Source organism: Talpa occidentalis, unplaced genomic scaffold (assembly GCF_014898055.3).
Source record: "Talpa occidentalis isolate TD23 unplaced genomic scaffold, MPIMG_talOcc4v2.1 talOcc4.4, whole genome shotgun sequence".
Lineage (NCBI taxonomy): Eukaryota > Metazoa > Chordata > Mammalia > Eulipotyphla > Talpidae > Talpa > Talpa occidentalis.
The window spans coordinates 11,360,235-11,648,592 of NW_023604295.1; the positions used below are offsets into that span (position 1 = coordinate 11,360,235).

The 288,358-nt window shown below is 37.3% G+C and overlaps 1 long non-coding RNA gene across 1 annotated transcript; it reads right to left on the reverse strand.

Annotated features, from left to right (window-relative positions):
- Positions 1 to 19,495: 19,495 nt before the first annotated feature.
- LOC119256755 (uncharacterized) lies at positions 19,496 to 188,471 on the reverse strand. The gene is made up of 6 exons (XR_005127878.2): positions 188,405 to 188,471; positions 180,071 to 180,263; positions 62,518 to 62,637; positions 60,762 to 60,832; positions 44,451 to 44,552; positions 19,496 to 19,525 (listed from the first exon to the last, which is right to left on the reverse strand). It is a non-coding gene; the product is annotated as an uncharacterized LOC119256755 (long non-coding RNA).
- Positions 188,472 to 288,358: the final 99,887 nt, after the last annotated feature.

Consider the following 288,358-nt stretch of genomic DNA (forward strand, 5'->3'; position numbering starts at 1 on the left):
TGTTAATAATATCTGAACCATTTATCTATCTATACTTCTTTCCCTTGAAACTACCGTGTATGAACATTTAGCTCATAAAAGGAAGAGGTCCTTGATAATATTAGGGGGCAAAAAGAAGCACATCTTATAAAGATCATATAAAAACTCAACTAAATAATGCTCTAATGGAGATAAAGTCAACTTGTGGGATATAAAATGGATATGATAATTAGAACACAGAGAGGTAAAAATAGACTATCCAGGAAAAGATGCAAAAATTTACAAAATTAAGCTAGGTGTTGAAGAAAAGACACATAAAAAAAGATAATCTTACTAACATATATCAAACTCTTGAAATTCTACTTTTCAAAGTCATTAGCCCACAGTCTTTTCTAGATTTTGCTTAATCTCTTATAATCTGAACTTCTGATATTTGGTCTTCCCTTTTTCTTTACACTTATTTAAGCACCCTTGCTCTGAAGTCAGAATTAACACGATTACCTTATCTGGATACTATAATATCCCAACTGACTTTTTATAAATATTGCTACAATTATGATTATCCCACTGCACTTTTGATTCCCTCAGGGTACTGCAGAGTTATTTGATCATCTACTTTCTTTCTTTTGGATTGTGAGCAACTCAGAGGTACACAGAATTCCTATATCTCCACAGAAAATAAAGATGTACTGCTCAAATGACAAAAATTAAGTAAGATTTCTCATACACATGAATTATGGAAACTTTTAATACAGTATTCACCTAGAATAATGATTTTATCAATAGATAGCATATGATAGTGTAAACTACCTTTTGTACTTTTTTTAAGATTGATTGATTTTAATTTATACAGTAGCTGGGGTACAGGCCAGAGACACGGGAGGGTGAGAGGATTCACCAGAGACAGAGTGGGGAGCAGAACAGGCAGACAGACCAAAAGCACTGCTGAGGGGAGCAGCGGGTACAACAGGAGAGGTCTGCCACACCATATGGGACTCTCCCCGGCCAACCAGGAATCGAACCCATGCTGCAGAGGCTGCAGACAGCTTCACAGCACCGCACCCAACCTGCTGCACTACCAGGGAGTCTCCACCTTTTGTATTTTTATAATATAATCTCTTTATAAGTTTTAAGTGCCTAGCACTGTGAATTAAGAGCATAATGATGAAGCACAAACTTCTTCCTATTGAAGAGCATAATGTACAGTAGAGAGGGCCTCCGTGGTGGCGCAGCAGGTTGAGTGCAGTGCTGTAAAGCTGTCTGCAGCCTCTGCAGCCAGTTCGATTCCCCGCCAACCAGGAAGATACACACATGCGAGGCAGACCTATCCTGTCTTGCCCGCTGCTGCTCTCAGCAGTGTACTTTGGTCCGTCTGCCTTTTCTGTTCCCTACTCTGTCTCTGGTGAATCCTCTCACTCTCGCACCTCTGGCTTATATCCCAGTTCTTGTATAAAAATGAATCTTAAAAAAAAATAAGTACAGTAGAGACAGAATACTGCAAATACCACATGATAATCTTGACATACAAAAGAAGACATACAAAGAAAAGAAAAGAGGCAGAGCAAAGGAAGAAGTAGGTATAATCATGTTTTAAATATCTTTAAAAAATGACATCTTCCACTACTATGATCTATTAACTAAGGAAGATCCAAGAATTATTTTTTTAAATTTCCCAAATATTAATTTTGTACTTTCTTTTATGAATACTGATTTATCTTCTATGTTTATATACTTGCTTTCCCATGCCCATTTTGAAGATCAAACATCAAGACTCTCATTTCAATGAAATTCACTTCTTTTGAACACACAAGAAGCTTCACTGTAGTATTTCTCCGCATAGTTCTTCCCTCAGCTTCTGGAATTGAAAGCATCCATAATCACAAGCTTGCTTTGTGGCTATGGTGGCAAGGATGGGCATCTTTCAAGTGAAAAAATAATCATCTATCTGGATAACTGTCAAACCTAGAATCCAATCTCTAAATTATAGGCTGCCTCCAAATCCCTGTATGTTTGTTTGTTCCCTTCTGTCCAACTCACTCACACCTTTCATGGCTGGCCTTTTTCTTTGAACATGAATAAACAGAGTCGATGTGTGAACTCACTGAGGGAACTAAGGCTCTAAAAGTTGTGTATTTTGTGCATCAGGATGAGCAAGTTACTCCAGATGGTCATGTGAGATCCTAGTTACCTTGTCAAGTGGCTAAATAGGCAGCAGAGTAGAGTTTTTAGATACAGGCTTATAACCACACTCCTAAAATGAAAGAGTGGAAAATCTCATTTATGTTTCTGAAACAAATCAACCAGTGACACATAAGTATTTTAATTTGCAAATCACTTGAATTTGTATGGAGGCTTTCCTTCTTGCTGACTGTGATTCCACGTAAAACATTTAACCTCTCTGAGCCAATGTATGTTATGCCTATCTAATGCTTTTTGAAAGCAGCAGGGGGGCCTCCCTGGTGGTGCAGTGGTTGAGCGCTGAGTTGTGAAGCTGCCCGCAGCCTCTGCAGCACCGGTTCCATCCCTGGCCACTGGGCGAGGGCCCCACATGGCATGCAGACCTCTCCTGCCGCCCGCTGCTCCCCTCAGCAGTGAATTTCATCAGTCTGCCTGTTCTGCTCCCTGCTCTGGCTCTGGTGAATTCTCTCACCCTCCTGGCTTCTGACTGTACCCAGTGCTTATATAAGTAATAAATAAATATTAAAAAAAAAAAGAAAGAAACAGGGTATTGACACTTATACTCTGGCTCATGATAATCATTTCATACACTTAAAATGCTTGTGTTCAAATTTCAGGTTCCTGTTCATTAGATTTATTATCCAGGATTTTTTGTGTATCAGTGTGTAGATAGCTGAAGCTCTAATTTTCCTTTTTTCGTCCTCTGAATTATCTGACATATTTAGAACAATCATTAAGTAAAACATCTACATTTCTCTCAGTAAAAATAAGTTATTTTTATACCTAAAGACCATCTGATCACCTATTTCTTTTCATTCTGTAAATAAAATGTTAATATTTGCTGAAAGTAGATTAATTTATTTATATTAGTCCTTTTTTATCACTATGTATTATTATTTTTTATAAATATACTCTATGTGGTTTTGTTCATCCCTCTTGCTGAATTGGATGAATTGACTGAATGGGTGTAGATGCTCTTTTCTGCATAGTTCATGTAGATCATAACAAACTTGGACTGAATAAATTTAGAAGCAGAAAGAGACTCATACTTAGTCTTGCACAGCAAAGAACAACTCGTGGTTCTGCAAGATAGAAATGCTTTGGCATAAATCAGATAATTTAGCAAAGGAAAAAAATAAAGTCTCATGCCTTCCTGGGATGGCTCAGGAAAAAAAAAATACATTTCAAAGTACTAATTTATGCTGTCATATAAACTTAGACATACATGAAAAATTTGTATTTCATTTGGAACAATTTAATTTGTGACCATATAACAGGATATTTAACAATTTTCTTCCATGTTATTGCAATTCATTAAAAAAATCATCTATCTTGTTTCTCCAAGAAAAATATTTTCATCAAGAAAGGTTTCACAAAAATGCTGTAGGATGGCAGCATTTTCATGTAATGTGCCAATTCCACATGTTTTGTAAGCTTAGTTGTTTACAGTGTGGTAAGAATGTTAAACCACAACTCGTAAAATGAAAGAGCTAACGGAAAATCTCACTTGTATTTCTGAAACAAGCCAGCTGTTTACACATACATACTTTAATTCATAAGTCATAACCTAGCATCACATAATTCTGTGCATTGCACAAAGTTTCAACGGAAAATATGCAAAATATCTTCCCTCCTTGACCTCACCAGACTTGAAAGGAAAGCATAACTGCAATTTTTCTACTACAAGTCTATTCCAGTCATCACATACTTGAACTTTATTTCCACAATAATGATATACTTACTATTCTTAGAAGAGATGACAAAAGATATTTAAGATATCTATTCCTAGTATAATATTAAATAAAAGAAAGATCATTAAAGGTCCAGAAAATAAAAACTAAAGATTATACACCAATGTGTTGATGGTAATTTGCACTAAGAACAAGACCACATTATGTTTATGTTATCAATATAACTAATATTTCAGTATTTTTTAAAATGTTGTTAACTTGAACATGTTACTTTAGAAATTGGGTGGAAGAGGGCGCTTCCACAATTTCACCTGCTTTGTTCTCTTGTATCATCTTGGGCTGTGTGCAGGAGGGTCATAACATTTGAAAGTATTTAGTATCAATTTAAACTAGGGAAAATAATAGTTACTAGAAAAGAACTTTCAAGCTGGAAGTACTCAGAGACAAAGTCTCTGCTAAAGACTGAAAAAAAAAATGTTTAAGTATAAAGAACAAAAGTATATTTTTATAAGCTTCTTTTGAAAACATACACTATTCAAAGCCTTAATAGGAAACTGTCATTTATTTTTAATAAAAGTTTCCTAAAATATGAATAAATGCCTAATATTTTTTAAATATTTATTTATTTATGCATGTAAGAGCTTGGGTGTAGGCCAGAGGTGCAGGGGATGAGAGGATTCACCAGAGACAGAGTGGGGAGCAGAACAGACAGATCTACTGAAATACACTGCTGAGGGCAGCAGTGGATGAGACAGGAGAGGTCTGCTGTGCCATGTGGGTCAGTTCCCTGGCCAGGGATCAAACTTGTGCTGCAGTGGCTATGGATAGCTTCACAGTACTAACACTTAACCCTTTGCACCACCAGGGAGGCCCTAAATTCCTAATCTTAAGATTCTACATGAATTTTATTTTGAGACGAGAAAAACAGAAGTTTAGTGGTGTATACAAATCCTGTGTCCATGGGGAAGACACAGCACGGCCCCATAACTCACTCATGTGGCCTTAGACACCCTCTTAAAGAACCACATTCAGGGCCTCCCTAGTGGCAGAAGGGGTTAAGCAGAGCACTATGAAGCTATCCGCAGCTACTGCAGCATAAGTTCGATCCCTGGCCGGCCAGGAAGCTACCCACATGGCGCAGCAGACCTTTCCTGTCTCACCCACTGTTCCCCTTAGCAGTGTATTTCAGTCAGTCTGCCTGTTCTGTACCCCTCTGTCTCTGGTGAATCCCCTCACCCCCTGCACCTCTGGCCTATACCCCAGCTCTTGTATGCATAAATAAATAAATCTTTAAAAAAAAAAACCAACACATTCATCAATAGCCCAGTTAACTATTGCAATATTACTATGAAAGAAAAATGCTTGCCTTCATTTCTTGCCCACAAGTTATCAGGTAAGCTTGATCAGCTCTCAATCATAATTTGCTTCCTTAGTTCTGCAACTAGAGTACCACTTGATTTTCTGAATTAACCAAGTAAAGGTGATTGGAAGCTTCCAAAAGAGTGAGTAGAAGTACTATCCTTTTTATGACCTAGGTCAGAACTGACAACTGGTCCTGGCTGCAAGTGCAGAGGAATATTTCTCCCTTGCAGGTCGGTTGAAGAGTAAGTAGAAAATTTTGGAAAATAATTGAATCTCCTGCAGTTGTTCTACCACTATCCCAGGTATGAGAAAGATAAATAATGTAAAGAAAGGGATGGGATAAATATTGTGGATGAGAGATCTATGAGAAACATGAAGACAGAGTTGTAGACTTCACTTTGGGATAGGAAGTGTGAAAAATCCTTACGATGCTAATTATTCTAGTGTCAGGTCTGGAGAATAAGGATGAATTCACGAGGAGAACAAACAGATGAGCATATACAAAAAATGGAAATACAGAATCACCAAAAACATTGCTTAAGAAAACAGGTGTAGTAAATTAAGAGAATAGATTGCAAGGGGGGAATGTAGCAGAATGGGACCAGAAATGCAGTTCTAAAGAGAAATAAAGGTCTTGAATATAGTTCTTAGACATTCGAAATTTCTTTTGTGTGGATTAGAAGAGTTGCATGAGTTACCGTAATACACATACCAAACTATTCCAAAATATCCTGTCCTAAAACAAACAAGCAAAAATTTGGCAACAAAACAAACTAATAAAAAAGTGGCCTAAGACAATGTCATTTATTTAGTTAATGGCTCTGAGGGTCAGCAATAGGGTTTGGGTTCAGTGAGGTGCCTCTTCTGATCGCAGCTGGGTTGACTAATGTGGCTGCAGTATGACTGGGTAAACAGGAAACTGGTCTGGTTATGGCCACCTCAAAGTCATCCTCCAATAGACAAGCCCAGGCTTGTTGACCTGGGGTCAACAGAGAGGTGTCAGGTGAGCAGCTAGAATTTGCGGGAACTGTACAGGCTACGGTTGGAACTTATGCACAAACATTTATTTGTTCCATTCTACCTGCCAGAGCAAATCACGAGACCAAATTAGGGACAATAGACTTGACTTCTGCACAGTAAGCACTTCCAAGTACTTTGCACAAAGAAAGGAAACCAAAAGCAGTGAAAGAATATGTCCAATTTTTCCATTTTACTAAAAGGGACTTTTGAATTTTATTCCTAGAGTGGGTACAAAATGCAGACTGGAATTAGGTGACATAGTTTGTGACCTTATCACCTGGCTTCTAGGTAGCTAAATCCTGAAAAAAGAAAAACCAAAGACTATAAGAAACTAAAATATTAGAGGTCTTTTCATGGTAGTTTTGAGAGGTAATAAAATTGTTTTCTTCCTCCACGACTCTGCAACCCTGGCATGCCAAGGCAGTCTATTTTTCTTGCTTCCACCATTGACCAAGAAAACACTCCAGGTATTAAAAACAATCACCTTCATTAAGTTCTACCTGCCAATAATACCACAGCTTAGATATTAATTTCAAGTCAAAGTTATTTCCTTTAAAAAAGGAATATGATCATTTACATAATCACATTTGGTTGTCATGTAAATATGAAAAAAAATCAACCTGTTCAGAGAAAAAACACTTGGTGGTAGAATAAGTAGAAGGAAGAGATGCTGAATTTGAATTGTGTGGCCCCTGCACTTTGAGAAAGATGTAGAAGCTGTCTGAGGATGAGATTACTAAAAAAGTGTAAGAAAAGCCATATATGCCACATACTGGGGTTTGTCTGGGGTTAGCCTAGTGTCCAATTATCACTAAAATTTACCCCTGATCTGGGGCCATCCATTTTATAGATGGTATCAGATCTTAGTCTTCCATTGATGAAGAGTGAGTACGAGAAGAATCTGAAAACCTGCCTGATTCTCTTTCTTGCTTTAGAATGTATGAGGAGCAAAATGGGACAAAGAAATGAAAACAGATGAGCAACTGCATGTTTTGCACTTGCAGGCACACCCTGGAGCAGAGCGAAGCTTCCTGCTTAACCTGGTCCCCTCCACTATCTCCAGATGGTGGAGCGCTGTTTTTGGAAATTTTCTCTGCTTTTGGAAGGTGGCCCTATCCACCTTCTCCTTCCCCCTCCCTTGCCTAAGGCCTGGATTTATGTTGATTTCACCACTCATCTTTGATAGTAACGAACACATGCATTTCGATGATCACAATAAATAAGCTAAGCAGACAATCATTTCACAGGTCTGAGCTATTAGGTGTCTAATTGTGTGCTGCACACAATTAGAAAGATACAATTCATTCAGAATATGTGAATCAGCAAGAGAATCTGGTGAGATGTGTTTTCTCACATGAGTAAGTTGGTAAATTCACCTGGTACATCCGATGTCACATAAAAACCTTACCATCCCCTTCCCACGAGCTGTGTCAGGGATTTCAGTTCATCCTCTTGCTGTTTTATTGTTCCAAGACCTGCTTCTCACTTTTAAGCAAACATTTCCACATCCTGCTTAATGAAGACACGCCTTTGGAGATAATGACTGGAAATCGGAAATCGTGGTCTTTTGTGTAATCAGTCTCAGTGTTTGATATATTAGCTTATTAAATTTTTAGCTATGATAACAAAAAAAATGGTAAATGCAATGAACTTTAGTATTTGTGTGCAAGTTTTTAAACAAACTATGAATTGTTTAGATAATTCTGTTCTGTTAAGTGTTTTCACAGTTGTATTATATAATTGATGAATTAGGCCACATAATAATGAAATTACAAAGACATCATATTAAATGACATTACAACCAAACAAGGCAGAGAACAAATGGAGACTGCATGTGTCCAACATAGCCTGGCTTCCATGCTCCACTCTTCAAGAGGAACAAGTTCAATTTTCCCCTTTTTCCAAGGTCAGAAAAATTACCTCTGAGCTCCTGGCATCAGAAAATGAACTTGAACTCAGAGGCCTGTGGTCCCCCAAAGTGATCTTTTCCCCCTTTACTTGTCTCTCTTTTACTGTCAAGAGCTATTGTAGTTTTAACAAAATGCAGCAGTAGTTTTAAAATGCAGCAGCTGCAACTATCATAAGAGTGAACCATTTATAAGTAAATTTAATATCCATCAGATGTCAAGTTGTGTCTAGGGGACAGGTGGGATATTCCTCCTCTAAATCTCTCTAAATACTCTATTGTACTAAATACACTGAGCAGGAGTCCGGTCTGTGGAGGTTGGCTCCTGGGTTTGAATCCCAGGTTTGCCACCTACTTTCCAAATCTACATAACTCTCTAATCTAAGATACCAGGAAAAGAAAATCAGAATTTTGCTCCCTTTTAACTTACACTGTTGAGTACATTGTTTATTCACTCAAGACCACTTCTTTATTGCCAAAAGAGAGGAAAAAACTAACTTTCATTTTAAAGCTAAAAAAAATCTATTTTTGTAATATGCAATATGGAAATTTTTTGTTTCACATTTTAAGCCTCAAAGTAGTAGAGAAAATATTTTTACATTTCTGAGAAACATATTGTTTTTCATTTTTATAATGTGCTGCACACACACAGAGTTCTATTTTTACTAACATCTCTAAATAGATTTCTCCTCAAGAAGTCCAGAGGACACATTAAAAAAGACACATTTGATTATTTAGAAAAATAAGATTACATCTCCTATTTTCTAAAATTTGCCTTCATTAGCAGCAACATATTGTGGATATGACTTCAATTTAGCTGCTATAATTTTAATTGTTTTTAAATAGTTACACACTATACACATAGTGGATGCACTGTAACTTATTCCACTTTTCTCTTACAAATGAGTGAGCATTTATTTTACTTTATTCATTCATTTTACACAGCTATCCCTTGGAAGCTGACTATAGAACTGAGGAGTCCAGAGTGGGGGAAGGCAGGGAAAGAACAAACATGGGAAGGCACTGGCTATGGACTATGGTATTGGACTGTGGGGTTTTGCTGATAGGTGCAATATGATGATAACATATGATGAGGGAGATCTTATACGCCCCAAGTCTTTATGACTTATTCTGTTTAGCGTGACTGCCTCCAGTTCCATCCATGTTGTCACCAATGTAAAGAGTTGATCTTTTTTATGACTGAATAATATCCCATCCCATATCATATCATCCTAGTCCACTCATCTATTGTTGGGCACTTAGGTTGTTTCTGTGGCTTGGCTATTATAGTGTTGCAATGTATATGAACTGCATATTAACAGCTAAATTTTATAAATCCTCTATTAACTTGTATGTTCTTAGAGCTCTGTGATACATTGTCATCAACATTTCCCAGAAAGTAAAGCACAGGCTTCACCATTATTTTACCTTTTCAAAATAATATTAAAATATTGGGCCTCCCCTAGTGGAACAGGCAGTTGAGCGCAGTGCTGTGAAGCTGTCCACAGCCTCTGCAGAGCTGGTTCTATCCCTGCCAGCTGGCGAGGGTCCCACATGGCACAGCAGACCTCTATCACGCCTGCTGCTCCCCTCAGCCGTGTATTTCCTCAGTCTGCCTGTTCTGTTCCGTGCTCTATCTCTGGTGAATCCTCTCACCCTCCCGAGAATGTGGCCTGTACCCTGGTTCTTGTATAAATAAATTAATAAATCTTTTAAAAATAATATTAAAATCTTAATCATAAAATAGGGTAAAATAATAAAATAAGAAAGACAATGGGGATAAACATAAATGTTAATTTCAGACTAAAACAAATTTATGTGAGATTGCCCCTATCAGGATGCTACCTGTCAAAATGAGATTTCTCATGGAAGTTTGAAAATAATTATCCTTTTTCCTTTTATTTACTATCTTAGATGTGTGTATGTGTACATATATATATATATGTATGTGTGTGTGTGTATATATATATATATATATATATATATATATGAGACAAGCTATATATTTCCCCCAATTGTTTAATGACAAGATTGCTATAGTTAGTTGTTTTTTTCCTGTATTTTTTCACTCTCAGTTGGTGAAATGAAAGGGGGGATAGGAACATTACTTATTTAGAGAACAAGTCAGAAGAAAAAGTGGTTGCAGAAAAGTACAAAAATCAGGCCAACCATGAGGAGGATGGCAGAGCATGGACCAAGTCACCCCACTGGCCAAGGGGTTTTAGATTAAGTGTGACTCACATTTTGAGTATAATGAAAAGGCTGTGCTTGTGAAGTCAGCACAGCTGGTGGAATTCGGAGTGAATGGTGCTTCACCTGGAAGTTTGAATGTCACCAGACAATGCCTTCCATTCCTCAATCTATAACCATACCCTGTGGTTCTTTAGTTCTATAATCTCTTATACCCTGTGGTTCTTTAGTTCTATAATCTCTGAGAGTCTTCCTAACTTATACTAAGATATTCCTACCTTATACTAATTATGTTTTCACACCAAGTTCATCCACAGTAAGAAACACTACAAGAAAGATTATTAATTAATGTTGACTTTGCTTTGTGTGAGAGAAAATTAAATGTATACCAGTATACTAAAACTAAAATCAATCATGCAGTCAAATCACTGGGTGTTTGGTCAATCATAAACATCTCTTTATTCACCATCCTTATCAACACGCACAGAACACTGTGTTTAGAACTGACACATCTTCCAAAAGTCAATCACTCAAGTCCTGCAAAAATTTGCTCATTAATTTAATCTAAATCTGTGACTGATGCAATACCAGGTCAGAGATAAGTTTTATTACTTAGAATGATGCTTGCAAGGAATTAATAGCACCTACTTTCAGGGAACTAGGGAGAGGGGGGAGGTGGAGAGGGGTGAACAAATATTAAAAATGAGGGAAGTTTATCTTTGCCTTCTCTCATTTTTAATATTTGTTCACCCCTGGCAAAGATAAACAGCTGGGACTACATCAAATTAAAGAGCTTCTGCACAGCAAAAGAGACAATAACAAAAACAAAGAGAAACCCCACCAACTGGGAGAACATTTTTGCACACAACACTAATGATAAAGGACTGATCACAAAAATCTGCAAAGAGCTGATGAGACTCAACAACAACAAAGAAAACAATCCAGTCAAAAAATGGGCAGAAGAGCTAAAAAGAAACTTCTCTGAAGAGGAAATGCAAATGGCCAACAGGCATATGAAAAAATGTTCAATATCACTTGCAATCAGGGAAATGCAAATCAAAACTACCATGAGATACCATCTTACACCAGTGAGAATGGCACATATTAAAAAAAACTAGCAACAACAAATGTTGGTGAGGATGTGGAGAAAAAGGAACTCTTCTGCACTACTGGTGGGAGTGCAAACTGGTCCAACCACTATGGAGAGCTGTGTGGCGATTTCTGGACCTACTAAACATAGAGCTTCCATAGGATCCAGCAATTCCACTCCTAGGTATTTACCCAAAGGACACAGAAACATCAACTCCAAAGAGCACCTGCACCCCTATGTTTATAGCAGCACTGTTTACAATAGCTAAGCTTTGGAAACAACCCAAATGCCCAAAAATGGATGACTGGATCAAGAAGATGTGGTACATATACACCATGGAATATTACTTGGCATTCAAAAAAGATAAACACATGCAATTTGCAGCAACATGGATGGCGCTGGAAGGGATCATGCTCAGCAAAATAACCCAGAAAGAAAAAGAAAAATACCAGATGGTCTCACTCATAGCAGGAATCTAGAAAACTTAAATAAGGGACCAGGAAAATGAATAACTCTAAGAAAGTGAAAATCAAAATCAACAAAAAACTATGAACCAGAGACACTCTTTGGTGGGTGGGGGGCGGGGAGGGGAGGAATTGGGGTCAAAATAAAGGTGTTGCAATTGTATGGGGAATATAAAAATAAAATTTATTTAAAAAATAAAAATAAGAGAAGTTGACTTTATTTCTCTAAGTTTTGAATTTTTTATCTTCCAAGTGTCATTCCATTGGTGTAAGTTTAGACAACCTAATGTATGTGGAATATACTTTGGATAATTATCTGGGATGCTTATCTAGGGTGGTTCTCCAATAGAGGACACTGTTACATAATCACTGCCTCTCAAAGAGGGTCTATGCACTTCAGGTAACCCAGCTGAGTGTATAACGTCATTGAAGTCTTCTGGAGGCTGAGTGTTAAATCAACACAATCTCTTCCTTCCTTGGGAGTAGAGTACAGGAATGATATAGAAGATCACTATTGTATTTAGTTGTTTATATTTTCCCCCTTTGCATTTATTTAATTGCATCACCTTAGTAATGTCTGTTTCCTAACTACAATCATGTTAGAGGTGTAGAAAAACCCCATGCATTTTCTCATTTATCTATATAAAACATTATAATAGATTGGAGGTTTCAACTCATTTCAGTTATCAAATGTAACTGATAAACATATGAATCATGATTCACTACATTATAAGGAAGTTTGCAGGGAAAATATCTGAGAAGTAATTACCCAACACTTGGGGTGCTCGCCCTATAGACTTTTACTCAAATTGGAGTGAATAAAGGAGATTAAGAATGGAGATAATTTAAGGGACAAGAGAGTGATTTTGTGAGGAGGCTTGCAGTGGTGGCTCTCTCAATTTTCTTCTTGCAGAAGCATTGGAAAGAGGTGGAGTGATTGAGACATCATTCCCATCCAGTGAGAGGGGTTTTAATAGGCACAATAAGTGAGCTTGACACGTATTCCACCCAACGGGAGATGCAGCGTTGACTGGTGTCTGCAGAAGACAAAGCATTCTTGGCAGCAACACAGGCAGCTGCAGCTGGAAAGTCACGCTTGTCCAACCAGGAACAGATAAGTCAAATTGTAGGAATCCCAGGGACTGGGTGGAACACGTGAAGAGGGAACATTAGTCTACAAGGGGTGGGGGTGGGGGGTACGCAGAGGGAGAGGTGTCATGCAATATGACCTCTTCCCATGAAGTCAATCTACTAAAGCCAGAGGATTACAAGTAAACTTCTCTTGGACATGAAAACTAAAGTGAATCTGTGGTGGCCTGACAACAGAAAGGTGTCATCACTCACCTGGTGGAATCTCTAATCCAAGGACACCACAAGAGTTCAAGGAACACCCAAAAGACTGCATGAGAAACCACCACTTTAAATATATTGCCAGGCCCAGGTTGTGCGCAGCCTGAAAGTCGCTGTACTAGTCAAGGAACATTTTTCATAGTCTCTTTATTCCTCTTCCTTCCTTCATACCAACCCCAAAGGGGTTAGAAATAGCAGCTAGCAGTGGGGCTAGAATTGAGTGACAAGGAGTGTAAAGTTCACCACAATTTCTTTATCTGATTGCTAGAAACCCTCCTGAGGCTAGCTCCTGGTGACAGAGGAAGAGGAAGACAACTAATTAATATGCATGACCAGAAATTTTTACTGAAATAAAATTGTATTTGCAACTTAAAGTAATAAGAATTTTTTGGAAGATTTATTTATTTATGCATACAAGAGTTGGGGTGTAGGCAAGAGGTGTGGGGGTGGGGGGTGAGAAGATTCACCAGAGACAGAGTGGGGAGCAGAACAGGCAGACTGGCAGAAATACACTGCTGATGGGAGCAGTGGGCGAGACAGGAGAGGTCTACTGCACCATGTGGATTGCTCCCTGGCAGGGGATCAAACTCGTGCTGCAGTAGCTGCTGATAGCTTCATAGTCCTGACATTTAACCCATTGTGCCACCAGGGAGGCCTTGAAAGGATATATTTTTCTACCTTTTAAAAGAGGCTACAAATCCATGGGATCCTAATCAAGCTTGCATAGAGTGGCAGGGAGAAAATTCCCTCTCTGTGTAGGTTTAAGGAGACAATGGGACACAAACATGAATTGGCTCTTCATTACATCTGATGAGTCTCACTTATTCACATATAGATTTCAAATGTGCACTTGCTTTGCTTCATGCTATACGAGAAATCAATGATTTTTCAAAATAAAACCCAAACTCTCAAATATTAGGTAAATTATGTAGATACAATATGTAATATATGTAACAGCATATATAGTTAAAGCATATACATATAAGCATATAAAACCAGCATACATATATAACATATATTTATAATAATAGCAGTCAGGTGGCTGGTGCATAAATATTCAAGGCAGTATGTATGTATGTATGTATGGATGGATGGATGGATGTATCTGTTGTGAACACAGCCTGTCTGTATTTCTAAATTAGTAATTTCTTCCTCCATGAATATACATCATCCCAATCTTTCTTTAAATAAGTTTTTATAGTTTAGGATCCATTGGTTACATGAAACATATTTTTGGAATTTATAACAGCCTTCAATTGTTTAATACTCCATTTCTTTCTCTTGGTTTTTCCACTCTCGTTAATTCTCTTCTTGATACTCATGACTGAACTTATCATTTTACCTACACAATAGCCTGGGATCTGATTTTTGTCCATCTTATTCCATAGTCACACCTGTCCCTTTAAATCCTCAAACATTGATCAGTCTCACAGATTTTTTTTTTTTTTACTGATTTCTTTGAAGCAGAACATTTTTTGGAAATGGTTCATCAGTTCGTTGATTGGCATCATTTCAGTTTATTATTCAACCTCAGCTGTTTCTTCAATATTTCTTGGCAAGTTATTTTTGCAAAACTTAAATCATACCCTTTAGCAAGCTTATAAAGCCCTCTAATATAAAGCCATCATCTCTCACTTTTAATAGCTGGTTTGACTTAATCAGGAAAAAAAAAGGCAGAGATCTCGAATAAGAAATATCCCCAACATGGGCCTCTCTGGATGTGCAAGAAGTTAAGACACAGCACTATGAAGTTATCTGCAGTCACCGCAGCACGAGTTCAATCCCCGGCCAAGTAGTTGACCCACATGGCGCAGCAGACCTCTCTTGTCTGCCTGCTGCTCCCCTCAACAGTGTATTTCAGTTGCTCCGCCTGTTCTGCTCCTCATTCTATCTCAGGTGAATCCTCTCACCCCCAATGTATCTTGGGCCTGCACCCCACCTCTTGTATGTGTGAATAAATAAATCTTTAAGAAAATTAATACTAGCAGTGAAAACAAACTGGCAAAACTTTATTTTTAGTTACTATGGTATCTTTCACAAATATATTTATACATGGAAAAGTCTCTTCTGGTTATATATATATATATATGTTTATTTCATAGTCTCAACATGATCATTGTTCTAAAAACCTGCTTCTGATTTTCAGTGTCTTCAGATATTTGTAACATCTTACTTGTTCACTTGCCTTTTAAATGATTCATTAAAATTATCACTTAAGTTTTAATTACAAATAAATAAACTTTAAATATTTCTATAGAAAAAGATACAAATCAAACAAAAATCTTAATAAGAAAGTCACTTGTGACACTCCAAGAATACTTCTAAAATTTTAAAAATGATTTAAGAAATAAGATTTTTCTCCATTTTGCTGCTGTTTCTTACTCTGCTTTCCTGGTCTTTTGACCAAATTGCATTATGATTTGGCACTGTTCTAGCAGAATCTGTTGAGAAAAACAAGAACACGGTTTCTATCTCAAGTTTGAGTTTTCCAGGATCTGCTGTTGCCACATCCCTTCTTGTTTGAGTTAATCAGAAGGGTGGGACACAGACCATTCCCGACTTCAACAATTACTCCCTCCGCCTCACACCCATGGGACAAGTCTTTATAGATAAAGTAATAATCTGCAGCATGTTGAATGTGCCTCTCTAACACCCTTGGGAGAAAGAAATGGCAGGGGACAGAGCATTTGGAATCAGTTGTTCTTTATAATGCTCTCAAAAATTAAATATGCACTGGATTTTCATTTTCATGCATTGTAAAAAAAATAAAGACATTATGGTTTAACTTTCAATTTGGAGACTGAGTAAGAAATAAGGAAACTCTTTGGATCTAAGATGTTGTTTATTATTGTTGTTGTAGAAGAAAAGTCTCCCCAAATACGTAATGTATCATGGTAATTATGTAAAAAGATTTTTTTCAGTTTGGTCTTTTTAGCTTAAAAAATATTTGTTTTGATGTTGCTGCTATTGTTTATTTAAAAGCATGAGTTGTCAAATCAATTCAGTTATCAAATTAATTATCCACTAGATTGGGTGACATTTGAGGATATTATTCTGCCTTGCAGGTTCTCTAAATCATCTTGAATAATCTCTCTCCTAGCATCTAAAACTGTAAAAGCAGGGTGGATTTAATCAGCATCTAACTCTGAGCAGATTTGCAAAATTAAATGGAGTTGTGTCTTGTTCTAGGGCACTGCCCAGCTTGTTAAATCTGTCCTTTGCTTTGGTTGTATTCTCATTAATACTTCTCTGCATTGTCTACTCTAGAAATTGTTCTGTTATAGAGAGTAGTCATAAAACTGTTTTTGTTTTTCTTTTGGCATTCCAGATTCCTATATTGTTGATTTTTCCAAATATATACTTCAGCAATTTTTGTTATAGGTTCCCATGAAGTTTCCTGTGCTTGAACATTGAAGGAATAAAAATGAAGTTGTGGCTTATTTTACATAAAGTTTAGACGAAGCAAATGTTTTGCCAATAAATTGTTGTCTCAATTTTCATTTTGTTCTTAGACTAAATACATATGACTGTTTAGGCTTTCTTCATAAACATTTATCATGTTTATATCATTGAAGTAAATAACCATGCATCAACCGAAATTTTATACTTATATAACAGTTATCTCAAAACAAGAGAAAATCATGTATTAAAATTTTAAGCAAGAACAAATAAGATAAAATTACTCAAATTGGCATAAATCTCAAAAGTTATTTAGAACCTCAAAGAAAACAATGATGCCATTCTTCATTGCATTGAGTAGATTGAAATTAAGAAACAATCTGTCCTCAGAAAATGCAATGTTTGTTTAATATATAAAAAAATAATCCTATTTGATAAGTAATCATCCCATCTATATAAAAATGCAAACTTTGAGTACCCTCTGCATTTGGTCTTTATTGAGCAGTAATTCAGTCAAAAACCCATGTTTCCCATCTAAGGGTTCAACCCACCCACACAAATAAAAATAATCAAACTCTAGTGTGCCTAAAGATTTTTGATCCATGCTCAAAGATTTTTAATCAGTGAGAGCTTCAAAGGGAATACAGAGAGGGGGAAAAAAAAAGGATGGAGGGAGAAGGATTTCCAAATGCAGACTCCATATCAAACTGTGAAATAACCCAAACCCTCATGGGCCAAAGTTCACCCAAATAGTCAGGGCCCAAAGAGGGATGGCCAAGGCCCAATGGCAAAGCCACCAGAAAATAAATCCAAGGCACCTCTTGGTAGGAAACTTAAGCAAGAGTGAGGGAAAGGCCCAGAGGGCTGGGAGAGAAGGAGCAACCAAATGTGCCACCAAAGCTGAATTCACCATGGGGTCAAGACAGTGGCTGCCAGGATCCAGCCTGCCAAAGCGCTCTAGCTAGAAAAGAGACGGAACATCCATGTCATCATTTAAATACATTTAAATACATCACAGGGGCCTCCCTGGTGGTGCAAGGGGTTAAGACACAGCACCATGAAGCAATCCACAGCCTCTGAGGCACGAGTGCAATCCCCAGCTCGCCAGGAAGCTACCCACATGGCGCAGCAGACCTCTCCTGCCTCGCCCGCTGCTCCCCTCAACAGTGTATGTCAGTCAGACTGCCTGTTCTGTTTCCTACTCTATCTCTGGTGAATCCTCTCACCACCCCCATCCCCACACCTCTGGCCTGTACCCCAATTCTTGTATGCATAAATAAATAAATCTTAAAAAAAATAAATCTATCGTAGCTAACAGAGGAAAAGAATAGAAAACTTAAAGGAGGAACGACAAGACTAGAACCTGACTCACACAAAGAGGAGGGGGTGGAAACCAAGATCCTTAGGCACCAATGCCTAGATCACAAAGCATAAGATCCAAGCAGGTATCAAACAGCTAGAAGGGGTGTCAGGAGGGCAGACCCGAATTTAAAGATACACAGATTGAGCCCATTGTAGAATCTCCTGGTGCTTTTCAAATTCTACAACAAACCAACCACCAAGATAAGCCCCTCCCTGACAAAACAAGATGATAAAATCTAATGCTGCCCCCACAAAGGGGCAGCTCTTTCTGCCTGCTTGTGTCTATCCAAGTGTCCTTTATTCTTCTGTCCCTTACCCTAATACGCCCGGTCTTTTAAATACAACTAATGTCTCTGTCTCATGGAGAAACTCACCTGGGAAACTTGCCACATGCCACTGAAAGGGGAGCTCTGGTGAAACCTTTCCCAGAGTGAACCCAAGGACCCTGTTCTCCAAGCCCATCAACTCCAAAAATGACATCAACAGCCACTCAGCATCACTCCTGGTTCCCAGTAGTCCCCTTGTTCAGGGAATCCAGTTCAAAGCTTGCTGGGAGGTGTAATGCAAGGCACAGGAGATGGCTGTGAGCAAGATGATGCTCATTCTGCTGGTCTTAGCACCTCAGCCAGGGATCCAGTTATTGCACTATCTCCTGGAACAGCTGTATGACATATATTGTTTTTGATAATAGATTGCATGTAACTGGAAGTAATTTATATTTAGTTTATAATGACAATTATTCTTCATTCAAAAAACAGTGATTGAGTATTAAGTTGCGTAATAGAACGCAGAATTAGTATGAGACATAGTCCTTAGAATGAAGGAATTTAGGAAATCTGAGGTAAAAAGAAGTGGAAAGAAGGGCTAGAAAAAATCATAAAAGTTTTGGTTTTTAGCTACAGTACATTTTTTTATACGCTGGTCTGTTTCAGCTTCCTCTTCATTTAAACTTAGTTCTCATGAATCTTCACCTTTCCTGCCATGAACTACAAAGTATTTAGTTTAACAATCCTCCATCTGGATGTCACAATGTTTTGAAGAGAACTTTCTCATAAGCATTCTTTTAAAGATAACAACTTTATGCATGACAAAATTCATTTCCCCCTTCATCCATTTAATTTCATAAGATGTTTACCCACTTACGCATCATATAAATCCAGTTTCAAAACAGGATTTGAGGAAGGATTACTTCAAAGAATGTTTTCTGAGACGTTTAAAAATTGTAATTGGTGACATGAGTATTTGCTTAGCTAGGTTGGTTTTCAGCTATGGAGAACATTCTGTTCCTAGGAGGTAGTTTCACTGTATAGCAAGTGCTTAAGAAAATAGGAAAATAAATAAACATTCAGAAAATTACTAACCTTGTCTGACTTCAAGTCAACCTCAGAGGTTTGTGATGAGATACAAATAAACTGGATTTTGTTTGCATCCTTCACAACTTGAAGGGTTTATTGGGTTTGTTGGAAGTTCACATAGAAGCGCTAGAGGCCATGGCTGGAACTCCCAGCTGGTCTTTCCATAATAAACTGAGGACCTAAAATACAGCAATTAGTGGCATCAACAGAGTGTATAGAACTTCCCAATGGCTCTCAATGAAGAGACTTCGGCTATGGAATTCCACTCCAAAATTATACCATATCATTCCTACCCATGGCTGGACTTACTGAGTCATTATGTCAGAAGATGAACAAAATTTAAGAATTAGTTGCCTGGTTAACAAAGGATGAAGAAAGACTTTGTTGAGATGACAGACCTATAAACCATCATTTAATTGAACTATACTATTCACCACTTTAATAACTGTGGATTCCCCAATCCCCCTTGTTGTTAGGATATTGTCCGGGTACCCAGAGTTCCTGCTGGTAAAGCTAAATCATAGAGTCAGGCAAGGGGGCCTCTCTCTAGAACAAAAGTCTGGTATGAGGAGCATACTGGAAAACCAGTATCTGCTGAATACAACAGGCAGACATTATGGTCAGATTAGCATAACCAGCTAGACTACCATGACAGAAAGTTAAGTGTAAACAGGAACTAAAGATAGGATGTTTTGATCAGTGGGAACAATGAAGTCCCCCAGGCAACAGTCCCTATTCACTACCCCCAGCTTATGCCAGACATTTATGCATCCCCAATACACATCCCCACCACACATTTTCTTTCCTACCTTCCCTGAACCTGTGAGACTGCCCTGGGAAAAGGTGCTGTGCTCCCTGAGGTGTGAGCCCCTCCATGTCTCCCTCTCTCTATTTAGACTATGAGTTGTCTTTCCTGCACAGCCCCCAACAATGCCTCCCTGAGAGGCAACAAATAACAAGTATTCTCCTTCATATGAATTCTAAAGACACTGAACTCGGATCCTAAACTATTGTTAGAAAATTACATTGCCTAATACAAGAGAAAGACATACAAGAAATCCAGATAGGGAAAGAAGAAGTAAAACTATCACTATTTGCAGATGATATGATAATATACATAGAGAACCCTAAAAACTCCACAGAAAAACTACTCAAAATAATCAACCAGTTCAGTAAAGTAGCAGGATACAAAATAAATAAAAAATTAGTAGCCTTCCTATACACAAACAATCAATCTGAAGAAGAAATCAAGAAAACCATCCCTTTTATAGTTGAAACCAAAAAAAATCAAATACTTGGGAATAAACCTAACAAAAGAGGTGAAAGACCTATAAAAGATAATTATAAAACACTGTTAAAAGAAACTGAAGAAGACACAAAGAAATGGAAAGACATCCCCCGCTCATGGATTGGAAGGATTAACATTATTAAAATGTCCATCCTACCAAAAGCAATATGCAAATTCAATGCTATTCCAATAAAAATCTCAATGACATTCTTCAAAGAAATAGAACAAATACTGATGAAATTCATAGGGAATCACAAAAAAACACAAATAGCCAAAGCCCTACTGATGAAAACAAAGGAGAAAGGAGGTATCATACTTCTAAGTTTCAAGCTATACTACAAAGCCATAATAATTAAAACAGTTTGGTATTGGAACAAAAACAGACACACAAATATGGGCCCAGAAATAAAACCACACTTACATGGACAACGGATCTTTGACAAAAGAGCAAAGAATATGCAATGGAACACAAACAGTTTGTTCAATAAATGGTGCTGGGAAAACTGGATCTCCATATGCAAATTAATGAAACTAGACCACAACCTCTCACCATGCACAAAAATCAACTCAAAATGGATAAAAGAACTGGACATAAGACCTGAAACCATAAAATATATAGAAGAAAATATAGGTAAAACACTATAAGACATGCATCACATAACATCTTTAAAGACTCATCACCCAAAGTAAAGAAAGGCAAGGAAAGGATAAACACCTGGGATTACATCAAACAGAAAAGCTTCTGCACAGCAAAACAGCCATTAACCAAAACAGAGAGACACCCCACTGCTTAGGGAAAAGTCTTTGCACTCTAGTTAACTGATAAGGGACTGATCACAAAGATATACAAAGAACTCACAGGACTAGAAATGGGCAGAATAACATAAAAGACATTTCTCCAAAGAGGAAATGCAAATGGTCAACAGGCATATGAAAAAATGTTCAACATGCCTTATAATCAGGGAAATGCAAATTACAACTACATTGAGATACCACCTTACACCAGTAAAAATGGCACATATCAAAAAAACAAGCAACAACAAATGCTGACAAGGATTTGGTGAAAAAGGAACACCCCTACATTGCTGGTGGGAGTGCAAACTGGTCCAAACACTATGGAAAGCTGTCTGGAGTTTCCTCAGTCTACTAAAAATGGAGCTACCATATGACCTGGCAATTCCACTACTATGAGTACTAGGGAATCTACTCAAAGGACACAAAAACATGTATTCAAAAGAACACCTGTATACCTATGTTTATTGCAGCACTATTTACAATTGGTAAAACCTGGAAACAACCCAAATGCCCAAAAATAGATGACTGGATCGAGAAGATGTGGCACATATACACAACGGAATATTATTCATCAATCAAAAAAGATAAACTCATGCCATTCACAGCAACGTGGATGGAGCTAGAAGGAATGATGCTCAGGAAATGAGCCAGTAGGAAAAGGAAAACTATTGGATGGTTTCACTTATAGCAGGAATATAGGGGAACCAAATAAGACATCAGTGTAAAAAAGTAATAACAGTACTAAACACAACAAAGAAAAAATGGACAATTATAAACCAGAGACATACTGCAGGGGAGGAGGAGGGAGAGGGATGAGGGAGGAAGGGAGGAACATAGAGGACGGAGGTGATGGTGCATGGGTGCATTGGTGAAACTCTGTGGGGACCACACCTGATGGGGTGGGGAGAAGCAAATATTGTTTAAAAATGAACAATGATGTAAAAAATATATAAAAAATAAATTAAAATGGAGAGACTTAGCTAAAAAAAAAATGCATTGCACCAGTGTTGATAATTTTTGTTACATATTTGCCCTTTCTTTTGTCATCTTACATGCCACTCGATCTTCACAAGGAAGCTTAATGGATTCCCTTCAATACAAATATGCCTCACATGCAGTTAGAAATGATTCTTTGTTTGGAAATAAATTCCCATAAGAGTTTGTCTCTCTATAAGAGAACTACATTTCCCACTCTATGAAATGTTTGAGGTCTAGCCAAATTCACTGATTGATGGTTTTCCCCTAATTAACAAACATAATTTCTTGCATTGTAGCCCGTGAATGCTTTGGTCATCAATTCAGTTCTCTCTCCTTTGTTTTTATGAAAAATTTGTGTTGTGTGCGTAAGTTTTATGGTTGTTGTCATTGTTCTCTGCACATCTGAGAGAATTTTTTATTTTTTTTTGCTTTGAGATTACAGTCTCCTAAGTTTATAAAAATAAAAAGGTATTTTAGTTATTGTATACCATGCAGGAACTTGAAATTAGATATGAGCCTACCCACTCTGTGAATAATAATTATTTCTCTGGTTTCATATGGAAGTTATTCCATTTTATCTAGAAATTATTTCCCATTAGAATATCAGAGAAAGACTATTTTAACATATTTTGAAACCATATCTGGATTTTTATTTCCTTTGGAAAAAAATGTAGAGTCAGTGAATATGATCATGGAAAAAATTAAAATGTGGTTCCAAGCATCATCTTACTACAAATTGCTCTAGTGTTGCCATTTATGAAGACAAAATGTCTTTGCCATGAAAAGGTAATAAATAGAGGTGAAAACTTAGTTAAGAACAGAGCACCTAATTATATATATTTTAAAAATCTATTAACTTTGGGTTATATACAGAGAGAGGATGGAATAACTACAATAAATCACTAGGGTTACAGCCATTAACAAATAATGAAAGAGTTTCAACAGTAATAATTTTATTTCCAAATTTATTTCTGCTAAAACTCCAAATGCTGCAGTGACCTGATCTCCTTCTCTACCATGCCTTTTCTCTCTGGGTCTCATCTAGCTTCTTGCCTTTAATGAAATCTAGCAATGACATCTACATTAATAATAACAATTCCCTGCTCAGACCTTCAGAAGTGTAGTTCACCTACCCATGTGTCATGTTCTAAGAAGTACATCAATTTTACCTGATCAACTTCTCATCCATTTACCTCTGCCATGATCAATGGGATCATCATTTGCTCCATTTTTTATCCAAAACCTTAGGAATAATACTTTATTCTAACATTTAATCCACAGAAAATTTTGCAGGCACTTTTACTAAATCTATCTGCCCTCTGACTACTGCCCTCTGTCATTACCCCAATCTAAACCTCCAAAATGTACACACGGATGGCCATACACACTGGGTTTTCTGATCTAAAATCCCTTTTTCTGGAAGCAAAAAACATGATTTTCCAAAACTTCAAATTGGGTCATTGAGGTTCCTTTGTCTAAAACTGCCCCATAGCTTTCGATTTCACTTGTAATAAAATGTATACGTTTTTAGAACTCTCCTACATTGCTGGTGGAGTGCAATCTGGTCCAAACACTATGGAAAGCTGTCTGGAGGTTCCTCAGTCTACTAAAAATGGAGCTACCATATGACCCAGCAATTCCGCTCCTAGGTATCTACTCAAGGGACACAAAAGCATGGATTCAAAAGAATACCTGCACCCCTATGTTAATTGCAGCACTATTTACAATAGGTAAAACCTGGAAACAACCCAAATGCCCAAAAATAGATGACCGGATCAAGAAGATGTGGTATATATACACGATGGAATATTATTCAGCAATCAAGAAAGATAAAATCATGCCATTCACAGGAACATGGATGGAACTAGAAGGAATTATGCTCAGTGAAATAAGTCAGAAGGAAAAAGAAAACTATTGGATGGTTTCACTTATAGCAGGAATATAGGGGAACCAAATAAGGCATCAGTGTAAAAAAATAGTAACAGTACAACGCACAACAAAGCAAAAACAGACAATTATAAATCAGAGACATCCTGCAGGGGAGGAGGCAGGAGAGGGATCAGAGGGAGGAAGGGAGAAGCACAGGGGACTGAGGTGATGGTGCACAGGTGCATTCGTGACGGAAATTCTGTGGGGACTACACCTGAGGGGGTGAGGGGAAAGAAAATATAGTTTAAAAATGAACAATGATGTAAAAAAATTAAAAAAAAAATAAAATGTATACCTTTATAAATGGCCAAAGTCTTACAGGATCTGGGCTGACTAACTCTCTGATTAGTCACCATACCATTACAACTCACTCGCTATAGCCAAATTGGCTTCCTTTCTTAGTTTGCAAGCACAACAGGTTGGTTCTACCTAAAGTTTTATGCACTGAATGTTTCCTATTGTAATCTCCATGTAGTTTCAAGCTGATTTTAACGTTTCCTTTTAAATGTCAGTCTCCTACTATAACTTGACTTAAGCACACTGTTTAAAGGGACTCCACTGATTGTTTTTAAATTATATTACAATCTTTTATTTTATCATATTGCCTGACTACTTCAAAAATATCTTTTTTGGTCATATTTTTGTTTTATTAAATAACAGTTTTTCTAATAGTGGTAACATTGGATTATCTCTTAAATACATTTTGCGAATGTACTTAGTTCATTTTCTATCTCCTTATAAAAAATAATCTTAATTATGCTGTTCCTTGTATCCATACCCCTTGCAAGGTGACTTCAAAATTCCTCCCTTAAGTGACTGAGTCTACTTATCTAACCCCTGAAAACCTCACTCCTTTGAAAGGGATGACATCTGCTTTTTCTGCAATGTAATTGTGGTAGATTTTAGCACTCCACAATATCAGATATGGAATGTATTTAAAGAAATCATGTCTTAGTTTCCTCATCTATGAAAGAAGAGAAAACTGTCTTTAACAAGATCTTCATATTATCATATGAATCAAGTCACGTAATGGAAATAATAACAGTATTGAGTAGAAAAATGTCTATACAACGAAAAATTGTATTATTCTCACTAAGCATGATCCTGGGTAGCATCAGAGCCATGGAAGTATTTTCCCATTAGAATATTTTATGGTAAATTCTGAAATGCAGAAGTCTGTGATATGCCCATCTTATTTAACACTTAATTTGAACTGCTATACATTGCTGTATGAATTATATTTTATTCCTTCTATAGTCAGTTGATTCCAGGTCAATGGTTAATATCACCACTCAAATGACAACCCTTAAAGACATGAAATTGATTAAAGAGATCCCATAGCACATAATAACTTTGAAAAACAAGACTTTGAAGAGCTGTTCCCCCCACCTCTTCCCCCACATTGCCCTCCCACATCCCTTGATTTCTTCCTCAAACATGTTTTCACAATCATCCCTCACACTGGATAAAAATATTATTCAAATTCTATAACAGACATGGAGACATAATTGTCTTTAAACTTCACTAACTTTACCTACATGCATGTACTTTTAAAAAAAAAGCACAATAAGAATAATAAAACTATTATGCCTTCAGCAGACGCCTCTACCATACTGAAGTCTAAGATGAAATCTAGTCAATTGATCTGTGAACTTGCTTCAGATGCCTTCTGTTATAGCACAGATTAAATAACTTTAGGACATTTGGGGTTGGCCCTTAATATTGATCTCCATAAGTTGGCGTTCCAAGAATGTTTAACAGCTGCCATTTACACAGATAAATCTATAGCCTGTAAAACTGAAAGATGTCAATTTCCAAAAGTGAGCCACTAATAATAATAATAGGAGTACTGAAAGTTATTAAATAAGTTTAAGAATAAGACACAAATGGAAAATAGAAATAGTCACTAAACACACTTCCCAGACCAATGGCCATAGATGACATTATGTACAAGGAAAATGATAAATGTATGCATCCATGATACACACATTATTTGATAGGGTCTACTTTTATTTAGATAATCTTGTTTTTTAAAGATCTATTTATTTATTTATGAAAGCACTGGGTACAGTCAGAATCATGGGAGGGTGAGAGAACTCACCAGAGCGGGGAACAAAATAGGCAGATTGACAAAATACACTGCTGAGGGGAGTAGCGGGAGCTGCAGGAGGGGTCTGTGCGCCATGTGAGACCCTCACCGGGGGCCAGGAATCGAACTGGTACTGCAGAGGCTGCGGGCAGCTTCACAGCCCAGCACTGCTCAACCGCTGTGCCACCAGGGGAGGCACTATTTAGATAATTTTATCTAACATACTTATAAGTGAATTGCCAAAATGTTTCCTGCTGTGTTCTTAATTTTAGTTTCCAAAATTACACAAAGATTACTCTGAATTTTTAACTTCCTGTGATTCATTTTTTCCCACCACACAAATCACTTTAATGTAAAGCTAATAATGAAAGAAAGTTGGTGCCCTGGTACAGCTGAGTTGAGCCCTTACTATGTGACAAGTATAAATCAGAAGGAACACTAAGCAGAGTAGCATTATAAGCACGTGGCACATGCTGACCTTGCTTCCCCTCAATTCTATTTCTGCTTCCTTCAGTTCCCATTTAAAGGGACTGAAAATCCAGCAGTTGTGCAGTGTTTATTTTGGTGATCAGCAATCAAATGGAATTCACAAGGAATATGAACAGTGTGTTTTATATTATTGACTAGATTATTCCACTTCATTGTATTTTTTGAACCACCTTGGATATCTTCATTTTGGTTTGGCTTGGATAAGTGGGAAGTAGGGTGGGCTGGACTGGTAGTTGGATACTTGTAAGTGGGTGCTTCATGTCTAATGAATGTCTTCAAGTCTCATTTCAACTTTTTCCCAGCAGAGTGACTGAGAGCAAGAAGCCTAAGAGAGCAAGGTGAAAGTACACAGCATTTTTATAATCAGACCTTAAGGAATCTGTGGCATCATTGGAGTTATACTATATTGATGGAAGCAATCAGCAAGGTCTACTAAGCTGCAACGTGGAGGTCAGGAAAGTCATACATCCACCACATCACCACATGCAATGAAAAGAATATCAACGTCATATTAAGAAGAGTGTAGAGGAGCAGCCATCTTTGAAAATGCAGTCCACTATAAAAGTTGAAAGTGTGTGTCATAAATTATATGAATGTTGATCGAATTGGTAATTGGAGAGTGCACATTTGAAAATATGATATCAGGGTAACTGATATCAGAGTTAAGTGTCATCACACATTTGACCTTGAATATTCAGATTCTCTGTGCAAACAGGCATCTCACAAATTATTTGCATTCTATAGGAAATTTTCTATTAAAATCCAGGTCATAGAAGCAAAACTTTTTGTTTATAACTTGCCAGAAATGCAGATATTTATTCATAACATTAATTGAACACTTATGTACAAAGCTGGTAATTCAGGGAATTACCAGAGACTTTGAATCACTGAGTAACAGTGAAAGGTACTAGATAGAAAGACCATCCACTCTTGAATCATCACTGGGCATAGCCCAAGTGAGGATTGAATACCTGCATTAGGCTTGCAGGAGCAAGGGTAAATTTTTGTCTCTGCTAAGATCTAAAGGTATATTTTATGACAATTACCCTCCCACTGAATAATACAGCTGGGTGTTGTGGGACAAAAGGTAAAATTTGGGAAGGATTTTTATCAATGCATGTTGTTGAAGAACAAAATCAATGATTACATGTTAAAAAGGGTATCAAAATTAATATACACATACAATATAAAAACATATGGGGCACCTATACAACAGTGGATCCTTAGTCCCATCAGTTCAGCTACCCACCCATTTCTCAGGCCCACCAAATGGGTCCATGTCCATTTCCTACAGCCAGGCATAATGGCATACTGTTTAGTTATGGAATCCCCAAGTCCAATCTGTACCCCTTGAACTAGCACCATAAATTGGAGACACCCTCAAGTGCTGCACTTGTTGATGGGGAAAGACCATCCCACCTTTATTTTGGCTAGAATGGTCCTAGGGAATACATAGTTCTACTACTGGTTACCCAGAGAGACCAAGTTACACAGTATGGAAGTGTGACTATGGCACACATGTGGACCAATGGAAAACTAGATATTGGATTTTCTTCTTCAACAAGATCTCAAGAATTCAAATATGAAGATCTGTTCACCTAAATCAGGCAAATGTTTCCCTATAAAACCCTACATCTTCTTGCACACAGGCAGAGTTCTTTGGAGAAATGGCACATTTAAAATCATTGAATAAAGATCAATTTTTTTGTGAATAAACATAGGAGAGCTAGAAATAATGTGAATAGTTTCAAATTCAGTTGGGCAGGTGCAGACTTTTACTTCTGGTAAATATTTGGCTTCTGTGCTTTTAAATAACCATTGTAAATTTGAAGCCTCATTTTGACTTAACCCTGAAAGGTTTAAAAAAACAAACCATGGCTTAAGAAAGTCATAATTATAGAGAAGCTGTTGTGTGCTAGGTAAATACATGGAACATTAAAAAATTCTGTACTGTACAAAAGTAAAGAATTCCAGCTTATTCAAATAAAACACATTTGAATTATGATTAGTGCAGTCTTGTATTTGTTCATCTTTAACCCACCAGACCATTGACAGATAAATATTCACCAAAAATAACATTAATATATATTATATATATACAAGTATATATATATATATTGCATATATATAATGTGTTATATCATATATACTTAATCTAGTTATACAAAGTATCTCCAGTAAAAATTTGGGGATCAGTAAATACTAATCCATAAATATTAATCAGTAAATATTAGTGAAACTAATATAAGAAGGAAGATAAATATTTGAGACTGAAAATAAATTACTTCAAAAGGAAACACTGTGATAGGTGTCTTAAGGACTTGATATTTTATTTATTAATTCTTCAACATTTCTTTTTATTTTGCACACTCAGAAATCTTTCAGAAAATTTGGACAAGATCATCACATATAAAACTGCATATTTGGAAACATCATATGGTGATTCCAAAATATGATTTTTACTTATGAAAGTGTTTTTCATCAGTAACATAAACTTTCATGGGAAAAGGAGCATTTGAGGATAAAGAATATTGGATTGCTGCAGAATCATAAATTATAAATTCAAACTAGTTGACAGATTCAGCATAAAAAGAGGAAAAGCAAACTCAAAAGCTTAAAATGTAAATGTTACCCAAAACCATTAAAACATTAGTTTTCTTGGTACTTTCAAAGCTAGTTTTCAAAAACACTCTTTGACACCCTTAGCTAACCATTTGAAGCTAGTTCCCCAAGAAAAGGTGTGGGCTGTTGTCCTATTCAATATGAAAACAAAAATAAGTTTTATTTCACTTAATAGTTTGGAGGTGTCCCAGATTACCAGTGTTATCTACTGCATAATTCTAACTTTTATATATAAAGCTTAAGTTTTAGGAGAACCCTTTTTTTATGACTCCTTAAACTGAAAGGAACTTGGAGGAAAAAAACAAAAAAAACCAAAAGTTACTACAAGTAAGAAAATTATACAAATTAAAATGAAATAGAAAACAAAACAAAAAAAATTAGTGAAACCAAGAACATTTTCTCCAAAAGATAAACAAAATTGGTAAATCTCTAGTTAGGTTTAGAAAGAAAAGATTAGAGAAAATCTTAGTAAGTATAATTAAAAATGAAAGCGGAGAAATTTCAACAGATACCATAGAAATATAAAGGTACATAAGAGACTTCTAGGAACAACTATATACTAATAAACAATAATCTTATAGAAGTGTGTAATTCTTAGAACAATGCAGTTTACAACAAGAGTGTACCAAAAAGTGATAAAATTTTGAATTACTGATTGCAGTTAGGAAATTGGAAGAGTAAATAAAAATCTCCTAGTAAACAACTAAATGACTTTGCAAATGAATTCCAGCAAATCTTCAAAGAAAAACTTACACCCAATTTACACAAACACTTTCAAAAAATGGAGAAAATAGTTCATGAGGCTGGCATTACCCTAATTCAAAACCAGAAAAGAAAGAGATAAAGAAAACAATAGACCAATATTTCTGATAGATGTAATAATTCTCAACAAAATATCACAAAACTGAATTCAATCTTAAAAAACAAAATACACAATCCCACAAAGTGGGATTAGTCCATGGGTACAAAGATGGTTAAAATATGCAAATACAAATCCAATACTCTACATTAAAAAAAAAAAAGGACAAAAATGACATGACTATATCTATAGGTGCAAAGAAAGTATCTCACAAGATACTTCATCCATTTGTGACAAAAACTCAAAAAAATGTGTACAAAAGGAATATACTTCAATAAAATAAAGGATATATAGTACAAACCCACAGTCAAGATCATATTCAACAGTGAAAAATTGAAAATTCTTTCCCTTAAGATCAAGAGCAAGGCAAAGAAGTTCACTTTCACCACTTTAATTTAGCATTAGAGATCTTAGCCAGAGCAATTAAGCATTAGGAATCCAGATTGAAAATGCAATACACTCTTCAAAGTGTCATCTTAGAAATATGTGTGTATAAGTCTAGTTGTAACTAAAAACACCCTTCTAGGTTTAAATATTTTCTGAGTTGGTCTACAATAATCAGTACTCACTGATTGCAGTATTTTGAAAGTGGGATTTGATTGAATTCATACCACAGATTCTTCCACTCAAGTATCTTTTTTCCCCAGCAAATATCTTTGATATTATGTTTCACCAATGTGTTAGCAATTGTAAGTTTGATTTAGTTTCAGCAACTCAAAGTGCTATCTTACAAGAAAATCACACAGCACCAATGTTTATGTGTGAAATGTTCAACAAATGTTTCTGCAGTTTTTCAGTTAAATAGTCATCTTTACAAATAACTGTTTTGGTTTTGCCATGTTTGTATGTTTTATGGGCATACCACTAAAGTTTTGATAGTTCCATCCCTTAACTATCCAACATATCTCCACAAATAATGCACAGTGGTTTTAGCACATTAACTTCAATTACGGTTAAAAAAGCTGACCTCAATGTACTAGGGATTATTCTTCTGAGTAAATTGAGAATGAACTCTTGGTTTTCAGCTCTTTCTAACAATTTCCATCAACATCACTTGGCCTGTTACCACTGTAGCATTTACAGAAAGTATATCTCCTCCTAACAACGCCAAAGTAACTCATTTCTAAGAGTACCCAAATTGCTTACTACCATCAGAAAAGACCCCACCTTTACAAACCTGGTTGGTCTGGCAATATCAAATTGCTACAGATGATTTAGAACACTTATTATCAAGCTTATGCTTATCTTGTTCCAAACTTGTAACAAAGAGCTAACATTTCAAGGAGGAAGTTAGGAAAGAGATCCAGGCAGTCAGTTAGAAACCGGGTGCCCCAAACCCCTAAGTCCACTGATCAGCCTGATTAAGAAGCAGTCAATTGGAACCCGGAGGGGGCCCCCACCCCAACACAGGAAAGACTGGAATGTCCAGCGCACCAATACGTAACAGAATGCCAAAGCAACCGACCAAAGCTTGTTTCAGGAAGGTGGGCCAGGTAATGTGGGCAAACTCAGTGGTCCTCGGGAACCTTCGAGACCCCGCAGACCCTGCCAGTCAGCAAGAGACACAACACAGAGGCACCCAGCCACCAAATCCCAACTCCTTACCACTATTCCCACATTAGCCCCTATTTCTTGGCCCCTCAGCGGCTACCCACATGGGACCTCTCTCTGCTTGGAGAGCTTTCCTGTCCTTTTTCCTAGCTATCAGTAAATCTCTTGCTTTTCTCTTACTTTGATTTCAACATTGAATTCTTTCAAAGACAAAAACCAAGAAAGGGAGTGAGGTCCTTAGAATCAGGGCCTGCTCCCCAAACCCCAAGTCATATAGGCTGCGGTTCACAGGATCACACTCTGAGAACCCAAGTCAAGAAGGCAGAAGAGGCACTATGTTAAGTGAAAGTAGTCAGGAGACAATACATGAGGGATGATTTCATTTATGTGCACAATACAGAGAAACCACACAAAGGGTCAGATAAAGCGAAACCTTTGAAGCTGACCAGGAATCTATGGCATCCAGGAGAATGAGGAGGAGGGAGAGGGGCAGGGGTGAAAACAGGAGGGGAAGAGCACAATGGACTAAGGCTACCTGAAGGGGGATGTGATATGGTGGGATCAGAGGGGAAAGGGGGGTCCAATGGAGGGTGGTCCAATGGGGCTTTAGTGGCGGGTGTGGTTGTCGCGACAGGAACTTTGTTGCAGGGAGCAGATTTGCAAGGCAAGACTCTGCTACTTGAGCAGAAGTTCGTGGGCTGTTTACTGAAGTCATGCAGGCTAATAAAACCTGATGATGCAACAATGGTATGAGGAATGATGCCAGAGGGTGGGATTGGAATGGGGGACAAAGTTTTACGAGGAACAGAGAAGGGGACACTGTGGCCATACATCAAGAGACATTTTTGTCAGCAAAGTATTTGTTGTAACCACAAGCAGAGTTATCCTGAGACCACCATGGAGATAGCCTAGGCTTCCCCCGGGCTGCCTGATGATATGGGCTTTATTCCGTGGTAGTCAAAGAATGCTCTGCTGTGATTTGCAGATAGCAAATAGCTCACAGTTGCCCATGAGGGGCCAGCTAGTAGCCAGCTCACAGGAACCCACAGAAAATATAGAATAATCTTCAGAGGTTAGACAGAAATAAGTGTGAAAATACTTTGAAATTTTAAGTAATGATCACATACTGTGGAGGCAAAAACAATAAATTGAGAGATGAAATAGGTGGAGTCTACTTCTTTAGATGTCTAATTTTATTTTTCTATGGAAAAAAAAACTTAGGAAAATTGAACTCCACTTTTGAGCTTTGAAATCCATTTTTGAGCTTTCAGTGTATTGATTTCTGCTTTGAGTCTGAAGCAGAAATCTGTGGTTGTGTTTTCCTATGAAAATATTCATAGAGTCATAAAAAATTGATAGTCACTCAGGTATCTGAGCTGCCTAGTGGCTATTATTACATATATGAATTATCCAAATGAATATTTTTTTCTCTTTTCATATACACATTTTCCTTACATGTAAGTGCAAATAGGTCATAGTTGCCCATGAGTGACCAGCTCATAGGAACCCACACATTATGAAATAACAATTGTAAAGGTATATAAATCTATATCTCTAAGATACATACCCTGATGTAAACCAACATTACCTCAATAAATATAACTTTAAATGCTGCAAATACATACAAATTGGGAATTTGATTGTGATGTTGATATAAAGAAGAACTAGAGGGTGATATAAAAAAATTGGACTCCTGTTTATATCAAAGGATAAGATAATCCTTATGAAGTAAGACTGAATAGATGAGGGGAATCTTCTAGGCAGAAAATGAGGAGACATCAAAGATAATACAATAGAGGGATTAAAAAGCAAATAAACATGGTGACTCTAGATTGTAAGGCAACAGAAAGTTCTGGAAATGAACAAGGTGTGGGAGGAGAGCCCAGAGTCTGCTGAGCACTCTACACCCTAACAATCAGAATGAATTTTTACTACAGCCTTTGAAATGCCTAGACAAAAAAGAACTAGACAATTTGCAGTGATGGGCTAGACTGAATCAGATTCACAGCACTTGGGTCAGATGGTAAGCAATGCTCTTGGAAGAAACTTGGGATCCAATGTTAGTCTTGGTGAAAAAGATGCCAAAGATGGGCCTCCCCAGTGGCGCAGCGGTTGAGCGCTGGGTTGCAAAGCTGTCCTCAGCCTCTGCAGCGCTGGTTCAATCCCCAGCCTCAGACGAGGGTCCCACATGGCGTGCAGACCTTTCCTGCCGCCCCTGCTCCCCTCAGCAGTGTATTTCATCACTCTGCCTGCTCTGCTTTCTGCTCTGGCTCTGGTGAATTCTCTCACCCTCCCGCGCTTCTGACTGTACTCCAGTGCTTGAATAAATAAATAAATCTTTAAAAAAATGCCAAAGATGAGGCACTTTTGACAATTTGTTCGCTGTGTGTTTGTTTTTCCAATTGTGATTGAAGCACATTGTAGGAAGCCAATAAATATCTTTGAGGAAATTAATCAATGAGTCAATTTTGTATGCCATATAAAATATATTTTTTTGCATAACAAGCCTCCCTAAGAATGTGAAGTATATCAATAATTTTTAGTACTCTTGAGACAGGATAAAAAGTAAGCATGTTAAATAAAATTATGAAACAAAGTCCTGACTTGTGATGTTCATTGTCAGGTCACTTTTAAGAATCAAGGGTGTGTGCTATTATTGCTGAGACTTCAAAGCTAAGTCAGTTTTTCTTAGGTAGGACAACTCTATAGATAAAATATCAGCATTAATAACTGGACTAAACTGTTTCATTTCAGACAGATCTTCATGCTTTGTTTCCTATAAAAGAATATTACATTCTACTCATTCTACTTAGAGTTCAAGAGGCTCTCTATATATTTACATATTTCCTGTTGTGTTGAAGTTATAACTGGCCATAGGCAATGCTTGGGCCAGTGAGACATGAATGGGCACTGTCTTAACTGTTTGGAGAACAATTTTTAAGGGTTACTAATAAATTTTGCCAGCACACTAGTTGCTGCTTTCTGCATGGGTCTTGGATTGGAAGTACATGGAAAAGGATTGTAGCAGACAACTGACATGTAACCTGGACAAGAAATGAAAGTTGTTTTACTGTTGTAAATCACTGAGGCTTTATGGTTGCTTTTTTCCTCAAGAAATATGTTAAAACCATCTTTACTGTTACAGTTTGACTAAAGGAATATATTATGTAAGGGAGAGACTTCAGAAGTATTCTTCATAGCTAAGTTTTTTTGTGTTGTGTGATAGAACATAATGTTAGATCTTAATAAATAGAATTGTGAATTGTGTGAAATAAATAAGCAAATAAGTATTTTCATTCTGCGCACATTTTGAAAGTCAAGTAAGAAGAAATCAAAAATAAGTTGAGATAAAGCATGGGATCTCACTGAGAAAAAACACAAATAGTAAATCAAGTCATCTTTTATGGAGTAGAAAAGAATTAAAATTGTAGAATTTAAGTATTCCTCAACTCACCCTAATTTGTCCTCTCCCTTAACTAGACCCCCAAATGTCCTCTCCATGTAAATAACTAAGATTCCATCTTTCTTGACATTTCATCATTCCAAAAATGTTGGCCAACCACATTTTTGAAACACCTTTTCCCTTCTGAAAAGGCCACAATGCTGGTTTTCTGTTTACTTTCCTGTCCTTTTCAGATAAAGTGCTGACTTAACTCTGAGCTTTGACCTAAATCCTCTGTCTTCACATTCTATGCTGAATTCTTGGGTGAGCTACTTCCAAGTTACAGTTTCAGTAATTACTTATTAAGAATAATGGATGCAACGACATCTCTAAGGTTGAAGAGTGACTAATAAATTTTGCCAGCACAGTAGCAGTGATTTCATGTAGATTTTGTATATAATTAATAAGTTTATTTTCCTACATATTTGTTAATTTTTGTATAATATTTGATTTCTCCTCTCCAGTACAGGTTGAGTTTTAGACTGTTCAACTCTAGCACCTGAAACTAGATCTTTCCAAGAAAGAGCAAATTAAAGATAATGAAGGCTTCCGAGAGGTTTCATTAAATGAAGACTAAAACATACCTATTGAATAGAACGACACAGTTCCTAGTTTTTGCCAGAAGTATATAGCACCCAATTTTCATCAGAATTATTTGGTGAAATGACAATAGTAAAACCCAAATAGAAACAAGATGAGGAATTACCCAGTGATGAGAAAGTAAAAAATAGAATGAACATGGACAAATTTAGTGACGTTTGTGCATAAGAGACAGGCTTGCAGTTTCAGGACAAAGTACTTTTAGATTCAGGTTACATCTTGCTCTTGAGTGATTGGGAGCAGGGAATAAAAGCTGCAATATAGCTCTTGTACAGAGGTAAGTGATGTTAGAAGAATAGTAACAATATTGGCATGCATTTTAGATATGTTCTTCATCAAAATGATACTGAAAACAAGATAATGTCAATTTTAAAACTAAATATCCTTTGTACCGTCAATTGCTATTTATGGTTTTAATATACTGATGCCATTCTATAAACCAGTTGTGTATAAAAGTAAGGTCTCCACAAATTCAAAAAACATAGCTAAAATATGAGGTATAGTCTAGCAAAGTATATTCCATATTTATCTGTTCACCTGTACATAAGCATCTGAATTAATATAGTAAGGTTTTTACATATGTCAGCTTAGTCAGACTGCGATACTCAGTTGTTTGGTCACAAATAAATCCTATATCCTATATCCTTTTGGTCCTGTTTCTCTTGTGAGCCTTGCCTAGTGTACTGGTATTCTCAGAAGTGGCAAATACTTGGAAAGGACTTAAAGGACTTTTAAGTGACAGGCAATGTTCAATTCTTTAACCTAGACAGCAGTTATAGAGACATTTACTTTGCTAATTTTCTTTAAGATACACACACGCACACAACCACACACACACACATTCTCTGCATTATTAACATATTTCCAAATGAACAATAAAATTTGTTTGAACTTTCAGATGTGTTTATAATATATAGTATATGACCCAACATATACCCAACATATACTTCTTTATCTCACTTTTAAAATAATTTTTTAATTGAGTTGACATTGTTTCACATCATTGTTTGCATTTTAGATGGGTAGGTCGCCCCCTTTAGGTGTTGTTGCCCTAGCGCACCCACCAGCAAAGCACCCTTATCTACCACCATATTGCCTTTTAGTTCTAGCTCCTTCTCTTTCCCTTCCCCCTGCCGCTCTGGTTGCCTCCATACCCTCATCAGCTTTTGAGGACTAGATTTTCAGTTTGGCTTCACTGACCCTTTGCTTTCTTCCTTTACATTCCACATGTGACAACAGGCTCTACTTGTCTTTCTCCTGACTAATTCTGCTTAGCATCATCCCTTCCAGCACCATCCATGCTGCTGGTGTGGCCACAGCTCTTCCTTTTTCTTTTTTTTTTTTTTAATGGCTGTCTATCTTTCCTTCTGTATAAAGTAAGGTCTTAAAGAATATCAGAAATAATAATTTGATCCTTTGTATCTCCTTTCTTTTTCTTTCTAATTTATTTTTTAAATCCAGTAGAGCTGGGCAAGAAACTACGTACCCAGTAAACTACGTATACTGCTTCCTGGTGGCACAAGGGATTAAGTCTCTGCACTATGAAGCTAAGGCAGATAGAACTGCAGCACTATTTCGACCCCCAGCCAGGGAGAAAACCCACGTGGCCCAGCAAACCTCTTCTGTCTCGCTTGCCGCTCCCCTCAGCGGTGTATTTCAGTAGATCTGCCTGTTCTGCTCCCTACTCTGTCTCTGGTGAGTCTTCTCACCCTCCACCCTGCACCTCTGGCTTACTCCCCAGTTCTTGTATCCTTAAATGTATAAAATAAATACTTGAAGAATAATATCCAGTAGAGCTTTATAATATCTAGGACATTATAATGCATGGAATAAAAACAACTTGATGAAGTGTCAGTTAAGTTTTGAATGAAAAGCTTTTTTTATTTTCTTAATTCCTCACCATGTTCCCTTTCTCCTTTCTCCATATGCTTGGAACTAGATACTGCAATAAGGTGTCTTAGTTGAAAAAAACAAACTCTGAAACCAGCCGATATTTATAAAGAAACCAAAGGGACAGGAAAAAGAGGAAACTCACAAGCTGACCATGGATCTGAAGCACACAGCAGGGGAGGGGGAAGGGAGCGGGGTCAAAACAGGGGAGGGAGGAGCACAAGGGATGAAGGGCCGGTGGTGATGAGTCCCAGGTGCTGTGGTGGTGGGAGAACTATGGGAACTACACCTGAGGGGAGAAATCAAATACTGCCCAAAAAGGAAGAACAATGTAAGAAAATAAATAATTTAATTGGGAAAAAAAAAAAAGAAAGAAAAACTAAACTGTGAACCAAACTTTGTTTTTTAGCTCTCAGACGCCAGTCCCTTGAGCCGACTCCAGTGGGGCCATATTGCATGTCTAACTCAGAAAAGTTCAAAGTGCTGTTAATTGAGAAAGGTCTCTGGCATGCCTGCCATTCCTCTCATCATGCCATGTGGGCAGGTCTCCCACATGGGGCTGGCAAAGGATGTATTGCATAACAGGCTGGGCCTGTATCCTGGTATAAATCTCTTCATCCTTAGCCTGGGATTATTTTTAAAAAGGCAAAAAGTTTTATCAGGGGGATGGATTCCATCCTTTGTTAACCTTTAATCCAGATGAACGAAAAAGCCAACTAACGAAAGCTCCACTCATTGTATTTCCAACCAGCAGGCAAGTTTTGAGAATTTTTTTCATCTTCTATGTGTATTTGATTTAGATTTCTCCATTTGTGGGTCAGGGAATGTTTAAATCACACCTTTTTACCTGTAAACATGGTGACTTGGCTCAGTTTTATTTTTTAACTATCAGTAACTTTCATTTGCAATAGGAAGTTTGTGATGTCCAAATTTGATTTTTAAAATGTCAAGAACTGATTTAAACTGAAATACCTTACTATTATAAATATATGTGTACATATGTTTATGTTCTTTAATAGGCAAATTCTTTTCATTTTATGAAAACTATACCTCCACTAAACAGCCACTTGTTTTGTAAATTTTCTGTATAAACATATGCAAGCCAAGTGGTTCAAACATAAAAATGCTGAAATAACAGGTTCTTTCTTTTTGCAACACTGAATGAGGTTTTATGGTGATCAAATATACCATTTGGGGTTTTAATTACTTTAAACAGTACTAATGCATATGGCTTTAGATTAGTTAAAATAGATTTCCTATAGACACTTCCAGTTTGCCTTCTGTGAGATCTACTTATGAGTCAGGCAGTTTGGTCAATGATTAGACATCAAGGAATTAATGACACAACTGTTTTCATTTGCTTCAGTGAAAATTCAGCCACATTCTTCGTATGGGGTTGAGTTGTTTGTTTGCTTGTTTTAATTTCTAATTCCTGCTTAGTAAGAAATCCCTATCTTAGTAATTCCTATCTAATTCCTGTCTTAGTAAGAAAGATATTAGTGTGACAACATATTAGTATTTTATTTAAAAGTAACAAACATGTCCATCCCAAATTCTCACTAGTGACTGAAGTTTAATTTATAAAATTTTGGATCTGTTTTACTTTTTCCCCAAATGTCTATAATGTAGAAAATAGATGGGTATATGCACAAAATCAGTTCAACTGGAGCAATGAAGTAATTTTCTAACTCAAGTATACAATGTTTAACAGCTGTCTCACCAGTTTAAGTGACATTCCCATATTTATGGTCTTAACCAAATAAAGAAGTGTACATGGAACAAGCCTATTGTCCTGTAACATTAATGTGAAATCAAAGAAAATCAAAGGGAATCTTCATTCTATTGCAATTTTCATATTAGTTAAAAATGTAGCAGAATGGAATAATGTCCAAAGTATAATTCCAGGTACAATTATTTAAAACACCTGCAAGAACTAAATAATATTTTTGGCTCTTTGCAATAATTCATTTCAATTCCAAATACTTTAGTAAAAGGCAAAAGATTTATATGATCTGAAGAGAAACCAGAGTATACTGCTTGTACTACAGTTATTATAATCTGTGATATCATGTAAAGGAAAAGCAAAATAATCAGCCTCTCAATGTTTCTGATTTCATTGACTTAGAACTATTGCTAATTATCTAAAAATGATCATTTTCTGTAAATACCATGTTGAATATTAAAATAGATGATTTAATATTATAAATATAATCCCTGACTATGTAATTGATTAACCACTTAATACATTATATTATTTCTAAATAATGGTATTTATTAAATATTATGAAAGTAATTATGTGGAAATTTTCAGTTAGTTTAGATTGCCATTTCTCTAAATTACTTGTTTTGATAAATACAGTTATAAAGTATCATGAGAACTGAGATCCTTCAACTGTTACCTAGTTGCATTTTTTGAATAAAATGTTGACAGCCTCTATTACAGATAAAATATTCTTGTATAGTTGAAGTGATAAGCAAATTGCCAGACTCAAGGCTGGACAATATGTGCTAAACCTGTACAGCTGCACCCAGCTGCTCAGCTGACTTTTTAGAAGTTTTTAAAAAGCTAACAATAAAAAAGAAACTACTAAATTTGAAATTCCTAATTAGAACGCCAAATGCTGGCCTTAATACTAAAAGAAATAAACCCAAAATATAACAATATAATTAAACATCAGTTGTCTGTAGAGATGGCCACATCATTTCTTTAATAAAACCTAGCCAACTCTAAAATTATTCATTCTGCATTTTTCCTTTAGGTTATTTTTTTGTTGATGTTGTTAAAGGATAGTGTCCTCACATCACCTACAAATTGCCTGATTTTCTCACTATTCACTTGAATTTATGAATTATGTATTCTATTCCCTGTTTTACAAATTACATTTATTAGATAATGAGGATAATACAGTTCCAGGCAAAGCAAAAGAAAGTTTGAAGATCCTGATTGAAGATAAGTCTGGAATGTTCACAAAATAGCAAGGCAGCCAGTGTGTCTGAAGAAGAGTGAGCAAAAGGGAAACAAGTAACAGAATACATGAAAGACAAAATCATGGGGAATTATGTAAGAGACTATTAGGGTTTCTGCTCTTATGCTTAATGAGATGAGGAATCTCTGAGCAGAAAGGTCACTTGTTATAAATTAGGTTCTCCCAGGTCTTTCTGGGTACTGAGGTAAGAATCACCAAAAAGGCAGTGTTTCAGTCAAGAGGCAAGTTCTTATATTAAGGGATTTCTTACAAAGAACTTGCTTACATCATGTGGGTAAGAGAGTGGGAAGTTTCTAAGACAGACAGTCAAGAAGTGAAAACCATGAGTAGTTAATATCCTGCGGGCAAAGACACAGCTTCTTGTCTCTGATGTCTACTGCTGGTTAAGGAGGGAAGACCACAAAAGGTCTAGATACCCACAAATATGAGCCAGAGCTTGTTCTCTACAGAGTGGAGTCTTTTTCTCTCCCATGGAAGACCTGAGACCTCTTTTAAAGGCTTTCCAACTGAGTAAGTAAGCTCCTCCCATTCCCCCAAGCATAATCTCCCTAATTTAAATCAGTCTGATATGGAGTTTAATTCATTTTCAGAATTACTTCACAGCAGCACCAAAGTGAATGAATAAAATGGAGGAAGCATGCCACAAAATGGCTGCTGCTTACCTTCTATCTTCCACCTCCCGTAGGAGAGAATTTGGTAGCTCACCCTGTCCAAAAGCTTAGGAAAGAAATTCTGGAGAATGTTGTTTAGACTAGTCAAGTGGCTATGTCATAAAGATATCGTAGCAGTAAGCAAGAGATGGGAAGACGCCAGGGGGCAGGCTGAAATAGGAAATGGCATACTGATGGTCTCAAGGTCTACATGGTGTTGAGATAGGAGTATTAGAGGGTAAGGAAAGGGAGGGATCTCTCCAGGAGCCAGTGACTTCTGAGACCTCCTTTTATGGGATGGGACACGTGCACAAGGACAGTCCTGATAATTTTCTAGTTTCTCATAGTTGGAAGCTTCTTGGGACCTCTCAAGTTCTCTCCCACAAGACTTTCAGCTTTAGTTAATTCCTAGCTCCCAATTATTCCTAGTCCCCAATGCATTTAATGTGATTAGCTTAATTCCATGTACACAGTAAATATTTAATAAATACCACATATTATTATCTTCAAGTCATCATATGGTTATACTCAGGATTTCCTTCCTAGATGAGTTATTTTTCACTCAGCTTCCATAGAAGTCATATCTACATTTATGTTTAAAATAAAACAATAAGACCTTAAATTGTTGAGGAACTAGAATGTGGTATGGTCATAGTTTTGTAGCCAATAAAATGCAGTTTGAGTATTAATACTGCAGTCTCGTGACTGGACAATCTTGCATGATTTATTATTCCTTTGCATGCTTTGCCATCTATCACAGTTCCTTTGAGGTAAAAGGAAATATTGTTTGTAAGTCTTTAGTTAATTATAGGTTCCCTCTGCTATTACTTTCATTTTTTCCTCTGACTTCAGATGAAGAGAACCCCTGGAGGCTCATTTTCTCCATTCCATTGGGAGTACTGAAGGTTGGTTTCAGCAGAAAAAAAATAAATAGAAGACTGGTTCCAGTGCATGAAATTCCTCTTTCTAAGAAAGTACCTTCTTCACCTAGGAAATAACACTCGGATACACATTATGCTGATGTTGTGCATCCTGCAATCCTTCAAGGGATAAAGAGCTTTATAGGGACTTCCTTTGACAATTTTTTTTTTTTTTGGCATAGAAGAACTAGGGTGTAGGCAAGAGGCACGGGAGGTGAGAGACTTCACCAGAGACAGAGTGGGGAGCAGAACAGGTGGATCTATTGAAATACACTGCTGAGGGGAGCAGTGGGAGAGACAAGAGAGGTCTGCTGAGCCATATGTGGGTTAGCTCCCTGGCCAGGGATTAACTCAGGTCAGGAAAGTCATAGAGCAGAGACTTAAGCCCTAGGCCACCAGGGAGATCCCACCTCTGACAGTCTTTTTCCTGTTGTGTTTTATCCAGCTGTACCCTTCTAAAAAGACATAGGGTATGGTCAATCAACAGATTATGTGCTTCTTGGTACATCTTTGCTCATATATTTTTACTAGATAAACTCATTTTGTTTTTTGTTTTTTTAAAGATTTATATATTTATTTTTTATTTATTTATACAAGCACTGGGTACAGTCAGAAGCGCGGGAGGGTGAGAGAATTCACCAGAGCCAGAGCGGGTAGCAGAGCAGGCAGAAGGACCAAAGTACACTGCTGAGGGGAGCAGCGGGCGGCAGGAGAGGTCTGCGCGCCATGTGGGGACCCTCCGGTGGCCAGGGAGTAGCCGGGGATCGAACCGGCGCTGCAGAGGCTGTGGGCATCTTTGCAACCCAGCGCTCAACTGCTGCACCACCGGGGAGGCCTAATAAACTCATTTTGATAGTGAACTACCTGGTTCTAGTATTGCTGTGTGTCTTCCTTTGCATAATAAATCATTTCTTCTATAATTGTGAGGACTGTTGCTTCTCTGCATTTTAAGCTAATTAGTTAATACATAGGACATCTGTTTTTGTAAACTTTATGCTAATTTTATTGAAACAAGAGATAAAAGTATGTTCTCCCTGTAAAATTAAATTTTGAAATAATAGCTACTATCTACCTTGCAATAAATTTTATTTTACAGCAGTTTTAGGTTTTTTACAAATTCGGATGGGAAGACCAGATAATTGCCCTAGCTTCCAGCCCCCATAATGCACATCTCTTCTCACAATTGACATCACTCATCATAGTGGTACCTTTATTATCACTGATGAATCTTCGTTGGCACATCATTTTTACCCAGAGTCCATTCATAGTTCAAACTAGGACCCATTCACAGTATTGTACAGCTTACAGTTTTAATAAATATATGATGACATGTATCCACCGCTGTTGCATCATTCAGATTGTTTTTACTGCCCTGATAGTAATATGCATTTAATTTCCTCCATGTCTTTTCACGACTTAATAGTTCCTTTCTTTTTTTAGCACAGAATGCTATTCCAGTACCACAGTTTATCTAGTTTATTTATGGATGTACCACAGTTTATCTATTCGCCTAGTGAAAAGTTTGGTTGCTTCCAAGTTTTGGTAAATTATGAGTAAAGTTGCTATGAACAACCATATGCAGGCTGTTTTATGGACATGTTAACTCATTTGGGTGTATACCAAGGGCCATGATTGCTGAATCACCATTATTTAATTATCAATTCACTAAAGACTTAGTGTTCTCTTAGTTTTCTATCATATAGAACTTTAGTTCTGAAGCACTCATTTGGCAATTACCTAAGTATTCTAAAACTTGTGGTGACTTCTTATCAAATTAGCAAGTGAAGAATGGAACATGTTACAGAATATTTCAAAAACATTTCTTTGATTTGATGTAATTAATCTTTTCTAAATATAAAGGTTAATGAATTAAAATGGTATTTTCTATATGGTAATAGGATTAGATGGGAAATAAAAACTTGCACAGTTACTGCAAACCTATTATTTTCCAACAGTTTCATCCAAGTGTATAGAAAAGCTATGAAGTCTGATTTCTCTTTTGGAAATAAACTTACAGTCAGAAAGATGAAGTCAGTCATTTCTCCAGGTGGAAATCTTGCAATTCCATCTGTCTGACTCCAGTTCTTTGTTCTTCTTCTAGGACATGCAATTCACCTCTGTGAGGAGGGAAGAAGAATTCTGCTTTATGAGTTTATCTCAACTTGTATTCCACAGAGAGATTTCAACTACAATGCCCTTGGGTCTATCTATCTATGTGACTTTTCTCTGTGGAAATTCAGGGTAGGGCTATAAAGGATTTTATAATCTGCAATTCCAGGATCTAAACCATATGGCTTCATTCTGTGTGTGTACAATAGATCAAGCTCTCTCCACACAGACAGTAGCAACATGTGTGTAATCACAACACTTTTAGTAGTTGTGACAGTGAGTGCCATTACTCTCCATACAGGAAACCAGAAGAGTGTAGTTATTTAGAAATAGTGTATGACACCCTTTCACATTTTTACTTACAATATAAAGAAACAGGTATGTAAAAATGTAATTTCTTGGAAATTAAAGACTGTTTCAAATGCAAAATATAAACCATAATAATTAATACTATGATTTTGTACAAATGAAAAAACAAACTGTTAAGAAAAATGTTTCCATAGCAATATCTTGTAATTTATATTTTCTTAAAAGATTAGCCAAAGTTTCTTATCTTCTGCAATATCTAAATACACTTCTTCAGGAAAAATAAATGCTGGTGTGACATTTCAATATGTAAATAATTGCAGCATTTAAACATAGAATTGCTTAAATAATTGCTAATGTCAGAAATGTTTGTTAACATTCTTTTGGTCTTATCAAAGTAAAGGAAATACTCTCCTAAGAAAAAGTGAAGGAACGTTTCAATGCCCACAGGTGTAGTTAAAGGAAGGAGCTCTCTAGGAAGACACCACACATATTATGACTCACTCAATGAATGCAGCTTAACTGACCTCACCTACAAAAGGAGACACCATAACTCATATCCAGCAGCACCCCGATAAACACAAATTTCGAAGTAGGAAATTCTTCCAATAATATGAGTTGTTTTGTTTTGTTTCTACATACTGTGTTTAATGCCAAGTCATAGATATGGGAATAGATAGTCTTACTCAATGAAGAAGAAAAATTAACTCTTCCTCAAAATGTTTTTGTGTGAGTATGTTAAGGAGAGCAATCCAAAAAGGATGACCTCCTGTTGACCCAAGAATTGGTCCTGGACAGTTGGAGTCTCCTTGCCCCCTCCCCTGTTCTTGGAATGTGTGCTCAGCTTGCCTTTCTGGCTCCCAGAAACTGTCCAAGGACACGTTCCAAAAAGGAGATGTCTGGTTGAGACCATCTGGACAGTGTGTATCGTTAAAACCAGTAAAGGTCTCTCTATAACTTTTTCATTGACTTTTTTTATTTAGGTAACATTAGTTTACAACAGTGTACATGATTCAGAGATGTAGCTGATACTTCTTTAGATGAATGTTACCACATCACACCCACCACCAACACACCCATTATCCACCCACAATGTCCACTGGGATGAGATTCCCCTCTTTGCCCTCTACTTCCAGCCTCCCCTTCTGGTAAATTAAATTATACAGTCAGATGCCTAGGATTTGTTTTGATTTAGCTTTGTCTGTTTCATCTTTTTGTTCCTTTATATTCCACATATGAATGTAATTATTCAACATTTGTCTTTCTACTTCCGACTTATTTTGCTTAACATAATTCCTTCCATGTTGTTGTGAATGCAAGATTCCATCTATTTTTTTATAGCACAGTGATATTCCATTGTGATATTCCATTGTGTGCATCCACCACATTGTCTAAATCCACTCATCTGTCATTGGACACTTAAGCTATTTCCCTAACTTGGTTATTACAAATAGTGCTGTACTCAAGTTAGGACAGCATCTATTTCTTTAAATGTGTGTTTTTGCATTCTTCTTTTCCATTCTAGGAGTGGAGTCACTGGGTCATATGGTAGTTCATTTTTAATATTTTGAGAAACTCCATACAGTCTTCTATATAAAATTTTAAAATTAGAATGGTGGATGTGGAAAACTTGTTTCAAGGTAGTCCAAGGCAATAAATTTTGTTGTGGTGAAGAAATCAAATATCAAAAATTCCTTTTATTCACTTAAAAAGATTTTTCCTTCCAAGGATTTTAGCAAAAAAGTAACAGATTTGAGGGCACTTGAAAGTTTTTTGTTCCCACTTAGATTTATTTTTAGGAATATTTCCATGTTTAGATATTGATGATAGATATATGAACACTGAACAAAAAGGTTTTGCCTCTATCATAGTAGGCCACACTTATTAATTTTAATTAACATATTACTACTAATAACAAATAATAATAATGTTATTTCAATAGATTACCATTTAATATAAAAGTGGAAATAATTATTTAGAGGTTAAATATGTAACCAAAAGAATTTCTATGAATTTTATTTTCATGTATGGATACATATACATTTATAAAATGACCTCTTATTTTAAATGGTCAGAATATTTTCAACAGTAATTTGATGATTTAATTGTAAAAGGTTCCAAAACATATGGATTATATTTCTGAGTTCCATTACAATTCCATTGGGTTTTTAAATAATGGGAAAAACCTTTAAAAGAATCCAGACCCAAAACATATAAAAAATAGCATAAGCATTTCAACAAACTCCAAATTCAACAGAATTTGCCCCTCCCAAGAGTGTAATTGACCTAAATCAGAGAATTTCTGTACACTTACATGTCTTCGTTTTGTCTCCATGTTGAACATAGTCAATTGGACATAATAACACCCAATAATTTTTCTTTTACATAATTAAATGGTAAGCTGAAGAAAAGCAGTCAAGAAATGGAGGAAGCTAACACCCCAAACTCAATAAACTCAGCAAAAAAACTTACTGCTTTTTTTTTTTTCAATCTACTAAAGGAAGGAACAAACTAGATAAGAATTAACTTGATTTTTACCTTCAATCTTTGCTCTGATTTGAATCACTTGAACAGGAATTATTTCCATGACATACCATTATACTGAATTTAAATCTTAGACTCAAACTATCTGAAAATATCATATTCAAAAACTTACTTTTGGGCCTCCCTGGTGGCGCAAGGTGTTAAGACGCAACCTATAAAGCTATTTGTAGCCACTGCAGCATGAGTTCAATCCCAAGCCAGGGAGCTATCCACATGGTGCAGCAGACCTCTCCTGACTCGCCTGCTGCTCCCCTCAGCAGTGTATTTCCTTCAATCTGCCTGTTCTGTTCCCCACTCTGTCTCTGGTGAATCCTCTCACCCTCCACACCGCTGGCCTGTACCCCAGTTCCTGTATGCATAAATAAATAAATCTTAAAAAAATCTTACTTTTACTCATTTACAAGAATAATTATTAAACTTAAGCAAATTCACATATAACATTCTCTTCAATTAAGAAGAGTGAAAGAGCCACTCAAGTTGCAAACATTTTCCAAACTCCTCCAATAATGTCAGAAATTGTGCTGTTTATTACAACGGTGAAGAAAATGTGTTTATTTTGCTTTCAACTTGAGAGATTCGCAATCCCCTTTTATCACCACATCATTTTGTCAGACAACTGTAAGCTAGACACAAACTATTCAGCTTGTTTGGTTTGCTTTCTTAAAGCTTAAACAAGTATATCCTTACAACCTTTGAACTCTTTGAGACATTCTTATTTTTCAATTTCTGAATCTTTGATTCATCGTGCTTCTTCATGTTCCCTCTAACATATCTCAAGCCCTGTCAGTGTTCCAGATTTGAAGGGTTATTATTTCCTTTGCAATCCCTCTCTTGTCATTCTACTCTTGAGTCTTATCATTTTATGTTGAGATTATCTCCTTAGAGCACATCTCAAATACCAAGATTTATTTCCATTTTAGCTTTCTTCCAAGATACTTTTCATCATATAATCTCCAGTCTTGTCTCTCAGATGATTTAAATCTAATCATATTTTAAGGCAGAGTTTATATTACTTATGAAAACCCTACTAATTAAGAGAAACATAAGGTCATTTCAATTATTTTGGAAAATGTGAAATTATTTGATTTGGTTTATGATACTTCTTTATATGTTAATATCTGACTCCTTGTAATAAATATGCATTTAGGATTTGACATTCAACATTAATTTAATATTTTTAACTTGTGCTGTACAATTTGACATAGAATTCTGCCATTTAGAATTTTTGGTGGTTTTTTTTTTTTGTTTTTTTTTAAGATTTATTTATTTATTTATACAAGCTCTGGGTACAGTCAGAAGCACGGGAGGGTGAGAGGATTCACCAGAGCCAGAGCAAGGAACAGAACAGGCAGACTGATGAAATACACTGCTGAGGGGAGCAGCGGGCACAGCAGGGAAGGTCTGTCGCACCATGTGGGACCCTCACCAGCGGCTGGGGATCGAACTGGCGCTGCAGAGGCTGCAGGCAACTTCTCAGCCCAGCGCCCAACTGCTGCGCCACCAGGGGAGGCTCTAGAATTTTTGTTTTTAACACACAAATTTGTATATATAAAATAGACTCTATCAAAAGGATTTCAAAGTAAATTCAATCAACCACAGAATTTGTTGTCAAAACTCTGCAACTGTGGAGCTTTGGCTAGTTCAAATCAATGTAGAGTCATTATTACCACCTAAAAAACACTTTACATTTTATATTATGCTTGCCTTTATTATGATACCATAAACCAGGAGTCTGTCAATAGCTATTAGTGGAAAAAAAATAACAAGTTTATTGAATATTTTGTGTATTGCATTGATTATTTATACATATAGTCTATATACATTCTATATTCTATATATATTCTATATATATTCTATATATTCTATTATATATATTGTATTTATATATTTATATATATTCTATGATTATTTATATATAATCTATATATATATTCTACATATATTTTTATATATATGTTCTATATATATATATATATTCTCCACCATCTCTAATGCCCTTTAGATCATTTGTTCCTTGCCCCTCCCTCTTAACCTCAGAAATGTCATTTCACTTATTAGTGTCCATTAGTATTTTGTTCTGTTAAATCACCTGCTAGGTAATTGTCCAATATGTGTCTTTGTTGGTCTATCTTGCTTTACTATGCATAATTCCTTTGGACTCCTTAAATTTTGCTGTGAGTGGTTATATTTCATCTTTTTTATAGCTGAATAGTATTCCTCTGTGTGGAGACACCACATCTTAATTTACTAGTGTTGTTTACGTGTTTCAGCTATTATAAGTAACGCTGTAATAAACATCTGAGAGCTTATAACTTTATGAGTTGATGGCTTCCTTTTCTCAGAATAGATGCTCAAGTGTTGGGTAACTTTTTAATATGTGCCATTCTCAAGGATGTAAGCTATCCCATTGTGATTTTGACTTATATTTCTTTTATTAAAAGCAATGGTGAACATCTTCCCCAGTACTGTTGGCCTTCTGGATATCGTCTTAGATGAATTGGTTGTTTAAATATTTGACACATTTATTAATTGAGGTGTTTTAATTAAACTGCACATGTTTTTATATGCATATATATCTTAGATATTAACCCTTTATGGGATGTGTAATGTATAAATATTTCTCCCATACAGTAGGACATTTAATCAACTTATATTTTCTTTCACTGGACAAAAACACTTTTGAGTTATTTATATTTTGTTATTTTTGCCTTTATCTCTCTTGTCATACAAGCTGAGTCTCCAAAAACATGTTTATCAATGATGTAATGATGTATCAGCAATGTTTATTTTTATATGTTTTATTGTTTCATGTCTTATATCCGTATTTTAAATCCATTATGAATTTATTTTTGTGCATGGAGTTAGAGAAAAGTCAGCTTCATTACTTTACAAATCACTGCCCTGTTTTTCCAGCACCATTTTTTTAAAGAGACTCTACTTTCCTTATTATATGGTTGTGGCTCATTTGTCATGAATTAAGCATTGATATGCAAGGATATATTTCAGGCTTTTGATTCTGTTCCATTGATCCAAATATTTATTTTTATTCCAATACCATATTGTTTTAACTACTGTTGCTTTATAGTAGTGTTTATATTCAGGAAAAGTGATGCCTTCACTTCTCTGCTTTTTTTCTCAAGGTAACTTTTGCTATTCTATTATCTCATTTTAAATAAAATTAAAAAGAAAAAGATAGATGTATATTATGTAAATTTATATGTAAATTTTAGCTATATATGTAATTTTTTTATAAAAACTGAAATGTTTTTAAAAATACTAATAATTTTGCACACTATCATGGTTGGCTAGGGGTGACTCAGTGGTGAATGCACTAAAGTGATGAACCTAATTTTGGGAGGTTGTTTATTCTAATATCATCACAATTAAAATAAAAAAAATAAATGTATTAAAAAACAATTTCAGGGCCTCCCCGGTGGTGCAGCAGTTGAGCGCTGGGTTGCAAAGCTGCCTGCGGCCTCTGCGACACCGGTTCTATCTCCGGCTGCTCCCCGGCCACAAGAGGAGGGTCCCACATGGCGCACAGACCTCTCCTGCCGCCCGCTGCTCCCCTCAGCAGTGTACTTCGGTCCTTCTGGCTGCTCTGCTCCCCGCTCTGGCTCTGGTGAATTCTCTCACCCTCCCGCGCTTCTGACTGTACCCAGTGCATGTATAAACAAAACAAACAAACAAATAAATAAATAAATAAATAAATAAAACATGCCTTTAGAAAATTAAAAAAAAAAATTTCATAAGGTTTTATAGGTTGTAAATGAATTCTCTAACAACCCTCCAAAGCAAAGAGTAAACCCAAAATTCCATGATCTGGTACGTATTATCAGGAACACTACCATTTTATATGTATGTCCTCAAGGAATACTCTTCACTTGGGTACATCAACTTGTATTCTGCCAACACACCTTCAAATAATTATCATTTTATTTCCAATTTGGAAATCCACACTATGCCATATTGTTCCTAACAAATCTGGTAGGTTTTAAAAATTATCATTTTAGAGCAGAAGCATTAGTCTATATGACAATAATCAGAATTATTTTTATTTAAACAATATCAGCAATGACACATTAGCCATATTCTTTTTCACTCACCATTTTCTTTTCACACCATCATACAAGAACAACAAAGAATCTATTTGTTTGACCAGCAATATTCTATGGTTTTGTGATCACACCAAAATTATCTTTAAAGCTGTAGCAACACAAAAGGCCCAAACACACACACATCATACATATATAAACTCATATAACTATTCATCTATATTTTACATCAACTACAGTAAAAATAAGGTTTTTCCTAGAAAGCAAAGCAAAAAAAAATATTTCTTTATTAAATCAATAATAAAGTAAAATACTAAAACCAAGAGTGACTATTAATAAATCAGGTTAATTCTAGTGAATGCATACATTCACAACTGCTGTCTTGCCAAAGACCACACATTGCAATCTCTGTGTGTGGTCTTTACTGTATTGAAGTTCCATTAATTCCAAATATGGTCTGTAATAAAATGAAGACCATAATTAACAACAACAACAACAAAAAGGCAATTGTTTGGATAATTGATGAAGCCAAATATTGGACATATCAAACTAATGCATCATTAGGCATCTGATACAGAAAGATGACTTGTTAGCTAACAGAAGGGAAAGTCATGCATTTCCTTTCCTTTTGGATCCAAATGGCAAATCTAAGATGTATAGTAATTTCATAGGATTTATTATGAGTTAATTATAAATGTTCAGCAGGAATTAATAATGAATAACTTAAATGGACTTAAAATTCACAGCTCTGATACTGTGGATACTAACATCAACAACAGTAATCCCCAAAGAAATAGTAGCAGAAGTGTTATAAGTTGTCACCCTGATGAAATAAAATAATTGCAATTGCCAAAGTTTTATTAACTAATATAGACTCTTGCTCTGAAAACTGTCAGAGCTTTGCTATGTAGCCTGGAAACAGCTGGGAATGTTCTGTCAGGAAGCCACTGGGAAAAACATTTTTGTTGGGTTGAAATACAAAAGCTAGATATTTGCTAAGAACATAAGATCCATATGTTTGCTCATGGGTCAAACAAACTATACATGATATTTTTCAAATGTATACTAAAATGTTTGCTTTTTCACTCATCAAATATCTATTAAGTACTTACATATGGACAGATTCTCAGCAATTAACAAATCTCATTGTTACATAAATTGTAATTTCACTGTTCTATAAATTATAAACTAGAAAGCAACAATGATTTAAAGTTTACTTTAAGAAGGACTAAAAATGTAGTCTAATTAGTTAGGTTATGTTAACTGCTGTCAACATAAAACCAAAGAAGCAGAGGCTCAACTTAACGAAAATTTATATCCTGTTCAGATTTCAATCTTGGAAAAGGTAGTTGGGTAGGAGGATTTGCTTTTATGCATACTGTCAATTGTGTACATAAGCTCCTTTAATTTTGTTGTTCCACTCTCTGACAGAATCTAACTGTCATCAACAATCAACAAACAGATAGCAGGCAGGTCATTAGCAAGGCAAATACAATTCTTGCAAACCTTGACCCCAAAGTAGTACCCACCATTTCTACTTGCATTTAGTTGGGTGATGACTTTCATAATGGCTTCTTCATATGTAGATCTATTGCTTTCTGAGGGGGACAGGAGAGTTGAGAAATGGGTGGGTGGTGGGGTGAGTGTAATGGACTATGGTTGAGGACTATGGGTGCTTTGGTGTGGAAGTATTATGGTGACTACACCTGAAGGGAAAAATCCTACTGGGAAAACACTAGCAAGGATGCAAAATAATGGTACTTCAGTAACAACTGAATAACAACTGAAGGGAGGGAGGAAGGAAGGAAGAAGATTTTTTTTTTTATGGGAGACTGTAGAGGTAGAAAATATAACAAGTGGTTTGGTAGCTACCTGTCAGCTACAACTTAATAGTATGGATGAGACCAGAATTTGATGAACAGCTTGACTACTCTAGAATAGAGCAAAATAGTAAACATCATTTATCAGCACATGTAGCATGTCACCTTTTAGTTACTCATAAAGCATTAATAGTAAAGAATGTCAACTTAAAAAATTTAAAAATATTACCTAGTGTTTCATATTGCATATTTATTTTCTTGGCATGTTTAGATTTATCATTTTTTCAATATAATGAATATATTCTTTGGTGAATATGTAATTTGGAAAATAGAGTAATATATTAGAGTAATATAGATAGTCTTCTCACAAGAGTAATCCCAGACTAGAGTGATGGTTATTCAAGAAATGAATTTTTAAGGGATAAAACATAACTATATTAACAGGAGCCGATCAAAACTATGAATCAAAAACTATAAAATTTTAAAATAGAAAACATCCTTATGGCTGTTTTAGAATTTTCTATGTTATGTGAAGAATATGCTAAAATCAAAATACTTGGTCTATATTAGATGTCTTTAACTTATCAATGTTACCAGAATCCCTTTACCTAATTCAGAATAACAGTTTCTTTTAAATGTATCTACAAAATTAAAATATGTACCCCAAATTGTTACTCTACCTATGGAAGGGTAGCAGTGAGAGACTACATTCACAACGAGCTGTTTCCACTGAAGCCATGATCTGATGTAATGTAAACAGACACATAATAAAACTAGGGTGTTTGATATAAGATCTGGCGTGGGACTCCCTGGAGGCCTAGGGGTTAGTGTCAGCACTATCACTGCAAGGGCCTGAGTTCAATCCCTGGCCAGAGAGCTAACCCAAATACAGTGCAGCAGAACTGTCCTGTCTCCCCCTGCTGCCCTCAGCAGTGTATTTCAGTAAATCCACCTGTTCAGCTCTCTACTCTGTCTCTGGTGAATCTTTTCATTCCCTTCACCCCTGGCCTATGCTCCAGCTCTTTTATGCATGCACATGCACGTGCTTGCACACAAACACATATACACACTATTAAAAATAGAACTACCATATGATCCAGCAATTCCACTGCAGGGAATGTGTCTGAAGAAAACAGAAACTAAAGGTCAAAAAGATTTATGTGCCCTTATTTTTCACTGTAGCCTTATTTACAATAGCCAAGATATGGAAACAATCTAAGTATTGATCAATGAATGGAGAAAATTAAATATATATGTATATATATATATAGATATAGATATAGATACATATACTTTTATATATAATTTAATATTATATTATTATATTAGTGAACCTTTAAAAAGAAGGATATCTTGCCATTAGCAACAACATTAATGGAACTTGTGGGCATTATGCTAAGTGCAATAATTCAGACAAAGACAATTATTGCATGATCTCACTTATATATGAAATATAACAAAAAGAAAGCTCACAGATAAGGATTGGTGACTATCAGAGGCAATAGTGGAGGTGGACAAAATGGGTGAAGGGGTCAAAAGGGACAAATTTCCAGTTCCAAAATAAGTAAGTATTGGGGAAGTCATCGGCGGCATGTTAACTATAGCTATAACCCTGGATTGCATATTGAAAGTTGCTAAGAGATCCAACACTTAGACCCAGGTCTAGAACATTGCTAGTGTTCCCTGAATGTGAGCTTGTCACAAGAAAAAAACCTTTGTGATTATGTGTGATGACAAATGTTAACTAGTTTTATCATGGTGATCATTTAGACATATACACAAATATTGAATCATTCTGTGGAATAAGTGAAACCAGCATAATGCTATATGTTCATTATACTTCAATATAAAACACTATAAGGAAGAAAAAAACAAAAGAGGACAACGCTTTCTAATTCCTCTCATTCATTTGGCTAAACTTGGGACTGGTATGACAATAATAAGACATTTGTTTGGAGAAGGAGAAAGTCAAGTGGATGAAGGTGAAAGTGCATGAGATATAACAAAATGTTTTATCAGTTTTCTATTAAGTCATGATCTTCATTCTGATTACATGTTCAAGTGAAAATGTCTTGGATATACTGAGCAAATTTAAACATGTTAAAATTGATTTTACTTATTTCTTTTTGCCTTTAGACATTTAGAAAAGATAAAAGTGCATAATACATTTGTATTAGATTATGTTACTCTGGAAAAATTATTGACAACACTTTGCAAGGGGAAATGGTGTTGATTTGCATCCATTATTCTTCTTGGCTTTACGAAAAGACAGTATCACTGGAGGCGATTATGCTGGATTAAATAAGTCAGAAGGAAAAAGACAAAAACCTATGTTTATTTTTTTTTATAGAGAATATAGAGAAATAAATCAAAGACACAATGAAACCAATAACAAGCTGTAGGAGTCTGGCATGCATATGAGGAGCTCTGATACTTTACCTCTAAATCATACACAATGCTGTAAAACAATTTTACCTCAATAAAATAATCATAATAAAATATCAATGTTTTCCATTATATGTTAACTCAAAGGATGTCTTTACTCTGATAATCTAAATTTATTTAGCATTGTTGCCAAGATGCATTTTAATCATTTTTGTTGAAAACTTTCAATTTCCTCACTGATTTTAAGTAGTATTCTGTAAAAGATACAGCTAGGAAAGCTTTGCCAAAATGATTTTCCTTCTGTTGCAATCAGTCTTTGCATCAATCACATGTTAATCTTGTCAATTTGGTTTTCTAAGTGATATTCAGGGTTGTGTTATCTGATAACATTTGCTCTTGTAAAATACATTATCACATGCCTTAATTTTATCATGTGAGTATAGTAAGTATAATTTATTAGGGCATGGCTATTATTAGGAAACAAGCAATGCACATCCTTCCTGTTTTAATACTTGATATTTCAAGAACTATGTTTAAAGTAAATGTTAAATCTGTGACTAAAGGGGACAATGTGCAGGTGAGGGCATCCTGATTTCCTAACATTTCATCAGGATTCTATTAAATGGAAATTCAAGTGACCTCACTGTGTCAAACCACTTCCAAAAATCAGCAGAAATGTTTAAATGACTGTAATATTGAATTTAGAAGAATTATAACCTTAGTTCCAAATTTCTGGCTCCCAAGTAAAGTAAGAGTTATAAATTGCTGCTGCCAAACTGAATTCTTTTAGAGATTCTACAATAGAAGAAGAATTTTCTGTTAAGATGTCATGATCTTCACCAATAAGCATTGCTCCAAGACATTACCGGGTTATGCAGTCACTTCCTGGAGCAGAAATTATAGTTTTGGCCAATCATAAAATTCTTTCTAACTCAACGTAAATTTCAGAAATAAAGGAAAGCAAAATTCTTTGTGAATATGTATCCAGGTTACATTTCTTCCAAAAGATAGCTAGAATGGATGTTGACATTGCCCCCTTGGGCAATTTGAAAATAAGCCCTTGGTAAACTCAGATCAAGGAAAAAGACTTCTTATGATCCAGTTTAGCATATATAGTCAATCAGCTTGTAATATTAGAAGAAGAGACATATCAGATGCCTGAAGCAAAGGTTGTTTATAGCTAGTGTTAACAGAGTATCCCATTAAATAAGATTTTCTCTCCTTACTCTTACTAGTTTGAATATAAGTTTTTGTTTTAACCATTATGTGTCATGTTTATTTCTCATTCCCATTGCCATTTTTAATATGTATTTTCAAAAGAATTAACTTTCAATAAGTCAAAATTACTTATGATTTCCTCCACCCTTACTTTACATATTGGTGTTCACCACATACACACACTTATATCTAGAGTTTTATTCCTAGAAATCACTATATAATTTCCTATAACTTGGCTTAAGCAAATATTGCTACTTTACTCTAAAATGTAGCAACTGAAAAAAAATGAGTTCTACAAATGCTGCCAGAAACCACATAATAAAAATGTGGTTATACATTTATGCACACACACACAGCCACCCTGTTCACTTGTGACTTCTTTCCCACCGAGTGTGAGCAAGTGTGAGATGCACAGATCTTGAGGTGTATAAAATTATGATGATACAGAGTGAATTTTATGAGTAGATGAATTTTTAAACTTGAAAAGCATAGCAATAGTGGAACATTATACTAATATTCCTAGCGAATTTCAACTTGAACTCTATCATGCTCATGTGATGGTATCAGCTCCAGTACAAGAATAAGCTCCTTAAAATAACACTATGTGGGTCTCCCCTGGTAGCACAGGCAGTTGAGCTTGATGCTGTGAAGCTGTCCACAGTCTCTGCAGCGCCAGTTCCATCCCAGCTGGCCAACGAGCGTCCCACATGGCATGGCAGACCTCTCCTATCCTGCCCGCTGCTCCCCTCAGCAGTGTATTTCATCAGTCTGCCTGTTCTGCTCCCCGCTCTGTCTCTGGTGAATCCTTTCACCCTCCTGCGAATCTGGCCTATACCCCAGTTCTTGTGAAAATAAATAAATAAATAAATAGATAAATAAATAAATAAATAAATCTTTAATAATAATAATAATAATAACACTATGTATATTTCCTTCAAGAAAACCACTTCTCATGGGTTCCATGTTCTGTCTTGGGCCTTCCTCCATGTCTTCATCAAACTTTCTGACATTATGTATGAAAACTAACATTTGTATTTTTTCATTTCCAGTCAGTTTTTGCATTATTCTGATTTTTTTTATGTTTAGATCATTAAAATATTTTGTTTACTTTTCACTACAATCAGAATTTTGCTTTTATTATAAGACAGAAGATATATCTCAAAAGTCATCAATAATTATCTCTAAAGAGTGGGAATGAAGATGACATTTCTACATTTTGGTTTTCAGTACTTTTTTTTAATTCTGAAAAGAACTATGCATTTTCTCCTAGTAAATCAAAGAGGAATACATTAAGAAGATGTTAAATACCATGTTTTACAAATTAAAAAAAATTGGTAGAATTTTCTGCTAGGGAACTTTTATATACTATCTGTGAAATGCAAATTAGTGTAGACATTATGAAAGGCAGTATGGAGATTTCTCAAAAAGTTAAAAACAGAAGTTCCTCACAATTAATTTATCCCAGTTCTGTATATTTACCCGGGGAATAAAAAGTCATTAATTAAAAAAGATGCATGCATACTCATGTTTATCACAGCTATACTAGTCTTAGTTCTCACTGACAGATGATTAGATAAAGATGTCACACACACACACACACACACATACACACACACTCACAGCCCAAATGGAATACTACTCAGCTATACAAACAGATGAAATCCTGCCATTCGCAACAATATGGATGAACCTTGAGGAAATTACGCTTAGTGAAGTAAGTCAGCAGGAAAGACAAATATTGTGTGATTTCAGTTATATGTGGTAAATAAGGAAACAAATTGAATGAACTGAGTAAAACAAAAATAAACTTTTAGACTAAGACCAAATTGGAGGTTATCAGAAGGGAAGGGAAAAAAGGGTAAGTAATTCATGTAAAAGAGGGTAATAGTGGAAGATAGATTTGACTTTAACTGGTGAAGTTAATGTAGTTTATGCACAGGCTGATTTGAAAGGAAGCACACCTGAGCCCTATAATGTTATAATGCAGTGTTACTTCAATAAAAAATTATCTAAAATGTTTTGTTATAATTACATAGTTAAAATATAACAAAACATTTCTAAAATTTCCCAAAAAATGTGATGTTTGACTTTCTATCACACCATTATTTTATAAATGCAGATGAGCAAAAAGAAAACAATCCACTGATCTGTAATTTCTGTTTAACTACAAACGGAAAACAGAAGTGATTGTTTTTTGTTCCTGAAATCCAAAGGACAAGCAAGCATTTGGGAAAAATGAATCCATGTCCTAAGGAAAGTAGGTCAGTTGCTTGTAGGAATATTACTGGTACTGATGATTTGACATCACTTTTTTGATGCTTCTCTCAATAAAGGGAATTTAGTTACATGTAATATTGCTTTTTAAATTTTATTTTATGGGACTTGGTCATGAATTAATAAATAATTATGTAAGTATTATTGGATATATTTAATCAAAGATGGTTCTATAATAGAAAACACTTTGGTTTATATTTCTGAATAAATATATTTCTGAGAAGCTGAGTTTCAGCTTCTCTAAGGCCTTTTAAATTTTTATTTTTTGGTAGACAATTCCTTTTTCTAATATGGAATGTATGCAAGTGACTGGAGATGACTTTTTTTTTTTTTTGCCAACCTTTGTATTAAATGTGGTTTCCAGTAGTTACTATAGTTAATGAAGTTTATCCCACTTCAATTAATCTACTAAGAAGTAGAAAGATCATCCAGTATGTCTTCTTAGTAAGAATGCCTTCTCTCCAGAAACAAGAAAATGCCACTGTATAGCAATTTGGGGATTATCATCAGGGTATATATATGATAGATAGATAGATAGATAGATAGATAGATAGATAGATAGATAGATGAATACTCTATTTGTAAAATATGTGCAGAACATATAAGACATTTTCATTTTTAAGGATCTCTCAGATACAAAACCACAATAAAGGTGAAGAGCAATCAAATAAAATTAGAATTCACATATTTAATAAAACATGGAATTTAGATGTGTGACTAGAGAAAAATCGTTCAATTTTGTTAGCACATTTCACACCAAGCTCACAGCCAATCCTCAATAAGTATTTTCTAAATTTAATAGGAAGTGAAAGTTTATCATGTGAAGTCTTTCCTTTGTGAAATGTCTTATTTCCACTACCTCATACTCTCTTTCTTTCTTCTTCTTCATCTAAAAGAGAACATCAGAATTCTGTTTCAATGAGAAACACACACATACACAGAGCTTAACACTACACAGTGTTATCTATACATTAGATGTGTTCCCAAAGTTTCAAATATTGAACATTTCCCTATGCGATGGTCCTTGGAGGTGAGAACTTTGGGTGGTGATAAGCTCATGAGGTAAAAGTCCTTTATGTGCTTGCCCTTATAACAAAGGCTTCAGCGAGCTCCCTCATCCCTTCTGCCATGAGAGGACACAGCAAAAAGAGTACTGTTTATAAACTAGGAAGTGGAACTTCACCGGATTTGCCAGGCCCTTATCTTGAACTTCCCAGCCCCCAGAAGTAAGAGAAATAAATTTCTGCTGTTCATAAATCACCCAGATTATAATAGTTTGTTATATCAGTTGAATGGACAAAGAAACACAAGGTCAGCATAATACTTTGGCATGAACCCCAGGATCTAATTATTAATAGAAAGTAAACTTCAAAACAAAGTTAATTGTGTTGGTGTCTTCACTGAAATTGGACTATAGGAGAAATTTTTAGCAACACAGATATTTTACCATTGTTTTTATCCCTTATATTACTTCCCTATTTCAGTTCTATTCAGTTTTATAAATGAATTTTTTATTAAAACATAACAAACATATTTATTTAAAAAAATTTAAGCTAGGTTAAGGGGTTGATTTTATTTAATCTTAAGCATTATAAAGGGACTATAATAGACTTACCAAGAGTCATGGTTTCTCTTCAGGTGGCAGGAACAGAGACAATTGGAGTGGAAATACAATTATTTCATCCCCTATGAGAAATATTAAGGATAAATTAATGGTATCTTAGAGCTGTAACTATTTCTAAAGCACTTCCTTTAACATGTTGAAATGATAAAGCTTAAAAACTGTTTTATTTGCTATATTGAGAATCTCTATTACTAAACTTTACTATAAATTGATCCTATATTTTCCCAATTGCATTTTTTTACTTAAATTTATGGTTTGTTGTTTGCATTGTGCTTATATATGTTTACTTGGTTAACTCTCTTTTACTATCTTATGTCTCTAACCTACCATCCAACCAATCATTCCTTTATTCCTTTATGTGTTTGGTTCTTCATGGAACTATTTATTGAGAGCACTTAACTTGTGGCCTAATGTGTGAGCTATTCTATTATAGCTACTTGAGACAAGACTTCTTATCGTTGTATAATTTCCTAAATTCAAGCTTCATTTTTTATTCCAGAAATCTTGATTGATCATAATGTACTACACATGGCAGATGCACAAAAATAAGAAAACAATTAAATGATGTGTCTGTCTTTCTTTAAATATATTTTGAAACAATATGACATAGGTGAATAACAATGGTAAAGTCAAATATATATAGATCATTAGAATTTCCACTATAATTTTACACATTAAAGATAGTTATCTTTGTGGAACTCATAATAGTTTTGCTAATATATCAATGGCTGAAGATCAATAAATTAAACTCATTAGTAAACAGAACAATACCTCCTCTGCTTTTATTAGAACAAATGATAGTGCCTTTGGTAGACTTTTACAGCACTGTTAATAAGCTCAATCAAACAAGGTGGTGGTTTTGGTAATAAGAACAAACATATACAAATGATCATAGAATGAATCTATAAGTGATTAAAGATTATGTGGTATTTTTCAACTTTAAAATTTAATGTTGTAAATACAGTTGACAATTCTATAAAATTTTACAACAAAATTAATAAGAAATTAATATTTTCAAAGTAATAATATGTGCATGCTAAATTTAGGGGCAAAGTAAACTGATGACTCCAATTGCTTTGAATATATAAAAAAATTAAGATATTCTGATGGATATAAAGAGGAATGGATGTATAAGTAATTAGGTGATATAGCAAGTACAATAAAAATGTTTTGTAGACTCTAGCCTGTATATTGTTACACAAGTTCACTTTAAAGTTCTACATTTTTTTCCTTTTGTGAACATTTTCATAAAAATGATAAAGCAGTAATTTTATCTACAGTCTTGATTATAATTCAGTTGTTTCAAAGAGAAACTCCATAAACACAAGAATCCATGAGGCAAAATAATACTAAAAAAAAGTTGGGTTTATATGAATTTATTGGAATGTGGCTGTAACTAAAATCTTCATCATCAAGAAAAAAAATAAGGAGGGACCTCCCTGGTGGCGAAAGGGGTTAAGCACAGCACTGTTATCCACAGCCTCTGCAGCAAGAGTTTGATCCCTGGCCAGAGAGAAACCCACATGGCACAGCAGACCTCTCCTGACTCATCTCAGCAGTGTACTTCAATCAGTCTGCCTGTTGTTCCCCACTCTGTTTCTGGTGAATCCTCTCACCCCCCACACCTTTGGCCTGTACCCCAGTTCTTATATGCATAAATAAATATTTTTTAAAAAGAAAAAGGAGAGTTCATTCCATAAGCACTTGGACCAGGGCTCAGAGTCTACCTCGAGAGCAGTTAACTCACATGTCAATCAGGAATTCAGACTGTGGATGGAAGAAAAGTAGCGGTGAGTCTCTCTCTGGTGATCCTCAATGGAAACCACAGCAACACAGCAGAAGAGAATGGATTGATTTAGGGGTAGATCTGAGATAAAGAAAAAGTTAAGACAGTTCATGGAAATGAATAGCTCATAGTTTCAGCTTGGGAGGCGTAATCACTAAAAAATGGTACAAATGATCACTATTTTTACAAGTATAATATTGTATTATCACCAATTTAAGTAATAAACAATTAAAGTAATATACTAGATTGGAGTAGTGTTTACTGAGCTTCGGGACAATTGCAAATTTTATGAGAAAGTAAAATAGGGAACCCCTGTAAGATTGTGTGTCAAGAGATGTATGAATGTAAATAATTTGCCCTTGAATTCTACTAGGGTTTAATTCTCAACCCAATTCAGGTCACTGAATTTCTCCTGCCAGCTCATCTTTCAAAAAGTAGCAGACAATTCCAATCTGTTCTGCGTGCAACCCCAACTCATCAGCACCTTGTATTTTTCTCAGGACAACACCCCAATTTTTCAATGACAGTTCCAAATCTCGAAGTTACATAAATACATACAATAGGTCCAAGAAGCAGGTTTGATTGCTATCAAACTTATTTTTCTAATGGAGTCTAGAGTTTTCAATCCTTTCTGCATACAAGTATCACTTAACCTCTTATACTCTATAAATTCAAAAGAACTTTGAGAAAGCGGTGCTAATTAAAGCGGGGGAATGGACCTGAAGGATCTTTCTATTGACATTCCCAACTATGTAATGACCTAAATGAGGCAATGGTGAGAGTTTGAAATGTTTTCTTTTGAGAAATGGACCTTCATGACAAATACTAAGATTGAGACACTTGCATGTGTATAATGTGCTTAAAAACACTCTTGAAACCACATTCACCAGAACATAATGTAATACATGCTTTATAAACGACTCTTTTACAGACACATTTAGTTTTTGTTACACCCTTTGGGGAGTTAACTGAGAAAGTGTTCCTGTAACACTCTAACATGTTTGGGATGCATTTTTTAGACATTAATATCCTATTGGCATAGGTGTTATATTACCTCATGTGCTTCTTTGCCTAAAACTTGATGATATTTTAAGTGAAAAAAAGAATAGAAAAGAGTAGCTTATCAGCTACGTAATATTAAACTGTTCAGTGTTAGGAATCCAGGCAAGCAGATATTTCCATCAAATCTTAATAGTGAATTACAACCCAAAAGAACTAAATTCTCGGAGGATTCAAACAAACTTGGTGAGAAGGAGGGAGATGATGGATAAAAACCAATATTTTGTCATATTGCAAGCACTAAATAAAAAATCAGAACTCTTAAAGTCAAAGAGGCGAAGTGTTTCTTGGGCTCTCTGTCTGAAATCTCTGCATTCCAACTTCTTTTTTTCTGACAGCAAATATTTTTGTACTACACATTGCAGAGCCAGAGGAGAAGATAACTAACTCTTTATATCTGCAAATTCCTAAAACATGGACTAAGTCCAGTGCTTCTTTGTGAGGCTTTTGTTATCATGAAAAGATTTCAACTTTGCTTATATTCCTCTTATAGCAGTCATTTTTTATAGGTTCTCTTTTGTCTCCTCATTAGAAATGTGCAGTTTGAGATATCTTGTAAAATTGCATTTGTGTATCAATAAATATATTTCACTTTAAATTTGACATAGGCTGATAGCTTGCTCCCTTGGCATCAAATAAAAAACAAAAACAGATTTCAAACTCAACTGCAGTATAGCTGGCTAAAAAAAAATTGAAAAACAACTGAATTTAATTAAGCACAAAGCAATGAGTGAAAGACATTTTAGACACGGAGTTTGAATAAATCCAACTATTTTGTAATTCTCAGTTCATGTGAACAACAGCTATTACAGTTACCATTCAATAGCTGGAAACTCAGGGATACGAATGATTTAAATTATTTTCCCCTAAATAGTCTATGTACCAAGTGAAACTGAAATGCTGTACTGATTTGGATTTGAGCAATCTCTGATGGGCAATTGATGGTGAGGACAAAAAAAACAATGGAGAGAATCAGGTGGAGAAACAAGACTATGGAAAACAATAAAAACTGATGGTGGTCTTCCCCTTTACAGTTTACAAAATATTTCGAACATTTCTCAATTTAATAGTAGGAATAAGGATTAGTAGTGTTCATTAATCTGAATGCTAAATAGGACAGTTTTTAAATATCTCAAGAGAAAAGCAGTAAGTTCATCCCAAGATTCTGTACTTTACTAAGTCTAAGTGACTAGATCTGGTCATAATTCCTATAGCAGGATGGAGAAAGGGTCCATCGACAAACACCAGCATATAAAGTTTACTAATGATGTCCAACTGCACAAAGAAAGTGGAGCTATTAGTTAGGATGTCCAAGTTTTTATGTACAAAAGCAACTTTATGTGGGTTCTGTTCCCAAAAAATAGTCGGGGGTGGGGAGGGAAACAGGAACAGAGGAAAGTGGTAGTGGTTTTTGGTGGTATTCAGTAACTAAAGACTTTCTGACATGGAACAAGGGACAACTTTTATTCTGCACAATGTCCTGGGACCATTCTCTTGACCCCTGACCAGTAGTGTGTCTTAACAGTCTCATATAGCCTGTGAGAGTTGATTATTAAATATGAAAAGATTTTTCCAACTAGGCTATAGCAGAAGTATTTACACCACAGAAATTGGCAAATACTACAAATCAGCCCATTTTTTTCAGACATCCAATTTATCAGCACACCACTGCCTATACCTGAGGGGTACTCTAGGTATCTGCTCACATAATTTAGCATCAAACTATTATAGTATCATTTTGGGGGTGAACTTAAGGTTTTCCAGCAATTACTAGTGAACACCCCAACTTGAGTTGTCAGTCATGCTTTAAGAAATCTGTGTAATTAGCAATGAGGTTGGTTGGAAAGAAAATATTTCATATGATCCTAGAACATTCAGTTAAAATTAAGTTCTCAAAAATGGAGAAAGGGAAAACAACATAGGCAAGCAGTTACTGAGTAGTCATCCTGGGGATTAAGAATGGTTTGCTTATGGTTACTTGGGAAGTTTTTTATCTACAGCTTTAGTTGCTTGCTGCCCAATTAAAAAAAAAAAAAAGGGAAAACTAATCTTGTCAAAATATAAAAATATGCAATCTTTTTATCTCTCATGATTCCTATACAAAAAAAAATCCTAAGATATTTGAACAAAGAAAAATATACACAGACATTCATTGCAAGGAAAGTAAAACTGGAATCTATTTAAATAAATTATGATACATTTTCAAGTGGAATATTATAATATTTTGAATGTTAATGTCAATTTATGTTCTATTGTCAAAGATAATTGCTCATAATATAATGCTAGATGAGAAAAAGAAAGTAGAGGTTATATTTACAATGATACCCTTTTGAAATATATATATATATATGATTAATAAAACTCCTAGAAAATAAATTCAAAGTGGTTATTTTAGACTTTAGAATTTGAGAATTTTATTTGTTTATATTTTTATGTTTTTCTCAACTCTTCTGCAATAAAAATAACAATTTCATTACACATATTCCCTATAATAGGATAATATTTTGAAAATATTAAATGAATCCATGTTTTATTTCTCCTGCTCAAACTTGTTGGCCAACCATCCCTTCTCTCACTATGGTCACAAGGAAAAGAGACTGATTGTGACCTCCAGAAGGGGAAAGACGTAACAAAAGCATTTTCTGCCAGACAAGAAAGACCTTATAGAAGATTCAAGGAGGGAGAGAAAAGTAAAAAAAAAAAAAAAAAAGAGAGAGAGACCAGAGTTCCCTTCATTCATAAATACCCATTCTAAGTTCAAATTCCAGTTCTCCTAGGGAATGCATTAAATAGGGAAAACAGAGCAGGGGGCAACCATCCCATTTCCTGCTTTGGCCCAGGTCTATACCATTGCAAAACATAATGGCAAGTGATATCTGCCTAATGTCAACTCCAGGCACACGTGCTGGTCCACACAATGAAGATGAAGTCATCTCTCCTTCAATCTTTTTGTTTTACAATGGGTATTCTTCACTTCCTTTGTTTCAAATTTTTCTTATCTAGTTGTAAGTATAATTTTAAGATATTTACATTTTATGAAGTATTGAAGCAGAAATAATCATGAACATTACCAAGCTTGTTTTTTTTTAATTAAGGATAAACATCTACTATATGCCACTCTAGATATTAAATTTCAGCTTTAGAAGGTCAGAAGCTGTCCCATACCAAGAAAGATAGCATGGCACAATTAATTATTTATTCAATTTCTTAAATGAAAGTTTAATATGTAGTCTGAGAGCTTTTAAAAACTTAATTGCTTTAGCCTGATTTCCATTTCTTCATAGAGTGCAATTGTTTCTGTTGGGAATAAAGCAATATATGTCATGCTTTTGTCACCCAGTTAAAAATCCTTAGGATTGAGAAAAATATGGTTTAGTCATTAGAAAAATATCTACAAGCAATGGATTTTTCAAACCAATCTCCTTCCCAGAATTTTGGAATTATTTGGTGATTACTATGGAGAACCTGTAGAGAAGGGAATTTTTTACAAATTAAATAAATGTGTCTTGGGAACAATGGGAAGAAGTTTAAAAATGTATGTTTTACAACTGCTGAATCAAACAAAAGTCTCAATATTTGGAGGACAAGTAAATTGTCCAAGTGAGATAAGCTGTTTTACTGTAACTATATTCACATGGTACTAAGTGTATCAATCAGGATTATTTGGGTTCCAGGAACTAATTTATACGTAAAAATGATAGTGAACACAAGAAATCCTCCTTGCCATATTTTGGGTTGCCTTGCTCCTATGCTGTCTTCATTCATCATCACAGTTCTAGAAGCCTTCTAGAAACTTAGCCAAGTCTATCAAAACACAGGAAACATTTCTTCCCCAGCCCCTCATTATGAGCATCCTTCCTAGTCATCTCCAGGTACATCCATCCTGCGAGCCTGCAGAAAGCCACTAAGCAATGCAGTAATGGGGTGAATGTGGCCCCATATTTGGCCCCCACAGGAAAGGCTTTACCACTAAATCACAGGATAAGACAGTGGACAAAATCAGTTCATTGCCCATAGGCATGTGAAAGTATGTGACATAAATAGCATTAGCATGATTCTCTTTGTTTTGCCATTAAATTCAATAAGTGATCTCAGAATGTGAGCTTAATTTATTTTATTTTGTCAGCTGACTGACACACCAGAGATGTTATTTAGACTTGTAAGTGTAGACCTACAAAATCATCTACTTATTTTCCATATTAATCAGAATGTATCAGATTAAGCTACAACCCCAACATCTCAGTGGCTGACCACAGTGCATTTTTATTTCTCATGCCTACAAACTCCTCTGTGGGTTTGGTTGACTCAGGATGCTGCATCATGGTGGCATTATCTCCTTAGCAAAATCTCCATAGTCAACATCTTGCAAGATGGGGTAGACAGGAGAATTTCCCATGGAATTAACATTGCTGAACATCAGGGGTGATACATATTCTTTTTTTCATTTTTGTTTGGTCATAACAGTATCAGCTTGCTAGGAGTTGTGTTTTTTCATATTCTCATGGGAAAAAAAGGTAACCTGACATTTAGAGTACTATTATTTTCTATCACTCCATTCAGTACATGTTTCTTTCCTCCCTATGTCCACATATGCTCATTCCACTTTAGATTTTAAATTTAATATTCACAAGAAATTTGAAATAGAATATTACCAGTAAATTTGGCATTTGTGTAGTCAAGTCCCTAGATAAATGTGACATCTATGGTCAACTAACTGCTCGACTCCTTAAACTTTCTTAAGATGGATTCCAGCTAAATTTTCCAAGCAAATGGAATGAGAAAGTGAGCTAAACCTGATGAGTTATGTCTCTTGGCATAATAACCCCATTTTAGGTAAAAGGAGAACATTATCAAGAAACTGAGTAACGTGACTATGACATTTCTAATAAGTGGCATTTCTAAGACTCTAATTCAGAGCTACCTGAGTGTAAAGTTTGAATCATTTCCAGAAAAGATCATTATCCATCCTGCTGGTGGCTATTGACTCATCCATATCAAAAGTACCTTCCTGTACACTTAGATTTTATATGTGAAACACTGTCTTTTAAAATATTCGACAGTGGGCCTCCCCTGGTGGCGCAGCAGTTGAGCGCTGGGCTGCAAATCTGCCTGCAGCCTCTGCAGCACCGGTTCCATCCCCGGCCCCCAGATAGGGTCCCACATGGCGCGACAGAACTCTCCTGCAGCCCGCTGCTCCCCTCAGCAGTGTATTTTGTCAGTCTGCCTGTTCTGTTCCCCATTCTGTCTCTGGTGGATCCTCTCACCCCCCTACCCCCACATCTCTGGCCTGTACCACAGAGATGCATAAATAAATAAATCTTTAAAAAAAAAAGAAGATAAAATATTCGACAGAAGACAAGATGGCCTATATAGGCACAATAGACCACTATGCAAAACAGACAAACTCGGGCCACTTGCAGCCACATGGGTGGAGCTGAAAGGGATTAAACTAAGTGAAATAAGCCAGAAGGAGAAAGAGAAATACCAGATGGTGTCATTATATGCGGAATACAGAGAAACCAAACAAAGGGTTAGTCAAAGACAAACTTTTAAAACAAATCCTTGAAAGCTGACTGTAAAACTGAGTTACCCAGAGTGGGAGTGGAAGGGGGGGAAATAACAAAAGGGTGGAAGGGAGCAAAATGGACTATGTGGAGAAAGGTGGGTGCTTTGGGGGTGGGTGTGCTGCAGTGACTGCACCGAAGGGGGAGAATCTATCCTTCCAAAATACTAACAATGCCATAAAACAATGGTACTTCAATAAAAAGCTTAAAAAATATATTTAATCTTGATAAACATCCCCCATGGACCTCGATAATCATTCAGGTTTATGATTACGTTGCTACAATATTAATCTCAATAAAAATTACTCGGTGAAATGAGTTTGATATGACAGATATGTTGTGAGATATGTTATTTCTAAACCTCACCTTTCTACTTGACCTCATCATCCCCAAGCCAGTGATACAACTTTCCATGGAGCTCTCTTTTATGATCTTGAAATTTAGCCTCTAGTTTAAAAAGTTACATGGGAAAATACTTAGTTATTGGAGTATGACTCATTTGAGAAATCTTGGTTTTCCATTTTAAAATCTACTGAGAAAAAATTGATTGCTTCCTACAACTTCTGGACGAAGAGTGTATTGAGTTTCTCACGCTGCTGAAAATCTTGGCATAGTCAGTTTTTTGTTCTCCACACTGTTTGATGCATGGAAGCCAGTACTTGAAGCCAAACTGCTTCTAAGACAAAGTTTGGCATTTTTAATAGACTATGAGGTTGAATCTTGAATCATTGTAATAGACTGTTCCATTCAGCGTTTACCAGAGCTTGATTTTGATATATTTCTCTTTTTACTTCCATTTACATTTCCTGGAGTTATAGGTAGGTTTTAAGGGAAAACTTGGGGGAAATTGAGGTACTTAAAGAACTTTATTATTCCCAAATTAGAAAGGAGCTTGAGGATTTGAGTACCATGTGCCTTACTTAACTGGATGTACACTCTATAGTTATCAAAGTTGTATCTTTCTTTCAGATCATTGTGTCAACTGCAAAGGAGCTAGTGCCTTAGAAACATTTATTGGTACAAATAAATTTGGTATAAACTTCTATTACAGAAATATTTTGTCTAGAAAATGCAGATGGCACCGTGAACCTGCATAAATGAATCAAAAAGTATTAAATCTACACCAATAGAAACCCCACATGATACAACCAAATGCACACATTTTAGATGCCTGTGGGTGAAAGAGACAGGAGGCAGGAGGCACATCCAAGAGTATGGATCAGGGGAAGGAAAGAATAAGGTAGAAGTAAGAGAGCAGTTCATGGTGAAATGAGACTTAGAAGCTTAGAAAAAACCTATTGTCCACTTCTTATCTGAGAAATACAAAATCCTTTATCTCAAGAGAAAAGGTTAATTTATGCATCCAATAGTCAAAGATGCTGGATAGTGATTTCCTTTTCTCACTGCCTTTCACTTTTTTGCTATTTGTACATTCCACATGCAGATTAAAGCCACATGTAAAATCTAACCTTCCTGAACTTCATAGACAGTAGAAACTATAGAAATTAATGTTTACCTGTAGTCATAATTGTAAAGAAATCTTTAGTTTCAAAATGATATATGGTTCTCAGATTATTCTTTGCCAAAGCAGTGGTGATTCGATTAGCATTATCTTTAGCTAATTTACAGGCAAAGCTCTTTGTAGTCATTCCAGCCACTGGGTACATGAGCATATGGAAATGCTGTGGTTGAAGTAAATGATGCCACGTTGAAAAACAAAACAAGCCCACAGCCAGGTCTTAAATGAAGGAATAGAAAACATAAGATGCAGAGATGCAAGGAAAAAATCCAATACAAATAGAGGTTGTCCACTGCAGAATCAAAGACTGCAGACTGAAGGCAGGGGAGTGTGTTATACCCACTCAGCCCTTCCAAAGTTTACAAGTCCAGAATCCTGCTGAGTCACTTAGCAAAAGACGATGTCACATATCTTCCACTGGTCATGCAGTTCCACTGGACATAGGTGGAACTAAGCCCCTAGAACTGATAAACTCTGGACTGAAAAGAATTCCTTGCAGTAGATTGACAGGAAAGTCTGTTTCAACAAGATTTACTTAGGCGAATAATACTAAATTGTTTCAAATTTTCTGCAAATATTTTAAATGTCAGATACTGAGATTCCTAGAAATTTGGGGGGGAAGTCAAACAAACAGAAGTAATAAAATCAGGAAGTAGGTAAAGATCGAGAATGAGGATATGACAGTATCTTCAGAAATATTGGTGCTGAGACAGGAAAGATATTCCTCCATGTTTGTGAAGTACAGATCATATGACCAGCTCTTCATGCTGAGATGCTACATCTGTTTCTTCAGGTGCTCATATACGGACACAGAGATGTGCCTGGAGATAGTGTCCAATGGAATGTTCTTGGGAAGAGTTCCTTAGGAGGAGGCAAGGATACAGGAAACGGGAAGAATGGAAATTGGATAGGTCATAACCATCTCAATGAGATTTCTAGATCTCCATGAATTTTTCAGTGTTGTATCTCCTGAGGCAAGAAGCCAATCTTTTGGTTTCAGCCAAGACAACATATCACCAATACATTCAAATATGTATCATAAATACATATTATAACTTAAAAAACTTTAGAAATAGCACATGAAATAATCATAAGAAGAGTCCAAAAGGCTACAAGAAATAGGTGGACTGCCTAGGGGCCTTGGACTTGTGGAACACCATGGCAACCAGTCCACTGAGTTTTATTTTCACCTCCTATCTACCCCAGAAAAGGTGCTGCAAAAGCCTGTGACCTGGAACAGCCAAAAGACCAGCCAAAATAATAATAACTACTTTCCCCAGACAAAAGAAAAGAGTAACCAAACAGGTAAAAGCCGTGTTGACAATTGATGCCCAGCTTCAGCCAAAGGTCAACTGAAAAACCGCAATATACCTTCTCCCTCTTACATTTTTGGTGGGGCTACATGGGAAACCACCTTCCCATCTTGGAGAAGCAGGTAACAGGGCTCTGGTGACATCACCCAGTGGTGTCAGCTGGACTGAGGAGAAAGCTAAGTGTCTACTCTTTGTCTTGCAGAAATAGGTGGGGCTTCCTTTATCCATTTGGAGGATGACAATGGGGCACAGCATATCTTCTAACCCTCACCTGGTGGAAACAGATGAACAGCAATTTTTTTTTAAGATTTATTTATTTATGCATACAAGAACTGGGATACAGACCAGAGGTATGGGGTGGGGAGTAGTGAGAGGATTTACCAGAGACAGAGTGGGGAGCTGATGCAGGCAGACTGACTGAAATACACTGCTGAGGGGAGCAGCGGATGAGTCTGGAGAGGTCTGCTGCACCATGTAGGTGGCTCCCTGGCCAGGGATTGAATTCATGCTGCAGTGGCTACGGATTGCTTCATTGCCCAGATGACAGCAATTTAAGTCCCCTCTGGATGGTATAGGAAGGACCAAACAGGGCATCCATCTCAATCCTATTTGCAGAATCAGGGCATAATATTAATTTCTGCCAATGCTGTAACATCAGCACAAACAGCCTCCACTGTTACCCCGAAGCAAGAAAATTGAGATTATGTGAAGGCAGGCTGTTCACTACCAGCCACCTTCCTCTCAATCCCTTCGATTCTATCTCCTTCACTCAGAGATCCCCATGGGAAGCTGAATCTCCATCTCCGCATGGCAGCAAAGAGGCTGAAGGAGACCATGTGGAGCAGGACTACAGAGCACTCTGCTCCCATCTCTGCTGTCAGCAGGATCCGGGGGAGAAGGAGCCCCACCAGTCCCTCTCAGGATGAGGTGACAGAAGAGGGAAGACAAGACTAGTTTAGATCTACTGCCTCCTCCTCCTCCTCCCGTGGTGTCCACAGGCTCAGCAACTTGCTGAACTTCAACCTGGAAGCAGAAAGCAGTGTGATTCAGCCCTGTCCTGCCCCACTCACTGAGGTCAGTGGGACTGGGAGTGGAGCTGAGCTCACTGTCTGTCTGTATGTCTGTCTCTGTCTGTGACAAGGTGATGTAAGTTGACTCCTAATATTTCTTGTATGGCACTGGTGGGCAGAGCATGAAGCTGAACATAAAAACCCACTCAGTCCCCACACTATAACTTAACAGAATAAAAAAGATATATAGTTTCTTAGTATCCAAAATGTCCACAGTGCTATATAAAACCTCTCATCATACCAAAAATCTGATCTTGGAAAATCCGATCTTGAATGGGGGAAAATAAACCAATAAATTGATATCAACACTGAGATGAATCAAATGCTGAAATTTCCTGATATGGGCTTTAAAGCAGTCATCATAAAAATGCTTCAACACACAATTTAAAGATTCAAGGAAAAAATAGAAAATCTCAAGCAATGAGAGAAAAGAGCCAAATGGAAATTATAAAACTGGAATTTGTATTAACCAGAAAAAAATAACAAAAAATAACCCACATTTACTGAATGGAATCCATATAGAGATAGAGATGACAGAGGATGGAGTCAGTGACCTTAGAACATGACGATAGCATTTATTCATGTCAGAGACCTGAGATACAATGACAAAGGACTAACATTTGTGTCATGAAAGTTCCAGAAGTAAAAAAGTACTCAAAAATTAACAACTAAATTGGTGAAAGACATAAACCTAAGTTTTATGAAATGGAACAAGCTCTAAGTGGATAACCCCCACAAAAATTCATGCCAAGACATAATAATTAAGTTTCTATAAAGACAATGGAAAAGTCTTCAAAGTAGAGAGAAGTGAGCATTGCCTATCAGGAACAAGAATTGATTGATAAGTGATATTCTCCAGCCATGGATTTCCTAAGTGAGCAACAAAACATTTTTTCAAGCACTGAAAGAAAATCACTGACAACAGTAATCTCTATATCAAATAAAATTATCTTTCAAGAGTGAAAGGGAAATGGAGATATTCTCAAATAAAGGAAAATAAAGATATTTTGCTAGAAAACCTACCATTAATTAACAGCTTAGAGAAGTTCTCTAAAAAGAGAAGTGATAATTAAAGCCTTAAAATTTAGAGCAAAAAGAAACATGCTCTTGGGTAGATACTGACATGCAAAAATATTTCCGTAACCCTTCCGCACTTGTATAAATCCATTTATATGGCACTTTCTTAGATATCCCTGTCTCTAATCGTGTAATCTTTCTCCTTCCCAGACCATGTCCAACAAGTCAACCCATCCTCTATATTATATCCCATGACACAGTCTCTGGCCTTCACAATATTCTTTAATTGGTGATTAATTGCTCTCAGACTCCTGTTGTGTTCTTTTTATGCATCAATTTATGCAGCAATAGCCATCAGATTCTGTAGTGTTTTTTTTTTTTTTTTTTAATCCCATTCCTTGCATTTCTCAATACCCCTTCCTGTGCACTTTCTCCATCCTTCTTCATATTCACGACATTTGAACAAATGTACCATTACAGCTTGGAGGGTCTATCTGTGCTCTACAAACCACCCAGGACAAGGTGGGAGAAAAGTGAGCCAACTTCAAAATCCCATTTTTAAAAACTTCTAAGAACCTTCCTGATACTAATTGTCTCAGGAGCACCAGAGCATTGCTGAATGCACAGCAGTTCGATGCATCCCTCGTTGTTCCCAATAGAATTTGTCTGATAATTTTCTGCTATAACTGCATGGATCCTATACCTCATGTAATGTCACTCTTCTGCATCTAACTTCTTCCAGGTCAACATTATGCTTGTGAGATCCTAACATATCAATCTGTATATTTCATTCAACACACTTTAATTAATCACTTACTATGTGCTTAGCTCTGCTATATGCATGCTCAACTTTCATCTGCAGCCTATATAATACCATTCCTAGTGACTTTATAGCTTATTCATAATCCCTGGCAACTGACTAATTGAAACCAGTTCACAATATGGATGAAATCCCTTAAAAGATACAATTTATTTAACGGGATTATATTTTGGCTGAACAAATTTGTTGGAGCTCATTTTCTGCTTGGCTGTATTTGAGTTTGTAGTTACCACAAAATGGAGAACAATGCATATAGAATCTGCCAAGTTGAAAACAGCAGATGCACACTTATAGTAAAGAAAATATTCTTTCCAGAAAACAGCTACTGGAAAGATTTATTGTTAAAGTCAACAGAGTTTGGAAACTCATTTGGAAATTCTAACACGATGTCTGCTGTGTCTAGAAGACAGTCCCGAGATCCAACACGAAGGGCATTGTGTGCTGGGGCACATGCACAATCATTTCTAAATCCATTTCCTGCATCTGTAGCCATTTGAAACAGAGAGCCAGTCAAAGTGCTGTCATAGAGTGGAAAGTGTTTGGTGAGATAGCATAACGTCTGGTGCTTACTGAAGAAAGAATATTAAATCTTTCAGTACTTTTAAAATACTTATTCTGTGCGGCCTCCCTGGTGGCACAGTGGGTTGAGCACAGCACTGTGAAGCTGTCCACAGCCTTGGCAGCACCGATTTGATTCCGGGCCAACCAGGAAGATACCCACATGGCACGGCAGACCTCTCCTGTCTCTCCTGCTGTTCCCCTCAGCAGTGCTTTTGGTCAATCTGCCTGTTCTGCTCTCCGCTCTGTCTATGGTGAATCCTCTCACCCTCCTGCACCTCTAGTCTATACCCCAGTTCTTGTATAAATAAATAAATCTTTAAAAAAAAATATTTATTCTGGGGACTCCCCGGTGGCGCAGCAATTGAGCGCTGGATTGCAAAGCTGCCCACAGCCTCTGCAGCGCCGGTTCGATCCCCGGCCGCTGGGTGAGGGTCCCACATGGCGCGCAGACCTCTCCTGCCGCCTGCTGCTCCCCTCAGCAGTGTATTTTATCACTCTGCCTGTTTTGCTCTCCGCTCTGGTTCTGGTGAATTCTCTCACCCTCCCGCACTTCTGACTGTACCCAGTGCTTGTATAAATAAACAAACAAATAAATAAATAAATAAATAAATATTTAAAAAAGGGAAAGAAAAAAATATTTATTCTGTAAGTTACTAGGGAGAATCCATCTGCTTAATAAAAGGAAAGAGCTAATAGAGAAGTGGGGTTGCAACAGGGTGGTCCCCAGGAAAGGGGGAGTTTCCCTGCCCCACCCAAGGGAGGGGGGAGCTGAGCAGGAAGAGGAGAAGCTGCAGAAGAGACTGAGAAAGGAAGCAGGATGGAGCAAGGACACCTGGAGGAGGCGCATGGAGCCTAGAGACACGTGAAGAAACTGCGCTTGTCTTTTGGTCGTGGACTGGGTGACACAGATGTGGGTGAGACCTGTGGGGAGGTGACCATGGCAGCTTTTATCTTGATGTTGATTTTGCTCTTTTCCTTCCGGGCTTGTCCGGTTGTTTGTGACCCTTTTCTGTGGGTCCCCACTGGAAGATGCTTTAGACTTGTGGCAGGCTTTGGGGCCTTGCTCTGCGCCATTCCCATATGGATGGACTTTTACCCACGAGGGGACGGGTAACTTTGGGTGCTTAATTTAGAAACTAGATTCTTTGCCTTTCCTGTATTGTTTCCTAGTTTTATTAAAGTTCCTTCCCATTAAAGTCTCATATGTTTTGTGTTGATGCGGCGGATGGCAGAACCCATTTAGAATAGGCAGGTTTGCGGGGTTTGGGCTGCCCCTCTCCCTGTCCTATAACAGGGTGACTTGTTTGCCTACTAAACACATAGAGAAGATGTATAGGAGGCTGGAAGGCACATGAAAAGATCTGTCTCCTCTTTTATTATTAAGGAAATGCAAATCAAAACAACTTTGAGATAGCAACTCACACCTGTGAGAATGGCTACTGTCCAAACTAAGAAACGGGTGTTGGAAAGGCTGTGTTCAGGGATAGTTAGATCATGAGTATAAAATATTTTTATAATTACTCAAATAGAATCAACTAAAGTTATTTTAAAACTAAAAAATGTCTGTAGCACATTAATTTGTAACATATGACAAGAATTTCACACTGATAACAATACACTTGTGCACACTCATACACATGTTGCAGGTGTTAGAAGAGTTTAGGTTTTTGTTTCCAATTAAATTACCAATTTCCAGAATACTTTACATTTCTTGGAGCATAGCATAGATAATGAATAGCATGTAATTTGCCACATTGACTAGATTCTTTAAGCATCAAGTCAAAAAAAAAAATACACAAATTCCATTAGGTTCAAGTGATGACAACATCTCATTTCAGTTATTTTCTTTGGATACAAAAATCTCTCAAGCGTAAGTGTTGACATTCCATGTAGTAAAATAGGTTATTTGAACAGAATCTTAAGAAAAGTATTTTCTTCATCGGATGGAATGGTGATTAACCAGTGAGCATTGAAGAGAGAGACAAAATAGTGAAAACTGTTACTCAATAGTTTTATTTTGGATGACTTGGGCATTATTGACCAAGCAGAACAAGTTTATTTATTTTTTTTCCTTTCAGAAAAGGAAAATTTTCCTATTGTCAATCAGCAGAAGATTTTTGGGTATTAAGTACAAGCAATATTTTTGGTTGTTGTCAGAGAGGTATAGGTATATTTCAAGAGCAAATAGAAAATGACCTTTACATAAAAGGATATTTTTATTAACTCCATATATTTTTGATTTTGATATTTTAAAAATTTATTTGATTTACATATGCATAGAAGAACTGGGGTGTACAACAGAGGTGTGGGGCGGGATGGGAAGATTCATTAGACAGAGTGGGGGGGCAGAACAGGCAGATCTACTGAAACAGGCAGATCTGCTGAGGGGAGCAGTGGGCATGACAGGAGAGGTCTGCTGCACCATGTGGGTCAGCTCCCTGCCCAGGGATCAAACTCATCTAGCAGTGGCTGGTGATAGCTTGATAGCACTGAGACTTTAACCTTTGCACCACCAGGGAGCCCCAATATTTAGAATTTTCAAATGACTAACAATGAGAGCAGAAGAGGAGGGAAAGAAAAAGTAAAGAAAGAAGAAAGGAGCATGTAAAGAAAGAAAAAGGGAGTGATGGACAGAGAGAAAGATTAAGGAGGGAGGGAGAAAGAAAAAAAAAAAACAGAAAAGGAAGGGCATTAAAAGGTCAAATTTCACAACTCTAGGCCTCAGTTTATAAGTCCCAAAGATAACCTAGGTTTCCTGCTTTTATTCCAATAAATGCACACATAAGAAATGCATACTAAAAATAATCATTATTTACTTACAATATTGTCCACTACAGTTTGTTTGCCTAGGGGTAACCTAAGTAAAATTCAAAAATCTAAATGTAGTAATAAACCTTTTAAAGCAGAGTTATGCTTTTTTTGCTGTTTTGTTTTGTTTTTTTTCATTTGAAGGGAATATGTAAAGATTCATTGAACATTTAATTTTTCTTTACAATAGATATTTGTGGTTTATGCTGTGTTTGTGTGTATATACAACATTGATAAAATATTGAAATGCTATATATGTTAAAAAACATCCACTTCAGAAATCTAGATACCAATACTATCTTAACCTCACCTCTCTTACATGTTGAGGCATAATTGGCATACGATATTATAATAGATTTCATTGTTCAACATAATCATTTGATATTTGTATATTTTATGAAATGATCACCACAATAAGTCTAGTGGACATCTATCACCTTATATACTTATAATGTTTTTAAACCTCTTATTCTTTATAGATATCATCAAACTTATCCTAATTTTTGTACAAAAACGAAAAACCCATATTTCAGGCATGTAAGGCAATTTCTCGTATAATTAGAATTTATAAGAAGAATTTATAAGAACATTTCAATATGTCTCTTTAAGTTTACTGTGTTAGCCATGGAGATAACAAGAATACATATTTCTTAATAAAACATTGCAGAATCTTAACGGCAAACAAGGAAATTCCTGAAATACTTTTACTGTAACATGACTTAGGGTATATATAACAGCTAATATATAAAGTATTTGGGTTCTGGCCAAACAAATATAAGAAAAGAAGCACCGAATGTTTTGTTTCAAAATTGGCTTTAGATGTACTTTTAGAACATGCTAGTACTTTGTAAAGTTGACTACTAGTTTCTTTTGTAGAATTTTGCAAGATTGATAGTATTTCTTATAAAGATTAATTCAGACGGATCAGGAAGATTCCAGGATCTGATGTGTCCTCCAGCTAAATACAGTCATGTCATGTGAGATTACCATCAATTGCAAATAAATGGAAAATAAAATGAGAATGAAAATTGTGACTCTTTTGTTATCTTACAAATGCTATGAAAGGCAATTACATTTCCAAATGTATTAGTGTGAAATGTTGAACTGAGCAATTATGAAGCTGGAAATTTTTTTTATGAAGTTGCAAATATATAAAACCAATCAAGGAGAACACATAGTCTTAGTCAGATAGGACCACATAAACTTCTTGCTATTAGTCATATCAGCAGGGAAATACTACACTGAATTACATTTCTCTACAAGAATTTCCATCCTAGTGATTTTCATCTCTTATGTAACTGGACTTTCCCCCACCCCTCAAAACCTGGAGTTATCTACATGTATCCCCTAACTTTCTTTAATTTTTGGATTACATCACTATTCAAAGCAATTCCAAAACCAAAATTAAACCTCACAATTAAATCATTGCTACATTTTTAGGTATATTAAATTTCTTAGATGTGGTCTGATATTGTGGATAATATCCTGAAATAAAATGGACAATCACTCTACTTTTTATGGGAGTATTGAAGAGGTAATGTCACAAGATACATATGTGTTAGGATCCTTTCACTACTTTAACCAAAAAAGTGCCCTCTGGTTGTGATATTCTCCTAGTTACATACCCACACATTTGTCCCTATGAAATCTGAAACAAACTGAAACTAAGTTAGCCACTCTGAGTGTATGCACTCTCCAACATGGCAACCTGGAGAATAAAATAAAGGAGGTGTCTTCATTCCAGGGGTGGTAGAGAAAGAACAGACATAGGAACATTGGATGAGACTCTTCTACACCATGCCAAGGCATATGTCAAAGGACTGTGGAACTCAATTGAAATTTTGCACTACATTGCAAAAAGTAACTGCTGGTTGGTACAAAACTTCACCCTACTTCTGGCCTTCTGAAAGGAACTCCAGGCTGGCTGCCTTTGTAGAACAGATGCCTCCTCTGGGGTTCTCTCCAAGATGGACATTATCTTGGGCATTTTGATAGAACTCTCCATTATTGTCCTAAGTCTACTCTCTGGCCCCAAGTTGGAAGAAAAAGACACTTTCCCAACTAAGACAATTGAAGAACAAGGTAGAAATTTGTAGGAAAACAGAATGTCAAAGGCAAAGAGAAAGTGTATACGAACCCCACCCTCTTTGAACCAACAGGGCCAAGATAAACCTTATTAGAGAAAGATGGGCAGCCAGCGAAAGGGAGGCACAGAGCGAGCAGTGTAAACATGCGACTCTGCCAGGAATGATTTATTAGTTCAGGCTGCAGAAGAGAAGATTCAAATGGAATGATGGTAGGAACATTGACTCAGGCATTGTCCAGTGGACTAGAACTATGTGCTCAAAGAAGTGTATGTTGATTTTTTTCTTCTCATATTTTACATTGTAAGCACTTTAATGCAAGCATGGCTTACCCTCCACACAGTGCTCTGTGTTGTAAAAATAGCATTATTCATTTCTCTTGTATGTGTCTGAGTCTTACTATTACTTTTTTTTAGTCCCTACCAATTATTTCAGTTACAGTTAATTTCCATACAATGAGGTTTATTCTTGCAACTTATAAACGCATTTCATTATTAAGAGTAACATGGTAATCTTTCAAAAAGAAAACTGAGCACTGCACATGATTTTTCATGGTTGGGATATTACAGTGAACATCAATTATTATTTTCTTCTAGGCTCTAGTTATGACATTGGAGGCATTAAATTACTCAGGATGGGTTGTTTCCAAAATAACTATACAGCATTTTCTAGTTGTTAGATCTCATTTTTGTTGTTTTTCTTTGTTCCTCTCTTCCTTCCAAGCTATATTTTACATGTTCAATAGGCTTGCTTTTATAAAAAAAAAATATATATTATACTGAAGCATTGGTTTATAACAATGTGTATGATTTAGGGATAGAAGATGACACCTCTTCAGACATACGTGGAAGTTACCTGTGCATTTGATAATCTCAATTCTTCAGTCAAATTTCTGGTGTTTGTTTTGGTTTATTTTTGTCTGTTTCTTTTTTAAAACTTCTTGCTATCTGATTTCATACTATAAGAAATACTATCATCAAGAGAGTGTATAGGAGGAGAGTTAAGAGACATTGGGGTAGTTCTAGTAACTCTCAAATAATAACAAGATCAAATTACCAATGAAAGAAGACCCTAGACACTCAGGACATTTAACAACAGTCTTTGGGGCAAGAAAGCTAGCTCCAAGTTCAAGTTCCAGCTCCATCATTTTTAAAACATGTGACCTTAGTAGGTTATTAAACTTCCTAAGACTTTATTACTTGCATATCTAAAACAAGAATAATACAGTCTTTGACTCACAGAATTGATGGGAGGCTAGAATAAACAAAGCATGTAAAATCCTTAGCACAGTATCCAGTGGGGTACAACAAAGGAAATCATTCTAGTCAAGGAAATGGTGTTCTGTAGTGAGAGCCTGTGATTTTTTAAAATCCTCTTGAAGACTTTATCTAATTGCAAGTACCCTGTGTCTAATTTTCTTACTAACCATGGAAACCCACTCAAGGGAAACTGCTTCATAATAATTTTCCTTTTAGCATATAATAAATGTAAATGTGTTCATGGAAAGTTTACCTGATGTTGGCTTTTAGTATATCCTAGTAGTTACAGAGTAATCCATAGTATATTTGTTTTATTTTATTTTTATTTGTTGTTTTACTTGCCTCCTATGCCTAGATTTATTTATTAACATAATTCAGTCCTCTACAGGTTTCTTACAAACTCAGGGAATGTAACTATCACCCTGAAGTTCTTCAATGATTTACAGTGAGAAAAATTAAAATGTGATATTTGATGAAGATCTTATACCTCAATCTAAGTTGAGTGATTTGGGAGAATATTTTCTCTGAAAATATAGCTCACAGACAGTCAAAATTCTAAAACTGTCCTGATAGCCAAAACTAATGCTAAGTTTTCCCAGGGCCAAGATTTAGTCCCATTCATTTTTATGAAAGAGAAATAAAATATACCTATGAGAACTGGTACAGAAATAAAAATGTATTATGACTCCCTCATGTCACCCTAGAGTTATCACAAAGTAAGAATTCTAGCCAAACCTGAGGCTCTTAGCCAACGATTCTCCAAGAAAAATGTAACTACTACAAAAGTCTTCCTTTGTTGAAATTTCTGTACTCGTTTAAATGTACATATATATATGTACATTATAGATATAGATATCTCCACTTTTTATATGTATTTCTATTGAGATAACATTGGTTAAAAATTGTATGTGATTTAGAGGTACAAGATCACACCTCTTCAGATATATGTTAGCACCCAAATCCACCTCCAAGGACCCTTCATCCTCAGCCATAGCCCATGAATAAAACACTTACCAAAAAACTGTTAAATTAATTTAACTTTGTTTATTAAATTTTTGAAAGGAGTTAGAATTTTTTCTTTAGATTGGCTAAGAAAACTTGCTAAGTTTTGGTAGCGACATGAAAACAAGAGGAAAATATGTTTCACTACTAAAGAGAAATAAAAATGGACAATACAGCAGGGCAATGAAATGGAAGCTGTAATCACAAAGTATGCCTATATGTGTATTTCTATCTCCCAGTCTGCAGGTGTTCTGAACAAGTCTCTTCTTCATACTCAATGAGAAAGCATCAGACAAAATTAGAAAAGTGCATACTCTATGAAATTTGACTCTATATATTCCTGATTCAAAATATAAGGACAAAAATGCTTACTGCAGCATTGCTTAAAAAAAAAAGCCAAATATCAGCTAAAAATGAGTCAATAAATAAAAAAAAAAGTAGAAGAAAATGTTGAGCCCATCCACTGTTGCGTCTATGTTCTCTTTTTTGAGCTGGATACTGAATGTCTGTTTTTTTACTATATGCTCTTTATTCCTTTCATAATATTGAAATATTTATAATCATTTTAAAAATAAAACCAAAGTATTAAAGTATGGTAGAATTGAACAGACAATTTGAATTTAAATCCCTTTCTCCTATTTATAGCTTATGTGAACTTTAGAAAAGTCACCTGACTTTTGTAGTCACACCTGTTCTATCTAGCCACAGAATTTTCAGGGTCAGTGAAATAATGTATGCAAAAGCAGTGCAAGTTAGAAATATTCAAACATATTCATTATTTTAAATAATCATAATAATATTGAAATAAAAATAATTATTATCATAACATGAGCAAGTAATGCATACGTTTTGGTATGTTTGAAAATGAGAGCTTGGACCAAAGGAGTTTTAAGGAGTCTCCACACCTACACATCTAAAACTGATTTATGGTCAGAGTTAAATGTTGAGAAGAGATGAATGATGTGTATTGGTTTGAGCAATGCAATGATAAGTAATGATTATAACAGTTATGAGTTATGATGACCGTCTGAACAAATAAAAGAAACAAATGTAATTCTGTGATGGGCTGAAATGCTTATTTCAATAGTTATTGCCTGAGTTTAAATCACTTCATGCTAAAAATGAATCAAGAAAGTTTGGAATGAATTGGCCAAGAGCCCATAAGTGAATATGAGAGAAGGCATTTAAAGATAATACTGACAGGCACATAAGATCAACACATTTTAACAGAACTGCATATTTAGTAATGTCAGAACTTCTGGGAATATGGAGACCTTTTGGTGATACAATATTTTGTATACAAGTGTTAATAACCAAAAACTTAACTAGATTTTCCACCAGAAATAAAAACATCAACACAGAGAGTAACCCTTTTGACTGACTCAGGAGAAACTATGGATTTTGGAGCCTAAGTAGAAAACCCAATGTAAAGGTGATTTCTCTGAACAGTCCATCCCTGCTTTGCAAAATTTTCTCAGTTGACCAAGTTGGATTCTATCCAATAATATGTGATTAAATACAAATAAACAAACAAGGCATCATAAACAAAGAGCTTAAAATAAGGGTGGACTCAGATAAGCCCGTCTGGGTCTAATTCCTGTCTCCACCACATCTGGACTATACAACTCAATTTGCTTATCTGCAAAATGTCAATAATAATAATAATAATAATAATAATAGTAATAATGGCAAAAAATCCTCATATAGATTTCTTTATAATTATTTTTTTAACATCATTCACATTATAGGATTTTTCTCTTCAGGTTCAGTCAACAGTTTTCCCACCACCCATGGTCCTCCACCACATTCCACCATCTTCTCCTCTCCCACTGTTTCTCACTTCCCCACCACTCCTAAATCTCTCAGATGTGTGGTCTGATTTTAAGGGTCATTCTAACACTTTGTCTCCGTCAATCCTTTTTTTGGTTTCTCTAGGTTTCATATATAAATGAAACTTCCATTATTTACCTTTATCTTTCTGGCTCACTTCACTTGGAATAATCCCTTCTAGTTCCATCCATGTTGCCTCAGATGGCATGAGTTTATGTTTTTTGATTGCTAGGTAGTATTCCACTGTGTGTATATATATATGCCACATCTTCTTGATCCGCTCATCTGTTCCATATCTAATATATGATACTATTAAGCTATTAAGGTATGTTGTTTCCATATTTTAGCTATTATAAATAGGGCTGCTACAAACATAGGTGGGCAGGCTTCCTTTTAAATTAGTGTTTTTTGTCCTCTTTGGATAGGTGCCTAGAGGTAGAATTACTGGGCCATAGGGTAGATTCATTTTAGTCTTCTGAGGAATCTCCACATTTCTTGCTATAGGAGCTGGACCAGTCTACATTCTCACCAACAGTGTAAGAGGGTTTCTTGACCTCCACACTCACATGTGTTTGTGTTGTTTTTGCTTGTTTGCTTATTTTTAATTATGGGTCATTCTCACTGGTGTGAGGTAGTATCTCACTGTGGTTTTCATTTGTGTTTTTCCCCGTAATTAAAAAAAAAATTACATGCTTACAATAATTCTTATTCACCTCTTCAGTCTTCAACTCTCAGTGGTGATAAGCTGCTACAAACCTGTTGAGGGGAACTGTACGTAGCTATTGAGAATTTTACTATGGATAATTCTAAAAGGTCAGAATTCTTTATTATCTTTTAACATACCTTCCTGGGGTTAACAGAGGTTACTGAGTATAAAATTTGGCAGGTTTATTAATGTCTGTCTCTATGGCCTAAAATTATGACAACCTGGTCTTATACTAGAATCCATAAGTGACCTATTCTTTCCTTTAACTTTTATGTTCTTATATCAAATAATGTTTTCCAGAATGTTCTCTATGAGCTTAGATGCACAGGTTTTATTTATCTCTACCAAGTAGTCTACTTTTATTTCTTCTCCTAGTTTCAAAGTCCTTTAACTAATTTCTCACTACTTATACCTTTTTTAAAGTACATTTATTAGCTAAAGTTTCTATTCACAAATAAACTGTGTTTTCCCTATTAAAGTTATTAATGAAAATAACACATTTGGATAAACTGCAGGGAGATGTCAGAATTAACGTTATCCAACCACACCCAGACAAATTCCCTGAATTTTTGTTTATCATCATCATACCATTTCAAAATCGAGACTTTAACACTCGGAGGGACCACAACAATCATCTACGACAACCTCCTCATTTTTTCATAAGAATTTCAAGTCCTGTAGTGGTTACTTAGATTTATCAAGACAACTAGTATTTCACAACAAATCCATTGACTGAATTTTCAGTCATTTCTGCTAAAACATACCAATAATTTAACCACATGAGTAAAATGCTTTAAAAGATGCCAAATGATTTACTAAATGGGAAGCAGTTTATTTATTGTATTATTGTATGATATTATATATTTAATATTTTAAATGCTTTGGTAATGTGTTAGAATACAAATTCTAGGTTTTAGAATACAAATTCTAGAATACAAATTCAGGTTAAATTTTGGACTGGCAAACATGTAGAAAGATAAACAGCTTGAATTGTTCATTAAATGCAAATGGAATTGGTGTTTTGGAGGAACATTTCCTAGAAGAGGAAAATAAGGAGCAGAAATTCCAAAGGGAAGAATATGTTCTGTAATTCTTATGAGGAAGCATCTTACTGTTGGTATGAATTTTCCTATAGGTTCTAAGAATTTAATCTTGCATTGTGATCACTCTTTTCATTATTAATAATTCATTGATATATCATTGAAATATCTTTCCATCCATTTTTCAAATTCCCCAGATATCAGTGTTTGAACATCTATGCATACTAACAGGTAATGTAGCGAATGAAAGTTCCTAGCTGTTTATCATGTCATTACCCATCATATTCCTAAAAATTACACATCAATTTATTAAAGACTCAAAAGCTTAAATATTTTTTGCTCTGTATATTCAAGAATTGTTGACTATGTAGTATGGTTTTTATACTCAATATTTTAAAAATGATTTCAAAAATTTACTTTAAAGCAAATTTAGATCTACCTTAAACCAAAACTTTTTTATGCAACAAACCAAATTACTGTGGAACTCTTATCTGAAAACCACACACAGCTCATCTGTTAGATTTCACACATAGGTAAGTCACACCCTGGAAAATGATAAATATCCCTATCACAAGTCTTTGCCTACAGGTTCTGTGGCCTTGATAGAATGTTTGTGTCCATGTTTTAGGAGTTCTCAAGCACTATATTAAAACCTACTATATGTGGTTTTCACCTCTTGTTACACTCATCCTACACACACTAAGCAATCAGGTATCTGGGCTATAAATGAAAGACTGATATTTCATTCATGTTTTGCTGGGTGTTGTGGGAGTAGGTTGGTACAGACAAAGACAATGTTGATGATGGTGTAAAGGAAATTTTTCTTTTTTTTTAATTTACCATTAAAATCACCAGAATGTGCTCTCAAAACTCTGAAAATTGCAATAACGCATCAATACCTATACATGAGAATTTTCTCTTTATTCTGCCTTGGTCCCCTTCCCTGGCATGCTCTAGACACTCTCATTTTCAAGTCTTAGGTAAATGACATTTCTTTAGAAAAGATTGCTTTGGAAAAAAATATATAGCAACCACCTGTCCTCTTTGACGCATTATTCCAATTTATTTCATTGCTAGCCCTCATCGCCACCTAAAATCACTTTGTTTATGATACATTTATCTATTTTCAGCTTAATCCCCCAGAAGAAATGAGATCAGACCCTTTTGTGATTTGTTTGCCATTGTACTCAATCAACTCTCTGGTTATAATTTAACTTTTCATTTTCATTTGCACAGAAAGAAAGTGTTGGCCATGGTAATGTGCTCTCACACAAATATTCCTATCAAATCTTGGAAGGTTGGTATGTGTGAGTCTGTCATTCTCTCTGAGCTGAAAACAAAAATCTATGCTTGGGAAAATAAAGGTCTATGAAATTGGAACCTAGATTGATTTTTTTTTAATTTATATGACCTTCCATATTCCTCCTATTTCTCACATTTATTTCATGATGAAGCTAATTTTCTTTTTTTTTTTTTAAAGATTATTCATTCATTTGTGCATATAAGAGCTGGAGTATAGGCCAGAGGTGAGGGGGTGAGAGGATTCACTAGAGACAGAGTGGGGAGCAGAATAGGCTGATCAACTGAAATACACTGCTGAGGGGAGCAGCAGGCGAGACAGGAGGGGTCTTCTGTACCATGTGGGTCAGCTCCTTGGCCAGGAATTGAATTTGTGCTGCAGTGGCTGGTGATAGCTTGATGGTGTTGAGACTTAATCCTTGGGTCCCAGGGAGACCCCAAAGCCAATTTTCTTCATAAGGAATTTATAGAACTTCAAGTGAACCTTAGATTTTTCATTTACTCAATTCCTATTCATGGTCCCCTCTGGTTAAAGATCATTGATTGATTTAATTTTATTCCAAGATTTCTTTGGTTACTGTAGATTCTATAACACTTTGTTTGGCTTGGCAATTTGTTGTCTATTTTCATTTCTTTCATTCTTATATTTTCTCCTGGTTTCAATAACTCAAAAATGATCACCACAGCACCTTTGTATATTATAGTGATGAGGATGACAACCAATTTAGTTCTTTATAATTTTAAGTACAGAGTTTACATCTTGGCAGACATGGAGCCAAGAAGCACCTTCCACTTGCAAATAAATTAAGTGAACTGGACGCTTGTATCATAAGCTAATATGAGGATGATCTACTCAAACTACTACACGTCAATATTACAGTTATAACCTTCACTCCACCCACTATTACTGAGAATTCTGTTGCCCAACAGGAAAAAGTTAACAAATGTGGTTTTTGTTTCTGTAATAACAAACCTGTGTCTGGAGCTAATGGAAAACAAAATCATAGTAGATCTTCTCTACAAAATAGACCTGTATAACAGGTCAATGGGAATACTTTGTTTTAGAGACAAGATTTAGGAGGTAGATTATGGGGAAAAATACCATTTTCTATGTTTAGTAGGACACTTTGAAAAACTTAAAACAGACGTCTTTTTCAAATTCCTATGAAGTTTGCGTAAGTTCTAATCTCCCATTCTACCTATAAACTGTACTGAAACTGTATAGCTAAGCACAAAGAGATGCCTCTTTGACACTAAGAGACCTATTTTCTGATTTTTTAAAATTGAAATAAGTCTTGTTTACAACACTATGTATGAGTCAGAGGTACAGGATCATACATCCTCAGATGTGTGTGACCACACCATGCCCACCACCAAAGGACCCATAATCCTCCACCACAGTCCAGTTCCATCCATATTGCAAACAGCAAGCATTCATCCTTTTACAGCTGCATAGTACTCCATTGTGCATACACACCACATCTTCTTTATCCACTCATCTGCCTTGGGCACTTAGATTTGTTTTTGTAACTCGGCAATTGTAAATTGTGCTGCAATGAACACAGACGTGCATAAAGGGACATATTTTCTATGACAATCTGTGTGGTATAACAAAAAGTGCCAAGTTTATGTTTTGGAAATTAGATTTTCCTCAGTTCCCAATCCATGTCTATTACTTGTAACCATGTATTCTTAGGTATATTCCATAACATTTCTAAGTCTTGACTTTCATAACTACAAAATAAAGTCAATAATTCCTATTGCTTAGATTTGGTGTAAAATCACGAGATGAATCAAAAGGGTCAGATACACAACAGAACTCAAGAGAGAGTATTATGTTTATGATAGCACCCTCTATAGATGAAAATCACAATAAGGTTGAAATATTCTGACACTCATTGATGGGCTGACTTGACCCCAACAGCGTCACATGTATTTTTGGATTTGAACTTCTTTTTTTTTTAAGATGTATTTGTTTATGCATACAAGAACTGGGGTATAGGCCAGAAGTGTGAGGGGGTGAGAGAATCACCAGAGATAGAGTGGGGAGCAGAACAGGCAGATTGACTGAAATACACTGCTGAGGGGAGCAGCAGGCAAGACAGAGGAGGTCTGTTGCACCATGTGGGTCACCTCCCTGGGCGGGGATCCAACTCGTGCTCAGAGCTACGGATAGCTTGACAGTGTTGTGCTTAACTCCTTGCGACACAGGGAGGACCTGGATTTGAACTTTTATTCAGTGGTGTAACTGACAGAAGGACATGTCAACATTGTGGTCTTACTTGTGCCAGTTCTGTCTTGGAGGGGGGCATCTCCATGTATTACTTGGTAAGGTCCTTGATCAATATCAATAAACCAAATTGAGACCACTATTCACTTTGATCATGACCATAAGCCTGTTTGTTCTAAAACTCTGAGGGAATTTGATACAAGTAGAATGGTATAAATGACTCACAGTCTTATTTGAGTATAAATTTCCCAGGTTGCCACCTCTCCTTTATCTCCCTAGCAAAGGGAAGCACTCCACCTAGGGGGAAAAATACTATGAGCCAATTGCCCCCATTTTTTTTAAGATTTATTTATTTATGAATATAAGAACTGGGGTACAGGCCAGAAGTACAGGGTGTGAAATGATTCACCAGAGACAGAGTGGGGAACAGAACAAGCAGACTGACTGAAATATACTGCCAAGGGGAGCAGCAGGTGAGTCAGGAGAGGTCTGCTGAGCCATGTGGGTAGCTCCCTGGCTGGCCGGGAATCGAACTCATGCTGCAGAGGCTGCGGATAGCTTCACAATGCTGTGTTCAACCCCTTGAGCCACCGGGAGACCCTGCCCCCATTTTTTATTTGTTGTTTTATTAGTATTCACATAATAAGATTTGTGTAAATAAACACGGAAAGATGTTTCACTCCAGAAAAAATATCATATAAACAAATGAGATTTTGGTTGACATTTCCAAGAAACCAAATGAGTGCCAATTGAAGTAGTAAATTTTTAAAACCAATTGTTTTCTCAAACAATAAAAGAAGTATCTTTTCATGCTCCTGAGGGAATTATGCTGATAATTTTACATAGTTTCAAATATTAACTGCACTTATTTTTTAAGAATAAATCTAAAATACAGAGATGTACTAATCAAAACAGTAAGGTAAAGACAGGCTTATAGGGTGAGTCATAAGTTAAAAAATATCATAAGGATTTGAGGGTATTACAAATATATAACAACTGTTTTGCATCACTGTTTTATTTAGCTATCATCTATAAAATATTATTAAAATATTTGCAAAGCAAGGAGAAACACACTTTACCATTTTTTTTTTTTAATTTTCTTTTGTCCATACTGTACTTGCTATTCGATAAAAGACATCTTGATGTAGCAAGTCTCTAGCTGGATTTCCAAGCATATGATTTGTCACAAATGGCAATTTTCCCCCAATTTAAAGAGAAAAACTTTACAATATATTCTGCCAATTTTTTCTATGGTAAAAACCATGATTTCTTGTTTTCATTGCTACTTGCCATAAATCAGCTACTTTTCTAAGTAGTTGTGATAAAACTCTTTTTGGAATGCAGACATTGTAAATTGTGATGTATCATGCTGACGGTAGAGATTTGATTTAAATAAAATCCAGTTACTGTACACACACGAACAATACTAGGGCATGAGAGAGATTTGTGTGCTCAAAGACTTATTCATTTCTATGGAAGCTGTATCATATTTATGCTAATTAAAAATTCTTCCCATTTAGCAAGGAAAAAAAAAACCCTCAAGTAATGTGCTTTCTGAACAAAGAATAAAAATAACCACTACCACAGTTTATCAATTTCTTTTCACTGTTAATAAATGAATCACTGTCTGTCACTTTTAGCAGTCTTAGCAGTTATTTAAAAGTGAAATAAGGCTGGAGTTATCTCAAACGGGAAATTCCATGAGCTGAGACACAGCTGAGTAATAAAAATAAGACATAGTGAACTTGCTTTCCAAATGGACATACTGAAGCAAAAGCAAGATAGTAACAGGTCGTCTTCTATAGCATTCATTTTAAGCGGAGTTTCATTATCTAGTTAAAGTGAGTTTTTAATAAAGAAAAAAATTCCTCAGTATACTCAAGAGTCAACACTGAAAAATCAAAAAGGACTATGTACAGATAGGAAGCAGAATATTACAGAGGTTTTCAAAAGTTGTTTTTTGTTGCTTTCAATGCTTTGTTTAAGAGAGCATTTCAGTGACAGTTTTCGTGAAGCACAAAAAAAAAAGTTCTCTTCAAAAAGTAGCACTTTAGAGTTCTTTGTACATGGATGATGAATTTTGACATGATGCCACAAGAATGATCTTATTAAACTTAAGACAAATCAAAGTTGGTGCTTAGCAGTAGGTATAGTAACATACATCTGAAGAGGTGTAAACCTAAACCATTCAGGATTGCAAGCTAATAATAATTAAAACAATGTTTTAAAAGTCAATAGAGGGCCTCTCTGGAGGTGCAGGGGTTAAAGTCTCAGCACTATGAAGCTATCACCAGACAGTGCAGCATGAGTTGGATTACTGACCAGGGAGCGACCCACATGGTGCAGCAGACCTCTCCAGTCTTCCTGTTGCTCCCCCCAGCAGTGTTTTTCAGTAGATCTGCCCATTCTGCTCCCAAGTCTGTCTGTGGTGAATCCTCTCACTCCCCACACCTTTGGTCTACACCCCAGTTTTTGTATGCATAAATAAATTTAAATAAATATTTAAAAAATAAAGTCAGTAGACTTTTTCATTTGGTACTCAAAATTTGAAAAGATAGAGCTAACCAAGACAGGAAAGAGTTAATTGAGAATCAGAAAATATGACAAAGGTCATGGATTGGGAAGAGAACATAGTTTTTGTAGCCCAACTGTTTACTCAAGGCAGGGATGTTCTCTGAGCAAATGACTACCTAGAGAATTGTGAATACCACACATACCACACATAAGACTCCATACTTTAAGAAAAAGCAATTCCCATGGGTGGGAAGAACAAAGTATTTTGCCTGCCATGAAGTCAAAAGTTGTCTTTCAAATAACTTTCATTTATTGATTCAAGTTTCAGCCTCCAGAATCACAATGACTAAATTGAGCTTTTCAAGATTAATCCAGTAATGGATCTCTGGTGAATTTTCCTTCTTAAAGAATTACACTTCCAAATAGGAATGATTGTGTCATCTCTGCCATCTTGGTTCTCCCATACTAGAGATGTTTCAAGGCATACTGTCCATAAAATTGAAAGCAAACTACATGAACACAAGCATCTCGTGTTTGAACAGATTGAATTGGTCTCCATTAAACTTCATAAATATAGGCTATTTATGATCCTAATATCCACAAAAAAAAATCATTAGGACACATAGAATATGTCCCAGTTTGTGTAGAACTCATGGGCTTAACTAAGCATTGACACTGCATGTTATTAATAATTCCCCAGCAAGCAGCCTCCACTAAGATGAAAATAATTAAATAGCTAAATTAATAATTAACTAGCTAACCTCCTCTTTCTTTTTCCTCTTCTGGCATAAAGAACTCTCATGGCAACTTTCTCACAGACTTCATCACCTCATCCTCTCCCTTTCACTGTCATCACTCTCATCCTGTGGCCTCACACATCTCAAAGTCATCGAACCCCAGTGACCTCCAGCCCCAGCCCAACTCAACCATTTATTGGCATGTCCACACCCTAGTTATGTCATCCCTTGAAACTGCTTCTCTTCTGTTTCTCAGATTCTGACCAGAGCTTCAACATGAATCCCACACGCTCCTCCATGACACACACACAACCTAATTTGTGTCTCGATTTTGATATTGTGCCTCTGAACTCCACAGGCTCTCATCCATCACACCCATCTGACTTCACTTTTTCTTTAACCCAGTTTACAGCTTCTTACTAAAACACACTGAGAAGGTTCTGGCAATGTGTTTTTGATAATACTTCCTGCAGGATCCATGCTTGTTTTCTCCAATTCTATCCTTGGGAAGGCCTCATTATCTATTTGTACAAAAGTGCATGACTTTGGGGATTTTTTTTTCAGTTTATTGATTTCATGAGAAACGTAAGGGATGCAAACTTCACTTTAGACTATATTTTCACTCTCTATAGCAACGGATCCAAAGCTTCTTGAACATCTTGAAATCCCCAACCCTCCCTGGAATCATAAATGTTAACAGATGAACAGATGATCTCACTACCAGTTCATTGATGAAGGCCACCTGGCAGCGATCTCTCAACCTGCCTTCGCTCCTCAGAGTGTCTTTGCATCTTCACATGCCTTTTCTTCCTTCACTTTAAGCTCCTCAGTGGCACACTCTCCCCTTAACAAATGCCAAGGTTGAACTCTCCACATATTTCTATTTAACACCTTCCTGCCTAGAAAAATCTATTGTTTACTGGATTATACATCCTGGTTTGATTTTCAGTCTCCCTGCAGGATTTATATTCTACCCATAAGCATGCTCAGATTGTCGTATCTTTCTTCCAACCAGCTTTCTTTTAAGCCTTACTTCTATTTCATTTTTACCTACAAACTTGGGGAAGCAAGCCAAAGTGTCTGCACGTGAACCAAACAGCCTTTTTATAAGTTCTTGCAATTTAATTCTGCCTTATCATCTTCCTCTTCATATACATGATGAAATAAATGCATTGGAAATCACCTTCAATAAAGTTTAGTAGCATGTCCTCAATACACGCTCTTTCTTGCCCTCTCCATAGCATTCAATGCTTTTCTGCTTTTAAAGCTTTTTTTTCTCAATTTTATTATGATATATAATTCTGACTCTTCCTCTATACAATTTAAAAATTTGCTAAAATGGAGGATTATAGTTATTCAGTAGTGGGCATGGTGTGGTAACGTACAGATGAAAAGTTATAAACTTGTTCAACTAAATCATAGTGTTCTAAACCAATATTAATGCAGTAAAAAAAGATACACATTAAATAAAATTTTTAAAAAACTACCACATAATAGGTGATGGTGCACAGGTGCCTTGGGGAAGGAAATTCTATGGGGACTCAACCTGAGAGGGTGGGGGAAAGCAAATATTGTTTAAAAATTAAAAAAAAAAAATAGGAAAAAAAAAACTACCATGGGCCTCCCTGGTGGTGCAGCAGTTGAGCACTGGGCTGCGAAGCTGCCCGCAGCCTCTGCAGCACCGGTTTGATCCTGGCCACTGGCGAGGGTCCCACATGGTGCAACAGACCTCTCCTGCCATGCCTACTGCTCCCCTCAGCAGTGTATTTCATCACTCTGCCTGTTCTGTTCCCAGCTCTGGATCTGGTGAATTCCCTCACCCTCCCATGCTTCTGACAGTACCCAGTGCTTGTATAAATAAATAAATAAATCTTAAAAAAAAAACCTATCACATAGTAGATTACTCATTACTTCAGGTTATGTTCTCAGTCATCTCCCTCTGACTCTGTACACTCCTGATTCACCACCCAGGTGGGGCAAATATTACTGACACATCTGTGCTTTTAACCCACATTCCTCTGTAATTTCAGAGACTAAATGAGTCAATCCACTATAATAATTCCATGTAAAAATTCTATATGTAATTCAGCACTTCCCAAATTTTTCTAATCAAATTTCCACTTAGAGTTGTCCTTCCACCAATATTTTCCATCTTAATTTCTCCACCAATCTACCACCCTAGGTCATCTTAGATATAGCTCATTGCTTCTCTCTCTCTCTCTCTTTCACACTTTCACACACACATACACACACACACACACATTCAGTTATTTCTATCATCCTATTTATTCATTTTCTCAAATCTATTTTATCACTCACCACTTCTCTTTTTACTTTGTTAGTCTAGATTTATATTAATTCTTAGGGAGTATATCACAAGAGCCTTTTCATATCTCTGACTCCCTATCATCTAACCCGTCCTTCATGTTGCTTCCACACTTATCATCCTGAAAGCCACCTCATTCCCAGATCAGTTCTATGCCCCTGCATGGGGCATAATTGATCTTTTGTGGACTGACACTTAGGGTGTCTGTGGACTCTTATCTACTATTGACTGACCTTCTAAACCCTGCCTGAGCACATTCAATTAACACTCATCTCTCTGATCAAAAGGCCCCTTTTTGATATGGTTGGGCTATAAATGCTCTTTACTTAATGCCCATTTCAAATTATAGTCCAAATCAGATGAGTCATTTTCTGATTTCCACAGATAGAGATACCAATTGTCTGTACTCTCCAGTCCCTGTTTTAGTTGCTCAAATGTAGTATTTATTGTTGTCTGTGCCTTTGCTTTTAGTCTCCAATGACATTGTAATCACCCTGAGAATGAGACTTCATCTTTCCATCCTGAGCAATGCCTGCTTCCTGGAAGTCTGTGCTTGTTAGGTGAGTTAGATTGTCTTGTAGTGACATGTCTTGTCTGGTGTGTAAAACCCTTAATTTGAAAAACACACAGACATATAAGGTATGATTAAAATTCTGCTAAAATGGGCCTAGTTTGAGTAGAGCTGTGACGTTAAATTATGCATTAAATTTTAAAAGACTGTAAAAAGGAGTAAAAATATCTCTACTAGATGTTTTACAGTTTTTCAAGGATGAATTTCCATATTTTATTGTATTTCATCTTAAAAAGTCACAAATGGCAAGTTATTATGAAAATACATTAATTCTATATGAAATGATAGTTTGGGTTAGTTGAGTTAAATGAAAAATTATTAATTTTTTTGTTTTTTAAATCCAAAAGGAAGTAAAAAAAAAGAAAGAAAGTAGACAGGAGAGAAGGTCCAAAGGATGAATTTTACCTGTGGACTTTTCTTTGAATTATTCATTGAAAAATTTCAATCTGGATAGCGTTCTGATAAATTTCATGCATATGGAATTAGGAAATCATAGAATACAGAATTACTTCAGATAAAATATAAACAGAGATCAAAAGTTGATTTATTTAACTTCCCTTATATCATTTAAATCAGCCTGCTGTGACTCACCAAAGAAAGAAGGTTAATAACTCAAATGTGATGGTTTTCTCCAATATAACAGCATGAGAAATGAGCAAGATTTTCAGCTATCTATATTTACTTTTCATCTTGAAACATAATATTTTATGTCAGTAAGGTCAATTTTCATACTTGTTCTTCCAGTGCTATTAACAGAAAAAGAATGACCCTAATTTCTTATTTTCTTGCTTACATCACCTCCTATGGAGAACATTGGAGGCATAACAAGTCACATCTGATGCTGCCTTATATAATGGAGGTGGTAACTGTCTACCTGTACCTACTTCCTCCTAGAATACATAATGGTGGGCAGGAGATTCATTGTGTATTCTGGGAATTTCCATCTTTCATTACCACAAGTAGTGTATGTTTATCTGTGTGCGTCTTTTTGTGTGCACACGTATGTACACATAGCTGAAAGCATTTTTCTAGGGAAATTACAAGTATGATCTACCCAGTTCTGTGTTCACTAAAGTAGAGAAACAGACCTTTCCTATGTGCTGAAGAATGTTGACCCTCTTGCTGAACTAATTTACCTCCAACTGGAGAATCCTGATAAACACATATGAATGCATCATTGGCCCCAATCTGACCTCAGAAGTGACATCTCATCACTTCTGCTATATCCTCATACTACAAATGAGCTTCTGGGCATAGTCTGCCCTCAAGGGGCATGGACACCAGAAGGCAGGGATCATTACAGTTATCCCAGAAGCTACCTGTCATCACATATGCCAGCTATTTTCCCATACTGTGAAATCTGTGTGCATCTTTCCTTTGTAAACTGACTCTGTAAGCCCAATTCAAAGCTATATCTCTGCAAGATCTAACTTAACTGATGGAATTAATGCATCCTGAGTCCTATTCTAGCAAACTCTTTTAAGTTTGTGTGTGTACATTTAATGTTTATTAAGGAAAGCTTAGACACAGCATAAATTGCACCTCTTCTGCCTGCCTGTGACTAAAAAGGTGCCTCTCTTTTTCTTTGTCCTTTCCTTAATAATTCTATCCTTTCAAAATGTTAAAAAAAAAAAAAAAAAAAAACAGTTGCAAATGTTCTACTATGTCTATCCTTAGCCTACCCAGACAGAGATCCAGGGATAAGGATGTAGGCACTGGCCTGCTCAGTACTGAAATAAGAAGCTGTAAGTGTCTAGGCAGCCTTCTGAAAACTTATTGTGGTGGTATTAGCAATAACTCAACATCCTAGAGATTTAAGGAAATCATTTAAGCACTGATGTCCTCATTTAGAATATTATTCTCCATTTCATAAACCGTTATAGGAATATCTAGTGTATCATGAATTAAAAATGTATATCATCCAAACTCATGTTGAAGCCCAGTGGGGTGGTATTTGGATATGAGCTCTTTGGAAAGAAATATGGTTTAGATTAGGCCTGAGGGTGGCAACCTCATGAAGGGATTAGTGCCCTTATAAGAAGATTCACCAAAGAGCTTGCTCCCTCTCTGCCTACCCTTCCCACCCCCACAATGTGCACAAAGAAAAGGTGTGAGTTTGACAGTGGCCTGGAGCCATCTATAAGCCAAGAAAATAGATCTTGAAAGAATTATGACTTGCTGGCAGCTTGATGTTGAAATTTCCAGCCACCAGGACTTTGAGAAATAAAATTCTGTTGTTTAAGCCACCTACTTAGTTACAGCATTTTTTTTGTGCTAGCCCAAGCTGACTAATACATAGTGTGAAAAGTAAAATTAGAAATACCGACAGAGTTAGGTGGGATAGCTACACTAAACCCATTATCTTGACCAAATCATTATAGTTGCTCAAAGATTAATGCTTATTTTTCATAGAAAACCAATTATGTACATTTTCAATGTCACTCATTCAACTTCAGAGCTGTTTATATTACAAAATATTTCAAATGAATACACTTTAATATTAAATGGTTTTTTATAAATTCAAATTACAAGCTACTAAAAATATATATTATGTGCTTGATATGTTCTACATATATTTTAATAAAATAAACCAAAGAGAATTGATTCAAAAGAGTAATGATGACTAATTATATTTCCACCTAATGATATGTGTATTATATAAATTTGATCATGAAAGCTGAGCATGTAAACCAGACAGCCATTCATTGTCTCAAAATATCAGCAGTATCATTATTCTGTCCATACCTGCCCATACTCACTGCCCTTTTGAGTACCTGGACCAAGGTGAGTGGCAGCTAGCTTCCATTTTAGTGACAGCTGCAGGCAAAATGATAAAAACAGGAAAACACTAAAAACCTAGCAACTCCAGGAATTAAAATAAGCTCTAGATGGCAGTGATTTCAGTCCATTTGTTCAATGCCTGGAAAAACGTTTGGCTTACAGTCAGTGCTCAGTAATATCATTAAGCTGAATTGAAAGTATCCCTTGTCCCTAACACCCAATAGGATAGGGGCCAAGTCTAAAAGGGAAGCTAAGAATAGACCTGGTCTTATCTTTTTTTTTTTTTTTTTCATTTTCAATCAAATCATCTGAACATAAAGAGAGTTCATCTCTCCTTTATGCTTTTCATTTCTTTTTCATCTTGTCTAATTCAAAGAAAAACTTATGCAAAAGTGGAAATCTTGTATGCATAATTTTGCTTCTGAGATTTATGAAAGTTGCAGCATTATATACCATTTGAATTAATTTTCTGAATTTTCTTGTTCATACTTTACACTTGCCATAAAATGTTCCTTGAATCAAATCTTGAATTGTTGAAGTACAATGTACAAAATGGATTGTCTACAGCATGAAGAACCTTGTTTCCTCTGAACAGGCGGTCAATATCAGGACTGTTCTATTTTCTATATGGCCATTCCTTGCACTTTGATACCCCAGCATATTTTACTGTCCATTTTAATACCCCAAGTCTCTGTCTCTTCTGAAACAGGCACATTTCTAAGACAATCCTTTTGCCAAAACTCCTTTTCCAACAAGACTACACAAAGAAAATGATTTTGGACAATGGTCTTTGGAATAAAAAATGGCTACCAATGTTGTTCGAGGGCACAGTAAAATAGTTCTTTAAAGCCTAAGTGTGACTTCTGAATCAAGAATCATCTTCTGCCTCAACCATAGCACACTACCCCAGCATGGGGAAAAGCCAAGTCTCTGCTCAGTTTCTCTACTGTTAACAAGAATGACTAAGCCCTGTCTTCTCAAAGGTTCTGTGGCACTTGCAATTTATCATGCAGTTATTGTTTGTCTTAGGAAGACCCTTAACGACTATGATTCCATAATGACCGAACAGCAAATCCGTTTGCAGTCACTTCTCACATGTTGAAGACTTCTTGAACACTTTTGAAAATTTTCAGTTGCTTTGTTTGTTCTGCAGTTAACATATTTTTGAAAATTGGGACAAAGGGAAAAAGTAACTCATGATAATGGCAGAGTTCACAACTGTGATGAGGCCTCCCAGAGGAGCCCGCTAAAATCCGGCCAGAGCTTTATTTCACAGAGCATCCTTATGCATGGTAATGAGAGGGGAAAAACAGCTCACTCATTACCCTCGGCAGGGAAGTGATGCAAACACCACTGCAGGCAATGATAATAAAAAGGAGGATATAAATGTGTAAAGCCCCGAAGAAAAATCCAAGTGAAATGATCCTAAATTATGAGCTAATAGATCTGGAGGAAAAAAAATTCAAGCTTAGATACATGTGAAGAAATCATGTTTTGGAACATGAAAACAAAAAAACAAGAACAACCTCTGATCTTAATATTAAGCGATTTTTATAAATTTTTGAGACTACTTAAAAGGAAAAAAAAAAAAGTGTGCAGAAAGTTTTAAATCAGAAGTAAAAGTAATGGGATAAAATTGTGGAAGGAAAATTTGGTCAGACTATCAGGAAAACATTTCCTAGCAAAATCTATTAAGGCACAGAATAATTTCCTGAGAGAATGAAAGTTCCTTCATTTGATTATTTTTAAATTAGACGAGACAAACCACTGGGAACGACTGGTCTGGGGTTAAATCCATCCTGTGTTGGCAGTGAAAGTCTTGCAGGATGATCTAATAAGTTGATCTACCATGTATTCCTAAACTTGTATTAAACATGACTAACCATTTGTTTTGTTCATATCCCCATTTGCCTCCAAGAAACTGAAACTGGCAAATATAACTTTATACAACGATGGAACACATGGAATGCATTAAATATACCAAAGCACAGACATCCCCATCCTTCATGACAAGAACAACTAAATAATAAAAGATGTAATAAAGAAAAGCTCGAATTCCCTTTACCAGAGCTACCATAGCTCTTTGTGGCAAATGCAACCCCCGTCACACAATCAGTGAGGTGTTGCTTCAGCAAAAGCTCACACACTTCAAAAAGCCTCCCCTCTTTCTTTTCCTTGTCTATTCACCACAGCTATTCTCATATTCTTCTCATCAGGCAAGCATAGAGTGCCCTCTAATCTAAGAATTCGGCTTCAAGTACATGTCACTCACTACTTCATATGTTCTTGCAAAAGAAACTTCCATTTCTATTGTTTGTAAAATCAACACTTCCAACAGAGAGTTTATACCAAATACACAGGTATAAGTGATACAGTAGTTCCTATAAGCTACCACTGCACCATGCTCTGATCAAAAACCTGACCACATTATATTGCAATTATCCAATTGTCTCCATTATGCTCTGAACGACCATTAATGGTATCATGTATCTCTATTCTCTTCTATTTTATCACCTTCTCACTCCGCATTTGACATTTTAAGAGTTTCAAGAGCATTTTCTTAATGGGTAAGCCAGTTCTTGCCATAATAATGCCATGTCATAAACTATCCGAAAACAGTGACTTGTAGGAATCACTGACTCAAGCTCTTGTGCCTGCTGGTCAGCTGGAAGCTGGCTGATTAAGCAGCTGGACTTGGTTAATCTTGGAACCAGTGTGCAGACTGGAACTCTTTCCCATGTGTTTCTAATCTTTCTTGGGTCAACAGGTTCAGCCAGGGTATCTTTTAATGGTAATGGCAGAAATGCAAGAGGGGTAACCTTAAATGAGTCACATTGACCTAAGCCTAGAATTTAAGCTGCTGTAACCATTTGTACTCATATTCCAGTGACCAAAGCAATCACATGTCCTTAAAAGAAGTTTACTCCACAACTGGTTAGAAAGATTATGAAGGCAAACAGAATGAAGATGGGATGAAAGTGAAATGATTTTCAGAAATGAAAATCAAATCTTCCATGACCTGAATAAATCTTCATGGCACAATTACAATGCTAGTTACAGATTGGTTCAATAGCAGGTTCTTCTTAATTTCAATAAACTAAGAATTGTTCATAAGAAAATATTGTCTCATCTAATTTTACAAACACTCAATAGATTTTTTGTATGTATATATATTACATAGTCAAAATAATATATAGTATATATTATATAGTCAAAATTATATATTATATAGTCAAAAGCAGAGAATTATCTATAGTGCAATATGGGCTTAAAACTGATAAAACTTATTGATAATTATTCTAAGACACAACACTTAACCTCTCATTTGAATTACACTTTTGTGTGGGCCAAAGGTCATTGCAGGGATAATGGGATGTACAGTCATCCAGAGGAATAGCAAATGGAGAAAGAAATATGACTATTTGGGTTCACTTGAACCACTAGTCACCAAGTTAATTGTCTTTAATGTGACTGTGGTGCTTTAAAAGAGAACACTAAACACATCTGGAGATTGTTTTCAATATTGTTCTATAGAAGAAACTCAAAGAGACTATGAGTCAGTGAAAAGACCTCTGGTCCTCACACGTTCATTCTAAACTAACCTTTTGAAATGGAATTGCCATAGAAGTGAATTGCATGGTTATTACAGACACAAGCTTAAGATCATCTTTTGTTTACTAACTGTGTGGCCTAGGTCAAGTTATCCAAGTTTGCTATGTTTCAGAGGATATAGGTAAAACCTGCTTCTTTTTTTAATTTAATTTAATTTAATATATTTTTACATCATTTTTCATTTTTGCACAATAGATGCATTTTCATGTTGGTTATATTCCCCATACAATTCTCACCCCCCTTATTTTGACCCTTCTTCTGTTTCTTATCATTGTGAAGCTTCAGTGATAATCATTTAAGAATAGAGAGAAAGAACCATGTGCTCCGCATCATTCATTTTCCAGCACTTAACAGACTGCCTGAATAATAGTATACATACCCATAGCTAGTATTAACTGAATATATGTTTGGATGGCTATAAAGTTAGCAGTTTTCCAGATGAATGTATAGTGAGGGCTTGACTATTTCTTAGATTTATGTTTAAGATTTATTGAAGGTTCCAATTAGATTGGCTTTATAATTTATCTTCTAAATAGAGATATTTTGGAGAGTGAAGCAAGACACCATTAATAATTATAATGCACCAATAGTCAAAAATCAGATAATTCTAAGGAATTAACACATTTTGGAAATCCAAGTTCTAGGAAATATAAACTATCATCCATACCCATAGTTATTTCATGACCAGTTTTGACCCAAATTCAATGCGTCTTAAATTTTTTGCTAGCCTTGCCATCTTTAAATGTTTTCTAATGAATTTATATATATATATATGTTGTTCAATTTTATTACATTTAATTTTGTTCTTTATGTGTACTTGTAGGGTAAGGTAAAAAGTATCAGGCTTTTCTGCCCTCCTGCCATTAGGATAGATGACAGAACCCTGTGGTCCTGAATGCATGCCTGATGGCGGGCACCTGGAATAGATGGTATTCACCTAGGCTAAGACTGGGCTTTTAAGGGCAGCATCACAGGGACCCCTGCTGCTGTCCTCCAGCACCCCTGCTGCTATGTACCTGGTAAATCCCAATAAAAGCCTGAAAACCACTGAGGACTCTCTCTCTTCCTTTACCCCATCTGCTTGGGTCATAGCAAACCTGCTCAATGTCCCTTCCTCCCCTTACAGTCCTAAACTCCAGAAATTTCGACAGTGACATTTGAATTTTCTGTACAACATGATTTTTATGGGTAGAGTTGTGTCCTCTCAAAATCCATCAATTGAAGTCTTAGCCTCAAATTCCTCAGAAGGTGACTGCATTTATCTAAAATTGGGATAAATTGAGATGTATGTGTGGACCTTAATCCAACATGACCCCTTAAAGGTAACACCTATGGTTTCCTTACAAAAGGAGATCAGGATGCAGTGGGAAGACTGTAAAGGAAGAGGGAGAAGACAGCTATCTACAAGTCAAGGAGAGAAACTTTAATGAACCAGTTTTGTATACACCTTGATTTTAGATGTGCCCTCCAGAAATGTAACAAAAGCTATTCTATTGTTTAAGCCTCTGAGTATATACTTGGTTATGACAGCCTTAACAAACTAATACAATGATACACAATTTTATTTTGGCTCAGTATTTCTTTGCCAGATACAAATACCCTTGGCCTCAACAGGTAATTCTTCAGCCATTACAAAATTTTTTCAATAGTCATACTTTATCTTGTTTTTCTTTCCTATGATATATGCTTTACAGTACCACCATAATATTTTTCCTTAAAGAACTCATCAGATCCTAAAATAAGTTCACCTGGAACAATTTAAACTCTTCAGAGAAAAAGGTTAAAATATCTCAGCAGCCCATCCAATTTTACCTACTCAATGACATTTTTTATTACACTTCTTATAATATATTGTCAACTACCTCAAACTTGGGAAACCAAAAGTAATTTGGATTGTATGCAAAAGAATGTGAAATTCATTATGTAATCAGAGCAATATTGAAATAAATTTATTTTAGCTCATAGTTTTTCTAGTCTAATATAAGCAGTAGTACTGCAAGATGTTATAAAGTTTTATTTTTAAAAAGGAAAAATTTAAAACCATATTACCTCAAGTTATTTTTTTTTCTTTTTTAATACATGGTAGCACTATAAGTCTAAAATGCAATTAAAGATTTAAATACAATTCTCAGATTGATAATCTCTATGAGGAAATTTAATAAATTTCTATTACCATGGCTAAAATTACTTGTTAAAATTAGAGCATAGGAAAATGTTAACAAAAATAAACCCAGTATAGTTATATTAATATTAGAAGAAAATGATTTTAAAGTAGAAAAGGATATTTAAAAATAGGTTACTGCCTAACAAAATATTTAACTAGGATGAAGCAGCAATTTTAAGTTTTTATGCTCCTAGTGACATAGCAGAAAAACATGTTCAGTACAAACTGAAGAACTAAGGAAAAACATTGACAAATTTGCCATCTTGGCCAAAAAATGTAGCCCAACTCTGATAACTGTAAAGTAAAACAGAGTGAAAACTGTCAAGCATAGAGAAGTCTTTAAAAATATCAATGAAATGCCTAACTAATGGGGCTTATATACAACTCTGTACCAATTCAGAGCACATGTTCTGCTCAAACGTACATAGAACATGTATGTACATAGCACTGCATGTATGTCATAAAGAAATAAAAGATATACAAATGGTAAAGAAAATGAAAATCTGTACTCTTTTTATATGATGATATTGTGTATATATATATATAAAACATCTTAAGTTACCACTAATAAATTTATCAAATGGTGTAAATATAAAGTTAGTATACCAAAGTCTAGTACATGCATACACAGCAGTAATAATGTGATAATGCTATCAGTAGAATTTAACCTTCCATTCATAATATGAATGTAAAATGCTTAGGAATGATGCGGATAAAAGATGTGTAGTATATTTACAAAATAATTGAGTGAATGATGAAAAAGAAACCTCAAAAATGGAGAGTTAAAATATCTTCACAAAAGCAAAATCACTATTGTAATCAATAGATTCAATATCCCAAATAAAATGCAAGAGTTTACAGGGCAGCTCTTAGAAACTGATTTGATGTGTGTATTGAAGAACAAAGTGCCTAGAATAATCAAGGTTTTTGAAGGAGTGTAAATTGAGGGAGTTTAATGTACCAGGTAGGTGGATGGGATAGAAATATGGAGTTTGGGAAGGTGCTCTTAACTAATATTGAAGAAGCCTATATTTTGACAAAGGCCTTGGTATTCACCAAATATCCAACTGTTCCTCCAAATATTCACGTTTATTCCAGTGAGTGGCAAAAGAAACTGAAATCACAAAATATACAGTCTATATTAGCTTTTTCTTCTTTTAAGAGGAGTCTTGCTAAGTTAGGGTTTCTGCCACATGATCCTGAACATGATTAAAATCCTACGTATATAAATTACAAGTCTTACCTATATAAAATATTTGTGAAAGTAAATTACAGCTTATAGGAACTTAATATCTATCATAAATGCAAAAGCAAAGGGAAAGGAATGATAAATACAGTATTTAGGACTAGTTTATCTCTGAATTTCTCTGGAAAAAGAAAATAAGATAAGGCAGGACCCCACAGAAGATTTCATGAAATAAACTGTATAACACTCATTTTTCCTCTGTAATCACTCAATGTCTAATAACTACAATTTTTAAAAGTATACACATAGTGAAAAATCAGTTTCAAAGCTTAATCGGTACCTAGCCATGAGAAATTCTATTCTCTTTGCCTTACTTTCTTCGACTGTATGTTGGGAGTAATTTTATCAATAGTAGAGTAAATTTTCTAAAATAATTAGTCTTGTAGCATCTTTTTCATAAATATAAAACAGGTTATAATCATTATTTGAGAGTTGAAATTGACCCACATTTTATTCAAAAATTTTAAAGGTGTTAGTCTCTTCCCATCAGTTAAGCAGGTTGGCAATGCTGACATAGTATCATATCAGCTGTCTGTTGGATTCTGGTCAAGTGATCAGAAGTAAATAAGAGGGAAAGGCAAATCCTCAAGTCTCAACATCACTTTAAGGGTAAGGATACAATGACAGATTTTATAGTGTTATCAGTGAGGTCTTCTGGTTCATAAAAAAAAGATAAATTAAAGAGCAAGTACAAAAATACTATTCAAATTCACCATCATTTAAAAATCTAAATGGAAAAGAAAAAGGACAATACTACACCGTAAAAGTCAAGATTTTTCCACAGGGATTTTTCTAACAATTTTCAAAACTCAAGTTTTGTGTCCACCACATAGGATTTCTTTCCTTCAGCAAATAAAGTTTCTGTTCTATAACCCTGTTATCACATTGGCTTGGACAGACGAGAACACTATTTGAACCATAAAATTTAACTATCTGCATCCACTTTATGACACAAGACTACCTGTTCATAGTGTGGGTCATGCAGAACATTGTAACTTCATATCCTTGTTTTGTCCATGTTCTTTGTGCACCATATGAAATGAAAACCACAACATGAGCACTAGATTTTGGCATATTATTAAAATGGTGCCTATCTACTCAGGAATACATATTTTGTTGCCAACTTTTTAAAAGTGGTTCCATACTCAGTCTTCATCTAGATTGCAATAGGAGCAAATGAGCTGCCCAGATGTCATAATCATTGCTCATTTGTATTCCAATAATGTTTTTCCATTATTGAAAATTGGTTTTTGCAACACTGTTCTGTAAATTGGAATGTGCAAAGATTTCCCCAAAGCACAATGTTTCCAAATATTCATGCTGAATTTCATTCTACACATGATAGATACTTAGGCTTGGGAGTATTGCCCCCATTGAAAGAGTATGTAGACAGCTCCATATTATTATTGTTTAGAGTAGTTTAAGCAGTTTCACGCAGCTGAAAGTTCACAGCCCACATGAGTAGCCTCCCCCATTATCAACTTTCCTCACCAGAAAGGCACACTTATTATGAATAATGAACTAACAGTGATAAATCATAGTGACCCAAAATCTATAACATTAAGATTTGTTCTGGGCATTGAACATTCTGTTTGGACAAATATATAATAATTTCCCCTACAATTAAGTATCATACAGTTTATTTTCATTACCGTAAAAACCCTCTGGAATATGATTATCCATTTCCTCACCCTGTCCAATGCCATATTTTTGCATTTGAAGACATAAACATCAGGAATCTCTCTTATTTTCTACATCTAGAGGTTAAATGAAGAGCAGTCACAGGTAACTGAATGTATTTGCTTAATAAGTCTGTATGATAACAATAAGTCTATATGATAACAAAAAAGACTTACATAGACAAAGACAATTCTAGCAGAAATGGATTTTCCCTCCTTTTTTAGAGGGTGATTATTCAGTACAATATTTTGCAGGGTATTTGAATTATGTGTTTGGAAACAAAGAAAATGTTAGTCAAATGATTTTTCTGAGAAATATTGCAAATTGAATTTGGGGAAAATTTGAAAAGCTATTTGCGGAAGTAGAGGTTGGATGAGATTTAGCATTACTTTATCAATGTGCATTTCCTGTTTCCCTAAAAATCTTTCATCTTCTGGTTCCACACTTATATTTGATATTTTACAAGAAGGCCAAGAATTGTGGTCAATAAGTTCTTCTGACTACCAGGCATTTCTAACTTCAACAGTCCTCAGCTAGCAGTAGGTTTAACACTGCAACTCTTATCCTAGAAAGAATAGAATTTGAATTTGCTTTACTTTTCAAGGTAGGATATTAGACATTAATGAAGGAAGAGTCATGTTACCTCTTTTAAATTAAAAATAGAAATAAAAATAACTCATTTTTTAGTCTTGGAATGAAACCATCCTTTCTGAATTTTAGACCTGTATAAATATAAATATATCCTACCTACCTAAGAGCAGTCTTGGGATATTACTGTACATGCAGTTTCTCAAGTATAAAAAACTAACTCAGGGATGAGTGAAGAGGAATCCACTCAGGAGAACAAAAACAATATATTTTTCTGACAGGAAAAAGTAGGAACTTGTAGGAAAAGGAAACAGTAATGCGAGTTTGGATAAAGACATCAAGTAATAAGGAAATTATGTGAGTGTCCCCATCACTTTGGGGTGCATGTTTTCATATGACATGATTCCTACCTCCAAAATATCAGTTCTCCTCAGGGCCTGGCCTCCCTCTTTTTGCTTGCTGTTTCCTAAGTCTGTGTAATTAAAATCACTTTCAGGTGTCTCAAAACTATATGAGTTTTATTCTAGAGACTCAAGTATCTTCCAGTGCTCATTAAACACAAATTTGTTTTCTCCATCTTTCTGTTAGATTTGCCTCTTTGAAATTCTGCTAAGTGTGTCTCAACAAATTCTCTCCTACTCATCTGGCCTTTCTTTTGAAGATTTTGATTTTGACAATCTATGATGAGGCCCAAAGAGCTGTTTATTTTTAAAAAACTCTCCATTTTTGCACTGTCTCTAATGTAATCTGTTAACCACATTACTATATATGAATGTTCATCCACCATCTTTGTCCTGTTATATTTCTATTGTTCATAAATATTTAATAGTCTGTTTCTGCAGGATAAGGCAGAACCAAGATTCTACCAAAAGCAGTCTGGCCTTTTCCCTCCCTTTTTATCTTGTTTTATTACCCTGTAAAACAAATCTTTTCAGTCATCTTGATCACAAGCATGCCTTTTACAGTCTAACATTCACATCTTTATTCACATTTATCACTAGCCCTAAAATGTCCTCCTCCCTCTTCTCCAATTACTTAAATTTTATCCAGCCTTTGGCTTCCAAATAAAATCTATCCTTTCTGGTAAATCATTTTCAGACAGTCATGAACTGCAGCAATTCCTCCCTCCCTTTACTGAACTCTCCATGCTCCTATATAGTCTACTTCTGATTTGTTACTTCTCATTATGAATGATCCATATACATTGAGATGAATGATTTTTATTTTTTCCCAAAAGAATACCTCTGATCTACCAAAACTACTTGAAAGAAAATGCCTTTTATTTCTCAAGTGCCTCATGTACATATTATCTTTCTAATAAGGGGATGGCCATCTGTTTATCTGAACATAGATAATTATAAATAAGGAATCACTCAAATGGCCTTGATGACAAAGTCACTATTACATTGTCCCTACCAACTTTTCCTGTGGAGCATCCGTGAGGAATATATCTGCCTTCAGAAAACTGCAGTATTGCCCACCAAGGCATAGACTGTTGGTGTTCTTAATTTAATTCTCTTGTTCACTTCTCATAGTCATAGACTACTATTTCTTGATTATCTATTAGGTTTCTAGTTCTTTCTTACTTCTTTGGTACTGTGAGCTTCTAATCCCCAGATTTGGAAGGCAAAGGGGTAGTACTTAGGGTGGAGAGAGATTCTGTGTTCAAGCAAATTTAAAAAATGTTGGGATTGGGCCTTCCTGGTGGCGCAGCGGTTGAGCGCTGGGTTGCAAAGCTGCCCACGGCCTCTACGGCGCCGGTTCAATCCCCGGCTGCTCCCCGGCCACCAGAGGAGGGTCCCACATGGCGCGCAGACCTCTCCTGCCGCCCGCTGCTCCCCTCAGCAGTGTACTTCGGTCCTTCTGCCTCTTCTGCTCCCCGCTCTGGCTCTGGTGAATTCTCTCACCCTCCTGCGTTTCTGACTGTACCCAGTGCATGTATAAACAAAACAAAAACAAACAAATAAATAAATAAAACATGCCTCTATAAAAAAAAAAAAATGTTGGGATATACAAATTAAAAGAGTATCCTTTAACTCAATGCCTTTGATATATGCATTGCATATCCTGAGGAAGAGAATAAAGTTGGTAACATTCCTAAGAATTCTGCAAACGCTTGCTAATTGTTATGTTAGAAAAGACCCAAACCTGGACACTGTCTGCCTTCCCATTAGAATGACTCTAATGATAAGGTGAAAATTCCTGTCTGGGCTAAACTACATCAAATATGATTTGACAAATCAATCAGAAGCTTCCCTACCTTCATATAATTGACTCCTTAAATCACATGGAAGTTCTTTTCCATCTAAACAGTTCATTGAGTGTTATAATTGAGTCAATGACTCAACCATGGAAAATTAGGTCAACATCACATTTTGAGGATCTACTGTGTGAGAAACACTGTGCTACGTGCCAGGAGTACAAGAAAAAATAAGATTTAATCCTTAGATTTGAGGAGTTCACAGATTGCCTGGAGTGGCAGTCTCAAAAATGTAAAGCATGCTAGGCTATAGTTAGTGTTAAGACCAAAGTGGAAAGAATAATACATCACTATGGGACCCACCAGCCAGGACCTGATCTATTGAACATCTCAGTGATGGTCAGTGGATGGAATAAATGATATATGGTAGATATCTTTTAGGATCCTTACTCAACTTATGTCCCACCTCTAAATATTGCCCTGAAAGCACAGGTACCATGGGATCTACCCTAGTAATGACAAATGGAACTAAGTGGGCATGCGATCTGAGGTCAGCTTTGAATAGAATCTCTAGTGATTTATTTGAGAGCAGTTGCTCTTAAAGTTTATATAGATTCAGGGGACAGCAGCCTCCAAGAGTTAGAAATAGATAGGCTGTTGCTATGGATTAATATTGGTATTCCCCCCAAATTCATGTTGACACCCTAATACCCATTGGGATGGTATTCGGACATGTTTGGATGGTATTTTTTTCTTGGCAATTAAATAGGTCATGAGGGTGGAGTTCCTCAGGAATGAGATTAGCCCTCTTATAAGAAGAGACAGGAGATTGGATCTATCACTCCTCCATGTGAGGATAAAAATCAAAGACAGACTGTGTAAATCAGGAAGAGAGACCTCACCAGAGACCAAGTCTATTGGTATCTTCATCTTAGACTTGCCAGACTCCAGAACAGTGAGAAAGAAATGTTTGTTGTTTAATCCTCTGGTCTATGGTAATTTGTATGGCATTGTTAAGATGTCTCATAAAGCTGCCTTGGATTGTAATGGCTTTTAAATTCTTAGCAACATCTTCCATGAGACCTGAACATACTGTACCACTTAGATTCTATGAAATACCCCAGAATGCACATCCTTTCCTTGACTATCACTTTTATTTTCCACTTGACAATCACTAAGACAGAGTATGTGGAGTGAAATGATACAGAAGAAAAGTTGACATGACCTTGGGCTACAGTGGGAAATTCTCCATGCGGTGATATACTTTTATTGTTACGGAGATTTGTTTGCCAAAATGCTATTTCTGCTTCTGTCTTATTTTTTTTTTTAATGCCACATGAAGTGATTCAATTAGATATACTGTCATAGTAACAGCAGCAGTTGGAGTTCAGGAAACAAATTGAGTACTAATCTGAGGATAATGTAAGTGTGCAGGTAGGGGAGAGGGACAGGAAGGATAGCTCAGGCAAGGTGATAACTATTGGGTGGAATCTTGATCTTGTCATCCTTTCTTAAATTCCTCAAATGTCTCCTCTGAAAGGTCTGCAATATAGTAATTCCATCTTGAAATAATAGGCTTCAATATATCATTTAATTACAAATAATGTATAGAACTAGACGATATTATCTCTTCTGAAGCCCCTTTTAATACTTTCCATTTGTAAACTCAATCATAGCTATATTTGCAGGGTTGTAAACCTCCCTAAGTTTCTTTGCTTGGGCTTAATCACTTGGCTAGTTCCTATTTGCAATATATTGGTTGAAAATTTGCTTTACTTTCTCGTCTTCTTTCCAACAACTAGAAATTATTTGCCCATCATTCTGTACCCTCTTTCATGTAGCAGAGCATTGAGATACAGCCTCAAACTTCAAAGTAGACCTCATCTCAACCCCTTATTGTATTGTTTCATGTTTTTATTCATCGATATATTAAAACTCAAGCAGTCGTTATATCGATATTAGACTTCTTTGCTAAAAATGAGGTTATCAGTTTTGGAAGTAAATAGATACTTAATAATGTAAAATTGGATATCTTGTTCCAAAGAAAATCATTGAATTGTAGAGTCCTGAGTGGGCAGAGGAAAACTCTGGGAAGTTACAGAAATAGAAAATGGAAACTCAATTGTGATCCAATTGCAAGTGTGTTATGTTTGTGTGTGTGTATGTGTGTGTGCATGACAGAAAGAGAACTTTTCATCAGTTTGTTATCTTGATGTATTCACATATATGAATATATCAAAATAGTAAATATGATAAATAGAAAATCTATTGTGTTATTTTCCCTAAAGTTCTAATCTTATATGTTTATCTACCACAACTAAATAGAAGTGGGATGTCATTTCCTTCTCCAACCTGGCAAGTAGAGAATATTTTTGTAAACAAGACATCTAGTCACTCAAGCTCTACAAGCTGTCTGCATGATGAATTTGGAAACTGCATCATCTCCTGGTTAGTACAACCATATATTTCTGCCTCTATTTTACTTTTCTCTATATTTGCATAAAAAACAGTTTTTATAATGTAATACAAAAGAATCTTTAACTCTAAAAGGTTTTATTTTTTGTTTGTTTTGAACAGTATCAAACCTATATGTGTGTGTGTGTGTGTGTATGCACATACTTAGTAAATATTGGATTATATTGTTGGTTTAAACATTTGTGTGTAAATTTCAGAAATTAAATTCAGAAGGGATTTTAAAAATGAGCTAATGATTAAAGCTGCTTTTCAATGCCTATAAAGTTTCAGTTGTGCAAGGTGAAAAAGTTCTAGAGATCTGCTTGTGGTTATACTTACAATTAACACTGTATATCGTGCTTATAGTTAGCCATACTTAAAAAAAATTGTGTTAGGAGGTGAGTTATCAGTTTACTTTTTTAACACAATTAAAAAAAAATATTGAACTGTAATGCCCTTGCATTTTGTAGATTTGTGGACTCAGAAAAGTTCAGTTTCATCCCCAGCATGTAAGACCTAATGGATCACAAAGCAAAGACAACAGCACACAGGATGTGGCCAGCCTCACATCATGTGGAGCCTGAGGCACAGTAGGAAAGGAATTCATTATAAGTATATTATTATTTCCTATCCAGTACATTTCTGTCTGCACATTTTTCTTAACTACACACTAATTCAAGATTTCAAAACAGACTCAGAAAGTGGCTTCTGCCTACAGAGAAGCTGCCTAAAATCATGTCAGTACCAGATGTGCAGAAAGCGATAAGAGTGTAGATTTGATATACTTGACAGATGATATCTTTATTGCACTAAACAGCTGGATAATAACTAGATCAAGGAAAAAAAAACAATTGACTCAAACATCCAGATGCTTGATACAGATGTGCGGGTGATTAAATGAAAATGTAATTTCCATCTGTTTACATAACTGAAGCCATTGGAAAACAATTTTTTCAAGTTGTAATCACTTTAGACAAAGAAAACACAAACAATATTTTGTTTACATTCTGTGACTTTCTGATTACAAAGAACTTTATATATCCTTATATAGAAATATGATGATATGTGAGTCCATGAATTGGCTACTTTATTTACTGGGGAGAAAAGTGTGATTTAGAAGAACCAAATGTCCCAACATCCCAATTTTGAAATATGTTATTTCATTCAGCAGGAGGAAAAGTCATGGAGAATTCACAATCCACATAATTGTGATTACTAATCACCAGGAGAAAATTAGTCATTACCCAAGAGATGTGACCTCTGAAAACAAAATTATTTGAGAGTAGAGTCATTTTAAGAAGCCTTAAATTTATACTTTGTGCCAAATACATGTAGATCATTCCATAAATTATATTGATGGAAAAAAAATTCTCTAATAAATTAATAAGCAATTTCTTTAGATTTTGGGACACCAATCTATATGAAACTCAAAATATTTTGACAAAATTTTATTGTGAACATCCAGCAGTTGTAAATCTTCTCTTCTTAATCAACTAGAGCTGATTTTATGATTCCTTTTCTTCTATAGAAAGGCCTGCTCTTCAGTAATGAAGTAGCTTGTACTCTTTTAACTTTTTCCAATTATATTCAAAATACTGTAGCATGTATATAACATGTCTTTTCAACGCATAATTTAAAAATTTTAATATGGTATTTGCTTGACTTCCCAAAATAAGAAGCATCATATAGTTTTATTAAACTTCACTGAAAGAATTCTATTTTTAAAATTTATTTTAAAATTGTTCTACATTGTTAATACATTGACAGCATAGGATTTCTCTCTTCAGGTATATTCACTAGAACTCTCCCAACTCCCAATCACCCATAGTTCTCCACCATAGTCCATTATACTCTTCCTTCCCACCTGCCCTCACCCTATTCCCAAACTTTTTCCTCTCCTTCTCCTCCTGGATGCCTCAGATCTATAATCAGCTTTCAAGGGTTGGATCTAAAGTTTGTCATTATTTGACCCTTTGCTTGTATTCTACATATTCCACATATGAGTGACACCATCCAGTATTTGTCTTTCCCTTTCTGGCTTATTTCATTTAGAATAATCCCTTCTAGCTCCATCCATGTTACTGTAAATGACATAAGTTTATCTTTTTTGATCACTGAGTAATACTCCATTGTGTATATATACATTTTCTTGATTGAATCATCTGTTTGGGGGCATTTACATTGTTTCTTTGTGGTTATTATAAATAATGCTTATTCTTGATAATAAATATGGAGGAATACTTCATGCAGTCAGTTCAGGCGGATGTTTGGGTGACTCCTGTTGAATGAACTTTAAGTCGGATAGCAGTCGTTTGAGAACCCTATCAATTAAATTACTAGATTCTCTAAGCTGCAGCCTGAGCTTGCTGTCATTGTTTTATCCTCCATAAAGAACTAGATGTTTATATTGTACAGGTTACTTGGGATGCTTAAATAAATTTTACATAGCTGAATCAAGAAGCACTTATGCTAAAATAACTCTTTGAAACCATGTTTTCTTTACTTGCTCTTTTTGTTTGTTTTTAAAAATGAAATAAATGCAATAGCTCTTAGAGTCCACTCTCTTTGGTCTTTGTTATTATTAATAATAAGATCTGGGGAAAACCACTGCCTTTTTCTTAGGAAACAATATAAAGGTATAAATACTCTTAAATAAAAATTTCCAAGTTAATATGATTAAAAGTGAGTTCATAAAAATACCCAACCTAACAAATTCAGCATTCCTAAATGCACATAGGAACATGTGTGAACATTCGAAAAGCTCTTGAAATAAACAATAACAAAAAATAAATAAAATAAAAGTATACTGGAAACAAATAAATGCAGTCATTTATGATAGTTGCTTCAATGAGCTGGGTTAGTAAATATATACAGTTAATTAGACAGGATGATGAGTTTTCAACTACATTTAATGATAGCTCATATCTTCTTTTTTTTTAAATTTTATTTTTATATTCCCCATACAATTGCAACCCCCTTATTTTGACCCCAATCCCTCCCCTCCCTGCCCCCCACCTTCCATAGAGTATCTCTGGTTCATAGTTGTTTGTTGATTTTGATTTTCACTTTCTTATAGTTATTAATTTTCCTGGTCCCTTATTTAAGTTTTCTAGATTCCTGCTATGAGTGAGATCATCTGGTAAAAATAGCAAATACCTTGATAGCAGCGACAGACTTATTAATTTATCTGGTTGCTTTTCTTCACTCAGGACTCATATATTTTAGAATCAAATCTATTCTACTAAAATACAATCAAGAGAAAAATTCACATATGAATCTATAGAGATATTACATTTAGTTCCTTTGAGCTAAACACTTTACTAAGCATTAAAGTTGTGTTTTCATCAGATTTATTTCTTCAGAGAGCCCCCAAATACTTAAAATATATGGCCATATCACCAAATTCTTCAATGGATGCTGATTGGGAGAATGAAGGCCTCTAGCATCACAGAGATTGAAAAACCAAATTATTACATCAACCGGGTATTTTTATCCAAAAATACATTATTATTGGATTATTTCTCATCCACATGTGAAGCAGTCCTTGAGTGTATTGAAATAAATTAACTCTCTTAATATTGACCAGACTTTCTGGGAATAATATTGTTTTCTTAAGTCTAAAGATATATTTTCCAGGAATTGAAGCTTGTCCAACTTTCCCATCCCAGTTTTGAGATTTAGAATCACATTTGAAAAATGGTAACAAGGGCAAGTTGGACCCTGGCCCTGTTTCTAGAACTTTTAAACATATTAAAAGTTGTCCTTATCTCTGTAGACATTTATGTATTTATGCCTTCAGCAAATTTTTCTTAAAGAACAACTAGACCACAGGGTTGGAAAGTAGACTTCAAATAAAAGTAGGAGTGATTTGAATCACATTGGCCTAAATAATTTCCTTTGCATGCCAAAAACAATGTCTGAAGTATACATCTTATAGTCCCATTTTCTTTTCTTTTTTTCCTTTTGTTAAGATTTTGGTGTTTTTGGACACCATCTGTTAAAGATAGTATCACTTCAGATCAGCATTTAAAATACTTCATTATTTTATCAAATTGTTTTACAGCGCAGAATAGAAGGACTTGAATGAAAAATGCTTCCAGACAGGTGATGTCTATCAGGAAGAAAGACTAGGAAATCTCTAGTCCTGGTCAGGAAGCACCTGACTAGTATACTGGAAGTAGATTATGTGGCACTCAAATTTGAAATTTTTTTTTTTTTATTTCAGAAGGATGGAATGAAGACAGAGTGTTTTGGCATTTGCAAAGAGAATTCTACCCAATAAGTATTTATTTACTATGTATGTACTCATAAACACAAATATACACACGCAATATACACACATTTATTAAATTTTATAGCACTTCAATAAGATAAATAAAATTCCCATAGACCCTGTTTTCCAAAAATTCACACTTCTGAATGGGGGAAGGAATCTGTGAACAATTTACAGGAGAATGCATATCAGAAATTCAAATGTGAAAACACACACAAGGAGGGGCCCTCCCTGGTGACACAGGGGTTAAAGCCACAGCTCTATCAAGATATTTCAGGCCACGGCAGCACAAGTTCAATCCCTGGCCTGCCAGGAAGCTGACCCACATAGCTGAAGCGGACCTCTCCTGGCTCGCCCACTGCTCCCTTCAGCAGTTTATTTCAGTAGATCTGCCTGTTCTGTTCCCCACTCTGTCTCTGGTGAATCCTCTCACCGCCCCCCCTCCACCCCACAACTCTGTCCTACACTCTCATTCTTGTGTGCATAAATAAATCTTTAAAAAGAAAGAAAGGGCCTCCCCAGTGGCATAGCGGGTTGAGCGTGGTGCAGTGAAGCTGTCCGCAGCCTCTGCAGCACCAGTTTGATTCCCAGCTGGCCAGGGAGATTCCCACATGGCATGGCAGATCTCTCCTGTTCTGCCCACTGCTCCCCTCAGCAGTGTATTTCAGTCATTCTGCCTGTTCTGCTCCCTGTTCTGTCTCTGGTGAATTCTCTCACCCTCCTGCACCTCTGGCCTGCACCTCAGTGCTTGTATAAATAAATAAATCTTAAAGAAAAAAACACACACACACACACAAGTAATAATTCATTTAGATAATTGTCAAATGAAAATATTAGATAGAAAAAGTAGTATTTCAACTGGATCTTGTAGCAAGAATATAACCATGGAGATGAAGAAGAAGGAAAAAAACAGAAGTATCTAAACAAAATTGCAAAGTACCGATCTGCAACTGATTCAGATGCTGAGATTTATGTGCCATGTACACAGCATTATCTGTAAAAGCCGAGTCATGGAACCAGCCTAACTTCTCCATGATAGAAGGCTGGATAAAGAAATTGTGGAAAATATATTCAGTTATTAAATTGATGAATTAGGGCCTTGGGGACAAAATTGATAGATCTTGAGGTGAATATGCTGAGTTAAGTAAGTCAGAAACGGAAACACAAATATCCAGTGTTTTCATTTATTTGTGGAATATAAACAATCAAGGAAAACAAATTAGCAAAGCACAGCAAAAATTATTCCTAGACTAAGTAAAAAATATAATGATTAACAGAGTGAATAAATGGAAAAGAAAGAGGTAATAAAGAAAAGAAAGGGTAGAACATTGACACAGGAGTTTTGAAGGATGGTGAGTGAAGTACATAGACATATAGAGGGGTGAAATATACCCCAAAATGATATATTTATGTAAAGAACTGACACATCAATAAAATTTGAAAAAAATAAAATATTATTTTATGGACTCTGTTGTCAAATATTTTCTTATGGACTTTGGGAGTGAACATTTACAAATTATGTTTTGTTTTGTTCTTGATTTTTTAGCAAGACTCTGAAATGATTTCTTAGGTATTAATATTTCTTTGGTAACCTAAACTGCCAAAACCTAAAGAGTATCAAAATACAGGAACATAAGATAAATGAAGTAACTTTAGAACATAATTGACTTTTTGTAATGAATGGATTTATTTTTATAATGATACAGAATGAATATTATTATTAATTTGAGGTTTAAATATTCACCTGGTAAAACAGAAAGCATTATTTTTATAAAAAGTTGCATAAAGAAGAAAATATTTGACTGAACAGTAATTAAATCTATTTGATTTCATTTTAAAGTTTCAGTGGAATCCTAAAAAGGCCATCTTTTGAAATTTTAATTATAAATTATGTGATTATAACCAATCTTTATGAATTCCTTCTCTTGGTGGGTGTCTGGACCAAATTAAAGGCACTGACAAGATGGCGTTCACAAAGGACAGTATTTATTTTCTTGTGACAAGAAAAGGAGGCAGCAAAACTACAGTTTCCACTGAAAGTGTCTTCAGAAAGTTCTATAGTATCGCTTAGTATGTGAGGGCCCATGAGCAATGTCTTTGTCCCCTGTGATCATATTGCAAGGTTCTCACCTTCAGCTTGGAAGTCTGCAAAAAATATACCTTCTGGGAAACATGAAAGTTGGCCATGTATTTGATTCTTATTTCATCTATAGTCATCCAATTTTGGTCAAGATGCTAGTATAAAGTGAGCGTCCTGGTAACCTGGTCAAAAGGGGAATTTCTCAACTCTTACTACCAGATGCACACAGGATGAATATTTGGAAAAAAAACTTGTTTCTTTTTAGCAAAATAAAAAATAATTGTAAGATGAGACATTTAAAAGGATTAATGGGAAATTATAATGCTAAAGCAAAAATATTTGGATATTTTGCATAGATAGGGTGGAGTTCAAGAGCCTGAGAGACATGCAGAGCAAAAGAAATTAACATGCAGATGGCCACTGCAGGCCCTGACAATAATGACATTGTCCTCTGGTATTTTTCTTCTGTGGGAGGTATTGTAACATAACCTTCTTCTTCTGAAACTCTGCTGCCGGGGAGATGCTTTGGTGTGACAACAACTAAAGGGGTTGGGGGTGGCCAGTGGGTTGTATATTTCCAACTTAAGGGCAACGTGACAAAGACTTTGAACAAGTTATTTAAGTTCCCTACTTTTTAAGAAAGGGGTAAACAATAAGTACCAGGATGTCTGTGAAGATTTTAAAAAATAGTGAAAAAGTAGTTACTAAATTCTCATCACATAAAAAGAGAGTCAGTACATGTGAATCTTTGATCTTGGTGTCAGTTTCCCCCAAAAGATTAGATAGGCTTTTACCTCAGTATGACCAGGCTTAAGACTCTTCCAGAAAGTGTCACCTTGTTACAGAGAACCCAGGGTTAATCAAGACCCAGTGGACCTCAAGAAGTTTAATACTATTACTTTAAAAATGCAAATTATTCTAAGTTAAGTGTAGTGAAGTTTTTTCCTTTGCTGTTTTTCCTAATGGAAGAAGCAATCATTGCTCCCCTGCTTAGGGCCTAGAAGAATGTAGTTTGGAGTTTATCATCAGGGTGTACGTTTATCAGAAAACCTGTCCTCTCTAGTAGTCTCATCTTTATTCTCAGAGTAGAGGTGAGGTCACTCCCTTCTTGCCTGCTGTGTGTCCGCTCTTTCTCCTTGACACTGTCCCTAAATGCATCCAGAGTGCAGAATAAGTTTCCCCATTTTCCTTCAGAATTTATAACCATGTAAGCTATGCACACATTATTAAATCTTTTTCTCTATTAATCTGTCTGATTTTGACCCAGTATAGAAGACCCCAGATGGTATGTGGGAATTTACCCAGAACCTCAACACATTCCTTACAGACAAACCTCTCAAGTATTTAAATTGTTATACAACATTCACTGTGTTCAGCGAGCAATATAATTAGCATGATAGAAATAAAATGACTTGAGTGTTGTGTTTTATTGCTTCTTCTCCACAGAGCAGGCTGTATTAAACACCTCAGGTGTTCTGCCCATGTCTGTGACAGGGTGGTCCACAGTGAAAGGGGAGATTCCAGGCTCCCTGCCCCACCCAAGGAAGGGTAGAGCTGAGCAGGGAGGAGAAGCTAGAGAGGAGGCTGAGTGAAGAAAAAAGGATGGAGAGCAAGGAGAGCTGGAAGAGGCACATGGAGCAGAGAGACAATGTGAAGGGGCTGTGCTTGCTTCTTGATCTTGGACTTGTACCAGGGACTTGGGAGACAAGGAAGGAAACACTTGAAACTGACATGGGTGAGAGACCCATTGGGAGGTTAACAATGGCAGCTTTTATCTTGATATTGACTTTGCTCCTTCCATCCCAGACATGCTCATCCCTTCCACCACTTTCTTATGGGTCCACACCAGAAGGTGCTTTAGGCTTCCGGGCCTCAGTGGCTCTGCTCTAGGCCAATCCTGTTTGGCTGGGCAGCCAAAGTTACAAGGGGACGGGTAACTTTGGGTGCTTGATTTAGAAACTATATTCTTTGTCCTTTCTATATTCTTCACTAATTGTATTAAAGTTCCTTTCCATTTAAGGTCTTAGGCACTAGAGTATGATTTATGTTTATATGGCAGATGGCAAAAACTATTTAGAGCAAGCAGGTTTGGGGGTCCTGGGGTACCCCCCACCCTGCTTTGTAACATGTCCATGTGGATCACCTTTTCCTCCAGGCCTTTCTGCAGACACCATTGTTGCCCTAGTGGAATCCAGCAGTCTTCATCTCAGCACATGACCTGTTACCTTTGCCCTTGTTGCAACCTAAACTCTAAGAGAGCTAATAACCTGTGGGTCAACTTTTGATCAATGAAAGCAAATGGCCATGGGTCAAGGCTCCCTTATTTCAGCAGGCAACTGAGTGGACACTTCCTTGAGTGAAACATACCAAGGCACATTGTAAATGGCAGCACAGAATTACCTGGCAGCTTCCAAGCCCAGTTACTCAAAGTGGTATCAAATCAACTCGAGAATGTCTCCCAGCTTGGCTTCCATTCCTCTCCTTTTACTTTCCCAGGTCACAAGCCAAAACAAACTACCTACATTGCAGCCTATATTTCAGGCTCTTCTTAGTGGCCAGTACTATAGAGGAAATCTAGGTTAAAGAGAAGCCACTAAGGAATTAATTAAAGCATGTTAATAGGATGGTAACTCCTAGTATCCAGAGCAGACATATGACTACTTTGCAAACATTATAATAATAACAGTAAAAAAAAATAAACTTAAATTTATAAGTTTATAAAATTTAAGTGAAAACCCAAAGGAACACATAAATTCACTAAACCAGTGCTATTCTAAATTATTAAGGCAACCCATGTTTGTGTGGTCATCTTCTAAGAGTGAAAGCTGTCTGTTATTTTTCCAATACATCCAAGTAGAATGAAGCCAGAACATTGAAGAGCTTTAAAATTTCCTTGCTGCTTTGCTTGGCAGAAATTCCTAGTGCAATTTGAGTCCACTTAACTCCAGTTTATGCTTTATCTTTTATATAAATCGTGTACGGAGTGTCAGAACAGCATGAGCTATTGAAAAACACCGATGCTCTTTCCCACAGAAGTTCCAACATCACACACAGCTACTCTGAGTTTTCTTCTTTTTCTTTAAAGAGGTTTTTACAACTAACAATATGGATTATATTTATTTGCATACAGCCTTTTATGTTTTTCCACAATGGAAGTGTTCTCTTTCAACATTTTTGTCATAGCTAATATTAAATTTTTCCCTTCTTGTACCCATGAGCATATGTAAATAATGACCCAAACCGCTTTTCAAAGCCTCTTCTGAGTTCCAGTCAGAACAGGTTGGAACCAGATAGAGCTAGTAGAACAGGTTTTCTCTGGCAGAACCGGTATTAGCTGGTCAGAACTGGTTGGAATGATTTTTAACCAGCCAGAACTGGTTTGATCCTGTTATATTGGGCAAGAAGTGGTTTGAAATACTTTTATCTGGTCAGAACCAGTTTGTACAAGTCTGAACCAGTTTTGGCTGGTCAGAAATGCTTTGATCTGATTAGGACCAGATAGAACAGGTTTGAGCCTGTATGATCTGGTTTGAACCAGTTTTATTTTAAGCTGGTTATACCTGGTTTGAGCTGTTTTGAACCAGTTTGATCTGGTCTGAACTTATTTGACCTGTTTTGAGCCAGTTTGATCTTGTTTAATGTGGTTAGATCTGGTTTAAGCCGGTTTGAACCAGTTTGACCCAGTAAGAGACATTTTGAACTGATTTAATCCAGTCTGAACCATTTTTATCCTGTCAGAGACAGTTTTAAGCAGTTTTCTCTGGTCAGAACTGGTTTGAAACTTTTTAACTGCTGATAATGGATTTGAGCTTATTAGAATTGATTTAAGCCAGTCAGAACATATTTGAACCGGTTTTATCCAATCAGATCTGGTTTAAATGTGATTGGGTCAGGCTAAACTGGAGAAAACCAGTAAAAACAGCCAGAAAAGGTTTGAACCAGATTTATCCACTCAGAAATGGCTTGGAACCAGCTTGAACTAAATTTATGAAGTCAGAACTGGCTTTAACCAGTTTGACTCATTTCTGGTTAGAATTGGTTTTGGTTACTACTGGTCAGAACTGGCATGAACCAGTCTTATTAGGTTAGAACCAATTTGAACCATTCTAATCTGGTCAGAATCAGCTTAATCTGATAAGAACAGGTTTAATCCAGCCTGAACTGGTTTTAGTGAGAAGGGGGTTTTATCTGATCAGAACCGCTTTGAACAGATTTTATTTGGTCAAAACCAGGTCAGAACTGGTTTAATCCAGTAAGAATGGGCTTTATCAGGTCTGAACCAGTCTGAAGCTCTTTTGAACATGTTTGGACCAGTCTGAACTGGACAGAACCAGTGGAAAAGCCAGAAAAGTTTAGAACTGATTTCATCCATTCAGAACCAGTTTGGAACCAGTTTGAACTGTTTTTATGCAGTCAGACTCATTTTATCCAGTTTGAATCATTTCTGGTTAAAATCTGTTTTGGTTAGAACTGGCCAAAACAGACTTGAACTAGTTTTATCCAGTAGAACTGTTTTTTCTGGTCATAGCTGGTTAAAACCAGTTTTCTGCAGTCAGAACAAGTTTGAATAATTTTAACTGCTGAGCTTATCAGACTGGTTTGAGCCAGTTAGGACATATTTGAACTGGTTTTATGCAATCATATCTGGTTTGAACGTGTTTGGACTGCTCTGAACTGGACAGACCCAGGAAAACCAGCCAGAAAAGGGTTGAACTGGCTCTATCCATTCAGAACCAGTTTGAAACTGGCTTAACTGGCTTTAACCAGTTTGAATTGTTTCTGGTTAGAAATGGCTTTGGTTAGAATTAGTCAGAATCTGCTCGAACTGGTCTTATCCAGTCAGTACAGGCTTGCTCTAATGAGAGAAAACAGTTCACAACCGGTTTCGGCTGGTTTTATCTGGTCAGTACTGGTTTAATCTGGTCAGAGCTGCTTTTTTATATGGTCAGAACTGTGTAACTTCTCTACTTGTTTTTTGTAAGTAAAACCGAGAATAGAGACCTAAATTAAGAAACATAAATATGTGCCTAAGTGTGCGTGCGCGCGCGCGCACACGCGCACACACACACAGGCTATATAAAATTCATTTGTGGTGAATTATATTTTCCATTTTTTTTCACTTCCTTATATGCTCTTAAATTATATTTATGTTTACTTTAAGGTATATTTTATATTTTAAGTTAGCAAAATGTTTAGCAAAAGTAATGGAGATACTGAGAATTGACTGGATTCTATTGTAGTTATTGTAATTACGATAGTCTGGATTCTATTGTAGTTTTGAAGATGGAGCCAGAAAAATAGTTTATGGATTCCATGGATGTAGGAGAGAAAGAGGAGCCAGGAATGACTTCTAGCCCAAACAATTGGACATACAGATAGAGAGCTAGATTCAAGGACAGAGAAGATACAGACATATTTATGAAGCAGATTAACTTTACTTCTCTTTGGTAAATTTTAGTGTGGCTCCTCAATTTGGCATATTTCCCTAAAGTTTTTATTCAACATTTAGCCACTTCTTCCTCTTTTTTCCTTGGATATTTGAGTATGCCATATGAGAAAATAACACCAATCACTACTTGAAAACCCTTATAGAGCACCGACTATGCTCTTTCATAGGAACTTGGGGCCATAGATCACTTTAAAAAGTGAACAGCAATCATCTATCTTCAATGAGCTCATATATTTAGTGAGGAAAAATAGAAAACAACACATATGATGACACTGAGCAAGAGGTGTTTTAAAGAAAAATGTAGATAACATAGGGCAAGATGTGGAAAAAAATGTAAGGAATAAGAAATTCTGTGGATGAGGAGTTATTGTTTCATGTATTATTTCATGTCATTTTAAAGAATATTAAAGTGACATTTGAGTAGAAACTAAAGAAAGTAAGGGAGCTAACATTTCTATTTAAAATTCATCATTCAAATAATTGAATGGAGAAGTTCTAAGAGATGACAAAATATAGCTCTAAGTTATGCCCTAAGGGGAATGCCAATGATGACAGGAGGTGAGGAAGTTTTGAAATAAGAAAAATAATGCATTCTGAAGTCTCTCAAATTGATAACAGAACAAATGACAGAGCAGAGAATGAAAAATTGATGCTAATGTCATCACTCAACTTGGAAAAGTCTCTGGAAATCCATGTATGATTTTTATTTTTCACATAATGTAATTCTTTGTCATTTAAACATATATTTTGGATAACGGTAGGAATTTGCCATCAGTGTAATTCACTTGCATGAACCTAAAACAACTGGACCATCAACTAGTGTTTTTATTTCAAAAAACATGATCAGTTTTTTAAGGAAATAATGAGACTCTGGTCAACAATAACATAGACAGGTACTTGGATTGTCTTCTACACAACAGTGTCACATCCAAGGGATTTCTATTCAAACTAAAGATATATTCTTTCTCTGAAAGTATGAGCTCAGAGGTAGAGATTCTAAGCCATTGGCTAAGAGCCCACCTTCATAAATTCCCAGTGGCACAAATTCCTCCATGCACACAATAGAGGGAGCCCCCAAGCACAAAGGGTATGCAAGGCAGTTTGCTGAACTTGCCTCCAGCACCCACTGAAATCCCTTCCCTAGCATACTTGCTGACTTAGCCTGACTGTAAATCTTTTTTTTTAATATTTATTTATTTATGCAGACAAGAATTAGGGTACAGTCCCTAGATATGGGGGGTGAGAGGATTCACCAGAGACTGAGTGGGGAAGAGAACAGGCAGATCGACCAAAGTACACCGCTGAGGGAGCAGTGGGCAAGTCAGGAGAGGTCTGCTGCACCATGTGGGTAGCTCCCTGGTGGGCCAGGGATCAAACTCATGCTGCAGAGGCTGCAGATAGCTTCACAGTGTGGTGCTTAACCCCTTGCGCCACCAGGGAGGCCCCTGACTGTAAATCTTAAAATGGTCACTCCATCTGGAGGGCAGGAGTGTGGAGGTGGCAAGGTGTATGCCCACTGCTTGTTATGTGTACATGTCAAGAGCACATACAGATATGTGCTTGAGTGTATGAGGTCAACTGCTCTTTAGTAAAGCTACATTGAGTGGAAGCAGCATGCTAAAGAGTTAGTTCTTATCTAACTTAAAATTTAATATATATTTTATATTACATATCTAGTTGTCATTTGTGACAATCTATATATTAGCAAAATTTTTCATTTTTTCCCAGCCTTGGAATCCATTAACAGAATGGATTTCCTTTTTTTGAGAGAGTTTGCACTAACATCATTCATGATTCATCCCATTTGATTCTCATATCAATCTCATGATTTAGATACACATATAATTCTCATTTTACAGGGGTAAAAATGAAGCTGAAGGTTTAGTGATGAACCCTAAATCATGATGTTCACACTTGATTGAGTCAGGATTTGAGGCCAGATAATGGATCTGCAGAGCCTCTTTGTTTAGTCACAAAAGCTAAACTGATCTTCTCCATCCCCAATCCTGACCCCACCCCACAACTTCCCAAGGCCCTCACAGTTTATGTGTCCATGGCAATTAAAGTTGCATTAATTTACTTTAAAATATCAAATCTACATCAAAATGGCTGACACCGGGAGATGATTAATGATACCTTTACCTCAATGCACACAAAATCAAATGTAATTCACTACTTGCATTGAAAACCACAATATTTTAATTACTCCTACTGGATCTAAATTCAAAAGCTTCTTAACCTTGCAAAAAGTAATTTCTAGAAATATTTCCCTCCCCTCATAAACACATAGTTGACTTTCAAGACAGAATGACATACTTAATTCTGCTGCCAAAGTCTTGAACAGAATATTGTGATACACATACACAGCATTCACTGGTTTTATTTCAGTAGACATGTGGGAATCCACCAAATATTTCCTTGAAGAAAGATGCTTTTGAATGCATTTTTTTTTTCGTCACTCAACATATTCAATTCTTGATTTAATGCCTGAAGTAGTAAACCATAAGGGTTATAAAAAGTAGAGAGAAAGTAAGTTCATTGTTATATAGAATTAAACATATATGTAATGCTATTTTTACAAGGCAGAAAAAAATGTTCATAAAATGCATTCTGTCACCCACACTTCTCAGTCCTAAAATGCACAACTCAGCAATATTTTTATATTTCTCAAATATAGTCTTATGAAATTTTAGTATCAAACAGAAGAAATTACATCACCTAATCCTTCCTCTCAGATTTTTATTTCTTTACCTAGTAAAATAGAAGATATTTCCAACTTTAAAACCTGAATTATTTTCAAGCCCAGCTGTTAAAGATTATATGTAAACTCCTGTAAAAACAGCTTATATTGGCTTTATGTTGGCAACCTGAGTTGACAGAAATAATATAACACATTTTGGGATTTACAGTGCAAAACACAAACTGCATTGTTGTAGTACACATAGGTATAATAAAATGAAAACGTAACCTCTCACTTGTAAGAGTTTGGCTTTTCAACATTCCTATCTACCTGCTTATAATTATTTTTTGAAAGTCACATACACAACAGAAGGTGTACAAAAGTAATTCTATTGAATTTTTCAGAACTTAGTGGTAAATAAAAAGTCACCTAATTATTTTTAAGTAGATATAAGTAACACAGTGGGTTAGATGCCTACAAATCACTGGAAGGGCAAGAATTCTGGACCTTTTCCAGAACTTCCAGGAAAGAAGCTCAGAGCTCAGAGAATTATTCTCCATGGGACCATGTCTGGTACCCACCAAAGAGCATTTTCAGTACAGTCAATAACCCTCTCATAGCGAGGTCTTGTAGTGAGGTCTCATAGAGACCTGAAACCTGGAATAAGGGATGCACCAAATCCAGATGGAGAATGTCATTTATTTCTAGAACCCTAGCACCAAAGGTGACAGGAAAAAATGTAAATGTTAACTTTCTAGGCTGGAAAAGATGCTAAGTAGGAATTCAATAAACAAGCACACCAGAAATGCTGACTTTTGAACTGAGTTTTGCATACAAATATTGCTTTAGCATATTAATATGAACAAACCAAGATCAGAGCTGTGTGATTTCCATCAATAAACACATTAACTCAAAACTCCTGAAACTTAGGCCTTAATATGAAGGAGAACTGTAACTGGCTGGTCCCCAGGAAAAAGAGAGGTTCCAAGTTCCCTGTCCCACCCAAGGGACAGTGGAGTTGAGCATGGAGGAGAAGCTGGAGAGAACACTGGGAGAAGGTAGAAGGATGGTGAGAAGACGACATGGAGGAAGCACAAGTACCAGGGCAATATCTGCCTTAGAATCTGTACAAGAAGCGCCTCCCTGGTGGCGCAAGGGATTAAGACACAACCTATGAAACTATGGGCAGCCTCTGCAGCATGAGTTTGATCCCCAGTCAGGGAGCTACCCACATGGTGCAGCAGACCTCTCCTGGTTCACCCGCTGCTTCCCTAAGCAGTGTATTTCAGTAGATCTGCCTGTTCAGTTCCCTACTCTGTCTCTGGTGAATCCTCTCAGACCCCCACATGTCTGGCCTGTACCCCAGTTCTTGTATGCATAAATAAATAAATAAATCTAAAAAAAAGAATCTGTACAAGAAGTCACGTTTAACACAGACTGATACTGGGGATTCATAAAGGGAATAACAACCAAAAAACAACAAAGAATTATTTAAAATATTTCCACTCTGAAAAACTACATTCAACCTATTAGTGAGTAATTGTTGAAACTGCACTAAAATCACAAATATAGAACATTCTAGATGGGTTGTCAGAAAAGCAAAGTAAAGAACAGTTGGCTGGTGCTGAAGGAGTGTAATGCATAATGACATTCAGAGAGTTACACATTTCTGAGAAAAGATACAAAATAATGTTCCATTATAAAAATGACCTGACTTACTCTTTTTCTTATGGGAGTAAATGAAGTATTTTAAACTCAGTTATGTCCAGTAAAAAACAATAAAATTACATGAGTTATGTGAGCTATTGTGGGACCATTTTTGTGATTGTTCACAAAGTTGCGTGTAGAAAGGAGGTAAATGACCTAGTTCTATGTTTTGTTTTCATTTATCATCCTTAGAGATTCTCATAGAACAATTAAAATATCCATGTATGCTCTCATGGAGGATTTTTTTAATTTATCCCCTGTTCTAGTAGATAAGAAAACTCACCATATATTTGGATTAGAACTTTTACTTCATGTTTTTAATCTACAACAACAAACTGATCAATAGTTTCAAATGCTGAGAGAAGTTTTTCTACCATGTTATTCAGCTAAAATGTGTGCTCAAATGATCCCAAATGCCTTAATGTCCACAAAGGTCTCCCCAGAAAATGTATTTGATATCTTAAATGAAAACACATTGTTTCCCTCCAGTTCCACAACCTTGTATATACACAGTATATCTGAGAGCAGTGAAAATTGAAGAGTAGCACTGTTTAATATGGGAGTTTGGTTAGAAATCTGCAACTTGATCTGCCATTTATTTTAATTTCAGCAACAAAAATAATAGTCGAACTTTAAATTACATAACTTAATGTGTTTTTTCATTGGCAAGCGAAAGAAAATAAACAAAAAGCATACATGGTATTTTTAAAGTGAAAACCACAATAAGCATATTTGTATAACAAAAGTATTATGGTCCAGGTACTACAGAGTTTTCGTCTGAATATAGCTGAGTGTTTCCATTACTGATCCTACAGCAGGGAAAAACACTGTCAAAAAAGTTCATTTTGCTATCTCTGAAGAAAATAGAAAAATTAATGGACTTCATTTCTAAGTCTCATGCTTTTGGTCAACAAACTATTTTTTTTAATGGACCTAATAAAAATAACTCCCATGTTTCAAGTGTCCAACATCTATTCTTTGTTAAACTGTTGTCTAGCAAGCCTTACAATGGCATTGCCTGATTGGCCTTAACACACTCTCTTTGTAAATGAAGAACCTGGAGCAGAATCAAGCAAAGCAGCTGAATCCAGAGCACACACAGGACATGATGGCCAGGACTTGACCTACATCTCCGTAGCCCAAAGCTTGTTTAACAGGCACGTGGAGGAAAAAAAAAAAAAGCTCCTCATCACGTATCATTAGGGAAATGCAAATCAAAACCAAAATAAGATACCATCTCACACCACTGACTGATCTATATATTAAAAAAAAAAAGAACAAAGTAAGTTATTGGCAAAAATATGAAAGGAAAAAAAAGAATCCTCACTCACTGTTGATGGGAATATAGAATATAGATTGGTCCAACCCCTATGGAAAAGAGTACATGGAAGTTTCTCAAAATAATAAAAATATATCTACCAGGTGATCCAACAATTTCATGTCCTAGCTAATAAAAGAATGCAAAAGCACTGATTTGAAGGGATATATACACTCCTATGCTCTTTGCAGCATTTTTTACAATAGTGAAGCTATTGAAATAACTTAAATGCCCAGGGATTGAGGATGGATAAAAAAGATGTGGCATATATATACGTTAGAATATTACTGAGTTATGAAAAAGAAGAAGTCATATCATTTGCATAACATAGATGGAACTGGAGGGGGTAATGCTAAGTGACATAACTCAGAAGGGGAGAAGACTATACATGATGATTTCACTTATATTTGTAATATAAAGAAATAAAACAAAGGAACAGACAAAAGTAAGCTAAAACAAACCCTCTAAATCAGACTTTAGAACTGAGACTATCAGAAGGGTAGAGTCAGAGGGTGGGGAGCAAGGATGGTGGGGTTCCAATGAACTGTGGGTGGATTGTGGGTGCCTGAGTGGTGGATGTAATATGTTAACACACATCTGAGGATGTGGGAACCTGTATCCCTAACACATGCAGTGCTGTACACCAATGTTACCTCAATAAAAAATAACACAATGAAAAAAACAAATAGCTTGTTGACCAGATCCAGATGTTGTTATTAGCTTGTACTCCAGTGATACCCGCTCCATAATGATGACCTTTTCATTTACCTTTCCAGATGTTGGTAAGTCATCCTCATAAATAACACTAGTCAAAGTTACACCAGGACTTCCAATTAACTTCAAATAAGAAAATGTCACCTCAAGCATAAACATAAAATAAAATATGAATTTAATCAGAAAGGCTATTAAAATAACGGTTTAGAAAAATAAGGGAGTAGGGAGTTTCCTAAGAGTTGTAAGCTACATGGTGAAAAAAAAAATTGCTCAAATTTTTCAGCATTGCTTTGATACACGTACTGATCAATCAGAATGATTAATGATGTTAAGCCATTAGTAGTAGTAGAATAGAATAAAATAGTAAGAAAGAGGATGCCTGTGTTGTAACATAGTTCTTCCCCTTATTAGCTGTGTGACTGTGAACATTTTACTGAACCATTACATCAAGACTCTCAGGCTCTGTGTTGTCAGTGAGTGTCCTGAGTGGTGTGGAGGGGCATGTCCTTCAGGGCACTATTCTTGTTCCTTCCCCTGGGGATCAGTCCACTGGGAGCCCACAGCACCTCCACACATATTTCACCTCCATCAACCATGTGAGTCTCCAGAGCCCTGAGCTTCTCCCCGCCTCAGGGCCCTGACCAGGCAGCAGAGCAGCGGTTTGTAAAGCAGCCTCCTGACTAGTATCACAACCTCCAGACATTTGTCTCCATCCAACACCTTTTGATTAATGAAGCATGAATCTCTCCAGGTTTCCTTCTGGTGTGGTCTGTGATGGTCTCTGATATCCAACAGGTATTCCCGTTTCACCTCAAGCCATGAGACCCCCCCCTGTGTGTAATGTTATTGTGGCTTAACTTACAAATTATTCTCCTGGCAGTAAAGCAAGGACCCTCTTCTGATGCCATCTTTGAACCCACAGTTTTTAGTTTACTTACATTTGCAACAGGGAAAATAAAATCATACAGAATATACCCCCAGGGAGATATTTTAAGAGTTTAAGGTCAAATGCTTATATAATATCTCTCACATAATGTTAACTTTTATTATTATTACAGGGGATTAAAAAAGACTTAGGACACAAAATAAGTAATTTTGGAAGTCCTAATAAATACATAAAATAATGACTATAGCACAGTAAAGAGAAGTAATAGCAATGTTAATATTCACATCTAAAAGTAGTAACATTAGATCTACTAGTGTAAGTTCTTTAAGTGCCTTCTCCTCACTAAATTTATATATGCATATCATTTACATGCAAATATATAAATATATTTGATATGTAAATACATTTCATATATAAATATATATATGAATAAATGTATTTCAGGATCTCCATCTCTATAAATTTGCAAGCAAGACTTGAATATGTATTTTTGCTTGGTTATGAATAATAAACTAATATAAGGAAGTATTTCTCACTTTCTTTTAACAGATGACTCAGTACCTTTCTATATAAACATTTTAAAATAATATCTTGGGCTTCTCTGTTTCTTAACCCCCAAACCCTCAATCTGAACCTTGTCATGATGCCAGAAAGTCAAAAAATGTAGAAGTTTAACAAAGAAAATAAATGTTTGTATTAAGTGCCTATTGACACTGTGCTAAAAATATGTTTGAATAAGGCTGTATAACAACATGGTCTCATTATGCTTTTGTGACAGATGAAGAACGTTGCAGATGAACAACTGTCTGGTGCATGGCGATGATCTCCTAGTGGGTGAGATTTCCCTAATGAAGGTGGGGGGTGGATAGTCATTGGGGACAAACTGACAATGGTCACCAATAATAGTTTTAGCTGTACCACTTGTTAGTTTGGGCAACTTCCTCCTTCTCTGTCTCTTATACAAATTCAAGCAGAATTTTTATCCCACCCACAGGAACTGATGTTCTTCATTTTGTAGTTAATACAATTAGAGTTGTAATCTAAGTTACAAGTACACTTTCCAAAAAGTCATTAATACTTTGCTTTTTTTTCCTTATCATCTGTCTTATGTCCTTTCTAGGATTATCAGAATTAATGAATATACATATAGAAAGCTCGTTTATGAAATCGGAACTTTATAAACGATAATTTTTTTTTTCCAGTATGTCTCAGATATGGCATGGAATATATTTATACTAAAAATGCTGTTTATTTTAATTTAATATTTAACTGAGCATGTTGTATTTTATTTGGCACACTTTCTCCTTTTTCTAATCACTCCAGTGAAGAATGATTTGAAATTTGGTACATATTATTTTTAAAAATTAGGGTTGAAAAAATATATAGAAAATTCTATTACTATAAAGTCAAATATGACCTATGAAAAAATAAATTGAATTGGAATGACTCTAAATTATATACACTGAAAATTTATTTGTTTACTTAAGTCTAGAAAGTATGGCATTCTTTCTTCCTTCTCCCTGACTAAAAGGAAATAGTTTGAAATGTTAATGAAAATGAAACATTTTTTTAAGTGCCCTTTCAAATAATTGATTGCGGAAACTGATTTAATTCACAGGATATATTAGTTGAGTTTGCCAAATTACTTTATTTGATGTTTGAGTGATTTTTTAGCATGGGAGAATGATAGGGTTTGATAGCATAATAACACACGTGGCAAACATTCAACACAGGCAGGCCATCTTGCCAAAGAAGTAACATTTCTCACAGTACTTCAATGCCTGAACTGTTTTTCTAAAAAACAGCTCCATTTGGAAGCTTGTGCATTTTAAGCAACAACACACAAGAATTATCTCCATAGATATAAAGGCACACAATGAAATGATTAGAAGAATTTCATTAGTACTCAATGGTGTAAACACAAAATATGTTTGTCACCAAATAACTACCTTGGAAGGCAGATGTGGGAGTTAATAAGTCTTAGAGGATATTACCCTCCTCAAGAAAGGGGGAAATCACATAAATGCTATAATTCTTGGGTGTGTCCTCACTGCAGCACTCAATTAAATGCTTTTGCTCAGGCTTTTTTTGGCTACATCCACACAAGAGGAAAACACATTTCTAGGCCCAAATGAATGGTTCAGTTTGCAATAAAAGTTTCGTGATTTTTACATTCCAAAACCATACCACAAGGGGATCATGGGAATGGAAAGGGCACAGTAGAGGTATTAAGGAATAAATTTAAGTCTTGTACTTACAGAGTATAAATTCAGCTTTGTAAGAGCAAGCCTCATGGGTTTTACACAGTATTTGGTATCAGTTAGCTCTATTGGAGCAGCCAGGATCATTGCACCCTTGAGTCCTCAGCATGGCCTATACAAGGAAGGCCCAAACTCTGCCCCCCGACTTACAGAAACTCCCAAGCTGGACAGACAACATCTCTCTGCACAGCACCATAGCCTGAACTCTGCCTCAGAGGTCCTGAGCAAGGGGACGCTGGGAAAGGGGTGGAGCTGAGCAGCCATGTTTGTGAGTCTTTAAAAAGGAATGATGCACTTGGACTTTCCCTGTTTGTTTCAGAACTGCTGTGAAAATACTGCACTGCCAAGTATTGCGCCTTCTTGTCCTACCAGGGAGACTCCCTGACCTCAGCAGCAGCAGACCTTTCTGTACCATCTAGATTTTCTAGCCACTCTACCTAAACCCAATTAGTGTGTAAATGGACCTTCTGTGTCACCGCCTTTTCCTCTGTTAGTCCTCCCTCATTCTCTCATGGCAGTGGTTAGAATAAATGAAAAGAGAGAGGGGTGATAAGGAGGGGCCGGGAGAGGGGGAGGCCAGAGAAGTTAGGAAGGAAGGAGAAAGTATGAAATTTTACTAACCAGACTGTGTCACTCAGTCAGCTGAATTTTTGGACCTCAGTCTTTCCTTGTATGCCCTTGGCCAAAGGGGAAGACAGTTGAACTCTTAAGGAGTGTCCAGCATGCAAACAAGCTATTATGTGTGTTGCTGCCATTTTTCTTTTCATCCTGTTCCTCTATATAAAATGTCACCTAAAGTTATATCTGAATTTTTTAAGAAATCTCACAACGAAACCAGAAGAAATATTTAAATCTGAAAAATATACTTTACTAACCTATAAAATACCTACTGGTGCTTTCTAAAATACATCATTATTTGTGATTTCTGAAATATCATGAATACCACTTCTCATGCAAACTAAAAATAGCCTGTATTAATGTTTTTTAAATGTGGAGAGTCTTAAATTGATATGAATTAATTATTGAGCCTAAATTATAAATGAAAAAAAAAAAGATAAATGGATTTTAACAGAACCTAAGTATAGTTACATAAATTCAAAGGTACATGTAGTGCTTTAAATGGGAAGGGAGGATTTTAGCCAAGTTATTCTTTAAGCATAATGGACAGTTTAACGCTTCACTACTCCTTTTCCAGCTGTTAAGTGCATGTTATTTTAGAAAGAGTGTTTCCTTTATCTAAAACACATAGTCCTCACCACTCAAGTACATTCAGCTGCTTAAAGGAGAATAATGCTTTAAATGCCCCATTTTTAAAGAATCTTAACTCAAATTGCCACCCAAAAAAGGAATTTTTGTAGGGTTCATCACAAATAATCTAGTCTATAATTCTCTTTTATCTTCAATTTCTAAGCATAAAATGAAGATACAAAAATTAAAATGGGAACTGTCATAGAAAACTGCAACAGCTAGATAGTAATATAGGTTACAGGAAATTCAGTGATTCTTTGATGGAAAACCTACTCATTGCTTTCACAACATCACTTTCAAACGGTTATTATTAAAACTCAACAATATGCTGAATGCTAGTAATGTTAGGAAGTCTATCATCTGGTTATCTACAGTCTTTGTTAGAATGAATTAGCATTTTAACATTTTAACATTACCAAATAAAAGTTAGGATTTTAACACTCATTAACTATGGATAATGTTTTAAGTGGGCCTGCTAATCCTAAACAGCCTGTTTGGCCACGATTTTGTTATCTACAGTTCTAAATCTTAAACCAGCAGAATGGCCTGGTCAGTTAGGTACAGGAGCCCAACCCTGCAAGGTATGCCTTTCAAGTCAGCAAGAGAACAAAGCTGGATCACTCTGGGAGGTCTATGCATTCGAGGTAAGACCAGGACCGCAAGGGATTGAGGGGTGGGGGTTAGAGAAAAGATGTATTACAAGGGACCTCAGAAGATGATCAGTGGAAGGCCTTGTTGATAAGATTGAAACCTTGGCTGGGGAACTAGGGCTTGATCTCAATTACAATACCAAGTCATCAAGTGGATGAGAAGTGCCTGGAGAGCTGACTCACAAGCCCTGATAATATAGATGTCAGAACATTTTCTAGTTACTTTCTTCCCCTTTTCCTTTTTTTCCACCTTTCTTTCACAGCTGATGCTGTATAATTTGTCTATCAATAAAAAGGCCAGGATCTTGCACTTCTGCAGCATCTTCATTATGTAGCCTGCTCCACAACTCCCATTTCTTTATCAGTGTGGTGTTGTTTGATGCAACAGTTTTACTGGAGCAAACTAACCATTATTATGAGATAGAGAGTTCTGAAATCAACAAGATGCTTTACCCTGAGACCTGGAGACGCAATTTGACCAACAATAGAAGCAAGAGAAGTTACTATCTCTTCTTGTGGAAAAAATCTGCATTGAACCAATTCCTGCACTGAAGCTCTGGGCTGGGCTATCCCAAGATGAGCAAATTGTCCCTGCCTCCTAGAGCTGACAATTGAGAGAGGGCCAAAAGACGCATGCATGCATGAATAATCATAATAAAAGTAAGCCTACACATGGAAACTTGTAAGCACTATTTATTTTCATGGATTGGGGAAATTGAGAAAATTTAGAAAGCTTTGTCGGATGATGTAAAGTTTGAGCTAGGACTTACATAAAGCTCATCAAAATCTTGTGTGATGATTCCCTGTGGATTGTGTTAATAAGCAGATTCTAGTTCACTAGATCTAGGTGGGATTTAATATTCTGCATTTCTAATACGCTCCTAACTGGAGCCATTAATCTTGGGTCCAAAATCACACTTTGAGAAGCAAGGTTTTAAAGGACAAATCAAGTTCTATCCATTATTCTTCATGGGTGAGAGAAATACAGTCCAGGGTCAGAGAGTAAAATCCACACAGGCAACAAATCTCAGTATTTATTTAGAAGCAGCAAATAGAATTGTTGATTCCATTTATGTTTTTCTTTGAAATACTCTACTTACCCTGCTTTTTCAATTTATACCTTTGTCACCTTCTACCTGAGTTACTGTAATTGTTCCTTAACTGGAGTTTCTTCTCCCAGATGCTTTTTTTATTTTTTTAAGACTTTTTTATTTATTTATGAATACAAAAACTGGAGTACAGGCCAGAGATGTGGAGGGTGAGAGGATTCACCAGAGACAGAGTGGGAAGCAGAACAGGCAGATTGAGTGAAATACACTGCTGAGGGGAGGAGAGGGTGAGACAGGAGAGGTCTGCTGTGCCATGTGGGTAGCTCCCTGGCCGGGGATCGAACTCATGCTTCAGTGGCTGCCAACAACTTCATAGCTGAGGCTTAACCCCTTGTGCCACCAGGGAGGCCCTTCTCCCAGCTGCTTTCTCCTAGAATTCATTCTTCAGAGTATGTTGCTAGAATTATTTTCTCTGAAATACAAATCCTTAACTCTCTAACATGTCACATGAAACACTAATTCTGGAACATAGTATATTCCATGATCTCATTCTTCACTTGATCACATTGGGGGCTCACTGTTGTCATATGTGTCTATCTCTCCAGACCCTACCACAGTGGTACCACATGGCTTAACAGTCTCTTGATGCACATAATTTCAAACAACTGTACATTTGTTTGCATATGCTCTTCTTCCATAAATACATATCCTGACAATGTACACATGGGTTAATCTAATTCATTCCTTAAGTTATTTAATATTCTCTCTCTGTCACACACACACACACTTTTCCTGTGCCCTTCATAGAAAGGATTCACTTTCTCCTTGTTCTTCTAGTTTTCATTTGTGTATTTATTTATTTTTTTAATAAATTTTCAAACTACCTGCTATATGCTAGGTAGCAATGATAGCTGACAGTCCAGCCTTCATGATACCCAGATTCCCTGGGGAATGCAGACATTAAATAAATTATTACCCAGTAAAAAAGGGCAAATAAGTACAACCACAATTAAAAAGCAAGAATGGCTAAGAAATACTGTCCTCGATTCTCCAATAAACAATCCACCAAAGCTCACATCGAAAGGCTTCCTATTTAGAGAGGGTGCCACATGTTTTCTGATTCCACTGTCCTCAACACATCATGTGTCAGTCTGGGTCTTCTCACACTTGTGTCCATGACTCTTTTCAAAGAAAAAGAATGATAGATATATTTCATATTTGTAAGCTCAGTGGTCAGAAGTATAGATAATAAGTTGAGAAGTATATGGATTGACATAAGGTAATCAGTTATGGAAATAGTTTTGAAATAGTCCTGGAAACAAATGAAGTTGGTGCAGATCAGGATGGACTGAGTGAGGATCAAGATAAATGGGAAATTTAAAATATATGATAGGACCTCCCTGTGGTGCAGGGATTAAAGTCTCAGCACTATCAAGATATTGCCAGCCACTGCCATCCCCGGCCAGGGAGCTGACCCACATGGCACAGCAGACCTCCCCTGTCTGGCCCACTGCTCCCCTCAGCAGTGTATTTCAGTAGATTCGCCTGTTCTGTCTCTGGTGAGTCCTCTCACTCCCCACACCTCTGGCTGAGATGGCAGTTCTGGTATGCATACATAAAAATAAATCTTTAATTAAAAAAATATATATAATAGGTTAATGGTATCTATTAATTGTATATAGAATGCAATATTACTAGAGAAGAATGAATTCCAGAATTCTGGCCTGATCAACAAGCACCTGTACATCTTACAATGAGGAACAAAATATTAAATACTAATAGTTATGAAGCAAAAATAAAATAAAGAATCTAGCTTTATACATATTGTTTTGAGTGTCTATGAGATATTTTTGTTAGGATGGCAAGCAGGCATTTAGACATAAAGGACCAAAGCTAAGGAAAAAAGTCATATGGAAGGATGGACATTTGGGATTCCTTGGCATCAACCTGATAGTGTATTATACAAGAGGATGAGACAACATGGAAATAGGATTTAAAACAGGAAAAGAATAAAAGCTTAAAAGGACCCAACATTGAATAATTGTGTGGCAGGGAGGCAATTTGGCCTAAGAATCTCAGAAAGAATGACTTTCCTTGGAAAATATAGACGCAAAAACATTTTTGTTAAATGTAAGGAGGCCAATGAAGTGTTACAAGAAAAGGGAAGAGATAAATAAGAGATCCAATAAGCGGGATATAAAAATTTTCCAGTGAAGTGCTGAACTAACACATCCCATTAGTGAGAGACATTTCAAAGGAGATATTGGCATAAGTCCAATAGAAAGGGATGAGGAATGGATGGCAAAGAGAAAAAATAAAAATCACAGACAAATATCTTTTTTTAAAGGACAAATGGAAAGACAGGTAAGGGGAGAGTGAGGTAAAGCGTGGAAGGAAAATAAAGGAGTGAAATTTTAAGATGGAGGGTGATGGATGTTTAAAGACTGATGGAAAACTGGTAGATGTTAGAGAAAAATGAAGTAGACATAAATAATGGCTTAATGACTTTGCAAATATGAGAAGAGATTTGAAAAAGAAGAGAGCGTGCGCCTTGGACAAGCCAGAGTACAGAGTGCCCCCATTAAAACCAAAACTCAGGAAGAATGGAGACAGTGAATGTATCATTTTTATAGAGCAAGAAGCTCCAACAACTTTACTCTGACACTTAGAATCAGTGGTGGTGTAAGTATTAGGATTCTGCATGACTTAATGATATGTGAAGTCTACTTCAAATGATAAACACATTCACGTTTGATGATCACCAATAGAGAAAGAAATGAGTCGTGCCATTCAGAGCTGCCCAATTTTCTTCAGAAAACAGTCCAAAGATATTGCTTTGAACTTTATAAGCCCCAGGTCACTCAACTCTCTTTGTTTCCATATAGTGGGTACCTTTGTGTCCTTTCCAGATGGTGACATATGCTTTGTTAAAAGTGGTAAGTCCTCACTTGTTCCTCTGCCAATTCATGATGGGGGTAAGTCCCACTGTGAGCTGGTAATTGACCAAGATCTTTTTCTCCACCCAGGGAGGATCCCTTCTTTTGCTTCATCATGATTGGTTACTGAAAGAGAGCCTGAAGGCTCTTTCCTTTCTTTGTGTTAGTTTCTTTATGGATTATCATGATGATTTTGAATAGGAGTCTAGGAGGGATATCCTGTAATTTAATTGGACACCTTCAAGTAGGGATGTTTTTTCTCTACAGAGGGTCCAGCAATGAAATGCTCCCTGTCCTTTTCCCAGTCCAGTTGACCGTATATTGTTGGGTTTATGTCTAGACCTTATTATTTTTCCACTGAGCTCTATGTCTGCTTTTGTCAGTCTTATACTGCTTTATATACTGTGGCTTTGTAATATATTTTGAAATCAAGGAGCGTGACTTCTTTAGTTCTTTATGTGTGTTTGTGTGTGTGTGTGTGTGTTTCTAAGTCTTTTGGGGGTCATTATGAATTTTAAAATTGTTTTTTCTGTTTCTGTACAGAAAACACCATTGGAATTTTGAGAGGTGTGGCATTGAAACTGTAGATAGCTCGGTATAGTAGGAACATTTAAACAATATTGTCTTGGGCCTCCCTGGTAGTACAAGGAGTTAAGACACAACTTATGAAGCTATCTGCACCCTGCAGACTCTGCAGCACTAGTTGGATCCCCAGCCAGCCAGTTAGCTACCTACATGGCGCAGCAGACCTCTCCTGACTTGCCCACTGCTCCCCTCAGCAGTGTATTTCAGTCAGTCTGCCTGTTCTGTTCCCCACTCTGTCTCTGGTGAATCCTCTTAACCCCCACACCTCTGGCTTATACCCCAGTTCTTGCATGCATAAATAAATAAATTTTAAAAAAAGTTTATCTCTATAAAAAGGTATTGCTTTTCTTGACAAAACAGCTGATAAATGCTTTTAACAATGAATACACCATTATTAAAATTATTTTAATAATAACATTTTAAAACTATAATTTTAATCATCAAGTTTCCATAAAGGTAGAACTACAGCTTTCTTTCTTTAAATAGCCTAAAAAGAAAAAAAAAATCAACCAATAGAATGTTCTAACTATAGAGGAATAAATGGATCCAAATACATTTGACAGGTGGAAGTTACTCTTAGATAGGACTGAATTAGCCACAGCTGCTTTCCATAGAATAACGCCCATGTGCTCAGTAAAAGGGGAGATTAGTTTTTATCATATGATGATGTGGAGCAATAATATTTAAGGAGCCATGTTAATGCAAGCTAACTCCATTTGTATCTGGTGCACTAAAAATTCAACACAGAAAAAATGCACCACATGTGAATGGAATTATGTTTCTGACCTCCCAGCATTATTAAAGGGAGTGTCATTTTATGGCACAAGGATACTTTCTATAAATCCTGATATTTCTCCTAATTGCTGTTGATCATTGTATGTGGTGACCTGGTCATTAATGAATAATTGATTCAAATAAAGCTCAGTTTCACTAGTAAAGCAGGAAATCTACCTTTTCTTTTTGGAACTAAAAAATTTCATTGCAAACCCATGGCACTCACAGAGACTTATGGATATATTTGTGTAAGGCATGTGGGTTAACTTTTTCACCATTTTCAGCTAAATATTCATAATTATTTCAACTGTTAGTTGTGGTTAATCGCTAGGTGTTTCAGGGCATTATCATGTTCAGACTTGTTATTCTTTAATGAAAGCATTAGCTAAAACATAAGAAAAAACAACAAATACAGACAATAAAAACAATGTTTGCATACACTTACATAATATAACCATGGACTTAAAAATAGCAAAGCAGAGTGAACATTATATGATATCAAGCACCATGAAATGCTCTTGCAAAACAAGTGGTGTTAAAAGAGTTTTTCTTTTATTCCAGCAGATCCCAATATTACAAAATCCTGGAAAGAGCAGAAGATGGAAAAATTTCTTCAACTAATGAATTCAAATGTGCTTTTTTTTTAATCAAATAATGGCTTGTTGTTAAGCAGACAAATAATTGTGAAGGGGAAGAGTAAACTAAAGATATTCATGGGAGGGGAATAACTATTTTCCCCTCCGTTTTAGAAGCATGTAGCCAGGTGATGGTGATTTATGCTTTTTCTGGAATCCAGAGCTCTAACATATCTAGTGGCTCATGAGAGGGAGTAAGTGCTAATGGCCTGAAGTAACAAAAAACTGAAGCAACAGCCTAGTTCCAATGCTTTCTTGCAGACTTGGGATACTAGAGTTGATGTTTCTCATTATTATGGCATGAATCTTGCAATAACAAACAACAGATAGTTTGGCGTCATATTCTTTTTATTGACTCACAAGGAGAAATTAAATATGACTTTATCTTTGGTGGATCTAACTCATTCTGAACTTTCTCACACAAACATGCTTATTATGTTAGTAATGCAGGAAATGTTATGTAAATTCTAATGATAATGTCTAAGCTTATAGACTAACTTTGATATTATTTATTTATTTAAAGATAATGAAGAAAATTTGCTATTCCAATGAACAAAACTTGAATCAAGATCAAAATATTTTAAAGCATGTTTTCGGGAGTCATATAGATCCATTAAAATATAAAGAAACATAATATAAACAAAAATAAAAAATATAGAGAAATGAATATTTGCAAACTCAGTCTATGTGATTGGTGTTATCTTCGAGGGGATTTTTTAAACCTTTTTAGGAAAAAAATCATTTAGGACTATTTCAGGAATAAAACATCTGGTAAGACTTCTATGTCACAAAGAATTTTGTATCAGTTCCCATCCTTATTAGGTCATTAAAATTTCTTTAGTCATAAGATAAACTTCTACTAAAACACATAACTTCACACACATATACATTCATGCCCCACATAATTTGCTAATAAACACATTTATCCATTATCAAGAAAATTTTAAGGACAAAAATGAATCTAAACTTTGGCTTCTAAATGCTCTTCCAAACAACAACAACAACAACAAAAAATGGAGTCAATGGCACAGATAGGAAATCTACCAGCAGTTTTTGCTCCAAGATTGTATCAGTGTTCTCTACCACACCCAGGGAAATGCTATTTCTTTCGAGCTTGACATAAAGAGGCCCATTCATAGTTCCGGATTTAATGGAACTGGTAGAGATCTTATTTATAGATCTGATAGAAGTTCCCTAATGCATGAAACAGATGACTGCTCTTTACCATCTACATTCACTGCGAAAATGGCTGTACAAGGTCTCTATTCTTCAGGGAGAAAGAGGTGGAGAATCAGAATATTCGCTACATACACCACGTCTGCTTTGTGTTACAATAATAAAAGCACAGCATGAGTGTGTTAGGAGGTTTTGTTACAAAAGCCCTTAACCTATTTTTCAAACTATATACTTTAAAGAGTAGACTCAAAGCTACAAAAAGTTTTAACCATCCTACTCTTTGCTACCCTAAAAGTATTAAAATATCCTTAGTAAACTTTCACTAAGGTTTGTCTAAAAGTGCAGTAGTACAAAGGAAGTAGAATGCAAAGATGCTCTATATAACCCAGGGAGAACAGCTGAAAATCTGGAGGGGCAGTTAGCCCCTCCAAATGTCTACTGTCTATTTCATCTGCTTAACAAATGCATTGGTTTGTAAGAAAACCACTCTAGCTATTTTGCATGCTGCTATATCTGAGCAAAAAAAGTGTTATCATTTGAAGGTAAGTATGGGGAAGAGAGTCTGCTTTCTCTGACTTAATAACGAAAGCTGTGGCATTGTGGGAGGCCTGCTCTCCACACTGACAGGGTGGTCTTGTAGGGTGGATACATCTAGAATCTATTCACTCTAAGGCACAGTTGGTTTTCTATCTGGCTTCACCAGCCATTGTCTTCAGTCTTTGGGCATATTATTGAAACACTCTTAGTCATATTTTTCTCAACTTAAAAAAGGATCAATCACATATGTAAACTGAAAGTGAAAGTCTCAAGAATAAAGAATTTATTAGATAATCAAACTGAGAATTTGAACTGGGGAAGCAGACCAACAGATTGTACTCCGTAAGAACTGTTCTGATAAACCTAAGTATGAATTTAGTTCAGACAGCCAGGAGCAGGAGTCATGGACACCAAAAATGTAACTATTCTTGATAAGGGGGACTTCTTGCCCTAAACTGTCAAGATCCAAAGACACACTGATACAAGAGAAAGGCAGGGCAGGATCCAGCCACTGTGAGGATCCATTGCAAAACACAGCCATGTGTCACTTAAAGAGGAGTCAGGCAATGGTGGGCGCATAAATGACAATGGTCCCAATTGGTTCTACCATAGATCCAAAGGATGTAACAGGTGACAACATTTAAGTTTGTGTAATTGCACTTGTGATGTTTACTCAGTGATAATCCCCTAATGACACATTTCTCAGACTTCTGCCCTAAGGGCATATGACTTTGTGCTGGATACAGATGGGGATAAAGACATTTTGCAATAAGTCTACCAGAAAAGGCACTTATCCTTAGATACTTCAAGGTGACTTTGAGTGTGAGGCCGTCTTTTTAATGAAAACCTTATTTTTCAATAGCTTCAGAGTTAAAAGAAAAATTACAAAGATAGTACAGAGAGTTCCCAGATACTTCATACCCAGTTTCTATCATTATTAGTATCTTATATTAGGATGGCATTTGGAGCAATCAATAAGCCATTACTCATACATTATTATGAACTAAAAGCCCATGCTCTTCAGACTTACTGAGTTTTTAATCTAATGTTTTTTTTCTGTTTTAGAGTTCCATCAAGGAAACCCCATTATGACTAGCTGTTCTGTGTTTTTAGGCCATTCTTGTTTATAACGGATTGCTGTTAAGCACTTTAAAAACCTGCTCATATATTCCTGTAGAGGTAGAATTTTTATAATTTAAAGGATTCCCCAGAAGTGAACACATTCAAGTCAAATCTATACTAAATTGCAGCTGTGGATTGCTCAGATGAACAAAGAAAGGCATACAGTTAAAAAATAAAATCTGACTTTATTAATGCACTTCATTTTTTTAAATACTCCCAAATGTCCCCAAAACACAGACACTGACATGGGAGAAATTTATGTCATACATGCCATTTAGACAGAATAAGTAGAAGCTGAATCAAATGCCTTGACAGGCTAATTTAAAGCAAAGATGATAATCCAGGGAGCTTTTAAAACCATCCAGAAAGCTTTACAAAGCCTGGTCTAATCAGCTGCATTAATGGAACTCCTGAGTGTGTGTTTGAGACTAATCTTGGACTATTCTAGACAAATTTTAACTCATCCACAAAATCCACTACTGAATTCAGCTAAAAAATGCAACAAGCAGAAACAACTGTATGTAGCCTAGCTAAGTCATCATGCTGGTTTAATTATATGTGTATCAAGATTAATATATATGTATTAAGATTAATAATGGTCTGAATCATTACAAACTAATCCAAAGTATTATTTTCACTTTAAATGACAATAGAAATCAATTTTTCTCAAACAGGATTGAATTTCGTCCCTCACACTCTGCCCACATCCAAATGGCCCCTACTCAACAGGAAAAAAATAAAAGGTCATTTCAGGAACTTGAAGTCAGTTCTCTCAGCCATACCAAGTGTCTCTTTGGGGTGGAACATTCCAGGACTTTTGCTTAGGTCTGAGAGATAAGTCTCCACAGAGCCCCTACTCAGTGCCCAATAATGCAGTAATTTTTGGAAAATGCTAAAGAAATGATTCTTGGGCCTCCCCAGTGATGCAGCAATTGAGCGCTGGACTGCGAAGCTGCCTGCTCTGCAGCACCAGTTCGATCCCCGGCCACAGGTGAGGGTCCCACATGGCGCACAGACCTCTCCTGCTGCCTGCTGCTCTCCTCAGCAGTGTATTTCGTCAGTCTGCCTGTTCTGCTCCCTGCTTTGGCTCTGGTGAATTCTCTCACCCTCCTGTGCTTCTGACTGTACCCAGTGCTTGTATAAATAAATAAATAAATAAATAAATAAATATAAATAAATAAATAAATAAATATATCTTTTAAAAAGAAATGATTCTAGACAAAAGATAGTCCTAAAAAAATATATTCTTATTGCATAGTGTTGGTCAAAATGAAATCTCCTACTCTAAAAGCAATAGTTTTGAAACTATCAGGAGAACTTTGGCATACCTAGAAGTAGTCATTTCTCCTTTGATTTCCATAAAAAATGTCTCTGATCACAGGGTATTATGACAGATTCCCCTGATATTTGGAAAGAGACAAACTCATAGTCCAATAAGGATTCATTTGTTAATTTTTGTTACCAAGTCGATCTGTGCAGAGAGCTAACTCTACCCAGAGAGAATGTGAGAGTTGAATGAGTTAAGGATGACAGGGGAACACAGAAACGGCATCAGAGAGCTGTGACTGCTCACGTCACTTCCAAGTTATGCAGAACAAGTCCAGGTAAATGACATGGTTCAGCATAAGAAGGTGGGACAGGAAGATGATATGGAAGTGGTACTAGGAGGCAGAAGTTGCTGGCATTGGTCCAGAGCAGTGGCCAGGAGCAATTCAGGTACATTAGCCCAGAATTTTAAAAGAAAAACAGCTCAAATTAACAAATGAAGGCATAATTTTTGAATTATATAGTCATTTTGAGAATTATGGACCCTTGGTTAAAAAATAACTATTATTGCCTAATTTATGGTACTAATTTATAAAACAGAAGATTTTAGATAATGCTTGCTATTGTACATACAATATCAAAAGGAACTTCAAACAGAATTAAGGGTGAAGGGCTTTTCTTTAATTGAAGAATGCTAATATATATTCCTAACAAAATAACTATTAGGTAATAATGTCAATATAACTAGACAGGGTAGAATGAAAGTTATTTGAGATGAGACTAACAGGTCAGCATTCCACTATCTTTTAAATGCATCAATTCATTTACTAGGACAATGCACAATTAAGTCCCTATTCAGTTTTCCCTGTTTTTGTTTTTGTTTTTCTTTTTTTAACAACTGTTGCTCAGTATAAAAAGTGCACCATTAGCTGCAAACCTCTGAAAACAATATTAGATCATAAAATGGAGATCATATTTACATTTGGTCACACTTGCTTAGATTTTAATAAATGTCTTCCTCCTGCTAATTTTAGAGACCTTAAAATGCTTGTGCTAAATTAGTGTAATTCCTTAAAGACATCTCAGAAATTCCATGCAGCCTCTTGCATCTGTGTCAAAATATTTGAGCTAATAATGAACAAACCAAAAAAAAAAAAAAGAACTCTGAGGCCATTAGTGTTATCTTTAAATTTCCTCTCCCATGTTTGTAAATTCCTGAAACTCTATTAACATTAAATTTGTTGGTGGAGGAAATACAGCTTTGCTAAGAACAGAGAGAACTCACTTAATCTTAGGAATTCACTTCAGAAAAAGGACACAAGTTCTTTAGTGATCAAATTTACTTGCCCTGGAACGGTGGATTGAGAAGCAGGCTTTAGACTGGCCAAATCTGAAAATACATGTAGTGTTCTCATCCAGGATTTATTCTTGCATTAGACACTATATTCTTAGATCCTCTAGGATCCTTATTCCAGTCTTTGTTTGCTTTGTCTCTAACTACTGTCTCCCTAGACAATCTGCAGAGGATCTACAGGCATCTCCTGGGCTACTCCTAGGACCAGAAGTACCTGCAAGTTCACCTCCCCTGAGTTCCCACCAGGCAGACCCTTAGCCAATAGCTGAGTAGACATGGAAGGAAAGCAGCTCCCTTCCCCTGAAACAGTGCAAGCACTACCTCATGATTTGCATTAGCAACTCCTGGTAGACTTTTGAGACTAGGACTTTGACAAAACAACAACAACAACAACAAAAAAAAAAAAAAACACCTTCCCTTTGCTCAATTTCTTTTCTTCTCACTTTTTTTTTTTTGGTAAAGATTTATTTATACAAGAACCGGGATACAGACCAGATGTGCAGGAGGGTGAGAGGATTCACCAGAGGCAGAGAGGGGAACAGAACAGGAAGACTGATGAAATACACTGCTGAGGGGATCAGTGGGAGAGACAATAGAGGTCTGCCTTGCCATGTGGGCATCTCCAGGGCAGGCCGGGATCGAACAGGCACTGCAGAGGCTGCAGACAGCTTCACAGCTCTGCGCTTAACCGCCTGCACCACCAGGGAGGCTCCTTTACTTCTCACTTCTTACTGGATTCTCTTAAGAGTACTTGCATATGCATGTACATCTCCTAGCTGACTTCTGGAAATGTCCTCCTTTGGATTGGCCTCTTATTCTAAGCTATGGTATATCTTGATCACTTTGTAAATTGGAGTCCTATGTTCAGTCTGTCCCGGGTAGCAGAATGGTGTGGTGCCATTGGTGTATCAAGTCACCAATACAAAGCAAGTGACAGAAGGAATTATCTGTGGCTGCTTTTGTCTGAAACACAAGGTAAAAGTGAATGTGTTCCTAACCAGGATGGCCGAGGCCATCCTAACGGAGAGATATGGGCTCCAGAGCAGGAGGAATGCTAGCCAGCTTTTTCTCCCCATGTCTAGATCTCTGATGAGCTACAGAGAAACTGTGACCTGCATTCTCTGAACCTGACCCATGAAGACAGGGTCCACAGCATCAAAAAGACAGCTGAGCTGGAAATGTAAACCTGTATCTGGGGCTCAAAGAAGTTGAAATATAAGTGCAACATCCCTAGGAATTAGCTGCAAATTTGGGGGATCATGTCCTTGGGTTATACACGAAAATGAAATCTCACCTTAGATGTTGGGGTGAAGCTAATTTTGACCCCAGTTTTATGTTCCTTTCTTGTGGCTTCTGCACATATTTCTTCTTACTTATGCTCTACATCTAACTTTCCTTCATAACTAGTTAAGCACAATTTAAATGGAAGAAAATCCCCACCCTCTCTCCTCCTGCCAGGTAAGCACATAATCCTTTCTGCCAAAAGTCCTCTGAGTAAATGAATTGCACTGAACCTGAACTCTTGGATCTGGACAGACATTTCCCAAAGGCAACTATCAACCTGTCACTGAAGTGGAGGCAAGTAGCCCTTCTTATCTGGCAAATATAAAAAATGTTGGATGAACTGGTTTTATTACTGCTGTCTCGCATGGGTGGGGGTACGCTAATAAAACAAAAGTGTCTACTGATTAATTTTTTGTGCTTATTGGCAGGGCATTCTGAAGATATGCCTCTACATATTCCCTAGTTTTATATTCTGTTGGACATGTCTAATATGTTTTAGAAATCCATTATTCAGGAATAGAGGGAGAAAATGCTCCATCTTTTATGCGCCAGATCAGGAAAGAAAGTGATCATTGAAAAAAAGTACAAGCAGCCTTTGTCCTAGGTATGTTTCACATAAAATTCTGGATGCTGGAATTTGGAATTGCTTTGGCAACAGCCCATGGAATGACAGGACAAATAAAGGAGGAAATATCTAAGTTTAATAAGTAGGTTTCTTAAAATGAGTCCTATGTAAAGTAGTTCTGAATGTTTACCCACTGGGTCATCTCCAAACAAATTTTGAAAACACTACTTACTTTTGGTGAGTAAAAAATACCAGGTTTCAGGCATGCTTTAGATTGCATTTTAGAAAACAGGGGACTCATAGCTGGAAAATGAAACCGAGCTGCAATATTTCTATTATTACCATATGATCTATAAGGAGATTTCACTATGAAATTATTCTGAACATATTGAGCAACTGATCAGTATTTCAGAACAATGTCTTTGTGATTATATAACCCTTTCATTCATTTATTTGTTTTTTCTATCAACAAGATTATTTTATAGTTATTTTGGAGTGCGGGTATTTCACATTTTCACTATATTTTGCCCAAAGTATTTTATATTTTTATTATATTTTTTAAAGATTTATTTATTTATTTATATAAGCATTGGGTACAGTCAGAAGCGCGGGAGGGTGAGAGAATTCACCAGAGCCACAACAGGGAACAGAACAGGCAGACTGATGAAATACACTGCTGAGGGGAGCAGCGGGCGGCAGGAGAGGTCTGTGCCATGTGGGCCCAGTGGCCAGGTATCGAACCGGCGCTGCAGAGGCTGCAGGCAGTTTCTCAACCCAGCGCTCAACCGCTGTGCCACCGGGGAGGCCCCATTTTTATTATATTTTAATGGTATTTTTAATTTCATTTTTGATCATCGCTAACATAGAAACACATTTGAATGTGTATATTGAGCGTACATTCTGAAATCTTATCAAAATCCCTTAGCCCTACGAGCCTTTTATAGGTTTAATTTTTTTACACACAAGATTTTGCTATCTGAAAATAATGGTAATTTAATTTTTTTTCTATCTGGATTTTTTCATTACATTGCATTTTCTTATATTTTTTGTTCTTAAGAAAATCTTCATTATATTATATAGAAGTGGTTAATGTCACCCAGATTAATTAGTAGCATAATGTTTATTGTAAGTTTTGTATATACATCTTGTATGGGCTTGAGAAATTTCCCCTTCTAGTCCTGCTTTGCTTAAAGCTTTCAATAGGAATGGATGCTATATAAGGGCAAATGTTTTATTATGCATTTACTAAGATAGTCATATGTTTTATGTCTCTTTTAGTTTGTTTATAAGACAGATACATTGTACTGATGTTTGTATGCCAAGCCAACTTTCCATGGTTGGGGTAAATTCCATTGGGTCATGATATGAGTTTACATATTGTTGGCTTCAATTTGCTAATTTTGGAGTTCATTTAGAATTTTTGCAGCTAGGTTAATGAGGACTATTCATCTCAGTTTTCTTCCAATGTTTTAGTCTAGCATTTTTATAAGGATAATGTCAGCTTAATAGGATGGGTTGAGAATTTCACCCATTTAAAATTCTGCAATTTATGCAGAATTTGTGTTAAATTATTTTCATTTCTTCAACTTTGGTAGAACTCATCATTGAGACCATTTCTGCATAGAATTTTCTTTGAAAGATGCTTTTAATTAAAAATTCAATATTTTAAGTGGTATCCTTGTTTAATAACCTGTGTCTTTCAATAAATTTGTCCATTTTATCTATCTTTTCAATTTACTAGCATAAAATTATTGATAGTCTCCTATTATCATTTTTCTGTCTCAAAAATATGTGGAAATTTTACTTTTCTCATTTATGATGACTATTTTATGTTTTTTTTTTTTTCTGTGACAAGTTTGGCTAAAGTGTGTGCATTTAATGATCTCAAAGACTCAGCTTTTGGTGTCATTAATATTCTTATCATTTTTGTTTTCTATTTCACTGGTGTCTGTACTTTTCTATATTATTTTCCTGTCTTGCTTACTTTTGATTAAAATTTCCTTCCTTCTCTAGTTTCTTAAGTTTTATGCAAGGTTTTTAATAGGGGGGGGGCGGAGCAACATGGCGGCGAGGAGACGCTGCGAGTAAGATCTCCCATTAAAAAAAGTGAATAGGGAGGAAAAGCGGCAGGTCCCAGTGAGAACTGGGACACGGAAGATAAACGGGTGACGCCAGCGAACTGCCCGAAGAAGAAACTGGCCATAAAAGAGGACTAGAAGGGAGGGAAGCGCAGAACCCTGCTCCCCTCCCCCGCCCACAGAGGCGGCACTCTCCGACCGGCAGAGAGGAGGAAACAACAAACCAAAACGGCCAACAAGAACAAACGACGCAGCAAGCGGGACTGTGCGTGGAAAGGAACTATTGCAGCCACCACACCCCGTGAACGGGAGCTGAGGCGAACCCTGCAGGATTCGCCGCGGCGGCGAGCGAACGGCTCCGGGCGCCATTAGAGAAGAACAAAGACCCCGGGAGACGCGCACACAGCCCGGGCTGCCTGTAAGCTGGCGCAGGAAAGCGGCTCACTCGGCGCGCTTGAAAAGCAAGTGCAGACCTGGATCGCGGCTGCCCAGGTCCCCGCGCCTGCGACCTAGGCTTGCGGGGAGACGACCTAGGCTTGCGGGGAGACGCGCGGAGGTCCTCACTGAGGTGAAGGTCCCTCCCTGAGTGAGCAGGAACCAGGCGCCCAGGCACGGGAGCGGTGCAAAAGGCGCCATTCCCGCGCCACTGAACTGGGCTACAGCCCGCGTCCTGGAACTGAGGGCTTTGAACTGAGACCCGGGGCACGAAAATTCGGGGCGTGGGTTCTCCACGACGGTGGGGCACAAGGCAGACACAGCACCCCAAAGCTGTTGAGGTGTACCGTACCATTCCCGCTCTGTTCTCTGTCCCACGGGGTGGGGGGAGGCGAAAAACAGCCCCCCAAGGACAATAGGAGAAATCTCTGGCGCCACCTAGCGACCAGGAAAAAAAAAGTCACTAACACCCTATAAAACAGGACATTTCTTAAGACTGCTTGAAAAGGGCAGAAGGTTTCTGGAGGACCCAGTGGCCAGCCGGGAAGTTATTCCACGCCAGGCCCCTTCCGACCAGCAGTCTGAGCCCACAGAGGGAGCAGGCACCCACGTCCGGGGCAGACCGGGTGCGCAGAAGAGTGTGCCTGAAACCGGAGGCGCAGGGACTGCATCCCGCTTCGCCATTTGAGAACAGGGACATTTCTTCAGTAAAAACTGCCTAAAACCAGCAGAAAGCTCCCCCAGAAGACAGAGATGGCTCCTGGAAGAGCCAGAGGGGAGCGGAGAAGTTCACCCAAGATGTCAGTCAGTCCGAGCAACACAGTGTCCCAACGCATACGACAAATTAGAAAACAGACAGTAGGGAGTAGAAGAACCACACGCAACCTAAAAACTCCTCAGGAAAGAAGCACACCACAAAAAGAAAACCACTCCCCAGATTGCAACGACAGCAACTTGGAAGAACTTCTGAGCCTTCCAGAAAGAGAATTTAAAATTGCCATGATTAAAAAAGTGATAGATCAGAAGAAGGAAATTGAGTCCCTAAAGAGGGAAGTAAGAGAAATGCAGGAGATCAAAGAATTAATGGAGGAACTAAAGAACTCTGGGAAAAGCAATGAAAGCAGAATAGATGAAATGGAAGAACGAATAAGTAATCTTGAAGACACAGAAATAAAAAGAACCAAAACAGAAAAGGAAAGAGAAGTACGAAGGAAAAAGAATGAAGAAAGACTTCGGGAACTATCTGACTCCATGAGGAAAGGAAATATAAGAGTTATAGGAATTCCAGAAGGAGAGGAGAGAGATGTAGGAACAGAGAAAATATTCATGGATATAATTGAAGAGAACTTCCCAAATGAGAAGAAGGAGCTGAAAATTGATATACAAGAAGCAAGAAGAACACCAAACTTCCACGACGAAAGGAAAAACACAGCAAGACACATAATAGTAAAGCTCCCAAGAATCCAGGACAAGGAAAAAATAATGAAGCTGACAAGAGGGAAGAAACAGATAACATTCAAAGGAAAACCAATCAGGCTGACATCAGACTTCTCTGAAGAAACACTACGGGCAAGGAGAGAGTGGAGGGACATAGTCAACAGACTCCAAGAAAACAGATGCCAACCAAGAATACTCTATCCCGCAAAGCTCTCTTTCCTCCATGAAGAAAGAATATGGACCTTCCCAGACAAAGAGAAACTCCGGAATTTCATTGCGACTAAACCCCCACTCCAAAAAATACTACAAGGAATCCTAAAGCCAGAACCTCAGAGGGACGAATAACAACGAAAGAAGACCAAAAAAAAAAAGTTATTAAAAGAATAAATAAATAAAATCAAAGGAAAGACAAACATAATGGCAAATACAGATGCTAACATATCAATATTAACTCTAAATGTAAATGGACTAAACTCTTCAATAAAAAGACACAGAGTTGCAGCCTGGATTAAGAAACAAAACCCAACCTTTTGCTGTCTCCAGGAAACACATTTAGCTACAAAAGATAAAAATAGGCTCAAAGTCAAAGGATGGAAAACAATCCTACAAGCAAAAGGGCCAAAAAAGAAAGCAGGAACAGCTATACTTATATCAGATAAAACAGACTTCAAACTCAAAAAAATAAAAAGAGACCCCAATGGTCACTACATTATGATTAAGGGGACAATACTTCAAGAAGAAATAACACTCATTAACATATACTCACCAAACGAAAGAGCACCAAAATATATCAGACAACTGTTGTCCTCTCTGAAAACAGACATCAGAGAAAACACATATGTAGTGGGAGACTTCAACACACCACTATCAACAATGGATAGATCAACAAGACAAAAAATAAGTAAAGAAACTAAAGCTCTAAATAAGGACCTAGAGCATTTGGGCTTAACAGACATCTATAGAACACTAAACCCAAAAAAAACGGAGTACACATTTTTCTCAAGCGCACACGGATCATTCTCCAGGATCGATCACATACTGGGGCACAAGACAAACATCAACAGATACACCAAGATTGAAATCATACCAACCATCTTTTCTGACCACGAAGGCATCAAACTAGAAATAAATCATAAAAAGAAGGCAAGGAACTATCCTACCTCATGGAGATTAAAAGCCACATTACTGGAAGACCACTGGACTAACGAGGAGATCAAAGAAGAAATTAAAAAATTCTTTGAATTGAATGACAAGGAGGACACCAATATCCTAAATGTATGGGATGCAGCAAAAGCAGTAATAAGAGGAAAATATATAGCAATAGAAGCTCACATCAAAAAACAAGAAAGAACTCAAAGAAACAACCTAATCTCGAAGCTCAAAGATCTAGAAAAAGAACAACAAAAAAACCCCAGAACCAGTAGAAGAAAAGAAATAATAAAAACCAAAGCAGAAATAAATGAAATTGAAACTAAAAAAACAATCCAAAAGATCAATGAAACCAAGAGCTGGTTCTTTGAAAAAATAAATAAAATAGACAAACCCCTAGCCAGGCTCACAAAGGAAAAAAGGGAGAAAGCACAAATACACAGAATCATAAATGAAAGAGGAGAAATCACAACGGACACAGCAGAAATCAAAAGAATAATCAGTAACTACTATGAACAGTTATATGGAAACAAGTTCAACAATCTAGAGGAGATGGACAAATTCCTACAACTCTACAATCACCCAAAGCTAGATAAAGAAGAAATAGAACACCTAAACAGACCAATTACAAGCAGCGAAATTGAAATGGTAATTAAAAACCTCCCCAAAAACAAAAGCCCAGGACCTGATGGATTTACAAATGAATTCTACCAAACATTCAGAGACGAATTAGTGCCTATCCTTCACAAACTCTTCCAAAAAATTGAGAAGGAAGGGACAATACCAAACACGTTCTATGAAGCCAATATTACACTAATACCAAAACCGAATAAGGACAACACAAAAAAGGAAAACTATAGGCCAATCTCCCTAATGAACACTGATGCAAAAATCCTCAATAAAATTTTAGCTATCAGAATCCAACAATGTATCCATAAGATAATTCACCACGACCAAGTTGGATTCATTCCAGGGGCACAAGGATGGTTTAACATCCGAAAATCAATCAACGTTATCCAACACATCAACAAAAAGAAATATAAAAACCATATGATAATATCAATAGATGCTGAGAAAGCTTTCGACAAAGTGCAACACCCATTCATGATAAAAGCCCTTGAAATTCTTGGGATACAAGGAACATACCTCAACATCATAAAGGCCATCTATGACAAGCCAACAGCCAGTATCATTCTCAATGGTGAAAAGCTGAAAGCAATTCCATTAAGATCTGGAACAAGACAAGGATGTCCACTCTCACCACTGCTTTTCAATATAATACTGGAAGTCCTAGCCAGAGCAATAAGACAAGAGAAAGACATCCAAGGAATCCAAATAGGAAAAGAAGAAGTCAAACTATCACTATTTGCAGATGATATGATAATATACATAGAGAACCCCAAAATCTCCACAGAAAAACTAATTCAACTCATCAATCAATTCAGTAAAGTGGCAGGATACAAAATCAACACGCAAAAGTCAGTAGCCTTCCTATACACAAACAATAAATCTGAAGAAGAAGAAATCAAAAAAACCACCCCTTTATTATCGAAACAAAAAAAATCAAATATTTGGGAATAAATCTAACAAAAGAGGTAAAGGACCTATACAAAGAAAACTATAAAACACTGTTAAAAGAAATAGAAGAAGACACAAAGAAATGGAAAGACATCCCCTGCTCATGGATTGGAAGAATAAACATTATTAAAATGGCCATCCTACCAAAAGCAATATACAGATTCAATGCTATTCCAATCAAAATCTCAATGGCATTCTTCAAAGAAATAGAACAATTATTGATGAAATTCATATGGAATCACCAAAAACCCCGAATAGCCAAAGCTCTACTGAAAAAAAAAGAAGGAAATGGAGGCATCACACTCCCAGACTTCAAACTATACTACAAAGCCATAATCATCAAAACTGCATGGTATTGGAACAAGAACAGACATACAGACCAATGGAATCGAATAGAAAATCCAGAAATAAACCCACAGATTTATGGTCAACTAATCTTTGACAAAGGAGCAAAGACTATGCATTGGAGCAAAGAAAGTTTGTTCAATAAATGGTGCTGGGAAAACTGGGTCGCTACATGCAAAAGAATGAAGCTTGACCACTACCTCACACCATACACAAAAATCAACTCAAAATGGATTAAAGAACTAGACATAAGACCTGAAACCATAAAATACATAGAAGGAAATATAGGCGAAACACTACGGGATTTGCACATCAAAGACATCTTTACAGACACATCACCCAAAGCAGTGATAGTGAAGAGAAAGATAAACAGCTGGGACTACATCAAATTAAAGAGCTTCTGCACAGCAAAAGAGACAATAACAAAAACAAAGAGAAACCCCACCAACTGGGAGAACATTTTTGCACCCAACACTAATGATAAAGGACTGATCACAAAAATCTGCAAAGAGCTGATGAGACTCAGCAACAACAAAGAAAATAATCCAGTCAAAAAATGGGCAGAAGAGCTAAAAAGAAACTTCTCTGAAGAGGAAATGCAAATGGCCAACAGACATATGAAAAAATGTTCAACATCACTTGTAATCAGGGAAATGCAAATCAAAACTACCATGAGATACCATCTCACACCAGTGAGAATGGCACATATTAAAAAAACTAGCAACAACAAATGTTGGCGAGGATGTGGAGAAAAAGGAACTCTTGTGCACTGTTGGTGGGAGTGCAAACTGGTCCAACCACTATGGAGAGCTGTGTGGAGATTTCTGGACCTACTAAACATAGAGCTTCCATATGATCCAGCAATTCCACTCCTAGGTATTTACCCAAAGGACACAGAAACATCAATTCCAAAGAGCACCTGCACTCCTATGTTTATAGCAGCACTGTTTACAATAGCTAAGCTTTGGAAACAACCCAAATGCCCAAAAATAGATGACTGGATCAAGAAGATGTGGTACATATATACCATGGAATATTACTCAGCATTCAAAAAAGATAAACACATGCAATTTGCAGCAACATGGATGGCACTGGAAGGGATCATGCTCAGCGAAATAAGCCAAAAAGAAAAAGAAAAATACCGGATGGTCTCACTCATAGCAGGAATCTAGAAAACTTAAATAAGGGACCAGGAAAATGAATATAAGAAAGTGAAAATCAAAATCAACAAAAAACTATGAACCAGAGACACTTTTTGGGGGGTGGGGGGCGGGAGGGGAAGGATTGGGGTCAGAATGGGGCGTTTGCAATTGTATGGGGGAATATAAAAATAAAATTTAATATTTAAAAAAAAAAAAAAAAAAGTTTTATGCAAGGTAATTGCTTTGTGTCTTTTTTTTTTTAAGATTTATTTATTTATTTATACAAGCACTGGGTACAGTCAGAAGCACAGGAGGGTGACAGAATTCACTAGAGCCAGAGCGGGGAGCAGAACAGACAGACTGATGAAATACAATGCTGAGGGGAGCAGCGGGCAGCAGAAGAGGTCTGTGCGCCATGTGGGACCCTCACCTGTGGCCGGGGAATCGAACTGGTGCTGCAGAGGCTGCGGGCAGCTTCGCAGCCCAGCACTCAACTGCTTCACCACTGGGGAGGCCCATGCTTTGTGTCTTTTTTATAAATATGTTTACATTAAATATGCTTTTTCTAGATGCAGAATTCTAAATTGACAAGATTGTCTTTTAATATTTTAGATATTGCTCATTTTTTCCTTTTACTTTCCAATCACTAATCATTGCCATGATGTTTACCCTCTGTTCATAACAATTGTTCTTGTGTTTTATTTTTTTAATTTTTTGTTTTTCCCCTATGCAATTGCTTTTAGGTTTTTTCTCTATCCCTGACTTTGAATAATTTAATATTTCTTGGTATAACCTTCATTTTTCTGATCCTGATGTCTTATCTATATTTTTATACAAATTTATATAATTTTTATATAAATCTGTGATTTATAGTTTTCACCAAATTTAGAAATATCTTGACATTATTTCTTGACATATCTTTTTTCCTACTTTATCTTCTCTCTTTGGGGTTTGTGATGACATTTATACACTGCTTGAAACTGTATGCTTGCTGACTGATGTCTTCTTCATATTGTTAGGTATTATCTTTTCCTGTTTCATTTTGGTTATATGGTGTATCAAGTTCACAATTATTTTCTTCTATGAGGTTTAACTTGCTGTCCTAAGATCCAGCATAATTTTAATCCCTAAAAATTTGACATACGCTTCTTAGAATACCTTCCAGGTAGCTATTTAATGTTTGTATACTTGTGGAATACAATCAAAATAATGATTTGCACATCTCTGTCTGCTAATGCTAGCCTCTGTGCCAGTTCAGAAAAGTTTTAATGGATCTATTATTTCTCCTCATCATGAGTTTTATTTCCTGACTCTTCATCTGCCTGACAATCTTTCATTAGACTCCACATACTGTAAATTTCACCTTGCAATCACCGAGCATGTTTTTATTCTGAAAAATCAATTTAACTTTATTCTAGAATGCAAGCAAGCTGCTTGGAAACAGTTCAATCCTCTTAGGTTTGCTTTCAAGCTTTTTTTATAAGGCAGAACTGAGACAGAGCTTACACTAGAAATAAACTCCACCCCCCGCAACTCAGTCAATTCTCTTCTGTATCATTTATCAATAACCTCTGACTTTTTGGTTTTCCCTGTCTATGTAGCAGGGACAGTAACTATTCCTAGTCCTTTGTGACAGCCTAATTCTAGTCTCTTCATGTGGTTGTTTCCTTGATCTGAGAGATTTTCTGACATTCATACAGTGATTTTCAGTCTCAGGAGTCTTTAAAACAGAGCCTCTGCAAACCTTCAGTCCCCTCTGCCCCATAGTATCCTCTCCAGTACTCAGGCCTGTAAACTTTATCCACTTTGGGACGTTTATTCTCTCATTTCTCAGGAAATCCACAGGACTTGCCTATATTCATTCTCCCTGCCTTATAGCACACTACCCATCTCAAGATATTAAGCTGAGCCAATATTTTATAGCTAAAATAATTCTTTGACTTCTCAATGTCACATTCTTTAATTATATTGTGTCCATTATCTTGAAAACCAAAATTCTATAGACAATAAATCTTTACTTAGTATCCATAGGTTTTGGGGGAAAATGTGCCCTTAAGCATAATGACCTAAACAAGAACAGCTCTTCGAAGACTGTCATTTTTTTAATTGAGGTGACATTGGTTTACATTATTTGTGTTTTAGAAGTATAAGGTCTCCTTCATCAGGTGTAATTACTGCACCACCCCCACCACCAAAACATGAGGCCACCACAGTCTTCTCTGATCCCTCCCACTGTGTTAGATTCAACATGGGCAGGGATATGTTTTGTTGCCTACATCGTAAGGAAATGATGTCTAACTAAACAACAGCATATCACAAGCAACTGTACTTTATCTGTGCTTTGGTTACTCCAGGCAGGAATGTAAATCTGGTTCTTAGAACTCCATTTTGTTTCAAAGTGTAATTCAATTTTTGGAGGGGGGAAGACCAAAATGTAACCCCACAAAGAATTTATGTCAATGTCACAGCTCTCCGGTAGGATAGTTTCTGCAATATTTAAATCACTTTAGTTCTTAATAAGTTATTCATAGTGAATTTCTGCTCAAGTATCTTAATCCTACAAGGTAATTCACATTTATGCCCCATATCATTGAGGAGCAAAAATTTAAGTGTCTTGAAATTAAGATGAATATGAATACATATTGTATTATGTGGTTGTATTCTCTTGTATTATTTTGTCATTTTGCTTGAGGGTAACTACTTAGGGGGAAAGCATAGATTATCACACCTTCTAAATTTTAGTCGAAAATCATAGATAGATGATAGAATATGTGCACTTGACAGCTTTCCCTAAATATGTGCACTTGACAGCCATTTTCTAGAAGGTATTTCTTTTTTTTTAAGATTAAGGAATTTTCTTTATTTTTCACAAATTAAGACTATGTAGATATCATATATTTCTGAATCAAAAACAACTTTGTCTTCACAGTATGAGTTAGAGAATGCAGCCTGAGCTGAAAACCAAGGAGCTAGAAAAGAAAGTGATAATTACAGTGATTACTGTATTAAAAACCTGTTAGGCATTTTCTTTAAAAGTAGTTTTTTGTATCTTGATTTTTTTAATATATTTTAAATGGACAGGTTGATTATGAAAAGGAGAGGAGGAGAGGCACCTGCATAGTCACAGGCAGGCAGGAGGGCTCTAGCTGGAATTTCAGTGCACGTAAAGTACCTAGGGTATAGGGGTCTTAGAATTTTACATTCCTGCTCTAAATAGAATTCATGTCATATTCTTTTAGATCACCTTAAACATGTACTTACTCAAAATCAAAACAAGGTACAAAGACAAACAATGATACATTTGATCATAATTTTTAAAAAATGCTGCATAAGCAGAGCGCATACTAGTTTATGTAAGTTTCCAGTAATGGGTTCAAGATGAACTAACCACAGATTGCTGAATGCTTGCAAATTCCTTATTGTCTGTAGGACAACAGAGTTGCACTTTCACTGTGTGTTTTCCTTACAGATGTCTCAGAACTCAGATGCCTTCCCCACCCTCATGAACCTCAACACACCATGATTCACCATGGGTGGGAAGTGTGGATATCACCCTCCCTTAGCCCCCCAATGTGGTCCTGGCAATGGCTTGAATCTACATGCAAAATGGGTCATAACAGGAAGAATCCATCACTTCAGAGTTTTCTACTACACAGAAACTCATCTTACTAAAACATATTGTACTGATGTGGAAAGTCCTAAAAGGATATAAAATGTATTTTTGATGATTCTATTTTATATAGATGTGTGTCTGTATTTGGAGTGCATCAGGAAATAGTAGTAATAAAGCATATACTGGAAATTTGAAGTATCTTCTAAAATGACCAAACCAAACACATACTTAAGGTTTTTTTTTTATCATATCCTAAATTTTGCTAAGCCAATTTATTATAAATTAAGGGGAAGAGTCATTTTCTTGACTACGAACAAAAAGTCAAGAAACTTATTGCATTGACCTATCTCACTCTTTCTCTTCAGCTTGAAATAATACTGGTGAATAGTCCTTCCTGTCTGATATAATCAACCACTCATAAAATAGTGACAGGAGTAAAATTGTTATGTTTATTTAGTTCACATTCAAAAAATAAATTGCAACTGAGCTGACCATAGCCATGCAAATTTCATGTAATTAAAAATATAAATAAATGTAAGATTTCAGATCGTTCTCTTCGATGTTATTTATTATTTTCCACAAAACTTGATAGATGATATTTATAGCTTATGTTTACTACTGATTTTTGAAACCTTGAACAGAAAAAGAACAAACAACTGAGCATCTGTTTTGATTTTAAGTGATTGCTCAATGATGTTCATATTTTTCTTCCTAAGTGTAGAAATGGTCAAAGGACACAAGAATCAACAGACACGTGAAAATGTGAGAATCCTACTCAGTTCTAATAGAAGATAGATACAAAAAGATGACTTACATACATGCACATAATTAAAGTCCTAATACTTTTACCCATCATTTCATTTATCCCCCAAACTTCTGATTTCCCACCTAAAGGAAAATGTCTGGTGTGAATACAAGAAGTTTCAGAAGAACTGAGTCAAACTAAGTTTGCTTTGTCATATTTTAACACATTGTGAAGTAGGTATTAACTTTCATCCCCATTATAACAATGTACTTAAATGCATTGGTTAAAATCTGCAAGATATCTATTACTTTGACCTTGACATTCTACTTTTCAACAGCATACAGGGAACCTAAGTAGAGAAAAACAATAGCTGAGTTTTCTCCAGTTAGTGAAGGCACTTAACAAATAGGTTTCACATTATGAAATTTCGTAAATTTCACAGCCAGAAAGATCTTAGTGATATCACATATAAATATCTCCCCTAACAAGTAAAAAAACATAGCTCAGAGAGGTTAAGTGATGTGCCCAATATTTCCCAAGCTTTTAGTGGCAGAAGTGGCATTGAAACACATAGCTTTTGACCTACTACCTTCTTGAATTGTTTATCTTACATTTTCATCTCATTCCAACCTGTCCACTAACTTTCTTATTGGAAAGAAAGAAAAAAAGATACTCTTAGGCATTTAGAATAATCTTTCTTTGTTGAGCTGATCTATGTTTGGCCACATTCCTTTATATCCAGAGCACATACATACTTTACTGAGTTCTGATGGGCTTACTTCCAAAGATGTCAGAAAAGTACACAAAGGGGATTTGCAAAACTGGTTGTCTTCAAGGCCATGTCCAAGAGGGCATCAAATTATTCAAACTCACCTACTCTGCACTGGGCCCCATCCATTCCACTCCAAAGTAAGCATCAAAACCAGGTCCCAGTTGATAGTTCAGGAAATTTTACTCTTTTCTCCTCTCATTCCACTTTTCAAATCCAGAAGCAAACTTAAAATCACAGACTGATTGTAAGGAGGCATTAAATTTGAATTCTTTTCAGGTCCAGCCCTTTAGGGTCTGATTACAGATAATAATTAACTAGTCTGAGGGTCTCCCTGGTGGCGCAAGGGATTAAGACGCAACCTATGAAGCTGTCCACAGCACTGCAGCACAAGTTCGATCCCAGCAGGCCAGGGAGCAACCCATGTGGTGCGGCAGACCTCTCCTGTCTCGCCCACTGCTCCCCTCAGCAGTGTATTTCACTCCGTCTGCCTGTTCTGCTTCCCACGCTGTCTCTGGTGAATCCTCTCACCGCCTTACACCTCTTGTCTATACCCCAGTTCTTGTATGCATAAATAAATAATTTAAAAAATAATTAACTAGTCTGTTTCATTAAAGCAAAAAAAAAAAAAAAAAAAAACCTTACTGAAGCACAGAGTACTGTTTATATCTGTGAGATGAGTGTTTATGTGTTTAGAGGTGGACGAGTATGTGGATGATGTGTGATGAAACACAAGCAGAGGTAGATGGGAAACAGCAAAGCAAATAAAGTTTAATCCCCAAGGCTGCTCTTTGGTCAGGTCACTTCCAAGTCATTGGTTCTTGTCCTGGGAGAAAGCTAATGAAGTCATGATTTCAGAAGATTTCTGATAGTTATTTTTATCGTTATTAAGAGGTCTTGACTCTGCCTTAGTTTTCATTGTATTTCATGTTGTCAAGGTGATTGCAGGAATATTTGGGATCAAGAGGGAGTAGGGATGCATTTAATTTTTCTTTAGTGGAATATACTTTTATATTTCACAGTCACAGTCATATAGAGTTGCCAATTAGCATGTTTTCTAGATTAGTCATGGATGGAGCTAGAATACTAACTTTAACTGTGTCTGTGTTTAATAATAATAAAACATTATATGTCAAAAATGCATTTAATACACCTAACCTACTAAACATTATAGTCTTCTCCAGCCTACCTTAAACATGCTCGGAACAAGTGCCTTAACCTATATTGGGCTATTATTTTGTGCTTTAGCTCAACAATAATAATCTTGTCTCACCAAAAGCAGGAGACAAAGACAGGTCCTTTGCATAGTGTAAAACAGGAATTGATAGTCTTTATTTTATAGATACTCAGTAGACCAAGAATACTTTATTGAAAAAAAAAAAAGCAGACAAAATTCTTTTGCACTGTGCACAATAGTAATAATTTTACCATAAATCAGTTGAGTGCATATGTACCTGTGTCTGTTTTTAACCTTTCTCTTTTATACCATTGGTCTACTTTTTTTTTCTTGATACCACAAGTTTTAATTACTATAGATTAGTATTTGGGAAAACCAGCAATAAAAATTCTGCAGATTTCCTTGGAATTTTCTGTGTGTTACAATATATGCTTAGACTTGGCAACTTAACTTCTCATCACCTGCAGTAAAGCCATTCATTGGTTTGCAATAGTTGACATTTTCATAGAGAATCCTCTAAACCACAGTGTACAGTACAGGAATATGGTATATCCTTCCATATATACAGATCTTCTCCAATTTATTACAATAGTAATAATACTATTACAATACTAATACAATCTTCAGTTATTTTTCCGTTCTTTTTTTTTCTGCTTTATTTCTCCAGTAGAGATTTGATAATTATGTCATCCATATTTCTTCCTCAATCTCAAATGGAGAGTTTTCAATAATGGATAGCAGTCTCAATGACAGCCAAGAGGATATCTCTAGGTAAGATTCATTAGTTCCCTTTTATTTCTAGTCTGCAAAGACTGCCAAATCATAAATGCATGTTGACACTTCTTTTTATTACTTCAACTGTTTTATTGTTTTTGCATAGAAGAACTGGAGTGTAGGCCAGAGGTGTAGGATATGAGAGGATTCACCATAGACAGAGTGGGGAGCAGAAGAGCCAGATTTACTGAAATAGACTGTTGAGAGGAGCAGTGGGTCAGACAGGAGAGGTCTGCTGCACCAAGTGTAGGTCAGCTCCCTGGCTGGGGATTGAACTCAGGTCATAGCAGTAACAGCACTGAGACCAAATCCCTAGGCCACCAGAGAGACAACCCCACAACTGATTTTCTAATGTTAAAATACACTTACCTCATATATAGCATGTGGTTGTATGCCATTTGTCTGAGATAATTTCATTTAGGTTCACTGGAGAATTTTCTTTCTAGTTTCCCTATATTATAATGTCCTTGCTTCGTGTCAATTCAAGGTTATGCTAGCATAATAAAAAGTTAAGAGATATTATAATCTTTTCTAGTATGATGCATTTTGTGTAAGGTTGGTGAAATTTAAGGATTTGGATGTGTATATCAGTAAATCTGTCCAAATCTGAGGTTTTCTTTGTGGGAAAGACATTTAATAACGGAATAAGTTTATTCAGTGTACTTGAATTAGTTTTCATATTGTTATTTGTGGTAATTTGTGCTTTTTGAGGAATTTGTTTTTAAATTGCCCAATCTATTGATGTAATTATGTTAATTTATCACATTTTTAACATATACCTTTTTAATTTTTGATATTGCTAATCTGATTCTCATGAGCCTTTCCATGTGATGATCTATTTTATTAAGCTCTCCACTAGCCACTTGCAATAAAGAGCATGGCACAGTTCATAAGCACATGGAATCAGATTGCTTGGGTTCAGAGGTCAGCTCTGCACTTTATGAGCTGTGGGACCGTAAGCAAATCAACTAACCTCGTGTTGTCTCATATACCCTTCTTTAAAAAGAGGATAATAATAGCTCCCTTATAAGACTGATTGGAGGAATAAATGGGCCAACACATGTGAAAAACATAGCACTACCTGATACATACTAAACACTTATTAAACATTAGTGGTTTGTATTCAATTACAGCTCTCCAGAATGGAAAGAATAAGATATCAAAACATGTAATGACATAAGAAGTGAAATTGTTAACCCTGACATTATGAGCTGAAATTCTCACCAGGATCATTTTTGATGTCTATAATGTGTTCTCTGGTATTCCTAACTTAATTTCTCTCTAATGCACTAAAAGAGGATTAGATTTCATGAGAGCCGAGGCAGAGCACATTTGTGGGTAGCTCTTGGAAGAAGCTGCTGGTGGGTGTTTTGCTGTAATAAACTCCAGATTCTTGATGGGCCTCTGGGATCTTTAATTTAATCTACTAATGCACTGTGACTTGAAAAATGCTAAGACAAAAACTCCAAGAACACCAAATCTTGAAATGAGCAACCCAAGAAATAAATTTTCATGACTCAGATGAGAATAAGAGTTTCTGAACATGAACACTCTGGACAAGTTTAAATGAGCACCTGTGTGAACTGCATGCATACAAATGTTTAACTACACACTCACACACACACAGAGCAACCAGTCATCACTAGGCTGTAGTGAGTGGCAGCAGACAAATCTGTGTGGATTCCTGGCAGTGCTAACGGCCTCCACTTTTTATAAGTTTTGTAATTCACTCTTGGCTCTTTTATGTATAAAATGTGGTTAATATCATTGTAAACCTCCAGATTTATTGTATTAAATGATATATTTAAAAATCTTAGGCTATGCCTTACACTTATTTCTCAAAGTGAGCAGTAATTGCTACCACTGAGGAGCTCTGAATATAGTTTCATATTTCAAGGCTTTATTTTTAAGGCAGTTTTAGGTTCACAGCAAAATTAAGGAAGGCAGAGATTTATCATATACTTCTTGCCTCCACATGTGCATAGCCAGCCTTTGTCAATATACTTCACCAGAGTGATACAATTGAGGAGCCTGCATTGATAAATCATGGTCACCCAGCACAACAAAAATGTAGTGACTCAATTGGCAAGTTACTAAGAGGCCAGATCTTGTACATTCAAGTGTAAAAAAAAGTTCAGTTTCCTTTTAAGTTTTTTTCCAAGTAGCAATGAAAATTTTTCATGCAAAGGATTGGCATCATCTGATTCAAATTTTAAGAATTCCCTCATTGGACTCTCATGCCCAGCACACATTAAGGGAAGCAGCTGTAGAACTTTCAGTAAACCAATCTAGCTGCATCAGATGGGAGTAACTTGGGCTAAAATAATGCTGGCCTCACAGACAGAGAAGTACAGAAATTAATATTAAAATTAGGAGAAAAAGTCAATAAGACTGGTAATTGATCAAATCTGGGGATGAATTCAAAGGTGATGTCAAGACAGTGTCTGCCTTTTAGCTCTCCAAAATGCCATTCATGGAGATAGGAACAGTACGCTGGAGGGGTCCAGGTTAAGGAATGAGGACCATCAGTTTAATTTTGGATTTAATGGGTTTGTGGTCACTTTTAAATAACCAACTGGAAAAGTCTAGAAAAAGTTGTATTATATGAACTGGATATAAAACTTTAGTAATCATCTGAATGATCAGGTTGCAAATTCATGAGCATCCATGAGATTATGTGAAAGAATAGTTCCTAGTGTGATGGAAGCTACAACTGGGTGGAATACAGGAAAGAACTATTGCAGAGGACCTGGTTGAGAGTCAACAGAGGCGAGAGAGTCACTTGACATAGCATATGCCTTTCTTGACTTTTATGTGTCTAACCATGGATATGGGTTATTTGCATAAAAATTAAAATAAAATAAGATTCGCTAGAAGAGAATGATCTGAAAAAGAGTTAGAGACCTTGTATCTGATTTACTCCTCAAATATTCATATTTATTTATCTTACTTTATTCAAATTCCTTTACTATGTATTTTACTTAATTTTTTGGTTCTGTCTTCTCTAAATATGCTTATCACAATGTTACCTACATGCACACTACTATTTACTTTCTCTTACTTCATGCATATATTTTAATAAAATACTACATTAAATTTCATAATAAACCATTACATAAAAAGAACAACTCAATATGAAAATAGTCAAATAAATTCTCCCAACATTCTTTTAGCTATCATTAGCTATGTATTAGTTATTATTTTGAAAATTATAAAAATAGTGTTCTTAATGGAAAAAGTGGTTAACAGAAAAAAATCACTATCTTACTTTTGTTAAGGTTTATTGTTATGGCTTATGCACAGAAATTCAATAACAATTATTTTATTAAAGAAACCCTCTTTCAAACTATTTTCACATATCTCCAGTCATGATCCTATTAAAGCGGAGGAGCAAATGTCTAGAGAGACAAAGACCAGACACTACAAAGAGCAAAAGGAATCTGTGGTAAAAGAAAACCAGTGATGACAAAATTAAACACTAAAGATCAGCGTGGAACATTTGATAGTAGCTATTGACTCAACAGTGCAAGGTACCTTTGTCTTTCAGGCATTATCTATTGTAAATCTATCCCATTTCAAGCCCACATTACTAAACTGACTAATTTACCTTGTCTAGACTTAATCTAGTTCATCTCTTCTATACGTAAAATGAATCCCTGAAATAGAAAAATAGATTCAGAATTTATTTTCTCCCCAACTAGACAAATGAGAAGGCAGACAAAGACAATCACTGCCTTTTCTTTTTCTCAATGCTGTCACACTGAATATAAAAAAATAAACATAGATTACATTACAGTCAATGTTCAGAAACATGTGGACTCAACACCACAGGTGTGGATCAGATGCCCACCTCACTGTCCTTCCCAACTCGCCATACATTTATCAAATGTTTGGCACTCAACTTACAATACAGGCCAAAACTAACAGCTATGAAAAGTATCGTACACACATAAATCAATTTAAAAGGGACATCATTTGACAAGATGTGTTCATGGCTCTTTTTCTGCATCATTCAACTTTTAAATAAATGTTTAAAAATCACAGAGAAAAGATTGAAGAGATACTCAGGGAAGTTTTTATTGTCGTTATTGTCATTATTATTTTAATTCTGTTAAGATAAATACTTGGGGCATTTGAAACACATTTCTCCATACTATGCAGAGATAAAAATGTCATCTATTATAATCACATCTGCTGGAAAAACTCTATCTAAAAAGTCTATTTTCCTAATTGTATACAATTTGAAACAATCTGGCTATCAAAGTAATAAAGGCACAACAGAATGTTTTAACCTAAAGACATTAAGAATGACCACGGAGCCAATGGTAAAGAAACTTGGGTAAGGGGTGTGCAGAGATAAGGAAGGCATCTCACCTGGACAATTATTTTACACAAAACATGAAAGAACTATCTGTTAAAATCTTAACAGGCAGTTGTCAAGTCTAATGGACTTGAAATAACATTGAAATACACTTTAAGTGACTTATGAAAGAGCCTCTATCTCGCCAACCCAGAACGTAGTAAATATCATGAAAATGATGAGGGAAGATAGAATGACATAACCAAAAGCATCTTATATTAGGAACTATAAAGACTTTTTAAAACCACGTTTCTATAGCTATATGAGACCGGACTGTCTTCATTTATTTTAATAAAAGCCACACATTGATACACTAAATGCAAAGCAGGAAATGGCAGTTCTCTCCTACTAAACAAATCAGTGATTTGCAAAAAAAAAAAAATGTAATATAGGGCCTCGTTGGTGGCACAAGGATTAAAGACACAGTGCTATCAAGCCATCACCAGCCACTGTGGCAGGAGTTCCATCCCCAGCCAGCCAGGGAGCTGACCCACCTGGCACAGCAGACCTCTCCTGTCTCGACCATTGTTCTCCTCAGCAATGTATTTCAGTAGATCTGCCTGTTCTGCTTCCCACTCTGGTGAATCCTCTCACCCACCCACTCACCTCTGGCTTACACCCCAGTTCTTGTATGCATAATAAATGAATCTTTAAAAAAATATATATAACATAATTCCAATCTTCCCATTAAACACGTTTTGGAGAACAATATTTTTATGAACATAGATAAATAATGTGATAGGTTCATTATAATTGCTATTTTCAAATAAATAAGTACATAATTTTTTTAACTTCACCATTTTTTTAAATGCTACCCTGAAATCCAAGCAATTAAGTAGCAAATAAATGTAAAGTATTATTAGCAAGTAGTTATAACCTATCCTTTGTGAATGAGGAGAGTAAGGGAAGGCAGAGTAAACCTTTCAAGGATACAGACCTATACTGAGGGATTCTGTCACGTATATTATGTCTGAAGCTGGAGGTAAAGCTAAAGCTCTTTCTTTTTACCAAGTTGCAATTGAATATGTATGTGGGGTCTGGACAATTAAGTGAAAAGAAAGGTCAAAGGATGTATTAGTAATAATCAAGATTCAAGTTCACTTTGGTTGTTTGCAGCGTCCTTGCAAATGAATTTTTCAGCCATGGCTTTTATCTAGACTGAAAAGTGATTTAACATCTTGGCAGGCTACCTCATGTACTATAAATTTAATCAGAGCAGCTGAGAGGTTATCATGCGCAGCTGTAAAGTGAGACTGCCTATAAAGTGACACATCGAAACACTAACATTTCACAAACAGAAATTGAACTTAGTCCATTATTATGAAATATATCTGTGGCAAAATCATCTAGACTCATATTGAACGTTGTTTGTGCTTTTGAAACAAATTTGTCAAATTTTAAGCAATCTGTGTGCATGACCCTGACTTGAAGAGTTCTGGAAATATTGTAAAATTTTTGGATTTTTTTCCATTCAGAAGACCACACAGATGTAATCATAGATTTAGGTATCTTATTAGTGGAATAGTAGTGAAAAAGAATAAGAAAAAAGACTAGCAAAGAAAATGTGTAAATTACAACTTGCCAAAGAATATCTACAAATATCAAGTTATTCATTAATTTCGAAGACCCTCTTTCTTAGTGCTTGTTTTGAAGTTTAACTTAATTATAGTTGAGATTTCATAAACAAAAAAGCACAGCTTTTAAATCCAATGGCTTTGTATTTAAGTCATTTGTACAGCTATTGATGCTAAATGCATTATGATTCAAATTTTAAAAGTATATGTTCTTTGATCCAGCAATTCACCTTGGGTATTTATCTTAATAGAAATTTGAAAGAATACATTGAAGATCAGTTAAACAAAGTCCTTGTAGCATTATTTATATTACCAAATTTATGAAAAGTTAAGGAATATCTGTCAATACAGTTTTGTTTGGGAAGTAAGACACCATGAAAATATAATAATAATTTATATGGAAATATATTAACTGTTATTTGTATGTTGGAATAAAACAATCTGAAAAATACAGGACCTCCCTGGTGGCACAGGTGGTTGAGCGCAGTGCTGTGAAGCTGTCCGCAGTCTCTGCAGTGCTGGTTCGATCCCCACCAACCGCAGAGGTACCCACATGGCGGGACAGACCTCTCCTGTCTCGCCCACTGCTCCCCTCAGCAGTGTGTTTCAGTCAGTCTGCCTGTTCTGTTCTCCGCTCTGTTTCTGGTGAATCCTCTCACCCTCTGACACATCTGACCTGTACCCTGGTTCTTGTATAAATAGATCTTAAAAAAAAAAATTGAGGAATACAAAAAGTGGCCCCATTTATATAAATTATGTATATATTTTTATCTTTACGTAGGCAGAAACAAAGATATCAAGAATTTTAGCTATGAACGGTGAGCGCTTAGCTACAAACATGGAGATTAACTTTTTCCTGTCATTTTATACCTTTTCATATTATTAAGTATTGTTCATGATTATATATCACTTTTGAAATAATATAGTAGCTATTTAGTAACATAAATGTGTGAGAGTTAAAAAATAGCTTGATATTGATAAGGTTATAGGGAGAATTACATCTGTCTTCTCATTCTAACATTCATATAAATACTTGCAATCACATGATATTTCAAATTTTTTTTACATTGTTTGCCTTGTTTTCTAGCTGTTACCCTGATCAAACTATATTTCAAAGTTCTTTTACATTAAATTTAAGAGGTAAATTAGATTGGACCTTTATAGAGAAAAGTTGATACCTGATATCAAATATAAATGTATTTGATAGTGAGAAATTTGAAATATATAGTCAAAGTAACATTTGGTAATAAATAGGTTGTTAAACAAGAGACATAAATATAGAAGGAAAAAGTAACTTATGTTCCTTAATTTATTCCTGCATATCACTCTATTTTCTCTATTTTCATATTTCTAATTTCCAATTTATGTCTCATGTATCTGTGAAATACAATGAAGCATATTATCTTTAATCTTAACAAATCTATATTGAAAAATATATGCACATAGATTTTGAGGACATATGATTTTATGGAGTAAAACTGACCACTTTTAGAACATTTAGTTCTAGCCCGCAAGGGAAGGGGGCTTTGGAGAGCTTCCAGGTTGGTGAAGGTGTAGAAATTGGGGTGATTGGTATCTCCAGGGGGCATGATCTAGTGAGTAAATGGGCTTCCTGAGTTCTGTGTGCCATTCTAGCAAATTCACCAAGCGTGTGGAGGGAGTCCCAGAAACCACTGGCCTATGGCCAGCCAGTTGGATAAAAATCACAGGTAATAATCTGGGCTTTTGAGAACTGAAGAGGGTACCACGAGGTCCCTCGAATCTGCATCAGGTTTGGTCGGAAGCACAGGAAACAGTCTGGAGTTCAGACCATTGACTCGTGATGTAGAGGGTGGTCTTGTGACACTGAGAACTTAACCTGTGGAATCCGATGCCACGCATGGGTAGACAGCAACAGAACTGAACTGAATTCTCATCACTGATTGTTGGTGTGAGGAAACCGCTATACACCCACATGGAAACTGGGTCCAGGAATCCTACACATCATCGATATGAATAATATAAACTTGTTCTTCTCTTAGCCTCAAGAACACTTTCTTTTTAAATCTGAGCATATAATATGTATATACATATATGTTAGTATGTTTCAAGTATTTATCATTAGAAATCAACATAGAGGTATAGACAACTTATGTATATATGTGCACCAATGAAAGTCTGATGCCTCATGGTATGATTCACCATACAATTGTCCCCTTTAACCCAGTTTACCTCACCCTCCACCCCCACTTCCCTGCAGGTAATCACTGATTTTGTTATCTTATATTTTCCATTTCTATAACAGCTTTTCTCCTCTTTCTAACCTCAAGATGATGGAGCCCTTATAAGCCAATATTATTCTCCCCTGGTAAGTCTTTATTATTATGTATGTAAATACATCACCATTATCAACAAATTTCCATTTTAAAGTAGCCAACTGTCTATTTTACTTCTCCACTAGGATATTAATAGGCTTAACAAACTTAGCCTGTTCAAAATGTCAAAAACAACTATTTACCTCCAGAAACATATTCCCTGTGTGCCCAAAAGCTCACACTACAGTTCTTGCTGGCAATATCTTTCCATTTTAATGTTATTTTGACTGCCAGACACCTAGTCCCAAATCTAGAATAAATTCACTCTGTCTGCTAGGAGATGACCAAAATTCTCCACAGGAACACTCTGCTCACTCCTTGCCAATCTATGTTGATTTGTTCTGAGATCAAACAACCCTCCCATACACAAGCACACCAACCACCCTACTTCCTGCTGCCATGAGCCCATGCAAAGGAAGGCAGTGTAAACACAGAAGAGAAGGTTGAAAGAGAAGGTTGATTTTAAGGACAGATTACTGGTTCACTTCTCTTCACCCTCGACAACTGTGTGATCTTTGGCAAGATGTTCAACTACTCTAAGCTTCAGTTTCTGAAGCTGTAAAATGCAGATGATAAGAGTGTCTATTTCACTGGGTAGGCGTGAGAACTAAATGATATAATGCTTATTATATAGTCCTGAGAATTCTTTCACCACATGTCCGTTTTATTTCTGAAAAAGTCCTTTGTACAGATAAAGAAACCAAACTCTTTCAAGTCTTCTCCCTAATTCAAATTCTATAAATGCAAATATTTGCTAAGAATATAAAAGAGGATTTGTAAGTTCTATGACAATGCTTTCCAAAACTAGATCATTTAAAAAGAAAAAAAAAAAAAAACTAGTTAATAAGATTGGGGTAGCTTGCAATATCTAACTTCTTACCTCATTATGATCCTGATGAAATCCTTGCCAGTGTAAAATCACGACAAAGTTATTTCATGGGTGGGATCCATGAGAAAATTACTTCAACATCAAATTTTTTTGGCTCAGTTACTTTCATAGGTCATTTTTTATTGGTTTCAAAACTCAATGATTTTTCCACTGAATAATTTAAGCTCCCTAGCAAGCATGTCATTTTGTAAAACAATCTAACTATTGGTATGTTCAACAAAAAGGAGATCTACATTATTAGTTTTAAATTTCCTTTTGTTTCCAGGCCTTCTAGCACACAGCATTGTTTTAACTTTCCTTTTTAATTCCATACTACCTTTTGCCTAATAGGCATTTGACAAAGGATTCCAAAATAAAATCCTGTTACTATTGATAAGTAAGAGGACTCTTAACATTTTAACGTCACATCTTTGCTTTAATGTGAGAAAAATGTTTAAAACTACAATAAAAATTTAAGTTTATTTTGACATATATTCCATTTACTACTAAGTGGGTGCTAATTAAAATTTATGTAGTATTAGCAATATGAACAAGTTTCCTCTCTTTGTGGGGGGAAGCTGAAAATGGAGCTAATTTTTATATTATGGGAAGCTCCATTTTTGGAATGTTAACACGTATTTCATGCCAATACTCAAATTTTTGGGTCAAACTTCCTCTCTGAAGAAAAGTATCAATTATATGTCAGTAATTTTTTTGCTTTTTTAAATGAATGCTGTATAAAGTTATGTATTTTCAAGGAAAATGATAACACGTGACATATTCCAAATGCTTATTAAGTACAGAAGATTTGAAGAGGAAAATCCAATATCTTGCTGAGCCTTAATATCTCCCTTAAGAAGTTAAAAGTTTTATTTAGTTACTTTAAGTTTATTTAGTTACTTAATGTCCTTTTAACCTTAACTATAAATCAAAATAAGTTGCATTTGCATAATAAGATTCCATGTTAGTGCTGATATTTATTTCAAAACCAGATCAAGTTGGGACTTCTCTCACATTTTTCATTTCTGGGTGTAGCAGAAAACCCACCTCACCCTAGCTCAGTGCTCCTAACACCAAGAATCAGATACAAAAAAAAAAAAAAAATGCACCACCCAGCCCTTTTCAGTTCAAGTTAGATGTTTAACATTGCTCGAACATGGTGTTTTTTTGACGTTTAATTTCCATTCAGTTCCACTTTTTAGAACAGCAATGGTGCAACTTAGTATTACAGCAACACAAAAATCCCAGCCACATGGTAAAAGTTGATCCAAAAACAAATGAGTAACATCAAAACAAGGCCAAAAATCATATCCAAAGAACCAAAAGAAAAAAAAAGAAAAAAACTAGCAATTTCAATGGAAACTTCTACACTGGTGGATTCACAAATATAAAATGAAGGGTAGGGAAAGTCATTAGTTTATTAGCTTTGCTTAAGACTGAAATTGAAGGACAAAGGTGAGCTTTCTAGTTCCTCATTTGAAAAGCTGAGAATATATAAATAACAGGGTTACCTTTTCCTATTTACTGGTCTCTCAAACTAAGTTCCCAAAGCATAGACATGCCAAGAATCCAGCAACTTCCTGTTGACTTAAATCTTCCCCATCAGTGTTTGCCCTAGCAGATCCTAAGAAATGCCTCCTTCAATCATCTCATCATCTAGTCCTTTGAGTCATAAAAGATGAGTGCGAAGTCAAGTTTTTAAATTAAAAAAATACTGACAACTTTCATTTTCATACAGAATATACTAAAACTAGTTGTTTTCATGTCCAATGCTTTTTCAAACTCTATCTCCACTAATTTGTTTTTTCTGTTTCTTTCATTATTAAATGCACTGCTTTTGGATTTTAGTAATCTAACTAGTGAAAAGTAAAGGATCTTCCCTTAAATAAGGAAGCAATTATTTTAATCCTTATATCCTTTCCATCCTTTCTCTCACCTTCCTCTGAGCCTCAAAAATCTCACTTTGTTCATGAATGTCAGATAGTTTCAAATCATTTTGCTTTATCTCTATATCAGTGATCACCATTTTCAAGAACCATTATTTTGCCACAGGAAAGAGGGACATTGGTCTATTTGCCATCATGCTAAATGCAGAGTTTCACTTGGTTGTGCTCTATTGTGTTTTGAATTTGAATCCCAGGTCACCTTTCATACTGTCATACTTTCATTTTAACTAAAATGTTAAAATGTCATATATAACTAGTTTTGTTGCCACTGTTCACAACTCTATACTTCTAATTTTTACTTCTAATCTGAAAAGGGCTAGACAAGTAAATTATTCATACAGAAATAATCACTGAAGTCAAAATACATATAATCAGAGCCAGAACCTGTTAAAGTCAACAAATTTAGTGCATTATCTTGTGACATTTATCTAAGCTCCAAGGAATTCTTTCAATTTAATCTATGGAATTACACTCGGAAAAATTGAGCAATTTTGGGCCTCCCCTGGTGGCACAGCATTTGAGCGCTGGGCTGCGAGGCTGCCCACAGCCTCTGCAGCGCCGGTTCGTTCCCCAGCCACCCGCAAGTTTCACACACACACACACACACACACACACACACACACACACACACATAAATAAATAAATAAATAATTTGAGCAATTTTGCTCTGAATAGTCAAGATAAGTAGGATGCAAAATCAACCTCTGACTGAGGATTTATTACTAACACAAAGACATAAATCCTTTCCTTCATAAACAGGTCTAGCATACTTTATAGGTGTGGGTCTTAACTTTCTTTTTAGAATATGAAGATTTGATTACTCTATATACTAAGTGGCAAAATTCAAATCATAAAAGATGCATGGTGTCACAAGTTAATATTAATCTTCCATGCAGAAGAATCATACATCATCTTGCTCCTGTTCTTCCTTCTATGGTTCACATTATTTGATTTTATTTCTTTTTTTTTTTTTAATAGAGGCATGTTTTTATTTTTTTTTTTTATTTGTTTGTTTTGTTTATACATGCACTGGGTACAGTCAGAAGCGCGGGAGGGTGAGAGAATTCACCAGAGCCAGAGCGGGGAGCAGAGCAGGCAGAAGGACCGAAGTACACTGCTGAGGGGAGCAGCGGGCGGCAGGACAGGTCTGCGCGCCATGTGGGACCCTCCTCCGGTGGCCGGGGAGCAGCCGGGGAGCAGCCGGGGAGCAGCCGGGGAGCAGCCTGGGAGCAGCCGGGGATCGAACCGGCGCAGCAGAGGCCACAGGCAGCTTCGCAACCCAGCACTCAACCGCTGCGCCACCGGGGAGGCCCTATTTGATTTTATTTCTATTGACTTCTCTAAACTCTAATATTTAGCCAGCATCTAATGACAGTGATTGCTTAGCACAGAGTTTTATATGTGATCATGACAAAAGTAAATGGAGGGGCCTCCCTGGTGGCCTAGGGGTTAAGTTTCAGTGCTATCACTGCTGTGGCAACCTGAGTACAATCCCCCAGCAGGGAGCTAACCCACTGAATATGGCACTGCAGACTTCTCCTGTCTCATCCACTGCTCCCCTTAACAGTGAATTTCAGTAAATTCACCTATTCTGCTCCCCATTCTGTCTCTGAATCCTCTCACCTATACTTCTGGCCTACACCCCTGTTCTTCTATGCAAAAATTAATTAATTGATTGATTGATTGATTGAAGTGAATGCACCAGTAAAAAACACAAATGGCAGTCTTCAGTCTTCATTTATTTCCAGATTCCCTGAATTTCACTGAGTGCCAGGGATGTCATAGACACTCAACAGATGTTTAATGAATGGAGATTTAATCCATGTCTCTATGATCTTCTTACATGAGTTCCTTCTATTAAGATGATGTGGTTTTAAATCTAATTTTAATGTTTTGGGTATTGTTATCTTATAAAATTTTTAAAGCCAGTGCATGAATCACATGCAGTATACTTTCAATTCCTTGTGACTTCCCTCCCACTATTTTTTTTTAAGATTTATTTATTTATTTATACAAGAATTGGGGCACAGGCCAGAGGTGCAGGGAGGTGAGAGGATTCACCAGAGACAGAGTTGGGGGCAGAGCAGGGAGACTGTGAAATATACTGCTGAGGGGAGCAGTGGGAGAATCAGAAGAGGTCTGCTATGCCATGTGGGTAGCTCCCTGGCTGGGGATTGAACTCATGCTGCAGTGGCTGTGCACAGCTTCTTAGGTTGCATCTTAACCCCCTGTGCCACCAGGGAGGCCCCCCTCCCACTATTTTTTAAGGAACTTGTAGAAAAGCTATAAATCCATAATGAGATCATGAGAAATGGCATCTCAGGAGTTTTCAAATAGTTTATAGTGAATGTAAAGCATAGAGTGGGGTAGCATCATGAACCATTAGGTAAATGATACATTATTTAAAAATGATAATCATGTTATAAGAAGAAAATAGATTTAGGTTCCATCCTCATACAACATCCAAAAATAAACCTCAGATGAAATAAACATCTACATGTGAAAGAGAAAAGTGCATGGTTAAGGAGAACGCATGGAAGAATCTTTGTGATCCCAGGGCGGGGAAGTTTATGTTGACTTAGTCTAGACCAAAAACTATTCTCATTTTACAATTTAAATAATGTTGACTTCTCTTCAACCAGGAAGAAAGCAAACTAAAGGCTGACTCCCAGTTCTGTGCTCTTTCCAAGAAGTCTCTTCTCATTTATCTATCCCATCCCTATAATACATGTGTTCTATTTAATCCTCTGATCATGGGAGATCTGTTTAAACCTAGCCTGAAACTCAGTTTGTGTCTGTGATTGTCCAGAACCCTTCTTGACAATTTCTGGAAGCCGCTGAGAACACGTAGGTCCTCAGGCTTCCCTCTGAGTAGGGATGTGCCTGTCTGTGTGAGATTTTGTCTTACATCAGTACAGAAAGGCACCCAGCCCCCACTCACTTCCATGCACACCCATGGACACATGACACTTGTGTGTACTCAAATCTCCTCACAAGCATTTCTGATTTTGGCAACCTCACTCAAAATCTGAGGGAAATAATTGTGAGGAGATGTGAAAAGAAGTCCTTTATTAATATATGGTGCCACCACTGGAGAAGGGCAGTTAACACTCTGAAGAGACCATCAACTTGAGTGGGAAGTGAAGAAAGGTTGTATGGGAGAGAGGAATCAGAGAGTGTGACAGGAGGACTCCATGGGGAGTGTCTCTTCATTCTCGGGTCCATGGAGACCCTGGCAATCTGTCATAGGTGCAGTCATTCATGCATTTATAGATGACCTTCCTGGAATACCTTCTCTTTTCTGTGTTATCAACTTGAATTGGCCCAAGGTTGTTAGAGGTGGTTCCTCAGGCACTGGTGTTATCAGCATCCTCACAGGTAACATAAATATTTCTTCAAGTGTTAAGCAACCCTTTACCAAGGCCCTCAGGAATGTGGCATAATGCCTTAAACTAAACTGTAAGTTAAAGAATAAGGCACTGTTCATGCTATTGTCTTTGGCTCGGGTCTCACCATGCCATTACATTGCATACTCAGTAAATACAATATTTTGTGTCAATTATTCTTCAATAATGCTGGAAAATAATAAATTTATACAGGGAAACTATAGAATAACTGACTTTCAGTTTCTCATTTATATTAATTTCAAAACCATATTTTAGTTTTAGAAGAAACACAATCCCAAAATTATTTTTAGATGACCTTTGCTTAATTTAAGTAGAAAGTTCACCTTTAAGATGTCAGGCACCTCTATTAAACAGTCTGGAGGCCCAAACTCTATTGTAACAGTTTAATCTCTGATAAAGCCTAGTACCTGACTTTAGTTCATAGCAGAGAAGTGGACGGAAAAAAATCAACTTGTAAACGTGCAAGCAAAGGGTAACCAGGGGCCCTAAACTGTTAAGATATGCTCACTATACATTCTAAGGGTTTGGCCATCTGTAGGCACAAGGGCAAAGAAAACAAACTGCTAGTGAAAGATGTTTAACTGATGTGAATAGAATTGGTGTGCATAGAGAGAAAAAAGATTTCAAATAACAGTTTCACAGTAAAACTAAAAATGACCCACCCCCTAGTGGGTAAGTGCCCACTGAGTTCTGTGGTTGGGGCTGGAAGCTTTTCTAAGTCTAAGGGACCTTTCAATGGGTTACCACAAAAAAGGGTAGGCAGGGCCCAGAACACTGGGATAGAAGGAGAGACCTGAAATACAAAATATGCTGTGTGGGCCTCTCTGGTAGCCTAGGGGCTAAGTCTTAGCGCTATCACCTTGAAGGCCTCAGTTCAATTCCTGTGAAGTCCTCAGTTCGATCCCTGGCCAGGGAGCTGACTCACACATGGTGCAGCAGACCTCTCCTGTCTCCCCTGCTGCTCCCCTCAGCAGTGTATTTCAGTAGATCCACCTGTTCTGCTCCCGACTCTGTCTCTGGTGACTCTTCTCACCACCACCACTACCCTTCACATCCATGCTACATCCCAGTTCTATGCAAAAAGAAAATCTTTATAAAACAAAATGTGTCGTGTAATCTAACACAAAGTCAATATAAGAACTGTCTTGTCTCTCACCTACCTTTCTCTTCTTCAAAGTTCTCTCCTTCAGTCCACCTCAATGTATAGATCCACTTCACTTCTTTGAACCTGCACCCCTTCATTTTGGCATGCTAGGAATTTTAGCCTGAGGCAGCTGCAGGCAAAAGGAGGTGGGGCAAATGGTGCCTTCTTCAGGACACTACAATGTTCCTCCCCATTTCATGGAGATGCATCTGTAACAAATGGAGATAGTAAACAATTATTTTTATAGAATTCCAAAATCTTAAGAGGAATAAAAGTTAAATTGATCAAATTTACATTAAATCTAATAAGAGGACATTTAAATGCATTGGAGTTTTGAAATTTATTTTTATGTCAATATTAACAGTGGCAAGTCCTGTAATTCCTGACTAAAGAAGCTGGTCCTTTTTGTGAGTTTTAATATTTGAATAAAAAAAGGTTAGCCAAAGTGTCTCTTGAGTTAACAGAAAGAAACCACAGGTAAATTTTCTATATGTGGAAAAAGTTTTTTGCAATTGAAGAAATATTTATTTTAAGAAATAAAATATGACATTGTTATTTCCTTAACAAAAATAATCCTAGAATTGGGTATAAATACAAACTCAGAGTAGAGAAAGAAAGCATTTTAATTAAGTTATAGGGGCATAAAAATGTAATGGGTTTTGGCATAAAATTGTAATGGGAGCAGCAGGAGAGATAGGAGAGGTCTGCTGCAACATATGTGAGTCAGCTCCCTGGCCAGGGATGGAACTGAGGCCTTCAAGGTGATAGTGCTAAACCCATTACAAAACCCATTGTCTTACAGAAGTGAGAGCTTGCAATCAGATACTAAGGTTTTATTATTATTATTTGAATAAATTAGCAAAGATAATGTTAAATGACATACACTGGCCATTAGACTTTTGTTCTGCAACCACCCCAGGCCAGGCAGGATCATCACTGTTCAGGCAGCTTGAAAGAGAAGCTAGGCGCCCTTGGCACCATCCCCACAGATTTAGGGGCAAAAGGTCAGCAGGGAGACAGCAATTTGGGCCCCCCTGAAAATCTGAGGTCTTTCCTCTGGTAGCCCTTCTTCACTGCACAGTCCTCTGCCTGTGACACTGCCCTTAGATGCTTAGACTGCAGGCGCGCCCACTCACGCACACTGACACCACACTCCAGGTATCCACCATCAGGCACGTGTGCCCTGGCCCACACTCCCAAGCGCCTCCCGCATTGAAGGCTGCAGGTGAGAGCCACAGAGGTGCATGGTGCAAAATGCTGAGCAATCTTCACTTACCCTACAACATTCAAGAGATTTAGACATCTACAATCAAGAAATTGTTCTAATGCATATCTCTATAGGGAGCAAATACCTGCCACCCCCAAATGTTTTTTGCAAGAGGTAGATTTCAACAAAGGACCCTGAAGAATGGTGTAAGAGCAGGACTTGACCACTGAGCAGATTTCCTGATCCAGCAGATCAGGTGAAGGAGGAGTCAGAGTCCTCAGTGGCTTTTGCAGGTTTTTTATTGGGGTTCACCAGGCATATGGCAGGCAGGGGTCCTGGGGGGCCGGGAGGCTGGCTGTCCTCCCAGCACCCAGCAAATCCTCACTCTATCTGGGCTCTCTGGCATTCTCTGCTTCTGCTTCTTTGCTTCTCTCATCGGCTTCTTTCTCAGCTTCTTTCTTGGCTTCTCTTTAGGCTTCTGCTTCGGCTTCTACTGGCGTCCCTGTGACGCCGCCCTTAAAAAGCACAGCCTTAGCCCAGGTGAATCCCGTCTACCTCTGCCCACACCCTATTCCAGGTGCCCGCCATCAGGCATGCATTCAGGACCGCAGGATCCATCATCTATCCTGATGGCAGGAGGGCAGAAAAGCCTGACATTTTTTCTTACCCTACAAATGGGTAGAAGTTACTTTTGATATTTTTATGTAAACATCTCTATTATAACCTCTCCTAGGAAGACTTAGTGTCCTTATCTCTTAAGCAGGAACAAGAGTGCCCCCTCTCATCCCCCAGCCCCCTCTGTCTTATCTAAGCAATTTGGAGGACATTTAAAACCTTGTGAGTCAGTTGTTCATTCATGCCGGGTCTCCCCCAAGCAAGCAGGTTTACATGCTACTATTAAACTTTTATGTGCCTTTTTCGCTTATCAATCAGATACTGGATGGATTAACGGCCATCTTAGATGAACCCAGAGGGGTGCAAATTGACTTTGTATCCCTGTTACAAGATTATCCCAATCTAAACTCGGTAGGCCTGATTATGGGTCCTCACCTGAGCGCTTTAAAGGGACTTATAATGAGACTCAACTGCAGGCTCACAGAAAGGTTAATAAAGGGTTTATTTACAAAAAAGGAATTAAGAAAATAGTAACTCAGGTGAAAAGAGATAAATTGGTGAATGTGTCCTACCAGTTCCGCTAAGATGGGAGCCCAACAGCACACTGAAAGCTGGCAAAAAAAAAAAACAAGGACCTCCAAGGCCCACACGTCTGGTTATATAGCAAGTCTGGCTGCTTAACTCCACCCTCAGTTCCCAGCAACCCTCCCTTCGGTGGTGATGACATTATGGGATTTGTAGTTCTTGGTGTCTTGGATCTCTTTGGCCTGGGGTAGGGGTGGGGTCCATAAAACCTGTGTTTGTGGAGTTTGTTTAGGCCATCCTCTCACCCCAATACCCTAACTCTTCAAATTTAGCTTATTCACATATAGCTTTTTCTTTTGCAAACTCACCTTCAGAAGCTACTTAAAGGCCTGAGAGCAGATCCTATGCTGGGAATAGGATAAGCCGGGAACAGAATGAAGTTACTAAGAAAGATTTCAGACCACATGAAATCACTAATGTTTTACAATAAAAATTAAAGAGCTCAGTTTCTGTTTGTGTTCGCACCTAAGTCCTGTATGTGTGAGTGAAGTCGTGTGGTTGGTGTTCCCCGCTAAGCATCTCTGTGGACACCAGCTGGGCATCCTACGATCCAACTCAAATTCTGACATTATGTGCCTGGAGGTAACATCTGCGTGCACAGGCTAAGGGCTCATCCCACAAGACTGTCCCCTACGCACACATACACACAAATCAGATGCCAGTTAGGGTCCAGATTGTTGCCTGTGCTTCTAACCAAGTGGCTATAAATCAGGTGCCCACTACCTGGGTTAGATTTGTTTGCTACAGTGGCTCACAGAATTACAAGAACCATTTTACTTGTTATATTATCACTTTATTTTAAAAGAATATAACTCAGGGGCCTCCCTGGTAGTGCAAGGGGTTAAGTCTCAGCTCTATGAAGCTATTAGCAGCCACTACAGCACAAGTTCCATCCCCAGCCAGGGAGCTGACCCACATAGCGCAGCAGCAGCCCTCTGCATGTAAACCTGCTTCCTCTAAATGCCTGCTGCTCCCCTTAGAAGTGGATTTCAGTCTGCCTGTTCTGTTCCCCACTCTGTCTCTGGTGAATCCTCTCACCCCCCGTACCTCTGACTTACACCCAGTTTTTGTATGCTTAAATAAATTTTAAAAAATAAAATAAAAATAAATCTTTAAAAGGGTATAACTCAGAAGCATCTAGATGGTAGAGAGCAAGGTATGGAGAAAGGGCATGGAGCTCCCGTGTCCTAATACAACACCTCCAGAAGTTCTACTAACTGGTCTTTTGGATTTTTATGGAGGCTAGTTACACAGTCATAACTGATTATGTCATTGACCATTAGTGATTGAACTCAATCACCAGTCCCTCTTGCTCCCACAGGTTGTGGGAGTGGGGTGATACTGAAATTTCAAAGCCTTATCACATGGGTGGCTCTCACGTCAACCATGGCCCCCATCTTGGGTGTAATCCCAAAGTTACCTCCTAACATAACAAAAGACACCTTTGTAGATCTTATCCCTTACTAGAGTTTTAGGAGACCTGTTCCAGAAAAATCAAGGAAGACCAAATAAATATTTGTTTTTAATCACAACAAAAAAGTTTTACATGTATATTTGTGTCTGATATGTTGCAATAAATAAATAAGAGCTGTTACCACCCCAAGTATGTTTTCTAATTCCCCTCCCATTAGCTAAAGGATGATTCTGTTTTCCCAACTAACACAGTGTTGTAATTAAGATTCAGATGTATAAATAAGCTGAGAATTAACAAAAGCCAGAAAAGCAGCATGCTTTACTTCATTCTGAGGTACTACAGGAATTTAGCACATTTCAGAACAAAGTGACTTAAGCCTTATTAGTTTGACTCAAACCCTATTAGTCTATCTCACACCAGGTGCCACAAGCTGTAAAATTTCTATCTTATCTAACAGGAGGTTAGGGGTCAGGTACTTTTCATAAACAAATTTAGCCAAATCTCATTATCCCATTCTGTAAATTCCTGCTCCTTTTGTTGAGTAGAAGTTGTCAAAAACCCATTCAGGATCCCATCTGTGAGCTCCTGCTCCCTCAAACTAAGTAAGCATTTATATGAGCAAGGAGGGATTTACCTTTGACTCTGCCTGCATTCACTCCCCTTGTATGCTGATGTCAGTAATCATTTCTACCCCACCTCCTAGTCTTGTGATGCCTCCTTCACAATTTTCTACTCTTAGCTTCATCATGTACCATTTGAACCCAAGGACCCCACATTCCAAATTCCAAAAACCACATCAACATCACCTACAATAAACCTTTATTTCTAACTCACTGCTGGGTAAATGAAGTCATAGGGCTTTTTCCACCCTCCCGTGCCTAGGAGGGGATGCCCAGGGCGAGGGGTGTGGGTGCTGTGCATGAATGCCTATGATTGTGGACATATGAGGGCAGTATGAATGCTCACACCTGTGCCTTGAGGTGATGGATAAAAGTTTGGGGTCATTCTGAGGACCACTCCAAGGTGAGGCTGTAACAGGGTGGTCCCCAGGAAAGGGGGAGGTTCCATTGTAACAGGGTGGTCCCCAGGAAAGGGGGAGGTTCCCTGCCCCACAAGGGAGGGTGGAGCAGGGAACCTCCCCCTTTCCTGGGGACCACCCTGTTACAAGGCCACGAGAGGACTGGAGAATGACAGTGCTAGAGAGGCCAGAGAAAGATTGAAAAGATTCACCTGCCTGCCTCCCAGCCCCCAGCCCAGCCCACAACTTCCTCCTAGCAAGCCAACCTCCCTGCCTGGTGCACCTGGTTCCCTGACAGAGCATTAAATCCTGAAAAATCCACTGAGGGCTCCAGGACTCTCTTTAGCCATCTGCCCAAACCCACAGTGACTGTGCCCTGTGCCTGGGATGGTTGTAAAACACTCACCTATACTTACTTCCACATGAATCCCTCCCTTCCTGCATAGATGTCAAGAATCTTGGGGTCCCTTAGCACCCCTGGGCCCCAACACTTCAACTTGTTAATTTAAGTTTTCAGATGATATATTCACAGTAAGAAAACAAATATGTATGTGTGTGTATTTGTCAGAATCAAACTGATAGATTTTTACAGTTTAGTAGGAAAAATTACAATTTCTTAGAAGAAATTAAATAAGTCTTCCAGAAAAACTGTTACTCCCAACTACCACTGGATTTGGAATTGTTTCTCTTTTTTTTTTTTGAGGTTTTTTTAAGAGAGGAGATTCCTATTTCCTGGGGTAGGGAGATCTCCAAGGGCAGGGAATATGGAGAAGGAAGAAGGCTCAATGGCGAAACCAACTGCAGAATCCAGGGGCCCCTTAGTTTAGTCCCCCTCTGAGATTTTGGAGGAGACTGGCTCTGATCTAATACCTTTTGGCTTTTCTCTGTCTGTACAGACATGCAAACCTGAAACCCAGCCAATCATAGCAGTCCTGCCCACAGGAGTAATCACTGGAATTTCAGAGTTTAGTCTTACAATCTGGCTGTAAGTTTATAACAAAAATATGCTATTCAATGTTTGCAGAATGAGGAAAGCTAACTGGCCAGGTGGATTTTTCCAAGTTGTCAATTATCTCTAAATTCTAGGAGTATTTCCTTTTCCTTCCAACAGAGACCCTTTGCTTGCACACTCTTCTATTTGTACACACTCATCATGAGCATCTGATGTTCCTCCAATTAAGAATTGTAACTTATAATTTTTGGAAAACTTTGTTGTCACCAGTCAAAGTGATTCTCCAATTAAGTGTAATTTTTCCATTAAAAATCTTATCAGTATCACTTTCTTATAGTTAGTTTGAAATATAAAACATCTAATTTCAGGCATAATTACTGCAAATTGGAATTAATGACAGGCTTCTCATAATACTGCTGTGTTACAGGGCAGGGAGAGGGGCAGCCCAGACCCCACAAACCTGCCTGCTCTAAATGGGCTCTGCCATCAGCCGCATCAACATAAAACATGAGACTTAAATGGGAAGGAACTTTAATACAATTAGGAAACAATACAGGAAAGGCAAAGAATATAGTTTCTAAATCAAGCACCCAAAGTTACCCGTCCCCTCGTGGATAAAGGTCCATCCAAATGGGACTGGTCTAGAGCAAGGCCCCAAAGCCTGCCACAAGTCTAAAGCACCTTCCAGTGGGGACCCACAGAAAAGGGTCAGAAACAACCAGACAAGCCCGGAAGGAAAAGAGCAAAATCAACATTAAGATAAAAGCTGCCATTGTCACCTCCCCACGGGTCTCACCCACATCTGTGTCACCCCGTCCACGACCAAAAGGCAAGCGCAGTTTCTTCACGTCTCGAGGCTCCATGCGCCTCCTTTAGGCCTCCACCTTGCTCTCCATCCTGCTTTCTCCCTTCCTCAGTCTCCTCTGCAGCTTCTTCTCTCCCTGCTCAGCTCCATCCTCCATTTTGGTGGTGCAGGGAACCTGGAACCTCCCCCTTTCCTGGGGACCACCCTGTTACAGTTGGGGTGAAACTGGGGGCTCATTCCCAGTCAGGGAACCCAGCTGAAACTATGAGGGGTGACCAAGCACTCCAAAGTGTTAAGAAAACCCATTTTGCCAGTTCCAAGAGTCTGGCCATCTGTAAGCAGACTCTTAGTGAGCTCAAAGATCTTTAATTAATGTGCTGTTCAAATGGCAGAGAGAGAGAGAGAAACAGAAAAGATTCAAGTAACAGACTCCTAGATCGAAGTCCAAAAATCATCTCCTCCTGGGCTTCATTGATTAGGAAAAGGGCAGAATCCAAGGACTTTGATCTCTTCTTCAATTAGGGAGGGGCAAGGACTGAGGCAAGTATAAGAAGCTTCCTGAGCCTTCAGGGCCCAACAGCAAACCGATCTGCATTCTCTATGTCATGGTAATTGACCCCCTGAGGCGACTGACCCCTCTTTCTCAGATCAAGGTGGCAAGAGGCCCACTCTGGGTCTATTGAGAAAAGTCTATCTGATCCTTTTGGGGGGAGTAAACCCAGATTACCCTCCAGTGTTTGTGTCCTGGACATAGAAGGATTTGCAATCTTTGAGGAAAGCAGACTTGCAAATTTAGGGGAAAAATAGACATACACACAGGCATACACACACACACACAATTGTTTTAGATACAATGGGTAAGTGCTGTTTTTTCCTTGATCGTGACCATATGAACCTATTCAGCCTTCTCCAGGCTTGTATTCTGTCTACGAACCTTCAAGACCCATTTCCAGGCATCCCCTTCCCACTTCCCAGCCAGTATGTCCTGAAGTTAGCATCCAAATAAACCACTGACCCTCAAATTCTAGCCTCAGATTTGCTTCTGGGGTAACTCACTAAAGACACTTCTTCACAGTGTCCTCTTGCCAGCTCCTGACTTTGATTAGTAAACACTCTTGGATGCCAACAACACAAACCAATTCAAGTGAACTGATAGGTCGAAGCTGTTTGAAACACAGTTATCAAGTTGCTCCGGCAATGAATCTAAACCTCAGAACTGGATTTAGAAAATGACAGAAACAAAGAGAGGTGGGTGGTTGAGAACATAGCTGATTCTCCCTTAAAAATGTCCTGCTTTGGGCCTCCCTGGTGGCACAAGGGGTTACGAGGCAACCTATGAAGCTATCCGCAGCCACTGCAGCATGAGTTCGATCCCTGGCCAGGGAGCTACCCACATGGAGCAGCAGACCTCCCCTGACTCACCCTCTGCTCCCCTCAGCAGTGTATTTCAGTAGATCCACCTGGTCTGTTCCCCACTCTGTCGCTGGTGAATGCTCTCACCCCCGACACCTCTGGCCTGTACCCTAATTCTTGTCTGCATATATAAATAAATCTTTAAAAAAAAAAAAAAAGCCCTGCTTTGAAAACTCCCACCCACAGATACTCACTAACACTTTGAGCTTCCGACTACCACCTTCTCAACAGATTTGTCAATCTTTTATCTTTGTACCTTCTCCTCAGTGGTAGCATCTAATGGGTAGGCACAAGGCCAAATAGCCACACGTTGACAGCTAGGAATCAGGAACAGTACATACCTACTCGCCAGGATAGAAAGGTTGGAATTCTGAGTAACCAGGAAGACAAACGTCCTGTCCACTTGTGACAGCCTGGTCCCCAAGGAAAGGGGAGGTTCCAGGTTTGCTGCCCCACCCAAAGAAGGGTGGAGCTGAGCAGGGAGGAGGAGAAACTGGAGGGGGAGACTGGAGAGGGAGGAAGCAGGATGGAGAGCCAGAGGAGGCCTGGAGGAGGCACATGGAGCAGAGAGACATGTGAAGAAGCTATGTTTGCTTTTTGGTCTTGGACTTGTGCCAGGAACTTGGGGGACATGGAAGGAGATATTTGAAACAGGTGGGTGAGAGACCTATGGAGAGGTTAACAAACTTGTATGACCCATTCTGCTCCTTCTCTATGTGTCCCCTCGAGAAGGTGCTTAGACTTGTGGCAAGCTTTCGGCCTCAGTGGCCTGCTTTGGGCCAACCCTGTTTGACTGGGCATTTACCCAGGAGGGGATGGGTAACTTTGGGTCCTTGGTTTGGAAACTATTCTTTCCCTTTGCTTGTCTTTACTACACACTGATTGTATTAAAGTTCCTTTCCATTGATGGCCTTACACACTAGAATATGTTTTGTCTTGATGTGGTGGATGCCAAGACCTAGTTAAAGCAGGCAGTCTTGGGGGTTCTGGGGGACCCCTCATCCTGCCCTGTTGAACACATTCACTGTAGACATTGGCAGTAGAGAACTTGGCACCTGGTTCATCTTATTTTAGTGTGTTCAATGATACAAGTATAAATACTGGATTCTTAAAAAAGGAGCTGTAACTTCCACCCATCGAGACCTGTTTCTTCAGAACATTCTCACATGAGCTTGTACACACACGCGTGTACACACACACATACACACACACACAGAGCATCAAGATTCTTTTACAGAATTTCAACTACTGACCTATTTCTTGTTCCTTTCTTATGTATGTGAAATAATTCAATATCAGAAATAATTGCTTCAGGAATTGTACAGGCTCTCTACCAAAATGTAACTGGATAAAGTTTGTAGGATATTTTAGATCTTCTAATGTAAACTAGCTGAATTTGAGTTTCATATGCCAAAGTAATTCTTAAAAAAAGGAAAGACGTGTGAGGGATGGAGGCAGAGCTGCAAATAAGAGCTGTTCAGGTCACGCTCAGGTTAGATCAGGGGTGAGGCCAAAGGGAGGGTGAACAAGAGTGTGAGATGATCTTTAATAAAAGATGCCTGTGCCCAAGGCCACCCCAAGTCAAATGAGAATAGTGACTGATGATCCCTTTCAAACATATTGATTCAAAGAGAGAAAGAAGTAAAAAAGAAAATAGCACTGCCTGCACTCCAAGCAGACAGAAGAAATTCAGGACAAGTGCACTGCATATAAAGTACCTTGGGCTTTCACCAAAAGCTCACACACTTTCCAGGTAGTACAATTTCCTGCTTTATTATAAAACCCAATCTTTCTCTTCAGTTTTCCCACATTCCCCAAACAGAATGCATTAGACTAAAGAGCTCAGGAATTATGAAATCTCCCAGAACATTTAAATTAATCCCATTTTATATTGTGAAAGGGATTTAAAAGCTTTTTGCTCATGAATTTGTGAATGCAAAATAACAGACTATTATTGAAAGTGCACATTGTGTTAAGGACTCAAGTGAGTGGGGCAAAAAATAAAATAAGAAATGTTTGCAAGAAACAGTTTAGAAAACACGAAGCTCAGTAAGGACAACCAGGTGCAGTGGAGGAAGTGAGAGAGCCATGGGCCAGGGTTACTGGGAGAGAATTATCAAGTCTCATGGAGTGCAAGAGAGAGCAAGTGAACCACAGCAAGTAACAGAGGGCTGAAGAAATAATCAGACATAGGAGCAGGACCTCGAGTGCAATGGGAAGCAGCGCGGATGATAGCAGGTGCTAGGGAGACATTCAGAGGTGTAACTGTTGGAACTGTATTTTTCAGTTCAGAAGATGCTATTGGACTGTGTTTGAGGGGAAGGCTGGGAGCAGAGAATACAGGCCATTGCAAGAGTTCAAATGAGAAGTGGCCTCTCTCGTGGTGCAAGGGGTTAAGTCTCTTCACTACGAAGCTATCTGCAGCCACTGCATGAGTTCAATCCCCAGCCAGGGAGATGAACCACATGGTGCAGCAGACCTCTCTGGTTTCCCACTGCTTCCCTCAGCAGTGTATTTCAGTCAGTCTGCCTGTTCTGTTCCCCACTCTGTCTCTGGTGAATCTGCTCACCCCCTGCACCTCTGGCTATACCCCAGTTCTTGTATGTATAAATAAATAAATCTTAAAAAAAAAAAAAAAAGAGAGAGAGAGAGCGATCTCCATATCTGAGTCTCTCACACATGATGGCCATGTACCTGTGTATGCTGCTGGAAAACAAAGGAGATTTAGGAGCTCGAGATAGAGGGTGTGAGTTGTAATGCCTCCTCCCCAAAATCCCTAGAACATGTGACTATGTTACATCACATGGCAAGAGAGAGTTTGCATAGGTGGCTAAGTTGTGGGTCTTAAAATGGAGAGATCGTCTTAGATTACCCAACCGGCAAAAGGTGATTTCCTTACATGGAAGGATTAAAAAAGAGAGAAACATGGAGTTAGTGATGGAGCTATGAAGAAGGACGTAGAGGGCTTAAAGAGAGAGATTAAAGAAGCTACCGCCTGGCCCTGAAGATGGAGGAAGAGGCCACGGCAGGGCGGCTTTAGGACTCGGGGGAGAGAAAAGGACACATGCCTGCCAGTGCTTAGGCCCAAGGACTTGTGGCCTCCAAAACAGTGAAATAATCAATGTGTTTCAGGCTACTAGTCAGTTTATGGCGATTTTTCACAAAAGCAACAGAAAACGAGCACACACTAGATGAGCATTAACCAAATTCGAAGGGGAAAATAAACACTGAAAGAAATGGTGTTATATGGCGCAAAGGAAACATGGACACCAAGGCTAACAAGAAGCAGGTTTAGGGCCTCCCCGTTGGCACAGCAGGTTGAGCGCAGCCCTGTGAAGCTGTCCTCAGCCTCTGCAGCATGGGTTCGATTTCCTGCCAGCCAGGGAGATTCCCACATGGCGATTTCCTGCCAGCCAGGGAGATTCCCACATGGCGATTTCCTGCCAGCCAGGGAGATTCCCACATGGCGCAGCAGACCTCTCCTGTCTCGCCCACTGCTCTCCACAGCAGTGTGTTTCAGTCAGTCTGCCTGTTCTGTTCCCCACTCTGTCTCTGGTGAATCCTCTCACCCTCCCGTGCCTTTGTCCTGTACCCCAGCTCCTGTATAAAAATAAATAAATCTTTAAAAAAAAAAGAAGAAAAAGCAGGTTTAATGCTCTGGTGCTGACTCAGCAGATTTGTATTCCAAGGTTGAGCGCTGTGTGTAGGAAATCAGTGTCTTACATACACTTTCAGTTTCTACAAGGTTCCAGGTGGGTTTGCATTGGCGGTTATACATGGTCAGATAGGACCTGGCTGCATATCAAGAGGTGAGTTGTATAGTTGCATACCAACGTATGAGTAAAGGGTCAGTAGTCATGGAATCCCCCCAGGACCATCCTGCCTCATGGTGGTATATGGTCTAAGATGGATATCAGGGACTCTTGCATACCAGGAACTGAGCAAAATGTCAGTTCCTAAGTACTAAGTCTAAGTACTAAGTACTTAGTCCCCAGTACTAAGGTCCCCAGGCTGCTTATCCCAGATCACCATGTTTCAGTGGTTATAGAAATGAGTGTTGGGGAAAATCAATCTTTCAGGAGAAAGATGGGGTGGGGTGGCGTGGAATGAATTGTATGCAGTTAAAGGCTTCACAAATTTAAAAATGTGTGTACAAACACACACATACACTTCAAACTTAGATCCAATATGGAAAGAAAAGGTAGAAAGCAATGAGATGGACAGAGAATTCCTTTACATAGAACATTCTTTTATGTCCATTGGATGGGGAAAATTTGTTTTCATCTGGGAGAAGTTTGCTGGTCTTACACGCCTTTGAAAAATTAAATGAGGACAAAACCAAACAAAATACCACAACACAAACTTAGCAAATAACCCTGGATGCAGTTTACAGAACACAGTTTCCTGGGGCTTCACACTACCCTCACGTACTTCCTCAGATGGAAAAGTACAAGGCTTGGTTACCCCCAAAGAAAAATGAATGGCTTCTCTCTAGGGCGCCCAGGCCCTGCCCAAGAGTCTACATTTAAATAAAGAGTCTCTGTTAAGTAAAGGTCAGATGTCTGTGGTTGGGGCTGCAGCATTAGGGATTGTTTGCCCTAACAAATGTGTAGAGGAATGTCTTGTCAAAGGAAATAAAAGCACCAAACACTTTTCCTATTCCTCCCATTGAATCCATGAATCCAAATAATTTACCAGCCTCTGCCAGCATAGGATTCAAGCAAGCAGTGTGGGCATCTGAAGAGCAAAATCTCAAGAGGCCAAGAGAAACATGAGCTAATCCCATAGGTTTCCCAGTCATTTGCAAATTGGTCATTCAAAGTAAGAAACCACCAGGAAGGTGAAAGGTTGGGGCCATGGTTTCCACAACAGCCTCAAAATCAAAGCAAATGATCTTTTTTTTTTTTTTAATTAAGATTAACATGTACTTGTTGATGAATTTTTACTGGCACAAAGAAGCATTTTAATTAAATCTTTCTTCTAATAGGATCAGGTCAGTAAGATTTAATATGACAGACTTATAGAGCTGAGGAATGATTGGAAGGGAGTACCAAGTAAGTGTAAAATAGAGACTGGATTTCAAAGACTTAATAGGGAACAAAGAAAGAAAATATCTTACAAATTCTTTTTTTTTATTGCTATATGGAGAAATAAAAATGTTTTGCATATATTAGGTTTAATGAAATATATCATTAAAATCATTTTCATCTGTGCTTACCTTTTTCGATGTGGCTAATAAAAGGCTTAAATTACACGGCTTTAAATTGAGTTGGACTGTTTTTGTGCCAACTTTATATTTCTATTGGATCCTCTGCTCTAAAACTCGTCCTTCCTGATTACTAAACATAGTGATTTCCATGATAATGCTTTTTAATTTTTTTTTTTTTTTGAGGGAACATTGGTTCATAATACTGTATGGGATTTAAAGGGATAGGATCACCCCCTTCAGCTGTATGTCACCTCACCACACCCACTTTCAAAGCACCCACAGTCCTGGACTCAAATCATTGTTCTCCCCCTCACTTTTTTTCTGGTAGCCTCCATTCTGCAGTCAGATTTCTAGGGTTTGTTAGTTTTGTGGGTTTTTTAAAAAGATTTATGCACGCATGCATGCAAGAACCAGGGTATAGGCCAGAGGTGTGGGGCGTGGGGGATGTATGTGAGAGGGTTTGCCAGAGACTGAGTGGGGAGCAGAACAGGCAGATCTACTGAAATGCAGTGCTGAGGGGAGCAGCGGGCAAGACAGGAGAGGTCTGCTGCCCCATGCAGGTAACTCCCTGGCTGGCCTGGGATCGAACTCGTGCTGCAGAGGCTACAGGATAGCTTCATAGTGCTGTGCTTAACCCTTTGCACCACCAGAGGGGCCTGGGTTTGTTAGTTTTAAGAAATTCCCATCCATACTGTTTTCCACAGGGACTAGACCAGTCTCCATTCCCACCAACAGGGTATGAGAGTTCCTTTCTCTCCACACCCTGGTCCACACTTGTTGTTTCTGGTCCTTTTGATGTGGGCCATTCTCACAGGTGTGAGATAGTATCTCACTGTGGTTTGATTTGCATTTCCATGCAAAAAGTGATGATGAGTCATTTTTTCATGTGCCTTTTGGCAATCTGTATGTCTTCTTTGGAGAAGTGCCTATTTAGCTCTTCTGCCCATTTTTTTTAAAAATTTGAATATTTGTTTTCTTTTTGTTGAGTTGTGTGAGTGCTTTGTAGATCTTGGATAGAAGCCCCTTCTCATTTCAATGCTCTGACCTGTCTCCACTAATAGACTGATCGTTGTGAATGGAAACGGTCATGTCCTTGTTGCCCCTGACGAAACCTTGAACTTATTAGACACACAATAAAAAAAATGAAAATGAAGGTATAAGAAAATATTTTTCAGGCAATCACATAACTCAAGTTTAGACTGTTAAACCACACTATTACTGAGTAAAATGGCAGGGGATTACAATTCCTCGTTTTTTTCTTTTTGGTTCTTGGTGGGTATTTGCTAATCTATTGTTCTAAAACTATGAAATTTTACCACTGAAACTGAGTTACCATTATGTTAGCCCTGAAAATTACATGACATGATTATGCAATGGAAACACATAGGATATTATTAAGCAATATGGTGAAACCTTAGCAAATCAGTCCTTAACCAGACAATGTTGCATGTTATCTCATCTTTTTCTGAAACTCAGCAAATCATGGGCGGTCACAAATACTATTTAATGTTCTGTAAAATTTGCCTAATTCTAACAAGTAATAATGGATAAGGCAATTATAAAATTAAAATAATTAATAATTAATCCTTAGGCCACCTGGGAGGCCCGATCGCAGTATTTCCAGGCAGACATTTTCTGAATTAGAAGTGGTAGCCTGGAAAGCCTCATCCATTTAACTGTATTAACGGTTGTTAAACCTTCCTATGTCAAAGGAATGTTCTCTGGATGACAATTTTTTCTGAATATTGCGCTACCCAAAAGTACTCCTCAATCTACTTGATTTTCATGATATAAAAAACTTTGTGTTGATTTCCTCTCATGTCATGACTTTAAATACCTTTTAATTCCTAAATTGGGTATCTCCAGAACTAATGAATTTTTTTTTTTTAAAGAGGCATCTATTATTTATTTATTTATTTTTGTTTTGTTTTGTTTGTTTATACAAGCATCAGAAGCGCGGGAGGATGAGAGAATTCACCAGAGCCAGAGCGGGGAGCAGAGCAGGCAGAAGGACCGAAGTACACTGCTGAGGGGAGCAGCGGGCGGCAGGAAAGGTTTGCGCGCCATGTGGGACCCTCTGGTGGCCAGGGAGCAGCTGGGGATCGAACCGGCGCCGCAGAGGCCGCGGGCGGCTTAGAAACCCAGCGCTCAACCACTGCGCCACCGGGGAGGCCCTAGAACTAATGACTTCTTAATTCAATAAAAATAAGAACCAGTCTCTATAGTGGCTTTGAAGGACCTATATAATCAGTCCCTCTGAATGTCAAGCCCCATTATTTCTGCCACTTCATCCCCCTTGTGGCTCCTTTTTCTTTCTCCGACACTCAAAACACATTCTCATCTTAGGTCTTTCATAAAGGCTCAGCCTAATGTAATTTACTTTCATAAAGGCTCAACCTAATGTAATTTACTTCTAGGTGTTCTCATGGCCATCATTTTAAGTATTTGTACAAATATTAACTTTTCAATGAGTGCTACATTGCTTTATTTAAAATATTATCTTCTAATAGAAGTTAATACACTGTATTATTTATCTATTATTATCTCATAAGAATGGAAGCACCACAAGTGCAAGTATATATTTATATTTTGTTCATTGCTACAGTTTTTACAATTTTTTTTTTAATTGTTCAACAAATATGTACTGCTCCTGTCCGATGGGAAGAGTACACTTTATTGCCCCATGATGTTGAATTTGGCTCTGTCACTTGTTCTGGTCAATAGAATGTAGGCAGAAATGACAGCATGCCACCTATTAACGCAGACTTTCCTGCATGAAAAGAATGTGTCCTTGGTAGCTGCTGTTTTTTTGGCTATGTTCCTAGAATAACAGACAAGCATAGCAGGCCTGAATCCTACAGATGCCTGAATCCAAACAAAGCCTAGCCAGCAGAGCTGAGCAGAGCTGCAGACACCTCGCAGATCCATGAGAAAGACCCAATATTCCAGTAAACTATTAGGTTTAGTAGTAGGTTATGTAACAAGGGCACAGCCAAGAGTTTATCCCAAGTACTATGCTTGGCACAGGAGGTGATCCATAAATATTATTTGAATGAATTAATAAGTTAAGGTTAAATGAGTTGGCTATTAACCTTCAGTACTAGCCTAACTGTGTCTGGTGCACAAATCATCCACTAGGATTAATATAGGTACTTAAAGAATCGCTTAACCTCTTTCAAGTCACTCCAGTATCATTGAGTCAGTGAGTGGTTATTCGGGATATTAAGTAGCATTCCAATAAACTAAAGAAGACCATGTGTTTTCTCCTACCTGTTTATTCAAATGGTATCCATATAAAATAAACCAAGTATTTGGTTGCTTTACATTTTTTAGTCACTAACATCAAGGACTTCAACCATTAAAACTATTTTTATAAGGAAATAAAACTGACGAGGATGTTGGTGGTCTGGCCATTTCAATGATCCTAACAGCCGGGATGGCTCTATAATTCAGTAATTGAATCTGGTTTAGTACAGTGTTTATTATGATGTGACTTCACTTTCAGTAACTTTCACATTGGGGAAAATTAGTTTAAAGGACATGAGTGATTTTTGGAAGATGCTGTTTCCCTAGTTAGGTATGACCAGATTGTTGTAATCATCATTATTCAAATACAATCATTTTTAAAATGTTAGGGTTGATCTTTTCTGTTTTGCTTTCTACTATATTGTTCCTTTTTGTTTGACTTCTCTCCTTCCTTCTCTTGTTACTTTTCTCCTTACTACTTGCTCCTTTTAAAAGGTCTTGTTAACACTCATTAACGAGTGTGGTTCAAAGCTCCAAAGCAAACAAGCAGCAGAAGAAAGGGGATGAAAGAACTGGTTTAATGTTCCTGCCAGGTTTCAATGGATCTCAATAGCAGCTGGGGCACCAGCCAGTTTTTGTAGGAACTGCTACAAGACCCCACCCTTTTAGTCTCTATACAAGTACAACCGGAATTGCAAGAACTGTCCAAACATTTAAAAGCTGACTTTAATTCAAATTGGTTTTCCACAGCATCAAAAACTGTAGTTGCATTGTATTCTGATGAAAGAATATTTGCCTCCCTCTATATTGAGCATTTTGCTTTTCTCCAGAACAGGGACACTCTAGAACCAATAGACAGGGACATCTTTTGGCCTCAGCTTTTGCAAATATTACCATATGCAAATCATTAACAAAGACAGGGGTACTTCTAGATGGTATCAAATTAAGTGGGGAGAGATCTCTGTATGTGGTATTCTACTTGATCTTGATAATTTCATTAGGAAGACTTGAGTTTAAAAAAAAAACTTATTAATTTATGCATACAAGGCCAGAGATGGGGATGGGGGGTTGGGGATGGTGGTGAGAGGATTTACCAGAGACAGAGTGGGGAGCAGAACAGGCAGATCTACTGAAATACACTGCTGAGGAGAGCAGTAGGCAAGACAGAAGAGGTCTGCTGTGTCATGTGGATTAGTTCCCTGGCCAGGGATGGAACTCATGCCACAGTGGCTGTGGATAGCTTCATAGTGCTGTGCTTAACCCCTTTCGCCACCAGGGAGGCACAGGAAGACTTGATTTTTAATATATTATTTATGAAGATGATGCCTTAATGCCTTCACTGCTTGACTTACTTAAGAAATAGCCTTAATATTTTGGATATATCACAGGCATATTTTAGCCTATTTTTTTTTCAGCAAATATTTTTGAGCTTATATTGTATATAAGAACCATAGTAGATGTTAGGGACACATCAATGAACAGTATGGGAAATAATCCTGACCCTTATGAGGCATATACTTTAGCAAGGAAGACAAACAATAAATACAAAAAATAAATATATGTTAGTATTATATGGTGAAGAGACAATGTACAGAAGAGGGTTTTAAAGTCTCTAGAGTTACAATTTTAAATAAGATATAAGGATTAACCTATACGAGAAGATGTCATTCAAAGAAAGACCTAACACATCAAGTGTTTAAAATTTTTTTGTAAATACAAAAAGAATATATATTGACTGAAGGAGGAAGAAAGCCATTCAGAAAATCTCAAAGAAGACTGAAGTAACCATTGATAATTCTATCATGTTACTTGTAGTTCTGTCAATTTTTATTTAAAACTTCATCTAGATTCATCTTGTTGGGCTGAGTATGTGTGCATGTGTATGAGTGTGTGTATAAAAAGGTCATTTGGAAAATTGGAACAATATCCAGTTTCAACACTATGAACCCAATTCTCAAGCCAAGAGTCTTTGAAAATAGATTTTTTTTAAAATTTAACATTTGTAATTGAGATCATATGAGGATACCCCATCAGCGATTGTCACCATAGTGCTACCCTATCCCTGCACCCTAGTCCTCCATGCTTCTTCCCTCTTTGTTCTTACTCCTCCTCCACCCTTCCATCCACTGGTCACTTAAGTTCTGTAGTCAGCTTTCAAGGGCTGGCTTTTAAGCTTGTCTTCTACTTAATTTGAGTTGTCTATATTCCACATATTAGTGATATCACCCATTATTTAATTTTCTTCTAACGACTTTTTTCACCTCACAGCTCCATCCATGTTGTCACATTTTTTTCAGTCATGAAAATGATACCTTTAACTTTTGTGCACACCTAGTATTGTGTGTAGTCACACATAGTACCTTTTTGTTAGATATCCTGCACTTTTGCCAATGTGAGTATTTAAAAGCACCAAGTAGGAGGACATCTAATTCCATGGACTTAGATGATGATAGACGCACAAGCCTGGATATGGTGGTTGTACAGAGCTGGTTACTGTATACCGTCCTCAGTCTTGTACCTAGGCTTGTGATGCTAGGGCTCGAATACTGCACATCTCAGCTTTGGCAGGTAACTCTCCTTGGATTAGACCAGTAGGGGGCATGAGAGGGAGCTAGGAAGGCAGCGATGGAACAAAGACAAATTCTTCATGTTTGCTTCCATTTTCTGTCCTGTGATTCATAGTAGGAAGTCTTCCCAGAGGCAGCAGCAATTCATTCCATACCAGCAAATGAGCAGCTTGAAGGTGCCCCCATATTAAAGAGCTAGTCATTTCACCCTCTTGAGACACCAGAGCCAGCTAGTTGTTATTCCCTTCTCAGTAACTCTGCCATATCCCTTCCTTTAAATTCAAAATTTAATAATGCCAAACTCTTCTGTTTCCATAAGCATAGGAATAGCAGATGCTTCCTGCAGTTACCATGCCCATGGTAACAACGCTTTCATTTTTTTTTTCAGTTGTCCAAAACATGGTTAATAATCCTTAAAATAACATTAAGGAAGTTTATTTTAAGTTAATGAGCTTTAACCTACCTTAAAATAACCATGTGGTTTCTGATTCCTTATTGGACTGTATCTGATACATATTCTCATGGTGACAAGATGGCTACCTCAACCCTCCAAGTTCCAAATCTTTATACAAATTGTGCCCTATAATCAGGAAAGAATTTCATTTCTCAGTTCCTTTGAAGAAAGAAGAAAACTTCCTCCAAAACAACCCAATCAATTTTTTTCTATTCCATTGGCAAAATTATTGTCACAATGACCTTTCTAAATAAATCCCAGTCAAAATGTTTCGAGTTACCAGCATTTAAATAAACTAATTAATATTATTGGCAAGGTTAGAAAGAGGGTGAAAATGTGCTGTGGAGTTAATAGCTAATAGTGTTAACCATCATCATTTATTGAAAGTCTTACATATTGTATCATCCAAGTAAAAGCTTACTGTTCAGTTTAATTGCCATTTTTTTTGCTCTTATGAATAGTTTCAGACCCTATAAATATGAAAACCCCAATACTGAATATTAAATTTCCATATTCTTGAAGAAACTCCACAAAAGAGAATGTTTACAATTTTTAATTGAACTTGAGAAAATATTTACAGATAATTGGACATAAACTCAAATATGATTATCTTGGATCATTTACCCCTATCACAGAGGAAGAGTCTAAGACCCAGGGTGATGAAGTAGGTTTTCAAAACCTCAAAATAATGCAGAAAAGACAGAACAGTTGTCTTCTGCAAGAGCCAGAACCATGCAAAGAAATCATTTTGTTACCTCCCTCTTGTTTTTTGAAATTATATGCAGTATAGAGTTGCAGCATTTCTCAGTGACCTACACATAAACTGATATGTCTCAGTGAATTAAAATTAATTCCAAGAAGAGCAGAGGATGAAGTCTCATCTAAACAAAAAGTCAAAAGATTGCACACAATGAAGCACTTTTTAAAAAATAAATTTGCATGCAGTGATTTAAAATCCTCAAGTCACAATTGGCATATGATTGATGTTTTATATTAAATATAGCTTTTGTCTGTCTCTATAGCTATAAATAGCCTGGTAAGTGTTATTAATTATTTCCATTTTATATCCAGAAAAGTGAAGAATATTGAGGCTATATGCTTTGTTAAAATAACAGAGGTAACAAAAAAGACAAATCTGATACAAGCTTGGTTTCGTTCACATAGGATACTCATTTATGCTTGAGAGGAAACAGCTGGCTGATCAAGAACCTTGCATCAAATGATTAAATCCACTAGATGATCTCAAGAAGTTAGCCCAAGACTAAAAGTTCTTGGCACCAGACACTGAGCATAACAATCAAGGTTCTAAAATAAATGCAATAAAACAGGCATTATAAGTCAGAATTATATAGGGAATCAACATTTGTTACTCTAAAATGTTTTTTCTAAGTATCTTGGTCAATAGTCAAATTCATATTTCTGTAATTCAGCCAGTGAGAAAAAATACTGATGTGTAATTAACATAATCATCTTAACTATGAGTCACTATTACGAAAATTCATTTATGTGTTTACTATAAATTACTATAGGGAGAAAATGAGGAGTCTGGTTTTTGAGAACAGTGGAGAATTAGCATTAAACAATGAAAATGACTTGTTAACTAATCTTATACTGGTTGCAACATCAATTTAAGATTTTTGTTTTGTTTTTTGCTTGTTAAATTTAACAACAGCCTCCCCCCGCAAAAAATAAATAACTTTAATGAGGAAATGCAAGGAAATGAAACTACGGTAGTTCAATATATAATTTAATTATAATAATAATCTACTACAAAGAGTGTAATTGAATATGGGCTTTTTATCCACTGACAACTTAGGCAATGATTTCTTGCATAAATCATTCTTGATTCAATTTTTTATTGTTACATTTTAAAATGTTTCACAGGTTTACTTTTCTATGTATTTTACTGATCAAAATCATTATTTAAAAAATAACATGACACCATAATTATGTTTAAAAAAAATTTAAAGCAGTTGGCTATCTAAAAAGTCTTCTCATGATCTAAAATTGTGAAAGTCACTGTTTTTAAATTATTGGACAGTCTAACATATCAGACATAAACAGTTTAAACTTGTACATTATAAGAATGCTGCTATAAATTTATGCGGTCATCTATTTCTTACTTAATATTTTAAACATTTATTTAGACACTTTTAACATTAGCAATATTTTAATGTATTTGTCTCATTGAGTAGCTAGTACATGCCACTATGGAAAAACAACAAGACTCCCAATTTCTCTAAAAGACTGATAAATAACAAAACTTACATTCAAAATACATTACATTCAAAACTTACATTCTAAGTACTAAGATCAGTACTTAGTTAATTTCTCCAATTCCATACACGCAATTTTATGGGGATATTTGACTTAATGATTCTCAGTGATAGAAATCCTTCTTGTCTTTATGTTTAAGTCTATATTATTTAAATGAGACTTGAGAATAGGCAATGAAAAGTAATAATGGAATAACTCAAATGTTTCAGAAGAGACTGAAGGAGAGGATGATATGTCTCACCTAACACCTAAAGAAAATTCTAGTTTTAAAATTGAATAGTCTGCTTGGGGACCAGAGGATCTATATATTTTAAAAATGTCTTCATAAACATCATACTTTCATTAAAATACATAACTGACACCCATATGCAAACCACTTTCCTTTTACAGAATAATTTTATTGATTGCTAAAATCTTGGGATTTCACTGCAAAATATCTATATAATGTTTTAGAATTCCCTTTTTATTGCTAAAGTTTCTTGTCAGCACCATTTGCAAAGATACTACGGTTACTTGTTTGTATATTTAAACTCCCTGCATCAGACTTAACCGTGTTTGATAGAGTGATAATTGCTATATTTATTCTTTCCTTGACTTTTATAGTGACTGCAGATGGGATTGCTTTGGCAGAGTCACAGGGAAAGGAGAGCAACTTGACTTTAAAATGGCCTGTTACACAACCTGGTCTTAAGGCTCTTACAAGTTGGTGTCTGATAAGTGCCTGAAACAATTTAAAAATAGAAATGGTTCATTAGCCAATAAAAAATAGAAAACATTATGGCACAGCAGGTTAACTTTAATGTGTAAAATGAGAACACTAGCATCTTATAAAAAGCAGGAACCAGTCAGAATGTCTCAGATAACAGAAATAATTCTTAGTTTTTTTGTTTTTTTCTTTAAGATTTATTTATTTATGCATACACAAGCTGGGGTGCAGGCCAGAGATGCAGGGGGTGAGGTGATTCACCAGAGACAGAGTGGGGAACAGAATAGGCAGATCTACTGAAATACACTGTTGAGGGGAGCAACGGGTGAGACAGGAGAGGTCTGTTGCACCATGTAAATTAGCTCCCTGGCCAGGGATGGAACTCGAGTTGTGCTGCAGTGGCTGGCAATAGCTTGATAGCACTGAGACTTTAACTGCCATGCACCAGGGAGTCCCTGTAATTTAAATGTTTAAATGTCTTGTTTATGTTTTTACTGAAGTACAGTATGCCACAACATACACATTTTTGCAAACTGATCACATCCATATAACCAGAATCAGGTCACGAAACTGAACATATCCCCATCCTGGCTGGACAGGTTAGATGAATTCCACTGAAGTCTTTGCCTCTCCAAGGTAATCACTCTGTTAAATTCCAACATAGCTAGGTTTCACCGGTTTAACATAAATAAAATCTGCTCTTTGATGTCTGGATTCTGTCACACAAATTTTGCTGGTTAGATGCATTTGCATTTTTGCTGTGGTTCTAGATTGTTCATTCTCTTGATTCATAGTGTTCCATTGGTGTGAATAGATCACTGTTCACTTGTCCATTCTGCTGCTGATGGTAATTTGGATGGTTTCCATTGGGGGGCTACTTAAAGCAGTGCTGCCATAAAGATTTTGGTGCATGTCTTTTGGCAAATCCATATTTCTGGAATGTGTGTCATCAAATACACCAATGATTAGCTTGAGTAAATACTTTCGAATCTTTTTCCAAATTGGCCATACTCTTTATATTGCTATGAGTGAGATTTCTACTTCTTTCACTTCCTTTCCAATACATGTGTGGTTTTTTTTTGTTTGTTTCTAGATATAGTAACTTTTCAACTATTATATCTCCTAGGCTATCAAAGTGCTAAACACATAAGCACTAACTTACTTCTATAATTCCATGATTTTAATTGGTAGATATAACATAATCAACTTTAGATAATTTCTCTGCTTTCTATTCAAATCCTTTTCCGATGTTTTTATTTAGTTTTTTCACTTTGCTTTTTGAGCATTTTTACTGATTTTTGAGGTTTTTTACTGATTTTAAACATTTTCTAAATGTTATATAGAAAAAAGTATCAAAGAGAAAATATGAACCTTTCAACAAACAATAGTTTTCAAAACTTTAATAGTAATGTCAATTTTTCTATTCATAGCCAAATTTGAAATTATAGATAGAACTCTTTCTAAAAAAAAAAAAAGGATTTTTCCATTTCCTATGAATGTCAATTACATGAGAAGTATGCCCTATGGTAGGCCTACTTCCTTGCAAACTGTCTAGTTGAGTCTGTCAATATACATCAAGGACATGTTTTTTAATCTTTTTCTGTATATTATTTATTCTATCAAACAAAAAAAAAAAAGCACAACTTTGTGAGCTAGAATTTGTGGTTTCTTAGGAATAGGATTCAGAAAACTTGATTTCTTCAAATACATCTGCTATAAGTTGCAGAAATGGATTCTGGATTCAGATCTGCTAATTCAGCATTTTCCTTCTTATATGGCAAAGTAAATCTCTTTGCACAGAACACTTGTAAACATCTTGCAGGATCTGTTTCCTATAGCATTATTCTAATTTCAAATCCAATCAACTTTCCATTGCACCACAGACGTCCTTAACAAGTTATGATTAAACTATATTTAAAACAGCACAGCAATTCAGGCTATCAAAATCAAATTAGTCCAACATTCCATTTTGTTACTTTAGGTGAAGGACACAGTTAAAAGGCTTACCTCAGAAATGTTGATATTTAAAAGATATTTGGCTACTTTTTATTCCAAACATATTAACGTTCATAATTTGATTCAGAAGTCGCTAGTTCTTATATGTCTTATTTATGAAGATGCAAAAAAAAAAAATCCATCTTCTCAAAATAACATCATGTTTCCTTAGCCATTAGAGTCAGATGCTGTGGCTGGCAGCCAAGACTAACATGCATTTTCACAAATATACACATGATGGGAAAGAAATGATAGTCAATACTGTAATCTTAGAATTATCATGTCAGAAAACAAGATCGCAGGGGAATATACATGGGAAATATAAACACAAATGCTTAACTTAATGCATTCTTCTCCATAATAATGACAAATAGCATTTACTTGGAAATCATTAAATGCCATTCAGTGTTTTAAGTGCTTTCTTTTCAGTAATTTATTTAATATCACCAAGCAATGAGGTAGTTTCTAATTTTGTTACTGCTTTTTGAGAGGTGAAGATCCTGAGGTTCAGGATGTTATTGATTTAAACAACGCTGTACCATCAGCAGACAGAGAGTCTGCTTTGAACAAAGGCCACCTCAAGTCAGACTTTGCTCTGATCTATGCACTGATAACCTTGCAGGACCTTTGTGAAGTTCATTGACACCTTTCCAGTTAGTATTCAGCTCGCCCTTTCCTGGATTCTAAGAGATATTCCTTGTTCTCAATCTTTCTCTGTCTTTTTCTCTCTTTCTCTCATGCCTTTCTTAGGAGAAGACTGATGAATTTACTTTGGGATATTTTACCTTGTTATTACATTTTATTTCATTTAACTGTTATGAGAGAATAAAGGAACAATCAGCACTAGACAGTACTCCCTCCCACGTTATTACTTTCACTGTTTAAAGGTGCATTTATGCATAATGAATTCGGGGGCAGCAAAACTGACAAATCCAAGCAAAATGAACCTATAGTTCTCCTAACTATTTTCTGCGCTTGCCTGGACAAAAACCATGCCAGTCCATTTGGCCTTAATTTGCCCTTGTCTGGATTCCTTTGCACCCTGGAAAGCAAATTTAACATTCTTAGTTTAAAGATTCACCTTTCCATTGGAGCTAGCCTAACTCAACACTTAAGATTCACAACTAGAAAAAGAAAAGTGTCAAATTTTTGTATGTAAGCCTGCTGTGTCCACATTTCAGTATGAGTTCTTTGTTCCATGAAGACCTCGGTAGAGAAACGCCCTCATTCAAATCCTCCCTTCTGTGAACTGTGAGTCATTTTGGTGTCCGACTCCAAGTGCAGTCCTTGGCGTGCCCAGTGCTGTTCCAGAGGATGTCCCTCCAGGGCACACAACAAGGACTATGACCCTTGAGGGTCCTTTATTTATTTATGCATACAAGAGCTAGGGTGTAGACCAGAGGTGCAGGGGTGAGAGAATTCACCAGATACAGAGTGGGGAGCAGAACAGGCAGACTGACTGAAATACACTGCTGAGGGGAGCAGCAGGCGAGACTGGAAAGGTCTGCTACACCACGTGGGTTAGCTCCCTGACTGGGGATCAAACTCATGCACAGTGACCGGTGATAACTTTATAGTGCTGAGACTTTAACCCCTGTGCCATCAGGGAGGCCCTGGCTTTTCTACTTCTATGGAGCATTTTATGAACTAGGCTAGGGCAGATATTTTCAAAGATAGTGGCAAGTCACTAAATCCCTAGAACTAAAGGATACTATATTAAATGTTGAGAGGAAAAACCACTCATTTCTACTTCAAAAACTACTCATTTCTACTTCTACTGTGTCCAGAGATGGAAGTAACTAATATTTTGACAAATGACACTCTGAAAATGAATACTTAATCATCTTAAATATGGACAAAAATCCCTGCTATAGCTTTGGTATGAGAAAATTAATGCAGACACTTTTTATATTTGACTATGGATTCATGTGTTTATTGTGTAAAGGCCCGGAAAAGTAACATTCAGTTATAAAAATCCATTTTTCTTATACCATAACCTGTAAAAAACTACACTTGGTTTCATTTTGTCTATCGTATTTTCCCTGGGCGTCAGTATTTACTGAGTCATCTTACCAGGCTGAGCACCTTACCTGGATTTCTTATTTAATCCTCCCAGAAAAGCTCTGAGGTCCGCATAAATACCACCATCCTTTGTATAGGTGAGAGAACATTTTGAGAGATTAATTTGTTCACAGGCACAAACCTGTTGCTAAAGTTCAGAATCCATTTTCCTACCGTGCTACCTGATCCCAAGACCCTCCTGTCAGGGCTGAAACAAGTCAGATACTTTTTAGATGCTCAAGTTGGTCCTTTGCTCACTGTCATCTCCCTGCTACCTGCTGAACCTTGTTGCCGCCATGACTCCTGTTATTACCACAGCTGCTGCTGCTGCCACCCCAGCAGCCGGCCCTGCCAAAGCTCCACAGTGGAAAGAATGTTTTCCCTCTGAGTGATTTCAGGTCTATACTTAAGACTGCCCGCATTCCCCACATGCCCATCCAAGTAATATGGTTTCTTTAATTTCGCAATCACTGTTCTCACAAGAAAACATGACCAGCTTCTCAAACTATCACAATATTATTGTTGAATGTTTTCCATGTGACATTTTTTTCTTGAATCTTCTCAGCTGCTCTAAGTTATTTTACAAACTAGAAACAGAGGGTTAATAGCAGAAGTGGGCTGTTGCCTTACTTCATACTCTACAAAAGTACCTCTCCATTGACTAAAGCCTGGAATTTCCTGTTGGGGACACATTTTTCAGCAGCTGCTTCCCTGGGGGAATGTCTGCTCCCCAGGGGTCCTGTCCTCTTTAGAAGTTGATACAGACTCTTTTCTTCAAGAGGATTAATCTCAATGTTTTAGTAGCTGCTCTAGACTCTTCTATAAAATGACTTTATAAAAAAATGTCCCCTGGTAATAGAGGAAACTCTTTCATATTGGGGGAGGGTGTGAAATCTGCAGTATCTCCACATTACAGGCCTTATTACAGCGCATTGTTCCAAAGTGGATTATTTTATATGATCTTGCTGATACAGTTATCAAAACTAGCCATATGTCTTTGCTGTTGAGTCTATGAGGGAGCTACCCCAACAATGAATGGGAGCATCTCAATTCCTGAAATGTTCTAGTCTCTCTGGAGTTCCATTTCAGGGTTTCCAGAACATCAGTTAATTTTACATTATAGTCACACATTTTGTCCAATCCATATATCACATGTTTCATTGTATATTTAATATTATGCTTTAGAGTTAGTCTCACATTTTTAACTCATATAATTTATGGGAAATGACAAGAACAACAGCAAAAATTTTGGCCATCTACCTAATTCACAGTTTTTATGTGACAGTTACATTTTCCAATGTATATTTAATATCTATATAAATTTTCAAATGTTCACTAATATGCTATCAGGAATCATATCAGGAATCACCAGTGGACTGCAAAATACAAATTGCAAAACACAAAGCCTATAAGTGTGTGGGCCATCCCTTGTATATTAAATTAGTGCCTATACAAGGGCCTCCCCAGTGGTGCAAGGGGTTAAGATGCAGAACCATGAAGTAAGACACAGTATTGAAGCTATCTGCAGCCTCTGTAGCACGAGTTCAATCCCTGGCCAGGGAGCTAACCACATGGTCCAGCAGACCTCTCCTGCACCTCTCAGCAGTATATTTCAGTCAATCTGCCTATTCTGCTCCCCACTCTGTCTCTGGTGAATCCTCTCACTCCCCACGCCTCTGGCCTGCACCCCAGCTCTTGTATACGTAAATAAATAAATCTTTTAAAAAATGAAAAAAATTAGTGCCAATACAAAATAATTATGATCAATAAGAATCACCAAAATAAAATTCCCAAAGCCAAACAAAATCTGGATTTCTTAGTTGAATTTACTTTAGACTTGTGAGGACTTGAGCTGTAGACTCTTGCCACAGCCAAAGCCCAGAGTGAATGGTCATCCCACATGGTGTTTTTGTCTCACTGTCCTCAATTTCCTTGATTTGTTTTTTCACTTAGACCTTGAAAAAAGATTTTGAATGTCTGTACTACAGGGAAGTGCCATCCAATCTGACTTGCTTTCTTACATCTTAATTTCTTTGTTATTCTTCACATGTTGCTCTGTATTTGCACAAACAACATCTTTATTATTTAATGCGTAGTTGAATGAAATTATTTAGCTTATGCATGACAAACTAGACCTAAGCCTAAAACAAGCAAGCATATGTTTCTCTAGTATCCAAATGAGCTGTGCCTTTCTGAATTAAGTGATAAAATTATGTTCAATAGTTGTCCTTTCAATTTTAAGCATGAGTTTATAAGTTCCTTATACATCCCTGTTAATTTTGCATGTAAAAGCATTTGTAATTTAATTTCCACCCTCTAGATAATAATTTGGAGCAACAGTATTAGTTAAATCATGCAAATTCTCAGAATCATATATTCATTTCAGAACTGAGAACTAGAGTTTATGATAGCCTCGTCATTTTCCATTATGGCACAGGTTAATCTAACATTTACTAAAAGGCTTTGACTATCATTATAATTCAATAGTCAAATATTCTTGGAGCAATTAGTGTGAAAGGGGGCCTTCCAAGGCAGAATAAATATGCCATTGGGCTGTCGTCCAACTAGATATATTTTGGAAAATCAGAATAAAGGATTGTAAAAAAGCAGGATTATCATTTTCATGTGGAAGGGATTGGAGTCTTTCCTGCTGAGTCATTAAAGCAGGTTAATTGGAAGTAGATTACATCACAGGAAGAGAACACATAAAGCTGTCTTTGCATACAGATGACATGGTTGTCTATGTAGAAAATCTGAACAAATACACAAAAACAAAATTTAAAGATATTTTGAAAAAAGGTGCATCTTATACTGTTCATTTCTGGGGAAAATGAGCATTACCATGCTGGTATCAGAAACCCTGAAATCAGGATCTGATATGAACAAAATGCAGTAAGCAGGAGTTAAAATCTAAAACATAGGATATGTGAGTCAGATCATCACATTAAAGTCATTTATGGGAATTTCATGTTATCTGACTCTGATTTGAGAATTTTAAAAAATCCTATGATAGGATCTACTGGCTACTGCTTCTTAGTTTAATATATATCTACATGTCAGATAACTCTCTCTACTATCTCTCCCATTCCCAAGTGGATGACATTGTATAATTAAAAGGAAACTCCAGTATGTCAGACCCTGCCTTGTTTTTTATCTTCTGGCCATCTCCAAAGCTTAGGCCAGTCAAAACTGTAAATCCTATTCTGGGAGAAGTATCTTCTCCCACCCTGCAGAGAAGCAGGGAATTTCAAATAGTTCCATAGTTCAAATAGTTTCTAGCTCGAGAAGCTAGAAACAGGGACAACTTCCTTTAAATACCTCTGTCCTTCAATCTCAAGGTAGCTTTGTCAGAATTATACAGATTTACCCTGATTCCTTAACTTCCTGAAGTTGCTGGTCAAATATCTTGATGGTCCCTTTGCAATCCAGAAGACTGCCGCTCCACCCATGGTCCTATTCCTTCCACAGACTGTATTCCTGAAGTGGACTCCATCCATGTGATGGGATGGGAAACCAATGTTTGGGGATATAATTTGCTCTTCCTTTCCGTGTGCCACCCAGGGATCTAGATCATGACTGTTCAACCTACTAGTTGGCTTTCTTTTCCTGTATGGACAGACCTCCCAGAATCCTGACCTCATCCATACTAAATTCCTGGATATAATGACCCACCCAAAGAACGGGTTGACCTACCCACTTCTGACTTTTCCTGGAATTAAATCAAAAATCTTTGTACCCCCTCTTAAAAGGGCCCCACACCATGATGTTCTTCCCTTACAAATAACCCTCTCTGGCCATGCAAATGCTCTCAGGGCTTTCCAACTTACACCACCCAATTGAATGTTTAAATATTTTATCCTCATGCAAGGGATTTAATTTATGCTTGGTGCCAAAGGGAATGAAAGAAAAGAACACTCAGACACAGTTGCTTCAAATCATATTTCTAGCATGTTGTCATAGCCTAAAAGTGTAAATGACAACTTTCTATGGGAAATGCCTTACTTGTTAATTAAAATAAAAATAGTTAATTTGATTATTTATCACTATATAGTTTATATTTGTAAATTATATAATTTTACTTTATATGTCTATAATAAAATCATTCACAGATACAAGCACAGTTAATTTCACTTCACTTTAAAAAATGGAAGCAAGTTGTGTTAATTGCATTTGAAGGTTAACCTGTGAGTAGACTCAAGGTCACAGCTAAAGCCTCTATGAAGTACTGTGGACATTTCTCAGAAATTAGCAGAGCAGGTCTCAACCTAACACGAGGAACAGAGTATTCTTGGCTATTATTAGAGTCTTCCCCAGAATTTCTACTGACCCAAATAAAAAGTAAATACTAAAGTAAATACATTCTTTCTTACTTTGTTCAGATGCTTTAAATGAAAACCACACATGTTTTTATACCTAATAGGAGAGTAAAGAATTCTAAATCAGTTATATTTATTAGCTTAAAATGCAAAGTAGTTATGTATACAGCATTGGCAAGAAAATATATTATTTATTACATTATTTTATGTACTAGATTAAGTGCTAGCTAATTAAACACTTTAGCCTTTGTGAGTGATAGGGTATGAGTCAGAACTAATCAACTATGATGTTACAAACAGCATGACATCAACCATAGGGGTGATGTCACAGCAAAGGGATTTACCGATTTTCCAATAAAACTTTATTTACAAAAACATTTTATTATATTGGGAAATAGGTAACCTGGCATATGAGATATCTTTTTACCAAAAAAAGTCATTTAAATTGGAGACATGAATTAGCTATGAAGGAACAGAAATTATACTTTCTAGAAAACATTCAGATTGAGCGTGGTGTTAGATGCCACTACAAGTTTCTGTTGTTTTCTACCTCCACCTAAAACCTATTAAATCCAAGGCAGTTTCTTTAAGAATAAGAAAATGAACATACAAAGGAGCTATTTTATGGAAGATCAGTGCACAATTTCAGCGGCTGTTTCTTTTTTAGACACTTAAAATTAATGATGTGATCTAACTAGCAAATTAAAATAACACGGGCATTTTTTTTCTACTTTTGATTTTTAATGGCCTATTTACCACTTTCATTTGCTGTTCCCCCTTTTTAACAAAGAGAGTAAATTAATTAAGCAGGGCCCAATGGGCTGAGTGTTAACAACAAACACATCTGGGATCATCACACAATGTGGTTTAATTACCAATACAACTTGCAATTTCCTGTTTGTTGCTCTTCCATTGTACATTCAGACAAGTTTCTGTGTTCATCAGAATTCATCAGTTTCTGAGGAATTTCCTAGAAGACCCCAAATACAATTTTTTTAAAGATTTATTTATTTATGCATACAAGAACTGGGGTACAGGCCTGAGGTATGGAGGGTGAGAGGATTCACCAGAGACAGAGTGGGGAACAGAACAGGCAGACTGACTGAAAAACACTGCTGAGGGGAGCAACAGGCGAGTCAGGAGAGGTAGGTCTGCTGTGCCATGTGGGTCACCTCCCTGACCAGTCTGATCAAACTTGTGCTGCAGAGGCTGCGGATTGCTTCATAGGGCGGTGCTTACCCACTTGCGCCACTGGGGAGGCCCTAATTTTCTTGTAATTCTCACTGAAGTTTATTTAGCTTAAAGATTAATTTTTAGCTTTTAAGTAATAAGAGCTGATAGTAGGCAGTCAATATATAACCTGTGTATTATAGCTTAATGTGACTGAGAAATGAATGAGCAAATAAATGAATGAATAATTGGTGCTGAAAAACACCCCCAGGTAACTACCAGGAAACATGACTTCTTAATAGTTGGGTTAAAATTATTTTTATCCAACCCTCTCCAGTCATTCTCTCCTGACACCTCCATTCCACTCTACCTCCATTCTCTACTTAGGAATCCAGAAAGTAAATCTAAAAAATCTGATGGAAACATAATTCATTCACAGTAAATTGATTCAGGAATGTTGAAGAACAACAGAACTCTTCAGTATTGACATGCACATTTAAGAATTATTAAAGAATTATTCAGTCAAATTTAAGAATTATTTCCCCCTTCAAAGTAGTGTTTTTGAATTTTCTGGTAGCAACCTCAGAGTGGAATTGCTAGAGCATATGGTATTTATTTTTAATATTTTGAGACACCTCCACACTGTTTTCCATAGGGATTAGACCAAGGTACATTCTCACCAACAGTGTATGAGGTTTCTTTTTCTCCACGTTCTCTCCGAAACTTGTTGTTTCTGGACTCTTTGATATGGGCCATTTTTACAGGTAGGAGATGGCATCAAAACCACAATAGGTGTGGTTTGCATTTCCCCAATGATGAGTGATGATTTATGTTTTTTCATGTACCTTTGGCCATCTGTATGTCTTCTTTGGAGAAGTCTATTTAGCTCTTCTGCCCATTTTTCAATGGGTTATTTTCTCTTTGTTGAATTATATGAGTTCTTTGTAGATTTTGGATATAGGCCCCATGTCAGATGTATGATATGCAAAAACAAAATAAAGTCAAAAAGGAGAAAGACAAATACCTGATAGTTTCACTTATATATGGAATTAAAGAAACAAAAGAAAGAAAAACCAAAACAAAACAAATCTTAGAAATCTTACTGCAGAACTGAGGCTAGGAGAGAGAAGGGGTGGTGGGAGGTTTGGAGGGCCCAAGGGACTGTGAGGGAGGACAGTGAGTGCCTTTACTGCGGGTATGATGTCATAACACATGTCTGAAGAGGTGTGATTTTCACCTCTGAATCATAGACAGTGTTGAAAACCAATGTTACCTCCATAAAAGACAGTACAAGTAACAAATGATGGAATGAATAAAATTAATGAAATGCAGGAAAAGGAATGACTTTTTCAAAGAATGCAAATTGTACTATTATATTAAAAATAGTGAAATATGTCAGAAACTTTTAATGCCCTTTCTAAAACATATTTCGATGCCAAACATGATTTCTTTTTTTAAAATAATTGGTTTCAGACATTTATCATAATATTATAAAAATGCTCATAGGACTAATTTTACAAAGTCATTAATGTTCTCTCTATTATGACCAAGCTACTGTGTTATTTAACTATGAGTGACTAAAGCATCAAATTAGAATAAAGCAAAATTCAGTGGTATCTTCTTTTGTTAATCTCTCTTGATCAGTTAACTGTTTTGGATTATTGAGAACCAAATAATAACCTAAGCATCAAAGATGAAAAATAGAACCATAAGGGGTTTTGTTGTTTGATGTTACAAATTGTTTCAGTTATGAAAAAATCAAAACCAAATTCTTAACTAATATCTTAATACCAGATGCTACTTTTTTTTTTAAAGATTTATTTACCTATGCATACAAGAGCTGGGGCACAGGCCAGAGATGTGGGGGGTGAGAGGATTCACCAGAGACAGAGTTGGGAGCAGAACAGGCAGACCAACTGAAATACACTGCTGAGGGGAGTAGCGGGCAAGTCAGAAGAGGTCTACTGCACCACATGGGTTGCTCCCTGGCCAGCTGGGGATCTAACTCATGCTGCAGAGGCTGCGGACCACTCCACAGTACGGTGCTCAACCCCTTGCACCACCAGGAGAGGTTTGCTGCACCATGTGGGTCACCTCCCTGGCCAGCCAGAGAATCGAACCCATGCTGCAGTGGCTGCAGACAGCTTCATAGTGCTACATCTTAACCCCTTGCACCACCAGGGAGGCCCCCCAGATGGTACTTTTCCCCCCTCTTTTATTCAAATTAATGAAGTAATTACCAAACATTTTCCTTTAAAAATCATGCAATATCCATCTAGCTCCATAACATTCAATCATCTGGAATGTTTATTTCATAATTCAATTGTCATGCTTTTCTTTATTCAATCAGGGAAGTGTAATTCCAATAACTCAAAGATGCTATCTCGATTATACAGATTACAGTGTTAAGTGGTACCCAACAAATACTGATGGTTCAACCCAAGCGGTTAATCTGCCCCACTTTCACTCTGTCTTTCTGGAGATGTGGAAAGAAACGCTCAGCCTTTTATTTCTTAGGCCAGTTGTTGAAATGAGCAGAGGACATCAGTTTAAATAAGAAAATGTACTTTTCAGAGAAGAAAATGACTGTATACTCTTAACATGGGAACTGAAACAGGATTAACACACTGAAATCTCTGTTTTCTACAGAGAAAAGAAGATGATCAGAATGGCAGAAGGAAATGGGAAAGTTGGCAGAAGTCTTCCACTTCTGACTCAGCAGTGTATTTCAGTAGATCTACCTGTTCTGCTCCCCACTCTGTCTCTGGTGAGCCCTCTCACTCCCACACCTCTGGCCTACACACCAGTTCTTATATTCATAAATAAATAAAAAAATCTTTAAAAAAATTAAAGTGCCTCCCTGGTGGTGCAGGTGGTTGAGCGCAACGCTGTGAAGCTGTCCGCAGACTTTCCAGTGCGGGTTCAATCCCGGCCGGCCAGCCGGCAAGAATCCCACATGGCACAGCAGACCTCCCCTGTCACGCCTGCTGCTCCCCTCAGCAGTGTATTTCTTCAGTCTGCCTGTTCTGTTCCTCACTCTGCCTCCAGTGAATCCTCTCACCCTCCCACACATCTGGCCTATACCCTGGTTCTTGTATAAAAATAAATAAATCTTTAAAAAAATTAAATTTAAAAAATTAAAAATAAGAAAATAAAAATGCAACAATTTTGCTTTAATATTCACCTATTCAAATGCAACTCTGCATAGTGTAGTAGACACTTAAGGACATACATTAATATGTGTGACAAATTAATATGTTCTACTACCTACTGCATATTTATGGTGAATCAGTTTTAGATATACTTAAAATAGCCCCAAAGTTTAATAAGAAATAAAGTTTAAGATGCTCTTTAGCAAGAAATCACTTGTGTTAATCTTCAATTTGTAGACCAGGAATTACAGTGACACCAGAGGTCAAGACTAAATCCTGAGGACATGGGACAACGTGATAGTTTGGAGTGAACATTTCCTTGTGGATAACACTGAGGAAAATAATTTTCTTTGAGAGTTTTTGCTAGAAAATATTCTGCTTAGGAATGGATTGCAAATGTCTGGCCTTTGTTGGGAAGAAATATTGAAAGAGACATAAAGAGTTAATGAACACATTTACATATTGTTATCCTACAACTAAAAATAATGACGAGATGAGCAATAAAAATTACTGCCCTGGAAATCTGGAAAGTGGAGAGATGGGTCGTGTCTAATCCAGCTAGGGAGTAATAAAAACCTACACGAGTGAGCTGACATGAGAAGAAGCAAAGAGAATTCTCAGGAGATATTGCAAGGGAAGTAGAAATCCCTCACTGTACCCTACACACTCATAAATACAGTTTGAATGACCCTTCCCACAGAATAACCTCTCTTTTTAGGTTATCTCACAGAGTGCTAATCTTAGTTGAGTTTATTTTTGGTTCTTTTGTTCATAAGCAACAGAAATCTAAATCTGACCAAAAACTTGAATTCATTGAAAAGACTTGGAATGGTTGATATAATCAAGGGAAGTGGTAAACCATGCATTTTGACGTTATCTTACCGTAACTACTGTCACAGATCATGTTTCCACAGAAGTAGATTTACGTGGAAGGAAAATGAGGGGATGAGTCAATGATTAATGCAAAACCCCTGCAAAGTCTCCTTAAGAAAGAGGACAAACAGGAAGAATGATTTTCAGTCAAAGTAGCAAACTGTTAGAGATGGAAAAACCCAGATTGCCAAATGCTCAAAAGTAACATTGTCTCTACAAAGAGCAGAGCTTCACTTAACAACATTACCCTCAGTTTACTCTTGAGAACCTTTAATGGCGGTTTTGTATGTTTCCTACATGTTGCTGTGATTAAGTTCATTTTGCAAAAGAGAAAACTGATATTAATATCATGAATACATTTATGACATTCAGATTCAATTACTGAACTACTCACCCTGAATTCATCAGTCTCTCTGCTATAATCAGTTGTCTTTCAGTTATGGTATTTAATAAAGCTGCCTTTAATGATCATAAACATGTATACCATGTAGCAAGCCTTAATTGAATCTTAATTGAATTCCTTACATGTTCAAAGGAATTTAGTGAGATAATTGACACTTAAACAACTTCAGTTTGATTTGAGTGAGTTCCCTTTTATGCTGATTTTTTTCCAAAGAAAAAACAAAAAACTATGCCTTCCTCTGTGGCTCTTCTATCTCTTCCATTACTTTCTCCTCCCCAAACAGCAGGTCCAACCCCAATTCTTTCTTTTCCTCTTCATGATACTCAAGATGAAGATGGATGAGAATCAACCACTTCGACTTAGTGACTAGTAAGCACAATGTGTTAGTGACTGTTTTTGTTGGTGAAGATTCCATTCAATAGCAGTTGGTATTATAGTTAGGGGGGACTCAATGTTTGTATTTATGACGTCATGGGTTGGTACCCCTAACTCTGGCATTATTCAAGGGTTAACTATCTACTCAGCTTTATAGGTTTTCTCAAATTTGTAATGGAATCTGTCATTCTGAAGAGAATGTACTCAGAGCAATATTTGCAATTGCAGAGAATATATTCCTCATCTAAAATAAGTAGGCCAAAATTGGGGGGAAAATAAATATAGAAAGATGTTTGAGAACAAGAGTTGCAAAACCTAAGGGAGGTGTAATTGTGTAGTCCCCACATAAAGGGGAGGTTCCAGGTTCCCTCTCCCAGGTAAGGAAGGTAGAGCTGAGCAGAAGGAGAAGTTAAAAGGTCTTGTGGGAAGAGGAGACTGGAGAAGACTGGAAGAAGGAAGGAAGGAGTTCAAGAAGACATTGAGGAGGCACATGGAACAGAGACATGTGAAGAAGTCACACTTGCTTCTCAGTCTTGGATTTGTACAAGGGTCTTGGGGGACATGGAAGGAGACACTTGGAAGAGACAGAGACATAGGTGAGAAATCCGTGGGGATCCTGACAATGGCAACCTTTATCTTGACTTGTATTTTGATTTTGCTCTTTTCCTTCCAGACTTGCTTTTTCTGCTCCTATCCTATGGGTCCCCACCAACAGGTGTCTTAGACTTGTGCAAGCTTTTGGAGCTCAGTGGTCCGGCTTTGGCCAACCCTCTTTGGCTGGGCATCTATCCACGAGGGGATGGGTAACTTTGTGTGCATCACCAGGAAGCTCTCTTCTTTCTATTGCACACCAATTATTTTCTATTGAAGTTCTTTTGCACTGACTGTCTTTATGTGGTAGATGGCAGAGCCTATTTAGAGTGTGCAAGGTTTGAGGGGCACCAGGGATAACTGTCATTCTTCCTGCTAACAGAGGGAGAATGAGAGTATAAGCATTTTCTGTTGGGTCTGTACTGGCTGTGAGGATGATTTGTCAGGACCCTTGCTGAGATCACCCCTGGAAGCAGGGAAAATTCTGGGGCTATAGCACAGTTCAGAAACCTTCAAGGACATTTGCTGCATTCAGAACTCTAGGGAATAAAGCAATGAAAGTGAGCTCTTGCTCTATATTTATTCCTCATATGGAGATAAGGTCTATTCCATCTGAAATCATGAGATGAAATTAGAGAAATAAAAGCAAAATCAAAAGCAAGTGTTTTCTTCAATAGAGACATGGAAAAGCGTGAATCACAGGAGTGGGGAGAGTTGCTTAAGTTGCTTGTGGATAACAGGGTAGCTTTATTATAGATCTTTGATAAAAAGAGCAAAGGAAATGGACTTTAAAAAAATGTGCTTCGCAACTTTTGACTGTGGAAATCTAATTTGATGGCTGAGTCTCCTTCCCTCTCCCCTAAACAAGGTGTTTAAAACATGGTCATTTTCCAAAACATGGTCAGAGCTTAATGGGAAGTTCTTCTAATGTTTTGAAGAGTGGGAGGTACAACACCAGTGCAGTGAGTGTGGAAGGAAGAAATACAAGGCAGAAAAAAGAAAGAAACATATAAAATGGGAAGTCCTTAAACTGGCCACAAGTGTAAAAGAAAAACACATTTGGTTGCATAAACGTGAAAAGCATCCCCACGAGATCTTATCTCTACATTTCAAAACAGTCTCACTGGTGAAGGTAGGGAGACCTGCTCACTCCTAGTATCTTGCCTCGACAGTGAAGGTTTGCTCCAAAGAGCATTGATGTTCTTTGGAACATCACTTCCAAGTTCTCAATCTCAGGTCCTCGGGGCTGCCACTCAAAAAGTCAGATCTCACACACCCTGGATTTTCCCTAATCCTGAGTTGGAGAGAAGCACAACTCATGTGAGCACAGGGTGGGTGGAGTCAAACTGGCATCCCAGACCAGGCAGGACAGCTCCCAGACTGGCAGGCACAGGGCAGACCCTCATAAAGACCAACCTTATCCCCAGGGAGGCAGAGACAGGAGTAGAACTAGAGCACTATGGGGATAGCCTGACGCTAGCCTGGCAAGGGTAAGGGGTCCCTCCAAAGGAAGCCAAGGCAGGCTAACCTTGAGTCAAATCCAGATGAGATGACGTTTAAGGCTTTAACCAATTTTAAGATTCTGCAACCATTTATGAATCTTCAGATGAAATCCCAGGGAGCCCAATAATTTATCAATTGAGATGATTCAATAATTATAGAGAAACATTAATTCTCCATGGGCACAGTTCCAGGGAATAGCAAGAGATTTTTTTTTTTTTTTCCTGTAGGCCCATGAAAAAAATATTGAGGATTGAAATATGGAATTGTGTGCTTAGAAAAAGAAGTGCTACAGGGGAAAATTTGGCCTCAGTCCTAAATTCCATAGACATCCCCTTATTGCTAACAGCTGTGCCTTTTGGGTATACAATGCAGTCTGATGCTCTCCCATGTGGGAAGTGCCCCGGATGGATAAGACAGAGGTGACTTTCTTGTCTCTGTTAGATATATTTACATAGAAAGACGATTGCACTCTTTACTCAAAGACCAAGAGCTGTGGTTAGACGAATAAGATTTTTATCATGTTTTTAGTTTTATAGTCTTGCCCGAAACAGTCTTTATGGCTGCATATAAATCCTCAATTTTACAGAATCCCAAAAAGTCAGTCCATTTAAAGATTAAGTAGTAAAAACAAAAAGTAAATCCGCTCAATGCGGTTAGTGCTGTCCTTGTTTTCTTGGCTGTAGTGTGCAAAACATTCATGTAATAGGTCATGCCTCTTCCTGTCAGCGAGAGCAGCTCAGCTCCCACGCCTGTTGGCCCAACTCACTTCATGGTTAAATAGAGATGGACAAAACCGTCTACTCTATCATCATCTTTGTGAATTGTACCCTGAGTTGTGCAGTGCCCAACCTGGGCAACCTGGGAAAGAAAGTTAACAAATCTCTGTAGCCAGGGTTAATTCTATGGTAGAGATTACTACGCTTTCAGGTGTGGTGACTGATATCCAGAAAAAGATGAATGATGTGTTTGATAAAGGAGAGAGTGGAAAAGAACTCACATATTCTGATCTGCGTTCCAGCACTATATGGTGACTAAACCCTCAGAAAAAATGGAAGTTTAATGAAGTTATCACATATCAGTAAGATATGTAGTAGTAACTAGCATAAATAGTGACTAAATCTGACTTTGGACAAAAGCTGAATCTCTTTCACTATTCACTTCATGCTTAGTCTACTCACAGACCCTCCCTCACCTCCAAGAGGAAACTTCTAGCTAGAGGGAGTGTCCCATGTTTATTTTTCAATTATCCTTTCACTCTCTAATAATTGTATATCCCTGGGCCTGGAGGCCATATTGCTGAGGAAAGTGTTTTGTTGCTACCAGGATTTAAGGTCACCCTAAATTATAGAAAAATAGCGATTAATAATTAAATACATCAAATGCTTATTTATTATGTGGCATGGAGTGATATGCTTAACATGTATTATTTTATTCTTTTGAGAAACCTGTGGGGTAGAAACCATTATCATTCTTTAATAAATGAGAAACTAAGGCAGCAAGCTGGTATCTGTTGGGGGTCGGGCAGTCCTTTGCAACTTAATCTACCTTTGTGGAGTATGCACTTACCAGGACAACTTCACTTCACTGTTGTGTGGGACAAAGATGAATGAGCTATAGTTTCCTGCTTGACTGATTTCAGTCTAGAGGATTAACAGGGCATGTGCATAAACATTTTAATTACACATGCAATTAAGCAGTCACATTTGTAATTAAATATATTATTACTATGCATCACTTAGTCACATTGTCATCATCTTTCTTTCTTATGGAAAATGGATAATCTGAATATAAAACTCAATGAACTGTAGTTACATCCAATAATAACTAAACAATGAGTAAAATGAAGACAAGCTTTAAAGACAAGCTTTAGAGCAAAGTCCAATAGTGCTTTAAATAAGAACATATTAATAAATCCTTTTTAGCCACTCCCCACCCAAAAAGAGAAAGAAAAGAAAAAAAAGGTAAAGATGCTAATTTTTTAAAAAATCATCTCCCTTTCTATTCCCCAAGTGATGTTAAATAAATAGAAAAGAGATATAAAGAGGACAGTGGAACACATTAGCTTTAGAAAAACCAGCTTAGTCAGCACACAGCCAGATCAAGTATCCTGTAAGATGTGGGTTTAAGAGGCTGAGGGCTGATATGATCAGGGCACGAGCTTTAAGTGACAGGCCATGCTAAGTCCAGAGAGGAGCAGGAGGGAAATGACCCAGGTTGTAGTCTGGATTCCACTGAAACATTGCAGCCACACAGCTCCCGCTGAGAGCTGCAGATCTGAAGGCTGTGGCTGGAGTCTTCAATCTCTAGGAAAATCTTGGCACCGTGGGCTCAGGGCAATTATGACTGCTTGATAGTCAGATAAGAGCCTGTCCACAGCCTCCACTGTCTTGTTCCATTACCTCATTGGTTTTGATATTTGGGGGAGGCAGATGCAAATTTACATTTTAAATCAGATGATTTTAAAGTGATTTTGCTATTTGCAGGAAAAGCAAAGTGTGTTAGTCAAAAAAACAACAATCAAGAACACTGCAATGGGATTTTGTGATGAGTGGAGAGTGGGATGTTGGGTACCTTTCAATTAGATTAAAAGCTAACCCCCTTCCCCCCCCCCACACACACTCTTGCCAGCAGGCATATTTGGGAGGCTAGACTAGATAAACGGACTGGATAAGGTCACCATGGGAACTGAGCCATAACACCAACTACCTTGACCAGAAAAGCCAGCCCAGCTCCAGGAATGCAGAAGCAGGGCCAGGACACATCCTGTGTCAAAGTCCAGAGTCCCAGACCAGACATCCCAGCAGATAACTGGTGCAAACTGGCATCCCAAGTTAGAAAGCACGCAGTGTCAGATATAAAGGAGAGCCTCAAATCCTCCCTCCTGTACAGACTTCTCCAGACTCACCCCCTGCTCCCTTGCAGGGTATTTCAATAAATCCACCTTTTCTGTTCTCCACTCTGTCTCTGGGGAATTCTTTCACCTCTGCATCTCCAGCCTCACCCCGATATTATACCACCACACAGGACAGTTTTTCCTTTACAGGAAAAAAAAATTGCTAAATCCACTAATTACTTCAATTAACAGATATTATCAAGCTCTGCTTTCTTTTCAAAAACTTGTCTTGTTCAAGTATATATACTATATTCACACTGTCTCTTTCATAATGGTTGGTGAAGTTGAGCGTAGTTAACAGACAATAACAGGAATGACAAGTTACTCCTTTAGACCAGTGGTTGTCAAAATGGGGTTCCTAGACTAGAGGTCTAGCATCATCTGGGAATTTCTTAGAAATGATTAGCTCCTTGTCCAGACCTCCTGTATCACACTCTGAGGGTGGGATTCGTGATCTGTTTATTTATTTATTTATTTTTATTGTAAAGATTTATATTTATTTATGCATACAAGAACTGGGGTACAGGCCAGAGGTGGGGGTGAGGGGGCGGTGAGAGGATTCACCAGAGACAGAGTGGGGAACTGAACAGGAAGATCTACTGAAACACATTTCTGAGGGGAACAGAGGGCAAGACAGGCGAGGTCTGCTGTGCCATGTGGGTCAGCTCCCTGGCCAGGGATCGAACTCATGCCACAGTGGCTGTGGCTGGCGATAGCTTGATAGTGCTGAGACTAAACCCCTTGTACCACCAGGCAGGCCCTAGTGATCTGTTTTAATAAGCCCAGTAAGTTATTTAAATGCATGTTCAAGTTTGGGAATCACTGTTAATACTCAAGAAGACCAGAAAAGGAAAAAGAAATGTTGGTAGCTTATAGAAGACAGTTAAATGTTGAGGCTCTTGCCTTCCTGAGCCTCCAGCCCTGGTTGCTCCATTCTCATATCAACTTTTGTGCATCTGTGCTGCTCCAGCACAGGTGTGTGTGCAGGTCAAACAATATTGTAGAGAGAATTTGACTCACTCATCCTCAGTTTGCAACTCTGGTTTTAAAACTAAAATATGTAGCAACATAATTTTAGAAAAGATTTACCACAATTTACAGGAAAGAAAATTTTTCACATGCAGGTTACCATCTTGGCCCCCACCTAAAGAGCCTGTCTCACACCTCACAGTCTTCCAAATGGTTTACACCTGACAGAGCCTTTCCCAGGTCACATGGTCTGGTGAGTAAAGAAATACAGCAAATTATGGTTCCCAGTGCTCATTGGCCAAAGGCTTGTGTGCAATGGGTACAATTGGAATAGGCTATAAAATTTTTAGTACTCAGTGGAAAGATGAAAAAAAAAAGAAAAAAATGCGTGCATCAGCAAATTTTAATGAAATGTCTGTACATATACACACAAAAAAAGATATAGTGAAGGGTACATTTAGACTTTTGATGGTGAACATAACATCATAAAACTACATGTTGATTCTCAGTGATGAACACTGGAAACTTATATGATGTCATAATGCAAGATTACTTTAAAATTACTTCAATGCACTATTACTTTAAATGTGCAAACAGGTGTCTCCCTGGTCGTGCAAGGGGTTAAGCACCATACTATGAAGCAATCTACAGCCACTACAGCACGAGTTCTATCCCTGGCCGGCCAGAGAGCAACCCAAATGGCACAGCAGACTTCTCCTGTCTCGCCCAATGCTCCCTTCAGCAGTGTATTTTAGTTGGTCTGCCTGTTCTGTTCCCCACTCTGTCTCTGGTGAATCCTTTCATGCCCCGCATCTATGGCCTGTGCCCCGGCTCTTGTATGCATAAATAAATAAATCTTTAAATGTGCAAACAACAAATAAAACAAAAACATAAGTCTAAGGGGGGAAATATTACAAATTTCCAGCTGGTGTCAGCAGATGGGATCTTCTAAACATGCACCTGTCTGATAGATCCTGTGTGCCAGCCTGGATCTATATCTCCCGTTCGCCTCCTGTGGATGTTGGGTGTGGATGTTACTTGAACAAGGATAGATGCAATCTAGAAGAAGGGTTGTAGGAAGACCAACTAAAGCAGAACAATTTTACACTATGAGATATGGGACATGGTTGAGGCTTGAAAACAATTACAAAGACATAGTGAACAGTACACACATACTGCATGTTTCATAACTTGTTAACATGTATCTCTAATCAGAGGATTTTTTGGTTATATTTATATGAGACTATATAAAGGTGAAAATTTAATAAGGACAGGAACTTTCTTCTTATTTCTGTGGTGTGATTGATATTAACCTGTAACACATTATTCTGTGAATGACCAATTTAATAACCCAATTTTCCAAATGATATTTGGAGTTTATTCAGTTATTGAGATCACATGGACACCAGAGACACTCCTGTTGGACTCAGTACATCTCTGGAGTCCCTAAATTGCTCCAAAAATTGTTTGAGGGAAGAAAAAATTATTAAGGGAATACTTCACATTCAGGAAAAAAGTATTTGCCACTTAATGAGAATTAGAGAAACACTTTCAAGTCTTCCTTTCACCTCAATGTGTGACAGAGCTTTGCAAGTTACCTAAAATTACATCACCGGCCCACACCTTAATGTCTTACTATTCCATTGTCTTTAGGAGGAAAAAATCAGGGTGACAGGAGCTAATTGTGGTCCCCATCCTTCTGCTGCAAGGTTGTGACTAAACTCCACTGGAAATTAAAGATTTTCAGCAGCGACTCCAAACGCTTCATTGTGTGCCCTCCAGGGAACAATAGATTTGTGTCTGTATTGTTTTCCTCCCTAGGTTGCATGACTGAAGCAATCTGGAAACAACTCTGAGCACGTCACAATGCAGTCATTTGAGTGTATCTGTCTCGCACTTGCATGTCTGTGTTGAAAATCTTATGGTTGTCTTCCATTTCTGAACGTCACAGTCTTAAATATGGAGCCAACTCTGCCTACCTCTTTCCACTTCAGTTCTGCATTCATCACTAAACTTAAGTGCACTGTGAACCCTTGCATCCCCTGAAGCCAGTAGAAGAACCCCAATATCCAGCCACTGTGCTCAGGATCACCACCTAAGAAATAAGCAAAGGAACACATCTGGTTAAATGGGTGGGCTCTACATCTGTCTAACCTACTGCAGGTAGCAATGAAGACACCCATGATTGTGTGATAGATACCCCCTAAGTTTCCAGAAAGCTCATATGACAAGCTAGAAACATTAATCCAATCCAGCTTTTCAGGAGCCATGGGAGAAGCTGTGATTTGCTTGGTCCTCTTCATCTTTCTAAATATGGTCAAAGAAACTGAGTAGTGTCTTCACACCAACTTTCTCCAGGTCATAATTAGCATGACCTTCAATCATGTCCACAGATAGAATCTAACTGCACCCACCCAAGGGAACCTTCCTCTGGTGACCTGCCTTTTGCAGGACATAATCACACAAGGAATTGAAGTGTACAACTTAAATGATCTTAATCAATGAAATCATCAATTCTGTGCTCAATAATGAACAACGTATTAGTGTTTAAAACACCACTCTGATTTTACTAGAATTTGCCTCTGTTCTGCATGATAGGAGAAGGTCCCTTCACAACTTTCTTTGCAGAAACAGAAAACATGAGCAAGGCATTTCATTGTCAAGGAACAGAGCTCCTGCTGTCATGCTGTCTCAGGGTAAATAATTGCAGAATTGAACAAACTGCTGATTTCCCAACAGCATCTCATCACTCTTAGAACAAACCCCAAACATCTTACCATGGCTCGAGGGTATTTTTAAAGGCAGTCTCTTTAATCTTTGATAACATTCCACATTGTTCTACCTTTCTCTTAACACTGTCTCAGAACAGGTTGAAACTGTTCAACAAATTGCAACTAACTCTTCACCCAAATGGCCTTTATTCAACCTTCAAGTCTAAGCAGGAAAATAGCTCATACTTCCCCCACTTTCCTATCTAACACACTCCTCCATTGCCTCCACCCTGCCACATGCACAACCTACTCCTCTTTTATCACCTTGGTTGCATCCTTATCAATCATCACAATCAGGAATCTTCTGGTTTTTATTAGTTATTTATTTAGGTGTCTCCTCTCTATAACTCCTTTCAGATAAGAACCTAATATCTTGTATATCTCCATATTCTTTTTAAAAATTTATTTATTTATGCCTACAAGAACTGGGGTATAGGCAAGAGGTGTGGGAGGTGAGATGATTCACCAGAGACAGAGTGGGGAGCAGAACAGGCAGACTGACTGAAAGACACTGCTGAGGGGAGCAGCGGGGTGAGCCAGGAGAGGTCTGTTGCGCCATGTGGGTTGCTCCCTGGCCGGGGATCAAACTTATGCTGCAGAGGCTACGGATAGCTTTAAAGTGCTGTGCTTAACCCCTTGCGCCACCAGGGAGGCTCCTATCTCCACAGTCTTAATGCCTCAATAATGTCCAGTAGATATTGAATACATACTGGCTTTTGTTGAGTAAATGCTGAGAGAATAAGTATATTTGAGTGGTTCTTTCGAGGAGGGTGAGTGAAGGGAGACAGGTGGAAGGAAGTCATGAAAAGAAGATCAGGAGGAGACTATTCTGAGATTGTGTTGCTAGTGGAGGAATAATCTTAATAAGGACACTATGAGAACACTTCGCAGTAATGGTGGAGCAGACAGATACTGGCACCTGATGAGAAAAGAACATCAGAAAGGGAAACTGAGAGAGAACTAAAACGTTTGGTCTTCCTCAGAATGCTTCCATGGGTTTAATTTTATTAAAATATGACAGTATTTATGAGGAAGAATTCTCAAAACACTTTCTCATTCTAAGAGTTCTGGTAATTTACTTTCTCAAGAATGTGTTCAAACCAAACAACACCCTATGATGAAGACTGGAAAATTAAAAATCAAGTGTGTTGACTGAGGCTGGCAAATCAAAAACAAAATTAGGTTTGGTTGAAATTCACAGGTTTAGAAAGCACTGGCAGTTTGGGATTGCAGTTATTTTCCAGAAAAGGATACTTTGTTAGGGTTAAATTTCATAAGTCATTTTTCACCCACCTCCTCTGCACGCAATAATAACTTTTTAAAAAGTGCTTTTGAGAAGCTTTCCTTGTTTAGTTACAACTTGAAGGAATTTTATTTTTAGTTTTGACCTAAATCAAACAATGTTGAAACATAGCATTTTTTAAGTGATGGGGGAAGGGAGCAATAATTTTTCCTATTTTAAGAAATGTGAACTCTATTTGCACTCAGAAAAACAACACCCTCAATAACCTGAACATGCAAACTTCAAAACTTGGCAGTGCAAAAGTCTGATGAGGGAAAAACACAACTAAAGCCAAATCCGATGAAAAACTGTCTCATACTTTAAAAGTCACCCAGATTTAAATAGCATTTCTTGACATGAGAGAGAGCACAATTTCCTCCATTAAATAAAAGAGATGTTATCTCCACTTAAAATGATTGAGTGAATAGGAAGCATCTAGAAGCTTGGTGGAAGGTGTGCTTACTACAACTATACAAATCAGAGTGCCAGAGGTAGATGCCCTATGACATTCTTCCAGAAAAGGCCTTTAATTTCCATCTCCATCATTCTTTCCGATTAACAATAGATGACAATACACATATCATTCAGATCTTGATTTTTGAATCCTAAAATCTGGCCTTACCTGTGAGAATTCTTAAAATTATCACTCTATGGATTGGCATTTGGAAAAACTAACCCCAAATAGCATATATTTTATTATCTCAAGGTTGGGAATCATTCCAGAAGCCAGTGACTTATTTTTTACCGATCTGTGTTTTTACAGTGAATTTATAAATATTCTACATAATTAAATGGAAGCTGCAAAAGAGTGAAGATAATTTATAGCCACATATTATGATAGTTTTCTCTTCAGTAGCTGAGTATAAAATATAACACAATTTGTTTACTGGAATTACAAAAATTTAATATATATTTTATAATTAATATGAGAGAATATTCCCTGCATGATTTTGGATTTACTGGTAGGTCAGTCATTATCATACAACACGATTAAGAACTGTAACATTAAATAAAAAGGGGGGTTGGTTCCCAACTTCATCATTTATTTGTTCAGTGAAATTGGGCAGATTACTCTTAGATTCTTGATTCATTCATTTGAAAATTGCAATGATAAAAATCAGAATTCCAATTGTATTGATTAACTAATTACATACATAGCTGTAGAGTTTTCGGAGTACATCTCCTTACATGTGCATGCTTTAATCACCCTCCACCAAAGTTCTCCGGACAGTGCCCTATTACCCTATCACTACTCCCCTCTTCCCCACCCCTTCTGGTAACCACTGTGTTTTTCACAGAAGTCTAAGAGTTATTTTTGTTGTGTTTTTCCAGTTTGTTTTCTTTGGTTATTTATATTCCACAAATGAGTGAAACCATCTGGTAATTCTTTACCTCTCTGACTTATTTCACTTAGCATCATTTCCTCCAGCTAAATCCATTGTCTAAAAGGTACCATTTCATCTCTCTAAATACCTGAGTAGCATTTCATTGAGTATATAGCCCACAATTTCTTTATCCAGTTGTCTGTTGATGTGCGGTTAGGTGGTTCCATGATTTAACTGCTTTGAATAATGTTGCTTTGAACATAGGAGTGCATAAATCTTTTCATATGAGTGTTCTCATATTCTTGATAAACACCTAGAAGTGATATTGTTGGATCATATGGTATTTCCACAAAATATAGTGGGTTTAAAAAGAAAGAATTCATGGAAAATTAGAATGTGAAATGTATTTTGGAAGACTGAGCAAGAAACAGAAGTACAGTCAGTCCTCAATGTCCTAGATGGGTTCTTAGAAACTGAGACTTTGAGAGAAATGACTTGTAGCAAAGGTGGGTCTTCCAATATTTTCTTCAGCATCAGGGAAGATTTTCTTTTCATCAATGTGAAAACAAAATGCTACTGAACAAAATGACATATTAGAGGATTTCCTGTTATGTTGGCAGGATTATCTCTCAACTCACAATGGGTCTTTTACATTTATGCACATCTTATGAGCGCTGGCTGCCTTTGTTCTGGAACATTTCCCCCTGGATGTGAGTATGCAAATAGCTTTGGGAGATATAGTTTCTCCCCATGAAACAGAAGACAGATTCTTTTGTGTTCCAGGAAAATAAGAACAATGGCTCCCTCTGGGACAAAGATCAGGCAGGTTTGCTTGCAGCCAATTATAAAAGATGTCAGTGTCCTATGTATGGAGTTCTTCAGGTCTAAAACCTACTGTGTATATACAGCCAGGTGGGTCTCTCTGCATCACCTGGATGGAACTTGGGGTATAAGGAGAATCAACATGTTTATGATATACCCTGAGTAATAAAATCCTTTGATATCAAATTGCTATAATCCGAACACAGTTCAGTAACTAAGTCAAGCCTTAGGTTTTGGGGTGTGTTTTTTCTTTTAAATAGAACCTTATTCTACTATCAATATCTAAATTAACTTGAATAAACTAAATTATGTTATAGTAGCAAAATACTATACAAACTTAGAGACTCAATACTTAAGTAAGGTATTTGTTGTTCATGAAAATCTTACTGTGGGTGACAGTGATTATCTAGGATAATTCATCTTCATTTGGTGACTCAAATCAAGGCTGCTTTAGCATTATGGCAACTCCATTGCAACCTGACCTTCATCCACAGTCCCTAACAGAATGCTGGATTCTCACATGAGTAACTAAATGGTTCTTCTTGGATCAGATACATAAAACTTCAGTCCACCTAACTAACAAGAGAGAAATGATAATTGAAAATGGATGAGATATTTAATCAGATAATTAGGATAAAGATATCTTTATCAGATTTTTGTAATGATTGGTGACTTTGTAAGCATGTGATAGACGGACACTCAGGCACCCCAAATTGTTAAAGAGTGCATGTTCTGACAGGTTTTGGGCGTCTGCAGGCACAAAGGCAAAGAAAGCCAGCTCTTAATGTGAAAGGTGTTTAATTGGTGTGGAAAGAGAGAGAGAGGAGAGGAAAGGAAAGGGTGGGGGAGAAGAAGAGAGAAGAAAAGAATTTCTAGTAACAGTGAAATAAAAACAGTCAACTCTGAAGATTACTCATCACCAAACAGGCTTGGCCCAAAGAGGACTGGCTGAGGCTCCAAAGCACCAGAACAAGTCCAAGGCACGTACAAGTAGTAACACCAAGAAATGGGTGAGGCAGGTCCCAGAGAGCTATGACAGAAGGAGACCCAAAGCTCAAAAAGCACCATATCATCATTGATGAGTCAAGATAATGCTTGACAGAGTCTCTGCCAAAATGAAAGTCCCAGAAGCAGCCCCTCCATGAGTTTCTTACCCATATATCTCCGCCAAGCACCTCCTCCAAGTCTCTCCTTCACATGTCCCTCTGCCAAGTGTCACCCCCTTTTCTCCTTCATTCTACCTCAATTTATATATCCATCCATATATCCACCTTCCCAACTGGCCCCCATTCAGCATTGCATGCTGGGAATTGTAGTCCAAGGCAGCTGCTGTATAAGCGGTGGAAATGGTGCTGCCCTCTTCCCCTTTCATGGAGATACATCTGTAAGGATTTCTCTATTCCTTAGTTCTATTTCCACTGACTGATGAGAAGACAGAACCTGGGCCAGGCATGGTAGCACTTGTGATGATGGCAATTGGTACCAAGCAGTTTGGTCCTTTTTTGCAGTGTTGATTAGTGATAGAATCAGATCTAGTTATGCTGCCAGGGGAATGTCTTTCTTTTAAAACCTATAAAAGTCAGAGGTTATTCTGCTTTCTTTAGTAATCCTCAACGGATCCGTTTTGTATGCTGACTGACTGTTTAATAAATATTATTTGCTTGCTCTTTTAGTATTAAAATCTAGGTACATATTTTCTAATAGTATCAGAAAGCTGTAAGTGCAGAAATCTGACATATATAAATATTTACATAAGGAATCAACCAATCTCAATCTTGTTTTATAACAAAATTTTATCTGATGTCAGTACAAATGGGAATTCCAAAAATAATTTATAATTTAGAAAAGCGCATAAGCTTCAAATTGCATTATTTTCCCCATACATTCTAATTCTATACCCCTAAACAAAATTTAATAATAGTAATACATAAGTAAAAAGTACTTAGAAGATGTCATTTCATATGAAAAGTCATTTAAACTCTGTTTTGAAATCATATTTAGAGAGGCAAATTTATTAAAGAGTATTGTATGTGGTAAAGTAGTTAATTATTTGACAAGAGAAAAAGCAAGATATATTCAAGCACAAATTTAACCTTTGTAAATATTTCAATTCTGAACTTAAAATCAGAGTTCTTTAGAATTAACAGAAATGGATGACAGATATTTGTTCAACAAGGGCAAAGTGTGCCTTGGTAGAATTCCAAAAGGGAGCTAGGTGGGGTAATGAATGGAATGAAAGAGAAGAGGGTCTTAGACACTGTCTCTACCAGTCTACATTGTTGCCTGGACTGTAACTAGGGGACACTGTCAGACACAATACCATTTCTTTCCTCCGGAGATACTAGAACATAGTAACAAAGACATTACTGCCATCAGCTGCCAACATTTTTATTTACCAACTTATCTTAATCTGATTAAGATAAGTGCTATTTATTGTCAGTCTTTCTAAACCACATTTTTTCAGCCTAAGTCAGAGACTCGGTGTCCATGGCAGTCTTGAGGAAAATGCAAATATCCTTTCTGTCTTGCTTGGTGAGCCACTCATTCAGGGCACAGTCATAAAGTAACCCCAATATTTGCAACTATCCACACCCACTGTCCCTAATTTCTTCAATAATTAATCTTCACATTTTTCAGTCTTAAAAACTAAGACCATTTTGATAGTACTCACTACTAAAAATTGATATCGTCTATCACCTAAGTAGGGGTGACCATGGTGGATTGTAAAGATGTCCCTGAAATTCGCTTGCCCTATTAATGTTGCTAATTGCCCTGGATGAGGGATAACAGTGTTGACTCATCATCAACCAGTCAGATTCCTTTTTAAGGTAAACTGGTTATTCACATATGAGTGATTGGGGAGCTCTGTAAATTAAGATAAATTTGGAGTTTACATGGGATTTTTTTCTTTTCAATTATTCAGTGACTCTGTTAGGTATATAATCCCTATTTATCATATCATTATTATTTTAAAGGTTTTCATTTCAAATATTAATGGGTTTTGGTCTATTTATGCTCTTTCAAGTATCATGCCAGCACAAGAAAGGGAATAGCGGGTGAGTTTTAATTGGAGAGTTACCATGCATCTGAGTTGCCCTATGTAATGTTTGCAAAATCTTTGTTCAGTTTTATCTTTCATTATATATTATTTAAATTAGGTTTTAAAACATGCTAACCTAGCTTGAAAACAAACCAAAAAATAGTATTTTTGTCCACTGCAGTTGATTCTAATACACCAATCCCTCTATCAGGAATTTTCTTCCTTCACAGACCTTCAGAAGATTGCTCCCTCACTGCTTTCTGGGCCTTGCTTGATATCACCTTATCAGAGAGGACTTGCTAATATCTAATATAAAACATATTCAGCTTGTCACGTCAGCTCTCCCTCGTTTTCATTGTTCTCTATAGTTCTAATCCTGTGGGACAAAGTAATTATTCCTTTCCAAACCAAACAGCAAAATGTAAGCATCACTCAAATATTCAAAAAAGTTTTACTGAATTAAGAATGAATAAGTAGGGACCTCCCTGGTGGCGCATGGGGGTTAAGTCTCAACACTATCAAGTTATCGCCAGCCACTGCAGTACAAGTTCTATCCCCGGCCAGGGAGCTAACCCACGTGGTGCAGCAGACCTCTCTTGTCTTGCCTGCTGCTCCCCTCAACTGTTTATCTCAGTAGATCTGCCTGTTCTGCTGCCCACTCTGTCTCTGGTGAATCCTCTCACATACACAAGCCCGCATCTCTGGCCTACACCCCAGCTCTTGTATGCATAAATAAATAAAATAAATATTTTTAAAAATTAACATGTAATTTAGGCAAGATTTAAAGAAACAAAATTGTAAACTCTGTATTGAAGGGGATATCTCCTCAGTATTTTTCATTTTTTCCAGTAATTGCTCCTCCTTTATGGTCCTTCTAACCCTTTGCACCCACACATACAATCCATGTGAGCTGTGATATATTTGATTAGTTTCCTGTCCTTTGACCATTTAGATTTTGCTAGTTATCATCATCTGACCCAAGACAGGCAGTCTCTTCTCCAAATTTCCATGTGTGGTCACAGTTGATTAATTAAGAATGGGTGTCTTTCTTATGCTAGAGTATTTAGGAACTCTAACAAATAGAGAAAATGCACCTCTCTTTATATGGTTAAAATTTAAACAGATAAGTCTCCATAGCTGTTGACTTATCTGTGTTATGCTGAAAGCTGATCAGCTGTGAGAAAAACAATGACGCCACTGCCCTAAAAAATTTGGTGCAAATGGTGATATCTGGAGTCAAAATCCAAGATCCTGATTTCCGGAGACATACCTCAAGCAAGAAAAATAGGTTTCAGCAAACTCTGGGAAGAAATAAATTAGCGCTTATTTCTTAAACTGAAAAATACTAGAACATGACTTTATTTTTAATAATGCTTCCAATTTTTAGCTCTTTAAATAAAGTATCTGTTTTAACATGGGTGTGATTCTTCTACAGTTTTGCCGTTCATTATAGTTGCAGCTCAAAACAATTAGGTATTTTCTCAATGGGAATATCAATTATTTTATTGTTGTGCTGAAAAGAACTTTGAAACAGCAGCTGATGTCACCAAGTAAATGCCAAACATAGTGAGGCAAACTACATTTCATAGCAATTGAGTTGTTCATGGAATTTTGCTAAATCATACCCTGACTTCATGGCAAAAAGAAATGGATAAAATTGACCATCATCCTTATTTGGTAACAAGAAAATAGCAATATTGGTGGTTCTATAGCATAGGAACCAAGCCTTAGAGGAATTTAATTGGAGAATTTATAAACCAAAATGGATAGTAGAATTCTTCAAAATCATCATTTTCTAACCCATAAGGGAATGATGTCTTATTGCAAAAGTTTTCTGCATCATAACTTTGTCAAGCGTGAACCATTATGTTCGAGTCACTGTCAGTCTTGCCATTTTGTCTCATCATTTTTATCTGTTTTATTTCCTTCATAGGTTGTTGAGTTAATCATATCCTGCCAATATGACATTTGGATGACTTAGTCACTCTCCCTTTCCAACTCTTATATAAAAGTCCCATGAGGGTCCTGCCTGGTGGCACAGGCGTTAAGTCTCATCAATATCACACTCTCACCCTGTGGCCTGAGTTCTATCCCCAGCCAGGGAGCTGACATACATAACTCAGCAGACCGACCTCTCTTGTCTAGCTCACTGCTCCCCTTAGCAGTGTATTTGGTCAGTCTGCCTGTTCTGCTCCCCACTCTGTTTCTGGTGAATCCTCTCACACACCTCTGACCTGTACCCCAGTTCTTGTATGCATATATAAATATTTTTTAAAAAGAGAGAGGGCCTTCCTGGTGGCGCAGGCGGTTGAGCCCCACACTGTGAAGCTGTCTGCAGCCTCTGCAGCTCAGGTTCGATCCCAGAGGGCCAGCGAGAATCTCACAGGGCACAGCAGACCACTCCTGTCTCGCCCGCTGCTCCCCTCAGCAGTGTATTTCATCAGGCTGCCTGTTCTGTTCCCCGCTCTGTCTCTGGTGAATCCTCTCACCCTCGCGTGCATCTGGACTGTGCCCCGGTTCTTGTATAAATAAAAATAAATCTTAAATAAATAAATAAATAAATAAGAAATAAAAGAGATAACTAGCTTCATGTAGCCAAGGACGTATTTTATTTATTATTGTATTTCTACAACTTAGTACATTACTAGACTAGCCTCACATAACAGATGTTCAAATTCTAAGGCATGTTGATGAAAACATTTTATTACTTACATAGTCATAGTATCTTAAAAAGCTATGAATGAAATAACATGTCAAAGAGAAAGTGGAGGCACCAATGTCCAGGCACAAGCCCACTTTGGAGAAGTAAATCGGGCTACACCCAAATGAACACAGTGAAAAGCCCTAGTTGGCCTTTCCAGAACTTTACTTCAACGAGCAGCCACTCTAATCCTGACCAGAAAGATTTTTTTTTAAGATTAAAATGGCGCAGCGGTTGAGCGCTGGGCTACGAAGCTGCCCACAGCCTCTGCAGCACCAGTTTGATCCCCAGCCACCAGTGAGGGCCCCACATGGCATGACAGACCTCTCCTGCTGCACCCACTGCTCCCCTCAGCAGTGTATTTCGTCAGTCTGCATGTTTTGTTCCCCGCTCTGGCTCTGGTGAATTTTCTCACCCTCCCGCACTTCTGACTGTACCCAGTGCTTGTATAAATAAATAAATAAAAATCTTTAAAAATCAAAAAAAAAAAAAAGATTAAAATGGCAACTGAACACCAAGTGAACCACAGAGACATCTCTACATAAATCCTTTCATTGAGATGTTTCCACTCAATTCAAGCATTGGCCAAGAAGCACACTGCTTCTAACTGCTCCTCTGGGGCTGGATGCAGCTTATAGTGCCCAAACATATTAAGTTCCCCAAAATGCCTCTGAACTGAGAGGAACAGCACTCTTGTGCTTAGATAAAAACCTAGAATGAGTCAGTTATTCTCTGTTGATAAGAATCATACAGACTGACGCAATCCCTCTAATCTCTTCTATCTCCTTTCAAATAGGATTTAGAAAGATGGGACACTTTTAATCTCCCTATAGTTAGTTTAAAGAGATTTTATGCAAATAGGGTTGTCAAGGCTCCTTCCTTAGGATTCAAATTAATTTTTGCAGCAATTTATTATCTGTGACAGCAATGTGTCATTCATTATTTTAACTGGCTGGAAATCCAAACTAAAGTCATTCATCATTTCTCTTTCCTTTCAAACTGTGTCACCACATATTGTATTTTATTTTACCTTAACTCCTATGTTCTATGCAACTCTATACAGATGTGGTTAGCAAAGCCCGTACCTCCTGGATAAACAGACCGTAGATCAGAGCCTTTTGACCATAGTTCCAGTTTCCAGCTTTGGTCTTTGGTAAATTCCATCAACATACAACCCATCCCTTACAAAGACACAGAAGCAGTGCTAAGCACTTTGTGACCATTTCTTCTGTTGGTTCTCACTGGTAGGGGAGTACCATGTTCCCAGGCCCCATTTAATGAGGGTTGGAGCTGAGTGGCCAGGTGAAGCTATGTAGCCTAGAAAGCCGGTGGGTCCTGGTACTGATGGTCATGTAGAAGAAGGAAAGACTTGCTTCTTGGCTTTAGACTTGCACCAGGGACCTTGGAGGAGACACTTGGAAGAGAGAAATGTCAGACACTTGAAAGAGACACATGGATAGGCTGACAGTGGCAGTTGTTACCTTTATTTCCTTTTGTCCCAGCTTTCTGGGACATGCTTCAGAACCCCTTTCCTATGGTTCTCTACCAGAAAGTGCCTTAGATTTGTGCCAAGTTTTCAGACCTCAGCAGCCCCACTTAGGGCCAACACCGTTTGGCTAGGCATTTTCCTATAAGGGGATGGGTAATTTGGGGGTTTCTATTGGGGAAACTCTGATTAGAAATATCCTTTCTTATATCTTTTTCTGTGTTCACTAATTATATTAAAGTTTTTTTCACATACAAGTCTGCTTTGCCTTTATGTGCATGGATGGCTGGGTCCTTACAGAGCATGCAAATTTTGGTTCTTGGGGTGCTTTTTACTGTTGTGCTAGTGTTACAACCACACAAAAGGAGATGCCACTAAGCATTTCAAGTAAGGAAATTGGTGTAATGACCTAGCAGTGACCAGTTGGTGCCCTGCCAAGTTATCTGGTTTTATCTAATCCAAACTATTTAAACAGTAGTTTTCTCAGGTTCATTGTATTTCCAGTGAAGGCCTCACAGCCAGACTAGTCCAGGGGCTTATAATAGCAATCAATAAAAGTCTAGGTACCCATAATGGAATCTGTAGTGAACTCGGGGACCTCACACTTATCTTTGGGAGCATCCACCAGCCAAAGAATGTAGATGGTGCAAAAAAATGCCTGGCCTGAGTAATAGGGAAGCAATTACTCTCACCAGCATGGAAAGACAGTGGCAAAAAAAAGGGAGTAAGAACAGGAAAAAGAAAAAAGCAAATGCTAAAGTGCAGTGAATGCTGAGAAACCACAAGGGAGTAAAAGAACTTGTGTGGATTCCCATAGCATGTAATAAAGGTCAGCAAAACTCATAATAACCCAGCAGTCATTCGACAAGGGACATTTATTTGATCAAGACAACAGAGGTGAGACACTAAATAATTGTGAAGCAGGGTTTCCTTTCCCACTTCAGTTCCCTCCCACACAAATAATTGGTAGTGTTGTCCAAGTCCACAATGTTGCTGCAAATTTATTATCAATTGTTTATATACAACAAAGGGCAAGCTTGGCTTGCATTTTCTGCTAAAGTATTACATTTTTTTCTTTCTTTATGTGGCTTTTATATTTTCATTCTCCAGACATTTCATTCAGGACAGTTCTATTATCTGCAGGCCAAATGAATTTTGCAAGATTGAGGCCAAGGATTAAAGTAAGAAATATGCTTCAATAAAAAAAAAAATTGCTTTTGAAGATTACATTTATTCAAAAGTTACTAGTGTATGAAGCCAAACTTAGTATAAGGCTCCTCAACTTCTACTAATACAATTCTGTGATTCATTAAAAAAGTAAAGCGAGCAAGAGTGGATGTGGTCTGCAGAGAACAGAATTGTCAAAAAGTGCTTGCCCTAGGCTGATGCTTAGAATATATGACATTATGATCATTGACAGTATTGAAAAGATCATTTATATATAATAATTTCAGATTGGCCTTACCAAGCACCACCAAAAGACACATTAAAGGATTAGAGTAATTAAAAGCCTCAGAACCTTCTGGAAGGGTAAAAGGTATGCTTTTTCATAACTTTCATTCTACATGTGGAATGTCAAAGCAAAATTAAATAGATGGTGATGGCCCTATAAATAGAAACTTACAAAAAAAGTTTCAATAGTTTCCTATTCAACTTTGAACCCCAGTAGAATACAGCGGGGGGAAATGGCAAAGAGGAAAGTCTTAAACTTTTGAAGAATGAACTTTGAACTACACAGAAGACAAATTTAAAAATCTAATTTACTCAAGAGAATGATTATGAAGAAAGGCAAAAATAAGAACAAAGGGAATGCATTCATAAAAAGACAATAAACTTCATTTAAAGAGGTAATTTACAAAGTAACATTGAGAATAATTTATAGTCTCTGAATCCCTCCAAAATCATGTCTGTTAATAAAAAATAAAAATCATGGCTGTTTTCTAAGAAAAATAAGCCATTACACAGTGTAGTCTTCTGTGCTACCATTTCCCATAAATCCACAAATATGACAATGTATGTACTTTTGAAATATTACTGTTCTGAAATCACACTGATTCTCCTGGTTAGGTTAGGAACAAAAGGAAAGATATGTCCTAACTCTAAAAATCTAATAAAAAGCATTAGAATTCTGAAATCCAAATGACACATGTTATAAAGTGAACTCAATATTTCAATATATAAAATTACTTATCCTACCTGACAGAGTACTAGTAAATAGAAATGTAGAAAGATGACAATTTACTTCCTCATCAACTTCCCTTGTCCATAAAAGATGGACGACGAAATATGGAGGTTTAAAATCTCCTGGGATCATAAGAGGTTGCCTATGTTTGTGAACTTCTCAAATGGAGATACTGTTCTTTTATGAAAAATATTTCTAAAATGCATAACCCAGTTTATCAATAGCCAGATGCACGCAAAATTTCAAAAATAGAATGAGTCTACAAAAACAACCAAAGAAAATAAACATTTACCTATTCTAGCCACTGATTTCAAATCCAGTTGAATACTGAAAGCTTGTAGGATAGAATTTTTAAGAGTTCATATGTCCTGATCCTCATCCTAGAGATTTTGTTTCAGTAGATATTGAATAAAGATTTCCCAGGTGATTCTATAGAAATAGCAACAGTAGGAAACTTGGAAATGCAAATTCTCAGGGATCATGCCTGGGTTCCAGCAACCTGTATTTTAACAAGCCCTCCAGGTGATTCTTTAACATGCAAAAGTTTGAGGATCCCTACCTTAGAGGATCTCATAAAACAACAAGAACGCAAAAAGCTGAAGCAAAAATAAAGGAAGAAACAGATTTTATATATTTTGACTTTTTATTCAATTTCTACCTACCTAAGTAAATTGGCATCTTACTACATCTTATGTTACAGCTGGGTTATGTAAGAACCTGTGTTTAACAGCTGTGGGGGTGTCTTATGGGTAAAAAGATTCCTAATTAGGTAAAAAATTATTTTTCAGGAATGGAGGCTTTTTACATAGATTGCCATAATGAACTGCTTAATAATAATTGGTCTTCATACATTGCTGAGTGTGCTACTGAAATACCTCATTTAAGTGCACCCCCTACTCTTAAATTATTCTTCAGCTGTAGCAAGACTCCCAACAGTGCCATTGTTGATGGTTTCTTATGAGAGACAGCATCAAGGAGTGTGATAGAGACCATATATGGTCTACAAAGTCAAACACACTTACTAGTTTAGAGAAAAAGTTTGCTAACACCACCAGTTCTAATATATCCAAGAACAAACTGTGTCATTACATTTTCGTATTTTTCCTCTGAAGAGAAAAACAAAAGTACTTTCCTAGCCTAGAGTGAATTGGTACAAGATTTGGATTCCAGGAGAATGAGATTAAATACCCCATTATGATTCCAGCTATTTATAACAAACCCAAGTGGATATGAATGACCATGAACGCCTGTTGTATTTTAATGACCTAAGTAATTACACGCTTTGCGTGGTTGGTTAAGATGGGTGGGTTCATGCCTTGACAAGACTGTTGCTGTTTTGATTAAAAAAAGTATGTATTTCCAACTTGACAAAGGACCCTGCCTATTTAAAATTCAGTTCTAGCATCATCAAACTGTTTACATAGCTATAAAAATACAAGCTTACAAATAAGCTTGGTGGATTTGACAGATATCTGCTTCTACATTCTCAGAAGACCTCACAAATACAATTCGTCAGTGAAAGGAAAATGAGTTAATTGGGCTATTTTTCGCCTTCCAAACAACAGACGTCCCATAACTTTGAAATGTTATGTTTTCCACCTTCTGGACATCTAGAAAACAACAGATGGGCTCGTGTACACGGATTGTATCAGCTATGTCGCCAAGGTCACATAACAGTATAAGGGAGGCAGGAGGCTCAGATACTATTCAGCCTTTCAGTTTTCCTGTCTCTGCCTGCCTGCCTGCCTGCCTGCCTGCCTGTGTATATAGTGCCTGTTTCAGCATTAGAGGCCTGCAAAATCCACCAGTCTCGAAAATTCTCTGTCTATGAGAATCGACAAGGAACATAACTGAATTGGGATAGTTGCACAACAGTCAGCCAAGGATTTTTTTTTTACCCCCAAAATGTAGACATAGACCCACAAAGACAATAAAGAATAGGAGAGAATGAAAGGAAAAAAACAGCAACAAAACTTGAAAAGTTGGAAAACTCCTGGACACATGCTGACAGATTAGTAGGTCACAGAGAAAGGACACCTAAGTGGTCAGTGGACAGACTCCGGGGAAACCTCGGAAGCAGAAGGCACCAGACAGGTGGGGGAGCTCAGGAGTCAGTTACTGGCTGCAACTGTGTTCCAACTTGAGGAGCACAGTGTTTGTATTTGCTTTGCGATCAAGAACTTAAATAGCTCTGAACTTCACTTATTACATAAAAAATATTTGTGTGATTATGAAAGGTAGGTCTACCCATTTTGTGACACTTATTTCTAGATCTTTCTATCTAGCGCCAAGCTGGAAATATCACATCCACTTGAAATTCCTTGCCTCTACAATGGGATAGTGAGTATTTGTTATATATATTTTTTAAAGCACATTATTTTAAATGCATTTTAAAAGTGTGTGTATAAATTGTATGATTTTTCAAAGAGAAAATGATGTTTAACTGCAAAAGAGTATCAAATAACTACTTCCAACTTAAAGCAGATGCTGAGAAAATAGACCCTTTTTTAATTACAGATCTTTCTTCCCAGGTGCATTGAATGAGCCTGGAGACACCCTCAATTTTTTTATTTGTTTGATGACACAACAAATATATCAAGTCTATATCAGCTTCTTTAACTTCATTCTAGTTCTTATTGTACCTGGAATGAATCTCTTCTAATACTCAATTTTTTTTTATCATTTTCATGAGTATTGGATCATTTAAATGTTACAAAGAGGACATCAGGTTGCATTTGTTCTTGATAGAGTTGGTAGAGGAGCAGAGTGGTTATAAGTAATAGACATGTTACTAAGAGACTTCTTCCCTCCTTAAGTTAATGACCACAAAAGTATATGAATTAACAATCGTGCTGTTTCTTTTTTTTTTTTGAAGATTTATTATAATTATGCGTACAAGAATTGGGCTGTATGCCACAGGTGCAGGAGGTAAGAGAATGCACCAGAGACAGAGTGGGGAGCAGAACAGGCAGATCTACTGAAATACACTGCTGAGGGGAGCAGCGGGCGAGACAGGAGAGGTCTGCTGCACCATGTGGGTCACCTCCCTGGCTGGGGATCCAACTGGTGCTTCAGTAGCTGGCTATAGCTTGATAGCACTGATACTTTAATCTGTGCACCACCAGGGAGGCCCAGTCTTGCTGTTTCTATAACTTTGTATTTTCTATTCAGATCATGGAGGATATTGTAAGGTGATCACTGATATGATGATAAATGAAATATGCAAAATAAGGTAGCTAACAAACATCAGAAATTTGACTGTTTATAAACTCTTTTCATAGTAGCCATTTTTGAATAATCAAAACATTGTTGAGGATAGTATTATATAATTTATATATACATTTAGAAAAATGTGATTAAATCGAGCAAAAGTCAACTACAATATAATCTAAATTTATCTGATTTAAAAATATTTCCAATATACTAGTGAAAAAAAAGTGAATATAATTAGGATCTGTTAGAATTAACATGTAGAGAAAATTATTGAATGGGCAGGGATATAACATTTAAATCAGCACTCACAATCTTGAAACACGTCAAGATTGAAATGAGCAGTGTTTTAATTAGGATAACACCACCTGTGGCAATAAATAAAATCCAACACTCAATGTCTTCATGTAATAGAAATGTGTTTCTTTTCCCTATGCTATGCCAGTGCCTGTGTTCCTGGAATCTTAGTCATCTGTTCTAGTATCGCATTAGGGAACTAGCTGATTTAGGGTCTGCATTTTTTTTTAAGATTTATTTATTTATGCATACAAGAACTGAGGTACAGGCCAGAGGTGCAGGGGGTGAGAGGATTCACCAGAGACAGAGTGGGGAGCAGAATAGGCAGACTGACTGAAATACACTGCTGAGGGGACAGGAGAGGTCTGTTGCGCCATATGGGTCACCTCTGGCCAGGGATGGAACTCGTGCTGCGGATAGCTTCATAGTGCTGCTTCTTAACCCCTTGCACCACCAGGGAGGGCCTAGGGTCTAGATTTTTTTTTTTTTAAAGATTGATTGATTGATTGATTGATTGATTGGTTGGTTGGTTTGTTTATACAAGCACTGGGTATAGTCAGAAGCGCGGGAGGGTGAGGGAATTCACCAGAGCCAGAGCGGGGAGCAGAGCAGGCAGAAGGACCGAAGTACACTGCTGAGGGGAGCAGCGGGCGGCAGGAGAGGTCTGCGCGCCCTGTGGGACCCTCCTCTGGTGGCCAGGGAGCAGCTGGGGATCAAACCGGCACTGCAGAGGCTGCGGGCAGCTTTGCAACCCAGCGCTCAACCGCTGCGCCACCGGGGAGGCCCCTCTCACCCACATTTTGAGAAAAAATACTCGCCTGAACTTTCTCAGCCTTTTTATTTTTCACATTTCTGTGTGTAGACTCCTTTGGACTTGTAGGCTTACATCCTTCTCAGAACAGGCAGATCTACTGAAATACACTGCTGAGGGGAGCAGTGGGCAAGACAGGAGAGGTCTGCTGCATCATGTGGGTCAGCTCCCCTGCTGGGGATCAAATTCATGCTGCCAATAGCTTCATAGTGCTAAGAATTAGCGCCTTGCACCACCAGGGAGGCCCTCTATTTACTTCTTGAAAGCAATCTTGTTTCAAATGTGATATTTTAAAGACTCAGTAATACAACAATGCTTTGAGCCATCTATTATGGAAAGCAAAGTATATTATTGGAGTTATGCAAATATACACATTACCACGAGAATAAGAATACTTGTTAAAAGTTTTCATATTTTAAGGGTGGTCAAGAAAGAGAAAAAAAGTGGATGATTCAATTTTGTTCACAAAAATAGACTGTTTTCCATTGTTACAGGTCCTACTCAGCTTGTTCTGGTCACTTTCAGATTAGCTAGCATTACTGTAGTGGCAGGATCGGCCACTGAGCAGGTTATCTATGATCTGCAGAGGGGTAAAGGAGAATCCTGGAGCCCTCAGTGGGTTTCTACGGCTTTTATTGAGCTTTACATGTAGTGTAGCAAACATACACAGCAGGCAGGGGTGCTGTGGGGCCAGGAGGCCAAGACGCCTCCAGGCCCTCCCACAGGTTTTCACTGTGGGCTTCTCTGGCCTCTTTCTCCCCTTCTCTCTCCTGCCTCTTCTCCTGCTTCTGCTTCTCTTGGTGACTCTCTCAATACTTCTCCCATGGCCCACAGAAGTAAACAAGTCAGCTAACAACAATGTCACAACTGCAGGTGCCCCATCCGGCTGGACAATCCTAATGGTGGGAGCAGAAAAGCCTAAAAACCATTTACCCTACAATTACTCTAATTCATAGAATTGTATGCAGCACTGCTATCATGAAACCTAAAACAAGAGGCATGGACCAGTCAGCTAGAGAGCAAAGAGAAAATTTATGCTGCAGAAAATATCCACATCCTATAATAGGAAAGCACTGGTTAATTTTTTTCCCATAATACATTGGAACAACAACTACTTGTTTACTAAGCCTGTGAAAGTGGGGGAAGCACTTACTTAGCATTACCTTGTGATGGCTAATGAGATGTCAGTCTGGAGTATGAGATGGCTAATTTTATGTCAGTCTGGAGTATCAGCAGATAAATGAAAAAAAATTATTTTAGGGTGTATCTGTGAGGGTGTTTTCAGAAGAGAGTAGCATTTGAATTTGGAGACTTTGTACAGAAGATCACCTTACCAATATGGATGGGTATCACCCAGTCCACGGAGGGGCTAAATAAAACAAAGGACTGAGAAAGGGTGAGACCTTCTCTCCGCTTGAGTTGAGATAGCATCTTTTTCTGAATTCGGTCAGAGGTTCTTCTGGTCTCTCCTCCCCCACCTACCTGCCCTGGTTCTCCAACCTTAGTAAGCACACCACGTGCTCCTGTGGGTCTCAGGCCTTGTGCTCATACTGAACCACACCAGTAGCTTTCCTGGTTCTGTAGCTTGCAAAGAGCAGATAGTAGGACTTTGCAGTCTCCATAATCACGTGAGCCTGTGCCTATAAAAATTTCTTGCAAATGTCTCTCTATATATCATGCTGGTGCTGGTGCTCTGGAGAACCCTGACTAACACACATCTAACAGTCTATGAAAAAAAAAAATTATACAAGAGAGGAATAAACTCTCTAGACAGGAATAATTGAATTATGATTAACTCAGAAAATACCATGTTGTAAATTATTATCTCTGTATCTTAGGCTAAAAATACTATGTAAATAGTGCAAGCATACAAAATATTCTTAGGAAACAAAGTTTGACTTGTCCACATAGAGGAAATACCATTAAACATCACATTAAATCCTTTCTATTTAGCAGAATTCATTTCATTCTGTTTAGTTTACTATATGTAGAGTTGGCCTTCTGAGATTTTATCAAGGATGTAAGTGCTGCTGATGTGCGGAAATCTCTCTTCATGTTAAAACACTTCAGATGTTGAAGAGCCTGATAGACTCCAGATTTTGAGAACTTTCTCTATGGTCTTGAGTTCCAGAATGTGATATGAAAACAATATCATGAAAACCACAGTTGAAGATTCAAATGGGATTACAAAATCCATGCAGCCAATATGTCAACAATCTGAAAGCACAGAAATCAGACTAAGTATCCATGAGTACATTTACATTTTCCTGGGATGCAGTGCAATTGAATTGTGATTAATCCTTAAGTCTTTCCAGAAGAACAATAAAGAACCCTCAAGCCAAGTGGCAGAAGCTTCGGGGGAGAGGAGGATGGAAATGTAAAGGAAAGCACAATGGCTGAAAGTTTAAATTTAAAAACAACCCTGCCAGACACCTTGCATTATTCCACTGTGATTATCCTGTTATAGGGCAGCCCCGATATTGAACGGGTTGCCTGGCTGTGGGTCCTCACCCACGCACTTTAAAGGGACTTATTAATACTCCACTACAGGCACACACAAAAGGTTAATAAAAGGTTTATTTACAAGGGAAAAAGAAATAAGGAAAATGTACAACTCAGAGAGAAAATAGGGAAATAAAGTCTTTAATGCGTCCTACCCGATCCGCCGACCTGGAAACCCAAACGAACTCTCAGAGCTGGCCGGTCGCTGCGAGCTGGCGGGGAGCCAAAATGGGGGACCCCTCCAAAGCCCATGTGTCTGGCTTTATACCAACCTGGCTGCTTAACCCCACCCTCAGGTCCCAGCCACCTTCCCTTTGGTGGTGATGGGATTTGGAGTTCCCAGTATCTTTGGCTTTGGCCTGGAGTGGGGGTGGAGTCCACAAAGCCTGTATGGAATTAGCTCTAGGACATCCTTTTCCCCCTAACAATCCCACATTAATTATGGCTGCATCTTAAATTTTTTCCATGTCCATATTTCTATGTACTCATCACAATTATCATCTGTTTCCCTTTCACATTCTGGACACAACATTTCTCACCTGCCCCTTGAATGTAGCTGCCAGATTTATGACAGTTTCCCTGTGGCTCAAGCAGTCGTGCCTACACAGGGAGGAAGCTCACAATTTTGGTCTATGTAGAGGGATCTGTAGTGTGAAAGGCTCTTTGACTCCATCATCCACAAGAACAAATGAACAAAAGCAACAGAGGAACCCGTCAACAAGGTTGTCTTTACACGCTAGAGTATTTATTCCCAAATTTTGGACAAAACCCCACTTTATGGCATTGTTTTAACCAATGAACAGAAGGAAATGAGATTTCTTTTTCCTAAGCTAGTAGGAAATTGACCCAGTAGTGAACTACAGCAAGAAGCTTGATTTGGCACTTAGAAAATAAGCTTTTCTGACCACTCAGCCAGAATCCATCTTTCCATTGCCAGATTTAAAAAAAAATAAGTATCATAAGAGTTACACAGGTGCTACTGGTGGGCTAATTATAGGTGCCAGGTCACATGAGTCTCCTCTGGCATCAAACTGGTTCAGCTTTATGATGTCTCAACTCAGTTATAAAAATACACCCTTCCATTAGCCGGAATGTCCTGCAAAATGTGCAGCTCGGTGCCATCAGGAGCTTCATTCATCTGACATTTACCAGTTAACTTTGAACCTTCCCAAATTAGGTAACAATAATAATGTCCAGAGATCCACAAATAAATCCGCCTTTAATAAAACTGCCATCAGACTAAATGAGGTTTTCTCGATCTCAACACTTACTGACATTTATGGACCAGACGATTCTTTGTTGCGAGGTCCTCTGCCATGGTTTATAGGAATTTTACCAGCATCCCTGGACTTTATCCAGTAGAAACCAGCAGTCAAAGATGACTCAAGACATGGCAAAGTGTCTCTAAGGGGAAGAATCAGCCTGGGTGAAAACCAGTCATCTAAAGCAGGCAAGTACACAGGAATGCCTAGAACATTTCTGGTGTCGAATGTAAAGAAAATATATGGGATCTTTGTTAAAAATGTTAAGAATTCCGAGATGGCCACAGCAAAGTGTTAAACCAAGCCCTGGGTCTTTTAAGTTCTGGGCAATCGCAGAGGTCATAAACTCAAGACATGGACTTTGATGCAGCATTAGTTTAATATCCACAATGTCAGGAGGCTGACAACACTCACATTTGTATGTTTATAACTTACAGTAGCTGAGTTCACAGTAGTTGTCCACACTCCACAAGCTCCCCCATGTACGCTCGAGGTAGTTGCTTTCATTACCACCTTGGTTCTGGATCATCTACCACATTCTATCCTGTTTACCATCCTCCCAGGTACTAATCTCATCACTTACCCTCTCATTTATTCACTCATGTGGTCACTGGAACAGGACAAGAGCTAACTTAATAACTAGGTCTCCTTCAACCGTAACAGTGAAGCCAAATCTCCACCCATTAGCAAACACACAGCGGCTGTCCTGGACAACCTCTCACCCCCACTGAGTGCCCACCCCCACATCCCACAGGAGCTACTTCCCTACATCTAGACCACAGCCCTGCCCCACAGGACTACAATACAACAGACACCAAACAGCGTAGCAAACACAATTAGACTGATGTGACCATTTTGTTTTGACCAAAAGCTGCCACTTACTGAGTTATTTTTCAGGGGTTAGATTTTAATGCTGGAAGTAGTGTTACATCAGCATTTGCAGATGAAGAAATCAAAACTCTGCAAAGTTTAACAGACACTAAAGGCTGCCCATCATCACACAGTAAAACTTAGGATTCAATCCATGCCTATCTACCTTTCAAATCCTTGATGCTAATCACTATCTTACCTCAACTTAAACTTTCTCCTCATCATCGAGGAGACTTTTTTTTAATTATGATTCTTCCCTATCACACCCGATCACCATAAAGATATCTCTCTTGGAGATATCTCTCTCTTCAAGAAACACCATGACAGAATTCTTGACATATTAGTGTGTGATTGTTCAATAGGAGAAAAATATTTTGTCAGGGGCCTCCCGGGAGGCGCAGTGGTTGAGCACTGGGTTGCGAAGCTGCCTGCAGCCTCTGCAGCGCCATTTCAATCCCCGGCTGCAGGGTGAAGGTCCCACATGACCCGCAGACCTCTCCTGCTACCCGCTGCTCCCCTCAGCAGTGTACATCGTCAGTCTGCCTGTTCTGCTTTCCTCTATGACTCTGGTGAATTCTCTCGCCCTCCCACGCTTCTGACTGTACCCAGTGCTTGTATAAATAAATAAATAAATTTAAAAAACAAAAACATTTTGTCAGGCAAGTCTGACATTGGTTCACTAATATATTATCATTTCTCAAAATAAAAGACAAAAGAAAACAACAGAATCATAAGACTCACATTTTGAAGATTTCAATTTCCTTTTTTTTTTAAAGATTTATTTATTTTTATACAAGAACCGGGGTACAGGCTAGATGCGTGGGAGGGTGAGAGGATTCACCAGAGACCGAGCGGGGAACAGAACAGGCAGACTGATGAAATACACTGCTGAGGGGAGCAGCGGGCAAGACAGGAGAGGTCTGCTGTACCAATTGGGATTCTCTCTGGCCAGCCGGATTTAACCAGTGCTGCAGTGGCTGGGGACAGCTTCACAGTGCAGCGCTCAACAGCCTGCACCACCAGGGAGGCCCAGATACCAATTTCTTTCACATAAAACTTTATTTGCTTCTATCACTACTGATCAGCACTAATAGTCAGTTTCCAAATATAAGTTATAATGAACTCATCCATGAGTATAAACATAGTATTAATAGTGAAAGATATTTGACAACTAGAGTAATCATAATTTTAAAGACACAATTTCTCATTTTTTTAAATTAAAATGTTATTTTTATGCTATATTCACTCTCAAGTCTAGAACCTGACTTACTTTTACCTCAAAAGTCTACACTGCCAAATAAAACCTCTTCTACTAAGATTAATGGTCACCCTGCTTATAGAAGAATGGTGTTTAGAAATCCATTTTGTTGAAATAAATGTATGCCAGATTCCCGTGTCACCAATCATGGGTGGTGAATGCCTACCACTAAATTTAACCATTGTAAAACTATCCCACGAGAATAGAAGGAAGAATGTAGAATAATGTCATAATGAATATCTTTGTATTTTGTTTTCAGCTCCTTGAATCTGCCACAGTCATCTGTAGGTCACAGGGGCTGCAAGGGGGGAAACACTACATGGTCCAAGAATGTGTGAGAAAGTTAAGCCATTCAGTATCCAATGTCACAAGAGTCATTTGTTTCATGCATATAACCATTCCAAAGTCTTGAGCAGTTGGGGAAAATCTAACAAGAAAAGAAATTCTTTTGTCAATTGAAACTGCTAAAATGTGAAAAGAATCTATAAGCATTTGATAGAGAGATCAGTCCATAGATTTCTCCTCTGTGACAAAATGCTTAGTGTAGGTACAGAAATTGAACTTGGGAGACAACCAACAAGCAATATAAGATACTTGGAGGATAAATCAGTATATGTAATGGAAGTATAGTCATATAGAACATCATTCACATGCTTATGAATCATAAAAAAAGAAAAAAAAAACAAAAAATAAGTGACTCAAAGATACTTAGGATCCTTTTGGATATTCAAATTTAGTTTGAACTTAGAAGGAAAAATTCAGCATCACTATTAAGATAGGTGTGTCTTGCCATTCACATATTTTTTTTAAAAAATCCTCTTGCCATTTGCCTTTTTTAAAAGATTTTTTTCTACTTCCATTTCTCATCATTTATGTTTTCTTTCTCTCTATATTCCCTGTCTTATTCCTTCCTCCTTCCTTTCTTTCACAGTCAAATTTCTACAAAAGGATAACTGGATTATCACTTTATTCAACTCCCATTTTCTCAACTGATTGAAACCTGTTTTTTGTCTCCATCATTTCATCGTCCATGACCCAGACCTGCAATAATTAGTGATGGTTTTGCCAGACATTGTTTAAGTAATAGGTTACTAACAATTGTTACTATGGAAACACCTTTGTTTTCAACTTCCAAGACAAAAAGAAAAAAAAAAAGTCCTGTTTTGTTTCCTGCTTCGTTTGTCTTCTTTGTTGCCTCCTCCTCTGTGTGTGCTTGAAACATTCAGGTTCCACGAGCCTCTTACCTTGAATATCTTCCACTCTGTCCATGCTCTCCCTGGTTTCATAGACTTCCTCACATTCTCAGTCTCTCAGCCACCTTCTAAATGCTGATGACACTCACATTAATATCCCAACCCCCATTATCCTCCTGATACTGGATCGAGAGATTATTCTGCAGACTAATAGACTCTCCTCCATGCACACGAGCTCTTTAAACCAAACATAGTAAAGTTTGAACTTACCCTTCTACCCCCTGCCAATAGGAGATTAGGCTTGGCTCCTAGTTACTATTACAGAGAATCATCATTCTCTGCAGTCATTCCAAGTAGAAATATGATCTGGAAAATTTACAGCCATCCAGGATCCCTCTCTCTCCTGCAAGCCCCCAAACTAATAAATTTTCCAAGTCACTCACCTCCCCTTTTGACATAGTTCATCCTTCTTCCCAGTCCTGCTGTCTTGGTTTAGTCTTTCATCAACTTACCCAGACAATTGGGAGTTTCTTCACCTGTCTCCCTGTCTCTGGTCTAATCCCACCCATCCTTCTCCTGATTGCAGCCAGAGTTACTTTTCTAAAATCCAAATCAAATCACATAATTTTTTTTTTTAAAAAAAAGGTTTAGATGTCTTCTTGTCCTACAAGATAGTATAGCAAATAAAGCCACTTCTGACCTGGACCCTATTCATCTGTTCTCACTATTTCCTCTCACTTCCCCAGCTCAAAGATGATCTCATCTCTGAAACTCGATTCATCTCATAGATTTAGAACTACTCAAAAGTCCCGTATTCCCCAGCTAAGATCTAAGTGGCTAAGAGGCTTCAGAAGATTGGCCGCAATCCTTAACCAGCTATTTGAACTTCCGCAAGCTACTTAATCTCTCTGTATATCATTCCCCATTTTTAATTGATATAATAACAGCATCTATCTCATAAGTCATTCAGATGTGCAAATAATGTAATTCATGTAAAAGGATTAGCACTGTGCATGACACTCAATAGATCACAGCAAATGTTCATTATGCTGATTTCATAATGATTTGCATATGCAACTTTCCACTAGAGGATTATTTGTGTATTCTCTGCACCATCAAGCATATTATAGTGATTCATTAGATGCTTGTCGAGTTCATGAAAGACATAATAAATGAATCAACACATGCTGACTCAACAAGTAGAAATCAATATTTGGTAGATGCCCAAAAGGTCTTTCCTATTCTTTGTCATGGACTGCAAAGACTTGTTTGATTTGTAGTGTTTGTCCAAATCGCCTGTCTTTTTGTCATAAACTGAGAACATGAAAAATGAACATTGGGAAGAAAGTAGTCATCATCCCTCTCACGTAAGAATATGGTAGCTGAGTAAGATTTTAATAAAGACCACAAACATCAGGGGTCTTACTTCTAACCTTTGTATTTTAACAGGGTAATCCCTACGGAAAGGAAAGGGCCAAGGTTTCCTGCCCCACCCTAAAGGAAGGTGGAGCTGTATGGGGAGGTGATGCTAGAAAAGACTGAGAAAAGGACAGAGAGAGAGAAGACCTGGGACAGGGAGAAGCATAGAGAGGAGGGGATCAAGAAGGAGACCTGGAAAAGTCACATGGAGCAGAGACATATGAAGAAGCCATGCTTGTTCCTTGGACTTGTATTGGGAACTTGGAAGACATGTAAGAAGACATTTGAAAGAGACAGAGACATGGGTGAGAGACCTGTGGGCAGGCTGACAATGGCAGCCTTTGCTGCACCTCCCCCTGCAGTGACGGCCTCATCGTCTACTGCTGTGCTGGTCCGCGGCAAGCCTTTATTATGATTTTTATTTTGCTCTTTTCCTTCCAGACTTGCCTGCCCCTTCTGCCCCTTTCCTATGGCTTCCCACCAGCAGGTGCCTTAGACTTGTGGCAGGCTGTTGGGCCTCAGTGGCCCTGCTTTGGGCCAACCCTGTTTGGCTGATCCTTTACCCACAAGGAGATGGGTAAGTGCGTGTTTCATGTGGAAACTATTTTATATACTCTTTCCCTTCTCTTCTCTTTATTGCACACTAATTGTATTAAAGTTCTTTTCCATTGAAAGTCTTATTCACTAAGAGTACGTTTGTCTTTATGCAGCAGATGGCAGAACCCATTTAGAGTGGGCAGGTTTAGAAGTTCTGGGGTGTCCTTCACCCTGCCCTATAACAGTACTAGTCAAGTTTCTCTACAAAAACAGAATCTATAGGAACTGATTATGTGTGTGTAGATATACATCTCTGTCCATATCTTCTATCAATTTATCATAACTATCTATCATCCATTTATCTATCTAGGGAATGACTTATTTTAAGGAATGGCTTATGTAATTTGGAGGCTGGCAAGAAAATTTTATAGTAGACTGGCAGGCTTGAGACCTAGGGAAGAATCCACATTGTAGTCCAAGTCTATACTGTTAGGAGGGTTCTATCCATGAGGATAGAATGAGGACATTCCACCTAAGAGCAATCACAAAGCCAGTGAAAAGTTGAGATTCAGCCCCTCATCTCTCTGTTTGTCACTGTCCATTAAACCATGAAACAACTTTCCAGCAATTTCTAAGCTCTCCTGAAGAGAAAACCCTAAGCTAAAACTTTCTGAAAGTAGAGACCATGAGTTTTATTCCTTTTTTGTTTCATTTAGTCCCAAATGAATAGCTATAAAGTGTAAGCTGTTTCTGGCATGTTCCCTCATTTGTGGGACTTCAAAAAACAAAGAGAAGCAGAGGGAATTTTCTGCTTCTGAAAGCAAAGAGAAGATATGTAATGAATATCTCTGTGGTTTTCATTTACAGAAGATAAACAAACAAACAAAACCATGACCAAGGCGCTCCTCAGCTTTGTTCTCTAAGTGGTCTTTTATCTTAAGACTATGAAGACTATTCTTGATTTTCAAAACATGTACAGGAAGAATATGTTGTGTCTTTGGGGCCTTCTGAATTTTAGTTTATCAATTACAGATTGCAGTTCTTTGGTGAAAAATGGTAGTGATAAGACAAGAAGCAGTTAAGTAGAAACAAGATCAAAAAAGGTCTCTACGTAAGCATTTTCCCCCAGCCTAGCATTGCTTTGATTTTCCAGTTCCTCATAATTATGAGGTTTATTTATACCAACTTTCACAAATAGCTTTAAACCACCTAAGTCAGACTGTTTTCCAGAAAAGTCAAATAAGTCAGTCCCTTCTAAGACTTCTATATGATTTGGGAGTGAAGAATGGAGAATATTTCAATTTATTACTTTCATTGAATGATTCAATGTAATATTTCAAATAATATTTTACCACTAATATTTAAGAGTTCATGGGTTCATCCTCCTAACCAGGTGACATTCTCTCAAAAGTTGTTGATTGTATGAGGTTTAACCAACAAAGTGCAAACTAAAATTCAGATTACTGAAGCTAATAGAGAATCATAGTCCATTACCTTTATTATGTGATGGCTTTTTTTTCTAGCAACGTTTTCTCTCTTGCTATTAATGAGTTCTAGAGTTAGGGTGGCTTTTAGCCACTTTAGGTATCTAAGACTAGCAGTGCAAACTAATAAAAAATAAGCATGTAAGTCCAGAAGAAAATAATAAAACACACAGCAGGCACTTAGCTGCTCACACAGCTATAACTAGGAAATTAATATTGAGAGTTGAAAACTGGAAGGATGTTGAACCTAAGTTCCTCTCTTGTTTACAGAAAACTAAAAGAAACTATTCATGATGCAGGTGACAGAAGGAAAATCAGGTTAGGAAGGACCACTCAGAAGATACCAGAAAGATTCTGTATCACAGCTGTATTCATGAATTAAATGTTATCATTTTATCACAGTGATATTTGTCTGACAAACTGTCATAGTATGCCTATCATAGTTACAATCACAGTGACACATTAGATCCAGTGTGATCACCAAACTGCTCGATGAAAGAGGAAAATCAGAAGGGAAGAAATTTTCTGCATGGAAGTCTAACTCCTTGGAGATATCTCACATTTTTCATCAATAGTTATGCATAAAGCACTGGCTAAACCTCATTTGGTCAGCCAAGTAAAATAAGTAATGTGTTGATATAATAATTTTAGAGTTTAACAGATCCATTCAGTTTTGTTCTTAAACATAATTATATATCATACAAAAAGTTTAAGAATATTCATTAATAGGAATAAAACAAAAGATGTGATCTATAGGAACTCTGCAGACCAATAAGATGATTAGGAACAAGATGACTGCAAATAAAAATGACAAAGAAATTTCAAAGGCAAATTTCTACTTTAGAATGTGGTAATGCAATCAGTGCATGGATGAGCCTGTGGTACAATTCTCTAGAGGTGGCAATACAAGTTATTTATCTTTAAGAAGAATTTGAAAATTATAGTGGGAGGTCTGGACTCTGGGATATGCCCCTGAGATGCAGCTTTACTCCTTTTTAGATAGGTCTACACTGAAGGGACGATAACAGTCATTTTCAAATATTTTAGGATATTTTGAGTATAAAAATAGAATGCTTTTATGCCTGTCATACTGAATCTCTTTAGAACAAGTATGTGTTGATCAGTGGTGTGGTATTTGCTTAAGTGTTAGGTACTAGGTAATGCAAGACCAAGAGAGTTTTACCACATCCGGCTTCCCAGGAGACTGGCAAGAAAATGTGTTCTCCAGAAGTAAACTGAGAACAAGACGTTGGCAAGAGTGATGGTGTTGATACTCCTGAATCCATGTTTCGTTTTCTCCTGGGAATTTTGAACAAATATGAAAGGCTAGGTGGATAGAGGATATATACAACATGTGTGTGCATTCAAATGTTTTAGCTATAAGACATTATTTTTATTCACAAAATTCTTAGCCAAAAAATAACTGGAACCAAACTGTCAATTTAATTTATCCAGTTGGCTCTAATTGACCTTTGTATATTAAAGGAAACTCAAAACCAATTTTTTTTAAGATTGTTATTTATTTATACAAGAACCGGGGTACAGGCCAGATGCCCAGAACGGTGAGAGGATTCACCAGAGACAGAGCAGGGAACAGAACTGGCAGACTGATGAAATACACTGCTGAGGGGAGCAGCGGGCGAGACGGGAGAGGTCTGCTGCACCATGTGGGACCCTTGCTGATGGCCAGGATCGAACCTGCGTTGCAGAGGCTGCAGACAGCTTCACCGCTCAACCGCCTGCACCACCGGGGAGGCCCTGAATCCACTCTTGATAAACAAAATACCTACTCAAGAATATTCAGGACCGGGATGGAAACAATTCTGAGATATAAATTCATGTTTTTATTATTTTAGCAGTGCCAAGAGTATCAATGATGTGTACTGCCTCTCAAAATTATTACTTTTGGGAAAAAATCACCACTTATCTAGAAGAGTCAGTGTAGAGCAGGGATTAAAAGTGAAACTTTAGGGCCACCCTGGTGGCACATGGGGTTAAGTCTCAGCACTATGAAGCTGTCAGCAGCCTCTGCATCGCCAGTGCAATCTCTGGCCATGGAGCTGACCCACATGGCACAGCAGACCTCTCCTGTCTCGCCCTCTGCTCCCCTCAGTGTTAGGTAGATCCACCTGTTCTGCTCCTCACTCTGTCCCTGGTGAAACCTCTCACCCCCCTCATGTCTGGCCTATACCCCAAATCCTGTATGCATAAATAAATAATTTTTATTTAAAAAAAAGTGAAACCTTAGGCAAATTAATTTATAGCTTGAGCCTGAATGTGATCATCAGTAAGCCAGGGATTCTTACACATGGATCTCATTTTATCTCACGTGTGTATTGAATGAGGAAATACTATGGGCAGCTGGTGGCAATGCCCCAAAAAGCATTCGGTAAAACTCCCTTGTAGTACTTGATAAGAGGTGCTTTATAGCAGGTTTATTTTTAGAGCTCCCCTGTAATTTTCTGGTCATCTTTCACATGGTCTCTATGTGTCAAAATTTATACAAATTATTAACTCTGTTAAAGTTCACATAGCCATGTTCAGTTTTTGAAAATGATTGAACAAAATTAAAAAAAAAAAAGAGGTTTTGGTTACATCTGACGCTGGTCTGAGGAGGCAGCTTCCTCTCCCTGTCTCAGGAGTGTGTGATCTGGCATCACCTCGTCCAGACCTACCTGGCCTGAATGCTCTGTAGTGTTTCTACACACACACTTTGTTAAGCAATCGTACTGATCCATTCACTTTAAATCACTTTATATTCCAGGCGATCTACAGGACTGTAAGAAGAAACACATTTTCCACATCTTTCACCTTTCCAAAGGAATGCACAGTAAACTCTTTAAATGGATAATTGTTCTATTTAGATCTGTGATGACTACATTTATGAGTCAGCTTGACTAAGTCAAGGGGTGATCAAATATTTGCTTAGATATTATTTCTGGGTTGTCTGTGAGGTTGATTTTTGGGGTCAGATGGGCATTTAAATTGGAAACAGTTAAACCTATAGTTTGTACCCCGCAAATGCAGGTTTCTACTTGCAGTTGTTCTTTACTAAGTTCTGTACCAGTGTGTCTAATGGAAGCTTAATATGAGCTATGGATGAGAGCCACATGCAATTTTTTTTAATTTTTATTTTTTTTAGAAAGTACAAATTTTAGGTATTTTATTTTTAAAAATTGTTACTGAAGAATTGATGATTAGTTAACAAATTGATTTAAAAGAGGTAGAATGGTATTACAACTTTCAGACTTTTCTTTTTTTAATATTAATTTTTTAAAAGAAAGTATAGTGAAGAGATGAAATAAAATTTAGCAATGCAATGTACTTAATCCAATATGGCTCAAATATTATTTTAACCTGTAATCCATGAGATATTTTAATTATTTTCTATATTGTCTTCAAAATCCTATGTGTAATTTACATTTTAATAACTTTTTACTAGGATCAGCTGTGTTTCAAATTCTCAATAAATGTGCGATTAGTGGCTACAATATCGGACACCACAGTTCTAGACACTTCACTATCTAACAAGCTGTGGTATCCACCCCTAAATGGGTTATGGTCAAATATATGACACAAAAGTTAAAAAAAATGAAAAAACAAGAAATATACTCTATAACTAAAGCAATAAGAACTAAATAAAATACATCTAAATAAGATTTATACATCTAAATAAGATAGCTGTTACAGCTTGCAGGAAAACATTCTTGAGGAAGGAATGTTTACTTCCTAAAGGAATGTTTACTTCCTTACCAACTAGGGTAAATTCACATTATTAGTGTACATGCAGCCCTTGATGCTGGAAAGGAAATCAGTGACGGATTTCATTAGCCTTGCATGCTAGCCTCCCAGTTTTAATTTTAACTTGAAACCACAGGGAACAAAAAGTAGTTTTAAACTTGGAAATGTGATCAGATTTATGTTTGTAAAAATGTTCAATGTACAGTAGAGACTAGATGGGAAAGGATCGGAGTAGAAGCAACGAGATCAGATAAGAAAGAACCTTGGGTAGCCAGCAGGCCAGAGCAGCATGGTACCTACCAAACCAATACAGTGCTGTGGGGTGGGTGGTGAAGCAACCTGGATCCTTTGATCAAGGGAGACTCAAAACTTGGTGACTGTTTGGTGGGGGCGCGTGGCAGGAAGACAAGAGGAAATGAACAGGAGATGTGTTATAACTCTTCATTTCTGACTTTGGGAGTCCAGGAGATGGTTTCTTTCACCATATCAATCACCTGATTGATATTACAGAACAAAGAGATTGAGACAATTTGAGGTTAACAATGATGCAGGAATGACTTTATGTTGAAAAACCCAGTAGATTGTCCATTAACTGCAGGTCTAGAGCTCAGCAGAAAGCAGAGACAAGAAAGTAGTCAGTATTTGCATATAGAGATTTCCAGTGATTTATAATAAATCTAACTCAGACACAATGTAGATGTTTTAAAAAGAATGAAAAGTGGAATGAAATGAAAGGTCACTCTTAAGAGTCTTTTTGAACACAAACACTAAACATGTATGTGCAATAAGATAGAAATGAAACACTTTACTAATCACTTGCATGTATATTTTACTTGGCAAGACATTTAATTTTCCATGCTGACAATCTAGCAGATAAGTTTCTCAAATAAACTCAGGAGACAGCCCCAGTATTATTATTAAATTTTCTCAAAGATGATTTAAAAACTATTTGTACAGTTCACCAGCATGTGTCCAAAGCAGGGCTGTATTACTGAGCAAGGGGATGACTTTTTTCACTAGTGACCTTGAGTTAGCCTTAGACTCTGATGCCTGACATCCAGGTAACTCAGTGTATGTATATAAATCACTGTGTGATCAACGTAAGGTACTTGTGCTTTGTTATTCTGAACAATGAAACATTGAATAAAATATTTTTCCTTCTGGACTCCAGAAGCATGGTGCTCTTTCTAATGCCACTTCAATGCTCTGATGCAAGCCACATCAGATCCCACAGATTTAAGGGTTCAACAATGTGAATTACAAGATCCAAGCCTCCCATACTTCTGATTAGCTAAAAACCAGGAGTTCCCAGGATGCCCTTTTCAGGTTTAATAATTTGCTAGAATGGCTCACAGAATACAGAAACCTCTTTACTGTTACTGATTTATTCTAAACGATGCAACTCAGGGATGGTGAGTGGAAACTATGAAGAGGGCAAGGTAGGGGGAAGGAACAGGAGCTTCCATGCCCTTGCCAGGCACACAATCTTCCTAACACCTCCTTGAGTTGATCAATTCATGTGTCCGCACCAGTTTAAGGGTTTTTTTTTATGGCTGTTCCTTACATAGTTTTGACTAATTAAATCATTGGCCATTGGTGATTGAACTCAATATCCAGTTTCTCTTCTCCCTCTGGAGTTTATGGGGATGAAAGTGAGAGTTCAGACCCTCTGATCATGTGGTTGATTCCTCCAGCAGCTAGTGCTCTTCCTGAAGTTATCTAAGGACCCACCAGGAATCACCCCGTTAGCGTAAACTCAGGTGTGGTTGAACAAGGCATATAAAGAATAACAAAAGCTGCTCCTCCTGCGCCCCCTCCCACACACCCACCCCACCTCATTCTGCTGGCAAGATTTCAGGTGATTTCTGACTTGATCTAACCAATGGGGCCAAACATCTGTGTCACTTAGCATCCTCCATGGAATGGCCCCCATGGACTCAGGAACTAGAGTTCGGGAATGTACCTTTCTCTTGTCCTTCTGTCTCTGAGGACACTGGAAGTTTCTTGCCATTGCTAATCTCCATGGTTCACCAGCAGCTCTTGTTTGGTTTCTAAGCTCTTCCACTACCTGTGTAAATTTCAGTATAATATTTGTATAGAATGATTCTGCTTTTCTAACTGGACAGCGATTTATATACACATATACACACACATATACATACATACACATATAAATACACATGACATACACTTATAGTCTTACATATATGTAACTTACATACATGCCTATGTGACTTACATATGCACATATGTGTGTGACATATACTTACTTTATAGTCAAGAAAAGGGCAAAGGGTGCTTAGAAAATTTGAAAACCTATAACAAATAAGTTCTCACAGCTAGACAGTGACTGAACCAAGGTTTGATCTCAAGAAAATGGGTTCAGGATTTCACACTTTATTGATAAGCTGAAGTGCACTGATCTACTCTAATATATACTGGTAGGCTTTGGAATGTACTAAACTATTCTAAGGTGAAGTGATCATTGTGGGTCACTTCCAATCTGTCAGATATTATTCCAAGTTCTTCATATGTATAAATTCATTTAATCCACATCACAATATTATGAGGTAAGCACTATTATTATCTCTTTATTATTTTCATTTTACAGTAATTAAGATTGAATACCATATTTCAATAGTGCTTTCTAAATCAACAAGGTACTTTCACGTACATAATCTCTCCCTCCTTGGGCAGGTTTTAATCACTCATTCCACATCAATCATGTGATACTATGTCAGTGTTTCTTTGTTATTTTACAAATTACCCCACATTAATCACTTGAAAAACATGTTTTTATTATCTTTCAGTTCTATAGATCAGAATTCTGGCACAACTTTCCCTGGGTTAATGTCAAGCATTCCTTCTGGAGTCCCTTCCAGAAAATCTGTTTCCTTGTCTTTTCCAGCTTCTAGAATCTACTGCATTCTGTGATTCATACCCCTTTCTCCATCATCCAAACCAGCAATAGCAGGCCAAATTCTCCTTTTGCATCACTTGGAAGTGTCTTCTGCTGCTTCCCTCCTTCATTTTAAAAGACCCTTGAGTTACAGTGGGCCCAACAGGAAAATCCAGGATAATCTGTCTTTTTTAAGGTCAGTTGATTGGCAACCTTAATTTCATCTACATCTTTAATTTCTCTTTGCCAGGTAACATAACATATTCAGAGATGCTAGGGATTATGGAACAGCCATTTTGTAGGGAGTGGGGTAGTATTCTGCCTGCTTTTTATGTGGAGATGATTATTTCCCTACTAGACTATGGATTCTTCATGGGCACATGCTTACTCTACAGTTCCTTGCACAAAATAAGTGAGTAGTGAAAGAAAAGTGCCAGCATCTTTTATTAATTCTGGTTTACTAAGAACTTCTTCTTGCATCTATCTTTTTTTTAAGATTTATTTATTATTATTATTATTATTTTGTGGACCCTCGCTGGTGGCCGGGGATCGAACTTGTGCTGCTGAGGCTGTGGGCAGCCTCACAACCCAGGGCTCAACTGCTGCGCCACCAGGGGAGGCCCCTTGCATCTATCTTGAGACTCTAACAAAATACTGCGAAAACTTGTGGGTAGTTCTGCATCTATTTGTTACATACAGATAAATCATAAATGCGTGTAGGATTATACTGTTGACAACCTTGAGCTATGGCTAAAGTGTGTGAGCAGGAGCTTTTGAATCAGTCCATGAAATGAGAGTGAATTGAAGAGAAGTGCCCATGAGTTGATGCAAATTGCAGATGACAAGGTAGCAGGGCAACAGTGTCCCTGTGGTCTGAGGGACCACCCCTACCACACAGTGGGAAAATTTAATAACATCTCTTCTGAGATTTCTCTATATGCATGAGCTCAAATACTAGGCCATCCCCTTTCTCAGCACCACTGCTGTGATGCTGGAAGATAGCACAGCTTAACTCTTGCAGGTAAAATCCAGTTTGCTGATATTTTTACAAAAGAGTTCACTTGGGACAGAATGGAATAAGTGTGCAGTGAGGAGTCTAGATTTACATATGTAGGCAGTTTACTATATACAATAGTCCTAGCATACTGAATGCACTTTAGAAAATAAACTATGGCAGCAGTGGATCACCTAAACCATTAAGAGAAAAAAGAAGAAAAAATCCATGAAGGAAGGAAAGGAAGTTATATTTGAGATTCACAAACCCAATAGGCAAAGCAAAGACCCACTGGGAAATTCTCGGATTTTTTCATGCAAATGTTATAAAAACATGGAATTAGCCTAGAAATTAAAACATGTGAAGGGCCTCCCTGGTGGTGCAAGGGTTAAGATGCAGCACTATGAAGCTATCCACAGCCACTGCAGCACAAGTTCGATCCCTAGCCAGGTTGGTGACCACATGGCACAGCAGACCTCTCCTGTCTTGCCCGCTGCTCCCCTTGGCAGTGTATATCAGTAAATCCACCTGTTCTGCTCCCCATGCTGACTCTGGTGAATCCTCTCACCCCCTGCATCTCTGGCCTTCACCCCAGCTTTTGTATGCACAAATAAATAAATCTTTAAAAAAATAATAAAACATGAAGTAAGAGGGAACGAGCAGAATAAAATCTAACAACTTCTTTCTTTCCTCAATTGTTGGTGTGTGCCAGGCAGTCTGGAGAGGAGAGTTGGATGGATTATGCCCTTGTTATCTTGTGGATGGGAACCAAGGGGAAGCCTGAGAGCATCCATCGTCTTGACATCGGATGCCATTGAAGCTGGAAAGATTTGAGAGTCATCTGGTCCAAAGCCATCTCATTACAGCTGACAAGGTCTAGAAAGCTTGTGCCCTTGCCAACATTCACATAGCCTGTGATACAGGCAGGCAAAAGACCCAGTGTCCTTAATCTTGGTGCTCTTGTGAGCTACTTTCAACCCTGAAGTAGGATTCAGGTATGTAAAAAACTGCCAGCATTTCAAATTATTTTATTTATAAACTAGTCTCTGCAAAACCCACTGAAAATATTCTTGCATTTACCTGGTGAAAGGGGGAGGGTCAAAATAAACATCCTCTGGGATAGAGTGGATATCATGCAAGAAACACCTTTGTTTAACTTGGTAATTATCTCTTCTAGCTACAATGTTTGTTGATATGGTTTTGACTTATGGACTGGTCTGTCCTCCATTGGTTCTAAAATTAGGGACAAAAGAACCATCACCTTCCTTTGGTTTTTAAACAAAGAAGAGCAAAAAAGAAAAAAAAATGTTCTATAATAGTCTATTTTCCTCTTGGCAAATGAATTCTGTAACTTTTGCTGCCATATCTCTGGCACTTTATTCCATTCCAGACTCCATGGACCTTGATTGTTGCTAAGTTGCCCCAAGAATAGAATTTCCTTCATGTCCATCCAACTGTACTTGGCTCCTGCCCTTGGCATTGATTCCTGGCACACAGTGAAATTGGACCTTCCTCAAGGCATCTGATGTTGAGAATAGAATCTGACACCTTTGAGTTAGTGTTTATCCAAACTGTTGGGTCCTAAGGGGGTTAAGACACAACCTTACTTTTGCTGAAGATGATCTGACAGCTGGTCGGTGGTTTAAGAGGGTGGAGGTGAGGGAGATTTCTGTTTCCCACGCATCTTTCAGACTTGGCATCTTTAAAGAATTATATTTAGTTGAACTTTAGTTGGTCTTGAACAATACTCAGTACAACAAAATGAGCACATTTATGGGCCCAAGGTAACATTCCTAGGCATTGATCCACAGCTTGACTTTTGGAACACATATTAACCATTTTCCCCAAGTCACTAATTGCTGCCACCCATGTAAGTAATAGTATTATGATAAATGATCCACATCCAGTGAAGAAAAAATAAATAAACCTTCTGAGAATGGTAAAATGGAAGACTACGAGGAGCTATGCTTGAGGAAAGAATCAGACACCTTTGAGTTAGCATTTACCCAAATGGTTGGGTCTCAGGTAGATAAAAGAAACCCCATCCCCATACTTTTGCCGAAGAAGATCTACACCTGGTGTCTGATATAGGAGGGTAAAAGTGAAGAGATTTGTGTTTCCTATAGGCAATTCATGCCTGGCACCTTTTTAGTCAAAGAATCCTCCAAACACCTTCCCAGGAAGACCTAGTCCTCCACCTCTAGATTTTTTATCGAGTAATTGTTGTCCTTCAACTTTTTAAAAAAATATATTTATTTCTGCATACAAGAACTGGGGTACAGGCCAGAGGTGTGGGAGGTGAGAGGATTCACCTGAGGGAACATAACAGACAGAGGAACATAACAGACAGAGTGACTGAAATACACTGCTGAGGGGAGCAGCGGGATGGACAGGAGAGGTCTGCAGCGCCCTGTGGGTAGCTCCCTGGCGGGGGATGGAACTAATGCTGCAGTGGCTACAAATAGCTTCATAGGTTGTGTCTTAACACCTTGAGCCACCAGGGAGGCCCTGTCCTTCAACTTTAATCCATTTCCATTATTACTTATTTTTTCTTGCAGCAGAAAATATTCTCAATTGACATAGAGCATAGATAAATGTAATCAAATGCTTAGATGCTTATATTCCTAAATACTCATATTATATTTAAAATTAGGTTCCCCTAAGTCCTGACTTCATGAAGTTAAATCTCAATCCAGACATAAGAACATTCACAATGTCAATAATCATCATTTTCATATTGTTCCCTCCGACAGCGCCACCTGAGAATTGGCACCACTTATTTACGTGAATCTGCGTTCACGAAGGTGGGCAGATGGGATTCTGTTTCTGTTTCACTCATCTTCCTCCACTTCCTACCTCTTCTTATACAGAAATCCCCGAGTTTAGGAATCACAAGTTTCAAGTGTATAGGGGGGAGGGGTTAGACAATTCTTTGCTTGGCTAGTATGGGTGTGAGTTATCTTCATGTTCTTGGGTTTGGCAAATGCTTAAAGCTTACTTTTTATGTCATGGATACTTTTGTGAATTATTTGAGACTCCTTTGCTGGGTCCATCCAGTTATAATTTCTCTGACATCAGCAGTGCTGATTGCACCTTAGCTCCAGTTTTAAAGATGTCTACAGAGACATCTAGAACTCTATTGGAGGAGATTCTTTTTGGCAGGAGAGACAGCAGCTTCACGTGGTCTTGCCCTCCTTGGAGCACATTTACTTAATGGAAAACATTCGCTTACCTTAGCCCTGCTCCCAGAGGATGGGACAGTCTCCCTCCCACTCCTAGTCTATGACAAACCCCTTAACTTTCTCAGTAGTCATCAGGCACCAATGCTCTATATTCTCCAGCTTTAGACCTATTAGGTACCCTGAAGTCTTTCTCACTACAGTAACTTAGGTGGTAGAGACTCATCCTGTGGTTGTGATTCCCCAAAAGCTTATTTTTGTTGATTGATTGATTGAAGTAACTGCATTATAACATTATTTAAGTTTCATTGTTGAGAGTCAACATAAGTGTATACTATATTAAGTTCAATATTTAGAGCCCAACAGGTTTTCAACAAAGCTTTATAAAATCTACTCATCAACTCTAAAAATTTGAATCCTTAAGCCCAGAGGTTGGAGGATTGATTGGTTTGGTTTAGATAGCTGGACTGATTGTAAAATTAACAATCTTGAGAATATGAAAGCATTGGTTTTGTTATTGAAAAGTGATAGGAGGAAGAAGAGAGAGATGATACAGAAAGGAACAGGGGAAATGATATGCTTATCTAAAGATGAATATAGAAAGTGAATGGAAGCTTATAGTAGTTACAAAGTTAACTTTTTGAGAAAATAAAAATAGTAATATAGTCATCAACACCCAGAGGAGAAGATGCAAGATGATGTTTTTGAGCTAAATCACCATCATTCATAGTAGGAAGCGAGTGGACTTTTGTCTAAAGTAGATAAACCAAACAATAGATGTCAAGAGATCAAGATCACACTGGAAAATAAAAGTACAAACCATTAAAGAGACTCCTTTAATCTGGTGTGGCTGCTAATAGGCAGAGGAGGAAGTAGGCTGCTACACTTATTCACGATCTTCTATGCTACTGGATGGCTTTTCATGTATTTTTATTAATTGAATAAAGGATAAAAATATTAAATGGGCATAAATACTTGCTGAATGAATGGAAATTATTTAGTGATTGCAATTATATAATTTTGATTTAAAAAGTAAAATAAATTCCATCATTTTAGAAGCAAATCATTTTGAATCAAACATTTTAAGTTTTTTATTTTTTTAAACAATATTTGCTTCCCCCCACCCCCTCAGGTTGCATCCCCATAGACTTGCCTTCCCCAAGGCACCTGTGCACCATCACCACAGTCCCCTGTTCCTCCTTCCCTCACTCTGATCCCTCTCCCCCCTCCTCCCCTGCAGGATGTCCCTGATTTGTAATTGTCTGCTTTTGCTTTGTTGTGTTTTGTACTGTTACTGATTTTTTTTTTCACACTGATGTCGTATTTGGTTCCCTTATAGTCCTGTCATATGACCACGTGTTCCCAGTTATCTCCAGGATTTGATTAGATGGCTCCAAAAGGCTCGATCATACACCAACTTTAAATTATATCCAAAGAGATGATATATAAATAACCATCCGATATTTTTCTTTTTCCTTCTGGCTTATTTCACTGAGCATAATTCCTTCTAGCTCCATCCATGTTGCTGTGAATGGCATGAGTTGAATCAAACATTTTTAAAAGTACAACTTTCCTGATGAGGACTATAATAGCTGTTTCATTCATATGTCAAAATCTATTCAAACAGGTTAAGAAAAAATGAGCAATTCCATAATAGACTTCGTAAGAAGTAAGAATAATGAACGTACACAAAAATAAATGTGAGAATTCCACAGGCTCATTCAATGCATTACTCTAGCAATATCATCTCTTTGGATATAATTTAAAGTTGGTGTATGATCGAGCCTTTTGGAGCCATCTAATCAAATCCTGGAGATAATTGGGAACACGTGGTCATATGGAATGTGCTGATCTAAAGAACTTGTTGGTGGCACAACCCTGCATTCCTCAACTTCTAGAAATACTGACAAGACTTGATGTAGTTGGAGGAATTCGAACTGGCAAGTGGAACAAGACTAAGAAGGGAAACAGGGCAGTATCTGTCCTAAGGTACTAACAAACGCAGCTCCAAGACTTACTGACATTCTTTTTATGAAAGCACAGCCACTGTCCTTTGGCCTGCAATGTGAAGACAACCCTTCACATTTTGCTCCCCACCCTCCCCAGTGGACTATGGTGAACTATGGGTGCCCTGCTGGTGGGTGTGATGGGGTAACATAGACCTGAAATGGTAAGGCTGTACCTCTGGATCACATACAGTGCTATAAATAATGTGACTTCAATTACATAAAATAATAAAAAAACTTCAACAAGGGCACTTCAAACAGCTTCTGGTTTGCCTGTTTCAGAGCATTGATCATACTATTAATGACACTTTATATTCCATACAACTTCTTTTTTTTTCTTTTTTTTTAAGGTTTATTTATTCATTTACACAAAACTGGGGTACAGGCCAGATGCACGGGAAGGTGAGAGGATTCACCAGAGACAGAGTGGGGAACAGAACAGGCAGGCCGAGGAAATACACTGCTGAGGGGAGCAGCGGACGAGACAGGAGAGGTTTGCTGTGCCATGTGGGACCCTGCCCTGCCGGCCGGGATCGAACCTGCGCTGCAGAGGCTGCGAACAGCTTCACAGTGCGGCGCTCAACCTCCTGCGCCATGAGGAAGGCCCTCCATACAACTTCTTTTTATTAAAATTAGGTTTTCCTTTTCCTCAAACCCAAACAAGACATATATCTCTCTAACAGTCTCTATCTCCATGGGAAATGTGGCTGATGTTATCATTGAGATAAGGAAAATCTATTTTCCACAAAATACTAGAAGCCCAACAAATTTCACACACTATGGAAACTATATTCACTCACCCCAGAGCTGAGCATTCATTCCAGGAAAGATGGAAGTAAAGAACTTTCAGATCAACAGAGCCCCAGATTCATAAAGTTACTCAAAAAGCACTTCACTGAATGAGATCTACATAAAATTTAAATTTATGTTATACTATAAGGTATACAATACATGGTTATTCTCATGATTGTATGGTTAAATTTATATATAATAATTAATATGTTAAAATATCCATATATTTAATGAATACAATTATATTTTAATGTATCTATTTATAAGTACAAATAAAACTTCCCGTCAGAAAAAAATTTGCCAAAGAGCTCCAGGTCTTTGCACATGGTAATGTTTTAAGTAACTTTTTTTTTTGAGATTTATTTATGTATGCATATAAGAACTGGGGTACAGGCTAGAAGTACAGGGAGTGAGAGGATTCACCAGAGACAGAGCAGGGAGCAGAACAGGCAGAGTGGCTGAAATACACTGCTGAGGGGAGCAGCGGGCAAGTCAGCAGAGGTTTGCTGCACCATGTGGGTAACTCCCCAGCCAGCCGGGGATCAAACTGGTGCTTGCAGAGGAGCCCAATAACTTCATAGTGTGGTGCTTAACCCCTTGTGCCACCAGGGAGGCCCTTAAGTAACATTCTTAATGTGAAATACTCAGAGAATTAACTATCTGCATCTATAACTTAGTCATGAATTTATACTAGTCGCTGGATTATTTCTCTTTCCATGTATCCAAACACATGTGCTCTTCCCAGAAAGCTGAAATTTCTGCTCTCAACAAGGTAAATGTGAGCATTTGAGTCTTAGTTTCATGCAGTAGCCAGAGGACTAATTATGATGTGATTTCACCTGCAAGGCAGGCTTAAACTCCCAGGACAGCTTGGAGAAAGTCTCCCATGTTCAACTTTTTCTTTTATTCTAACATAAATCAAAAGTGACTGAGCATTGTACTGCAATTTCCCCCAAACAAAATTTATCTTGGAATGGAGACAAAACAAGGATGACTTACGAACTGAAGGACATTTTGCATTATGTCCCAAATATACGTAAACAAAGAGACTGAAAATCTATATGCCTCCCTAACCTAGCCTTGGGGAGCGACCTCATGAAACAGTTTGCTACTACATGGAAAATCACCAAAATGGATTAGCCTGGTGAAACAAAAGAAGCAACATTATAAATTCAAGTGACAAGCAACAAGATCCCATAAGAGCAATTTCTTTGAAAGGAACTTTCAAAATATCTTTGTTCTAGGTTTATCAGCATGAAGAGCTTCATTTCAGGAAGCTTAGAGAGGGAGACCATTGTGGCACATACTCAGCTAAGTTCAGGTCCTCCTAATCCTTCTAAATTACTCTGTCTTGTTTAGGAAGATCTACTTACCACCGTCGTTGCGCAAGTGTAAACACAAGAGTTCTCAGATCCTTCTTTGTGCTTCAGATTTGCCAGACATCATTCATGTCTCATTTTACAGGCAAACCCTTAGCACGACCACAAGTTTCTCTTAAAAAACCAAACCCTAACGGGAGGCGTATGTACAAATCTTGGCTGTCTGGGTTTCCCTATAAGGGCATTGGGTTTTATTCCCATCACAATTCTTGTTTATAGCTCCCTGAATTTATGGCCACCCTCTTAAACAGCAGGAGTCATCATTTTTTTCTCTTTTTTCTCAGAAAAAGCACAACTCTCTCTGGAAGACATAAAGCAGGTATTTTCTCCTATTTAACCTTAAAGGGATATGTTCTTTCTGTGTTTTTACCACTGAAGTAAGTAAAAAATAACATTCCAACAAGGGAATTAGTTAGGATGAGTGATTCCACACTAGACTTTTAATATTTCTGGAAAGTTCCTTTGACTGCAAGTCAGGAAAACAGGGTTCGAAGCCCACTGCTTTTAGTACCTCATGGTGTGCCTGACAGCAAGTCTCTTCACTTCCTTTACAGAAACACAGACTTCAAACCAAGGGGAAATGTAGTTCCATCCAATTCACCATCTCACTTCAGAAAGAGCACCTTCTCCTAAACCACTAATTCAGCTGCCCACAGTGCAATTGCTGAAGCTTCTCTCCTGATTCTGTAATTTCACAGTGTACTTATTGCTCTCTCCACGATGCTATGACCCAGTTTTCTCAGCCAAAGTCTAAATGACAGGTTTCCTGTTACAAGTGTGTTGTCAGGATCACACAAAATATTTGACCTGGAAGTAAGTTAAAAAAAATATATATATACCCAAAGGTATGCTGTTGCTTATTTTAAACTTAACAAAGACAAAGAATGGCAAATTCAAATGCTCCTCTGAGAGTCACTTTCTGATAGTTATCATAATGCATTGTTATCAAGAAAGAGATCACCTTTGATGTTCCACGGTTGCAAGAATCTGTAACATATTAATGATATCGTATAAGACAAATTTAAGGAAAGGCTATGCACAGAATTGTGCACCACCCAAAGTTCATGTTAGATCCCGAAATTTCAATAGTGACTGTATTTGAAGATGAGGCTTTTAGGAAAGATTTATTCATTCCTAAAGGTATAGTCCTTGCCAGATAAACTTAAAAGAAAGGGGTCTCTCTCTGTCTCTCCTTTGTCCCCTCATGTGCTCAGTGAATACCCAATTAAGTCATGTGAGTACACAGAAAAATGGCAACCATCTGCTTTCAACACAAACCAAGTTGACCAAGTCGTGATCTTTGTCCTCTAGCCCTCCTGTAGCCAATTGCAAAGAAATCTCTATGTTTAAGCCAACCAGTCTGTGCTTTTTGTTATAGCAGCCCAAACAGGCTAATGTAGTCCTTCAGAGTAAACTACAGAAAAATATCATTTAATACGTATTAGACTGGAACATACAAAATACTGAAAAAAAATTGGGAAATATCTACCAGTCAGCTGTGCATGTTTGTTTTGCATAGTTCTTTTCCCTGTCACTTCCTCACACATCTGGCCTTTCAAGGTTGCCAAAAAGACACTCAGTGACAATAATGAAAACAACAATCTAATCAGATCTTAATCGTCATGTCGGGTTGTTTTTCTAAAAATAGAGCCATCTGGAGAGGGGGTAGGTTATTCTTTCATCAGTAAAAAAGAATATCCTTCAAGGCAAAAATTATTTTTTGTGAGTTTCTTCCCACATAGGATTCAACATCAGCTAAGCCGCTTCACCCAGTACCGGGCATTTGAACACATGACACTACCTGAGTAATTTTTTTTTTAAAGTGTTTTCCCCTCCTTCTCAAGTTTTGAGTTAACTGGTCTATGTATTTTTCAATACTGCTTTTCTCTTTTTCATGTGGTCAGAAAATACACACTCCTTTTTTTCAAAGATTAGATTACCAGCTAGTGACTTTCCTTTGTTTAAAGGAGAGCTTCTAACAAAGGACATGCCTTTTAAGGTAAAACAAGATGCACTAACATATTAGGTTCCAAGACCTAGATATTTGCAAACTTCACAAAGTTAAGCAAACTTGGAAACTGTCTTACTATGGAATAAAACACTAATTTCAGACTTTATTCCTAAAGGTACAGAGAATAGAGAAGGAACCCACTCCCTCAAAAAAAAAAAAAAAACCTGATATTAATACTAGAGTTCCCTAGTTCAATATGCAAGGAGCTCTTTATCATGTTACTTTTTTTTCAAAATCTGAAGATATTTTGAGTGTATTTCAGATAAATTGGATAACCATTATGTTCACATACCGTTGATTATACTCTTGATATTTTCATCAGCTTAAATTAGTTGCAAAATCTAAACACAAAAGTAAAAACTATGGCCAATTTAGAACCTCCTGATACTTTTCCCATGTTTTTATTGCAACCACAAAAATGTGAAAGGATATTTCCCTCAGTGTCAGGAAGCACATGATGTTAAATTAATACATATCAAAAGACATTCCCTCTGTACTGTTCAGGGTCTTGCCTGGAATTGATATGAAAGAGAATCATGGTGTTCTAAGGAAAAATAAAATAAGAAGCATGGGATTCCTGCCAATTTTCTTTGCCCAATTCAACAAAAGTTGCTCATCCAAGGCTCTGGCTCAGGAAAGCAAAGATGCCTGATTCGATGGGGTCTCCAGTTCATGAAGCTTCCATACAATGCATGACCCTTGTGCTCCAGCCTATGTCAGCACCTTCACTTCCCATATTTCCTGCTGTCCCATGCCAGTCACAAAATCATCCCTTTGCCCTCACCTCAGCACAGACTCTTTGCCTCCCCCACTCCACCAATATATCCTAAGACCCATCTACACACACTCCGCATTCCTCCTTGAGCATGACTCCTTAAACCACTGCTCATGGTGATTTCAACTTCTAACGACTTGCCTCCCTAGCCAACCCTTTCTCATAAACCCATCTCCCTTCCCTTCCTCAGAATCTATCTATTCTCACTTCAGACCCAGTCTTTCTCTCACATGCCCATTACTGTCTCACACCCTCAATATCAAACTTCAATCCAATTCCATCCTCATCCCTGGTAGAACGTTCTCTCATTCCTTCAAGCTCTCTCCTTTCTTGCAAAATTAAGAAACTCCATATTCAGTATTCTCTTTACCCACTCACTCTCTAGTCAGCTTGCTGATTTTCTCAGTCCCTCAGGACACAGGACCTAACTTTCTGAACTGCTTGCCTCATCAATGGCAGTCTGCTTTAACTCTGAGAACAGCCTTTTCTGTCCTTCTTCCTGCTCCTTCCTCAACTTACTCTGTCTTTGAAAAGCGCCTGCACCCCTATGTTTATAGCAGCACTGTTTACAATAGCTAAGCTTTGGAAACAACCCAAATGCCCAAAAATAGATGACTGGATCAAGAAGATGTGGTACATATACGCCATGGAATATTACTCAGCAATCAAAAAAGATAAACACATGCAATTTGCAGCAACATGGATGGCACTGGAAGGGATCATGCTCAGCGAAATAAGCCAGAAAGAAAAAGAAAAATACCGGATGGTCTCACTCATAGCAGGAATCTAGAAAACCTAAATAAGGGACCAGGAAAATGAATAACTATAAGAAAGTAAAAATCAAAATCAACAAAAAACTATGAACCAGAGACACTCTATGGTGGGTGGAGGGGTGGGGAGGGGAGGGATTGGGGTCAAAATAAGGGGGTTGCAATTGTATGGGGAATATAAAAATAAAATTTATTTAAATAAACAAACAAACAAACAAATAAATAAATAAATAAATGTGCCTAGGTAATAAACAAGGCCATTTAAAGAAAAATGTAGATATCAGTACAGTTGTTCAAAGGTAGTGGTACTCATTATAATTGCATAAAGTCTCAGACACACCAGCATAATGACAATGCTATTGAACTTGGAATCATGATACATTAGTCTCACAAAGGACTAGTTGGCCATGTAGTTGTTTGAAAAGAGACAAGTTAAGTTACTTCACCTTCCTGAGTATTGTCGGTTGTCTGTAGATAACGAGGTAGCATTACCCACAACTGTTTCTGTCTCTCCAGTGTTCCGCACTGAAAAGGCCTGCAACCATACTCCTCAGAATCCCCTTCTCAGTGTGGATCCTGGTTTCTGTCTGACAATGACAGGCACTCATGGTGAATTGTCTGGGCTAGTATTTGGGGGAGTATTGGCGTAGACTGACTATGAGGCCAGTAGGTACAAGAAGTGTCTGCCTGACACAGGGAAGTCTGTTCTAAGCTGTGGTTGGTGACACCAACCAGCCCACCAGGAGTGATGGCAAGTTCAATCTATTTCTAGTTGGGGGGAGGGGATAATTTGCCTGTCACCTTGATGTCAGAGGGGTCACATAACTAGTAGGGCTCCATGGGTATGGGTGGCTTATAGGAGAAGGTGTATCAAACTTTTGCTTTTTTTTCTACTGCAATCAACAATGATCCAGATAGTACAGATCTCCTGAGAGAGAATGGCAACCTCATTGATAATTTATAGACCTTTTTGATTTTTTTCAGCTTAGAAATATACAGTAACTGACAAATAAAAATTATATATGTTTAGGGTAGACAATGTGATGATTCAGTACAAATACACATTTAAAAAGTACTAACACAATCAAACTTCTTTAACATATCCATCACTTCATATCGTCAACTTTTGTGTGTGTTTCTTATGAGTATGTGTGGAATAAGAACACTTAAACTCTACTGTCTTAAATTTCAAATATGGAATAAAGTATTGTTAACTCTATCACCATGGGTACATGAGATTCCCAGAACTTGTCTTACAACTGAAAGACTTAAGGATTAGCAGTATAAGCATGTCACATAGAAATATGGAGCACAATCTTAGAAGAAACATCTGAATGATGTGGAAGTTGCTACTCTGGGGAATGGCAATCAGGTTTACAACAGAGGAATTCATTTCTTCATAACTGTCAGAACTTATTTTTGGCATAAGCAGTGGAGAGCCATTTGACTTTTGACACAATGCACCTTTTTAATTTGACTCTTTTTTTTTTTTGGATTAAGAGTATAAATATGCTTTAAAGCCCTGAAGTGGGGTAGAAAATGGAATCACCCCAGGATTAAGAGAAGCCCATTGGGAGTGGAGGTTGGAAGTGAGAAAAGTGAGGGGTGAAGGCTGGAGGCACCAATCTGGCCGAGGGCTTACTGTGTCTTGAAGGGAATGTTAAGGTTTTAGGGAATTTGCATGAACAATAATGAGACCTATGTTCTCAAAAACAAAAGTGTATCTTTTAAAATGTTTTAACCAATCAAGATATTTACTAATCTATCTTAGAAAATCTCAAAAGTAAATGAAAGCTAGATATTCTTTTTTTTAAGATTTATTTTATTTTTATGCATACATGAGCTGGGGTACAGGCCAGATGTGTGGGGTGGTGAGAGGATTTATCAGAGACAGAGTGGGGAACAGAACAGGCAGACTGACTGAAACACACTGCTGAGGGGAGCAGTGGGCGAGTCAGGAGAGGTCTGCCACGCCATGTGGGTTGCTCACTGGCTGGGGATTGAACTTGTGCTGCAGAGGCTGTGGTTAGATTCATAGGTTGCATCTTAACCCCTTGTGCCACCAGGGAGGCCCAAAGCTAGCTATTCTTTAGGAGAGTTTCTGAGTTTTTTTCTGGACCTTAAAATCACAAACCAACAAGCTGAAGCCACAAGAACCTAATTTCTCTTCAGATTCAATATTACATTTAGTGTAAGTTCACCAAGTAAGCACATTCATGAAAAAAGAGAGAGAGCGACTTAAATAGTTTTTTTTCTACATCTGCCCCATGGAGAACATTTTTGACAGAAGGTAGCAATAACATTTTTGAGGGGTGAATATAACCTGCAAATTTTGATGACCTCATTAACTCTGCTTTTGCCCAAAAAATGGTTATTGCTTGACTAATGTTTCACTTCCTTTCCTTGAATTAAATGTTGGTACCTTGTTTTCAAAACAGTTTTTGAATCTCATAGAACTGGAGCTAACACAAAAGATGAAGGGTCTAATACCATCAATTTCAGATGAGACTCAGATAGGAAAAGTGACTTGAAATAATCCCATTTCATTTTCTTATTCAGATCTCTTCCCAATCCATCAATTCAGGACAATTTTATTTAGAAGACAATATAGCCATAACATCTGAAGCTCCCTAGTTTTCCAAGAATATGTAACATTATTTGAGATCTTAAATGAGGGATATTTATAGGTTTGAAAATATCTGAGAAAACCAAAATCTATAAATACATCATAAAGTATTATACACCACTAATTTATGTCAACTATGGTTACAACATGACTTTTACAATGTGTGCAAATTTTATTAAATGAATTATAGGACAATTTATATTAGTATAAAAACAAAAATCAAATGATCTTAATCTTGCTGAAATATAGATTAAAAAAAAAGACTTTCAAGATAGATAGTAGCATAAATATTCACACACATACTCTTAAACATACTCTTAAACACAGTCATTCCACAATTCCTCCAGGCTGTGAATACAATAGTGAGAAAAAGACTAATCAAACTCAAGTCTTAAACGGTTTCTCTATAAAGATTCCAGGTAATTACAAATCATCAACTTTGTTTCTTCTGGTCCTTACTATCTGGGTTCTCATCTCTAAACTAGGGTTTTGGGCATATAAACAATGCACCCTCTGAAAGTCCCTTTGGCTTTCAATCTTAATTCTATTGTGACATTTCTCTTCTGAAAATGGATCCTTAACAAAAGAAAACTCTTCTGGGGGCCTCCCTGATGGCACAGGGGTTAAAGTCTCAGTGCTATCAAGCTATCGCTAACCAGAGTGCCATGAGTTTGATTCCCAGCCAGGTTGCTGACCCACATGGCACAGCAGACCTCTCCTGTCCAGCCCCGCTGCTCCCTCAGCACTGTATTTCAGTAGATCTGTTTGTTCTGCTCCCCACTCTGTCTCTGGTGTATCCTTTCACCACCACCCCCACCTCTGACCTATACCCAAATTCTTATATGCATAGATAAATAAAAATTTAAAAAAAAGAAAACTCCTTTGCTGATTCCTTTAGGGGATGCAGAGGTGGGTTGACCAAACACTCCCCTGTGTATTGTTTTGATGTCTTGAGTTCCTTCCTCATAGTGGCCTCCTGTGTTTGCTGATATCAGGGCTTTGCCTCCAGGTCATAAGCTGCAACCACCACAGATTTTCCAGATGTTGACATATTAGGCTAATGTATTTTTTGTGGGAGCAGTTACTGCTGTGAGAAGAGAAACCTTGGAAGCACAGTCCAGTTGCAGTCTGACTTAATTGAGGTAGAAAACATCATGGGAACAGTGGTTGACGTTGGCCAGGCTCCACCATAGGGGGTGCAGAGAGTCACAGGAGAACCTGAGGGAAGTGAGGAAAATAAGGCAAAACATAGGAAGCAGTGAGGGGAGGAGAAAGGAGAGAGGATGCCAAGAAATCCAGACACATAAACACATGAGTAATGCTTTTCATTGGATGTTCAAGTGTGTGTGTGTGTGTGTGTGTGTGTGTGTGTGTGTGTTCAAAGCTCAGAGAATAAGGTAGAGAATAAAAGAGTCTACAAATTAGATTCTAAGATGCTTGTTTCTCAAGTTTCTTTCAAAAGTATTTACTGGCATAATTTATGAAATACAAAAGCATTTACACAATTAGAATGCAGCACTTAAACCAAATAATCTCATCACCTTTCCATAACATCTGTGTGTTTGTAACTCATTAAATACTTTCCCTTGCTCTCAAAGCAGCAATAAACTCATCAGGAGGCTGAAAGGGTAACCATTTTCCCCTCAAGTTTAATGCCTACACTTTCCTTCCACCAGTAATAAACATTTTGGCAGTTAACAATATTTGAAGATTATGAGTAAAGTTGTTTATAATTTCTACTTTCCAAGATCCCAGTATACATTGCACATAACAATCTTTACATGATCTTGTAACCAATGTTGTCAGAACCCATTTGCCGCTTTGCTCCAGTGCCTTTATATCTAGTTATTCAATAGTCTTGGGACTTGTAATATCTTATTACAACTCTCCACATATTATGGATAAGTAACCATTTATTCAAAGAATTGGATGGCTGCTGTATTCTCTCTTTTCAAACTTCCCCAATTTCATATTGTCTCTTTCCTATGTTTCTAAATATATAAATATTGGGCCTCGCTGGTGGTGCAAGGGGTTAAGACAAAACCAATGAAGCTATCCGCAGTCACTGCAGCACAAGTTCGATCCCTGGCCATCCAGGGAGCTACCCACATGGTGCAGCAGACCTCTCCTGACTCACCCTCTGCTCCCCTCTGCAGTGTATTTTAGTTAGTCTGCCTGTTCTGTTCCCCACCCTGTCTCTGGTGAATCCTCTCATCCCCCACACTTCTGGCCTGTACCCCAACTCTTGTATGCATAGATAAATAAATCTTTAAAAAATAAATAAATAAATAGGGCCTCCCCGGTGGCGCAGCGGTTGAGCACTGGGTTGGGAGGCTGCCCGCAGCCTCTGCAGCGCTGGTTCGATCCCCGGCTGCTCCCCGCCCACCAGAGGAGGGTCCCACATGGTGCGCAGACCTCTCCTGCCGCCCGCTGCTCCCCTCAGCAGTGTACTTCGGTCCTTCTACCTGCTTGCTCCCCGCTCTGGCTCTGGTGGATTCCCTCGCCCTCCAGCGCTTCTGACCATACCCAGTGCTTGTGTGTATAAATGAATAAATAAATCTTGAGGGAAAAAAAAAAAGGTGGAAAATAAATAAATAAATAAATACATGTATATAAATACTTCAACCAACAGATGGTAAATGGAAGCACACCAGGGCACAGAAATCAATCCAGAGCTTTTAGGCTTGAAATGTCCCCCGAGGCAGCAGCAGAAGGGAAGGAAAAGGGGAGTGAGGATATTTTCAAAGGAAAGAAGGGACTGACTATCCTTCCTGGTAGTTTGGGGAATCAGCCAGTAAATCTGGCAGATAAAATTGCCCAACTGAGAATTAAATCATTGTATAGTTTGAACCACACTCATAAATCATGTTGAACGTGGTAATGGGCTCTTGGGTTATATAGTTAGATGGGAAAAACGAAATGATAGATTCTTATCTTGAATGTGATTAAGTTTCATTGAAATGGGTACCAGTGCTTGTTTTCAATGATTTCTGTAGGTTCCTGTTAAAGCCACTCAGGTTTTTAATGTTTTTTTTTTTTTTATGAGATTATTCAGGCTGTGGAGTCTTCACAACTGTTAAAGAAAACATGATAACATAATCCTGAAATACGAAAACTCCTTGATCTTGCTTCCTCTCAACATCCATTTATCCCAGATGGCCCCCTCCTTAATATCTGACTACGAAGATATTAAAACAAAACTGTGCACACCACTGTATTGTAAATAACTCCAGGTGTCCTTCAGACTGGACACAGTTACCAGTGAGTGTGAAAAACATTCTGTGTTTTTTTTTATCAGTTAAATATTCCATTCAATTTTTGAAGGCTTTCATATTTTTAACTGTACTGTGTATTTCATATGACAAAAAGTTGTCATTTCTTAAGTTCTTTCTTTTCGATGTCGTCTTGTAAGATAAAAAAGAAAACTAGCAAATTAACAAATAAAATTATATCAAGAAAATTCAAGGCTAGCACTTGACTTCGATTTTAACTTGCTCTTTGTTGTAACTCTTCATACTATTTATTCTAAATTCCACTTGAACTTTTCCAATCAGCTGGTGCTCTCTAAAACTACAGGGAAATATTGATAACAAATGCATTATCTTGGGGCCTCCCTGGTGGTGCTGGGGGTTAAATCTCGGCACTATCAAGCTATCAGCAGCCACTGTAGCGCAAAGTCAATCTCCATACAAGTTGCTGACCCACATGGCGCAGCAGACCTCTCCTGTCTTGCCCACTGCTCCTCTCAGCAGTGTATTTCAGTGGATCTGCCTGTTCTGCTCCGCAATCTGTTTCTGGTGAATCCCTTACCCCCATACCTCTGGCCTACACCCCAGCTCTTGTTTGCAGAAATGAATGAATCTTTTTTAAAAAACCACATTAGCTTATAGAATGTTACGAACTAGCACAGTATAATGCTGTTGGAAAATGGTGCTGTCAGGTATCAGTCATCCAACCTCAGGTTGGAGTTCTGGTTTAACCATCTCTCAGAAAGTAATAGGTTAAAGCCAGAAGCAGCTCAGTAGATGAAATGATGTCAAGTTGGAAAAATGTACTGAACATAACATAGGTTTAAGGCATCTAAAAAAGAGTTAGGGGAGAGCATTATTGGGAAGAGTTTGAGAGAAGACAAAAAGGATGATAAGGGGTCAGCCATGAAAAAAGAACACTGGAACACACCAACCAACAGAGAGGGCAGCATGAAAAAAGTCTCAAAGGACACAAATATCACTTGCGCCAGGAATTGGAAGCAGAACACTGTCCAACAGAGAAGCAAGAGGGGAGACTAAAGCCATAGGCAGTAAACTGTCAATTGCATTGTTAGCAGAAAGATTTTTATATTGAAAGTGATTGAAAGGTGTTAAGGAATGGAAAAGGTGTATTTGTTATTTATTTGTGTTTAACAATCACCCCAAAACTTAGAGGTACAAGATAACATTTATCATCTCAGTTTCTACAGTTCAGGATTCAAATGCAATTTACTTCAGACCTCTGAGTCAGGGGTTCTCTGGAGGCTGCAAGGTATTGGCTGAGAATATAGACATCTCAAGATTTGACTGGAAAAAGATCCATTTCTGTGTCCACTTATGAGGTTGTTGGCAGGATTTACTTTTGTGTGGACTACTGAAGTAAAGATTTTAGATCCTTACTGGTTGTTGGCAAGAGGCCACCCTCACACTCTTGCCCCCTGGACTTCTCACAGCATGGCGGCTTGCTTCATTAGAGAGAGAGAGAAAGAGCAGATAAGACAGAAGTCATAATCTTTGGTAACCTAAGCTCAAAGTAACATTACTTTTTTTAAGATTTATTTTATTTATGCATACAAGAGCTGGGGTGTAGGCCAGCGGTGTGGGGGGTGAAAGGATTCACCAGAGACAGAGTGGGGAATAGAAGAGGCAGATCTACCGAAATACACTGCTGAGGGGAGCAGCAGGCGAGACAGGAGAGGCCTGCCGCACCATATGGGTTTCTCCCTGGCCAGCCAGGGATTGAACTCATGCTGCAGAAGCTGCGGGTTGCTTCATAGGGCGGTGCTTAACCCTTTGTGCCACCAGGGAGGCCCCATGTGAGAGAATTTATAAAATAAATGTAAATGATGGGGAACAGATTTTAAATTAGCACATGAATCTTCCAGCAATATAATATAGACATGTAAAAGTATAATATAACTTCCCCACAAAGTAATGTTATAAAAGTATAACATTATAAAAAAAGTTATAAAAAGTTATAAAAGTATAACTTCCCCACAAAGTAATGAACTTTTATTCTCTAAAGGTGTTAAAAGAGCATTTTAAAAACCATGCTAGAAAAATCTATGTTAAGTAGAAACTGGATTAATGTATTTTTAGATATTCAAAACTCTATTCAATAATTCCATAAAATATTGTGCAGAATTCTAATAAAATTGCTGAATTATTTCATAGATGGAATTTTTTTACTTATGTAATCTCACATCATAAATTCTTTTTATAGCTAATTTTATTTCTTTTTTCAATTCATCAACTTTTATTATCATTGATGTATTAATTATGTACCTTTTCAGATGTTACCATATCACACCCGCCATAAATTTTTCACATATCAACCCGCTACATGTTATGCTCAGTGATGAATTTTGCTTATAAATAAAACAGTAAAAAAAAAAAAAAACAGAGCATCTCAGTACATCATCCCTTTATGCCGCATCTCCTGTGATACCAAAGTATGTTCTATTGGACCCCAAGATGTCGAGACACACACATATCACCTGGCTTGATCATCAGTAGAAGACTGTTAACAGCTCTACTCTCAAGCAAATATATTTCAGACTCGTGATCCTTTCCACACCAAGTTCACTTGTAAAATACTACCAAGGAATGGTAAGGCCATTTCCCAGAATGTCATAGGTATAAAGATCCAAAACGTCTGCGCTTCTGCAATTTGAGAAGGTGAGAAATTTGACAGGGGGAATGGAATGTATTAGCACTGCATCTAGATCTAGTCAGACAGCCCCATCTTCTAAATGTGGAAGGTCTACAATAAAATATAGCTGAGACATATTTCTTTCCATTTTCCTTATTTTAGGTGATTGCAATTCATTTTATATTTTTATTTTCTTTGTTGTGTCAAATTTTTATTAAAGTATGATTTTGTAATTCATTTTATATTTTTATTTTCTTTGGTATCAACATTTTATTAAAGTATGATAGGCATAAGATTTATATTGAAATATAACAATATATACCTTGATTATGATTATTTTGTACTTATTATTTTGAGGGTGCAGATGGCACATTTACAATAATAAGTCTTCAAGCTCATGAAAATGTATGTCCCTTATGTATTTATTCATTTTCCCTTTCTCTCAATAACTGTTATGTTGTAATTATAGGTATAAGGGCTGTTCACATCTTTAATTTGATTTATTTACAAACATCTGATGACCTTTGATATTGTTTTAATTCTATCATAAACATAACCAGCATTCTAGACAATTCCTGATATAAATCCACAGTAATTATCCTGTCAAGCTGACTTCCAGGATCACTGGTTAATTTTACTCTTATTTTTAACTCTGTATTTGGAATCATAGAGTATAGAATAGACTCTGTCATGACTGACTTCTCACAATCAAATTTGTAAAGCAATTCATTCATGTCCTAGTCATGAAAACAGAGTCAAATTTTGCAGAGCTTTGTTAATTTACCTTTGACATATACATCTTTAATGTATCTGGATTCTTCATTCCATCTGGAATTAATATTTGTGTATAGCTTGAGATGTGAGAAATAGTTTAATTCAAGTTTTCATCTAGATGGATATCCCACTGATTCAACATCATATATTAAAAACTTACAGGTTCACAATTTCCCCCCAAGGAGATACCCAATTTTTCAATTTCATATACTGAAAACATCAACCCTTTATTTACCACATTTCAGTGACATTTCTGTTATAAATGTCATTATTTATATGTATTTGTCATTATGGGCATTTTCTGGGGTCCAACTCGGCTCATTATCTGATTATGATAATGACAGTTTTTTAATCAAAATTGCTGTGTTTTTGGCAATACGACTAATAAATAAAAAATAATAGCTGGTAAAATAAGCACTTAAATGCATTTATTAAGATTAGTTTTGCTGGGGCCTCCCTGGTGGCTCAACAGCTTAAGTCACAGCACTATGAAGTTATCAGTAGCCACTGCAGTGAGAGTTCTATCCCCGGCCAGGGAGCTGACCCACATGGCACAGCAGACCTCTCCTGACTCACCCACTGCTGCCCTCAGCAGTGCATTTCAGTCAGTCTGCCTGTTCTGCTCCCCACTCTGTCTCTGGTGAATCTCCTCAAACCTCCCCCACCGCACCTCTGGCTTGTACCCCAGTTCTTGTACGCATAAATAAATAAATCTTTAAAAAAGAAGAATCATAGAGTGTCTAGATTAAACATTATATTGATTGCTACAATTCCGGTCTGCCCTGCCCTCCCCCCCCCCGCCCCCAAGTCTTCATGTAACCTCAGGGAAATGTTTGGGTTTATCTGAAAAACAAACTCTACAGATTTGTTTTCAATGATCTGATTAATCAAAATATTTGCAAAAATGCAACATTGTGGTATCAGTACATCATACTAAACTTATCTTGGCTGTTTTCAATTAGGAATGCATTAAGCATCTTATAGAGTAAAATACTTAAATAAATTTCCTTTTATAATTTACCTGCCTCAAAGTTGAAAGCATTTCATATATGTACAAGTGCATATATACTATATACTCTATTATATATTCTCTCTATATATATTTAAACCTTAAAAATTACTCTTCTATTGAAAGGAAGATAATTTCCACACTTTATCATGAGACTCTTTTCTCTTACAGATAAAACACTTGCCTTTCAAGCCTGATTCTTAAAAATATATTTGAAAGGATAAAAATGTTCCCTGATGAAATCACAACAAAATTCACACTAGAGAAATGACAGCTCTCATGTAAAACATTTCTAAAAGAATTCCAAAGCTCTACTGAAATGCCTGGCATTTCTGTAAAATCCTTGTAGATATTTTTGGTATAATATAACATTACCTCAAGGAATTCCACAAGCTATCCCTCCCCACATCTGTTAGCAAAGATCTCGTCAAACAGAGTCATAAAATGGGACTCTAAGAGCTTGAACTGTTTCAGTCAAAAGTGGTGATGTGAAGTTGTCATCTAACACTACAGTCGTGTTCCCACAAGGGAACTGAGGGAATATTATTGCAATTCTCTTAAAATCTTAGATAAAGAAATAGATTTAGAAAAGTGAAGAGTTTTTGTGTTAGGTTTACAAAACTTGTTAGTGGCAAAACGAGTCCTGAAATAACGGCATTCTTTAAATTAAAAGTGTCCCCAGAGAAATACACTTAAAACAGAGAAAACTGTATACACTAAAGGTCCACATATGTAAATACAGTGATTCACAAGAAACAGAAAATATCTTGAAAATAGCTAGAATTTTTCAGCCTACGTAAAATAAACACATATCCCATTTAATGTAAAAATGGTTTGTACAGCAATAAAAAAAATTAAAGACTGCTAATACAGTATGGTCAGATGATTTTTTTTTTTTTTTTTACCCTAAGCATCCTGATATCCTCTCTAGAGAATTCATGCATCTGCATTTTAGCAGCCGAGAATGACAGAATCATCATAATCTGTTTCCTAGATCCCTAATTGGATCAAGTGGGAGTATTTGTGTGTTGGGGAGGGGATTTTAAAAGTCCTGAAACAGCATAAATGATGCTGATTTCAAAATAGGCACTGGCAAATCTAGACAAATGTAATGTTTTTATTAAATTCTATTATTTCACAAATAACCATTTCCTTCATAAACTGAGCTACTTGACACATTTTTCTCATAAGTACCAAGATATAAATTAGGGAAGAATGGATGTCTTTAGCAACTGCTAGCCCACAAGCCCCAAGCAGAACCCTGATACCTCCCACTCCCCTTTATACTTTGGTACTCAAACTTGCAAGGTCCAAAATCCATTATTTTGCTTTCTATTTTTATATTTATAAGCCCCAAAGTTGGAAAGAGTTGTCAAAGTTATCCTTCTGCAAGCTGGCATGGTTGGAAACAACCTCTTTCTCTATTAAAATTTTGTTTTTGTGCAAGGGATTAAGACGCAGCACTATGAAGCTATCTGCAGCCACTGAAGCACATGTTTGATCCCATGAGCTACCCACATGGGGCAGCCAACCTCTCCTGTCTCGCCTGCTGCTCCCCTCAGCAGTGTATTTCACTAGATCTGCCTGTTCTGCTCCCCACTCTGACTCTGGTGAATCCTCTCACCCCCGACACATCTGGCCTGTACCCCAGTTCTTATATGCGTAAATAAATCTTTAAAAAAATAATAAAATAATGAAATTTATTTTCTGGGCCTCCCTGGTGTCACTGTGGTTAAAGTCTCAGCACTATCAAGCAACCGCCAGCCTCTGCACCATGAGTTCAATACCCCGGCCAGAGAGTTAACCCACATGGTGCAGCAGTCCTCTGCTGTCTCACCCACTGCTCCCCTCAGCAATGTATTTCAGTCAGTCTGCCTGTTCTGTTACCCACTCTGTCTCCGGTGAATCCTCTCACCCCGCCACCCCCCCACCCACACCGCTGGTCTATACCCCCATTCTTAAGTGCATAAATAAATAAAAATAAATCTTTTAAAAAATAAAATTTCCTTTCCTATTTCTATGAGTAAGATATCAGAAATAAAGCAGTCCCCTTAAATAAATGCAAATGAGCCTACATCGCTAATAGTTTGGTGAAATCGTCCCCAGACCAGGCCTATTAATTTTATTTATTTTTTTTTTTTTTTTAATAGAGGCATGCTTTATCCATTTATTTATTTGTTTGTTTGTTTTTTGTCCATACATGCACTGGGCACAGTCAGAAGCGCGGGAGGGCGAGAGAACCCACCAGAGCCAGAGCGGGGAGCAGAGCAGGCAGAAGGGCCGAAGTACACTGCTGAGGGGAGCAGCGGGCGGCAGGAGAGGCCTGCGCGCCATGTGGGACCCTCCTCCAGTGGCCGGGGAGCAGCCGGGGATCGAACCGGCGCCACAGAGGCCGCGGGCAGCTTCGCAACCCAGCGCTCAACCGCTGCGCCACCGGGGAGGCCCCTATTAATTTTAAAGAAGGGTTTATCTCTAGCTCAAGTGACTTTCTAATTGCTGAAAATCTGGAACTTCAAGCATAGGAGTCATGGCAGGGAACTGGGCTTTACATGTGCCATCACCAGGACCTTAGAGGGGCTCTCCCTTGACACCAGGTTTCAAGCCCAAATAAGAGGAAGCTAAGTAAGTAGCAAGCTAAATAAGTAGCCAAATAAGAGTAAGACTGCCTCAGTTTCAGAATTTCTCCTTTTAAAGTCTCTGAGTTTTGGGGGGGTTTCGCTCCTCACCGAGTCCAAACTGGTGATCATGGCTGCCTGCTCCTTTACTCTGTAGACATTTCTTGAGAGACTTTGCTTCCCAAGCCCTTTCAACTGGTGCTACTCATGGCCCAGGGAATGAAAAAGTCTGTGTCATTCAGGGGGAAAAAATCTCTGAGCAGGCAATCTTCATATTCTAGTCGGGATCTGTCTCCAACATGTCTAAGAGCTGTCACTGTGTTTTACATGGTTTCCCTGTTGTAGCCTTTCAACTGCTCATGAGGAATGATAACAATTAATTTTGTTTGTAAGAGGGGGGCAGCTGGGAGGGTTCACTTGATATGAAAGTTTCCTCTAAGGAGAGATTATTAATGAAAATTGCTGATTTGAGTTCACTTGTATTCCTTGAGGAGTTAAGCAATTTCACCTGCTCACTGGCCAATGTGGATGCAGATAATTAAAAGCAGACATTTCACAAAATAGTCACAGTCGGCAATTTGAAGCCTCTAAGAAGGGTGTTGACCTATCTTCATAATGCTTCCACCCTTTGGGTGCCCTGGAGAAATGGAGAAGAAATATTGGCTGATACTGATCCTTGCTGTAAAGAGCGACTTTTGTAGGTGAGTCTGCCAAGAATCTGTTGTTTTCAGCAATTCACAAAGAAGGCCAGATTGGTGTACATTCTCTCTACTTAAGTATTTCTGGTTCAAATTATTCCTTGCAACAATCAGTTCTGGCGGAAGGGTGGGTTTACAGTGTGCTGGTATTTAGATGCTGGGAGTGGGAAGCTGTTTCCAATTCCAGGCTATATTGAGGAGTAATTAGGTGCAGTGGAATAGATGTTTGCAGAGATAAGGCAACTGACTTCCTCTTAAAAATGCTTTTCATCAGCAAGAATGTTTTCCTCTAAACATGGTCCATCACGAATCTCGTGTGTACAGGCGCGTGTGTATTCATTCATTCCCAAACCTCAACAAACGACAATTAGAGGGTTACGTTTAAAATACAAGTTACTTTATATGTGTAAAACATGGTTTTATGTGTAATTTGACATATTCATGTACAGAAAGATTTTAGCCTACAATTTGAGGGGAAATCTTATTTTTGACTATATTTACAGAATGGTGAATATTTTAAAACTCTTTAATGCTTATTTTTCCTTGCAGAAGAATTTAGTGGCCTTCTAAAATTCTTTCTCCTTTATGAGTCTTATTTCAAAGAAATTCAAATCAGACCTAATTAGATTTTTGCTGGAAATAAAACTATAAATCAGTCTCTCTTATTTTTTTGATTTGATGCAATGATAGTATCGCTTTCTTAAATTTAAGGCATTCTAGCAGAACTACGAAAGCGAACCAGGTTTTTATCTTTCTTTTGGGAGCTGGGTTTACAAAACCATAAGATGATTCAGTAACTATCTTTCATCATTTTAATTGTGGTCTCATCTTCACAGAGAATTCAGGTAATGTGAACTATCCAGGAGGGAACTCTAAAATGCCCACCTGGAATTCTGATTCCTGCTCAGTGTGTTTTATTTGAAATACAAGTGTTTAAATTAGTCATGCCAGGACTGTATGCTTGTCTTCCAGTGTTTTCTGACATCAAACCAACCAAAATTTTGCATTTCAACATAAGTTATAAAATTGAAATTCAAAATTTTCTAAACTTTCATTTTTCTATCCACTTTCGATGTATCTATTATCATCATGTAGTAAATCCACAGAAATGATGCAGGGATGCGATGAAACTTGAAATATAGGCTGAATTCAACTTTAAAAAGTCAACAACAATACATTTATTATTGACATAATCATTACCAGGTTTTATGATAGACAGTATACATACATTTGCATTTGATCCTCAAATAATAAAAGAAAAATAAAGTAAAATTTAGTATTTTCTCCATTCCAATGACAGCAAAACTGAGCATCAGACAAGTCATATAATTTATGTAAGATTCCCCAGCTGGTTAGTAGGAAAATGAGTTAGAAATCACTTTCCTCACTACAGCAGTATCAGGTTGTATATGCATTCAAAAAGTGTTATAGTTTTTCAATTAATACAAAATTGCAGAAAAACATCTATTCAAAATAAGCTATATTTTAATATTCTAAATAAAAGAAGTGAAAGAGAGAGAGAAGAGAGGTCTTTAGGAGAAACTCAATCATGGAATTAATCAAATTAATTGACTTGCTAAACACTGGAAACTGATGGTCTGGAAGGGTTGCAGTTGCTGCTAACAACTTTCAGACTATGAGCGAGTGACTGAAGTTGGGGAAAGGAAGCCAACAAGGAGAGGCCATTATGGGAAGGTCTATACAAATGTAATTCACAACAATATGAGGGGGGTACTTTGGAGACAGTGATATTCACTCGGGCCTAATGTCTGCAGGGAATAAAAGGGGATCTGTCCTGGGATCAGCAGACACTTGTCTGAGGGTATGATCAGAAGATTTGATGTTTGAAATCGGGCAGACTTAAGGAGGTAGAAGTAAGAATTGCCTCAAAGCTTCACAGAAGTGAAAGAAGCAAAGAGCACCCCTATGTCTTCTTAGCGCACAGGACAGCGAGTTTGTTGGTGCCATGTAACTGTCACGTGATGCCAGAAGAGAAAGGATGCCATCACCAGTGAGCCAGGTTTCAGAGCAGGAAGGTAAAAATTAATTTCATAGAAAGGCAGAAGGTAGAGGTGATTTGACTGTTATCAAGACCGGGAGAAGGATGAAAATAGTGCTAAGTGGGAGGCATCAAAGCAGGGAGCAGGAAATGGAACCAGAATTATCATGTAGGCTCTATAGGGAGATTAGACATAGGATGAGAGGACAGACTGCTTAGAGATCAAAGCTGTGATGAGACCGGGTCTTTTAGTCTCAACACAAACAATGAGGGTCCACACTTTCCTACGGGGAGGTGGGTGTTTTCAGGAAAGAGATGCGCAGGGTGAGAGCCAGGCAGTCCTGCAGAGAAGGCTCATGTCCTCTCTGTCCACTAATAGATGCCTTCCCTCCCTCCGCAATACATTCATTGATTCACATTTTCAAACTTGTGTATTTTCTGTAACTCTTACCAATTCACACATTAGGATAAAACTTATTGTTAATAGAGTCAGAATTGGTGTCTATTCAGGTAAATTTTAATTTAAAAATTAAATTTTATTTATTTGAAATATTTCCATTATGTTTCTTTTTTTCTTTTTTTTTAAGGTTTATTTGTGTATGCATACAAGAGCTGGGGTACAGGCCAGAGATGTGGGGGTGAGAGGATTCACCAGAGACAGAGTGGGGAACAGAACAGGCAGACTGACTAAAATACACTGCTGAGGGGAGCAGTGGGCAAGACAGGAGAGGTCGGCTTCGCCATGTGGGCTTCTCCCTGGCCAGACGGGGATCAAACTCGTGCTGCAGAGGCTATGGATTGCTCATATTGTGGAGCTTCACCCTTTGTGCCACCAGGGAGGCCCTCCATTATGTTTAAAGCCAAACATTTTCCGGAAAAATAAATGTCTGAATGTATATTCAAGACCCTTGGTAA